Source organism: Homo sapiens, chromosome 1, assembly GCF_000001405.40.
Source record: "Homo sapiens chromosome 1, GRCh38.p14 Primary Assembly".
Classification (NCBI taxonomy): domain Eukaryota; kingdom Metazoa; phylum Chordata; class Mammalia; order Primates; family Hominidae; genus Homo; species Homo sapiens.
The window spans coordinates 92,185,558-92,413,546 of NC_000001.11; the positions used below are offsets into that span (position 1 = coordinate 92,185,558).

At 38.8% G+C, this 227,989-nt stretch overlaps 3 protein-coding genes and 3 pseudogenes across 23 annotated transcripts, besides 8 other annotated features; 3 read left to right on the forward strand and 3 right to left on the reverse strand.

Moving 5' to 3' along the window:
* Positions 17,797–18,421, forward strand: LOC100419803 (zinc finger protein 510 pseudogene; annotated as a pseudogene).
* On the forward strand, positions 32,358–60,256 carry C1orf146 (chromosome 1 open reading frame 146). Of its 4 annotated transcripts, XM_011541447.3 has the most exons (7): positions 32,358–32,491; positions 38,021–38,119; positions 45,825–45,929; positions 56,655–56,748; positions 58,660–58,828; positions 59,222–59,300; positions 59,983–60,256. In XM_011541447.3, the coding sequence occupies exons 3-7, from the start codon at positions 45,864–45,866 to the stop codon at positions 60,115–60,117; spliced, it is 543 nt and encodes a 180-aa protein (XP_011539749.1). In that variant the 5' UTR covers positions 32,358–32,491; positions 38,021–38,119; positions 45,825–45,863; the 3' UTR covers positions 60,118–60,256. The 4 variants fall into 4 exon arrangements, with proteins under 4 accessions (XP_011539749.1, NP_001012425.1, XP_047276042.1 ...); NM_001012425.2 differs by lacking the exon at positions 38,021–38,119; XM_047420086.1 differs by lacking the exons at positions 38,021–38,119; positions 45,825–45,929; positions 56,655–56,748.
* Positions 43,445–43,878, reverse strand: ACTBP12 (ACTB pseudogene 12; annotated as a pseudogene).
* GLMN (glomulin, FKBP associated protein) lies at positions 60,845–185,287 on the reverse strand. 14 transcript variants are annotated; one of them, XM_011540546.3, is made up of 19 exons: positions 181,515–185,287; positions 112,404–112,472; positions 111,847–111,972; positions 105,861–105,980; positions 104,641–104,749; positions 103,357–103,594; positions 100,933–101,035; positions 85,908–86,095; positions 84,166–84,219; positions 82,548–82,578; positions 82,356–82,445; positions 81,143–81,184; positions 80,862–80,935; positions 78,997–79,081; positions 78,066–78,175; positions 77,306–77,369; positions 62,321–62,432; positions 61,505–61,587; positions 60,845–61,089 (listed from the first exon to the last, which is right to left on the reverse strand). In XM_011540546.3, the coding sequence occupies exons 2-19, from the start codon at positions 112,440–112,442 to the stop codon at positions 60,973–60,975; spliced, it is 1,785 nt and encodes a 594-aa protein (XP_011538848.1). In that variant the 5' UTR covers positions 112,443–112,472; positions 181,515–185,287; the 3' UTR covers positions 60,845–60,972. The 14 variants fall into 14 exon arrangements, 12 of the variants coding, with proteins under 12 accessions (XP_011538848.1, NP_444504.1, XP_016855626.1 ...); NM_053274.3 differs by lacking the exon at positions 181,515–185,287 and adding an exon at positions 113,368–113,430; XM_017000137.2 differs by lacking the exon at positions 181,515–185,287 and adding an exon at positions 112,929–113,430.
* Positions 86,452–86,652: a silencer, noted in NCBI's record as "peak316 fragment used in MPRA reporter construct". NCBI's record gives its function as "represses an SCP1 promoter by STARR-seq MPRAs in K562 erythroleukemia cells {active_cell/tissue: K562}" and the evidence as "EXISTENCE:reporter gene assay evidence [ECO:0000049][PMID:32103011]".
* Positions 112,528–113,424: an enhancer, noted in NCBI's record as "NANOG-H3K27ac-H3K4me1 hESC enhancer chr1:92763642-92764538 (GRCh37/hg19 assembly coordinates)". NCBI's record gives its function as "activates a minimal SCP1, AML or CMV promoter by ChIP-STARR-seq in primed H9 embryonic stem cells {active_cell/tissue: H9 hESC(primed)}" and the evidence as "EXISTENCE:reporter gene assay evidence [ECO:0000049][PMID:30033119]".
* Positions 112,528–113,465: a biological region, named in NCBI's record as "NANOG-H3K27ac-H3K4me1 hESC enhancer GRCh37_chr1:92763642-92764538".
* Positions 112,927–113,264: a silencer, noted in NCBI's record as "fragment chr1:92764041-92764378 (GRCh37/hg19 assembly coordinates)". NCBI's record gives its function as "represses an EF-1alpha promoter that drives an FKBP-Casp9 reporter gene in an ReSE screen in phorbol 12-myristate 13-acetate-treated (for megakaryocytic differentiation) K562 erythroleukemia cells {active_cell/tissue: K562(+PMA)}" and the evidence as "EXISTENCE:reporter gene assay evidence [ECO:0000049][PMID:32094911]".
* Positions 112,996–113,465: an enhancer, noted in NCBI's record as "active region_1311". NCBI's record gives its function as "activates an Ori minimal core promoter by ATAC-STARR-seq in GM12878 lymphoblastoid cells {active_cell/tissue: GM12878}" and the evidence as "EXISTENCE:reporter gene assay evidence [ECO:0000049][PMID:35858748]".
* RPAP2 (RNA polymerase II associated protein 2) lies at positions 113,502–216,499 on the forward strand. Of its 5 annotated transcripts, none has more exons than NM_024813.3 (13): positions 113,502–113,589; positions 114,637–114,682; positions 115,919–116,033; positions 118,420–118,518; positions 118,727–118,792; positions 121,631–121,719; positions 135,042–135,077; positions 137,888–138,818; positions 147,834–147,916; positions 150,790–150,870; positions 160,289–160,357; positions 195,167–195,316; positions 201,454–216,499. In NM_024813.3, coding segments are annotated over exons 1-13 (1,839 nt in total). In that variant the 5' UTR covers positions 113,502–113,516; the 3' UTR covers positions 201,455–216,499. The 5 variants fall into 5 exon arrangements, with proteins under 5 accessions (NP_079089.2, XP_047286776.1, XP_016857852.1 ...); XM_047430820.1 differs by lacking the exon at positions 201,454–216,499 and adding an exon at positions 178,152–178,213; XM_017002363.3 differs by lacking the exons at positions 195,167–195,316; positions 201,454–216,499 and adding an exon at positions 172,000–172,341.
* Positions 113,686–113,915: an enhancer, noted in NCBI's record as "active region_1312". NCBI's record gives its function as "activates an Ori minimal core promoter by ATAC-STARR-seq in GM12878 lymphoblastoid cells {active_cell/tissue: GM12878}" and the evidence as "EXISTENCE:reporter gene assay evidence [ECO:0000049][PMID:35858748]".
* Positions 132,335–132,629: a silencer, noted in NCBI's record as "tiled region #6980; HepG2 Repressive non-DNase unmatched - State 16:ElonW". NCBI's record gives its function as "represses a minimal TATA promoter and a strong SV40 promoter by Sharpr-MPRA in HepG2 cells {active_cell/tissue: HepG2}" and the evidence as "EXISTENCE:reporter gene assay evidence [ECO:0000049][PMID:27701403]".
* Positions 180,152–180,201: an enhancer, noted in NCBI's record as "active region_1313". NCBI's record gives its function as "activates an Ori minimal core promoter by ATAC-STARR-seq in GM12878 lymphoblastoid cells {active_cell/tissue: GM12878}" and the evidence as "EXISTENCE:reporter gene assay evidence [ECO:0000049][PMID:35858748]".
* On the reverse strand, positions 216,832–217,128 carry RN7SL824P (RNA, 7SL, cytoplasmic 824, pseudogene; annotated as a pseudogene).

Sequence of the window (227,989 nt, forward strand, 5' to 3'; positions counted from 1 at the left end):
CTCGTTCAAGAAACGGTTACTAACTCATTCATTCAAAGTCAAGAAACAGGCTCTGGATTTAGGCACTTGGGTGTAAAGAAAATAAGACTTGATTCCTGCTCTAAAAATATATAAATAAATAAATAGTTTAGTTTCTAGTAAGAGGACATGGGGGTATAATGTAAGAAAAAGTTCAAAATATAGTATTACAAAAACTTTGTAACTTAGAGCTGGATGGGAATTTAGAGATTATTTCGTTTTCTCTCTTCAAATTCCAAAGAAGGGCTCTGATGCCCAGAGGAATTAAGAGCTTGCCCAAGATCCCACAGCTAATTTGTGGGCTAGGATTCAATATCTGTAGCCCACAATAATACCACTTTGGTATTATTTCTACCACACAACACACTTTATTTTTCTCACAAACCTGCGATCAAATACATTTACAGGTAGTTTGCAGTATAAAGAAGTATTATATGATAGAGTCAAAGACAGCACAAATTCCCAAGACACTGTTTTCTTTTTCTTCAAATATGAAACTGTTAAGTGTTATTTTCAAAAAACTTCCTCAGAAGTTCACAAATTTATAATTGAAAATTTCTTTTCCCAGCTTTGAGGTCTTAAAATCTTCTTAAACTGCTAAACATTAAAATCTACTCAGTTTCACATCACATCTGCAAGTAGATAACTAACTAGGAAGGCATTTTGCTTATGTAATAACCACCCAGAGAATTTCAGGACATATTGTGTTTTCATAGCATGCTCTTTTGTGAACCACACATCTACCAGTCTGTTTGCTGTGGGACTCTTTGTACTAGTGCCTCATCATTCAACAAACAAAAATTGAAAAAGAATTGCTGACATTGATATAGCACTTACAACATGCTAGATGCTATGCTAAGTGCTTTAAGTACGCATTAACACATTTAATTCTATGAGATATGTCTTCTTATCTTTATTTTACACGTAAGGAATCTAATGTAGAATCCTTAACCTGGATGTGCTACCATTGTAGAAGAAACCAAAGGAGAAAGTAACACACTACACTATTGTTTGTATGGGAGCCCAGAAGGACAGCTTGTCAGGAAGAGGTTAGAGAAAACTTCTTAGGGCAAGTAATAGTCTGTGACTGCTTCAGAATTTCTGTGGAGGAGTTTTATTAGCTGCAATCTAGTTGAAAGTTAGGCCAAGGGACTTATCTTGAAGATGCACTTGTATAGCGAGTACTTTGCTTTTACTTAGTATGTTGCAGATAATAAAAATACAAATCTTTTTAAAGATGCTTTTTGTACATAGTTTACATGAGATTGCAAAACTCCATCCATACGAAATATTTTTTTAAATTTTGATTTGGGTTGCTTAGGGAGGACTAATGAGATTTATGGAAAGGGTTTAAAGCCCCCATTATACCATGTTTTGGTGAAACCAGGTAACATCTGATGCTGGCCCAAGGATGAATAAGAATTTGCTTGGTGACAGGGCAGTCTAGATATGGCACTACATTAAGGAATAGTGACCAGGGTGGGTACTGAGTATAGGTAGAAGAATAGTAGGAGATAGGGCTAAAGAGTTGAGCTGGTGGGCCGGTCATGATGGCTCACGCCTGTAATCCCAGCACTTTGGGAGGCTGAGGCTGGTGGATCACAAGGTCAGGTGATTGAGACCACCCTGGCTAACACAGTGAAACCCAGTCTCTACTAAAAATATAAAAAATTAGCTGGATGTGGTGGCACGCACCTGTAGTCCCAGCTATTTGGGAGGCTGAGGCAGGAGAATCGCTTGAACCCGGGAGGCAGAGGTTGCTGTGAGCCGAGATTGCGCCACTGCACTCCAGCCTGGCGACAGTGAGACTCCTTCTCAAAAACAAACAAAAAAAAAAACAGTTGAGCTGGTGCTGGGTTCCCAAAGTTGTTACTATAAATGCAATCTTCAAAGTGTTTAAGCCTTGGATTTGGTGGGTATTATGTCTTCTTTATTATGCATTCATTTATTTAGTTTAACACAATGTATTTCCATGTTCTTGGGAAATAACCACCTACAACTCACAATGAGTAATGATCAAAGTTGTTTTTTAAGTAGTTAGGTAACATAACCAGATGTGTTTTAGAAAGATAACCGGCAGTAATGAAGATGGCCAAGTATGGAGAAGTGCCCTAAACCTGTCAGGATGCAATTATGATAGTTTTGTTGACCTTAGAAATAGGGAATTGAGAAGGATTTGGTAATAGAGACGTTAGGTGGGTTGAGACTAGAACTTGGTGAATGATTACATGGTGTCAGAAGATGGAAAGGAATTTTTAAATTGTTGTCAGAGGCTGGACACGGTCACTCACACCTGTAATCCCAGCACTTTGGGAGGCTGAGGCAGACAGATTGCTTTGAGCCCACGAGTTCAAGACCAACCTGGGCAACATGACGAAACTGCATCTTTAAAAAAAAATTTTTTTTTTAACTAGCTGGGCATGGTGACACGCGCCTATAGTCCTAGCTACTCAGGAGGCTGAGGCAGGAGGATCACTTGAGCCCAGGAGTTAGAGACTGCAGTGAGCTGTGATTGTACCACTGTACTCCAACCTGGGCAATAGAGCGAGACCCTATCTCAAATAAATAAATTGCTATCAGAAATAACATTCGTTCCACACATTGAGGGCCTACTATGTTCCCAAAACTTTGCTAGTGCTGGGAAGAAAAAGATAGATGACATAGTATCCATCCTTGAGCATCTCAATCTAATAAGGGAGAATTGTTAAATAAAAATTGCAAAATTGCAATGTTAAGTGTTATAATAAAGCTGAGTATAAAGTGTAATTTGGAGTGCTTGGATGGGCTCCTTTGCTCTCTAAGGATTAGTAGGAATTCATAAAAAGGCACACTCTTGGCAGAAAAAGTTCAAAGGCAGTGGGGAATTCTGTTCTGTATGGCTAGAGAGAGAAGGAAATGGATTGGAAGGGCAGGGGATGAAGTTGGACAGGAAAGTAGAATCCAGAGATTAACAGGATCAGGTTTGCATTTTAGATGACTGGTAGCAGGATGTAGGATGGAATGGAGCATTGTGACAAGGCAAGGGGACTAATGAGTCGATTGCAATAATAAAAGCTTGAATAGGGCAGTGGCAGTGGAGACAGAGGAGTGGACGTGTTTGAGGGATTTAAGAGGTGGAATTGAAACCCTTGGTGAGTCTTTGGATGTGGGAAATGAGAGATGGGAATCATCTTAAAAGACAGTTTTCTCACTAGGGTGCCTGGGTGGTTGATGATGTCATTAACCAAAAACAGGAGCAAGTGTAGGAGTGAAGATCAGTTTAATTTGGGACACACTGAGTTTGAGATGCCTGGGGGGACATTCAGGAGGCTGAGGACAAAATGCTGTGGAATAGTCAGAAAAAGAAAAGCCTGAGACAGAGACTGAACCGGCACATTCAGAAGTAGAAGTAGGAGGCCAAGGTGAGGAGAGATTAATGTTTTGTTTGTTTTGTTTTGTTGAAGCAGGGTCTCAGTCACCCAGGCTGGAGTGCAGTGGCGCAATCATCACTGCAGCCTCAACCTCTCGGGCTCAGGTGATCCTCCCACCTCAGCCTCCTGAGTAACTGGGACTACAGGCATGCCAGGCTAATTTTTGTATTTTTTGTAGAGACAGGGTTCCGCCATATTGCCCAGGCTGGTCTCAAATTCGTGGGCTCAAGTGATCCTCCTGCCTCAGCCTCTCAAAGTGGTGGGATAACAAAAGTTTTTTTTTTGCTTTTTAAAAAATTCAATGTTAGCAAGAGAATGATAAGTTTGGGAGCTTCATATGATGCTTTAGAAGTGTAAATTTCCTTTCTGATAAGCAGCTAAGCAAGCTATATCAGGAATGTAGCTTTTTGGTTGTTTTTTGAGATGGTCTTGCGTTGTTGCCCAGGCTTTGAGTGCAGTGGCATGATCATGGCTCACTGCAGCCTCAACCTCCCTGACTCAAGCGATCCTCCCACCTCAGCCTCCCAGGTAGCTGCGACTACAGGCACGCACCACTCCACTCGGCTAATTTTTTATTTTTTATTTTTGTAGAGACAGGGTCTTCCTATGTTGCCCAGGCCAGTCTCTGAACTCCTGGGCTCAAGTGATCCTTCTGCCTTGGCCACCCAAAGTGCTGGGATTATGGGCGTGAGCCACCATGCCAGGCTTGTAGCTTTATATCTTTAGCCCTTTCTCCTCTTGGGATCTACCATTAAGGAACAAGGCCTGTTTACCGCCATACCACCCTGAATGCGTCCAATCTCATGTGATCTTGAAAGAAAGAAGGCCAGACATGGTGGCTCACACCTATAATCCCAGCCTCCCAAGTAGCTGGGACTACAAGGCACCTACTGCTGCACTTAGCTTTATCTTTTAACTCATATTTTAAATGTCTTCTACAAGGCACAGAAAAATAAGTAGTTGTGTTCATTTTTAAGTAAATAGTAGTAAACAGTTTCAAATGCTGTTTGAGATGTTAATTAAGGCACACACTTAGACTAGTCCATTTGATTTGAAAATTAGGATTTTATTTGTGCTTTTTGTTAATTACTGGCTTTTAAAAGATCAGTAGTGGGGCAGAAACTAGACTAGTGGGTTGAAGGGTGAATAGGAAATAAGTAATACTTATTCTTTCAAGGAGCTTGACTGAAAAGGAGACAGTGGTAGTTTGAAGATATTGCTGTTTTTAAGATAAAAATGATTTCAGCACTTTAAAAATAAAAAGTTGGAAATGATCAATGAATCAAGGATCATCAAGAAAGAGGCAAGAGGAAGTAAGATTAAGCACAAAGAGTATCAACTGATAGGTGGCATTTCAAGGAACTTCAGGTGTTGAATATCTAAAGCACCAAATGCGTGTGGACAGCAGTGAAGATAAAGCTGGAAATGCGCCGGCAGACCAACACATGATGAGCCCTGTAGGTGGTGGACAAAGACTATGAGCAAGCCATTTAGGCAAACATCTGAAGAATTTAAAAATCAAAGGCAAACAAATAGGACTGTTTCATTAAGATCACTTGCATTCTAACAGGTTATGATGAATGGAAAGCTGATGGTTCCTGGTTGGAAAAAAGATAATTTTCAATTTGGACATGTCACATTTGAGATGCAGTTGACACACCCAAGATACATAATATATTGTCTTTCAAAATTCAGAAACCTAATAAACCATGATCTTAATAACCGCCACTCCATCTCCTGCTAGTTTTGGCGGGGGGGTAGGGGGTGGGAGGGCAGGGTACTTTATTTGACTCAGTTTTGATCTATTGCAGGGGCTATTTTGGAGTTCTGATTATCTATATATTCTTCTCCAGTTATATACTTTTTATTTTGTAAATTCAAATACCAAGACTATTTTGAATCTGGCTTAGCTAGGTATGAAAAGTGTACATTTCTATCATGTTAATATTGTACGAGTTTTAGTGTTTAGTGTTTGTGATTTACCTCTCATAGAGTGGTTTCTTAATTACTTCCAAACTTAACCAATATTAGCATAAGAATTTTAATTCTAATTTGAGAATTTCAATTCTACTCTGATGCTGTATTTTTATTTTTATTTTTGAGACACGGACTTGCTCTGTTGCCCAGGCAGGAGTGCAGTGGCACAATCACGGCTCACTGCAGCCTTGACCTCCTGGGCTCAAGAAATCCTCCCACCCTAGCCTCCCTGTAGCTACCACATGCACGACCATGCACCACCATGCCTGGCTTTTTTTTTTTTTTAGAGATGGGGTCTCACTTTGTTGCCCAGGCTGGTCTTGAATTGGGCTCAAGTAATCCTCATACCTCAGCCTCCCAGAGTGCTGGGATCACAGGTGTGGCCCAGCCCTGCCCAGCCCCTGATGCTGTATTTTCATAACACCATCCCAATCAATTAAACATTGAATTTCCAAATCAGGGATATACTAGGAAAAACAATCTTTTTATTCAGAGACATGACATTTTTCCAGATAAGGGCTGTCATGAATATAGACTGTACTGAAGTTTACCTCTTTTCTTTCAATTCCATGCTTAATTTTAGCCTGGCAAATGAGCTGAGTTAAAAAAAAATGCAACTGAAATATACCTGCATTTAAACAATTACATGCTTAAGAAAGAAAATGTCTAATACTCCACAAAATTATTCTTTTACTTACATCCATGCAGCTCTCAAAAATATAATCTAGTCAACTGGGGAGATGAAATATATACATACATATATATGTGTGTATATATACATGCACAATCTACTTTGTTAAATAAGCAGGAGACCATTGGTCTGAGGTTGTCTCCATAATCTGAGTTTCTACTTAAGAAACTGCAACTTAACTTAGTACATAACAAACTGAAAACTAATTTAAGAGTATAATAAACAACTGAGTCTCAGCCAATCCTAAACAGCTGAGCTTCTGCTATCACAGGCTACCAACTGATCAGACCATGTCCAAATAAGGCAGACTCACAGCTGTAACCAATCAAGCTATTTCTGCACAATAGTACCTTGGTATTTCCAGGGGATTGATTCCAGAACCCCTACAGATAGCAAAATCTTCAGATGTTCAAGGTCTTTATATAAAATGGTGTATGGCCGGTCGTGGTAGCTCATGGCTGTAATCCTAACACTTTGGGAGGCTGAGGCAAGCAGATCACTTGAGGTCAGGAGTTGAGACCAGTGAAAGGGGAGAGTTGCTTGATTCCCCTTGCAGGAGGCAGGATGTGCAACAGGGGTGTGGCTCCCTTGAGAAAGGGGGAGCATGCAGATGGGCAGGTGCAGAGGTCGGGGCCAGTGCTTCGGGCTCCAGCTCCACGGTAGTGTCTAGGAGTGGGTGCCTGCAACCCTAGTGTTATGAAGCTCTTTCAGCTTTGCCGTCTGCAGATGGCTTGAGTGTTAATCAGCTCAGTGGATCCTCTGCCTTATCACAAGGGCAGAGGGCCAGTGTGACAGCTTTCTGTATCCTGAGATCATGCCCAGTGTCCTGGAAGAATCGGATCACACGCGGCCTTGAAGGATGGATGCGAGGTTTTGTTGAGTGGTAGAGGCGGCTCTCAGCAAGATGGATGGGGAGCCAGAAAGGGAGATGGAGTGAGAAGGTGATCTTCTCCTGGAGCCAGGCTGCCCAGCCACCAGACTCTTCTCCAACCACCCCCATCTGAATTCCTTTTGATGTCCAGACGTTTCTCTTCTTTTCCCTTTCTCCTCCACGTTTTGTTCCACTACCCGTCTGCTTGCCTCCTTGTCTCCTCACTTGCTAATCTGCTCTGGAGTTTGAGGTTCAGGGGGTTATATGGGGACAGGATAGGGGTGTGGTGGGCCAAAAGGTGAAACAGGGTGTGAAAACAGAAATGCCTCTTCTTATTTAGGGCTGTGGGGGTATCTGTGCTTAAGGGTGGGGTTTTTGCCGGGGAACCATCCTCTTCTACCCAGCATTTCCCTGTCTCCTGTTCATATCAACAGCCTGGCCAACATGGCAAAACCCCATCTCTACTAAAAATACAAAAAAATTTAGCTGGGTGTGGTGGCAGGCACCTGTAGTCCCAGCTACTCAAGAGGCTGAGGCACGAGAATCACTTGGACCTGGGAGGCAGAGGTTGCAGTGAGCCGAGATCCTGCCACTGCACTGCACTCCAGCCTGGGCAACAGAGTGAGACTCTGTCTCAAAAAAAAAAAAAAAAAAAAAAGGCTGGGCATGGTGGCTCACGCCTGTAATCCCAGTACTTTGGGAGGCTGAGGCAGGTGGATCACCTGAGGTCAGGAGTTTGAAACCAGCCTTGCCAACACGATGAAACCCCGTCTCTATGAAAAATACAAAAAAGTAGCCGGGCACAGTGGCGTGTGCCTGTAATCCTATCTACTTGGGAGGCTGAGGCAGGAGAATCACTTGAGCACAGAAGGCAGAGGTTACAGTGAGCCGAGATCACACCACTGCACTCTAGCTTGGGCAGCAGAGTGAGCCTCTGTAGCAACCCCCCACCAAAAAAAGAATAAATTTAACCAAAGAGGTAAAAGATATGTACACTGGAAACTATAAAACATTGGTGAAATAAATTGAAGACAAGTAAATAGAAAGATATTCTGTGTTTATGGATTTGAAGAATACTATTAAAATGTCCATACTATCCAAAGCAATCAACAGATTCAATGTAATCCCTATGAAAATTCCAATGTTATTTTTCACAGACATAGAAAAAAATTCTAAAATTTTTTAATAAATAAAATATATATATATATATTTTTTGAGACAATCTCCCTGTCACCCAGGCTGGAGTGCAGTGTTGCGATCTCGGCTCACTGCAAGCTCCACCTCCTGGCTTCAAGTGATTCTCCTGCCGCAGCCTCCCGAGTAGCTGGGACTACAGGCGGCCATCACCACACCTGGCTAACTTTTTGTATTTTTAGTAGAGATGGGGTTTTGCTATGTTGCCCAGGCTGGTTTCGAATTCCTGAGCTCAGGCAATCCACCTGCCTCAGCCTCCCAAAGTACTGGGATTACAGGAGTGAGCCACCATACCTGGCCAGTTTTATTTTTTAATAAATAAAAATAAAATTTTTATTTTAAAAATTAAAAAATAAAATAAAATGATGTAGTATTTGCATAACACCTAGGCACAATCCTCCTACTTTAAATCATCTCTGGATTACTTCTAATACCTAATACAATGTATGTGCTATATAAATAGTTGTTCGACTGTATTTTTTGTTTGTATAATATTATTCTTTATTGATATTCTTATTGCATTTTTAAAAAAATATTTTTTTGGCTGGACATGGTGGCTCATGCCTGTGATCCCAGCACTTTGGGAGGCTGAGGCGGGAGGATCACTTGAGGTCAGGAGTTCAAGACTAGCCTGGTCAACATGGTAAAACCCTGTCTCTACTAAAAATACAAAACTTAGCCAGGCGTGGTGGCATGTGCCTGTAATCCTAGCTGAGGGCGAGGCTGAGGCAGGAGAATCGCTTGAACCCGGGAGATGGAGGTTGTAGTGAGCCGAGACTGTGCTACTGCACTCCAGCCTGGGTGACAGAGTGAAACAACATCTCAAAAAAAAAAAATATATATATATATATATATATATTCCATGGTTAGTTGAATCTCTGGATACAGAAGCCACAAATATAGAGGGCCAACTGTACTTCCCATTTCTGTCTATAAATATTCACTGCCCAAGTTGCAGATTGGAGCTCTCTGAGCCATTTCTGCTTCTGAGTACTGCCCAATTCATGAATCATTCTTTGCTCAGATAAACTGTGCTAAATTTAAATTGTCCAAAATTGTTCCTTTGGCGACTTTTAAGTTAAGAAAGTAAATAAAATATCTTTCTACAGTTTTCTGGTTTAAATTATAGAGAAAATTCAAGAAATTTAGAAAATTCTAAATTCAAGAAATCAGAAAATAACATCAAATTGAATCAAATAGAAGAAAGGAATTATTATGGAACTTAGTGGAACTTAATTAGAAATCAGAAAAAGTAGAACTGATAAATCTAAAAGCTGGTTCTTTTTGTTTTTGGTAGAGATGGAGGTGACCAGGCAGCTCTCAAATTCCTGACCTTAAGGGATTAGCCTGCCTTGGCCTCTCAGAGTGCTGGGATTACAGGTATGAGCCATTGCACCCTCCCTAAGTGCTGATTCCTTTATTTTTTTTCTTTTTTTCTTTTTTGAGAAAGAGTCTTGCTCTGTCACCCAGGCTGGAATGCAGTGGCGCAGTCTCAGCTCACTGCAACCTCTGCCTCCCAGGTTCAAGTGATTCTCCTGCCTCAGCCTCCCCAGCAGCTGGGATTACAGGCGTGAGCCACCGTACCTGGCTATTTTTTTGTATTTTTAGTAGAGATGGGGTTTTGCCACATTGGCCAGGCTGGTCTCCTGACCTCGTGATCTGCCTGCCTTGGCCTCCCAAAGTGCTGGGATTACAGGCGTGAGCCACCACACCTGGCCAAGAGCTGATTCTTAAAACAATCCACACACTAGCTTAATGGAGAGAAAAGCCTAAGTATACAATATTAGAGAGGACATATGGATATTAAGAAAATAAGTATTTGGCACAACTACATACAAATATAGTTGAAAACCTGATTGAAATGGATGACTTCTAGGGAAATATGAATTACCAAATGGAGTAAAGAGAAAACTTACACAGATTATTAACCTTGGAAGAAACTGAGAAAGTATTCAAAATAGTGCTAACTAGTGTCACTATGAAGTCATTTTAGAATATGGAGAAAGAAGAAAAGCCAACAGATGCGATTTAAGAAGCTATCATAATATGTTCAGCACAATCTGACTAAAGATAGCATAAAAGAGAAATTTATAGAATAACATCACTTACGTTAACAAATGCAAAATTCCTAAAAGATAAAGTAGTATATTAAAATAATAATACATAGCAATTTATTTAAGAAACGCAAGGTGATTTTATGGGAAAACTACTCGTATAGTACACCCATATTAATAGGTCAAATAATAAAATATCACAATATATGACAAAATTTAACTTGAAACAACAAAATTAAAAGAGTACTATAAGAAAACACGAGTGGTATTTTAATATAATCTTTCAGTGAGAATGCACATGAAACCCAGAAAAACACATGAAACTCAAATCATAAAATAGAAGACTGAAATTTGGCTGTTTAAAATTTAGAACTAAGATATGCCTAAAATATCACAAACAGAATGAAAAGACAAAAGATAGATTGAGAAATGTTTGTTTTTTAACAAAAATTAAAATGCATGCAGTCGGAAAAAAATAAGATTTTAAACCAGACTCATAATTTAAAAAGCATTAGAAAAAGAACCATACAAGAAAAACTTTTAGGCACGGCGCGGTGGCTCATGCCTGTAATCCCAGCACTTTGAGAGGCCAAGGCAGGTGGATTGCTTGATCCCAGGAGTTCAAGACCAGCCTGGGCAGCATGGCAAAACCCTGTCTTTATTAAAGGAAAAAAAAAAAACCTTTTTGAAAATAAAAATAGATTCAATAAACAATAATAAATTTGATAAGTGGGGATATTATAGGTAAATAAGTGAATACATACTGGCCACCCCCCCCCCCACCCTTTTTTTTTTTTTTTTGAGACTGAGTCTCCCTCCGTTGCCCAGCTGGAGTGCAGTGGTGCCATTTCGGCTCACTGCAATCTCCGCCTCCCGGGTTCACGCCATTCTCCTGCCTCAGCCTCCCGAGTAGCTGGGACTACAGGCGCCCGCCATCACGCCCGGCTAATTTTTTTGTATTTTTAGTAGAGACGGGGTTTCACCGTGTTAGCCAAGATAGTCTTGCTCTCCTGACCTCGTGATCCGCCGGCCCCGGCCTCCCAAAGTGCTGGGATTACAGGCGTCAGCCACCACCCCCGGCCACTAGCCCATGTTTTCACTTAGGAATTACAAATGAAAACAAGTTGGATGCTTTGCTGACAATATAAAAAATTATTGGAGATAATCACAGACTCACCACCAATTGAAATGAAGTAGAAAAACAATTCCAAGTACTATTACACTATACAAGTTTAAATTATTGGTCAAGTCAGATAACTTGCTTAGAATTCAGTTTCACTTCTAATTTTCAATATCAAGCTAAAATTATGTGCAGATTACATTAAAACTCAACGCAAGAACTGTGTGTGGGATGATTGTGCTTTTCATAGTAAATGAGATAACATCTAAAAATTACCAAGGAGGAAAGGAAAACACGCTGGGGTGTCATATGTGGCACAAACGGCTGAGTTGGTTTAAATTACCCCAAGGATTTATTTACAGCACATCAGCGTCATGCAGCTATTACTGCCATCACAGATTTAACACCTTTATCTGCTGCTTTTTAATTTTTTAATTTCCTTAGAAGTAGGAAAGAATTCAAAAGATCATTGTTTAGTTGATTCTCCCATAAATTTTTTCTTAAAAAATATTGATCATCTTAAAATTCAAACATAATATTAACATCTTCTAGGCTGGGCAAGGTAGCTCATGCCTGTATTCCCAGCACTTTGGGAGGCCAAAGCAGGAGGATCACTTAAGGCCAGGAGTTCAAGACCAGCCTGGGCAACATGGTGAAACCCAGTCTCTACTAAAAATACAAAAGTTAGCCGGCTATGGCTGAATGCGCCTGTAATCCCAGCTACTCAGTAAACTGAGGCACAAGAATCGCGTGGTAGGCAGAGGTTGCAGTGAGCCAAGATTGCGCCATTGCGCTCCAGCCTGGGCAACAGAGTGAGACTCTGTCTCAAAAAAAAAAAAAAAAGAAAAGAAATGAAATCTTCCTAGAAATAACAATTCAATCGATAGATTCTAAAGTTAGTAATACTACTAAGTGAAGAAAACATTACATATGTAAGAATTTTTAGAAAAAAATTAAGTTTTCCCAAGTACTTTTTTTGGAAAGATATAACTGGTTACCTGAGTCATCCATAGGAATGATGTTTATCTATGAAAATAATCTCATTTTCATGTTTCAGTTCCCTTTATTTTTGTTACCAATAATATATCTTCATTAATTTTGATTGCCATAGTGAAAAGTTGAAGTGTGTATAGTTTCTTTGAATGATTTACATACTAAAAACCTTGTAATAAGAAAAAAGGCTGGGCACTGGTGGCTCATGCCTATAATTCCAGCACTTTGGGAGGCCGAGGCGGGCAGAAAACTTGAGGTCAGGAGTTCTAGACCAGCCTGGGCAACATGGTGAAACATGGTGAAACTAAAAATACAAAAATTAGCCAGGCGTGGTGGCACACTCCTGTAGTCCCAGCTACTTTGGAGGCAGAGGTAAGAGAATCATTTGAACCTGGGATGCAGAGGTTGCAGTGAGCCAAGATCATACCACTGCATTCCAGCCAGGGCAACAGAGCGAGACTACATCTCAAAAAAATAAAAATAAAAATAAAAAATAGAAGAGAAAAAGTAGGAAAGCAAATTAGGAATATTACTTGCAAAAAAAGAGAGAAAGATTTATATTCTTAATATATAAATATCTCATATATCAATCAGAAGAATGCTAACAGCCCAATAGAAAAACTAGGCAAAAAATAGACAAAGTTAAGAAAAGAAGAAATAGAAATGGCCAATAAAAATACAGTGAATGATAAAATAGTTTATATACTAGTTAATAAAGAAGTACAAAACAAAACATGTTTGTCCATTTAATTGATAAGAAACAAAATGATAAAACCTAATGTTGGATGGAGTGCAGTAAGATTGGCATTGAATTCATATATTACTAATGTAATAAATATATTGTAAATTGGTACAAACTTTCAGGAAAGCACTTTGGCAATAGGGATAAGGGCCTTAAAAATAAACCATGATTGTTAACTCGGTAAGCTCATTTTTAGAAATTTAATGAATAAGCTGAAATTGCTAAGATTTATACATATATGTATATATAACATTCTAAAGGTTATGGAATATGGAAATTATTAAATATCACTTTATTTTGATATGTTGGGATATTAAGCTACTTTGATAAATATTATGTTTAATAAGAATATTTGATGGTATTGGGAATGCTCACAATCAAGTGAAGAAGTTTGATACTAATGTATACATGTAGCATAATCTATGATAAAGACTGCTGTTATAATCTTACGTGTCAACTTGGCTAAGCTAAAGTACCCAAGGATTTAATCAAACACTAATCTAGGTGTTACTGTGAAGGTATTTTGTAGATGTGTTAAACCTAGAGAATCATTTGACTTTCAGTAAAAGAGATTCCCCTCAAGAATATAGCTGGGCTTCGTCCAATCAGTTGAAGGCCTTAAGCAAAAACTGAAGTTTCCTGGATATGAAGAAAATCTACTTCAAGACCAAAGCATCAACTCCTGCCTGACTTTCCAGGCTGCTGGCCTGCTCTACAAACTTTAGACTTGCCACGACTCACAATTGTATGAGCCAATTCCTTAAACTTTTTTTTTTTGAGACTAGCTCTGTTGCCCAGGCTAGAGTGCAGTGGCATGATCATGGCTCACTGCAGCCTTGACCTCCCTGGGCTCAAGTGATCTCCCACTTCAGCCTCCTGAGTAGCTGAGACTACAGGCCTGCACCACCATATGCGGCTAATTTTTGTATTTTTTTGTAGAGACTAGATTTCACTACGTTGCCCAGGCTGGTCTCAAACTCCTGGGCTCAAGTGATCTTCCCACCGCAGCTTCCAAAGTGCTGGGATTACAGGCGTGAGCCACTGAGCCTGGCCTAAGTCTGTCTGTCTTTCTTTCTTTCTCTTTCTTTCTTTCTTTCTTTCTTTCTTTCTTTCTTTCTTTCTTTCTTTCTTTTTCTTTCTTTCATTCTCTCTTTCTTTCTCTGTCTCTGTCTCTCTCTCTTTCTTTCTCTCTCTCTCTCTCTTTCTTTTTTTTTTGACAGGGTCTTGCTCTGTTGCCCAGGCTGGATGGAGTACAGTGTTGCAATCTTGGCTCACTGCAATCTCTGCCTCCTGGGTTCAAACGATCTCCCGCCTCAGCCTCCCAAGTAGCTGGGATTACAGGCATATACCACCACGCCCGGCTAATTTTTGTATTTTTAGTAGAGACAAAAAATGTTGTATTTTTGTACCAATTTATAATGTATTTATTACATTAATAATATATGAGTTCAATGCCAATCTTACTGCACTCCATCCAACATTAGGTTTTATAATTTTGTTTCTTATCAATTAAATAGATGAACATGTTTTATTTTGTACTTCTTTATGTCATGGGGTTTCACCATGTGGGCCAGGCTGGTCTCGAACTCCTGGCCTCAAGTGATGCACCCGCCTCAGCCTCCCAAAGTGCGTAAGCCACTGTGGCCTGGCCCTGGCCTAAATTTCTTAGTATGTATAAGGAAAAGTGTAGAGTGGTACTTCCTGAAATTTCCTTAAAGACATCTTCTCATCTTTCCTCTATCGAGCTGCCTGGAGCACAGACATGATAGCTGGAGTTCTGTCAGTGTTCATGAGGGTGACGGCCAGACCCCAGGGATGGTGGAGTAGAAAGCTGAGAGGAGCCTAGGTCCCTCAATACCTCATGAAACTACTATAGCAACTCTAGATACCGATGTCTGGACTGCTGTTACATGAGGGAACAGAACTTTGTGTGTTTAAACTACTATCGATTTGGATTTTCTCTTACATGTAGCCAAACCTAGTCCTAACTGATAAAGTATATACGAATATATTACTATCAAGAGTTAGTTCTGGGTTTTGGGAGTCAATCTTGTTATACTATTCTAAGAGTTTTTTTTTAGCAATAAACATGTAGTGATTACTCATAATAAAAACTTAATAAAAATTACTTAATGGGGTTATTTCTCCTAATGACTTTTATTATAATTGTAAATATTGTAATTGAAACATAAAGGGTGGATCTCATTGTGTCTTCAAAAGACACATGATAACTTTTACAATTAACATTAAATTTTGTAGCACACCAAACAAGTTAAGTGGGTTTATTGTTATTATTATTTATAGATAGGGTCTCTCTCTGTTGCCTAGACTGGAATGTAGTGGTGCTATCATAGCTCACTGCAGCCTCCCCCTTCTGGGCCCAAGCCATCACCCTGCCTCAGCCTCACAAGCAGCTGCGACTACAGGCATGTGTCTCTGAGTCTGGCTAAAAATGGGTTTAAATTAAGAATTAGCTAGAAAAAAGACCCATTAGTTTTAATTTTTATTTTCATCAAAGTTATATGTAAATATAGTTTAAAGAATCAGGCCATGCGCAGTGGCTTATGCCTATAATCCCAGCACTTTTGGAGGCTGAGCCAGGGGATCACTTGAGGTCAGGAGTTCGAGACAAGCCTGGGTAACATGGTGAAATCCTGTCTCTACAAAAATAGAAAAATTAGCCGGTATGGTAGCGCACGCCTGTGATCCGAGCTACTCAGGAGGCTGATGCACGAGAATCACTTGAACCTGTGAGGCGGAGGTTGCAGTGAACCAAGATTGCGCCACTGCACTCTTGCCTGGGCCACAGAGCGAGACTCTGTCTCAGAAAATAAGTAAATAAATAAATAAAATTAAATTTAAAAAAGAATCAAATTGCTCTGCATGTCTTAGTGAGAAAGCAGACAAAAATGAGTCCCCCATCTGGCTCCATCCATCCCCAAATCCCACTTTCTACAACAACCACTTTCAAACCTCCCACCTATTTCTTCTTTGTTGCCATTTCTCTAAATAACATGAATTCCCTATGACAGAATCTGTCACAACATGCTTTTCAGTTTTGGGCATTATGTATTGTCATCTCACTTTGGAAGATGAGAATTTGGTTTTCATTTCCTCACCTCCATGACCCAGCGTACTTGTATCATAATTTTAGTTATTCCAGAATTTAGAATTTACATTTTTATAATTATGAAAACTGCTAAGCCAGTAAGTAACAATGATTGCTTTTTCTTCCTTTCTTCTCTCTGGAGTTAGTAACTGTTCTTTTTGCCTGTTTTCTTAGCTTTCTATGTAAACATCATTTATTCACACCTAAACTCTTCCTCAGTTATCTATGTATGTTCCAGTATGTTCAAACATACCAGGTATGCACTTCAATTTCTCTTACTGGAACTCTCTCTCCTGGAGCCTCCGAACCTGTTACAATCTGAATAGTTTATTCTTCAGGAGTACTGCAGTGCTGTCTTCCTAGATCTCCCTTCACTTTCAACATGAAGATTGCTTCATCTCTCTCCTTTTTAAGCTCCATTTCCTGTCTCACATCTTCCTCTTTGCTTTATATCTTGTTTTGTTGAAGTACTTCCTGCAATAGCGTTCTGAGGAGTGCATGGGTGGTACCATTCTTGAGAACTTGAAACTCAGAAAAGGCTGAGTACACTGGCTCATTCCTATAGTCCTGGCACTTCGGAAGTCCAAGGCGGGAGGATGGCTTGAGCCCAGGAGTTCGACACCAGCCTGGGCAATATAGTAAGACCTCTCTCTCTACAAAAAAAAAAAAAAAAAAATTAAAAGAAAAAAGAAAATCAGAAAACCTATTTAACCCATACACATACAGGATAGCTTAACCATATATAAAGTTCTTAATCAGAAACAACTTGATTCTTTTTAAGTAGTCTGGAGAGTGTTAGGATTTTCTCTTTGGCCTTAATGTTGTAAGGCAGTATAATCTTGTGCCTTAATGTGGGTATAGTTTCATCCATTGTGCTAAGCACTTGATGGGCCTTGTTAGTCTGCAAACTCATGTCCTTCAGTTCTGGGAAATTCTCTTAAATATTCCTTTGAGGATTTCTTCCCCCTCTATTTTCTCTGATCTGTCTTTTTGAAACTCCTGTTATTTAGGTATAGGACTGCTAATACCTTTTCTCTCCTATTAGTCTCTTTGTCTTTGTACTTTACTCCTTGGGACATTTCCTCAAATTTATCTCTCAGCCCTTCCATTCAAGTTCTCATTTTCATTACTGCTATTTTTAAATGTTTGTATTTTTAAATTTTAAGAGCTGTTGATTTTGTTCTTTGAAATTTTCCTTCTTAAGAGTATCTTCTTCTTGTTCCTTGGATGCAATGTTTTCCTTATCTATCTGAAGAAAGAGGTTTTTTTTTTTTTAAGTTTTAAACTTTCTGCACACTGTATTTCTTCCAATTTGCTTTTTTCTATATGTTTGTTTCAGTCTATTTTAAATTAGAGGCATTCTTTGGCTGTTTGCTTATATTTAAGGGACTCAGTCTATTAAAATTCAGCTTGGATTAAGCTCTCAGTCACATCTGCCTGAACTGCAGCTATTTCAAACTGAAGGGGAAAGTGTATCACTGTAATCAAGCTGAGAAGTCTATCAACCATGGCTCCTCATTTTCACCTCAGCAAAGAATCCCTTCTAGTGTCAAAACTCACATTTCTGAAACTATGGACTGATTGTATCTATTCTCTATTACTCACACCAGAGCAGAAAGCACACATTAGGGCAAAATGAAACTTTACAAATATAATGAGATTGTTTCATATATTCACATCTTTCAATTCAGAGAAACCATACTGAAGAAAAACCTTACAAATGTAATGGGTGTAGCAAAGCCTTTAGTTTGTGTTCAAGCCTTCTAGTCACCACAGAATTCATACTTAAGAGAAACCTTACAAATGCAATGAGTGTAGCAAACCCTTTATCAAGAGTTCAACCCTTAGTTGACATCAGAAAGACCATTCTAAAGGGAAATCATATAACTATAACATATGTGGGAGAGGCTTTTTCCAGGCCTCAGAACTCACCAGGCATCAAAATATACGTCTTTGATGAAACCACATAAATGTAATGTACATGCTAAAGCTTTGACCCAGGGACCGAAACTATGGATCACGAGAGGATTTATACTGGAGAGGAACCTCACAAATGTAATGAACGTATAAGATTTTGGGTCAAACATTCATGATTTTGGTGTCATGAGAGGATTTATATTGGAGAGAAATAAGACAAATACAGTATAGGCAGAAAAATCTTTAATCAAAGGTATCTTCTCAGGATTTACAAAAAAAATCACACTGGAAAGAACACTTACAAATGTAATGATATGATAAATGTTAAAAGCAATTCTCACAATATACTCTACATCAGAACTAAGTCTCCAGTTCTCCAAGATTTGAGGTTTCTTGAAAAGGCTACTTTACTATCTATAACTTTCCATCTGAACTTTGAAGTCTATTGATATTATGCCTTTCTTACTGGCCTTTCATGGTATCTCTGGGAAATAATCAATAGGATAAAAGGTGATGTCATTAGGTAATGTTTATTTCAATCCATGTTCTGGGAAGAACAAGGAAACTGCCTTTTGAAATTAAATATTGTCTGAATTCGCATTTGTGAGGGGCAGAGAGTAATGTAAGACTGTGTTAGTCATCATGCTGATTGCATTCTGGAGACCCTTCTCCAGACAGAGGGCCACTGTGGGATATAGGAAAGGAATGCTTTACCAACTAACTGAAATAGAGCAGGCAAGGACCTTAGGAGGCTGGAATTTTTATGGGAGGACAGTAATATATTACTATGGACTGATTATGGTAGAAATAATGCAGGGGAAATGGTGGCCACCCTCTCCATTCAATGGTGATAGCCATTGTATAGCAAAGATTGACCAAAAAAAAAAAAAAAAAGTTCTTGAAATTGAAGACAGAACAGTCATCAGAAAGGAGGCTTTAATCAAAAGAACCAGACAGCTTGTCTTGAATAGAAATCACATTTAACTGCTAGTGTTACATTTTGCTTCTGTTTTATTCAGAATGTATCATAGCTCTCATGTTTTAATTAATAAAATTGAATCTTTTTTCATAGCTATGAATGAATTCCATTCCTTTTACCAACAAAGTTTTATCACATCCCAGTAGGATACTTCATAACAGACATTAACAATGTACTATTAGGCTCTTAAGATTGAAGGATCTATTTACTATAACAATTTTTTTTCTATTGTAGAATCAAACAACAATTTTGGGAACACATAATCATACTTTGCACTGGAGTTATTCTCTGCACTCTGCCCTAAGATACTTACGTAGGTATAATGAAAATTCCATAGAAATGGACTTTCAGACTGACACCCTAAAACATGTATCACAGTTGATGAATAGGAACCATATTATATTTCTACACGCCTTTTTTGTGCTATGTAAGACCCATGGCATGCACCTTGATTTACAAAAAGTGAAAATACAAATATATTAGGAATAGGAAAAAGACTATGAAATGAAAGAAAATTTGCAAATAAAAAAATAACTGTCTCTTTTTTATGCTTATAGTGCTCTGTGAAATACTTTGAAAACATCAGTGTTGATGAATTTCCTCTTAGAATGAACGCATACAATGAGATTTTGTTTGTTTGTTGTGGTAGGTAAACTAGAAACTTTATGTATTCACCCATAGCATTTTTGTTAATTTGTACTTACAACCACTCCACTGAAACTGGGGTTGAACTCCACTTAAAGTTCGGTTTGGATGACAAGAATGATGATATCATACACTGGAGTGTTTTGAGAATGTTTATTGTAGAGTAGGGAAAGGTAACTGGCTTACGATATTATGGTGGTTACTGCGTGGGGCTGGATTGACAGTAGTTAGACAAGGTTTAAACTTCCAGCTGGTACCAAGGAAGAAAACACTCAGGCTTTATTATCAGCTTTCCCAGATGGGCAGAATAGGAAGAGGGAGTGATGAGGTATACAAGGTGTTAGCAGTCATACATCAAAAAATGGAGTCAGACTCTTTAGTACACCCTGAATTACTCTTTTTGAAACTCTTTATTTTTGGTTGGGAAAGACTCTAATTTTCTTTATGACAATCGCTTACTGCATTCCTTTCCCTTCTGCACACATAGGTCCCACTGCACAATATGATTGCGAATATGTTTGTGAAATACTGTTTACAGAAAACGTCCACGATATTTTTACACTAGTTCAATGAAAGTTGGTCTGTAGAAATGTTTTTTAGATAATAAATATATATGATTAAACAAATTTTTAAAACACATTCTAACAGGTATAAGGTGATAGCTCATTGTGGTTTTGATTTGCAGTCCCCTGGTAATTTGTGATGTTGAGCACCTTTTCTTATACCTGTTAACCATTTGTATGTCTTCTTTTCAGAAATGTCTATTCAGGATCTTTGCCATTTTTCGATCAAATTATTTGTTTTCTTGTTGTTGAGTTGTGCTCCTTATAGATCTTGACTATTAACCCCTTATCAGATGTATGGTTTACAAATATCTTCGCCAATTCCATAGGTGTCTCTTCGCTGTGTTGACTGTTTCTCTTGCTGTGCAGAAGCTTTTTACTTTGATAAAATCCCATTTGTCTATTTATGCTTTTGTTGCCTGTGTTTGTGGGGCTAAGGCCAAAAATCATCACCCAGGTCAATGTCAAGAAGCTTTTTCCCTATATTTTCTTCTAGGAGTTTTACAGTTTCAGTCTTATGGTATAGTCTTTAATCCATTTTGAGTTGATTTTTGTACTTGAGATAAGGGTCTAATTTCATTCTTCTGCATGTGGATATCATTTTCCTGGTTCCATTCATTGAAGAGGCTGCCTTTTCCCCATTGTGTGTTCTTGGCACCTTGTCAAAGACCAGTTGACCATAAATGTATTCTGTGCCATTTTGTTCCATTGGTCTTTATGTCCATTTTTGTGTCAATACCATGCTGTTTTGGTTACCATAGCTTTGTAGTATATTTTTGAGATCAGGTAGCATGATGCCTCTAGCTTGTTCCTTTTTCTCAAGATTGCTTTGGCTATTCAGGGTCTTTTGGGGTTCCACACAAATTTTAGAACTTTTTTTCTATTTCTGTGAAAAATATCATTGGAATTTTGGTAGGGATTACATTGAATCTGTTGATTGCTTTGAGTGGTATGGACATTTTAACAATATTAATTATTCCAGTTTATAAACACAGAATATCTTTCTGTTTACATATGTCTTTAATTTATTTCACCAATGTTTTATAGTTTTCAGTGTACATATCTTTTACCTCCATGGTTAAATTTATTCTTAAGTATTTTTTGATACTATTATAAATGAGATTATGTTCTTGACTTCTTTTTGGACATTCTGTTGTTAGTGTATAGAAATGCTACTTATTTTTATGTTATTTTTGTTACTACAACTTTACTGAATTCATTTATTAGTTCTAACAGTTTTTTGGTAGCGTTTTTAGGGTTTTCTATATATAAGGTCAGGTCATCTATAAATAGGGACAAAAAGGCATTTGGATAGCTTTTATTTCTTTTTCTTGCCTAATCGCTCTGGCTAGAGCTTTCAGTCCTATGTTGAATAGAAGTGGTAAGAGTGGGCATCTTTGTCTTGTTCCTGATCTTAAATTAAAGGAAAAGCTTTCAGTTTTCCACCCTTGAGTACAATGCTAGCTGTGGGTTTCTGATATACAGCCTTCATTATGTTGAAGTAATTTACTTCTATTTTAAGTTTGTTGAGGTTTTTTTTTTTTTTTAATTGGGAAAGGATGTTGAATTTTGTCAAATGCTTTTACTGGATCTTTAAAGATGATCATATGGTTTTTGTTCTTCATTCTTTTAATGCGGTGTATTACATTTACTGATTTGTGTATATTGAAGTATCCCTGCATCCTAGAGATAAATTTCACTTGGTCATGGTGAATGATACTGCTGAATTCAGTTTACTAATATTTTGTTGAGGACTTTTGCATCTATATTCATCAGGGACATGGGCCTATAAGTTTCTTTTTTTGCAGTGTCCTTGTCTGGTTTTGATGTCAAAGTAGTGCTGGCCTCATAAAAGAGTTTGGAGGTATTCCCTCCTCTTCAGTTTTGTGGGTGAATTTAAGAAGGACTGGTATTAATTCTTTAATTGTTTGCTAGAATTCAGTAGTGAAGCCATCAGTTCCTTTGATGAGAGACTTTTTATTACCAATCTAATCTTCCTGTTCATTATTGGTCTGTTCAAATTTTCTATTTCTTCATGATTTAGCTTTGGTAGGTTGTATATGTCTAGAAATTCATCCATTTCTTCAAGGTTATCCAATTTATTGGTGTATAGTTGTTCACAGTAGTCTTTTATGATGTTTTATATTTCTGTGTTATCAATTGTAATGCTTCCTCTTTCACTTCTGATTCCTTTTTTTTCCTGAGATAGGATCTCACCCTGTCACCTAGGTTGGAGTGCAGTGGCATGATCATAGCTCACTGCAGCCTTGAACTCCTGGGCTCAAGTGATTCTCCTGCCTCAGCCTCCCCAGTATCTGGGAATACAGATGCATGCCACTATGCTGGGTTAATTTTATTCATTTATTTATTTTTTGTAGAGACAGGATCTCACTGTGTTGTCCAGGCTAGTCTCGAACTCCTGGTGTCAAGTAATTCTCCTGCCTTGGACTCCAAAAGTGCTGGAATATACATGAATGAGCCACTACACCTGGCCCACTTCTGACTTAATTAATTTGAGTCTTCTCTCCTTTTTTTCTTACTCTAGCTAAAGGCTTGTCAATTTTGTTTATATTTTCAAAACACCAACTCTTAATTTCATTGCTCTTTTCTTTTTTTTCTTTCTTTTTTTTTTTTGAGACAGAGTGTCACTCGGTCACCCAGGCTGGAGTGCAGTGGTGCAGTCTGGGCTCACTGCAACCTCTGCCTCCTGGGTTCAAGTGATTCTCGTGCCTTGGCCTCCCAAGTAGCTAGGATTACAGGCACCCGCCACCATACCCAGCTAATTTTTGTATTTTTAGTAGAGACGGTGTTTCACCATATTGGCCAGGCTGGTCTCGAGCTCCTGACCTCAAGTGATCCAGCTGCCTCGGCCTCCCAAAGTGCTGGGATTACAGGCATGAGCTACTGAACTTGGCCTCATTGCTGTTTTCAGTTGTTTTTCTGGTTTGTATCACATTTATTTCTGCTCTGATCTTTATTATTTCCTTCCTTCTACTAACTTTGGGCTTAGTTTGCTCTTCCTTGAGGTGTTAATGTTAGGTTGTTTATTTGAGATCTTACTTTTTTTTTATGTGTTCATCGCTATAAACTTCTGTTGTACAACTGCTTTTGCTAATGTCCTGTAAGTTTTGGTATGTCGTGTTTCCATTTTTGTTTGTATGTGATTTCTCTTTTACGAGTCATTTTGACTTTTGTTTTAGCCTGGTTCCACAGAAAACAGAGCCCAAGGCCAAGTTTGTGTAACTAATGCTTTATTGGAGGGTTCAAACCCAGGGAAGCAACAATGAGGGGAAAGTAACATAAAACGGAGAAGGAGGGAAGCAAATGCAAGGTTTGTTGCCCTCAGCTCCACTACAAACAGCTGGTTGCTTGGCCACATCTCTGGAGAGGCCAATGGAACCTTTGAATCTTGGAACAGTCTCTCAGAAAGAGGAAGGGTAAACAATTTATCTGTTCACTCTTCCTTATGTCCATTTTCTCATTGCTCAAATTTTGTCCCACAGAAGTTAACTTTCCCACATTTCCAGAGTGTGGCATGGGCCCCTTTATCGCAGCTACTGGAGAATCTAGGGCCTCCATGGATCCCACTGGACCATGATAGTTCCCACTGTAGCACATACAATGGAGGCCATGCCAAAGGCTCATGCTTTAACACCCACTTGGAAAGGCTGAGCCAGCTGGTGGTGTCAGGAGATAAAATAGCGATTGAGGCAGGAATTATTATTGCAGGAATGGCATGAGCCTTTGATAGGGCTACTTAGGTTGGGAAGCAGAGCAAGTGCTTAGACCAGGGGGATGGGGCATCAACAGGATATGAAGAGGTGCATAAATAAGTGCAGTATACTTGAACTTAGCTTTGTGGCCATATTTATACTTTAGATTTATGTCTTCAATTAACTTGTTTTGGTGCTCACTGCCAGTTCTTTCTTTCTCTTAGTTACTGAAAAAATAGCTTTGAATAATTATATCCTGTAATTTAGTGTGCAGCGAAGAAGTCCAAGACTGACATTATGTTTTTGTTCTTTCTAGGTAACATATTTTATTTCCTTCTTGGATGTTTGTAAGTCATCTTCCATAGCCTTGTAATTTAAAAACATTGTCAGGCCAAGTCTAGATGTAGGTCTTCATCATTTATTTTGCAGGAAAAATGGTTATTCCTTTCTACCTCCATCTATGGGCTTTTTTTTTCCTCATCAAGAAACGGTTCTTCCCATCACATATTTAATTTTCTTCCATTTGTTTTGGTCTCTTCGTCATGAACACCAATTATCTTTTTTTCTCTTTTTTTACCTTTATCTCAACCACCTACCTCTGATCTTTCTCTCTTCATTCTGGAGTGCTCAAATAGTCCTCATTACTGATTCAATATTCTCCTAGAATCAAGTCTTTATTGCCAATATAGATTTTAATTCTATAGTTGCATTCTTGTATTATTTCAATCCTTCCTTATTTCATTCATAACATTGTATCGGCTTTCCATTTCAACCTCTTTCTTCTTCCACTGTATAGATGCATGTATGCAGAACATGAATAACTTTTTGAGCTCTATTGCAGATGCAAGTAGTCTCTTAAAGATTTTTTTTTTTATCTTGCAGTAGATCATTTTTATGCTTTTCCTTTGGTTCTTTATGTGGTTATTTCCTTTCCCTTGTTCTGAGGTATTAGTTTCACAGGCTCCATGCTGGCTTTTTGTCATTGTTGTTCTTTTACTTACTTTTCCATAAATAAGAGTCTTCAAACTTAGTATTTATCAACAGATAAAATGTGTATATTTCTCTTGGTCCTGCTACTTATCCACTTGTATATATGCCAGTTCTCATGTCAATTTCCATGTCTACTAGGCATTCACCTACTGTGGTTTCCTTCTATTGGCTTTTCCCCCCACATTGTCTGATCATTTGTAACTCTAAAATGATGGAACACACAAAAAACTACAGTTCCCATCTTGCACTGTTCTTAGGTTCATCCTCTCTCTGCCCCTAACTATGGTGCTATATACTGGGGCACTACATTTCTCAACATGTAGTCTGCTCCTTACTTCCTGCTCAGCTGTTTCCTTTGAGCTCTTCTCTCTATGGATGTAGAACAACAGGAGAAGGTTCATGGAGGTAGAGGGAGGAAGAGAAGAAGAGGTGATTCATACATCTCTGGCTGCCTCAAAACCACAGTGCCTACGAGGGAAAGTGATAACCACGAAGTTCCTAGCTGGTATAGACCCCCTGATCTGAGGCAGGTGGCAAATAGGTAATTATGTACCTTTATCCTTTTTCAGACAGTGTCTGATTCATATGATAGAACCTGACTAGCTTTGAAGAGAAGCCTAGGTAGGCTTTTCTTTATGTAGCTCAATATGCTTTAAATTTAGGAATTTTTATTCTTAGATTTAGCTGTTTTTTAGTGCATTGAGTTTTCATCTTAGTTGTTTTTACAGTGTGACGGAGGACTGAAGAAAGTTCTTCTTGCCAAAACCAAGAATCTGTCAAAATGTCTAAACTTTCAGGAATTCACCACTGAATCATAGCTATGCCCAGTAGTTGCATTACACCAACAGCAGCTAAAGCACAAGGCATTATCATGACAGTCAGCTAAGAACCGGGGGGGATTTAGTCAAAGAGGGTGAATGGAACCAGTGACATGGGAAAGTGCAATCTAGAAAACTAAGTATGTTTTGCTTTGATTATCTGAGCCATATACATACATATTTGAACCTATTTGAAAATAGAAAAGATTTTGAAGCCAAAAAACCAGCTTTTTTTTTTTTTTTTTTTTGAGACAGAGTCTCGCTCTGTCGCCCAGGCTGGAGTGTAGTGACATGATCTCGGCTCACTGCAACCTCTGCCTCCTGGGTTCAAGCAATTCTCGTGCTCAGCCTCTTGAGTAGCTAGGCCTACAGGCGTGTGCCACCACGCCCAGCTAATTTTTTATATTTTTAGTAGAGACAGGATTTCACCATGTTGGCCAGTCTGGTCACAAACTCCTGATCTCAGGTGATCCACCTATCTCAGCCTCCCAAAGTGCTGGGATTACAAGCGTGAGCCACCGCACCCAGCCTATTTTATTATTATTATTATTATTATTTTTAAGACAGAGTCTTGCTCTGTCATCAAGGCCGGAGTGCAGTGGCACAATCTTGACTCACTGCAACTTCTGCCTCCTGGGTTCAAGCAATTGTCCTACCTCAGCCACCCAAATATCTGGGATTACAGGTGCGCACCACCACACCTGGCTAATTTTTGTATTTTTAATAGAGATAGGGTTTCACCATGTTGTCCAGGCTGATCTCAAACTCCTGACCTCAAGTGATCCACTTGCCTCGGCCTCCCAAAATGCTGGGATTACAGGCACGAGGCACCATGCCTGGCCAAACCAGCTATTTTTAAAATAACTTATGGCTTAATTGAACTGAGCCTGTTGTTTTCAAAATAATAAGTTGTTTAAATCCAACCATTTAAAAATAAGTATTTATATACATAGTCAGGATCTAAGGATATAGTATTGTGTCCATTTCCCATATCAAAGAAAACTGGTGAAGGGCTAAATTTGAAAACAGTCACTTCTCTTTCATCAGATTTCCCCTACAATTCCCTTACTCTCTTTCTCTCTTTGTCTCTCTCTCTGTGTGTGTGTGTGTGTGTGTGTGTGTGTGTGTGTGCGCGTGTGTGTGTGTGTGTTTCTTTTGGACAGGTTACAACGTCAAAGTCAGAAACGTCAAGGACGAAGCAGGAAACAAAAAAAGAGATAGTGGAGTCTCAAAAGAAAATTCTTGTCAATGTTTGCAATTGACTAAAAGGGAAAAATATTGAAGTTCATTCATTATCATAGATCCATGCATTCAGACTAGGAAGATTAGAGGGCTTGCTGCTGCTTGTGAAACTGAGGCATCTCACACAGAAAACTAAGCTATTCTTAGTCTCCTAACAGCTTGTCATTTTGCAACTAATGTGGAAATATGACATTGCACGGTTTATGAAATATATATTTTTTATTGATTCTACGCTTTCAAGTTGAGGTATACATTTTCAATCCAAGAATCAATAATTTATGGAGTTAATTTTTCATTATAACTTTCTTGCAGCTGTTGAATTAGGAATGTTTTGACTCTAAGCAGGAATGTAAATTGAACATATTCCTGTGCAGGAATTCTAGGGAGTAGTGAATCAGGGAATTGGGCTGTTATAGAGTTGCCAAATACATTTGTGTATTCAATTTCAATATATTTGGACTTGAATCGCATAGGCACCTTTAAAAGCACAACTCTAACAGCCTTATTTGTTCTAGTAACAAATGATTGGTAGTAATACATGAGCTCCCGAATGGAAACTTGTTAGCAAACTTAGCTGTTAAACTTTTATTTCTAGCAAATACTTCTTAGACAAACTAATTAGCTTGGACCCAGAAGACCAAAGCTTGAAATAAATTAGTTCAAGCCTAAAAGTAATAAGACTAAGAATTTTAATCAAAATAGAAGCCCCCATTGGTACTATGTATCTTATGGCTGATAACATTCAATGAAGTCTGATTATGTTATCACTGAGACATAAGCCAGAAGGGGCCTTATACATGAGGATGAACGACACTTCAATGTTTGTCTGTATTTATTAGTGCTTAATAGGTACTAGACACCATTCTGTAATAGGTGCTAAAGATTCATCAGCAAACCAAACAGACAAAAATCTCTGCTCTTGTGGACTTCACATTGTAGTGAGAAGAGAAAGGCCATGAACAATAGAAATAATAAATATGTAAATTAGATAGTACGTTAGAAGGTGAGAAGTGCTATGAAAAAAGGACAGAAGAGCCTGGGCAACGTTGTGAAACCTTGTCTCTACAAAAGATACAAAAATCAGTTGGGCATGGTGGCATGCATCTGTAGTCTCAGCTACTCAGGAGACTGAGGTAGGAGGATCATCTGAGGATGGGTGGCCCAAGGACACCACTGCACTCCAGCCTGGGTGACAGAGTGAGACCCTGTCTCAAAAACCAAAAGCATAGAGGAGACTAAGAGGGATCAAGAGTGGTTCCAATTTTATTTTTAAATTAATTTTATTATTTCATTTTATTTACTCATTTATTTTTGAGACAGAGTCTCACTCTGTTGCCCTGGCTGGAGTGCAGTGGTGTGATCTCAGCTCACTGCAAACTTTGCCTTCCAGGTTCAATCGATTCTCCTGCCTCAGCCTGCCAAGTAGCTGGGATTACAGGTGTGCACCACCACGGCCAACTAATTTTTGTATTTTTAATAAAGACGGGGTTTCACCATGTTGGCTAGGCTGGTCTTGAACTCCTGGCCTCAAGTGATCCACTCACCTCAGCTTCCTAAAGTGCTGGGATTACAGGCATGAGCCACTGTGCCTGGCATTAGGAGTGGTTCCAATTTTAAATGAGAAAGTCAAGGTGGGCTTTATTTTGAAAGATGATAGTTGAGCTAAGATTTGAAGGAGGACAGATAGTTATGAAGACATTGGGGAGAGAGAGCATGCCAGACATAAAAGCTGGTGCAAAATCCCTGAGGCAGGTGCATGCCTGACAGTTAAAAGAAGCAAGGAGGGGGCCAATGGGCCTGGAACAGAGGATGCAAGTGGGAGAGATAGTAGCAGATGAGGCCAGATGGGTAATGGGATGATATGGTTTGGCTGTGTCCCCCACCCAAATCTCATCTTGAATTGTAATTCCCATAATTCCCACGTGTCAAGAGCAGAACAGGTGGAGATCGTTGAATCATGGGGGTGGTTTCTGCCATGCTGGTTCTCATGATGGTGAGTGAGTTCTCACGAGATCTGATGGTTTTATAAGGGGTTTTGCCCTTCACTCGGCACTCACTCCTTCCTGCCGCCCTGTGGGGGAGGTGCCTGCTTTTCTTTTGCCTTCTGCCATGATTGTAAGTTTCCTAAGTCCTCCCAAGCCATGTGGAACTGTGAGTCAATTAAAACTTTTTCCTTTATAAGTTCCCCTGTCTCAGGTATTGCTTCGTAGAAGTGTGAGAATGGACCAATACAGGGGAATTGGACCATGTTGGCTATCATAAGGATTTTAGCTTTAATTCTGAGAGGTTTGAGAGCCATTAGATGGTGTTTGTTTGTTTGTTTTGTTTTGAGACGTAGTTTCACTCTTGTTGCCCAGGCTGGAGTGCAATGGTGCAATCTCGGCTCACCACGACCTCCACCTCCTTGGTTCAAGCAATTCTCCTGCCTCAGCCTCCTGAGTAGCTGGGATTACAAGCATCCACCACCATGCCTGGCTAATTTTGTATTTTTAGTAGAGACAGGGTTTCTCCATGTTGGTCAGACTGGTCTTGAACTCCTGACCTCAGGTGATCCACCCGCCTCGGGCTCCTAAAGTGCTGGCATTATAAGCGTTGAGCCACTGTGCCTGGCCTGTTTTTTTATTTTTTTTTTTTTGAGAGCAATTATATGGTTTTAAGCAAAGGAAAGACACAATCTGACTTCTGTTTCAAAGGATTACCCTGGTTGCTATGTTGAAAAAAGACTTTAGGGGCAAGGTGAAAACGGAAACCTGTTAGGAGTCTATTGCAATAATCCAGGTGAAAGCTGATGGTGGCTCAAACCAGAAAGGTGGTCAGGCTCTGGATATATTTTGAAAGTACAGGCAACAAGACTTCCTGATGGCTGAAAAGGGTATGTAAGACAGTCAAAGTATTTAAATAAAATATGTGTAATCTTTAATTGAGATAAGGAAGACTATAGATGGTGCAGCATTGGGAGGGGAAGTCAGAAGTTCAGTTTTGGACATGTGAAATTTGAGATGTCTATTACTGGAAATATTAAACAGCAATTGGTTATACCAGTTTGGAGTTCAGGGGAAAGGCCAGGGCTGTAGATAGATATTTGGAATTTGTCAGCACATGGATGATATCTAACACTATGAGTTAAGGAGGACACCAAAGTAACAAATATACCCAGAGAAGAAAAGAGGTCCAAGGACTGAGCTTGCGGCACTCCAAGCAAGATTAAAAGGTTGGGTTTTGAGGAAGAACCAATAAGGATGCTGATAAATGGCCAGTGAGGCTGGAGGGAAACCATGAGAGCATGATATGGGGAAGCCAAGGAAAGAAAGTTTTTCCAGGAGGAGGGAATGATCAACTGTAACAAGTACTGCTGATTGACCAAGTAAAATTAGTATTGACAGCTGTTTGCTGGATTTACCAATGACTTTGACATGAGCAATTTCTGTGGTATGGTGGAAATGAAAAAGTCTGATTGGAATAAATTTGATAAAGAATGGGAAAAAAGGGCATTAGCAACAGAAATTATAGACAATCCTTTTGAGTTTTTCTGTAAAGAGAGCAGAGAAATGGATTGTTAGCTGGTGTGGGAGAGGAGATTAAGAGATTTTAAGATGAGAGAAATAATGGCATATTTATTTGCTATTGAGACTATTCAGTGGAGAGGAGAAAATTGAAGATTGTAAGAGTCAGGAAATAATTGGTGGATATATATATATATATATATATATATATATTTTTTTTTTTTTGAGACAGTTTTGCTCTGTTGTTCAGGCTGGAGTGCAGTGGCATGATCTTGGCTCACTACAACCTCTGCCTCCCAGGTTCAAGCAATTCTCCTGCCTCAGCCTCCCAAGTAGCTGGGACTACAGGTGTGCACCACCACACCTGGCTAATTTTTTGTATTTTTAGTAGAGATGAGGTTTTGCCATATTGGCCAGGCTGATCTTGATCTCCTGACCTTGTGATTCACCTGCCTCAGCCTCCCAAAGGGCTGGGATTACAGGCGTGAGCCACCGCGACTGGCCGGTGGAGCTATATTCTTGGGTAAGCAAGAAGAGATGGGCTCTGTTGTCCATTTGAGGGCTGGCCTTACATAGGATTATACAGTTCACCTACTATAGTTGGAAAGAAAGCAGAATCTGGCATATAGATGTTGGTAGATTGGTAGGTGGACATCTGTGGAACTTCGTTTCTGGATGCTTTTATTTATCTCATTTGAATAGTATTTAATATTAAATACTAAATACTATTAAAATCATAAATCTTTATGAAATATTAGCAGTAACTATTTCACTTCAGCCGAAAATGAAGATGAGGAATAAGTTCTGGAGATTTGAAGAGAGGAGGAATTGTCTTAGTCCATTATGGCCACGATAACAAAATACCTTAGACCAGGTAATTTATAAACAAGAGGCCAGGTGTGGTGGCTTAACAAACTGCCCAAATGAGGCAGCAAGAGTGCACCTAATTTTAATATCAGTTATACAAAATGCCAAACATACAAAATGGTTATCACAGGGAAAAATTAACAGCACATCACAAGTGTGCTCCAAAGGATTTTTCCTGGAGCACCTTTCTTTCTACAGGAATACCTGTTTTACAAAGTAAGGCACATAGTTTTGTATCCTAACCATTAGGCTCAAGGCAAGTAGTGGTCTTTGTCTTTTTACATTTTTATGATTGTGACACTTAATAAATTGCTGAGCTTCAATTAGGTCTGAACATAATGGGGTCCTAAAAAGCAAACACACAGGCCCCTGTATGTCCTTTTGACAGCTGCTCATGAAAATCTACCTTTTTCATAATTTGGATAAACTGAAGGCCACTTTGATTTTATGTTGCAAATGACAGAAATCTAAGAATTGAGCCTGAATTTTAGAAAACTGTGAAAATCAATTCCGGACAACTGAGTCTAACACGCAAAAATCTTGTTTTTTTTTTTTTTTTTTTTTTGAGACGGAGTCTTGCCCTGTCACCCAGGCTGGAGTGCAGTGGTGCGATCTCGCTCACTGCAACCTCCGCCTCCTGGGTTCAAGCGATTCTCCTGCCCCAGCCTCTCGAGTAGCTGGGATTACAGGTGCGCGCCTCCATGCCCAGCTAATTTTTGCATTTTTAGTAGAGACGGGGTTTCACCATGTTGGTACGCTGGTCTCAAACTTCTGACCTCGTGATCCGCCCACCTCGGCCTCCCAAAGTGCTGGGATTAGTGGCATGAGCCACCGCGCCAGGCCTACAAATCTTGTATCTTCTTAACCACTTCCGGCTTCCTGCAAACCTCGCTCTAGGGAGCCAGAAGCGCGGAAAAGGTTTGCGGGGTCTGCGGTTGCGCAGAAGCCCAGCGACTGCAGAACCCTGCCCCAGGCACCCTGGGCGCTCTGCCCTACCGGCGGCGCCTCTCACTGCTCACGGAACGTTCTGGAAGTTTGGGAAACCCTGAGCGGTCTCTGAGGACCTGGTGAGCAGGTGGGTTTGCAGCGCTGGGGATGAGGCCTCGGCAGACCTGTCTCTTCGCGTTTTTCTTTCTTCGTTCTTCGCCGGCGTAGTGCTCTCTGACTTGCCGAGCTCAGAGCTTTACCTCAGGGCTTTGGCGGGTGAGGGGAGGAGATCCTGCCCACCCTATTTTCCCCTTGAGAATCGGTGTGGAAAGGGCTCCCTCGGGGTTTTCCCTGTCAGAAGTCCGTCACCCACCTGCGAGTGTAAATTTTATTTGCTTTAGGCTTTGTTGGTCACTCCGAAAAGTAAAGAATGGAAGAGACCGTGAAGATCCTTGTAGGCCGGCGCCTCACTGGACCCGTGAGGAGACTGAGCAGGGAAAGTGACTTGCTGGAGATGATGGGGCAGTGTTAAACTTAAATTTGCAAACACTCCAGAGCTTGGAAAAAACAAAACAGTAGCAACAAAAGCCCAGAATACCAGGGCCTTGGAACTGGCAAAGGTTTAAGAGGCCACTGGGCCCACGCTTTTTGTTTTTATTTTTAATTTAACTTTTATGTTAGGTTCAGGAGTCCGTGTGCAGGTGTGTTACATAGGTTAAACTCGTGTCACGGGAGTTTGTTGTCCAGATTCTGTCGTCCCCCAGGTGCCCATTAGTGACTGTCCCTCCTCCACCTTCTGGTCCCCCGGTCCCGTCCCCCGCGCCTGCCCCTCCCCTCTGTCCCTGCACGCTCAGCGTTCACCTCCCGTTTAGAAGCTTTTTGTTTTCAGGTGAGGATGCAGCCTAACCAGAGGTGACGTGATTTGCCCAAAGCCACACAGTCCTTGCTTGGCTGCTGGTCGAGGAGCTTTTCCCCAGAAATGCTGAGAAGGCACTGCCCCAGCCCCAGGTTTCTGATTCATTCCTCACCTTTAACAGGGACTTGGGACACGACTGACCCCACTCCTTTCTCACTTATTGTGCACGTGATTACTTTACTTCTCTTAGCTTTAGTTAAATTGTTTTTAAAACCTATGTATAAGGGTGTAAAGATTTAAATGAACATTTATGGATTACTAACTGATAGGCACAAACATACATATCCACATACATACCAGTAACTACTCCAAAAAGTTCTTGTAACCTTTGCATATATGTATTCATAGCTATGTGGGTGTATTAGTAAGTATGTGTAGGGGGGGTTATAGAAGTTGAAGCCCTTCCCCCAGCCAACTCACCATTTACTCATTCACAAATCTTTGAGTGTCTACTGAGTGCCAGGTGCTGAGTAAGGTAAAACAGAATCAGAATGTGTCCCTGCTCTCATGGAGCTAGTTAACTTCTCATTCATTCATTCATGCAATAAATGAGGAAATTAGAGAGCAGCTGGTTTCAACTCAGCAGGAAGAACTTTCTAATTATTAAAGTTGTTGAAAAGTAGAATGAAATCACCTTGGGAGATACTAACTTACCATCACTGAAAGTGACTTTCTCTTTCTTTTTTTTTTTTTTTTTTTTTTTTTAAGACAGAGTCTCGCTCTATCACCCACGCTGGAGTGCAGGAATGGGATCTCAGGTCACTGCAACCTCCACCTCCTGGGTGTGCAGCCACACCTAAGGAATGGGGAGTTATATTCCCCACCCCCACTGTTTAATATTTTTAGAGACAGGGTCTTGCTATGTTGCCCAGGCTGGAGTACAGTTGTTATTTACAGGTGCAAACATAATGCACTGCAGCCTCAAACTCTTGGCCTTAAGCAATCCTCCTGCTTCAGTCTCCCGAGTAGCTTGAATTATAGGTGTGTGCCACTGTGCCCAGCTCCATGCTCCTGTTCTTAAGGTTGGAGTATATATACATAAATTTTTTGGAATTATTCTGCACAGATTTGTCTCTTCTCCATTTATTGGTTTGTTCAAACCTTTATATCAGTATAGACTCATGGATATTCACTTTATACTTTGGATTATAATGCTATTTTATTTTGCTCAAATTGTTCCAGCTTTAGCCATTGGGAGCTCTTTCAGTTGGTTCCTGTGCTCTTATGACATGCCCCATCAATGCCATCTGTGTGGGGTTTTTTTGTTTGTTTGTTTTTGTTTTTAAGTACTTTCTTTTTGGCACTACTCTGGACTCATCTTGTATGTTTCCTGTCCCAGTCCTAGAATCGACCATTTCTCCAAGGAGCCCTGGTTCCTTTTTTGGAGAATGCTATTTAGAAACCAAAATCTGGGTGCTAGGTGTACTTGTTGCTAGCACCCAGGTGCTAGGGTGTCGTTTGTTTTAGGCCCTTTCAGCTAACAGAGTAAAGAAATAGATGTGTGTGTACTAATCTGGGTATATACACATACAGTCATGCATTGCTTAATGATGGGGATGTGTTCTGAGAAATGCATCATTAGGTGATTTTGTCATTGTGAGAACATCATAGAGTGTAATTACACAAACTTAGATGGTGTAGTCTACTAGACATCTAGGCTATATGGTATAGCCTATTGCTCCTGGGCTACAAATATGTATAGTATGTTAATGTACTGAATACTGTAGGCAACCTGCATATCTAAACATATCTAAATGTAAAAAAAGTAAAAATACAGTATTATCATCTTGTGGCACCACCAGTCATATATGAAGTCCATTGTTGACTGAACAGTTAATATGCAATGCATGACTGTATCTATAAAATATTTCTGTGTGTATTCTTCTGTATCTATATTAACAATGAGTTCATACTGTGACCGCCAATTCTAACTATGGACCATTCTAGCCTTGAGAGGTAGGATTAAAAAGAGACTTTAAACAAAAGCATGAAGAATGAAGTTTTTAAAAATGCTGTTATGAGCATTCTTGTATAAGTCTCTTAGTACAGATCACATGCATTTCTGTTGAGCATACATTTAGGAGTAGAGTTGCAGAGTTACAGGTTACGAGTATCTTCAACTTTAGTAGATAATGCCTGCCAAGAACTGTGAAAAGTCTTATCCTACTTGCAAGCTAATAAGCTAGCCTGTTACTGTTTTATAGATGCTTGCAGAATATATAAGATGCCTCAGAGACAAAGAATATTTTTAATTCATGGAAAAAGCAGGAATTAAATTAAATCATGACTTGGATAAAGAAAATGAACATATACATCATAGAATACTATGCAGCCATGAAAAGAAAGAAATCATGTCCTTTACAGCAACACGGATGCAGCTGGAGGCCATTATCCTAAGTGAATTAGTGCATGAACAGAAAACCAAATGCCACATGCTCTCACTTATAAGTGGGAGCTAACCATTGAGTACATATGGACATAAAGATACAAACAATAGACAATGGGGACTACTAGAGGGGAGAGGGAGGAAGGAGGATAAGGGCTGAAAAACTACCTTTTGGGTACTGTGCTCACTACCTGGGTTACAGGATCATTTGTACCACAAACCTCAACATCACACAATATACCCATGAAACAAACCTGCACATATACCCCCTGAATCTAAAATAAAAGTTGAAATTTAAAAAGAAATTTTTACCACTGAAACAACATGCTGTAAGAGCAAAGGTGGTATTTTTCTAGCTTTATAAGCAGTGCAGATTATTTTATCTAAAAGTTGAAGATATTTTTCCTTTTGGAAAATAATTGGGATGTGGTAACTTCTGGGACCTTTTTCAGTGAATATCAAAGTGTTTCAAAGAGGTTATTTTTCACTATGCATAACAAGGGATTAGTTTTGCTTTCTTTGCTTGATTTCAACTGCCTGGCATTAATTTTAGTTTCCATAGCAGCAATAGTAAGCAATTGGCATTGGAGTAGCCAGATTTGCTGCAGATACCAGAATCTCACCATAGGAAATATTTTAAGTAGCCCTGGTGTTGGACTCCTGTACTTCTCTTCTGACACAACAGAATTTGCTAATTTTAAAATGACACACTTATCATTATTGAATATTTTCAGAGCTATTTAAAAACCTGTAAGATGGCTGGGTGTGGTGACTCACACCTGTAATCCCAGCACTTTGGGAGTCTAAGGTGGGCAGATCACCTGAGGTCAGGAGTGACCATCCTGGCCAATGTGGCGAAACCCCATCTTAACTAAAAATACAAAAAAAATCAGCCAGGCGTGGTGGCGCACACCTGTGGTCCCAGCTACTTGGGAGGCTGAGGCACGAGAACCACTTGAACCTGGGTGGCGGAGGCTGCTGTGAGCCAAGATCATGCCACTGCACTCCAGCCATAGTGACAGAGTGAGATTCCGTCTCAAAAAATAAATACAGGCATTTGTGTGCATGTGTGTCTATATTGTATAATTTATATGCAGTATAACATATGCATGTATATATAACATATACAACATGCATGTGTATATATAATGTAACATGCATGTATATATAACATATATAACATGCATGTATAACATATGTATGCTGTGATGTTTTGACACATTTATACACCTGTGAAACAATTACTACAATCAATATAGTGAATATACCCATCCCAAAGGTTTCCTCCTTCCCTTCTGTAATCCCACTTTTTTTCCCATTATCCCTTCTTCGGTTTTTTTTTTTTTTTTTTTTTTGTCACTATAGTTTGTATTTCTTTTTTCTTTTTTCTTTTTTTTTTTTTGAGACGGAGTCTTGCTCTGTTGCCCAGGCTGGAGTGCAGTGGCGCCATCTTGGCTCACTGCAAGCTCTGCCTCCCGGGTTCATGCCATTCTCCTGCTTCAGCCTCCCGAGTAGCTGGGACTACAGGCGCCTGCCACCACGCCCGGCTAATTTTTTGTATTTTTAGTAGAGATGGGGTTTCACCATGTTAGCCAGGATGGTCTTAATCTCCTGACCTTGTGATCCGCCCACCTCGGCCTCCCAAAGTGCTGGGATTACAGGTGTGAGCCACGGCGCCTGGCCTATCGTTTGTATTTCTTATATAAAATAAACTATACAATATGTGCTATGCTTTTGGGGGCGGGGGTTGGCATCTTTCCTTCATAATTTTTTAGAGTGACTCGGGTTATGTGTATCAATAGTTCATTCCTTTTTGTTGCTGAGTAATACGCCATTGTATGAATATATTACAATGTCCATTCACCTGTTGGGGGGCATTTGGGTTGTTTCTAGTCTTTGGTTACTACAAATAAATCATTCATGTGTAAATCCTTGTATAGATGTATGCTTTCTATTTTCTTTGGTAAATTACCTAGGAGTAAAATGGCTGGATATCATGGTAAGTATATGATTAACTTTTTAAGAAAATGTCAAACTATTTTCCAAGTGCTTGTACCATATACTTTCCAATTAGTAGTGTATGAGAGTTCTAGTTCCTCACATCCTCACCAACACTTGATACTGTTAGTTTGTTAAATTTTAGCCATTATAATAGGTATGTAGTGGTATCTTGTAGCTTTAATTTGCATTTCCCTAATAATAATGTTGACTATCTTTTTATGTCCTTATTTGCCACTTATATATCTTCTTTGGTGAATAACCTGCTTAAATCTTTAATTGGGTTGTTTGGTTTTTTACTATTGAGCCTTGAGTGTCTTTTTGTTTTTGTTTTTGTTTTGTTTTGTTTTTTGAGAAAGTCTTGCTCTGTTGCCCAGGCTGGAGTACAATGGCACGATCTCAGCTCACTGCAACCTCTGCCTTCTGGGCTCAAGCGATTCTCCTGCTTCAGCCTTCTGAGTAGCTGTGGACTACAGGTACGCACCACCACGCCTGGCTAATTTTTGTATTTTTAGTAGAAATGGGTTTTCACCATGTTGGCCAGGATGGTCTCAAACTCCTAGCCTCAAGTGATCCACATGCCTCAGCCTCCCAAAGTGCTGGGATTACAGGCCTGAGCCACCATGCCGAGCCCAAGCCTTAAGGGTCTTTAAAAATATATTCGGGGTACAAGTCATTTACCAGATATTTGCTTTGCAGATATTTTCTTCCAGTCTCTAGCTTGTCTTTTTATTGCCCTTAAGAGTGTCTTTTTAAACATTTTTATAAATGTAGGTGTTACTGGTGCAGTTTTGTTGTTGTTGTTGTTTTATTTTATTTATTTATTTATTTATTTATTTATTTATTTATTTATTTATTTATTTATTTTGAGACGGAGTCTTGCTCTGTCGCCCAGGCTGGAGTGCAGTGGCATGAACTCGGCTCACTGCAAGCTCCTCCTCCCAGGGTCACACCATTCTCCTGCCTCAGCCTCCCGAGGAGCTGGGACTACAGGCGCCCACCACCACACCTGGCTAATTTTTTGTATTTTTAGTGGAGACAGGTTGTCACTGTTAGCCAGGATGGTCTTGATCTCCTGACCTCATGATCTGCTCGCCTCAGCCTCCCAAGGTGCTGGGATTACAGGCATGAGCCACCATGCTCGGCCAGAGAGAAGTTTTTAACTTAGATTAAGTCCAGTTTATCAATTTGTTTTCTTTTATGGATTGTGTTTCTGGTGTCATACTAAAAATTATTTACCTAACTCAGGGTCACAATTATTATGTCCTATTTTCCTCTAGGAGACTTACAGTTTTATGTTTTACATGTAGGCCTATGATTCATTCTGAGTTAAATTTTGGATATGGTGTACGGAATGGATCCGAGTTCATTTTCTAAAACATACTGATGTTGAATTGTTCCAACACCGTTTATCGTAAAGACAGTCTAGCTCAATGTTTATCAATGTTGTTGATCTTTTCAAAGAACTGTTTTCTTTATTCTTTCTATTTTTATTCCATTGATTTCTGCTTTAATCTTTATTACTTTTTTTCCCATTGCTTTGGGTTTAATTTGTTCTTCTTTTTTTTCGTTTGAGACGGAGTCTTGCTCTGTCACCAGGCTGGCGATCTCGGCTCACTGCAACCTCTGCCTCCTGGGTTCAAGCAATTCTCCTGCCTCAGCCTCCGGAGTAGCTGGGACTACAGGCGCGTGCCACCACGCCCAGCTGATTTTTGTAGTTTTAGTGGAGACGGGGTTTCACCATGTTGGCTAGGTTGGTCTCCATCTCTTGACCTCGTGATTTGCCCACCTCGGCCTCCCAAAGCTCTGGGATTACAGGCATGAGCCACCGTGCCCGGCTTGTTCCTATTTTAAGATAAGATGGAATAAGGTATTAATTTGACATCATTCTTCTTTTCCGGTTTAGCCTCTTTTTTTTTTTTTTTTTTCTTGAGACAGGGTCTCACTCTGTCACCCAGTCTAGCTAGTGTGCAGTGGAGCAGTCATCTCAACCTCCCCAGGCTCAGGTGATCCTCCCTCCTCAGCCTCCCACGTAGCTGGGACTAGAGTTGTGTGCCACCATACCCAGCTAATTTTTGTACTTTTTTGTAGAGATGGGGTTTTGCCCTGTTGCCCAAGCTGGGCACAAACTCCTGGGCTCCAGCAGTACACTGGCCTTGGCTCCCCAAAGTGTTGGGATTACAGGCGTGAGCCACTGCACTCAGCCTAATTTAGTCTTTTAAAGCTATGTGTTTCCCTCTAAGTACTCCTTTAGTTACATTTCATAAATTTTTATGTTTTATGTTTGTTTTCACTCATTTCAAAATATTGCCTAACATCCATTATGATTTATTCTTTGATCTATGGGTTACTTAGAAGTGTGTGTTTGATTTCCAAGTATTCATGGCTTTCCCTCAAATTTTTTATTTATATTGATTTTTAATTTAATTTTATTGTAGTTTGTATGACTTTTGTTTCATGTATTTTGGAGGTCTGTTAGATGAATATATAATATATAAGGAATGTATGTATCAGGATATACATTGTTATATATTCCTGATATATTGACCTTTTTATCATTATAATACATCCCTCTTTGTCTCAGTTGATATTTATCTTAAAGTCTATTTTGTTTTTTTATCAGTATAGCCACTCCAGCTCTCTTACGGTTACTGTTTGCATGATATATCTTTTTCCATTCTTTTACTTTCAACCTATTTGTATCCTTGAATCTAAAGACAACATATAGTTGGATTTTGGTTTGACTGTAAAATCTTATCCATTCACATTTTAATGTAATTACTCAGTATTGCTGACTGCTATTTAAAAAATTTTTAAATTGAGATATAAGTCATGTGACATTAAATACATTTTAAAATGTACAAGTCAGTGATTTTTAGTACATCCACTGTGAGGTACAACCGTCACCACTATTAAGTCTGCCATTTTGCTATTTAGTTTCTAAATGTCTCATGTCTCTTTTGTTCCTTTGTTCCTTCTTTACTACCTCTTTCGTGTTATAGGAATATTTTGTAGTACACCACTTTGATTCCTCTGACTTCTAAATTTTTTTTGTTATTTTCTTAGTACTTTCTCTGGATACTATAATATGCATCTTAATTATTTCAGATTAACGCTAAATTCTGGAAAAATAGAGAAACTTTGCACCAATATAGCTCCATTTCCTCCCGATATACTCACATGCATACATGCACGCATGCACACACACACACACATACACACACACACACACTTGACCCAATAATATAATTACTGCTTTATATATTCATCTTTTAGAGAAATTAAGAGAACTGAGGAAAATACGTATTTATTTAGTCTTACATTTATGCATCTATTTACCACTTATGGTTCTCTTCATTCTTAACATGGATGCAAGTTAACATATGGTAGCAACTTTCTTTTGGTTAATGGTTGTGTGGTATATGTTTTCCCATCCTTTTACTTTCACCCTTTTTATATCTTAGTAGTTAAAGTGTTTTTATTGTAAGCAGCATATGGTTTTTCCCTTGTCATTTGGGGCAATCTTTTCTTTCAGTTGTAGAATTTAGTCTTATATGTAGATACTGATGTATTTGGGTTTAGTATGCCATGTCACTATTCGTTTTCTATTTGTCCCTCAAGTTATATGTTCTTTTTTCTCTCTCTAGCCTGCTTTTGGACTTCTGAAGTGTTTTTGTTTGTTTGTTTGCTTTAAATCTGTTTTTCTCTATTACCTTGTTGAGTTTTTTAAACCATAATTTGCTGATTAACTCAGAAATTACAAAATGCATGATTGACTTATCAAGATCCACTATAAGTGAGTACTTCTACCACTTCAAGGACCTAAAGCACCTTAGGTACAGTTACCATCATTTCTCCTTTTTTTTGCTATTGTTGTATATTTTAATTGAACATCTATTTTAAACTTCCTTATATATTATTGTTCTTATTTGTAGTCATTCTTGATTTAGAGTTACCCACATATTTACAGTTCTCCTTTCCATTAGTCTTCATTTATTCTGGCATCTTTGTGCTTCCATGTGGGATCATTTGCCTTGTGCCTAAAGAACTTATGGTATTTGGCCGGGCGTGGTGGCTCAAGCCTGTAATTCCAGCACTTTGGGAGGCCGAGGCGGGCGGATCACGAAGTCAGGAGTTTGAGACCATCCTGGCCAACATGGTGAAACCCTGTCTCTACTAAAAATACAAAAAAATTAGTCAGGCGTGGTGGCGCCTGTAGTCCCAGCTACTCAGGAGGCTGAGGCAGGAGAATGGCGTGAACCCGGGAGGCGGAGGTTGCAGTGAGCCGAGATCACGCCACTGCACTCCAGCCTGGGTGACAGAGCGAGACTCCATCTCAAAAAAAATAAAAATAAAAATAAAGAACTTCTCCTGGTATCTTCTTTAAGTGTGGGTCTACTGATGATGAAGTCTCTGATTTTATTTTTGTCATAAAATTTTTCTTTATTTCTCCCTCATTTTAAAAACATATTAATCTCAGCTATGATATCCTATGTTGACAATTATTTCCTTTCACCACTTAAAAGCTATTATTCAGTTGCCTCCTAGCTACCATGTTTCTATTGAGAAGTCAGTTTTCAGTTTATTGTTTCCCTTTAAAAATAATACACCTTTTTTCACTGGCTCCTTTGAAGATTTTTTTTTTTTTGGTTTTACTTTGTTAATCTGTTGCTTAGTTTAATCTGTTCAGATTTATTATTGCTCTTGAACCTACAACTTGATGTCTGTAGTCAATTTTGGAAAATTGACTTGGCCACTCTATTTTTATGTATTGGTCCTGCTCCATTCTCTTTTCTCTTTCTCAGACTTCAGTTATCTCTCTGTTAGACCATTTCACAAGCCTAATAATGCCTTGTGTGTGTATTATGCTTTTCTCTGTGTTCTTTATCCTTTTGCTTAACCTACCTCAGTCTGGATATTTTCCTCTGACCTACATTCCACACTTGTGTTTAACCTGCTCTTTAACCTATCCATTAAATTGTTTCCAATTTTGATATTTTTTCATTTCCAGAATTTCCATTTTATTTACTTTTACAGTTTCAAATTTTCTGCCAAAATGCTCCAATTGTCATATACTGCTTTGAACAAATTAATCATTTATAGTCTGGATATGACAATGCCAGTATTTCAGTCTCCCCTTGGTCTCTTCATTACAGTCAGCTTTTTCCTCTTGGTTTTCAGTCTGTTCTTAACTCTTTGTATGCCTGGGTATTTTTTTATTGTGTGCTGGGTGTTATGATTGCAAAATTATAACACTAATTTGTAACCTAAGGCTCTGGATAATATCTTCCTCCATAGGGGATTTACTTTTGCTTCTGGCAGAGAGTTTTTCTAGATACAGCTGTGACTCTCCAGATTGTCTGATTGAAAGGACAGAAACAACTGGTTCAGGAGCCCTTGCCAGCCTCTAGAGAAATCCCAGAACACTCAGCCCTGACACATTAATACCCTGCACAGATCGGAGACTGCTGGCCTTGCAGACTCACCAAGCCACAGACTTGTCTTCCGCAAGCATGTTCTTACCTCAGCCACGAAGTGACCAAGCCACATGTACTAAGGGTTGAAATCAAAGATATGTACAGGGTATTAAACAAATACCAAGGGGAACAGTTAACTTGAATACAAGGTCAAAATCAGCAACAAGTTCTATGATCCAGTGCTGATATCAGATACTAGCTTCAAGGACAATTTCTTTTCGAAGGCTTATTCCAGATTCGTGAGGCTAGCATGAGATGTATGCATTTGCCAGGGACAAATTTATACTTCTGAATTAACCCATGCAGCAAAAGCTATGCATCTGCTCACAGTCTATTTAGAAGCATTTGTGGTGAACAGTGGAGGGGCCCAACTTGTCATACTCCTGCTTGCTAGTGCACATCTGCTGGAAGGTGGACAGTGAGGTCAGGATGGAGCCGCCGATCCACACCGAGTACTTTCGCTCTCGGGGTGCAATGATCTTGATCTTCATGGTGCTAGGTGCCAGGGCAGTGATTGCCTTCTGCATCCTGTTGGTGATGTCTGGGTACATGGTGGTGCCGCTGGACAGCACTGTGTTGGCGTACAGGTCTTTGAAGATGTCCACATCACACTTCATGATGCAGTTGAAGGTGGTCTTGTGGGTGCCACAGGATTCCATGCCCAGGAAGGAAGACTGGAACAGCACCTCCGGACACCGGAACCGTTCGTTGCCGATGGTGATGACCTGGCCGTCGGGCAGCTTGTAGCTCTTCTCCAGCTTTTTGTCATCAGCTGTAGCTGTTCTTTGTACCATCTTCTTTCTGTGAGCTGTACCCTTGTCCCCATTCTGGACCTGATCCGGAAGTTTGGCTAACTTTTCTTGATTTGTGCTGTTGGTTAATCTGAAGCAGAGAAGGTCTTCCAACTCCAGTGTGCAGCAAGAACAAGATGGCTGCCCAGGAAGATTTCTTAAATAAGAAACAAAACCTACTAACCATAAATGAAAAGATTGATAAATTTGACTACATTGGAAATAATAATTTGTGTGTATCAAGAATTACCCTAAAGAAGGGGGGGTGGCACAGAAGACAAGTCACAAACAGGTAGAAAATACATAGCCAACAAAGGACTGATATCTATAATATACAAAGAAATCCTACAAATATATAAGAAAAAGAAAAAAGTAATAGGAAAATGGGCAAAAGACATGTGGAGATATGACTTTAGGGTTTTCAGTCTCAATGAAATTAGAAAAGTAGCAGATTTAGAGCTCAGTGAGATTCCATTTCATGCTACTAAGTTTATGGTAATTTTCTTCTCACCTCATACGTATACTATAAACTTTAGCACGCTGAACTTAAATGCAATTTTGTTTTACTGTATACCTGGTTGCCACTGTATGGTGCATTGTTGTTGTTGTTCTGCAGAATATTCTCCCTTCTCTTAGTGCAGTGGTTCTTAAAGTGTGGTCCCCAGACCAGTATCATCAGCATCACCTGTGTACCTCTTAGAACTGCAGATATTGGCCAGGTGCAGTGGCTCACACTTGTAATCCTGACACTTTAGGAGGTTGAGGTGGGAGGGTCGCTTGAAGCCAGAGTTCAAGACTGGTTTGGCCAACGTAGGGAGACCTGCCCCCGATCTCCACAATAAGTTAAAAAAAAAAAAAAATTGGCCAGGCGCGATGGCTCATGCCTGTAATCCCAGCACTTTGGGAGGCCGAGGCGGGTGGATCACAAGGTCAGGAGATTGAGACCATCCTGGCTAACACAGTGAAACCCCGTCTCCACTAAAAATACAAAAAAAAGATTAGCTGGGTGTGGTGGGGGGCGCCTGTGTTTCCAGCTACTTGGGAGGCTGAGGCAGGAGAATGGCATGAACCTGGGAGGCGGAGCTTGCAGTGAGCCGAGATTGCACCACTGCACTCCAGCCTGGGCAACAGAGCAAGATTCCGTCTCAAAAAAAAAAAAAAATCAGCCAGGCATGGTGGTGCATACCTGTAGTCCTAGCTACTTGGGAAGCTGAGGCAGGAGGATTGCTTGAGCCTAGGAGTTTGAGGCTAGGATCGCACCCCTGTACTCCAGCCTGTGGGTAAAAGAGTGAGACCCTCTTTAAAAAAAAATGCAAATATTCAGGTCCTACCTCACATATTCCCTATGTGAGATATATAGTATTTCCCTCCATAGTAGAAGACAGGTTTGCTTACAAGATTCAGGTTTCCTAAGCTCTGGGTTTCTTTCCTATAATACAACCCACTGTGTGTGCAGATGTCACCTGGCCTTTGTCCCATCACCCTGTGGGAATTGGGCTTGAGGAACTAGTGTAAGAAAATAATGGTGCTGTGGCTATACTGCTATTGCTCTGAGTGAAAAACTGTCCTTTGTCTCTGAGTCTGTCTTTTATCTGTATAAGTGAAACTCTGGCAGGCTAACTTTTTAGCTTGCAGGTAGGATAAAAACCTCAGACCTTGCGTGTTCTTGATGCAAGTCCTCATTCTTTGAAGTTAGTGTGCTGAAATGGGAATCATTGCTTTTGATACTTGTTAATGGGAAGCATAGTATTGAATAGGCTAAATGTATAACAAGACAGATACTTTTTCTGTTGTCAAATTTTGATGTTCAAATATTCTTTAAAATGTCTCCAATACCCTAGTTTTATTTCCATCTTTAATTTACTCATTCATCAGATATTTCTTTGCATTCTTTGTGTTCTTAATTTTCTCAGATTGTTGCACCATTAGAAGCTAGGTTGATCCACAGACAGATGGCTGAAAGTGGAAAAGAAAAAATAAAATGGACAACCACCATTATTATTAGCTCATCTCTTAAGGTAAAGGGGCATTTGGGCCACTGATCTTTAACTTAAAAAAATTAAAAGCAGCTTTCATATAGAACAACATTTTAAAAGGTTCTTAGCTTAATTATCCACAATTAATTGTGGGGAGCAGGAAGTACATAAGCTAAATGTATTTTAAAGATAAATTAATAGACTTTTTCCATTCATTTTCAACATCCGACTTCCTTAATTCTTTGAAGGTTGGAGATTTTCTAAAGTTTTTTTTTTTTTCCTTCTGTAAGCACTCTAATAGAGATGTTAAGGAATTCCGGAAACAGTAAAGATATGCAAATATATATTAGTTAAGGCTTTCTGAGAGCTAAAGAACCAGAAACTGATATCCTAGCCTTGGCAGCACTGGAATGAGACTGTCTCCTTATGGTTTGGAGAGGGAGAGATGGAAAGTTGAATGCCTGAGAGCAGGTGGTCAGCTCACAACCGTTTTAAACTCCTCAGCTCACAAGACTTCTCCATTGCCCTGATATTTATCTTACGGACACCAGCTGATGTCTGGAATGAAGGGGCAAGAAATGATTGTTCCATAGTAACGTGTGGTTTTATGCTTTTTGCTGTATTTTGTTTTATACTTTGTTGTGAGTCCATTTTCATAAATTATATATATTTTTATTATTATACTTTAAGTTTTAGGGTACATGTGCACAGTGTGCAGATTAGTTACATACATATATATGTGACATGCTGGTGCGCTGCACCCACTAACTCGTCATCTAGCATTAGGTATATCTCCCAATGCTATCCGTCCTCCCTCCCCCCACCCCACAACAGTCCCCAGAGTGTGATGTTCCCCTTCCTGCGTCCATGTGTTCTCATTGTTCAATTTCCACCTATGAGTGAGAACATGCGGTGTTTGGTTTTTTGTCCTTGCGATAGTTTGCTGAGAATGATGGTTTCCACCTTCATCCATGTCCCTACAAAGGACATGAACTCATCATTTTTTGTGGCTGCATAGTATTCCATGGTGTATATGTGCCACATTTTCTTAATCCAGTCTATCATTGTTGGACATTTGGGTTGGTTCCAAGTCTTTGCTATTGTGAATAGTGCCGCAGTAAACATACGTGTACATGTGTCTTTATAGCAGCATGATTTATAGTCCTTTGGGTATTACCCAGTAATGGGATGGCTGGGTCAAATGGTATTTCTAGTTCTAGATCCCTGAGGAATCACCACACTGTCTTCCACAATGGTTGAACTAGTTTACAGTCCCACCAACAGTGTAAAAGTGTTCCTATTTCTCCACATCCTCTCCAGCACCTGTTGTTTCCTGACTTTTTAATGATTGCCATTCTAACTGGTGTGAGATGATATCTCATAGTGGTTTTGATTTGCATTTCTCTGATGGCCAGTGATGGTGAGCATTTTTTCATGTGTTTTTTGGCTGCATAAATGTCTTCTTTTGGGAAGTGTCTGTTCATGTCCTTCACCCACTTTTTGATGGGGTTGTTTGTTTTTTTCTTGTAGATTTGTTTGAGTTCATTGTAGATTCTGGATATTAGCCCTTTGTCAGATGAGTAGGTTGTGAAAATTTTCTCCCATTTTGTGGGTTGCCTGTTCACTCTGATGGTAGTTTCTTTTACTGTGCAGAAGCTCTTTAGTTTAATTAGATCCCATTTGTCAATTTTGGCTTTTGTTGCCATTGCTTTTGGTATTGTAGACGTGAAGTCCTTGCCCATGCCTATGTCTTGGGTGGTAATACCTAGGTTTTCTTCTAGGGTTTTTATGATTTTAGGTCTAACGTTTAAGTCTTTAATCCATCTTGAATTGATTTTTGTATAAGGTGTAAGGAAGGGATCCAGTTTCAGCTTTCTACATATGGCTAGCCAGTTTTCCCAGCACCATTTATTAAATAGGGAATCCTTTCCCCATTGCTTGTTTTTCTCAGGTTTGTCAAAGATCAGATAGTTGTAGATATGCGGCGTTATTTCTGAGGGCTGTGTTCTGTTCCGTTGATCTATATCTCTGTTTTGGTACCAGTACCATGCTGTTTTGGTTACTGTAGCCTTGTAGTATAGTTTGAAGTCAGGTAGTGTGATGCCTCCAGCTTTGTTCTTTTGGCTTAGGATTGACTTGGCAATGAGGGCTCTTTTTTGGTTCCATGTGAACTTTAAAGTAGTTTTTTCCAATTCTGTGAAGAAAGTCATTGGTAGCTTGATGGGGATGGCATTGAATCTATAAATTACCTTGGGCAGTATGGCCATTTTCCCGATATTGATTCTTCCTACCCATGAGCATGGAATGTTCTTCCATTTGTTTGTATCTTCTTTAATTTCATTGAGCAGTGGTTTGTAGTTCTCCTTGAAGAGGTCCTTCACATCCCTTGTAAGGTGGATTCCTAGGTATTTTATTCTCTTTGTAGCAATTGTGAATGGGAGTTTGCTCATGATTTGGCTCTCTGTTTGTCTGTTATTGGTGTGTAAGAATGCCTGTGATTTTTGTACATTGATTTTGTATCCTGAGACTTTGCTGAAGTTGCTTATCAGCTTAAGGAGATTTTGGGCTGAGACGATGGGGTTTTCTAGATACACAATCATGTCATCTGCAAACAGGGACAATTTGACTTCCTCTTTTCCTAATTGAATAGCCTTTATTTCCTTCTCCTGCCTAATTGCCCTGGCCAGAACTTCCAACACTATGTTGAATAGGAGTGGTGAGAGAGGGCATCCCTGTCTTGTGCCAGTTTTCAAAGGGAATGCTTCCAGTTTTTGCCCATTGAGTATGATATTGCCTGTGGGTTTGTCATAGATAGCTGTTATTATTTTGAGATACGTCCCATCAATACCTAATTTATTGAGAGTTTTTAGCATGAAGGGTTGTTGAATTTTGTCAAAGACCTTTTCTGCATCTTTTGAGATAATCATGTGGTTTTTGTCTTTGGTTCTGTTTATATGCTGGATTACATTTATTGATTTGCGTATATTGAACCAGCCTTGCATCCCAGGGATGAGGCCCACTTGATCATGGTGGATAAGCTTTTTGATGTGCTGCTGCATTCGGTTTGCCAGTATTTTATTGAGGATTTTTGCATCAATGTTCATCAAGGATATTGGTCTAAAATTCTCTTTTTTTGTTGTTTCTCTGCCAGGCTTTGGTATCAGGATGATGCTGGCCTCATAAAATGAGTTAGGGAGGATTCCCTCTTTTTCTATTGATTGGAATAGTTTCAGAAGGAATGGTACCATCTCCTCCTTTTACCTCTGGTAGAATTAGGCTGTGAATCCATCTGGTCCTGGACTCTTTTTGGTTGGTAAGCTATGGATTATTGCCACAATTTCAGCTCCTGTTATTGGTCTATTCAGAGATTCAACTTCTTCCTGGTTTAGTCTTGGGAGAGTGTATGTGTCGAGGAATTTATCCATTTATTCTAGATTTTCTAGTTTATTTGCATAGAGGTGTTTGTAGTATTCTCTGATGGTAGTTTGTATTTCTGTGGGATCAGTGGTGATATCCCCTTTATCATTTTTTATTGTGTCTATTTGATTCTTCTCTCTTTTTTTCTTTTAGTCTTGCTAGCGGTCTATCAATTTTGTTGATCCTTTCAAAAAACCAGCTCCTGGATTCATTAATTTTTTGAAGGGTTTTTTGTGTCTCTATTTCCTTCACTTCTGCTCTGATTTTAGTTATTTCTTGCCTTCTGCTAGCTTTTGAATGTGTTTGCTCTTGCTTTTCTAGTTCTTTTAATTGTGATGTTAGGGTGTCAGTTTTGGATCTTTCCTGCTTTCTCTTGTGGGCATTTAGTGCTATAAATTTCCCTCTACACACTGCTTTGAATGTGTCCCAGAGATTCTGGTATGTTGCGTCTTTGTTCTCATTGGTTTCAAAGAACATCTTTATTTCTGCCTTCATTTCATTATGTACCCTGTAGTCATTCAGGAGCAGGTTGTTCAGTTTCCATGTAGTTGAGCAGTTTTGAGTGAGTTTCTTAATCCTGAGTTCTAGTTTGATTGCACTGTGGTCTGAGAGATAGTTTGTTATAATTTCTGTTCTTTTACATTTGCTGAGGAGAGCTTTACTTCCAACTATGTGGTCAGTTTTGGAATAGGTGTGGTGTGGTGCTGAAGAAAATGTATATTCTGTTGATTTGGGGTGGAGAGTTCTGTAGATGTCTGTTATGTCTGCTTGGTGTAGAGCTGAGTTCAATTCCTGGGTATCCTTGTTGACTTTCTGTCTCGTTGATCTGTCTAATGTTGACAGTGGGGTGTTAAAGTCTCCCATTATTAGTGTGTGGGCGTCTAAGTCTCTTTGTAGGTCACTCAGGACTTGCTTTATGAATCTGGATGCTCCTGTATTGGGTGCATATATATTTAGGATAGTTAGCTCCTCTTGTTGAATTGATCCCTTTACCATTATGTAATGGCCTTCTTTGTCTCTTTTGATCTTTGTTGGTTTAAAGTCTGTTTTATCAGAGACTAGGATTGCAACCCCTGCCTTTTTTTGTTTTCCATTTGTTTGGTAGATCTTCCTCCATCCTTTTATTTTGAGCCTATGTGTGTCTCTGCATGTGAGATGGGTTTCCTGAATACAGCACACCGATGGGTCTTGACTCTATCCAATTTGCCATTCTGTGTCTTTTAATTGGAGCATTTAGCCCATTTACATTTAAGGTTAATATTGTTATGTGTGAATTTGATCCTGTCATTATGATGTTAGCTGGTTATTTTGCTCGTTAGTTGATGCAGTTTCTTCCTAGTCTCGATGGTCTTTACATTTTGGCATGATTTTGCAGCGGCTGGTACCGGTTGTTCCTTTCCATGTTTAGTGCTTCCTTTGGGAGCTCTTTTAGGGCAGGCCTGCTGGTGACAAAATCTCTCAGCATTTGCTTGTCTGTAAAGGATTTTATTTCTCCTTCACTTATGAAGCGTAGTTTGGCTGGATATGAAATTCTGGGTTGAAAATTCTTTTCTTTAAGAATGTCGAATATTGGCCCCCACTCTCTTCTGGCTTGTAGAGTTTCTGCCTAGAGATCTGCTGTTAGTCTGATGGGCTTCCCTTTGTGGGTAACCCGACCTTTCTCTCTGGCTGCCCTTAACATTTTTTCCTTTATTTCAACTTTGGTGAATCTGACAATTATGTGTCTTGGAGTTGCTCTTCTTGAGGAGTATCTTTGTGGCGTTCTCTGTATTTCCTGAATCTGAATGTTGGCCTGCCTTGCTAGATTGGGGAAGTTCTCCTGGATAATATGCTGCAGAGTGTTTTCCAACTTGGTTCCATTCTCCCCGTCACTTTCAGGTACACCAATCAGACGTAGATTTGGTGTTTTCACATAGTCCCATATTTCTTGCTGGATTTGTTCGTTTCTTTTTATTCTTTTTTCTCTAAACTTCCCTTCTCGCTTCATTTCATTCATTTCATCTTCCATCGCTGATACCCTTTCTTCCAGTTGATCGCGTTGGCTCCTGAGGCTTCTGCATTCTTCACGTACTTCTCGTGCCTTGGCTTTCAGCTCCATCAGCTCCTTTAAGCACTTCTCTGTATTGTTTATTCTAGTTATACGTTCGCCTAAATTTTTTTCAAAGTTTTTAACTTCTTTGCCTTTGGTTTGAATTTCCTCCTGTAGCTCGTAGTTTGATTGTCTGAAGCCTTCTTCTCTCAACTCGTTAAAGTCATTCTCTGTCCAGCTTTGTTCCATTGCTGGTGAGGAACTGTGATCCTTTGGAGGAGGAGAGGTGCTCTGCTTTTTAGAGTTTCCATTTTTTCTGCTCTGTTTTTTCCCCATCTTTGTGGTTTTATCTACTTTTGGTCTTTGATGATGGTGATGTACAGATGGGTTTTTGGTGTGGATGTCCTTTCTGTTTGTTAGTTTTCCTTCTAACAGACAGGACCCTCAGTTGCAGGTCTGTTGAAGTTTGCTAGAGGTCCACTCCAGACCCTGTTTGCCTGTGTATCAGCAGTGGTGTCTGCAGAACAGTGGTTTTTTGTGAACCACGAATGCTGCTGTCTGATCATTCCTCTGGAAGTTTTGTCTCAGAGGAGTACCCGGCCGTATGAGGTGTCAGTCTGCCCCTACTGGGGGGTGCCTCCCAGTTAGGCTGCTCAGGGGTCAGGGATCCACTTGAGGAGGCAGTCTGCCTGTTCTCAGATCTCCAGCTGCGTGCTGGGAGAACCACTGCTCTCTTCAAAGCTCAGATGGAAATGCAGAAATCACCTGTCTTCTGCGTTGCTCATGCTGGGAGCTGTAGACAGGAGCTGTTCCTATTTGGCCATCTTGGCTCCTCCCCCATAAATTATATTTTTACAAACATTTGCCCATTTTATAGAGGCTTTTAAATGTGTTAAGTTGAACTTTATGAAATTTACATTTCTGTGGTGAAAAGTTTCATGTTGTCATTTTTTAAATTTTCTAATCAACTGTTAAGTGCCCCTTTTCATTCCTGTTTTTACTTACATTTTCTTCCTTATGAGTGATAGACATACTAGTTTTTGTTCTTTGTTTTTTTAAGATGGAGTTTTGCTCTGTCGCCGAGGCTGGAGTGCAGTGGCACAGTCTTGGCTCACTGCAACCTCCGCCTCTCGGGCTCAAGTGATTCTCCTGCCTCAGCCTCCCAAGTAGCTGGGATTACAGGTGCCTGCCACCACGCCGGCTAATTTTTGTATTTTTAGTAGAGACGGGGTTTCACCATGTTGGCCAGGCTGGTCTCGAACTCCGATCCCTGCCTGCCCCCACAACCTGCACGATGGCTTCCAAAAGTGCTGGGATTACAGGCTTGAGCCACCACACCTGGCTGACATAATACTAGTTTTAAATATTATTAATAGATGTTACATATGCAGGAAGGAGTATTGTATGGATTTTATTTGGGATGCTGGTATAAAAGTTAAACAAGTGTTTTTTTGTTTTGGTTTGGTTTTCTTTTTACTGCACTATTATTCAGAGACTTTAATATGCTCAAATGCATTGTAAAACCCCAAAAAGAGATGAGATAATATTCAGCATTTCCGAATCTTATTTCAATCCGGAGCATCTTTTAATATCTCATAGGACTAATATTCTATGAAACATATTTTGAAAAATCTATACTTAGCTTCCTGGTCATTTTGATGAATCAGCTCTTGAACTTACTGTTTTCTCAATTCAATACTTTCTAATTTTACCATTTTTTTTTTAAGCATTCCATTATTTTATTCTTTTAGTTGGCTCCTCCTCCTCCTGATAAAAGGATATTATTGAAATTCATTAGCATGATATTTATGGGTGCTCATGATCTGCCTGCAGTTATTCCTAACATTGTACCCAAATTAGCTGACTTGTGTATACCTTACACACTCACCATATAAGAACCATACCTTTAGGTCTGAATGCCTTTACCTATGTTATTCTTTCTGTCCATACTCTTCTCATATTTGTCTTCTTCCTTCACTTGTCTGCTTAATACACTGCTTTTTATTTTAAAGATTTGACTCAGATTTTTTGTTATATTTTTTGTTTATTTTTTAATTAGGGTCTCACTATGTTGCCCAGGCCAGTCTTGAACTCCTGAGCTCAAGCAATCCATTGCCTTGGCCTCCCAAAGTGCTAGGATTATAGGCATGAGCCACTGTGCCTGGCCCTATTTGAATCAAATTTTAGGGAGCTTTCTTAACTCATGTTTTTTACATTTTTAAACATATCTTCTAGTTCTTTGCCAAAATTCTCAAGCTAGGTTTTATCTTCTTGATCATAGTAAACAGGCTGTTTTAAGGTGTGTATTTGATAGATTCACTACATGGATCCCTTGTGGGCCTGTTTCTGTTCTCTATTGTTTCTGATAGTTTTCTTTAATGGAATTGTGTCCCTTTGTATGTCTGATTATTTTTTATTATATGTTGGAATTTGTATTTGAAAAATTGTAGAAATAATTTGAAGCCTAGAATAGTGCTATCTTCCCCTTGAGAGGTTTTAATTCTGTAAGAAAATTAAATTCCTGATGCCCTAAGTAGGGTTGCCAGATAAAATACAGGACACTCAAGTTTGAATTTCCAGCTAGGTGCAGTGGCTCATGCCTATAATCCCAGCACTTTGGGAGGCCAAGGTGGGTGGATCACTTGAGGTCAGGAGTTTTGAGACCAGCCTGGCCAACATGGTGAAACCCTGTCTCTACCAAAAATACAAAAATTAGCCAGGCATGGTGGTGCATGCCTGTAATTCTAGCTACTTGGGAGGCTGAGGCAGGAGAATCATTTGAATCTGGGAGGCAGAGGTTGCAGTGTCCAAGATCATGCCATTGCACTCCAGTCTGGGTGACAGAGTGAGACCCTGTCTCAAAAAAAAAAAAAGTTTGAATTTCAGATAAACAGTGAATTTACTGTAATTATGTCCCAAATATTGCATAGGTCATACTTATATTGAAAATTGCATTGTCACTCATTCACATTTAACTGAGTGTTGTGTATTTTTATTTGCTCAGTCTGACAACCCAACTCCTAAGGCATCTCTTTTATATGATGAATTAAGTTGTATCCTATACATCTAGAGTGTTGAACTAAATTGTCTCCTGTACATCTGGCTATGAGAGAATTGAGAAAATAGTCACTCAGATCATTTTCTTTGTTCCATAATTCAGATGAGGAGACCTGATTGGGAAAGGTTGCTCCAGAGAGTGCTTCTGCAAGGTGCTTGGAAGCACTAGTAATTCACTTATCACCTTAATACAATTTCAGGGATTGAAATGGTTTGAAGCTGGGCTATAGTCCCTGTGAGAGCTGTTCTATTTTCGTCAAAAGATCTGTTCAGCCTCTCTTCTGCCTCTTTCTGAGCTGGCAGATGCCCTCAGGGAAAAAAGTGGCCTAAATACTTGCTCATATATTTGAATTTCTGTGTAGATCTTGGCCTTATAATTTTTTACTATCCTGTTAGCTCTCTGGTGTATTCAAGCAGATTTTAAAAGGTTGTCCAGCTTTTCTAGTTGCCTTCAGCAGGCGGGTTGGCCTAAATTACTTAATCTGCCATTGCTGGAAGCATTATATAATTTTAAAACAGCAGAAGAAAAGAGCCATAGTTAAACTGTAGGTCAGGATCTATCTGAGTGACACAAAATACTCTTTAGAAAAGAAAGGAAGCATGTATTTTTATACATAATTTCAGCCTGTGTGCTTAACATATACATGTTCTGAGGCAAAACAGAAAATAAAATTAATCTACCTAAGAGATTTTTATCTATCTGGAAACTAACAAGTTTGAGTTTTATTTATTATTTTTATTTATTTTTTAATTTTTAGTAGAAAGAAGGTCTCGCTACATTGCCCAGGCTGTTCTCAAACTCCTGGGCTGAAGTGATTCTCTCACCTCAGCCTCCCAAAGTGCTAGGATTACAGGTGTGAGCCATTGTGCCTGGCCAAGTTTAAATTTTAACCTATCAGGAAAAACTATTAACCACCTAGATTTTAGTATTGTGGGTAATATGATTTAATTGCCTGGGTGGAATAGGAAATCAGGTGATATTTGAAATGGTTAGTATTAAAACCAAGAGTCCTATAGCTGTTTTCTTACATGTTTTATGACTCATCTAAGGCTTAAAACATTTTAAAAGTATACTAAAGTAACTGTAATGTAAACTGATGAATTGTCAAATTGGTTGTCTTCTGTGATGGTATTGTATATGTCTGGCACTATGTGGTTCTGTCAACTATTTAAGAAATATACAACCACCTATTTTCCATAGTTATACATTAATGCATGTCAGAATCCATCTCCAAGTTGCTTATTATTATTATTATTATTATTATTATTATTATTATTATTTGAGACAGGGTCTCACTCTGTCACCCAGGCTGGAGTGCAGTGGTGCAATCATGGCTCACTGCAGCCTTAACCTCCCAGGCTCAAGTGATTCTCCCACCTCAGCCTGTGAGTAGCTGGGACTACAGGCATGTGCCACCATGCCCAGCTAATTTTTGTAGAGAAGCAGTTTTGCCATGTTGCCCCGGCTGGTCTTGAACTTCTGGACTCAAATGATCCACCAGCCTTGGCCTCCAAGGTCTCCGTAGCCACCATGCCCAGCCTCCAAGTTGTTTGTTTTTTGAGGTAGAGTCTTGCTCTGTCACCTGGGCTGGAGTGCAGTGGCACAGTCTCAGCTCACTGCAACCTCCACCTCCGAGTTCAAGTGATTTTCCTGCCTCAGCCTCCCAAGTAGCTGGGACTACAGGCATGCATCACCACACCCAGCAAATTTTGGGCTTTTACCATGTTGGTCAGGCTGGTCTCAAATTCCTGACCTCAAATGATCTGCCCACCTTGGCCTCCCAAATTGCTGGGATTTCAGGCATGAGCCACCACCCAAGTTTTTTTTTAAAGTGAAGTTTGCAGCTGGGTGTGGTGACGTACACCTATAGTCCCAGCTACTTTGGGAGGATTGCATGAACTCAGGAGTCTAAAGTCAGCGTGGGCAACAAAGTGAGACTTCATCTGTCTCTAAAAAAGAAAAAGAAATTTGCATTTGCTCTGGTTTATACAGTTTTTTAATGCTGTCTTTAAGTTCTGTTCCTAAGTAACATAACTGTAGTACGTAACTCACTCCCAAACTTGAAATAAATGTTTCAGTAGAACTAAATGTTTTTGCTTTTTTAAAGTTTTTTCTCCATAGAAAGCATATTTATTTATCTTTTGATGATCATATCTTTAAGTGGTAGTTATAAAACAACATATTAAACTTTTAATTTTTTCTTTAGCTTTAATACAATTGTAAGCATGCCTTAAATTTGTATTTCTGATATTTTTTAAAAAAGAGTTATGAAGTTGCAACTGCCCTAGAAAATCGAAGCCACAAAGTTCGATATTCAGATTCAGTGGAAAATGGATCAATTATATTTTCTCTTTCTGGTATGGTATATTTGCTCACTGCCTTAAGTTTCTTATGAAATATGTTGGTATAAATTCTAATGACTTCATAGTTCAGTAACCATGTAATGTATTATCTTTTGGGAAGGGTAAATGTGTAAAACTTTGTTACTACTACAAACAGTCCATATGGCCAATTCCAAAATATATTCCTTTTTAGATTACAATTGTTAAAATAAAGCTGAACTAGTGGAGTCTGGTAGAAGATGGGAAAAAACTACTTTGGAACTGAGATGAAAATAGAAAAAGCCACTTTCCCAACAATCTATACTTACATTAAAGTATTACTTGCATTAACAGAGGACACATTTGTCAAAACTGATATACAAAAAAAATAGAATGTTTTCCATTAATTTTTATAAGAGTTTGCTGGATATAATATAAATATTAACCAAAAGAATCATGGGGACAAATAAATGTTCATGAAATGACAACTGATATAACTGTTAGTCATGGACAAAAGTCCAGTAAGGAATTAGATTAGGATAAGAGAAGGCTGAGGAGATGGGAAGGGGGGAGGTCCACCTGTGCTTGAGAAATGACAGAAGTGATTTTTAAAAAGGTAGAGGTAAAGGATTTTATCTGGAGGGTTGCAAATAGACTCTTCTAGCAGTTTTGGAAGACAAGCACATTCAAAAAAGCTCCTAGAATAGATCTCCAGGCTGAAAGTGGTATCGCCTCAAACTTATTCTTCTGGTTAAATACAGAACCCTCCAGGGAGAAATAAAATATTTGGTGAATATTTGCCTTGGCTACTTCATATACGTGATCTAATTTATCCTTCTGACAAATCTAACAAAAAATTTACTCCCATGTTACAGAAGAGGAAACTTATGTTCAGAGAGGTTATATAAGTTGCCCAAGTTTACTCAATTAGTGTATAATCACAATCATTTTCCTCAGACTGTCTCCCACATCGTTTGAAGAGCTATAATCAAGTTTCCCTTTAGGACCATTCTTAATGGCCTGACACTGTTTCAGAGATTGCAGATATCTGCTCACTGAGTGTATTAATTTATATAATTCTTTTTTTTATTTTTTGAGATGGAGTCTTGCTTTGTTGCCCAGGCTGGAGTGCAGTGGTGTGATCTCAGCTCACTGCAAGCTCCGCCTCCTGGGTTCACACCATTCTCCTGCCTCAGCCTCCTCAGTAGCTGTGATTACAGGCACATACCACCACACCCAGCTAATTTTTGTATTTTTAGTAGAGACAGGGTTTCACCATGTTGGTCAGGCTGGTCTCGAACTCCTGACTTTGTGATCCGCCCACCTCGGCCTCCCAAAGTGCTGGGATTACAGGTGTGAGCCACTGCACCCAGCCAAAGGCTTGCTTAAGACTCTCTTTCTTTAGCTGATTTCCAGCTTTTAAAAATAATTAATAAGAGCCTCTTGGTTGCTGAACACATGGAGGTGTCTGGAGGGTGGCAGGCCCAGAGAAGGCGTTGAAGCTCCATGTCCCTTCCCACATACCTAGCCCTACACATATCTTCATCTGTATCCTTTGTAGTGTCCTTTATAATAAACTAGTACATATTTTAAAAGTATAACATGAAAAATTAACTTTTTAAATGTAATTCATCTTTTTAATGAAAAACTACCCAGTATCTTCATGTGGACAATGTCTTCATCTAGGAAAAAAAAAAAAACAGTAGTTACTGATCCAAAAAAGTTTTTCTCTTATTTAGCACAAGTCATTCTTTTATACAGAGCACTTCAAAGAACTACCTAAATTATTTTGTTGTGTAGGAATTCCATTATAGTACTTTCTATTCCTTATGAGTTTAGGGCTTGGACACATGTGGTATACTTAGTTATTTTGGTTGATTTTGAGTTTATAACAAAATTTCATCTCTATAACAAAGTGACATTTTATATTCAATTCACCTTTCCTAGGAGTTGCATTTTTATTAATGGATACTAAGGAATGTCTTCTGTCAACTGAAGAAATATTTCTAGCCAAAATTGAGAAATTTATTAACATTCACCAAAATAGTTTTTTGGTTTTGTCTGCTGCCCTCCATGGGCCTGAAGAATGGAAACTGATGTTCAGGATTCAGCAGAGGTATGGAAGAATAGCATTATAGACTTATTTTTCTTATATTGTATTTATTTCAGTTCTTAATTCTTTTAGGTAAGTTTTGTTTTGCTAGATGATGAACACTGTGATGTTAACCTATCAAATTTAATGAAACATGGGCCAAATAGCTATTCTATGAATCGAGGTGACAGGGTTCATGATGTTGCAAGGGCTTCTCCAAGACCAAGCCAAAAGTGAACACTTTTTTAGTCAGTGATGTTCTGGCTATAAAGCCATCTCAAATCCTCTGTGGAGTAAGGCAGGGCATGAATGCATAGACAAATAACAAACAATAGAGATTTGTCTCTTCTTTCCACTTTCTTAAGAGAACAGATGTCAGCAAGTTATATGATCTGTATAACATGAATTGTTTTTCAGATTCCTGGGTTGTAACTTACGAATACTTCCAGTACACAACACAGTAAATGCTATTAATCTTATGTGCACTATAGCAAAGGTGAGTCACCCGTGGAATATGACACATACACACATACATTTTAAGGTTTTTAACTTCCAATTGTCACCCTTTTGAGCGAGACTGGCAAATATCATGCTTCTGTTCCCCTGCGGGAGTTGCTGTTTCAGGGTGCAACTTTTTCCCAAGCCTAACTCTCTTAAGTCTTCTCAATTTACTTCCAGTAGCCACTACCATTTAAGACTCACTTGGGGCCAAAAGAGCATTTGGCTGGCCCTATTGGTTACTTATATCTTCATTCAAATTCTAAAGTTATAAGGGTTGGTCAGATTGAAGTCATAAACGGTCAGAGTGCAAGCATACTACCTTATGGAATGTCATCTACCAATTGTCTACTTTCTTTTCTTGCTTTTTGTCCTCTGCAAAGTGTGCCCAGACACCTCCAACCCCCTAGGCAGACTTAGGTCTTCCTTGCTTTTATACTTGGAACATATCCCCATTAAAGCAATTTTTATATATTCTACTTTTTGGCTTGCATGTTTAAAATTCCTTGATAGAAACTAAGTATTTTCCTGTTGACTACTCTAGTAACTCATACATAGTATTTAGCACAAAGATGATCAAGAGATTTGCTGAAAGAATGAAAGTCAGGTATTTTTAAATGTGACCTTGTGAAAATACCTTATTTCTGTAAATAATGCTGCATCTTTATATCTTCTTCCAGACTACCTCCAAACCATACATAGATAGCATTTGCTACAGAATGATAACAGCTAAAGCTTACATCATTGAGCAAAGTCCTGTTTGGAAAACACTTCAGAAGATAAAACTGAATAGTGATTCAGTTAACCCAAATTAGAGTACCAACTTAATGTTTTTCTCGAAGAATGTGAAAATAATTAGACCTGTTAAATTATAATATTCAAATATCTATTTAAAGACATTTATATTAATTTGAAATAATAACATATACAATTAAAAGTGATTTTATTTTAGGAGTTTCGCTGCAAGATTTAACGCTCTTTAGCAAAGGACTGATACATACATATACCATAAAACTCAGGTGTAGCTTCTTAGTGAGTTAAATGGACAAATCTTTAGTAGGAAATAAAAATACAGAATTTTCTAATCAGTTTCTTAAAGTCATATATATTTTTTAGTTTTTTTCCATAAAGGTAGCAAGTATTTCTAAAATTAATCTTTGCAGATGTTTTCCTATTATAACTTCTGCTGGAGAGGTGGTGATGGGACTCTGCTCCCAAAGACTCCACCTGAGCCAGGAAAAGAGAAGCTAAGAAAAGTCAACTGGCCTCTTTACACTGGTATGATAGCCAACTTGACACTAGGAGTTCCGAAATGTTACATAGCATCTAACTGCAGCAGAAAGTGTATCAGTATTTTTATAAGCTCACTAAAACTGTAGGAATGAATATAGACAATTCAGCTACATTTTATGAAGTTATAAAATTATTAGTTTGTATTGGATTTTCAAAAGTAGTATTTAGGACATATGTGGGCATTATTTACCATTAGATAACTTTAAAACCAAAAAAACCTGTTCTATAGTGTATCATTATAGAAATTGATAAATGAGAAAAGCTACATTTATTTTTCAAGCAGTAAATTTTTACAGAAAAATTTTTTATAAAGGTATTAAATGAATCATAATGGAAAGTACTATATTTTATTAGTTTTTATTTAGGAAATGGAACTTTCACTTTATCCCAATATTTTCTTCAGAGGTAGACTTTGTTTTTATTTCAATGAGTTCTTCCACTCGAGCTAGAACACTTTCAATCAAATCAAATGTGAAAAGAGCTGAATGCAGGACCTGCAATGCCAAGAAAAAGTAATGTTATTAATGCTGCCTTTAAAGCAAAACAAAGCAAAACACAGAAAAGATTTCAGCTGGAGGTAGCTTAGGAATATTTAAGACCAGGTACAGTGGTTTGCACCTGTAATTCCTGTGCTTTGGGAGGCTGAGCTGAGAGGATTACTAGAGGCCAGGAGTTGGAGACCAGCCTGAGCAACATAGTGAGACCCTATCTCTACTAAAAATTAGCCAGGCATGGTGGTGTGCACCTGCAGTCCTGGCTAATCAGGAATCTGAGGTGGGTGGATCACTTGAGCCCAGGGAGTTGAAGCTGCAGTGAGCCACAATCATGCCACTGCACTCCAGCTTGGGCAAGATAGCAAGACCCCGTTTCTAAAGAAGAAAAAGGAAAGAAAAGAAAATTTCAGATCACCTTAAGCTGCATTTCAGGAGGCATATTAGGGATCTCTTCTCCACTTACAGTTATAGAACAAAGATCTTTAGATTTCTGGGCCTCTGTAAGAGAAGAAAAATCATGTGTGACACTTAACTCTCAGATTTCAATAACAAAGGTATAAGCTACTTTCATTCACTAACTTAAAACATGTCAGTTATTTGTATAAATTATTAAGTCCATTGTTTAACAGCTCAGGGTATACTTAAGCTATAAGCAAACAGAATGAAATATCAAAATTCTGCAACATGTAAATTAATGCTTCTTTAGATAAATAGCATTATTTTGGCATGTATAGGATTCATGAAACTGTTTTCTTCAGTATATAATCAGAATTATAGCCATTATACTAAAAACAAAATTTCCGGTAATGCCTATAAAAGCACCACCACAGATATACGGAAGAGATCACACGATTATTATAGAATTATTGACTTAAAAAAATTCTGGATCTAAGATTCTTTTCATAATTTGTATGGATTTACTTGAGAGTGAGATGGAGAGTGGACCCAGCAATACCAAAGGAATGGTACCCAAACGGAAATAGCTGTAATACAGATTCTTAATCAGACCTTGAGGCTTTACAATGTAATATTTGGTTTAAGTCTTCATTAACCCGATTTTAGGTAAATTAGCTTATAGATCTGCTAAGAATTTTAACTATAAATAAAATGGCTTAGCTGTTATGGTCTCTAAAGTACAAGATTTTTAAAAAGTTCTTAAATTTGAATATGACAGTTCCAAAATTAGACTACTTTTTAGACCTAATTGAAAACAAAATTGCACATTACCAACCTTGGCTATTTTTAATTTCTGCTTCATAATGTGCTTTTGACATATTAAGTCCTATATGAAGTGGCTTTAAGAAATTATTCTCAATATTTCCAAGTTCTGTCCATAATCCAGTCTGTTAAGAATGAAAGAATGAGTTATTTAGTTCAACAATGATTGATTGCCTACTATTAAACGCGATAAAAGCTCAAAAAACAAAAATAAATGAAACATGGCCCTTGCTTTTCACAATGGACTTCACTATTTAATAATTATTACTATAGCTAGTTATGTGAATACCAATTAAAAGAAAAATGTACTTGGGGCACTACGCTTATCACTGCACCATTTGGATAGCTCCAGGTTTTGAGATCTATTAACTTGTTAAGTTTTATTTATGAGAAAATTATTTGAGGATAAATTCACAGACGTCTCTTCCTCTATGAGCCATCTCCACAATGACTCTACCTTATTTATGCCTTCATCCCAAGTATGGCCTTTCAATTGATATCCACACCACGGATCTAGTTCTAGAGGATGCTTTCCCTTTCCTACTGATGGAAACTTTTCTAATACCCGGCTAATTTGAACCTCCCTGGTGACCAAAGTAGGTGAAGATTTTATCTGTTGAGGGCAGCTTATTTTGTCATGTATCTTAGAGTTTATTCCAAGAGCATTTTCTCTTACAGTACTAATGGAGAGGACTCATGAAGTCTTTATTTTAAAAAATAGAGAAAAGAAAATCCATTGGTACTTCCAGTTTCCAAGTACTCTTTACAAAGGAAAATGTCTTAGGTCAAAAAGGGAAACGTAGGGACCCAATTTATTCTTAACTAGAATAATGAACTACTTGATAACCTATTTTGTAATGAGCTTATTTTGACCCAAGTAGTACATGTTACTTGCAGCATTCCAAATAAAATCTACACATGTCTATGCTGAATAATTGATAATATTAATGTCTCACACCTATCCTTTTCATTTCAGTCATCTTGTCTTATTTATCCTATACTAATAGGAAAAGTAGAATACTAGAGAGGATCTAAAACCCTCAAAAATATGCATACCTTTTCACTTAGCATCTATCAACTTATCTTGGGGAAATAAAGATGTATGTTATGATTCTACTGCAGATGTTTTTTAAAAATGTTTAGTGAAACATTAGAATTAAAATAACTCAACAGGAGATTCATAGTAAATTATGACATATTAACATAATGGAAAAACTATACAGCCATTAAAATACTGTTTTTCAGTACATATTGGTGAATGGGAAAAAAGGTTATAAAACAGTGTGATTCTTTTAGTATGATCTCATTTTCTTTTTAAAAAAGAAAAAATGTACAGACGTATTAACCCAAAACCTAGAAGGGAATACAGTATATCAACAACGGTGTAATTTTGATTACTATTCTTTTTTTTTTTTTTTTGCTTCTTTATGTTGATTTTTAAATAATGGATGTTTTAGTTGTATAATTTTTAAATTGTTAAGTGGAAAGTTTTCTTAACCTCTAATGGCAAATTTGGGTTATATGCAGCAGGAATTTCCTTAACCAGTGTAGCCACACAGTATAACAAGCATATTACTCTTATGTGCACTGACTGCTCTCATTTCTCCTATTTTTACCTCTCTCTATCCAGCCTTTTTCTTTTACTGATACATGATATTTTACATATTTATGGGTACATGTATTTGTTACACGTATAAAATGTATAATAATGTCAGAGTATTTGGGGTATCCATCCTCTTGAGTATTCATCATTTCTATGGGTTGGTAACATTTCCTGTCCTCTCTCCTAGCTACATTGAAATATACAATATATTGTTGCTAATTATAGTCACTGTAATGTGCTATCAAGCAATACAGCTTGTCTTTTATCTAACTCTTTTTGTACCCATTCACCAGTTGCTCTACATTTCCTCCTCCCATGCTCACACTCTGGTATCAATCAATCATTCTATATTCTGTATCCACGAGATCAAGTTTGTTAGCTCACACATGTGAGAATATGTGATACTGTCTTTCTGGGCCTGGCATATTTCAATGTAATGACATGTAGGTCCATCCACGTTGCTGCAAATAACAGGCTTTTATTCCTTTTTACGTCCAGCCTTTTCTTCACCATTTATTCCCTGCCCCCCAACTTTTTTTTTTTCTTTTTACTTTGCATTCACCTCTGGGTTTATAGGCAGAACCCACTGCAACTGATGGCTTTCAAGACTAGGTTACTGATGACTCTCTGTTACCCACTAAAGCACATTTGAACATAAAGAGTATAGGGAAAACACCTAGCTTTGACAAAAGGAAACCTTTGACAAAAGGAAACATTTTATCATATTTACTTTTAAAAAATAAATACTAGATATGGCTGAAATCCCCTTTATTCAAGAGGTAGCCATTATCTAAAACTTGAATGTTTTGCATTCCTAATGTATCACTTAAACAATATAATTTTTCATGTTTAAAAGCACATAAATGGTATACTGTATATAACCTGCTTCAGCTTCCTTTTTCTTTGTCAATCTTATGTTTTTGAGAGTTATTTGTGTTGTAGCTCTAATTTTAATTGGTGCATAAGCATTCCATTATATGGAATTTATCCTAAGTTTTTAGTATTTCAAAATAATGCAGCATTTACATTGCTGTATGTTTTCCCATTCACACGGGGTAAAAGTTTTTCTAGGATACTGTTTTTCAAATTATTTTTGCCATGACTCTCAGTAAAAACTAGGTTTTACATCACAACTCACACGTTTATTTATATAGTTGAAATAAAAGTTTTCCCTCAAATCCTTTCCATATAACACATTTAATCTTAATACTTTAATGTAGAAAAATGGAGAATAAACAATTCAAAAGTAAACATCAGAAAGATTTTTACATAATCAGTGTGCTTGCCTGTTCATGAGGTAATTTCAGTCTAATTCACTATTGAGCCTAGTTCTTTTCTTTTTATTATTTTTCAAAGTCAGGTTTGTTGAGATATTGTTTACATACAGTAAAATATAACCTTCTAGCTATACAATTCTGAGCTTTGACAAAGATATATAGTGATATAAAGTCATGTAACCACTGCTGCTGTAAAGATATTCCCATGACCCAGAAATTTCTTTGTGCCCCTTTGTAGTCAGTTTCCTCCCACCTCCAGCAACCAGCAATCTGATTTTTGTTAAGGTAATTTTTGCCTTTTCCAGAATGCCATAAGTGGAATTAAAACTCTTTGTGGCAGAAATTGACAAAATTCTAAAATTTATACAGAAAAGGTAAAGGATTTAAAAATAGCCAATACAATTTTGAAAAAGAAGAACAAAGTTGGCAGACTCACATTACTTGAGGTCAAGACTTCCTATAAAGGAATAAAACAGAATAATTTCTTCCTATAAAGGAATCAAGACAGTGTGGTATTGGTAAAAGAATAGATACAGGTAAATGGAATAGAGTCCAAAAATAGACCCATACTTATAAAATGATTTTTGATAAAGTTGCCAAGATAATTCAGTAAATTAAGGATAACCTTTTCTACAAATAGTGTTGAGGTCAAAATAAAAGAAAAAAAAATCTCTCAACCCATATCTCATATCATAAAAAGTTTACTTGAAATGGGGTCATTGACCTAAGTGTAAAACCTAAAACTATACAATTTCTACAAGAAATTACCTTTGTGATCTGGGTTAACAAAGACTTCTTAGAACCCATAAATAATGAATCATAAAAGAATAAAATTGATAAGTTGGACTCCATAAATATTAAAATTTCTGTTCTTTGAAAAATACTATTAAAACACAAGCCACAGACTGGAATATTTGCAAAAATATAACCAAAGAATTTGTATCCATGAAAAACTTTCCTCTTGTAGAAGTTCTAAGTTGAAAATTTTTTTCTTTCATCCTTTCAGTTTTACTTTGTAATGGAAATTCTTTTAAATCTGATTCCCAAAACTTTTTTTTTTTTTTTTAAGATGGTGTCTTCTTGCTCTGTTGCCCAGGCTGGAGTGCAGAGGCATGATCTGAGCTCACTGCAGCCTCCACCTACTGGGTTCAAGCAATTCTCCTGCCTCAGCCTCCAGAGTAGCTGGGATTATAAGCGTCTGCCACCATGCCCAGCTAATTTTTTTGTAGTTTTAGTAGAGATGGGGTTTCGCCATGTTGGACTGGCTGGTCTCTAACTCCTAACCTCAGGTGATCTGCCCGCCTCAGCCTCCCAAAGTGCTGGGATTACAGTGATAAAGTTTTATAATCATTCATTGGTACAAATATACAATTAAGCTTCACTAATTCTCTTCAGCCAAAAATTTTAACCAAATTACTAAATCAGGACTTTAAAAAGCAAATGTATCTCTAACCAAACGTTTTCTTTTAATGTTTCAAATTTCTCAAATGGAAATAATCACATATTAATAAAGAGTACTGGCCCAGCGCAGTAGCTCATGCCTGTAATCCCAGATGGGAGGATCACCTGAGTACAGGAGGTTGTTATTGCAATGTGCCGTGATTGCGCCACTGCACTCCAGCCTGGGCTATAGAGTGAGACCCCAACTCAAAAGGAAAAAAAAATTAATATAAATTTAAATAGTCACATGTGTCTACTGTCTACTGTATTGGACAGTGCAAATCTAGATCTTTGAATGTTAAAACCTTAGCTGTTTTCAATGGCAATAGCCCATAATCATAAAACTTCAGGTAATAAAAACACATGCCAAAAGTAGCCTAAAGAAATTTTTTACATATTCTGTTCAGCATAATTCCACAAATTTTTCAGATGATAAACTGTAATATTTTTAGAAGCATGTAGGAGTGAAGAAGCTGTGAGAATAAGAATATTTTTTCTCTCAAGGTTACCAGATCGTTTTTAAAGAAATAATAAATACTACAAAGAAAATCACATTTTAAGATTTCTTAAAATCTTTCAGTGTCTAGAAAAAGTAAATTAAGAGTTTTAAAATAGTTATAATTAAAAATTTGAAATGTTCACAAATACCTGCTTTTAATTTCATACCCAAGGAGGCTTACTGATTTCCAGTTCTAAGGCTTAAAACTATACATTTCAAAATTCACTGTAGCATATCTCTCTCACAAAAGGAAGACTAGGCAGTTCTACACTACAATGAAATTTATTGCCAGAACAGTCAGGAACCCTGCAAAGAATACAGTCAGTGATGGTAATGAAGAAATAAAAAGCCATGAACAAGACCCAGGTTTCCCCTTTCTTCTAATTCATATAGAAGTCATCCGGCTCTGCAAATATTTCATGGATATGTTTTATCTTAGAGAAAGAAACAACTTACACAATATGCCCCTGTACCAAACCTGCACCCCTGAATCTTAAATAGAAATGGAAATTGAAAAAAAACTTAAGCTCTAGATTCCTCCTCTCTCTGGGCAGGGCATCTCTGAAAGAAAGGCAGCAGCTCCAGTCAGGGGCTTATAGATAAAACTTCCATCTCCCTGGGACAGAGCACCTTGGGGAAAGGGTGGCTGTGGGTGCAGCTTCAGCAGACAAACATTCCTGCCTGCCAGCTCTGAAGAGAGCAGCAGATCTCTCAGCACAGCGCTTGAGCTCTGCTAAGGGACAGACTGCTTCCTCAAATGGGTCCCTGACCCCTCGTGCTTCCTGATAGGGAGACACCTCCCAGCAGGGGTCAACAGCCACCTCATACAGGAGAGCTCCGGCTGGCATCTGGCGGGTGCCCCTCTGGGATGAAGCTTCCAGAGGAAGGAGCAGGCAGCAATCTTTGCTGTTCTGCAGCCTCCAATGGTGATACCCGGGCAAACAGGGTCTGGAGTGGACCCCCAGCAAACTGCAGCAGACCTGCAGAAGAGGGGCCTGACTGTTAGAAGGAAAACTAACAAACACAAAGCAATAGCATTAACGTCAACAAAAAGGATGACCCAAGCAAAAACTCCACCCAAAGGTCACCAACAGCAAAGACCAAAGGTAGAAATCCACGAAGACGAGGAAAAAGCAGCGGAAAAGGGCTGAAAATTCCAAGCACACGAACACCTCTTCTCCAAAGGATCACAACTCCTTGCCAGCAAGGGAACAAAACTGGACAGAGAATGAGTTTGATGAACTGACAGAAGTAGGCTTCAGAAGTTGAGTAATAACAAACTCCTCCAAGCTAAAGGAGCATGTTCTAACCCAATGCAAGGAGCTAAGAACCTTGATAAAAGGTTAGAGTAATTGCCAACTAGAATAAGCAGTTTAGAGAAGAACATAAATGACCTGATGGAGCTGAAAAACACAGCACAAGAACTTCGTGAAGCATATGCAAGTATCAATAGCTGAATCGATCAAGTGGAAGAAAGAATATCAGAGATTGAAGATCAACTTAATGAAATAAAGTGTGAAGACAAGATTAGAGAAAAAAAGAATGAAAAGGAATGAACAAAGCTTCCAAGAAATATGGGACTATGTGAAAAGACCAAACCTATGTTTGACTGGTGTACCTGAAAGTGATGGGGACAATGGAACCAAGGTGGAAAACACACTTCAGGGTATTATCCAGGAGAACTTCCCAACCTAGGAAGACAGGCCAACAGTCAAATTCAGAAAATACAGAGAACACCACAAAGATACTCCTCGGGAAGAGCAACCCCAAGACACATAATCATCAGATTCACCAAGGTTGAAATGAAGGAAAAAATGTTAAGTGCAGCCAGAGAGAAAGGCTGGGTTACCCACAACGGGAAGCCCATCAGACTAACAGCGGTTCTCTCTGCAGAAACCCTAGAAGCCAGAAGACAGTGGGGGCCAATATCTTAAAAAAAAGAATTTTCAACCCAGAATTTCATATCCAGCCAGATTAAGCTTCATAAGTGAAGGAGAAATAAAATCCTTTACAGACAAGGAAATGCTGAGAGATTTTTGTCACCACCAGGCCTGCCTTACAAGAGCTCCTGAAGGAAGCACTAAATATGGAAAGGAAAAACCAGTACCAGCTACTGCAAGAACAACCCAAAATGTAAAGACCATCGACACTATGAAGAAACTGCATAACTAATTGGCAAAATAACCAGCTAGCATAATGACAGGATCAAATTCACAGATAACGATATTAACTTTAAATGTAAATGGGCTAAATGCCCCAATTAAAAAGCACAGACTGGCAAATTGAATAAAGAGTCAAGACCCATCAGTGTGCTGTATTCAGGAGACCCATCTCATGTGAAAAGACACACATAGGCTCAAAATAAAGGGATGAAGGATTATTTACCAAGCAAACGGAAAGAAAAAAAAAAAGCAGAGGTTGCAGTCCTAGTGTCTGATAAAACAGACTTTAAACCATCAAAGATCAAAAAAGACAAAGAAGGGCATTACATAATGGTAAAGGGATCAATGCAACAAGAAGAGCTAACTATCTTAAATATATATAAAGCCAATACAGAAACACCCAGATTCATAAAGCAAGCTCTTAGAGACCTACAGAGACTTAGACTCCCACACAATAATAGTGGGAGACTTTAAGACTCCACTGTCAATATCAGACAGATCAACAAGACAGAAAATTAACAACGATATTCAGGATTTCAACTCAGCTCTGGACCAAGCAGACCTAACAGACATCTACAGAACTCTCCACCCCAAATCAACAGAAGATACATTCTTCTCAGCACCACACAGCACTTATTCTAAAATTGACCACATAATTGGAAGTAAAACACTCCCTCCTCAGCAAATGCAAAAGAACAGAAATTGTAACAAACTGTCTCTTAGACCACAGTGCAATCAAAGTAGAACTCAGGATTAAGAAACTCACTCAAAACCACAGAACTACATGGAAACTGAACAACCTGCTCCTGAATGACTACTGGGTAAATAACGAAATTAAGGCAGAAATAAATAAGTTCTTTGCAACCAATGGGAACAAAGACACAACATACCAGAATCTCTTGGACACAGCTAAAGCAGTGTTTAGAGGGAAATTTTTAGCACTAAATGCCCAAAGGAGAAAGTGGGAAAGATCTAAAATCGACGACCTAACATCACAATTAAAAGAAATAGAGAGGCAAAAGCAAACAAATTCAAAAGCTAGCAGAAGACAAGAAACAACTAAGATCAGAGCACAACTGGAGATAGAGACGCAAAAAACCCTTCAAAAAAAATCAGTGAATCCAGAAGCTGCTTTTTTGAAAAGACTAACAAAACAGACCACTAGCCAGACTAATAAAGAGAGAAGAATCAAATAGACACAATAAAAATTGATAAAGGGTATATCACCACTGATCCCACAGAAATACAAACTACCATCAGAGAATACTATAAACACCTCTATGCAAATTAACTAGAAAATCTAGAAAAAAAATGGATAAATTCCTGGACATACACACCCTCCCAAGACTAAACCAGGAAGAAGTCGAATCCCTGAATAGACCAATAATAAGTTCTGAAATTGAGGCAGTAATTAATAGCCTACAATAAAAAAAAAAGCCCAGGACCAGACAGATTCACAGCCGCATTCTACCAGAGGTACAAAGAGGAGGTGGTACCATTCCTTCTGAAACTTTTCCAAACAATAGAAAAAGAGGGACTCCTCCCTAACTCATTTTATGAGGCCAGCATCATCCTGATACCAAAACCTGGCAGAGACACAACAAAAAAAAGAAAATTTCAGGCCAATATCCCTGATGAACATCAATGCAAAAATCCTTAATAAAATACTGGCAAACCAAATATAGCAGCACATCAAAAAGCTTATCCACCATGATCAAGTTGGCTTCATCCCTGTGATTCAAGGCTGGTTCAACATACACAAATCAATAAACGTAATCCATTCCATAAACAGAACCAATGACAAAAACCACATGATTATCTCAACAGATGCAGAAAAGGCCTTGGATAAAATTCAACAGCCCTTCATGCTAAAAACTCTCAATAAACTAGGTATTGATGGAACGTATCTCAAAATAATAAGAGCTATTTATGACAAACCCACAGCCAATATCATACTGAATGGGCAAAAACTGGAAGCATTCCCTTTGAAAACTGGCACAAGACAGGGATGCCCTCTCTCACCACTCCTATTCAACATAGTATTGGAAGTTCTGCTCAGGGCAATCAGGCAAGAGAAAGAAATAAAGCGTATTCAAATAGGAAGAAAGGAGGTCAAATTGTCTCTGTTTGCAGATAACGTGATTGTATATTTAGAAAACCCCATCATCCCAGTGCAAAATCTCCTTAAGCTGATAAGCAACTTTGGCAAAGTCTCAGGATACAAAATCAATGTGCAAAAATCACAAGCATTCCTATACACCAATAATAAACAGAGAGCCAAATCATGAGTGAACTCCCATTCACAATTGCTACAAAGAGAATAAAATACCTAAGAATCCAACTTGCAAGGGATGTGAAAGACCTCTTCAAGGAGAACTACAAACCACCACTCAAAGAAATAAGAGAGGACACAAATGGAAAAACATTCCATGCTCATCGGTAGGAAGAATCAATATTGTGAAAATGGCCATACCGCCCAAAGTAATTTATAGATTCAATGCTATCCCCATCAAGCTACCACTGACTTTCTTCACAAAATTAGAAAAAACTACTTTAAATTTCATATAGAACCAAAAAGTGTCCGGATAGCCAGGACAATCCTAAGCAAAAAGAACAAAGCTGGAGGCATCATGCTACCTGACTTCAAACTATACTACAGGGCTAAAGTAACCAAGACAGCATGGTACTGGTACCAAAACAGATACATAGATCAATGGAACAGAACAGAGGCCTCAGAAATAACGCCACACATCTACAACCATCTGATCTTTGACAAACCTGACAAAAACAAGAAATGGGGAAAGGATTCCCTATTTAATAAATGGTGCTGGGAAAACTGGCTAGCCATATGCAGAAAACTGAAATTGGACTCCTTCCTTACCCCCTATACAAAAATTAACTTGACATGGATTAAAGACTTAAACATAAAATCTAAAACCATAAAAACCCAAAACCATAAAAACCCTAGAAGAAAACCTAGGCAATACCATTCAGGACATAGACATGGGCAAAGACTTCATGACTAAAACACCAAAAGAAATGGCAACAAAAGCCAAAATGGACAAATGGGATCTAATTAAACTAAAGAGCTTCTGCACAACAAAAGAAACTATCATCAGAGTAAACAGGCAACCTACAGAATGGGAGAAAATTTTTGCAATCTATCCATCTGACAAAGGGCTAATATCCAGAATCTACAAGGAACTTAAACAAATTTATAAGAAAAAAAAACCCATCAAAAAGTGGGCAAAGGATATGAACAGACACTTCTCAAAAGAAGATATTTATGCAGCCAACAAACATGAAAAAAAGCTCATCACTGGTCATTAGAGAAATGCAAATCAAAACCACAATGAGATACCATCTCATGCCAGTTAGAATGGCGATCATTAAAAAGTCAGGAAACAACAGATGCTGGAGAGGATGTGGAGAAATAGGAACGCTTTTACACTGTTGGTGGGAGTCTAAATTAGTTCAACCATTGTGGAAGACAGTGTGGCGATTCCTCAAGGATCTAGAACCAGAAATACCATTTGACCCAGCAATCCCATTACTGGGTATATACCCAAAAGATTATAAATCATTCTACTATAAAGACACATGCACATGTATGTTTACTGCAGCACTATTCACAATAGCAAAGACTTGGAACCAACCCAAATGCCCATCAATGATAGACTGGATTAAGAAAATGTGGCACATATATATCATGGAATACTGTGCAGCCATAAAAAAGGATGAGTTCATGTCCTTTGCAGGGACACGGATGAAGCTGGAAACCATCATTCTCAGCAAACTAACACAGGAACAGAAAACCAAACACCACATGTTCTCACTCATAAGTAGGAGTTGAACAATTTGAACACATGGACACAGGATGGGGAACATCACACACCGGGGCCTGTCAGGGTTCGGGGGCTAGGGGAGGGGTATTAGGAGAAATACCTAATATAGATGGTGAGTTGATGGGTACAGCAAACCACCATGGCACGTGTATACCTATGTAACAAACCTGCACGTTCTGCACATGTATCCCAGAACTTAAAAGTATTGAAAAAAAACCAAAACTTAAATGAGCACCCAAAATATGGATTATATAGAATTTTGTGTATGTGTATTTATTATACAAGATACAGTTTTTTCCTAAATGAAAAGCACACTCACACAGACTAAGCAATTCAATTTTAAAATTCCTGATATTTACCTGTGGCCTTTGCCATCTCATTGTTTCCCTTGTCCCAGCTTTCATTCTACATACTATAATTACAAACTTTTTAGAAAAAAAGATGAGTAAACAGATGGATGGGAAAGGATATGAGTACACAGGACAGAAGGTAAGGGATAACATGATTATTGGATATGTATTAGAATAAATTATTGTAATTCGAAACAACTAATAATTATTTAAAGATACTCTATTAAATATCTATTAAATAGATAATATTTGGTATAAAAACTAAGTTGGTTTTACCAGTAAAGATGGGAGCATGTTTGTACTATAATATTCAAGAAAAGTTATATGAAATTCAAGAGTAAGAGAAGGTGCCTGAAACTTAACCAAGGAGATACAAGAGGCATGAAATAGTAGGGTGAGGAAGGAGGGCTTACGAAGAGAATAAGTCAGTTGACAGTAACCCAAAATAGCAAGAAAAGAAATGGATTATTACTCAATTATGAATCACTTTGTTGTCTTTGTATTTGAATGTGATTCTCTTCTTAATCTTCCTGTTCATATTTCTGACTGTGTGTCTGCTTTTCATCTGACTAATTACCCTCTTAGCACACTTAAGTGCTCAAAAATAGGTACTGGTAGGAGTCCTTTTGAATAAAATGCCCCATATTTCAGCATCACCAGACCATCATTTTGTTTTTTCTTTTTTTTCTTTCTTTTTTTTTTTTTTTTTTTTGAGACAGACTCTTGCTCTGTCACCCAGTGGGGAGTGCAGTGGCATGATCTCGGCTCACTGCAAGCTCCGCCTCCCGGTTCACGCCATTCTCCTGCCTCAGCCTCCCGAGTAGCTGGAACTATAGGCACCCGCCACCATGCCTGGCTAATTTTGTTTGTATTTTTAGTAGAGACGGGGTTTCACTGTGTTAGCCAGGATGGTCTTGATCTCCTGACTTCATGAACCGCCCGCCTTGGCCTTCCAAAGAGCTGGGATTACAGGTGTGAGCCACCACGCCCAGCCCATTTTGTTTTTTCTTTAACCAAAATCTTCCAAAAACTCAGGAAGTGTCATTTTTTATTAACCACAGTAGACATATTTGCCTCTCAGTTATTGACACGACCTATTGTCATTGCACTCAGGAGAAATGTTTTCAAGATAGACAGGCTTTTAAGCGCCTAAAAGATGTGAGGCTGCCAGCTTGGACTGGGTTTTTGCTAATTTCCCTGGTATAATTCTTATGGTAACTTATAAAGCAATAATTTAGAATATTTGATCCCTTAGAAAAATTATTAAAAACCATTAAATGAGAGATGCCTGTTGGCTGGGTGTGGTGGCACACACCTGTAATCCCAGCACTTTGGGAGGCTGAGGAGAGAGGATCACTTGAGGTCAGAAGTTTGAGACCAGCCTGGGCAACATGATGAAACCCCATCTCTAGTAAAAATACAAAAATTAGCTGGTGTGGTGGTGCCTGGCTGTAGTCCCAGCTACTCGGGAGACTGAGGCAGGAGAATCATTTGAACCCAGGAGGTGGACGATGCAGTGAGCAGAGATCGTGCCACTGCACTCCAGCCTGGGCGACAGAGTGAGACTCCATCTCAAGAAAAAAAAGAAGTGCCTGTAATCCCAGCACTTTGGGAGGCTGACGTGGGAGGATTGTTTGAGCTGGGGAGTTTGAGGCAGCAGTGAGCCATGACTGCCACTGTACTCCAGCCTGGGCAATACAGTGAGACACTGTCTCTTTGAGATGGAAAAAAAAAAAAAAAAAAAAAGGCAGTCCTATAGGCTGGCTGTATCCTTTTCTTCACCATAAAATGTACATGACAAACAAAAGTGAGGAATTATCTATGGATAGTATAGCAGACATTGCACAATGCTAAACTGCTCTCAGGTCTTCCCTCTCTAAGCAGAGACCAATCTGCTGCCTTTGTATTACTCTGTGTTCCATATCTAACACACCTATCAATCCTAATCAACAAGATTCCTTTTCTTTTTGTCAGGCAAGTCAGATAATCTCTCAAGTAGGTACAGCCTTTCTTGATTACTAAAAAAATAAAAACTCATACCCTACCCTAAGGCCACCTTCCTGAAGTCTCAGGGCCTCTACTGCTGCTGAATTTTATATTGTAGCTTTTCAATTTTTATCACAAGCTCCTTCAGGAATCAGGATTTAGTTTGTGATTTAGAAAGTTCTGGCCACTGCCTGGGGTCATAGCTATTTCTACCACTTTCCAGATGTTTGCCCTTGTGCAAGTTAATGAACTTTTTTCACCTACATTATCTATGAAAAGTGAAAAATAAAGAGTACTTTTCTTGGTTTTCCATGGTGGCCCATGCCTGGAAGTTACCCCAGCACTTTGGGAGGCCGAGGTGGGAGGATCTCTTGAGCCCAGGAGGTCGAGGCTGCAGTGAGCCATGATTGTACCACTGTAATCCAGCCTGGGCAAGAGAACGAGACGCTCTCTGAAGAATGAATGATATACAGCACTTGGGCAGAATAGTGGTTGTCCCTGGCAGGGGTGAGTAGCACAACGAGGTCAGAATTAACTAGGAAGGGGTATGAGGAACCTCTTGTGATGCTGGAAATGTTCTATATTGATATGGGTTTGAGTAATATAGATCTATGTATTAGTTAAAATTCAGTGAATATACACTTAAAATTTGAACATTTCATTATGTAAATTTTACTTCAAAGAAAAACTACAGACAAATATTTAATCAATGTAATGAAATACATGCTGAAATATTTCGGAGAAAGTATGCTGACGTCTGCAGTTTACTTTGAAATACATCAAAAAATAGACTGACGGAGTGATAGACAGAGGGTGGAGTGATAGATACATGATGAAGTTAGTACAGTAGAATCATAGACTCTAGGTGGTGGGTAAACCAATGATCACTATAAAATTCTTTCAACTTTGCTGTACATTTGAAAAGTTTCACAACAAAATGTTAAAAAAAAATAGCACCTGATACAGAGTAAGCACTAGTCAATGATGGCAAATAGCTATTTTCAGCTGAAGAGGGATGAACGGGGGTTCAAATCACTGAATCTACTATAGATCTGTCAGGAAGGAAAGAGACTGCTACTTTTCTCATAAACCTTCATCCCAAATCACGATTTACCTAATTTAAAAAAAATTTTCTTTGGCATCTTTATATAAAAATGAATTACTAAAAAAAAACCAATTAACAACACATGATTCAGGTAGTTCTAGCTAATAGAGGTGACACATATAGGGAAAGCAATGATCAGAACAGGGTAGAAAGAGAAGATAAAAAGCAAATATAATTTTACTGTATGACAAATCTCCCTCAAATAGTTTTCTATTTATTGAATACTTCTCTATTTATTGAATACTTCTAATGATGTGCTATTTTTAAAAAATCCAACTTCCTAAACATATCTAAAAGGTGCTGTTAACAAATTCTGTTTTAGTGCTGAAAATGCTTCAATTTGTCATGTCTGATGAGGCAATATTAAAATATCAGATGATTTTATACAGCTCATGAGCTATAGGTGGAGGAAACTGAACAAGACACCATATGTACGTTGAGCTCCACAAGGTTAGTTGACTTAGGACCTGCAACTTATCCACCCAACAGGACTAAGTGCTTTCAGCAAGAAAGCAGACGTACAATAGGAAATGGAAAGGGAAAGGAAAGCTGGATGTGGGGTGGTAAATGCTCCTGGGAATTAACTTCAGGTTTCAGAATAATTGTTGGCACTCTTCCCGGCCTTTATATCTGGGTAAGATATTAAATATTGGCTTTAGGTACTGAATATCTGAAACATTCCTTATGCCTTTTGAATATACTCACAGTTTCTTTTCAAATACTTCACTTACTTGATTGTCATTTTCATTATCTTTGATAACCAAATACCTCAATAAATTTAATGAAGCCATAATCCTGTTAATTAAAAATATATGTTACTTACAGTATGGTTTTATATAGTCAACAGCAATCTCAATAAGCTAAAACTTTGGTCATATTTTTATAATTAGGTTTGCCAATAGAAACTATTTCCATTAATATCTTTTTGAGTAGTAATAACTTATCACTGTTTTCCATTTGTTTAAATCATACAATTGTGAAAATTATCATCCTTGTTTAAAGAAAGCCTTGTTATCTTTAATATTTGAGAGCATCATCTCTTGCTTTCTGAATTTTAAGATTACTTTTTAAATGCTTTAAACCATTTCTCAATATCCATTCCAGTATACTGAAACTGAAATTATATGTTCTATATGAAAAAAAAAATGACCTGGAAAACAATAAAACAACAAAACCTAAACACATAAATTACATACACAGATTTTTAGTTTTAAGTCACAAGTGCTGTCATTGCAAATTTCTATGGAATGCTGGGTACATAAAAGCTATCAAATCATAGTGCTGGTCATTCATCTAGAAAGAGGAGGTTTTAATTTTGTTTCTACACATTATCAAATCACTTAAATATGAAAAATCTTTATGTAACTTAATGAATTAGCCATAGATCATAAAATCACAGGAAAAGACATTTTATTACTTTAGGTTCCCTAAGCAGATGTTTCACATTTTATTCTGAATTTACTATGTGAACTTTGGTAATGGTCACCTCACCTATCTGAGTTTTGCAGTAAATCTGTTTCTGCACCCTCTGGGAGAAAAAGTACCAAATCAAGAAGGGAAATCAACTGTGGTCCTGTAAACCATTTGTTGTTACGTGTTCTCTGAAAAGCAAACGAAAAATTGAGAAAGCTTTATAATTCATGTAATTCATGTGTTTTTCTAATACCTTGACACTACAAAAATGAAGAATTGCACATTTAAAATACAGTTTTTAACTTTAATTTCCGTACTTTCATTCACTTTCCAGACACCAGGAACGAACCCTGCCAGTTTGAGAACACTGGTCACTCTGTTTTCCATTTAGAATTACTGAGCACTCAGAAACAGAAGAGACTTAAGTTTCCATTCATTTTTGAGAAGCATATAACAAAGCAAAAATAAGCCACAATATCAGCTCAAAGAGGCCCAGAGTGATGACTCACACCTGTAATCCCAGCATTTTGGGAGGCCAAGGTGGGTGGATCACTTGAGATCAGGAGTTCAAGACGAGCCTGGGCAACACAGTGAAACTCCATCTCTACAAAATCAAAATTCAGCCAGGCGCACTGGTGGACACCTGTAGTCCCAATTACTCGGGAGGCTGAGTTGGGAGAACTGCTTGAGCCCAGGAGGTGGAGGCTGCAGTGAGCTGAGATCATGCCACTGCACTCCAAGCTGGGTGACAGGCGTGAAACCCTGTCTCAAAAAAAACAAAAACAAAAACCAAAACCTCAAAGAATACAATTTAAACTTATAGTTAACTAAATTTCCAAATTCAGAGTTTTTAAAACATAGTAGAAATAGGGGAAAAAATATGCCTTAATAATATTTAAGTAATAGTAATACTAGAGATAGAGCAATAACTCACATTAATGTATTCTACATATGAATAAATATACCCTACGAAATAAATTGGTAATTGACACTTTGGCTATGTTCTTACCTTTAATGACATGTCAATTTGATTTTTGATATTTTGAATAATAAAAGCCTCCACACCTGAGTGATTACTTGTATTCAATAAGCACCTTGAAAGCAAAATTACAATAGATGTGAAATTATCCTGGACAGCATTAGAATTAAATGGTGATAAAAGTTTTACAAATTCAAAGAGGCCATGTGTTACTTCTAGGAATAAAAACCCCACAGTAATGGTAATTAGCAAGGTCATCAACCAATTACAAAGTCACCTGTAATAGTTATTGCTCTCACTAAATGGTAAATTCTTATTTATTTTATTTTACTTTTTTAGACAGAGTCTCGCCCTGTCGCCCAGGCTGGAGTGCAGTGGCACAATTTTGGCTCACTGCAACCTCCGCCTCCCGGGTTCAAGCGATTCTCCTGCCTCAGCCTCCTGAGTAGCTGTGATTACAGGCGCCCGCCACCGTGCCTGGCTAATTTTTTGTATTTGTAGTAGAAACAGGGTTTCACCATGTTGGCCAGGCTTGTCTCAAACTCCTGACCTCGTGATCCGCCTGCCTCAGCCTCCCAAAGTGCTGGGATTACAGGCATGAGCCACCACACCCGGCCGGTAAATACTTATTTATAACTGGATCTTCCAACAAGCCATTTCTATCAAACCAAAATTTGAATATTTTTATGAACATAGTTACAATAATTTAACATGGCAAGAAAGGGCACTAACATAATGGTCTAAAAAATCCCCAAATTATTTCCTGTGAAAGTAGTCCAGTGCTAGAGTAGCTTAATTGCAAAAAAAAAAAAAAAACTAGATATGACTAGCTTAAGAAAAAAAGGGGATTTATTGGTAGAGATACACATAGAACAGAACAGGAAAGCCGGTATAATACCTAAGAATTGAGATTTCATAAACTTGCTCTTACTATCAATAGAAAACAAGAAAAGATAGAATCAAGAGTGTTGGCTGGGCATGATGGCTCATGCGTGTCATCTCAACACTTTGGGAGGCTGAGGTGGGTGAATCGCTTGAGCCCAGGAGTTTGAGACCAGCCTGGGCAACATGGCAAAACCCCATCTCCACAAAAAAATTAGCTGGGCATGATGGCATGCACCTGTAGTCCCAGCTACCTGGGAGGCTGAAGCGGGAGGATCACCTGAAGCTGGGGGGCCAAGGGTGAAGGCTGCAGTGAGCCATGATCACACTGCTGCACCCGCCAAAAAAGAACAGTACTAATATTGGCCAATCCCAGGTAAGACATTTTAGCAAATCCAGCCTGATGCCCAATTTTATCAATAAAGTTTTACTGGAACACACCCATCCCCAATACAAAGTCAAAGTTGAGCACTTGCAACAGAGACTGTATAGCCCATAAAACCTATATTTACTATTTGGCTCTTCACAGAAAATTAATTAGAAAGTTTACCAATCTTTAACTTAGAGAGTTGCTAGAATCTTATCCACCTCAAAGAGCAGTATTAGTAAGCTCTTACTATTAACATAGTGCATAGCCTATCAAAGTTGTAATTCCAGAGCCATCAATTTGAACTGTGAGTAATGGAGATTAGTGACATACATAAAGTTCCAGCAGGAGCATCATCAATCTCAGTTTAATTATTTTTAAGTCTATTTCAAATTTAGAGTATTCCAATTGATTGAACTGCAATATATACTATTAGTCATACAAAATATAGACATATATATAGTATGTCTGAAATATTTGATTAACCCTTTCTCTAGCCATCACTGAGAATTTATAATATGGGTTCCAACCAGAGTTGAATTACATGTAAAACATACCGACATACTATGCCCTAAAACAATTACATGGCATTAACATGACTTTTAATCAACCACACACTTAGCAATTAGCCATGCTTGATACATACCTAAATAATGTATATTTGCCTTGTGAATCCAACTTGTTAATATACAGCTGAAGCATAGCTAAACTCTTTTTCCTCTAAAATGGAACAAACAATATTATTATATAAAATGAATAAAGCTTACCCAGACTTCATCACTATCCATTTTATGCATGTAATACATCCACACTTGTACCTCCTAAATAAAAATTTCACAAATTAAAATTTTTAAAAAGAAAATTAAATTATTTGTCAAATTTTCTCACTGTAACTCATTATTCTTTAGTCACCAAATATTTACATACCAGTGTCTCAATGGGGCAAAGTGTCATTACTTTCACTAAGCCCTGGAAATAAAAAAATGTAAAATTCAGATGTAAACAGATTATACTGACTGCAAACAAACAACTATAATACATCAATAGGATACTAAAAATTCAGAGAAGTGAGGGTAGGAGATTTAAAAGTGAAGTAAATTAATTTTTCCCTAAGCCTTCCATTCCAGAAAGCTAACTACAATTGATTTTTTAAGTGATATTGAGTAGAGTGTCACACAGTGTACTTTTAAAAGCAAACGATAATTTTCAATTATGTCTACAGTGGCAAGAAAATGAAATCAAATCTACAGAAATATAATTTATTAATTAAAAACAATCAAACAATATGTTAACAAAAACCATGTTTTTCTATTTAAATATTAGGAAAACCAGTTCCCACACTGAAATCTAAGGATTTCCTTGGATATCATAACTAACAAAGAGGATTGGGCAAAATAAACCATAGGAGGGAAAAACACAATGTGTATTAGTCTTTCTGGTAATGAGTCAGTGGATGCCTTAGATGGAGTCCTGAGAACTTGAGTTATGAGAAACATAAAGAAGCTTCATTTTCCAAGATCCCTACAGAAATAAAGTGTTAAAAGAAGAAAGTTATGCTTTTCTACTGGATGCTGTGCTATCAATAATGGTGGCCTCTAATAGCTATTCGTGTTTAAATAAATTAAAATTTAAATTTGAAACTTAGTTCCGGCTGGGTGTGGTGGCTCACACCTGTAATCCCAGCACTTTGGGGGGCTGAGGCAGGCTGATCACGAAGTCAGGAGATCGAGACCATCCTGGCTAACACAGTGAAACTCCGTCTCTACTATAAATACAAAAATATTAGCTGGGTGTGGTGGCGGGCGCCTGTAGTCCCAGCTACTCGGGAGGCTGAGGCAGGAGAATGGAATGAACCCAGGAGGTGGAGCTTGCAGTGAGCTGAGATAGCACCACTGCACTCCAACCTGGGCGACACAGCAAGACTACACCTCAAAAAAAAAAAAAATAGTTCCTTAGTCACATTTCAAGTGTTCAGTTTGGCTAGTGGCTTTCATATTGTCAAAGTTCTACTGGACAGCATTACACCAGAGTTTTCAAAGGTTGCAGAGAAAAGAGTGGGAAAGGAATCAGAAAAGACCTTACTTTAAGTTCAGAACAGGCAAAGGGCTATTTTCAATATTAGAATACATATTTTATTTACCTGAGGTACAGTAAGAAAACTCTTGATTTCTAAGTACTGGTAAAGTAGACTATTGTCTTCTATTCTCAATAAACTATTCTCCAGCAGCTCCTACAGATTAAAATATATGCAGATACATATATAGTGAAGTCAACAGCTGTTATTTGTTGACATAACTATGTATTTAAGTTATAATGGGAACAAACATCTTACCAATCCTTTGGAGATAACAGACTCTTCTGTTCTGAAAAATAATATTAAAATTTATCATGAATTTGTAAACTATTTTAGAATGATACTTCATCTTATGAAAAATACAGCAAAAACTGAAATTTTAACACTTTTAAAATGCATATCATTAAGGAGAAATTCTGTTGAAGAACTTGATCAAAAGTTTTAATCCATCTTTGATCTGTCTTTCGGTTTGGCTAAGGCCACTAAATCTGACCAAAATAAATCTACTCAGGGATTATTTCCTAACTTCAAAACAATAGATCTTCAACAGCAAGTGCTAAGAAACTAACTAAACCTGATATAACCAATGCTATATATTCCAGTTGATTATTCTGTAAAATCTTTCCAATTCTTTTTATTCAAAAAAAGACTCAATGACTCTGCAGTTTGGAAATCTCAAGAATTTAGGACTTAGATTCAAAACAATACATATTATCACTGTATGAATAACAGAAACTAAATGTAATGAATATAAAATCATTAAAACATACATAATACAGCAAATTTACAGAATTAGTAACTACTTGTGCCAGGAGACCCTTGGAAATTCCTGCCTTGTATGCTGAAGCTTTGGACATTGCCATGTTACAAATCTTCCTTCACCTGGTAAGAGATGGGACTGATAAACTGTCACTAGTGTTCATAGAGGATAATTGCAAAGCCCTAACTGATCTCAGGGGATAATTTAAACATGTTACATGTTATAGTGAAAGAAAACAAAGCATATAGTTCTGTGAAATTCTTTAATTTCTGTCTAGAAATTATGTATACCTGTTACTCTGTAATTTCCTTTTTTTTTTTTTTTTCTTTTGCGACAGGGTCTTACTCTGTTGCCCAGGCTGGACTGCAGTGGCATGATCTCTGCTCACTGCAGCCCAGACCTCCCAGGCACAGGTGATTCTTTCACCTCAACCTCCCAAGTAGCTGGGACAACGGGCAGGCGCCACCACTCCTGGCTAATTTTTTCTATTTTTTGTAGAGAGAGAGACTGGTTTCGAACTCCTGGGGTCAAGCAATCCTCTCGCCTTGGTCTCCCAAAGTGCTGGGATTATAGGCGTGAGCCACCGTGCCTGGCTTTTTTTTTTTTTTTTTAAATAGAAAGTCCTGCTGCTTAGCACCTCAAATGAGAAAAGTTGTAATTGAATGACATCACTGTCAATAATCTAAATTATAAAAGGTGGAAGTCAAGACACCTCCTTCCTTTTGATGCAATTCACAGACTGTGTCCATGAAGGAAAAATACGGAAGAACTTCTTTTATTGACTGCCCTTCCTTAAGATGGAGGAGGATGCAGTGGGGTAGAGGTGTTTTAATTTACCAACTTTTGGAGTAAGAGAAGAAACCTTAGAAACAGATGACTGTAAAAGCCCTTAAGACAAAATCTTAATACTGTCTTAAGTTTAAAATAAAACAGACTTTGGTGTAAAACCTCCTTGACTCATTTCTGTCTCTCTCGTGAATTATTTGCCTCGCTGTTTTATAAAATAACCAATTAATTAATTAGAGCTTAGCAAAGAAAAGGCAGTCTCCGCTGATCTTAACAAGGACTATTTTAACACTACTATTTCATTTTGAGATACCATCTAAACGATCTTACCTTTGCAAAAAGACTTCAATGTGCCCCATATTAAACTGCAAAAGGTACAATGGGCTAAAATAGAAACAAAACAAATATATATATTATACACACACACAGAGATATGTACACACATACATATTGTTATGGGTTGAATTGTATCTCCCCCAAAAAAGATATGTTGGAGTCCTAACCTCTAGTACCTCAGAATTTGACCTTATTTGGAGATAGGGTTATGGAGGTAATCAATTTAAAATGAGATTATTAGGGTGGGCCCTAATCCAATATGACTGTTGTCCTTATGTAAAAGGAAAGTTTGGAGACAGACACAAGCACACAGGGAGAACAGCATACGAACATGAAGGCAGAGAACAGGATAATGCATCTACAAGCCAAAGACCATCAAAGATTGTGAGCAAATCACCAGAAGCCAGGAGAGAGGCATGGAGAAGATTCTCCTTCACAACCCTCAGAAGGAGCATCCAGAACTATGAGACAAACTATTTCTGTTATTTCAACCATCCAGTTGGTAGCACTTTTTTACAGGAGCCCTAGCAAGTTAATATACATATGCTGTATAAGTTATTTTGGTGATAGAATGTGATGCTTAAGAGTATAGGCTCTGGGGTCAGACAGAGCTATCTGCATCCCACCTATGCCACAAAGTAGTTAGATCTTCAGTGGTATATTAACTTGTCTAAGCCTGTTATTTTCATCTGTAAAATGAGAGAATGCTCTATTTCACAGGCTTATTATAAGGATGAGATAATGCATATAAAGTTATTAGCATAATGTTTCATACATGGTGAACATGCAAATGATAGCCAGTATTTCAACATTTACATACGAATGTACTCCTAGCTATATTCATATATAAATGCACAAACTCACACAAATACCCAATGCCTATAAGACAAATACACAATCCTTATTATCATAGAACTCAAAGTCCAGAAGATATTACATTATAAAATTATATATTTTAAAAATAATTTTAATAAACATTGTGGGAAAAGAAGACAAGGTCAAGGTAATTATAATAGAAGGATTCAACCTAAATTGGGTGGTGAGTGAAGGCTTTCTTCAGAAAGTGACATTTAAGGATAAAGAGAATTTTAAGCATATACAAAGGCCAAATAGGAAAATTCATAACATTTAAACTAGAAACAAAAGAAGGTCTGTGTCACTGGAGCATAGTAAACAAGAGGAAAGGTGGTAGGAGATGAATCAGGTCAATTAAGCAGGGACCAGACCAGGCACAAGTTTGTCTCAGAAGTTATGCAAAGGCATTAAGACTTTATTCTTAAAGCAATAAAAAGCCACTGGAGGGTTTTCAGTAAGGGACTTCTTTTAAGGCTTCGCTTTCTGGTATGTTGAGAATGTGTTAAATTAAAAGGAAGTAAAAGTAGATATATAAATCCACTCAGGATTACAGCAGTAATCCAGTGAAAAGATGATGATACCCCTGGGTACCTGGCTAGTTCCAGGGTGGTCTCAAAAGCTTCAAAACCAAGCCCTGTTTATCATCTTCTGATTCTTGTCCCCACCATTCCCTTACACCTATTTCAACACTCCCCACTTTCATTACTTGTCTACTGCTATCTTTAACAGATTATAGCTGGGATCATTCTTATTAAAAATAGCCTTTACTATTTATTTAAAATGTATTAGTGTGTTAATATGCATATATTGGACATTAGATAAATGAGAATTTTATGAAATTCCTTTTAGAATACATGAATAAACCAAACACTAACTCTTACCTTAAGACCATTGGAAGCTGATCAATATGGATGCCCTGTACAAATACTAGATATGCCAGAGAAGCCATTGAGTCTGCTAACTGTTTATTTTCTTCTTCTTCAAATTCAAGGTAATTCCAAGTTCTCTTTTTCCTTCCATGATTAAAAATCATTTTGGGGAAAGGGTGTCCAATTGCTGATAAAAAACCCTATGAAATGGATAAAAAAGGAAACCATAGCACACAGACTCTAAAATGCCCCCCACCCCGTGTATTCAAACTCCACATTCTCACCAAGGGGAGGTGTAATCACTCCCTTTGAGCGTGAGTGGGACCTATGAGACTTGCTTTCAACCAACAGAATGCGCCAAGATGTCACTCCCATGATTAGATTATATGACAAAAGTGAAGGGGTTTTTGCAGATGTAATTAAGGTCCCAAATCAGTAGATTTTGAGTTGGGTGGCCCTAACTTAATCAGGTATATTTTTAAAGGGGGTCCAGGCCTTCCCTGAGAGTCAGAAACTTTGCTCTCTGACTCTCTCCCTTGCTGGCTTTAAAGAACTAAGCTGCCATGTTATGAGAAGGCTCATGGACAGAACTACATGGCAAGGGACCAACTACAGGCAGCTCCTAGAAGCTAAATGTGGTCCCTGGCTGACAGCCAGCAAGAAAATGGGGACCTCAGTCCTACAGCTTAGAGGAAATGAATTCTGCCAGCGGAGGAAACCTGAAAGTGGATCTTTCCCCAGTTAAGCTTCTGATAAGACTACAGACCCAGTCAACAACTGGCCTGTAGCCCAATGAGACCCTGAGCAGAGGACCCAATTAAGCTGTGGCTGGACTCCTGATCCATAGAAACTGTGAGATAACAAAGGTATGCTGTTTTAAACTGCTAAGTTTGCAGGAATTTGTTATACAGCAATGAAAAACTAATACAGAAGCCAACAGCAAAATCGTATTTTACATAGCATTTTATACATCAGAAGTATTCTAAATTAATTCAGAATCATAGTTTAAAAAGTTTAAAATGATGAATTTTATGTATATTTCACCACAATTTTTTTTAAAAAAGTGCTTCAGGGATATTTGAGAGCAATCTGAAACGTGAGACATACAAATATATGAAGCAAGGGTAAAGCAACTAAGATGAAGAATACTCTAGGAACAATGCTCCACTAACATTGTGCCTGTAGAGAGTGGGATGCAGGAACGCTGGGCAGGGCAGCTGGGCCTGAGGAAACACTGTTGATCTCTCAGTCATCAGGGTTCTCATGTGAGACGAGAAAGAGAAGCATCCTTGCATGAGTGGGTAGGACCACAGGGCTAAATAAAGCTTTCCGCTCAGGAAACAAGATCACTCCTATGCCTCTTATACTGGTACTAATTCTAGCGTACCAGAAAGCACCTACCTTCAGAATCCACTGACATTGATTTTGAGTTTTGGCTCTACCATTTACTACTTGTGTGACACTGGATGAGCCATAAAATGACATAATACCTATGTCAAATATTTATCGAGCAGCTCCACAAAAAAAGCGTAAGAAAGTTAAAGTCACAACAAACTACAAGAGTTAAAAGGGAATGAATGACAAAAACAGCTAAAGCAGAATGAATAACTTCCACACAAGTCACTCTTTTATTCAATAAACACTTAAGTGCAAGGTGCTGGGCCTGACTTTGTGGGGAATTATAAAGCCAAGTATAAGTCTTTTCCAGCCTTCAGGGACTTAAAATCTGCTGATCCCAGATGGTTCCATTAGTCATTTCAGAATACAAAAAGGAACCATGGAAAATCATCCTCAGTCACAAGAGACTGCTATTCAGCGACCAGATGCTAAATATATACTGCTGCAGTGATTTTCAAAGCCATGCATTCTGGTTATAGCTACAAGACAAAAAGTTTATTGCACTCTGATTCCAAATGTCCTTAATCATGAAGCTCCATTTCTTTATTCAGCCAATGCTACATGTGTTTTTTCCAGAGTAAGGTAGCCCTGTTTTTTTTTTTTTTTTTTTTGGCGACAAGGTCTCACTCTGTCACTCAGGCTGGAGTGTAGTGGCATGATCATGGCTTACTGCAGCCTTGACTTCCCCAGGCTCAAGCAATCCACCCTCCTCAGTCTCCTGAGTAGCTAGGACTACTGGTACATGCCACCATGCCCGCTATTTTTTTTTTATTTTTTTTATTTTTTATAGAGATGGGGTTTCGCCATGCAGCCCAGGCTGGTCTTGAACTCCTGGGCTTAAGTGATCTGCCCACCTTGGCCTCCCAAAGGCCTGGGCCTACAAGCGGGAGCTACCGTGCCCAGCCTAAGATACCCTTTTTAAAACATTATTATATGCAACTAGATTCTACAGTGCTGCTCTGGATATCTGAGATCCAATCTGTTCCCAAATCTGGGCCTTCACTATCTATCCACACACCATCCAGCAGTCTTGCTCAGATCCAGGCTGTACCTGGCACCATACAATTTCTCAATATTCATGGCAGCTTTTGTCCTTTCAGAAATGTTCCTGTACTACAGCCTTTGGGACATTCTAGTAGTTCTGTACCAAAATAACTTGTACCAAAGTGAGGATGGCTGAGGCCTGTGAATCCCAACCACACCACACTTACCAGTACTTCTCCAGCACAGAACAGAAGACATCTCCTCATTTCATCTCCAAGCTGGTCTCACCTCTACTTCTAGACTGCTACGTGCATCCTTACTGCTGGCTCTTTCTACTTGCAATGTTCCTTCTACTGAGATTTTAGAACCACTCACCTACATCCTCAGTCTCTTCATAGGATGCTTGTTCTGCCTCACTGCTTTAACTAAACCTGTCTGATTTCTGGTGGGAGATGCTCATTCTCACACCTTTTATACCACAGGGCCTGGAATGCAGCTGTTGGGTAGAGGAGTACAGGTAGGGGCTTAGCACAGTATTGTAGTATTGGCTTTTTCTGTACTTTTCAACAAAAGCACATTTTCCTTTGATGCAGATAACATACTGTCCTTTTCTCTGTCATATGCTGACTTCCTGGTAATTTCCTGACATTCACTGAAGACTCTGGCACCTTCTCATAATCTTTTTCTCTACCCAATTCCTGCTATGATCCTGGGAAAATTCAATGTTCATGGAGATAACCCCTATAACAGGCTAGTCTCATGGTCCTTTATTATTATTAATTTATTTTTCAATCAAGCAACAAGTCATTGCATCCACTCTCATGGTTCTCAATTTCTAAATTCTAGTGACTTTTAGTTCTAATCCATTTCAGTACCTAATCCCATGCTGGATCTCTGAACATCTGGAACTATTCTGTATTTGATACTTTAAACTCCAATATCCCATTTTCTGACCAAAATCTGTCATCCTGTCTCTCCTAGCAATCTGCTTTTCTACTTCTGACTTCTCCAGTCCTGTGATTCCTACATTTTGACCTACCTAGGCATTCCCTCCTAACCCCCCTTCTTTCCCTATCCAACCTGAATCATGGATTATTGACCAGCTGAACTATCTGCACCCTGTATTTCCTTCAGCAGTATCTACCCAGTAAAATGCCAGCCTTGGAAAAATAACTGCAATCTACCTTCTCTGCTTCTACACACAGGGAGCTGAGTATTGCTGGATAAAAAAATACAGACTGTTACCACTATAGTTGTGGTTTCCAAGCACCATTGAGTGCTCAGTACTACTGACTCATGCTTCCGTGGTCTTCCACCATCTCTTTCCTTTCCCCTCAGTATTCCAAACCTTTACCAGTTTCCTTAAGCCCTTTTACTCAATGCCCATTTCTACCTCCTCATTATTAAGAGATCATCTCTCCTTCACCTAGAAATCTGAGGCCAGTGGGTTTGACTCCCCTCAATTGTAAGATTCCATTCCTGCTACAAATTTCTCAACATGTTTTCTTACCTTGATACCCACTAGTTCTTCCTGTCTAGGACTTTCCTTATGGCCTTGATACTATGTCCAGCCATTTGCTCATAAGCCACATTATTTCAGTTATCTCATAAACACTTGTATTTTTCCCTCAACAGTTTGCACCCCAACAGCTATAAACATGCTCAAGTCTTCCCACCTCCATTACCTTCCTACCCTTAGCTCATGTCTTCTAGCTATTACCTCTCCTTCCTTATTCATCCAACCTCTTTTAAAGAATAGCTTACACTAGTCATCTCCTTTTTCTCATCTGTCATTCATTCTTTTATCAACTCCACTCTGATTTGTCTCCAACACTGTACTTACACTGTTCTTGCTAAGATTACCAATGCCATCTTACTTCCTAAATCCTACAGATGCTTTTCAGCATACCTCTATGCATTTAACAGTACTGATCACCTCTATCCTTCTAAAACTCTACTACACCAGTTTCTGTGTATTTCTACCACTTCCGACTTCCTTCTTGGGCTCATTTTAAGTGCTGGTACTCTCTAGAGTTCACTCCTGAGCCCTTTTCTCTTGTCACCTCTTTAGGTAATCTCACCCCCTCTCATTCAAAGTATCTCCTGGCCAGGTATGGTGGCTCAGACCTGTAATTCCAGCACTTTGGGAAGCCAAGGTGGGAGGATCACTTGAGCCCAGGAGTTCAAGACCAGTCTGTACAACATAGTGAGACTTCACCTTTACAAAACAAAAATTTTAAATTAGCCAGGCATGCTGGGGTATGCCTGTAAGTCCCAGCTACTCAGGAGGCTGAGGTGGAAGGATCACTTGAGCCTGGGAGGTTGAGGCTGCAGTGAGCCATGGTTGTGCCACTGCACTCCAGCCTAGGCCACAGAGCAAGACCCTATCTCAAAAAATATATATACACATTTACATATAATTCTATATTAAATATACATATATTTACATATTAAAATATTATATTTTAAATTCCTTAAAAACCTATTCTCTCTCTGGTTATTAGATATATATTAAAAAATTATTGTTAATCTTGTTAGGAGTTAGGCTGGGAACAGTGGCTCTCGCCTGTAATCCCAGTACTTTGGGAGGCCAAAGGCAGCCAGATCGCTTGAGCCCAGGAGTTCGAGACCAGCCTGGGTAACATGGTGAAACCCCATCTCTACCCAAAATACAAAAATTGGCCAGGTGGGACGATGTGTGCCTGCAGTCCCAGCTACTTGGGAGGCTGAGGCAGGAGAACTGCTTGAGTCCGGGAGGCAGAGGTTTCAGTGAGCCGACATCATGCCTCTTCACTCCAGCTTGGGCAATGGGAGTGAAACCCTGTCTCAAAAAATTTTAACAAAAGGTAATAAAATCTTGTTAGGTGTCATAATAGCCTGGTGGTTATTTGTTTTTTTAAAAAAGCCCTTGTCATTAGGGAAGCATCCTTAAAGACTTACAGATGAATTATGTTTAGGACTTGTTATACTACAGCAAGAAAAGGAGGAGGACAGATAAAACAAAATTGGCAAAATGTTCATAATTATTGAAGCTGGGTGATGGGTACATGGGCATGTGCTAGATTATTTTTAGTACTTTTCTGAATGTTTGTAAATTTTTACAATACATTTGTTTTAAAGGCACAAGACCCCCAGATTCTTGCTCTGTATTCTCTATCTCAAGTATTGGCACCTTCATCTGCCCAGTTATCCAAGCAAAAACCCTCATCCATGTTTTATTCTAAATCCAATCAATGACCAAATTTTGCCAATTTTACCTACTATAAAGTTCTCAAATCTGCCCTTTCTTCATCTTTAAAACTATATCCCTACTAACAGAATGTGTCATAAATTTAGTCAATTAAAAAAAGGAAACAAACAAAAAATATCCATACATCTATACTCAGGCTCCCATCATTGCTTACTTAACTCCCAAGGCTTCCCTACTTCCAATTTTATCCCAGTTAGTCATCTTCCTTTAAAGTGATGAATCCTAAACACAGTTTGATTACATCACTCCCAGATTTAACATCTGTGATACTGTGACATATATATTTGCTCTTTGTTCCCACTTCCTGGGATATAACTCCTAAAATCCTTGGAATCTCCAAAGTGATAAGTGTCTTTATGCTATTGAGTTGACTGATAGCTGCGTCTCCTGGATAGCCTCAGGATGGGAGCTGGTTGCCAAGGGAACCAACCCTGTGATTAGAAGGCTGGACCTTTCAGTCCCACAGCCCTACCCCCATCCCACCCCAGTAAGGGAAAGGGGCTGAATATTAAGTTGATTACCAACGGTCAATGATGTAATCAATCATTCCTACATAATGAAGCCTCCATAAAAACCCAAAATGATTGGATTCAGAAAGCTTCTGGAAGCTGAACGCACGAAGTTTCCAGTAGGGTGGTGCATCCAGGCAGGGTATGGAAACTTGGTGCCCCCTCCCCTATACCTAGCCCTATGCATCTCTTCATCTGTATCCTTGGTAATATTCTTTATAGTAAACCACTAAATGTAAGTAAGCAGTGCCCTGAGTTCTGTAAGCCAATCTAGCAAATTAATCAAACCCAAGGAGGGGGTCCTGGGAATCCTGATTTATTGCCAGTCAGTTAGAGCACAGGTAAAACATCCTAGGGCTTGAGACTGGCATTGGAAGGGGGGGCAGTCTTGAGGTATTTAGCCCTCAACCTGTGAAATCTGACACTATCTCCAGGTAGGTAACGTTGGAATTGAATTAGAGGACACCCAATTGGTGTCCGTTGTACAACTGCTTGCTTGCTTGCCGTGAAGGGCAGGGGGCAGGGCAGGGAACTCCATACATCTGGTGTCAGAAACTTGTTATGACTATAGTAGGAGAAACTGAGTTTGGTTTTTCTACATCACCAGATTTCCTTTAATAGTTTCCAACTTTCATAGTTGTCTTCTCAAAATACATATCATATGTGATGGTGCTTATACTACCTCCAGAAGATGATACTGTGCTCTAGCACTGGTAACAATGAAGAGCCCCCAGACTTTTGTGTGCTCCAGAGAAAACCCGTCACCTCTCCTACTTCATCCCTCACAGCCTCTTCACTATTATCGTGACCATCAGCATTAACCTTATTAAATTATGTATTCCTAATTATATCAGTCACCAAGTCATCTCTCATCTTCAGAATTTATTCCCATAAACTTCTAGCATCCCTTCATCTGACCCCTTTTTCCATCTCTCCTAAATTAAAATTGGCTCTCATCTGAAAACAGCTGCTTTCTCTGCAACCCTTCAAAAGACTACTGTATTTTTCATCTATACCCATTGTACCACTGAGCCTGGGAATACATCTGTTCTCCTTGCTGCTTCTACACCATTCTCTCCCCATCCTCTCTAAAAATCCCTCAACTCTGAAACTCATTTTTTATGACTTTACCATTTCTACCCCTCCTTGTTGCAGTTAGTAGACCCCAAGGTCACCCCATCACATGGCTTTCCAACATTATAATTCTGTGTGATTTAAATGTACAACCAAAGATCTTCTGATACTCTGAAATCTCAAGTATTTCATTTTCTCTAGCCCAATGACCTTTGCCTCTATCCTCTCCTTTAGAACACCCTCTCATGGTCACACCCCAGACATTGATACTAGTAACTATAATCTTTCCATAATACTATTTTCAAGCATCCTATTCTTTACACCTATTTTTTCAGTTCACCCCTTTTAGTAACCTAACTCCAAACATCTGTCACCCACACCAGGTTCTACAACCTAATGATCCAATCACCTTTTCACTGTCTCTTGCATGTCCTAACTTTACTCCTTACCCAGCTTAAATTCTATGTCCATCATTAAAGTCACTTTGTACATTAAAATCACCTTGCGGCTGGGCACAGTGGCTCACGCCTGTAATCCCTGCACTTTGGGAGGCTGAGGCGGGTGGATCACGTGAGGTCAGGAGTTTGAGACCAGCTTGGCCAACATGGCGAAACCCCAACTCTACTAAAAATACAAAAAATTAGCCAGGTGTGGTGGCGGGTGCCTGTAATCCCAGCTACTTGGGAGGCTGAGGCAGGAGAATTGCTTGAACCTAGGAGGTGGAGGTTGCAGTGAGCTGAGATCATGCCATTGAACGACAGCCTGGGCAACAGAGCGAGACTCTGTCACAAAAAAAAAAAAAAAAAAAAAGGAGTCACTTCCAAGATGGCCAAATAGGAACAGCTCAGGTCTGCAGCTCCCAGCGAGATCGACGCAGAAGACCAGTGATTTCTGCATTTCCAACTGAGGTACCTGGTTCACCTCACTGGGACTGGTTGGACAGTGGGTGCAGCCCACGGAGGGCAAGCTGAGGCAGGGCGGGGCATTGCCTCACCCGGGAAGTGCGAGGGGTCAGCGAATTTCCCCTTCCTAGCCAAGGGAAGCCGTGACAGACTGTTTCTGGAGAAACAGTACACTCCTGACCAAATACTGTGCTATTCCCATAGTCTTAGCAACCGGCAGACCAGGAGATACCCTGCCATGCCTGGCTTGGTGGGTCCCACACCCACAGAGCCTTGCGCACTGCTAGCGCAGCAGTCTGAGATCGACCTGCGAGGCTGCAGCTAGACGGGAAGGGGTGTCCGCCATTGCTGAGGCTTGAGTAGCTCACAGTGTAAACAAAGAGGCCTGGAAGCACAAACTGGGCGGAGCCCACCGCAACTCAGCAAGGCCTACTGCCTCTATAGATTCTACCTCTGGGGACGGCACAGTAGAACAAAAGGCAGCAGACAGCTTCTGCAGACTTAAACATCCCTGTCTGACAGCTCTGAAGAGAGCAGTGGTTCTCTCAGCATAGCATTCGAGCTCCGATAATAGACAGACTGCCTCCTCAAGCGGGTCCCTGACCCCCGCGTAGCGTGATTGGGAAACACCTGCCAGTAGGGGGCCGACAGACACCTCAAACAGGCGGGTGCCCCTCTGGGACAAAGCTTCCAGAGGAAGGATCAGGCAGCAATATTTGCTCTTCTGCAGCCTCCACTGGTGATACCCATGCAAACAGGGTCTGGAGTGGACCTCTAGCAAACTCCAACATACCTGCAGCTGAGAGGTCTGTTAGAAGGAAAACTAACAAACAGAAAGGAATAGCATCAACATCAACAGAAAGGACATCTACACCAAAACCCCATCTGTAGGTCACCAACATCAAAGACCAAAGGTAGATAAAACCACAAAGATGGGGAGAAACCAGAGCAGAAAAGCTGAAAATTCCAAAAAACAGAGCGCCTCTGCTCTTTCAAAGGATCACAGCTCCTCACCAGCAAGGGAACAAAACTGGACGGAGAATGAGTTTGATGAGTTGACAGAAGTAGGCTTCGGAAGGTCGGTAATAACAAACTTCTCCGAGCTAAAGGAGCATGTTCTAACCCATCACAAGGAGGATAAAAACCTGGAAAAAAGGTAAGACAAATAGCTAACTAGAATAAACAGTGTAGAGAAGCACTTAAATGACCTGATGGAGCTGAAAACCATGGCACGAGAACTTCATGACGCATGCACAAGCTTCAATAGCCGATTTGATCAAGTGGAAGAAAGGGTATCAGTGACTGAAGATCCAATTAATGAAATAAAGCAAGAAGACAAGATTAGAGAAAAAAGAGTGCAAAGAAACGAACAAAGCCTCCAAGAAATATGGGACTATGTGAAAAGACCAAATCTATGTTTGATTGGTGCACCGGAAAGTGACAGGGAGAATGGAACAAAGTTAGAAAACACTCTTCAGGATATTATCCAGGAGAACTTCCATAACCTAGCAAGGCAGGCCAACATTCAAATTCAGGAAATACAGAGAACACCACAAAGATACTCCTTGAGAAGAGCAACCCCAAGACACATAATTGTCAGATTCACCAAGGTGGAAGTGAAGGAAAAACTGTTAAGGGCAGCCAGAGAGAAAGGTCAGGTTACCCACAAAAGGAAGCCCATCAGACTAACAGCAGATCTCTCAGCAGAAACCCTACAAGCCAGAAGAGAGTGGGGGCCAAAATTCAACATTCTTAAAGAAAAGAATTTTCAACCCAGAATTTCATATCCAGCCAAACTAAGCTGCATAAGTGAAGGAGAAATAAAATCCTTTACAGACAAGCAAATGGTGAGAGATTTTTGTCACCACCAGGCCTGCCTTACAAAAGCTCCTGAAGGATTTACTAAACATGAATAGGAACGACCGGTACCAGCTACTGCAAAAACATGCCAAATGGTAAAGACCAGTGACACTATGAAGAAACTGCATCAATTAACAGAAAAAATAACCAGCTATCATCATAATGACATGATCAAATTCAAACATAACAATATTAACTTTAAATGTAAATGGGCTAAATGCTCCAATTAAAAGACACAGACTGGCAAATTGAATAAAGAGTCAAAACCCATTGGTGTGCTGTATTCAGGAGACCCATCTCACATGCAAAGATGCACATGGGCTCAAAATAAAGGGGTGGAGAAAGATCTACCAAGCAAATGGAAAGCAAAAAAAAAAAAGCAAGGGTTGCAATCCTAGTCTCTGATAAAACAGACTTTAAACCAGCAAAGATCAAAAGAGACAAAGAAGGCCACTACATAATGGTAAAGGGATAAATTCAACAAGAAGAGCTAACTATCCTAAATATATATGCACCCAATACAGGAGCACCCAGGTTTATAAAGCAAGTCCTTAGAGACCTACAAAGATACTTAGACTCCCACACGATAATAATGGGAGACTTTAACACCCCACTGTCAATATTACACAGAACAATGAGACAGAAGGTTAACAAGGATATCCAGGACTTGAACTCAGCTCTGGAACAAGTGGACCTAATAGACATCTACAGAACTCTCCACACCAAATCAACAGAATATACATTCTTCTCAGCACCATATCGCACTTATTCTAAAATTGACCATATAATTGGTAGTAAAATACTACTCAGCAAATGTAAAAGAACAGAAATCACAACAAACTGTATCTCAGACCACAGTGCAATCAAATTAGAACTCAGGATTCAGAAACTCACTCAAAACTGCACAACTACATGGAAACTGAACAACCTGCTCCTGAATGACTACTGGGTACATAACGAAATGAAGGCAGAAACAAAGATGTTCTTTGAAACCAATGAGAACAAAGACACAATATACCAGAATCTCTGGGACACATTTAAAGCAGTGAGTAGAGGGAAATTTATAGCACTAAATGCCCACAAAAGAAAGCAGGAAAGAGCTAAAATTGACATCCTAACATCACAATTAAAAGAATTGGAAAAGCAAGAGCAAACAAATTCAAAAGCTAGCAGAAGGCAAGAAATAACTAAGATCAGGGCAGAACTGAAGGAGATAGAGACACAAAAAACCCTTCAAAAAAAATCAATGAATCCAGGAGCTGCTTTTTTGAAAAGATCAACAAAATACATAGACCTCTAGCAAGATTAATAAAGAAGAAAAGAGAGAAGAATCAAATAGATGCAATAAAAAATGATAAAGGGGATATCACCACTGATCCCACAGAAATACAAACTACCATCAGAGAATAGTATAAACACCTCTATGCAAATAAACTAGAAAATCTAGAAGAAATGGGTAAATTCCCAGACACATACACCCTCCCAAGACTAAACCTAAAAGAAGTTGAATCTCTGAATAGACCAATAACAGGTTCTGAAATTGAGGCAATAATTAATAGCCTACCAACCAAAAAAAGTCGAGGACCAGACAGATTCACAGCCGAATTCTACCAGAGGTACAAAGAGGAGATGGTACCATTCCTTCTGAAACTATTCCAATCAATAGAAAAAGAGGGAATCCTCCCTAACTCATTTTAGGAGGCCGGCATCATCCTGATACCAAAGCCTGGCAGAGACACAACAAAAAAAGAGAATTTTAGGGCAATATCCTTGATGAACATCGATGAGAAAATCCTCAATAAAATACCGAATCCAGCAGCACATCAAAAATCTTATGCGCCACAATCAAGTCGGCTTCTTCCCTGGGATGCAAGGCCGGTTCAACATATGCAAATCAATAAACGTAATCTATCACATAAACAGAACCAATGACAAAAACCACATGATTATCTTAATAGATGCAGAAAAGGCCTTGGATAAAACTCAACAGCCCTTCATGCTAAAAACTCTCAATAAACTAGGTATTGATGGAACGTATCTCAAAATAATAAGAGCTTTTATGACAAACCCACAGCCAATATCATACTGAATAGGCAAAAAATTGGAAGCATTCCCTTTGAAAAATGGCACAAGACAAGGAAGCCCTCTCTCACCACTCCTATTCAACACAGTGTTGGAAGTTCTGGCTAGGGCAATCAGGCAAGAGAAAGAAATAAAGGGTATTTGATTAGGAAAAGAGGAAGTCAAATTGTCTCTGTTTGCAGATGACATGATTGTATATTTAGAAAACCCCATCGTCTCAGCCCAAAATCTCCTTAAGCTGCTAAGCAACTTCAGCAAAGTCTCAGGATACAAAATCAATGTGCAAAAATCACAAGCATTCCTATACACCAATAATAGACAAACAGAGAGCCAAATCATGAGTGAATTCCCATTCACAATTACTACAAAGAGAATAAAATAGCTAGGAATCCAACTTACACGGGATGTGAAGGACCTCTTCAAGGAGAACTACAAACCACTGTTCAACAAAATAAAAGAGGACACAAACAAATGGAAGAACATTCCATGCTCATGAATAGGAAGAATCAATATCATGAAAGTGGTCATACTGCCCAAAGTAATTTACAGATTCAATGCTATCCCCATCAAGCTACCACTGACTTTCTTCACAGAATTGGAAAAAACTATTTTAAAGTTGATATGGAACCAAAAAAGAGCCCGTATAGCCAAGACAATCCTAAGCCAAAAGAACAAAGCTGGAGGCATCAAGCTACCTGACTTCAAACTATACTACAAGGACACAGTAACCAAAACAGATTGGTACTGGTACCGAAACAGATATACAGACCAATGGAACAGAACAGAGGCCTCAGAAATAACACTACACATCTACAACCATCTGATCTTTGACAAACCTGACAAAAACAAGCAATGGGGAAAGGATTCCCTATTTAATAAATGGTGCTGGGAAAACTGGCTAGCCATATGTAGAAAGCTGAAACTGGATCCCTTCCTTACACCTTATGCAAAAATTAACTCAAGATGGATTAAAGACTTAAATGTAAGACTTAACACCATAAAAACCCTAAAAGAAAACCTAGGCAATACCATTCAGGACATAGGCATGGGCAAGGACTTCATGATTAAAACACCAAAAGGAATGTCAACAAAAGCCAAAATAGACAAATGGGATTAATTAAACTAAAGAGCTTCTGCACAGCAAAAGAAAGTATCATCAGAGTGAACAGGCAACCTACAGAATGGGAGAAAAATCTTTGCAATCTACCCATCTCACAAAGGGCTAATATCCAGAATCTACAAAGAACTTAAACAAATTTACAAGAAAAAAAAAATCCCATCAAAAAGTAGGCAAAGGATATGAACAGACACTTCTCAAAAGAAGACATTTATACAGCCAACAGACATGAAAAAATGCTCATCATCACTGGTCATCAGAGAAATGCAAATCAAAACCAGTGAGATACCATCTCACGCCAGTTAGAATGGTGATCATTAAAAAGTCAGGAAACAACAGATGCTGGAGAGGATGTGGAGAAATAGGAACGCTTTTACACTGTTGGTGGGAGTGTAAATTAGTTCAACCATTGTGGAAGACAGTGTGGCGATTCCTCAAGGATCTAGAACTAGAAATACCATTTGACCCAGCCATCCCAATACTGGGTATATACCCAAAGGATTATAAATCATTCTATGATAAAGACACATGCACATGTGTGTTTCTTGCAGCACTACTCACAATAGCAAAGACTTGGAACCAACCCAAATGTCCATCAATGATAGACTAGATTAAGAAAATGTGGCACATATATACCATGGAATACTATGCAGCCATTAAAAAGGATGAGTTCATGTCCTTTGCAGGGACATGGATGAAGCTGGAAACCACCATTCTAAGCAAACTATCACAAGAACAGAAAACCAAACACCGCAGGTTCTTACTCATTGGTAGGAGTTGAACAATGAGAACACATGGACACAGGGTGGGGAACATCACACACCATGGCTGGTTGGGGCGTGGGGGGCTGGGGGAGGGATAGCATTAGGACAAATACCTAATGTAAATGATGAGTTGATGGGTGCAGCAAACCAACATGGCACATGTATACCTATGTAACAAACCTGCACGTTGTGCACATGTACCCTAGAACTTAAAGTATAATTGAAAAAGAAATCACCTTACATACATGCTCAATCCCTTGCCCCCCTCTTGCTCTCTACAACTTACCCTGTTCTTAAAACCCCACCCTAATTCAACCAAATGTTACTCCTATGCTGCACCTGCACTCATGTAGCTGAACATGGCTGAAGAAAACTACACAGCCACATGGACTTTCTCTTTTGAAATTCAGAAACATCAACTTAAAATAAATTTTTTAATATTTCAGATTATTTCTCTAATACAGAATCTGAGCACATTTTAAAATACTATTGATGCATAAAGCCAAATTGCTTTTAAAATAAAATTTACTTAAATATGGAGCTATTTTGAAAATATTTATCACAGGGCATGGAATTTCCACTCTAGGAGTTTTAAGGAAATAATTTGAAAAGTATGCAAAAATTTAATTACTAGGTTACTTATCATAGACTTAACAGTTAAAAAAAGAAAACTTGGAGTTGTCCTACAATAATGGAAAATTAGAAACAATCCAAATGTTGAACTATATGGCACAGGTGAAATACATTATACTAAGTCCATACCATGGAACACTATTAAGCCAATGGAAAAATATTCATAATATACTGTTGAAGAGGAAAAAGGTAGATTACAAGATTATATATATATATAAAATCTTTGAAAAATTTATATATATGTATTATTATAAATAAGTATATAAGAAAAAAGCCTGGAGGATGTTAATATTTATCTTTGGATAATAAAATTATTGCTGTTTTATTTTCCATCTTTTGTTTATGTGTGTTCTACAAAAAATACACATTTCTTTATTAATGAATGTATCAATTTACATGTGCAGTACTGAGAATATAGTGGGATAACATTTAAGATTATAGCAGATTAAATTAGCTGTACTTACTATTATTTCTGATGCAAAATACCTGAAAGGATCATTTCCACCTTCTTCAGACTGTTCAAAGAATTGTGCTGTCAGCAAAGGGCATTTCAAGCTTTTGAAACAACTAAGGCATAAGAAATAGGTAACTATGAAATCAACACTTCCAAGTATAAAATCCCTAGGTCTTCAAATCTAAGTTAATTTTACTTGAAAAATAACATAAGCACTGCTATGGTTTGAATGACTCTGCTCTCCAAAACTCATGTTGAAATTTAACTGCCATAAGGAGGTGGGAATTAGGCCAAGGGGGCTCCACTCTCACGGATGAGATTAATGCTGTTATAAAAGGGCAAGTTCAGCCCACTTTTGCCTTTTGCCCTTTTACCTTCAGCCACATTATGACACAGCTAGAAGGCCCTTGCCAGATGCCAGCGCCTTAATTGCAGACTTCCCAGCCTCCAGAACTGTGAACCAATGAATTTCTGTTCATTATAAATCACCCAGTCTTAGGTATTCTGTTATATCAGCACAAATGGATTAAGACAAGCATCAATAACTCAATGGTCTATAAAACTGGTGATGTAACGTCGTTCGTACTAGTAATGGGGAGAACATGAGAACACCTTGCTAGACTCAACATGCTAAGACTGACTTCTACATCTGAACTATTCCATTGAATTCTGAATGTTTGAGGGCTGGTGCTAGTCTATGATGTTGTTTTCATTAGTTCAAAGAAAAAATCAAGAAATACAGTCATTTTTTCACACAGCTCTATTTGTTTTATTTAGAAAACCAAACTTTATTCTGTGATTAAGCCTTTCCTATTTCTTTAGTTAAAATACCTTTTCTTTTATGAAATAATGGGTTTTATAAATGGTAAAAAACTTTTTTTTTGAGACAGGGTGTCTGTCACCCAGGCTGGAGTACAGTGGCACAATAATAGTGCACTGTAACCTCAAACTCCTGGGCTCAAAGGATCCTCCTGCCACAGCCTCCCAAGTAGCTGGGACTACAGGCACACACCACTGTGCCCAGCTAACTTTTTTATTTTTTGTAGAGACAGGGTCTCACTATGTTGCCTAGGCTGGTCTCAAACTCCTGAGCTCAAGCAATCTCCCAGCTTGACCTCCCAAAGTGTTAGGATTACAGGTGCGAGCCACCACGTCTGGCTGTAAATTTTTTTTTAAATGTCCTAACCTGACAAGTAGGAAGCTAAAAATAGTATTAGTCTCCAAAATTAAAATATTATTTTATATTCTATTTTTTAGAGACGAGGTCTTGCTATGTTGCCCAGGCTGGTCTTGTACTCCTGGCCTCAAGTGATCCTCCTGCCTCAGCCTCCCAAGTAGCCAAAATTTAAAAATTACTGGTCCATGTAATTAATCTAGTCTATCACTGTCCAATAGAAATATAACACAGCCCCATATATAATTTAAGATCTTTTAGTAGACACATGAAAAAAGTAGTAAGAATGGGAGAGATGATTTTAATAATTTATCTTAACCCAGTATATCTGAAATATTGTCATTTCAACATGTTATCAATATAAAAATTGAGGTATTTTACTGTTTTTTTTTTTTAAATAACAAGTCTTCAAAATCCAGGGGATATTTTATAATTAAAGTATATCTGAATTTGGACCAGCCATATGTCAAGTGCTACAGCCATATTGAACAGTAGATGTTTAGTCTATAGTACCCATGGAGGGAATGCTATTGGGTGGATACTCTACCACTATTTTTGTGGTCCAGTTGGATGTTCTGTCTGGTGGTCTTTCTGCTGCTTCCTTTGAAAGAGTAAAACACAATTTCTCCACAGAGCTACCTATATCTATTTCCCACACTCACCCTGAGCTACATGTATCTATTTCCCCCACTTTCATTATTCACCTACTATGATGAATAAGGCAATACAAAGAAGAATATAAAGTAAATGAATGGATTTTGGTTTTATAATTATTTTATTAATTAATTTCTTAAAGACAGGGTCTTGCTCTGTTGCCCAGACTGGAGTACAGTGGCCAATCATCATTCACTGCAGCCTCACACTCCTGGATTCAACCCATCCTCTAGCCTCAGCTTCCCAAGCAGTAGCACTACAGGTATATGCCACTACATCTAGCTAATTTTTAAATTTTTTTATAGAGATGGGGGTCTCACTATGTTGCCAAGGCTCGTCTCAAACTCCTGGCCCCAAGCAATCCTCTCACTTCAGTCTCCCAAAGTGATGGGATTACATGTGTGAGCCACTACACCCGGCCTATAATTTTTTAAAATATAAATGTCTCAAGTTCCCATGCTGTATCAACTGAACCCCACATTCTTCTAAAATTCAAAATCTGAAACTAGATTTCTATTTACATGTCAAACAAAGTGAAGAAACATAAAATAACTGAACTATCAATTACTTAAGTCCACTGTGAGATGTTCTTAAAATTATACTTACAATTTCAGTAATTCATCCTTTAACTTTTCATTTTCCAGTGAGTTTTCTTTGTTATCAATGACTTCTTCCACAAAAGGCTTAGTGAACTCTATTAAGGCCTTGCAACACTGACAAAGGCCATAGTCATCCATTTGTATTTGTTCTTTTGAGTATGGAACAGGAAGAAGAGATAGCTGATTCCAAAGGGTAGACAATGCTAATCCAATTGAATATGCCTTGTTATGAAGTTTCTGAATCACTAAAACAGAGATCAAGTTGTCGCTCATCAAGTATGCTAAACATGGGACAAGAAATTCGGCAAATGTGGAATTATAAGACACTTCCTCCTCCCACATTTTAACAACTCTTGAATCAAGATGACACATCACAGTCTAATTGGCAGTGTTTTTTTCTTCTTAGTTGTGCATAAAATAATACAGCATCTTGCCATGAAATGCTGTTTAGGTTATGTTTATAACAGACTATGTGTAACAGGCTATGTACTTAAGACAGAAACATGTTCTTTCCATGTTTTTGGGTTGTTATAAGCACAAAATATAAGTGTATTGTAAACTATAAAGCACTACACAAATAGGAGGTGGTATTATTAGATTTTTTTTCCCTAGAAGACTGAATATTACAGGTAGTATGAAGCTGGCAGGCATTCATATTTAAAACAAATTTAATTTCTGATTCTAGGTCCCTCTATCAGATTGTGAGATAAACGAATTTCCTAAAATGAAAAATAACCTCTTCCTATGGATACTGTCTGCCTTGGTTGCTAAGACCCATTACCTACCAATACTGTTACTGCACTCAGCCATGGAGCCTTATCATCCCATATCTCCTCGTTTCATTCTTCAGTAGTAGCTTTGCTATGCCCAATCCAACCTCCCAAAGCAGAGGCTGAGCAATGCCTTGCCTGATACTCTTCCAGACTACCATAATGCTATCAGATTTAGTACTGCAGACACCACAGAGGTAACCCTTGAAACATGTTTAGAGAGAAAATTCTAGATTTAAGCAGCAGATAGGAAGGTTAGGCAAAAAGGTATAGTTTTCAATATAGCACATGAAAAATAGTATGACATTCAACAGAATATTTACTGGGTACCCACTCTGGCCAGATACTATAATCTTTCTATGAGCAGCAGTATTCACATTGGCATTGCTATTATTGGTTTAAGCAGAGTACTCACTAATTAGCTGTAAACTTTACTTTGGTGTAGTATTGACATTTTGAGGTAACCATCAAGGCATTTAGAGATACAACAAGAAGTACTCTGATATCAAAATTCTCATTACCTGTTTGTAATGGCTGAAGCAAAAGAAGAATACTTTGGGATATCTGTTTTCCAGAGGGCTCTTCAATCAGTTCAAGCAAACCCAACAATAATTCCTTTGGATTGCATAACTATAAAAATATTCACAATTGAACCTGTTTAATACAAGTTGTATTTAAAGCCACATTATTACTATTTTTAAGAAGGCATGTATCGACAAAATATTATACAATTATGTTTTTGCTTAACATTAAAATTATTTATACAATTGTTGAAAAAATATGCATGAGCAAAACACAGAATCTGTGATGGTCAAGTAACTATAAAACTAAAAAGCAAGAAGTCAATGGATCTTTAGGCTCAGGTTTCCTTTGAGCTTCACCTGTCCACTCTGAAATTGCCTTAACAGATTCTCAGGGGCTCCAGCAGGTGGGACCTTTCAATCCCATGCTGCAAGCCTATTTAGACTAGTCTGGAATCTCTTTTGTATTTTTTGAACAGGTAAAACTTTGCATTGCTTTCTGACTGGCCATATCTTATCATCTCACTTGACTGGTTTTTTAAAAGCTCCCAGCTCCCATAGTCAATAACTCATACAGATGGAGCTCTCCTTCCAATATATATTTGGGTATATTTGCACTGATCACTAAACAGTTTCTTATAATATACTTTTTCTCAGAATTTATCTTTCTTGGCCATCAAATATTGACTGTAAACTCTACTAGCCTTTTACCCAGGGTCGCTTTCTAAGGTTGTTAGTCACAACTGATCTGTATTCTACCCTATTCCTACTTCAATTTTAATCACTTGTATTCTAGGCCTTCCATTTTCTTTTAGGGAACATACCACAAAGGAAAGAGGACTGAGATTTTAATCTAGTTCCAATGTTGCCAAAAGATAAATGTGACCTTGAACTACCTCTCTAAAGCTTGTATTCCACATCTATACGATAAGGCTACTTGTTAAGATATAGCTTCCCAGGTCTCTCCCTGGAGATGCTGAATCAATGGGTCCGATATGAGGTTAATATGAGGTTAGACAATTCTTTTATCCAGAAAATTTGGGAAATCCTGAAATGGAATTGCCTATCCAATCAATAAGACTGGGTCTTTTCTCCAACGAGTTCCTTTCTGCATGTACTTTCATGAACCAAAAGCTTTCTTACCAAACAATAAACATTAAAGGGAATTATAAAATACTGCTGTGTGTTATGATAAAGAGAACCTTGTTTTGTTAACTTACCTTTACCAATAAATCAAAGATCAAAAAATAAACTTTTCTTTTACTATCCTCTTTATCTTTACACAAAAGGCATCGAACAACAGGACCAACGAGATTCCAGCCCATATTCTTGATGATGACCTGTAAAAACATTTTCAGAGTAAAGCAAACACTGCCATCTATAGGACTCTCGCAGTGTGCTTTCCTATCTTGGAAGAGCTCAGAATTGTTTCTGAAATAGGAAGATGAGACAAGTGAAGCCTATGACATTTCACCAGAGACTTTCCAGGGTTGGCTACTAACAGACATCAACATTTTTAAATAGTTTTTAATATGTTCCCTGAGGAAAGGCAAAAGGGTCTTTACTTTTTATCAGGCAAGTTGGTGTTTCCCAAGATTTAAATAGTGCCTCTATTTCCAACAAAAGAGTTAATTTGCTTAATACAGGTACTTAACTTCCACAGACAATTTTGCTCCCCTTATTCATAAAGAAATCCAGCCAATGCTCATGTACCTTTTAAAGTTCTTGGAGTCTCTAAATATAATCCTTGTAATTTATAAAAAAAAGAAGGGATACAACTTCATTAATTTTCTCTCCTACATACAAGTGGCTTCTATGTTCAAAGATATTTCAGAATGCTTACCATACAAGTAAAAGTTTATCTTTATAATGACTAATTCACATTCATTATCAAAACCACTAATTCTCAAAGGATCAACAATGTATTCCACTTCTCTGGCCTGCTTTGTATTTTAACTCATCAGTATTTACCAAGCCTACACTATAATATTCTAGAGGTTAGAAATAAAGTGAGGAACACACTGGATAAGATCACTACCCTCCTAGAGTCCTTCTTTAAAAGCACGGTGGTTGGCTGGGTGCAGTGGCTCATGTCTCTAATCCCAGCACCTTAGGAGGCTGAGGCAGGAGGATCACTTGAGCCCAGGAGTTTGAGACCAGCCTGGGCAACCTAGTGAGACCCTGTCTCTGTTTTTTAAAGTTAAATACATTCTTATTTATTTATTTATTTTGAAACTGAGTCTCGCTCTGTCGCCCAGGCTGGAGTGCAGTGGCGCTGTCCCAGCTCACTGCAAGCTCTGCTTCCTGGGTTCATGTCATTCTCCTGTCTCAGCCCCCCAAGTAGCTGGGGCTACAGGCACCCGCCACCATGCCTGGCTAATTTTTTGCCTTTTTTTTTTTTTTTTTTAGTAGAGATGGGGTTTCACCATGTTAGCCAGGATGGTCTCGATCTCCTGACCTCGTGATCCGCCCACCTCAGCCTCCCAAAGTGCTGGGATTACAGGCGTGAGCCACCGCACCCCGTCTTTTCTTTTCTTTTTTTTTTTTTTTTTAAGCATGGTGGCTCATGCCTGTAATCCCAACACTTTGGGAGGCTGAGGTGGGTGGATCACTTGAGCTCAGGAGTTCAAGACCAGCCTGGGCAACACGGCCAAACCCTGTGTATAAAATACAAAAATTAGCTGGGTCTGGTGGCACACGCTTGTAGCCCCAGCTACTTGGGAGGATGAGTGGGAGGATGGCTTGAGCCTGGGAGGCGAGGTAGCAGTGAGTTGTGATCACACCACTGCAAACCAGCCTGGGTGACAGAGACAGACCCTATCTCAAAAAAATATATAAATAATGAAAAAGCAGATCTAACCCATCTGACAAGAGATTAATAACCAGAATAGAAAAGAAGCTCAAACAACACTAAAGGAAAAAATCTAATAATCCGATTAAAAAATTGGCAAAAGATTTGAATAGACATTTCCCAAAAGGCATACAAATGGCAAACAAGCATATGAAAAGGTACGCATCATTATCATCAGAGAAATGCAAATCAAAACTACAATGGGATATCATCTCACCCCAGTTAAAATGGCTTATATACAAAAGACAGTCAATAACAAATGCTGGCAAGGATGTGGAGAAAAGGAAACCCTCATATATTGTCGCGACATGTATTGTCGCGATCTCAGCTCACTGCAAGCTCCACCTCCTGGGTTCACGTCATTCTCCTGTCTCAGCCTCCCAAGTAGCTGGGGCTACAGGTGCCCGCCACCACTCCCGGCTAATTTTTTGTATTTTTTTTTTTAGATATTGTTGGTAGGAATGTAAATTACTACAACCATTAATGAGAACAGTTTGGCAGTTCCTCAAAAAATACAAAAATAGAGCTACCATATGATCCAGCAATCCCACTGCTGGGTATATACCCAAAAGAAAGGATATCACTATATTGAAGAGATATTTGCACTCCCATGTTCATTGCAGCACTATTTACAATATCTCAGATATGGAAGCAACCTAAGTGTCCATCAACAGATGAATGGATAAAGAAAATGTGGTACACATACACAATGGAGTACTATTTGGCCACAAAAATGAATGACATCCTGTCATTTGCAATAACATGGATGGGACTGTAGACCATTATGTTAAGTGAAAGAAGTCAGGCACAGAAAAACATTGAACGTTCTCACTTTTTTGTGGGATCTGAAAACCAAAACAACTGAACTCACGGACGTAGAGAGTAGGAGGATGGTTACCAGAGGCTGAAAATGGTAGTGGGAGGCAGGGAAGATGGCTAATGGGTACCAAAAAAAAAAAAAAAAGTTATAAGTAATGAATAAGACCTACTATTTGATAGCACAACAGGGTGACTATAGTCAATAACTAATTGTACATTTTAAAGTAAATGAGTATAATTGGTTTGTTTGTAACACAGAGGATAAATGCTTGAGGGGATGGATACCCCATTCTCTATGATATTCTTATTACACATTGCATGTCTATATCAAAACATCTCATGTACCCATCAATATATATGCCTTCTATGTACCCACAAAAATTAGAATTTTTTTAAAAAAAATCTGATCTAGGAAGAAGACAAAATGACACCTATAATACCTCATCTTGACCCCAGTCTTGTAAGATAATAAAAATAGAGTATACGATACAGTAGTCTCCCCACTTATCTGCAGGGGGTACATTCCAGGACCCCCAGTGGATGCCTGAAACCATGAATAGTACCAAACACTATATATAAATACTATACATGCATATCTGTGACAAAGTTTAATTTATGAGATTAACAATAACTACAACAATTATAATATACTGTAATAAATAGTATGTGAATGGTCTCTCACAAAGCAGTAAATAGTAAATCTTTTTATTTTTATTTTTTTTCTTTAATTCAGTCTTATAGGTGAAGATAATAGTAAATCTTGGTCAATTTTGATAGTGTCACCTGGCAAGAAAATTAAATTGTAGTCAGTTTTTTGTTGTTGTTGTTGTTGAGATGGGGTCTCACTGTTTCCCAGGCTGGAGTGCAGTGGTACGATCTTGGCTCACTGCAGCCTCCACCTCCTGGGTTCAAGCAATCCCCCCATCTCAGTCTCCCGAGTAGCTGGGATTACAGGGGCGCACCATCACGCCCAGCTAATTTTTGCATTTTTAGTGGAGACAGGGTTTCACCATGTTGGCCAGGCTGGTCTCGAACTCCTGACCTTAGGTGATCCACCCGCCTCGGCCTCCCAAAGTGCTGGGATTATAGGCATGAACCACTGTGCCCAGCCTGTAGTCAGTTTTGAACATTGTCTTATCAATATCTAAACCTTTGCATTTAGCTGACCACATATTGCAAAGGTGATTCTCAAACTATTAAGACTAAGCCTCACATGTTTAAATCTATCCCATTAGCTATTCAGAAGCATGCTAAAAATAAAACGCTAAGGCATGCAATGCCTGAAAAATACTTTGTTTATACTTCCCTTTTCCTTCTGCCTCACTGATGTGGTGCTGATCCTCATCTCCTTGGCAGGCCTCTTCTCTCTACCTGTTTCTTAAATTCTTCAAGATGGGATCTTGGGCCTCTTCTCTTCTGCCCCTTTTATGTGAACTCAGGTAAATTCTTGTTTTTTTTTTTCACTCCTCAATGCTTCAATTACCCAATCTTTAGGTAATTAAAGTCTCACAGATATGTGTCTCAGAGATCTACATCTTAATTCCTCTATCTCTACTGAGCTCAAAACCTTATTTTCCAATTGACTGCTGTACTTAAACTCAAAATTTCTAAAAGTCAACTCACTTGTTCCTTCAGAAAACTTTTCCCTCTACTTAGGTTGCCTTTTTCTGTTTGATATCATATGTTATCCTTTTAGAGGCTAGAAACCCAGTCATTTTTGATGCCTCTCCCTCTCAATCAAGCAATCCCCTGTATTCTACCCTAAAACCATACGCCATACAGCACTAACCAGAGGTAGAGCAGAGTGGTTAGGAGCTCCAAAACCATGCTACACAGGTCTGAATCTTGGATGTTACATAAAAGCTGACTTACTTTTGGGCAAGTCATTTAACTTTTCAGTTACAAAATGAACACCTACCTTCTGAGATTTTGGAGAGACTAATTAAGTTAATAAATGTAAAGGACTAAAGACAGCATCTGGTACATGTAAACATGCAATAAATATTAGTTGTTATTAATTTTTTTATTATTAGCTGAAAGCTAAGTACTTTAGAAGGTTATCCTGAGAACGCAATTAGAAAAAAATCAAGAAGAGTTTAAAAAACATAAGATTTATTATATTGGAGGTTACAAAGTTATCATAAACATGTATCAAAAACTAAATAAAATGTCCTATTTTAATAAAAAATAAGAAGGGTATAAGCCATTTGAACTACTGACTAAGAGATGTTATAATAATATATGATTAAAAAGTTTTAGGAATCCCCCAAATCCAATCAAGATGCCCTGGAGAGAAACACAGATCAACATGATTACACTGTGATATCAAGAAAGAAAACTTCTAATAAATAAGTAGCACTGCAAATGAAGAAAGAGTGTGTACCTAGAAGGAAGATGGTCTTTGTATTAGTCTGTTCTCATGCTGCTATGAAAAAATACCCAAGCCTGGGTAATTTAGAAAGAAAAGAGGTTTAATTGACATGCAGTTCCACATGGCTAGGGAGGCCTCAGGAAACTTAACAATCATGGCGGAAGGCACCTCTTCACAGGGCAGCAGGAGAGGGACTGAGTGCCAACAGGGGAAATGCCAGATGGTTATAAAACCATCAGACCTGGTGAGAACTCACTCCCTATCATGAGAAGCATGGGGAAACCACCCCCATGATTCAATCACCTCCACCTGGTCCCATCCTTGACACACAGGGATTATTACAATTCAAGGTGAGATCTGGGTGGGGACACAGAGCCAAACCATAGCCGTCTTCCTTATAAGGAGTATCCAAAGACACAAAATTTGGCAGGATGTTGCCAACACAGTGTCCCAGGAAAAAGTTATTCCTGATCCACAAATAAGATCCTTTTCCATTGTGGAGGATGATTTCTCAAACCATTGTAACTGGATGATACTGGCTAGTATAATGACATATCGTTTTCCTCCTGTTCTGATTCTATGCACATAAAATACTGTTTTAATTAAAATTTGGTTTTCCATACACATTTGGCTGGAGGAGAATGGGCTGATCACCCAAAATGAATATTTAGCCTGCTTGATATGTATATTTCTCATTGTAAATTAATGACTCAAACACCATTTTTGGACTCCCTAAACCAGAAGTAATTCTGTTTCTTCTAAAAACTCTTTACTTCAACTATAGCAATTATTTATTTTGCCTCATTATTGTTAGTTGTTTACATGTTTATGTTTGACCAGATGGTAAAAACCTTCAAGTATATGACTGTTTCTTTTCTTTTTTTTTTTTTTTTTTCTGAGACAGGGTCTTACTCTGTTGCCCAGGCTGGTCTCAAACTCCTGGGCTCAAGTGATCTGCCTGCCTTGGCCTCCCATAACGCTGTGATTACGAACGTGAGCCACTGCGCCTGGCCTAAATATTTCTAATTCTTTTTTTGTTTTCAGTTCCCTACTGTGAAAATTTAAGTAGATTCTTAAATGTTTGATGGATAAATGACTGGATGAATAGCATCATGTGATTATTCTCTTCCCAAGACTGAAAAGTAAACACCAAGATTGTACGCACCTTATTCTTTTCATTTTGAATAATTTCTAATAGCTGGTCTGTGTGCCCTTCTTCTATGCATCTTTGCCCAGCTAACTGAAATAGGCCAAAATCCTCTTCTTTAAAGTCTTGCTCTTCTAGGATTTGCTGGCAAAAAAAAAAAAAACCCAAAAAACAAACAAAAAAAAGTATATGCAAATAAAAATTAAATACAATAACTTCTTGATTTATCTATGAAAAAAGGAAATCTGTTTAAATTCTAGATAAATGTAACGTAAATAACACACGTATCAAAATTAGGATTACCCTAATAAATACTTTAATAAGTGACCTTGAAATCTACTGTACCAGTGAAATCTATGAAAAGGATCAGGATTAAAATGTAAAAGGTTATTTAGATAAGTATGTCACCTGGAGAAATAATCCAATCTGCCTCCCCCACTCATGCTCTTTACAGGTCAAAAAAAGCAAGGATTAAAGAAGATAAACAATTTGAGTGACCACAAATATAATTAAAAACAATCTGTGCCCTTCCCATATTTTGAAAGGTATTTAATTTTACAAAAATTAATACTTACACATCTCTTTATTATAGACTGAAGTTCCTCTACAGCCATTCTTATTTCTCCTAGTTTCGATGCTAAAATCTACAAATACAAAACACACTGTTAACTATCCGTGATATTACACTTAAGTATTCAAAAGTTATGTTTCAGTGTGATAAATTATTAGTAAATACAATAAAGAAAATGGAAAGTTTTTGTTGTTGTGTTTTTTGGTCCAATAGCATGCTAGGAGAAAATGTAAAGTTTTAAAGTTGAAATGTTATTACTGAATCTTAGTATGTTTGCCTAAGAAAATAAAGTGTTTTTTTAGAAGCCCTTATTGCATGTTTTAAGTTTTCTAGGAGCATAGTTTTGAAAGCTACTTTGAAGGAAAAAAAAACAAAAAAAACCTCTCGAGCACTCCCAAGAGGCGAGGCATATACGAACTAAAGGGCTTTTAAAAAGCAAAGCACTTCTTTTCTGAAAAAAAATTTCCAAAAGGTGGACCTGAAATCAAAATTCTAATCATCAGGGGATTTTTCATTTTTAATGTCTCACCTCACAAAAATTGGGGTGCAACACAAGCTTATCTATAGGGGGTGAAGATTCAGATGCCCTCCATTCCATTTCTCTCTAGGAGTTGCAGTCCCCAAAGTGATCAATCCAGCTAGTGAAATCACTGTATCACACGGAGACAAGACAACGGCGGCCTTCAGGAGGAGACCATCGCTTCTCCTGGCGGCAAGGCTCGGCCCCAAGCCCTCAGTAGGGGCGCGAGTCAGCCCGGTCCTCAGGGCAGCGCGCTGGAAGGCGAGTGAACACCCCAGCGCGCGTGCGGGCTGCATCAGAGGAAGCCATGTCTTCCGATTCCTGCTCGCCTAGGTGGGCAGGCTCCACCACCTCGCGTGGCCTAGTCGGCCCGCAGCACCAAGTCCGCCGCGGCTCACGGCCAACCGCGAGCCCTGGCCACCCTGAACCTCTCCACAACTCCACTTACCGGCCAGAACCCTCGCCTCTCCCAGCCGCCGCCACCTCCTCCGGCGTCTTAGCCCGCTCTTCTGGCCCCGCCCCGCGCTACGCGTAGGGAGGCGGGGCCTCGGGGCGAGACGCCGGAGCGTGTCCCCGTCCGGCAGACTACTCTCCCCCATGGCGGACTTCGCTGGGCCGTCTTCTGCCGGCCGCAAGGCCGGGGCTCCCCGCTGCTCTCGAAAAGCCGCAGGTAGGAGCAAGGATCTCTTCCCACTTTTGGACCCTGAAAGCTGGGCCCCGATCTCGAGTTATAGACCGCAGCGCGCGGGCGCTCCTGAAAGGCTGCTTCAGGGGAGGGGTTCTCCCAGGTAGAGTAGGCCGAAAGCTTCCCACCGCCGTCCGCACCTCCTGGGAAAGATTTCCTGGCCGCCCCTCACCCCTTTACGCCAGTGTTCCAAGATTTCCCTCACGCGGACTGTGGCCCCAGCCTCTGAGACAAAGGACAGTGGAGGCCCCGGGAACCCAGGCCTGGGGTCCCCGGGTTTCGGGGCAAGTGACTAGGGCAGCGTTGGCAGCTGGCCTTGAACCTAGGACCGGTCCTCCTTTCCAGATTGCTTGGGTGCCCAGTTCTTTAAGGTGCCGGACTCCCCTCTTCCCCCAGAGAGGACGTTTGGCAGACGGAGAGAGGTTTCCCCTAAAAGTACCCAGATCTCAGATTTTCAGGAGTGGTTAATTAAGCAACTATGATACAGAAGAAAATTCAATCCCCAAAGAGATACATTTTAACCAAGAAAAATTAGACAGTAATCAATTTGCAAAAACAAATTGCTCTCCCTTCCTATTTCATTTTGATTTACACACGATTGGACATAAAATATGTGGAAAAGAAGAAAAGGTGGTCTACAGTTTGTTATTTGTGTAGGAATCTATCTTGTACCTAATGTGTTTGTGTAGACCTGACCTACTGCCACCATGTGTAGCTTAACTGCGGGGATGCATTTTGAGAAATAAGTTGTTAGTCGATTTCATCCTTGTGTGACCATCATCGAGTGCACTTACACAAACCTAGATGGTACAGCCTACTTACACACTAGGCTATATGGTACAGCCTATTGCTCCCAGGCTACAAACCTGCACAGCATGTTACTGTACTAAGTACTGTAGGCAACTGTATATCTAAACATAGAAAAGGTACAGTAAAAATACAGTATTTTAATCTTATGAGACCGCTGTCTGTATGCTGTCCGTCGTTTACGGAAATGTCATTATGTAGCACATGACTGTATTTTTATTGTAGGTACTAAACAGACAAGTACTTTGAAACAAGAAGATGCTTCTAAAAGGTATGACAGCTACATGGACAACTACATTGGCATATCTACTTATCTTGTATTACTTGTACCAATTTTAAAACAATAATGGTTACCTTTTTTTTTTTAGAGAAAATTATCATGAGAGGGAAGGGAAAGATCTGGGAAGGCCTATAAATTCTCACATAGACTGTTACATTCCTCTACTCCAGGCTTTAAGAAAACCAAACTAAGCACTCAGACTGCTAGTGAAGGAATGAGTGTCTGTAGAAGGTGTTTGTTTTTCACCGCTTCAGGTACACTCTCCTTTTATTGCTTTATATGCCAGAGACTCACTCTCCAAGTTTCGCTGTCACTCCAAGAAACCTTTTCTGTTCTTTGTTACATCAAGTCCAGATTTTCATTAAAAAGCTGTCTTGTACTAGTTCTGGTTCTAAAAAGGCAAGATATTACCACATATCACACAGAGTTTCTAGAAGAGGAGTAGAATGTGAAGGGGATTAAAAGCATATGTAGCTATGATTTTTATTTTGTGAAGACTCACTAATCTTATATTGGCTTTGGTCTTAATTTACTCATTCTTTCAAAAATTATTTATTGAGTATAAGATATGTCGGACCTGTGTTAGGCTCTGAAGATATGGTGAACAGAATAGACACAGTTCTTGCCTAGTGGAACAGAGGAATAAATAATAATAAATTAATTAGTTAATTAACATAAACAAATACATAATTACAAATTGTGATAAGCACTATGAAGGAAAAGACTGTGATGTTACGAGAAGGAATAACGAAGTCTAATTTAGTTGGAGGTGGGTGGCAGGGAGGTTGGCTGTGAGTTTTCAGCGAAAGCCTTATGCTGAGACCTGCGTGCTAAGTAGACATTAACCATACAAAGAGTATATAAAGACTTATGTATGTGCAGTGCAAAAAGTAGCTTGTTTCCTTTTTGAAAAGTATTGGATCAAAAGTAACAGCATTAGAAAACAGAAATTTGGCCGGATGTGGTGGCTTATGCCGGTGATCCCAGCACTTTGGGAGGCTGAGGTGGGAGTGTTGCTTGAGGCCAGGAGCTCGAGACCAGTTTGAGCAACATAGTGAGACCTTGTCTCTACAATTAAAAAGAAATAAATATTTTTATTCAAAAAATTTTTTAAATATATTTAAATTTAAGTGGCAAAATAGTGAGTTAGGTTAGTATTGTATTTTAAAACATGGAATGTTGGACATGAAGCTTTTAAGTAGATTAAGTTTCTCTTTCAAATTTTAGGAAAGCTGAACTAGAAGCAGCTGTGAGAAAGAAGATTGAATTTGAGAGAAAAGCTCTACATATTGTTGAACAGCTTTTAGAGGAGAATATTACAGAAGAGTTCCTAATGGAGTGTGTATGTGTTAAGTTGACAAATTATTAGTTTTGTAGTATAACATCTTTAAATCTGTGCAGCATGAAACTTCTTTGCATTATTAGAATCTTTGAATTTGTTCTGAGTCATTAGATGCAGATAACAATCCATATAATTCATGCATTTAAAAATAAACAACTATCATGCATTCCTTGTATAATGACTTTAAAATGCACTAATGAAAAATAAGTACGTAACAAGGTGATGACACGTAATGTATATTTCAAAATTAATAAGAGTGGATTTCAAATGTTCTCACCACAAAGAAATGATAAATATGTGAGGTGATAGATATGTTAATTAGCCTGATTTGCTCAATGTATACATGTGTTAAAACATCACATACTACCCCACAAATATATACAATTATTATTGTCAATTAAAAAGCAAAAGAGGCCAGGCACAATGGCTCATGTAATCCCAGCACTTTGGGAGGCTAAGGCAGGCGGATCACTTGAGGTCAGGAGTTCGAGACCAGCCTGGCCAACATGGTGAAACCTCGTTTCTACTAAAAATACAAAATTAGCCAGGTGTGGCTCATGCCTGTAATCCCAGCTGCTCAGGAGGCTGAGGCATGAGAATCACTTGAACTCAGGAGGCAGACGTTGCAGTGAGCTGAGATCACACCACTGCACTCCAGTCTGGGCAACAAGAGTGAGACTCTGTCTCAAAATAAGTATATAAATAATAAATGGGAAAAAAGAAAAATGAGGATGGGGGAGAAAAAAAAAAAAAGAAAAAGCAAATATATTTTACCCTTAGTCATAGTTCTTTTAACCAGTCTGCTAATATCACTTGATTTTCTTCAATTTGTTCTAATGATTGCAATTCCAGTTTTCTATATTCTGTGTTGTGTTATTTTAAGTAACAGAAGAATATTATTTTTGTCAATGTAATTTCATCAATTTTCTTATTTCAAAAACCTGAAATACAGCTCATTTATGACTCAACATAAAACGGGAGAATTAAATTCCGCATTAAATTTTTTTTTTTTTTTTTTTTTTTTTTTTTGAGACGGAGCCTCACTCTGTCGCCCAGGCTGGAGTGCAGTGGCGGGATCTCTGCTCACTGCAAGCTCCGCCTCCCGTGTTCACGCCATTCTCCTGCCTCAGCCTCCCGAGTAGCTGGGACTGGGCGCCCACCATTACGCCCGGCTAATTTTTTTGTATTTTTAGTAGAGATGGGATTTCACTGTGTTAGCCAGGATGGTCTCGATTTCCTAACCTCGTGATCCGCCCGCGTCGGCCTCCCAAAGTGCTGGGATTACAGGCATGAGCCACTGCTCTCGGCCCGCATTAATTTTTTTTTGGCCAGGCACGATGGCTCATACCTGTAATCCCAGCACTTTGGGAAGCCAAGGCGGTAGGATCGCTTGAGCCCAGGAGTTTGAGACCAGTCTGGACAACACAGCGAGACCCTGTCTAAATAAAAATTTGAGAATAAAAAAATTTTGAAACAGCTTTACTACATTAAAATTTTGAATGGAAATTTCTCTTTATATTTTTGTAATCCTTAAGAGGGCAAATTAAAACTCAAAGCTTCTATTACAAAAACACTTCTTAGTGTAGTTGATAGATCTTTTTCTAAACAGGAATATGAACATGACAATTCATATTTTTATTGACACAGGTAACTGCATCAGAATCTGCATATTTGATGACACCAGAAAAGACAAAGGCAAATATGCTTCATTTGAAACATAAAACTTACATCACTCTCAATAAAAAGTATTTCTGTCTCTGTGAAAACAGAAAAACTTGTTAAAAGATCTCAAAGTTATGAACAAGAATCAAAATTATTTGATCATGAAGATGTCAAAGGAAAATATTTGATGTTAGCTTATAACCATCACCTCACCACTCTGTACAGATTTTTCAGAAGTAGGAAAATTTTGCACAAACTGTGTTCTGCAGTAACAATGACACTTTTGAAATACTTTGTTTTTAAAGATTATGCTTTAAAAAATAGGTAAAATTATATTTTATTATTTTGTGATTTAGTTAATTTTTTAAATAATACTTTTTCAAAAATAAAAGATACTGTTGTCATTTAGCTTGTGTATAGCTATAGCATCACTTCTTCCTCATGCCTCAGAATTATTTCATTTAACTATATAATCTACAAAGATGCAGAGACTACTGTGGCAGAAATTTTTTTAATAATAACTTTTTTTTTGAATGCTCACTATATGTTGAGCACTTCTCTAAGTGATTTTGCTTTATTTTCTCCTCTAATTCTAACCTCTAACTTATGAGGAAGGTACTATTGCTATCCCTGTGTTTTCAGATAAGATTGATGAGGCTTAGAGAGCTGATAAATGAACTTTTCTATTAAACTAGGAGGAAATAACCCTCTCATTTCATTTTAGGGGAGGTTCATTACACCTGCTCACTACAGTGATGTCGTGGATGAACGTTCTATTGTCAAACTCTGTGGTTATCCTTTATGTCAGAAGAAGCTGGGAATTGTAAGTAACTCATTTTTTTTAAAATATAGGCTTTTATTATTTTCATTTAGCAAAATACTTTGTTGTAAGAATAAGAAATAAAACCTAAGGTCATGAACTAAAGGCATGGATTGGCCAATGATATGATATGTAGATGACTTAATCTTGTAACATAACGTTCATGTTTATTATTTGGATTCTTTTGTAAGCTGTACTTTCTTTTCTTTAGGTACCAAAACAGAAATATAAAATTTCTACCAAAACCAATAAAGTCTATGATATTACTGAAAGAAAGGTGAGTTTAAAGGCTTTCATTGTGGCAATTAATTTTTTTTCTTTACTAACCACTATCCTAACAAGGCATGGCAATTAATTTTTAATGATATTAAATAGGATTCTAAAAGAAACTTTAAAATCTTACTGGTTAGAAAATAGTGATGTTAAAAGTTTGATTTTATTTGTAAATATTTCAATCAAGGTATTAAAAATTTTTTTGCTTAAGCTTCAATTAAGACTTGAACATTTAAAAGTGCATATTGGCACAAATCTGGGCAAATAAATCATGGAACAGAATAGAGAGTCAGCAGCAGACTAACCACATATGTAGACACTTGATATATGACAGCGGGAGTATTGTAGATCAGTAGAGAAAGGATGGATTTTTCAATAAATTATACTGGCACAATTAGTTATGCAAATGGAAAAAATTAAAATTGATGCCTATCTCAGTCTCTATACATAGATCAATTTTAGGTAGATTAAAGACATAAATGTAAAAGGTAGAAGACACTATGGGAGATGCTGGTCGTGGTGGCTCACACCTGTAATCCTAGCACTTTGGGAGGCCAAGGGGGGCGGATTACCTGAGCTCAAGGAGTTGGAGGCCAGCCTGGGCAACGGCAAAACCCTGTCTCTACAAAAAGTACAAAAATCAGCCAAAGGTGGTGGTACGCACCTGTAGTCCCAGCTACTCAGAAAGCTGAGGCACATGCATCGCATGAACCTGGGAGGCAGAGGTTACAGTGAGCCGAGATCATGCCACTGCACTCCAGCCTGGGCAACAGAGCAAGACACTGTCTTCAAAAAAAAGACAATAGACCGGGCGCCCTGGCTCAAGCCTGTAATCCCAGCACTTTGGGAGGCCGAGGCGGGCAGATCACGAGGTCAGGAAATCGAGACCATCCTGGCTAACACAGTGAAATCCCATCTCTACTAAAAATACAAAAAAATTAGCCAAACGTGATGGCGGGCGCCTGTAGTCCCAGCTACTCGGGAGGCTGAGGCAGGAGAATGGCGTGAACCCGGGAGGCGGAGCTTGCAGTGAGCCGAGATCGCACCACTGCATTCCAGCCGGGGCAACAGAGTGAGGCTCCGTCTCAAAAAAAAAAAAAAAAAAAGACAATATGGGAAGATATAAACTTGGGGTAGAGAGACTTCATAAAATAAGATGGAAAATTATAGGCCAAAGAGGAGAAACTGATAAACATTTCTATATTAAAATGTAAAACTTTTGTTCATCAGAAGTTTCAAAAAAAAAATGAAAAGAGAAGCCACAAAGCAGAATGTTAACTGACCATAGAATCATATCTAGAATATATGATCTATAAGAAAAAGACAGACAAACTAATAGAAAAATTTACACAAGGAACTTGAATGGCTAATAAACATATGAAAAGATGCTAAATATTATCAGTAATCAGAGAAATAGCAAATAAAAACACACTGAGTTTTGTTTTCACAGCCCACAAAATTGCGAATGTTAGGAAATCTTTTTGCAACTAGTGGGAATGAAAATTGGTACAGCCTTTTTGAGAAATGGCTTGGCATTTGTCTGGTGAAGTCTTTGCACATTCTCTATAATTAAGCCTTTCTATTCCTTGGTATAAACCCTAAAAAAATTCTTACACATGTACACCAGCATGTATGTATAAAAATGTTTATAGCTGGATAAACAATGTCGTATATACACACAATGGAATATTAGCCTTTAAAAAAAGGAAGGAAATTCTGACACATGCTACAAGGTGGATGAACCTTGAAGATAATATGCTAAGTGAAATAAGCCAGCACAAAAGGACAAATACTGTATGCTTTCACTTATATGAGGTACCTAGAGAAGTCAGATTAACAGAGACAGAAAGTAGAATGATCATCAAGAGAGGTGGGAATGGGAAGTTAGTGTATAGGGTTTCAGTTCTGTAAGATAAAAAGAGTTCTAAAGATGAATGGTGGTAATAGTTGCACAACAGTGTGAAGGTACTTAATACCACTGTGCTATATACTTAAAAATGCTTATGATGATAAATTTTAGATTATGTATATTTTACCACAATTGTGAACATTTTTTAATTGTAAAAAAAAGTTTATAGTAACATTGTAGTGATAGCAAAAAAATTAGAAACAACTCAATTGTCTATAAATGGTAAAGTGTAATACTCTAACAATGGAATGTAGTACACAGTGAAAATTAATAAGCTACAACTACTTGAATGAATCTTAAAAACATAATTTTAAACAAAAGAAGTGGCTAGGTACGGTGGCTCACACCTATAATTCCAGCACTTTGGGAGGCCAGGGAGAGAAGATAGAGACCAGCCTGGGCAACAAATAGAGACCCCATCTCTACAAAAAAATAAAATAGCCAGGTGTGGTGGCACGCCTGTAGTCCAAGCTACTCAGGAGGCTGAAACCAGAGGATTACTTGAGCCCAGGAGTTTGAGGCTACAGTGAGTGAGACCCTGTCCCTAAAAAAAATAAAATTTAATAAGTGAATGAAGTAAGATAAGAATGTATAACAATATTATTCCATTCAAAAAAATGTTTAAAAATAGGCAAAACTGAATATTTTTTAATAGGGATATGTACACAGGTGCTAAAACTGAAAGGAAATGAGGGAATGATTAACACCAAATTTATGGTAGTGGTTACTTCTGGGGAATGCGGAGGGTGATGCAGTTGGGAAGGGGCACATAGAGGCCTTCAAAGGTTCAGTATCTTATTTCTTACCTTGGGTGGTAGATCTGTAGGTTTCCATTTTATTCTTTGAACGATACATTTATGTTTTATACTCTCAACTGTATGTAGGTAATGTTTCATGATAAGAAAAAAACTAGATTTATAATGTTCTTTTCAGTCTTTTTGCAGCAATTTTTGTTATCAAGCATCTAAGTTTTTTGAAGCACAAATTCCCAAAACTCCAGTATGGGTTCGAGAAGAAGAGAGGTAATTTAAGTCATTGTGTATATACATTTGTTCATATATTCTAATAATTTGTTTCTGCTTTTTGAGATTAGCTGAGAGTAAGTCTAGTTTTCTGTAAAAAGTTACCATTTTATATACTTTATGGGGAAATGGTTATATTTTAAGCATAGCTATTAAGGATTTTACACTTAAAATCAGAAAATGCATACATACAAATGTTATTTGTTTGTTGTTTTAGCTTTAATTGCAAAATCAGAACTTTAACTCCAGTGTCCTGTGATGCTAGTTATGTCTGTGAATCCTGTTAATATAATAATCCTGGAGGAAGAATGTTAAATTTTTTCAGAAGTTACTGGGTCTTAGGATCCAGGTGAACTCTGCTATGAGAAAGGTTAGAAAGTTCAGGTTCATTTAATCTTTATAAAAATCAGTACACTATTTTATCAATTTAAAGACACAATTAAAAAGTAATTTTTTTTTTTGTAAAAAGAGTTTATGGGCAATGCTGGAGTTTAGCCTCTTGGGAAATGATTTAAATACTGGCAATGTTTTACTAGATGCTAAAGTCAAGAAAATTTTATTATTGAGGGTGAAATGGCATGATAATATAAAGGTAACAAGTTATCCTTATGGTAATTAAACTGTATTGCCTAGAAATTCCAATGAAATGCTTAATGAGATAATGCCCAAAATAAATTCATGTTTGAAAGAGTGTATTATAGCAACACAAGGCAGTGTTACTTGTGGTAAGGTAGGACCTATGCTAAATAAACTAATGACCTAAACATAATGAGATGCAGGTTAGCTAAAAAGCTCTGGCTCAAAAAAAAAAAAGCAAACCTTGAAGTCTTTTCTGATGCGTAAGGCGATGTAACACCACTCTCAATTCAAATAACATCAATTATGCTGACAACAGCACCTGTGATGGCAGACACCTCTGCCTGCCGATCCAATCCTGTGTGGTTTAGGATATGGAAAACTTAACACTGTGTGGCCCTTGATAATTGAGTTAAACATAATTAAGACTAAATTGTTCATCATTTCACCACCAGTCTGCCAGCTTCCTTGTTGGGAAAATAAAAGACTCTGGCATTGTTCGACATGACTGGGAAGCTAAGAGTACTTTTTTACTTATCCTTTTTCTCCTTTCTTAATATTTCTGTCACTAGAGCTGCCCAGTACTTCCCCAGTCCTCTGAGAGCAACATGTTTTATTCCCCACTGAAACCAGTGTTTCCTCAAGTTATCCTTAACTTTGCTTCCAAAGATATTTTCTCTACATCTTAAATTTAACCCTTTGTGCCACCCTCATATCTACCTCAACTGCTTCAAAACCATTTACCAAATTACCTTTCCTGCCATCTCTGTTTTCTTCAAGCATAGGTATTGGTCCTTCCTTTAGCTAATTTAAAACAAATCTTCCAGCCTGGTGTAGTGGCTCATGCCTATAATCCCAACACTTTGAGAAGCCAAGGTGGGTGGATCACTTGAGTTTAGGAATTTGAGACCAGCTTAGCCAATATGGTGATACCCTGTCTCTACTAAAAATACAAAAATTAATTGGGTATGGTGGCGGGCACCTGTAATCCCAGCTACTCAGGAGGCTGAGGCAGGAGAATCACTTGAACCTGGGAGGCGGAGGTTGCAGTGAGCCAAGATCGTGCTGCTGAACTCTAGCCTGGGCCACAGAGTGAGATTCTGTCTCAAAAATTAAATAAATAAATAAAATGAAGTAAAACAGGTCTTCCTGTAACCTTTTCCTAAAATCTCACCATCCTCTATTCAGAATGCTCACTGTTTCCCAAAACTTGAAGCCCTTTTACTTTATATTTGCAGTTCTTGAAATTCTACCTTAGCTATATACCCTTCACTACCTCACTAAAAAAGAAAGATGAAAATGTCCTTTGTGCCGGGCGTGGTGGCTTACACCTGTAATCCCAGCACTTTGGGAGGCCGAGGGGGGCAGATCACAAGGTCAAGAGATCGAGACCATCCTGGCCAACATGGTGAAACCCTGTCTCTACTAAAAATACAAAAATTAGCTGGACGTGGTGACACATGCCTGTAGTCTCAGCTACTCAGGAGGCTGAGGTAGGAGAATTGCTTGAACCTGGGAGGCGGAGGTTGCAGTGAGCTGAGATCGTGCCACTGCACTCCAGCCTGGTGACAGAGCAAGACTCCATCTCAAAAAAAAAAAAATGGACTTTGTTTCTCTAATCTAAATGAATCAACTTAATTTACATTTAAATTGTGCAGTAAGTGCTTAGTACCTGGCAGGCTACACACATACACATACACATACACATACACATACACATATACATATACATACACATACACATACACATACACATACACATACACATACACATATACAAGTATAAAACCCAACCTGTGAATTTAACAATCACTGGATGCCAGAACATGAATTAAACAAGTTTGTGTTGACTTTAATGGGGACCTGTCCTATAAATTAGCAAGGTTAGGACATTGCATAATGAGAAACTGTGAGCAAAAGTGAGAAAATAAACTTGTGGGAATGGGTTGGGATATTGAACATTGGCCCACTTGAAATTTGGGAAACGAGAAGATAACAATAGGTAAATAACAAAGGGCCAGGCTGAGTGTGGTAAACCCTCAAGTATTGGGGAGCCATCAAATGTTTTTGAGCAGAATTTATTCTGATATTGGTGTACAAAATGAATTAAAGAAGAATCATAATTAAAAGAGCTAAAAGGGTCCTTAGAGAGATTTAATCCAACCCCTTCATTAAGTGTATTTCTTAAACTAGTGATCCGTATGAGACCAGGATTCTATTTATTATATTCCACTTGATTAGAAGGAAACAGTGAATAATCTATATATATGCATCTGCCTCATTGTATAGCATAACTGTAGCCCTTAATTATATATAACACTTGTCAGTGTATAACCATATCAGTATCTTTTATATCTGGATGCATTTGTGTTACCTTAATTTCCAAATTCTTAGGGGCAGGGATTATGTCCATGCTATTTAATGAATCCACTAGAGGTCACTGTTTTTTCAGACATCTTTTTACCTGTGCCAAGGATCAGAATTCTAGAATTTTGTATTTTTAAAAGCTTGTCTAGCTATTGCACATTTAAGCTCTACAGAAATGTGATATTTTAAAGAATGTCTGTTTACATATGGCATGGGATACAATATCCTGAGTCAGTCTTCCTTTAGGGAGGAAAAAATTGCTTCTTTTAAATGGTGGCATGTAGTATTTAATGCAGAGATATTTTTATTAGCTTACAATGAGTCATGATAAAGAATAAATTGCATCATAATAGTAATTTTAATAATCATAATTTTAAAATAATAATAAATTTTTATGGCCAGGTGTGGTGACTCACGCCCGTAATCCCAGCATTTGGGAGGCCGAGACTGGTGGATCACCTGAGGTCAGGAGTTCAAGATCAGCCTGGCCAACATGACAAAACCCTATCTCTACTAAAAATATAAAAATTAGCCAGGAGTGCTGGAACATGCCTGTAGCCCCAGCTACTTGGGAGGCTGAGTAAGAAGAACCGCTTGAACCTGGGAGGCAGAGGTTGCAGTGAGCCGAGATCACACCATTGCGCTCCAGCCTGGGCAACAGAACGAGACTAAGAATAAATTGTTAAATCCACCCAAAAGATTAGATATCTTATTGAAATGACTTCCAAACTTTCGACCACTATAATAAGTGCATTTTACATTATCTCATATATGCATATAACTAAAACTAAAGCAAAACTTCTGTGAAACAATATTATTCTTACTACATGAAATGCCTCTGATATTTTCTACTCTGTTGCTTTTTTAAAATGCTGGCAGCAACCTACTTAATTGATTGGTCCTGATCTGCAGTTTGAAGAGCGCTGTTTTGTTGGATTTAGCTCACGTTTTTGGTTGTTTTACTGTAGGAAACCTGCTTCTCAACACTAAGTCTCAGTTTCCTCATTTGTAAAAGGAAAAAGTTGCATTCAACTTCCGAGTTCCCTTTGGTTCTAATGATTTACAGTTCTAAGCCAATTGTGTCATTAGTCATTGCTACTATAGAGAAAGTTTTCTACATAAGGAAATATTTATTAAAATGATGAAAATTAAAATTATCTGCTTAAGACTAGAGAAACTTATACTACCTTGTAGAAAGGTCTGTCTCAATAATTTTGAATAAAGTTACTGACTTTAATAATTTGATCTCTTTAGTCTGTAAAAGTGAAGGCTGATAAAATGTAGATCAAAGCTTTTAAATTATGAAGAAAAACCAGGCATGTTTTAGAGCATGTCCTGAACAATTTGAACTTGGCATCACTGAGGATGCCATGACCTTACACACCATTTGGAAACAGAATATTGAATTTGACCTAATTTGGTCTTTCTTACATTATTGTGAAAGCCAGTAAGTACAGGCATATCTTGGAGATATTGCAGGTTTGGTTCCAGACCACCACTATACTAAAGCAATAAAGCAATCATGGATTTTGTTTCCCAGTGTATGCAAAAGTTATGTTTCCACTATACTGTAGTCTTTTAAATGTGCAGTAGCGTTATATCTTTAAAAAATAATGTACATACCTTAATTTTAAAATATTTTATTGCTTAAAGATGCTACTGATCATCTGAGCCTTCAGCAAGTATTAATCTTTTTGCTGGTGAAGGGTCCTGTTTTGATGTGGATGGCTGCTAACTGATCAGGGTGGTGGTGTCTATAGGTTGGGATGGCTGTGGTAATTTGTTGAAATAAGACAACCCCAGGTTTGCTGCACTGATCGACTTCCTTTCACTAAAGATTTCTCTGTAGCATTAGATGCTGTTTGATAGCATTTTACCCACAGCAGAACATCTTTCAAAATTGGAGTCCGGCCAGGAGCAGTGACTTATGCCTGTAATCCCAGCATTGTTGCGGGGCAAGGCAGGAGGATCACTTAAACAAGACATTTGAGACCAGCCTGGGCAACATAGAGGGACCCATCTCTACAAAGTATTTAAAAAATAAAAAATTAGCTGGGTGTGGTGGCACACAACTGTAGTCCTTGTAGCTACTTGGGATGCTGAGACTAGAAGATCACTTGAGCATAGGAGTTCATGGTTGCAGTGAGTTAGATCACACCACTGCACTCCAGCCTTGGCAACAGAGCAAGACCGTGTCTCAAAAAAAAAAAAAAATTGAAGTCAGTCCTCTCAAACTTCATTGCTGCTTATCAGCTAAGTTTATGGAATATTCTAAATCTTGTGTTACCATTTCAACGATGTTGACAGCACCTTCATCAGGAGTAGATTCCATCTCAAGAAACCAGTTTCTTTGCCTATCCATAAGAAGCAGCTGTATATCCGTTCAAGTTGGATTATGAGATTGATGCAATTCAGTCACATCTTCAAGCTCCACTTCTAATTCTTATCTTGCTATTTCCACCATATCCATAGTGACTACCTCTACGGAAGTCTTGAACCCCTCAAAGTCATCCATTAGGGTTACAATCAACTTCTTCCAAGCACTTGTTAATGTTGATATTTTGGCCTCCTCCCATGAATCCCAAATGTTCTTTTTTTTTTTTTCCTTTTTTCTTTTTTTCAGACAGAGTCTCACTCTGTCACCCAGGCTGGAGTGCAGTGGCGCGATCTTGGCTCACTACAACCTCTGCCTCCTCAGTTCAGTGGCGAAATCTCAGCTCACTGCAACCTCTACCTCCCAGGCTCAAGCGATTCTCATGCCTCAGCCTCCCAAGTAGCTGGGACCACAGGCATGCGCCACCACACCCGGCTTATTTTTGTATTTTTAGTAGAGATGGGGGTTTTGCCATGTTGGCCAGGCTGGTCTCGAACTCCTGGCCCCAAGTAATCCACGCACCTTGGCTTCCCAAAGTGTTGGGATTACAGGCATGAGCCACTGTGCCCACTCCCAAATGTTCTTAATGACATCTAGAATGGTGAATCCTTTCGTGAAGGATTTCTATTTACTTTGCCCAAATCCATCAGAGGAATCACTCTATGGCAACTATACCTTTAGGAAATGTATGTCTTAAGACTTGAAAGTTGAAATTACTCCTTGACCCATGGGCTGCAGAATGGATATTGTGTTAGCAGGCATGAAAACAACACTAATCTTGTACATTTGCATCAGAGTTCTTGGGTGGCTAGGTACATTGTTAATAATCAGTAATATTTGGAAAGGAATCTTTTTTTTTTTTTTGAGCAGTAGGTTTCAACAGTTGGCTTAAAATATTCAGTAAGCCATGCTGTAAACAGATGTGCAGTCGTTTAGGCTTTGCTGTTCCATTTATGGAACACAAGCAGAGTAGATTTAGCATAATTCTTAGGGGCCCTAGGATTTTCAGAATAATAAATAAGCATTGGCTTCAACTTAAAGTTACCAGCTACGTTAGCCCCTAACAAGAGAGTCATCCTGTCCTTTGAAGCTTTGATGCCACATATTTACTTCTCCTCTATAGCTATGAAATCCCTAGATGGCATCTTCCTCCAATATAAGGCTGATTTGTCTACATTGAAAATTTGTTTAGTGTAGCTATCTTAATCAGTGCTCCTAGCTAGATCTGTTGGATAACTTGCTGTACCTTCTACATCAGCACTTGTGGCTTCACCTTGCACTTTTATGTTGTGGAGATGGCTTCTTTCCTTGAATCTCATGAACCAAACTTTGCTATCTTCTACCTATTCTTCTGCAGCTTCCTCACCTCTCTCAGTCTTCACAGAATTGAGGAGAGTTAGAACCTTGCTCTGGATTAGGCTTAAGGGAATGTTGTAGCTGGTTTAACCTATCCAGACCACTAAAACTTTCTCTATACCAGCAATAAGGCTGTTTTGCTTTTTTGTGTTCACTGGACTAGCATTTTAAATTTCCTTTAAGAACTTTTCTTTTGCATTCACAACTTGCGTACTGGCAAAATAGGCCTAGCTTTTGGCCAGTCTCAGCTTTTGACATGCCTTCCTCACTAAGCTTAATCATTTCTAGCTTTTGATTTAAAGTGAAAGAAAGTGTGACTCTTCCTTTTACTTGAACACTCAGAGGCCATTGTAAGGGTTTTTTTGTTGTTGTTGCTGTTGCTGTTGTTTTTTGGTTTTTGGGTTTTTTTTTTTTTGCATTTAGTAGTGCATTTTATTTATTCTAAGTTGCATACATTTTTACATTTTTAACATCTGTGCAATTGAAATGGATCTCACAACTGATAGACTCTTAGATTACAGCTGGACACAGAGGCTAACACCAGTAATCCAGCACTTTGGGAGGCCAAGGCCGGTGGATCACTTGAGGTCAGGAGTTCAAGACCAGCCTGGCCAACAGGGTGAAACCCCATCTCTACTAAAAATACAAAAATAGGTGGTGGCATGCACCTGTAATCCCAGCTACTTGGGAGGCTAAGGCAGGAGAATCACTTGAACCCAGGAGGCAGAGGTTGCAGTGAGCTGAGATGGTGCCACTGCACTACAGCCTGGGCAACAGAGTGAGACTCCATCTCAATAAATTAAAAAAAAAAAAGGCTGGGTGTGGTGGCTCACACCTGTAATCCCAGCACTTTGGGAGGCCAAGGCAGGTGGATCACCTGAGGTCAGGAGTTTGAGACCAGCCTGGCCAACATGGCAAAACCCCGTCTCTACTAAAAATACAAAAATTAACCGGGCATGGTGGCTCACGCCTGTAATCCCAGCTACTCGGGAGGCTGAGGTGCGAGAATCTCTTGAACCCGAGAGGCAGAGGTTGCAGTGAACCGAGATAGTGCCACTGCACTCCAGCCTGGGTGAAGAGCGAGACTCTGTCTCAAAATCATAAATAAATAAATAGAAATTAGCTTTTCAGAGAGACAGAGGTCTTGTCTTGTTGCAGTCTCAAAAAAAAAAAAAATTTAAAGGAAAAGCAGTATTCAATGTCAGTGAGTCTTCCATTGTAAAGTTACTAATTGGCCTAATTTCAATATTGTTGTGTCTCAAGGAATAGGGAGGCCTGAGAAGAGGAAGCGAGATGGGTGAACAGCTGGTTGGTGGATCAGTCAGAACACACACATTTATCAATTAAGTTTGACATTTTATGTGGGCTTGGTTCATGGTACCCCAAAGCAATTACAACAGTAACATCAAAAATTACCACATATTACTATAACAGATAATAATGAAGTTTGAAATATGATAATTACCAAACTGTGACACAGAGAACACATTTTGTTGGAAAAATGGTGCTGACAGACTGGCAGACACAGTTACCACAAACATTCAATTTGTAAAAAATGCAGTATTTGCAAAGCGCAGTAAAGGAAAGCACAGTTAAACAAGGTATGCTTGTGTAAATTTATTTACCAGATTTTATAATACCAAAACCAAACAATATCCCTTAGAATTTATAAGAGTAATATCTTTATATCACAGTAAGCTCACTACCTCATTGGTATAGATGTTTAAATAAATTTAAGATTTAGACAAATTCATAAATTCTACCTCCATACTTTTATAAGGTTTTGGAGTCAGAAAGGGCCTTGGAGGTTTTCTAGCTCCTCATCTTTAAGGTATGTAAAATATCTGGAGTAGATCCGTAATGTCATGGAGACTAACAGTGGTTCTCACAAAATGTCTCCTGATACCCTGTTAGAGACAAAACATTGACCTAGAATGGTCTGGGTCGTGACGCACTGTGATGCTTCTCATCTTGTGAGTTAGAAATTTTTCACCCACTTGGTGGCCAGAAACAGACCACATAGAGTTTTGATGCTCTGAGACAGTGTGCTCACATAGGTAATTATATAGTTGCAGTTATAAATCCTGTTTGGCTAAATGTAGGCTCTGACAAGCCTTTGAAGGTGGGAAGTCTCCTGCATTGTAATCTAAAATCTTAAATCTAAGAAGGACAAATGTGGAAAATCAAATTATGATTTTAAAGATGAAATTGGGGTGAATGGTTAATGCTGACAGAGCTAAAAGCGCCATCATCTGGTCCAGAGTAGGGGATTTCACACGTTGCTTCTTGGCAGTAAACAGTAGAATCTCAGAGGTGCGGAAGCCAAAAACCTCTGCAGAACAACTATAACCTCTTCCTGAACAGCCACCTCTGTTGCTTGGTATGCAGAATAAAAGCTTTCTGAAACAGGGTTTGACATGTCTCAAAATAGATTTGAAAAGTTCTCACCATACCTGCTGCTTCTGTTGGTTTACATATAACATACATATTCCAAGTGATATATATGCACATATATATAAATATGTACATATATCCACTAAGTTCTTTGGCATAAGTTATTTCTAGTTTTAGATTTACTTTGCTAAAATGAAAACCAATCATCTAATTTATACCTTAGTGAAAGTAAGATGAAAATGTTTATAAAGAAACAGCTTACAAGCATTCTTTAACTAGGATGGTTACATATTTTTGTTTTGTAAACTGAGCTTTCACAACTATCTTCAGGACAACAAAAATTGTGGGAAGATAATAGAAAATACTTAGCTGGAAGAGAAATGGCACTTTCTCTTCAAACGAAAGAAATTTGGATTTCATCTAAGAAAGGACAGAAAAGAAAGAGCAATGTAACTTGGTGCTTCATTCTTTCTAAAACAGCACCTAGCAAAAACAAACTGGAATTTTATATCGAATCTTGAATCTAGTTTATTTCAGTGTCAGGTACCATTCTTTATAGATTGGGGATGAGGGAAGGTATTTAAGGTTCCTTTAAGATAGTTAAGATCTAGAAACAATGTTGAGTTTAGTTCTTAGAAAAATTACACAAAGGAGAAGAAAATAGTTTGTAAAGTATATTGAGTTCCTGTGAAAGGGATTAAGCAAAGGTGGTATCCTTGCAACTTTTTTGGGTCTTTTTCTAACACTAAATAGAGGCAACAGGATATAGAAAGGGCTTGGCCTAATTCGAATCCTAGATTTACTACTTGTTAGCTATGTGATCTTAGGAAGTCATTTAACCTCTCAAAACTTCGGTTTCCTCATCTATAAAAATAGAGTTGAAGGCTCGGTGCGGTGGCTCACAACTGTAATCCCAGCATTTTGGGAGGCCGAGGCGGGTGAATCATGAGGTCAGGAATTCGAGACCAGCCTGGCCAACATGGTGAAACCCCATCTCTACTAAAAATACAAAAAATGAGCTGGGCGTAGTGGCGGGTGCCTGTAATCCCAGCTACTCAGGAGGCTGAGGCAGGACAATCGCTTCAACCTGGGAGGCGGAGGTTGCAGTGAGCCGAGATTGTGCCACTGCACTCCAGCCTAGGCAACAGTGAGACTCTGTCTCAAAAAAAATAAAAATAAAAATAGAGTTGTAAATTGTGTGAGGATTAAATGAAATAATGTGTAAAACCATCTAGCAGACAATTTGGGAAGATGAAAAAGTGCTGGAGATGCATGGTGGCGATAGTTGCACAACAGTGTAAATATACTTCATGCTACTGAACTATATACCTAAAAATGTATTAAACGGTAAATTTTACCACAATTTAAAAAATCCACCTAGCATATGGTAGGTGATGCCTACCTTATGCTTTTTCCCTTGCCTTCTTTAAAGATACAATTTTCTTTTAATTCTCAAAAAATAACAAGTTGTATAGCAGGAGATGTTGCATAAAGCTGTCTTAAATTGCATTCATAATTTACAGTAATGTTTATATATTTTGATTACCATTTGATTGAGCTACACTTGGACCTCATTCTTGTTTGGAACTATTCTGCCTTCAAGATCTTGAAATAAGAGCTTCCCGTCTCTGACCACAACCTCTATCTCAATCTGCAGCTATCACTCCTGAGTCTGCTTTGTGACCTCATTTTGACCTCCTATCTCTAGCCTAGCTCTATTCTTCTGAGTTGGCAGACCCTCTTACTTTTGTTTTCTTGAGCTCTACAGTCAGCGATTACAGTGTCCTCTTAAACAATTGTAGATTCTTTCTCCCTTAACCTTCTGGCATGTCCACCTTCCCAACCTCCAGTCATACTTTTTTTCTATTTAGCTTGCTGAACATTTTGGGGAAAGTTCTCAAATAAGACCATTAGCGCTTTAGATAAGCTATCTCATTTAATTCAGTCCTCTTAGCATCCCTGGGGAAATATTATGTTACTCACTTTATGGATGGTGGAACTGAGGCTCAGAGTGGTATGGTGACTCACCCAAGGACACTTAGTTACATATAGATTTGGGATTTAAACCCAGGTCTGTCTGATATCCAAGCCTACATTCATTGTATCCCTTTGGCCCTGTTCTCTCTACTATGTTTTTCCCACCTTTTTTTTCTTTCTTACTGACTATAGAATAGACCTTTTCTACTCTCAAACTTTGAATCGACCACCAACCATAGTAGATAGTTTAACCCACTTTACTGAACCAATTGGAGGCATCCAGCAGAAACTCCTTCAACATTATTTTCTTCATATGGGCTCTCATTTCTCTGCCTCATTGCTGATAAAGTACCCTCCTTTATCTTACTGATTCCACTTTCTCTCCTGGGCCTTGCTTTATGATTTATTTGTATTCTGCCTCCTTTGAGATATCCTTTCATATTGATTATTTTCCCTCTACCTTAAAAAAACCTGAAAAATATCTATGAGCAGTCTTATAGTAATTGGTGATCTCAGTGAGAGCCATTTCAGGAGAGAAATGAGTACAGATTCCAGAAGGCAGAAAGCTGATAACTGAGTAGGAAATATGGAAGTTGAAAATGATGAGGGCAGACTTCTTTAATAAAGGCTTACGATGAAATGAGTAGGGGCTGTATGATCAAAGGATTGTTTGTTTGTTTTTTTTAAGAGATTGGGTAGATTTAAACACGATTACATGCTTTAAAAAAGAGAAAAAAGGGAGAGGTTTGTAGAGTAAATACCCCAGAGTGGAGATTCAAGGGATTAGCCTCAAATGCCTTTATATACAGACTGTATCCATCTTTATAAGCCCAGCTGAAATGACACCTCTCTGAAACTCCTTTTGATTGGCTCAGAAGCAAGTTTTTCTCTGATTTCCTGTAGCAGCTTATACATCTCTCATGGCATTTAACACATATTGTCTTGAATAACAGTGTAGTTATTATGAGCTTTACTGTCTGGGTTTGATTCCTGGCTTCACCACCTACTAGCTGTGTGATTTTGGGCAAATTGCTTATTCTCTCTGTACTCAGTTTCCTTATCTATAACATGGGGATAATATTAGTAGCTACATCGTTGTTATGAGGATCAATATCTGTAAAGCTCTTAGAACATGCATTTTTCTTCTACTAAATTTTAAGGTCTGGCAGGCGCGGTGGCTCACACCTGGTAATCCCAGCACTGTGGAAGGCTGAGGTGGGGGCAGTGGGGAGCGAGGGGTTGTTACTACTCCAATGTAACTGCTTTCTCAGAAATTAAGGCAAAAAGTCTTACTGACCATGTAAAGGAAATCCAACAATTATAAACAGTCTCTGCCTTTAAGGAGCTTATAGTCTAGTTAAGAAACCAGACTTAAACATATGAAAAGTTAAACATTGGCCAGGCACAGTGGCTCATGCCTATAATCCCAGCACTTTGGGAGGCCAAGGCAGGAGGATCACCTGAAGTCAGGAGTTCAAGACCAGCCTGACCAACATGGAGAAACCCCATCTCTACTAAAAATACAAAACTAGTTGGGCATGGTGGCACATGCCTGTAATCCCAACTACTTGAGAGGCTGAGGCAGGAGAATCACTTGAACCCGGGAGGCAGAGGTTATGGTGAGCTGTGATCACACCATTGCACTCCAGCCTGGGCAACAAGAGCAAAACTCCATCTCAAAAAAAAAAAAAAGAAAAAGAAAAAGTTAAACATTTAGGTAATGGTTCTAGTAGTAGGCCATAAAGGAGTTCATGATTAATTATGTTAATTGTACAGACAATGATGACTCTGGAATTTAGGGAAGGGATTTACTTTAGTCCAAGTTAGTCAAGGAAAACTTTATTGGGCTGGTGGAATTTGAACTTAACCCTGAAAAGTGAGTATAGTTTGGGTAAGAGAGAGACTAATCCAGATTTCTTGTTGATGAATTTCAGAGTACTTTGTCCTTTAATTTTTTTCTTTTTTTTTCTTAAGATGGAGTCTCGCTCTGTCGCCAGGCTGGAGTGCAGTGGCGCAATCTCGGCTCACTGCAACCTCTGTCTCCCTGGTTCAAGCGATTCTCCTGCCTCAGCCTCCTGAGTAGCTGGGACTACAGGCGCGCACCGCCATGTCCAGCTAATTTTTGTATTTTTAGTAGAGATGGGGTTTCACCATGTTGGCCAGGATGGTCTCAATCTCCTGACCTCGAGATCCGCCTGCCCAGCCTCCGAAAGTGCTGGGGTTACAGGCATGAGCCACCGCACCCGGCCTAATTTTTATTTCTGTGTTCTTATTACAGGCATCCTGATTTTCAACTGCTAAAGGAAGAACAAAGGTATGGTTGAATCAGTATCATTTACCATTTATATATTTATGTTAATAGAAACATTAGGAGTGAACCAGGTGATATGAGCTCTTGGACTTCCTGTGCTGATGCATTATGTAAGTGTCCCATTCTAGCCCACACAAAGAAATATTTGACCTGTTCAGCTTTTTCTTTTGTGATGGTAAGATGATGTGTTTGATCTGTATGATTTATTGTACAGCTGTTCCTCCCGAGGAAATCTAATTTAACCTGTTGAAATATGACATAAACACAGCCTCCATCTCAGATACCATGCTTCTTTGTCAACTAGATTGTGCCTATTACATTTGTTGAAAGGTTTTTACAGTCCTATAGGATTTCAAAACCAGTAATGTACCAGTTACTTAATTATTTGAAAGAGCATCTAAAGCATTAATATAAATTCCAAGTTGTGATTTTCTTTCTAAACTTTCCTCATGGTATTGTTTGCCTGACCATGGCCATCTCTCAAAACACATCCCTTAACTCTCAGAATAAATGTTCCTAGTTAATAGTCACTACCTTAGTCACATGGCGTTGAGCACAAATAAGAGATATTTATTTATTGATGTATATCTTTATAGCTTCAGAGTAGTATAAAAACATAATTGCCTTAAAACTCCAAGAGAAAGTATGAAATACATGAAAGTTAAATTGTTCTAATTTTTTTGAGCTTACACCTATTTTTACTTTTCTTCTGATGCAAGAGACAGCCCCATGGCTATATAGGCTAGATTCTAACTAAAAGATGGTATCTAAGACTAAACTAACTTTTCATCTTTTTTCTTCATTCCCATCCATGACCTTGCTTTCAACTTTTATATATATATATATTTTTTTCTTTACATTTCCCCACAGCTTGCTTCTTGACCCAGAGTCTTTTTCATCCTGATCTTTTAAAGTTTTGATAGTGTCTGTGCTTTAGAGCATCCTTGTTTGTTTCAAGTTTGTATTGGCAAAGCTACTGTTGCCTTCCCTTTTTCGTAATTCTTCATCTTATTCAAATCTAATCTGAAAATTGAAGAACATTGTCAGGGAAAACTTTTGTCTTTTATTGTTAGCATATTGTTGTAACTCTGGATTTTCAAATTTAAATATCTTTTATTGAAAAATGTTGATTTGCTAACTTGTTCTGCTATGACTTTCCTGTGATTTTCATTCTGTAGAATTTTCTGTACAACAATCAACCAGAATTAGAAAATGTTTACCCATTTATTTTTATCATTTTATCTTTTCAAATCTAAACACAATTCCTGTAATTTTTTTTTTTATTTAAGAAACCGATAATGAAATTTTCTTTCTTTTTTTTTTTTTTTTTTCAAGACAGAGTCTCACTCTATCACCCAGGCTAGAATGCAGTGGCGCGATCTCGGCTCACTGCAACCTCTGCCACCTGGGTTCAAGCAGTTCTCCTGCCTCAGCCTCCTGAGTAACTGGGACTACAGGCATGCGCCACCACTCCTGGCTAATTTTTGTATTTTTAGTAGAGACAGGGTTTCACTATGTTGGCCAGGCTGGTCTTGAACTCCTGACCTCAGGTGACCCACCTGCCTTGGCCTCCCAAGGTGCTGGGATTACAGATGTGAGTCACCACACTCAGCCAAAGTTTTCAAAAGAAAAACTTTTTTTAAAAAGGTCAGCCAGTAATCCCAGCAGTTTGGGAGGCCAAGACAGGTGGATCACTTGAGGTCGGGAGTTTGAGACCAGCCTGGCCAACATGATGAAACCCCATCTCTACTAAAATACAAAAATTAGCTGGGCATGGTGGTGTGCACCTGTAATCCCAGCTACTTGGGAGGCTGAGGCAGGAGAATCACTTGAACCTGGGAAGCAGAGGTTGCAGTGAACCGAGATCTTGCCACTGCGCTCCAGCCTGGGTGACAGAGCAAGACTCCATCTCAAATGAATAAAAATAAAATAAAATACAAAAAATAAAAAATAAAAAGCTCAGCCGGGCACGGTGGCTCACCCCTGTAATTCCAGCACTTTGGGAGGCCAAGGTGGGCAAATCACTTGAGGCCAAGAATTTGTGACCAGCCTGGCCAACATGGCAAAACTCCATCTCTACTAAAAAAATACAAAAATTAGCCAGGCGTGGTGGTGCCCACGTGTAATCCCAGCTACTTGGGAGGCCGAGGTGGGAGAATCGCTTGAACCTAGGGGGCAGAGGTTGCAGTGAGCTGAGTTCACACCATTGCACTCCAGCCTGGGCAACACAGACTTTGTCTTAAAAATATATATTTATTTTTATATTATTTTTCATATTATATATTTTTTAAACTACATATATACTTTATATATTATATATAATATACATTATATATGTACAAGTATATATTATATATGTAAATATGTGTACATATAAATATATACTTTATATTTTTATATATTTATATATCTTTATATTTATATATATACTTTATATATATATTTATATATATATATATATTTGCAACAACAGGCAAATCCAAATAGTGCAGTAGGATAGCATTATCAAGTTTTTTAAAAAGTTTTGCTGTACTCCTGTAACAATTTTAAAATAATTGGGGGAAAAAGATGAAGGAAGAATACAGAAGGAGAACTATATCAAAAAATATATTATTAACAGATGTACTGAAATTATAGGCTTCTTCTGAAATTTATATATCAGAACCTAGAAATAAGGTTTTGTCTGGGGAATAAAAATTTCTACCTTGAAAGTTACAATGTATAAATACTATGGGGTACTTTACTTTTCTATTGTTTTCGGGTTTTATTTGCTATTTTTTATTTAGTTATTTTATTTCTCTTTCATTCTACAGTGGCCATTCTGGAGAAGAAGTACAGTTATGCAGTAAAGCCATTAAAACATCAGATATCGACAATCCTAGCCACTTTGAAAAGCAATATGAATCTAGTTCTTCTAGCACTCACAGTGATAGTAGCAGTGACAATGAGCAAGACTTTGTTTCCTCCATTCTACCAGGAAACAGACCAAATTCAACAAATATTAGACCACAGCTGCACCAAAAAAGCATAATGAAAAAGAAAGCTGGTCACAAAGCTAACTCCAAACACAAAGACAAAGAACAGACAGTAGTAGATGTCACTGAGCAGTTAGGCGATTGCAAATTAGATAGTCAGGAGAAAGATGCTACATGTGAACTTCCTTTACAGAAAGTAAATACTCAGAGTTCTTCAAATAGCACTTTGCCTGAAAGATTAAAAGCGTCAGAAAATTCTGAAAGTGAATACAGTAGGTCAGAAATAACTCTAGTAGGCATAAGTAAGAAAAGTGCAGAGCATTTTAAGAGAAAATTTGCCAAATCAAACCAAGTGTCTAGGTCAGTGTCTAGTTCAGTGCAGGTGTGTCCTGAAGTTGGAAAGAGAAACTTACTTAAAGTTTTGAAGGAGACTTTGATTGAGTGGAAGACAGAAGAAACATTGAGGTTTTTGTATGGCCAGAATTATGCTTCTGTGTGTCTGAAACCCGAAGCCTCTCTGGTTAAAGAAGAACTTGATGAAGATGACATAATCTCAGATCCAGATAGTCATTTCCCTGCCTGGAGGGAATCTCAGAACAGCTTGGATGAGTCTTTACCTTTTAGGGGCTCAGGTACAGCCATTAAACCACTGCCAAGTTACGAGAATTTGAAAAAAGAAACTGAAAAGTTAAATCTGAGGATCAGGGAGTTTTACAGAGGACGGTATGTTTTGGGTGAAGAAACCACCAAATCACAAGACTCAGAAGAGGTATGTCTTACAGACATTGAGTTTTTCCAGATCGTTAACATTTGGAAAACTCACCACAGCAAATCTTGGAGCAGGAAGGATATTGAAGAGTTAATTGTTAAATTTTCAAATAGTTTCTTTAGTCATTCTGCCTTTTGGTTTACAGTGCCATCTCCACTGTTGGCATTACTATTTTACAAATAAGTTGACGTTTACCCCTAGCAAATTTTCATCAGTGTGCAATATTTTTTTCTAATGTAAAAATAGCCTAAAATGGTGGGACAAAGTTTTCCCTAATTCTTCATACAATAAATGAAGCCTCTGAAGAGGCTTGCTTTTTCTTCTTCGGTATTCTTTCAGATTTTTACATGGGGTCTGTGTGTGTGTGTTTAATGGAAGTATATGCCATGGAATAGACTTGGTAGTTACATTGGAAAATATTTAGCAAGCATGTCCATTGAAAACATTACAGATCAAAATAGTTTGTAAAAGAGACTTATTGGGAAATAATGGACAAAGAGAATGGAAAGCACATTCAGATAGACCTAGATTTGAACATCTGTTGTGTCATTTACTAGCTGTATGAAAAATTAGTTTCTTGGTCTGTTTGCTCATCTGTAAATGGAACTATTAATAGCTTCTCTTGCTCAATTGTTATTTGTTTTAAAGATAATGTGTATAAAGCATTTATCACAGTACATGACATATAATTGGTACTCAGTAAATAGTACCCATATGTAGAGATTGAAAATGTGCCACTGAGATTTAGAGAGCATCTTTTAGTATTTCTACTACCCATCTTTGATTGATGTATACTCCCTGGAAAATGAAGTCATTTAACATGAAGAGGAATGGGTAATAACCTTGTTTTTACCACAAAACTTTGTTCTCAAATATTCCTAAGTAAATGTGGCTCTAAATTTAAAAGCACATTGGAGATTTGGAAAGAGGGTAGAAGTAGAAATGTAGTAAAAAATTTAGAAATATATTTCTATAGAGTGTTGCTTGGCCCAGCACCCTACTTCAAATCATTTCAAGTATCTTATTAGACATCATCCAAAACTTATATTAAGCTAGGAGAAACATTGATCTCTGTCACTGAGCTGCATAAACCTACCATAGAACATCACTTATTTTATCATTTTGTCCTTTTTAGCCTTAAAAAGGAAAAAATAATCCCTGAAATTTGACTTTTAAAAATTTATAACATTTTCCAAAAATGTTACATAACATGTTAAAACATTTCCATTGAAGTACAACACAAATAGTAATTATATGATTTCTTGAGTATTCACATATGAATGTCCTGATGTAATCACTACCCAAGCCAAGAAATAGGTCATTACAAGTAAACTAGAAGCCCCATATATATCCCCTCCTAATCAGCACCTCTTTCCAAAATTAATATTATATTAGCACAGATTAGTTCTGTCATTTTTTTTCCAGTATATATTCTTGGTGTCCAGTTTATTTCATGCAATATTATACTTTTGAGTCATTTGTGTTGTTGCATATAGCTGTAGTTCATTCTTTTATTGCTGTATAGTATTCCATTATATAAATATACCATTTATTTATGCTAATGGACATTTAGACTATTTCCAATTTGGGGCTATTATGAACAATATTCTTAGGAACTTTCTCGTATTTATCTCTCTGCTAATATGCGTATGTATTTCTGAAGTATCTAGGACTGGGAATGGTGGGTTATCGTATATGCATATATGCAACTATACTAGATAATGCCAAACAGTTTTCCAAAGTGGTTGTACCGGTTTACAGTTCCACTACTACTATATGGGAGTTTCCTTGATTCCATGTCCTCCCTGGTACTTGATATAGTTAGTTTTAGCCATTCTGGTAGTATTGGTTTATGATTATAATACATTACTGTGATGATGAATAAATTCAGCACTATTTTATTTGCTTATTGACCACTTGGATAATCTCTTAGGTCAGGTCTGCAGATCTCTCAGCCATGGATACCAGCACCTGCTCTGGTGGAGATGGCAGGGGGGTGAAATGGATTCTGTGAGGATCCTTGCTTTTGGTTGTTTAATGTACTATTTTTGTGCTGGTTAGCCTCCTGCCAGAAGGTGGCACTTTCAAGAGAGCATCAGTTGTGGTAGTATAGGGAGGATCAGGCTGTGGGTAGGGCCGTAGAACTCCCAAGAATATATGCCCTTTGTCTTCAGCTACCGGAGTGGGTAGGGAAGGACCGTCATGGGGGCAGGGCTATGTGCGTCTGAACTCAAGACTCCTTGGGCAGGGCTTGCTGTGGCTGTTGTGGGGGATGGGAGTGTGGTTCCCAGGTCAGTGGAGCTATTCCAGGAAGATTATGGCTGCCTCTGCTGTGTCATGCAGGTTGTCAGGGAAGTGGGGGAAAGCTGGTGGCAGGCCTCACCCAGCTCCCATGCAACCCAAAAGACCAGTTTCACTCCCACCATGTCCCTTCAAACAGCACCAAGTTTGTTTACAGGCAGTGGGCAGGAAGGGCTGAGAACTTGCCCCAGGCTACCAGCCTCTCACCTGTGAGAACAAGTAGGGCTTTCACATCTCCCAGCCTGTGGAGTCTGCACACCAGATTCACACCCTCCCTTGAGTTCTGGCCAGGAGACTTCCTGTTCATTTGGAATTGTTACAAAGTTCAGCTGGCCTATCATATGGTCTATCTCGGAGACTGTTCCATGTGCTGATGAATAGAATGTATATCCTGCTGTTGTTGGGTAGAATGTTCTGTAAATATCTGTTAAATCCATTTGTTCTAGGGTATAATCAAAATTATATCAAATATTCTCTCAGACCACAGTGGAATTTTTTAATTTCTACTTAGATTTCATTGTTGACCTAGTGATCATTCAGGAACAGGTCTTGATGACCTGTCTAGTGCTGTCAGTGGAGTACTGAAGTCCCCCACTATTATTGTGTTGCTTTCTATCTCATTTCCTAGGTCTCGTAGTAACTGTTTTATAAATTTGGGAGCTCCAGGTTTAGATGCATATTTATTTAGGATTGTCATATTTTCCTATTGGACTAGTCCTTTTATCATTGTATAATGTCCCTCTTTGTCTTTTTAAACTGCTGTTGCTTTAAAGTTTGTTTTGTCTGATATAAGAATAGCTACTTCTCACTTTTGGTGTCCATTTGCATGGAATATGTTTTTCCACCCTTTACCTTAAGTTTATGTGAATCCTTATGTGTCAGGTGAGTCCCTTGAAAAGCAGATACTTGGTTGGTGAATTCGTATTAATTTTGCCATTCTGTATTTTTTAAGTGGAGCATTTAGGCCATTTACATTCAATGTTAGTATTGAGATGTGAGGTACTATTCTATTCATCGTGCTATTTGTTGCCTGAACAGCTTTTTTTTTTTCATTGTCTTATTGTTTTATAGGTCCTGTGAGATTTATGCTTTAAAGAGATTCTATTTTGGTATTATTTCCAGGATTTGTTTCAAGATTTATCGCTCCTTTAGCAGTTCTTGTAGTGCTGACTTGGTAGTGGTGAATTCTCTCAGAATTTGTTTGTCTGAAAAAGACTATCTTTCCTTCATTTATGAACCTTAGTTTCGCTGGATACAAAATTCTTGGCTGACAGTTGTTTTGTTTAAGGAGGCTAAAGATAGGACTCCAATGTCTTCTAGCTTATAGGGTTTCTGCTGAGAAATCTGCTGTTAATCTGATAGGCTTTCCTTTATAAGTTATCTGATGCTTTTGCCTCACTGCTCTTAAGATTCTTTCCTTCATCTTGACTTTCGATAACCTGATGACTATGTGCCGGGGCAATGATCTTTTTATGATGAGTTTCCCAGGTGTTCTTTGAGCTTCTTGTATTTGGATGTGTAGGTCTCTAGCAAGGCTGGAGAAGTTTTCCTTGATTATTCCCTCAAATATGTTTTCCAAACTTTTAGATTTCTCTTCTTTCTCAGGAACACCAATTATTCTTAGGTTTGTTTGTTTGACATAATCCCAAACTTCTTGGAGCCTTTGTTCATTTTTTAAATTCTTTTTTCTTTGTTGGACTGGGTTAATTCAAAAGCCTTGTCTTGAAGCTCTGAAGTTCTTCTACTTGCTCAATTTTATTGCTGAGACTTTCCAGTGCATTTGCATTTCTCTAAGTATGTCCTTCATTTCCCAAAGTTGTGATAGTTTTTTATTTATGCTATCTATTTCACTGGAGATTTTTCCATTCATATCCTGTATGATTTGTTTGATTTCTTTAAGTTGGGCCTCACCTTTCTCTGGTGCCTCCTTGATTAGCTTAATAATTGACCTTCTGAATCCTTTTTCTGGCAATTCTGAGATTTTGTCTTGGTTTGGATCCATTGCTGGTGAGCTAGTATGATGTTTTGGGTTGTTAAAGATCCTTGTTTTGTCATATTACTAGAATTGTTTTTCTGGTTCCTTCTCATTTGGGTAGACTGTGAGAAGGAAGATCTGGGACTCAAGGGCTGCTGTTTAGATTCTTTTGTCCCACAGGGTGCTCCCTTGATTTGGTGCTCTCCTCCTTCCCCTAGGGATGGGGCTTCCTGAGAGCCAAACTGCAGTGATTGTTATTGTTCTTGTGGATCTAGCCACCCAGCAGAGCTACCAGGCTTCTGGCGGGTACTAGGGAGTGTCTGCAAAGGGTCCTGTGATGTGATCCGTCTTCAGCTGTGGATACCAGCACCTGCTCCAGTGGAGGTACAGGGGAGTGAAGTGGACTCTGTGAGGGTCCTTAATTGTATTTTTTTTAAGTGCGCTGGTTTTGTGTTGGTTGGCCTTCAGCCAGGAGGTGGTGCTTTCAAGAGTGCATCAGCTGCAGTAGGATAGGGAGGATACAAGCTTGCTCTGGGGTCAGGCAGTGGGTAGGGCCATAGAGCTCCCAAGAGATTAAGTCCTTTGTCTTCGGCTACCAGGGCCAGTAGAGAAAGACCATCAGGTGGGGGTACCATTGTGTGATTCCCAGGCCAATGGAGTTATGTTCCCAGGTGGATTATGGCTGACTCTGCTGCATCACACAGGTCACTAGGGAAGTGGGGGAAAGCTGGCAACCACAGGCCTCACCCAGCTTCCACACAGCCTGCAGCCTAAAAGGCCAGACTCACTCCCACCGTGCCCCCACAACAGCACCAAGTTTATTTCCAGGCAGCTGATGAGCAGGGCTGAGAACTTGCCCCAGGCTACAGGCCTCCCAGCTGAGAAAGCAAGCTGACTCACAGTTCCTTGCCTTTTCTGGTATGTTTCTGCGGTAGTTCTTGGAGCAAAAGTTCATGATGGGAGTCTCCACATGCCGCTCTGTCTGACCAAGTGGGAACTGCAAGTTAGTCCTGCCTCCTATCTGCTATTTTTTCCCAGACCTAACATTTATTTTTAATATTAAACCAACTTTGCATTCTTATAATAAACTCAACTTGATTGAGCTATAATAGCCTTTTTATATAATACTGGATTTGGTCCTCCTAATATTTGCCTTAGAATTTTTGCACATATTTTCAGAATGAGTGACATTAGCGTATGAATTGGTCATGGTCTCATCATAAATCACATGGTACAAATTAAGTAATCTGAGGAAAGTTTAATTATAGGACTGTTTTCCAAAGCGTGAAAATGTGGTCAGAATGAAGGAAACCAAAGGAATGATACACTAATCATAGTTTGAGAGCCCTCACCACCCCTAGACCTCAAGGAAAAAGGTAGGAGTGGACCACAAGGTCTTGTACCAAGGAAGTGCTGCTTGTAGTGGACCAAGTGGGAATGACTCTTCTGCACCGTCCAGTTTCTTATTCTTCATTGGCAAAACTGAGATAAAAGCCAGAGAGCAAGGAAGCCCATTGATGCAGCCCATACAGATCAGCCTTCTGAAGTACAAAGACAGGTGGAAAAGGGTGAAAATTGTTCAGAATGAAGATACCTTGCACTGCCTATAATTTTCCTTTCTTGTAATATCGTTATCAGGTTTTGGTTGTAATCATTTGGTAAAACAAGTTGGGAAATGTTCCCTCCATTTCTGGAAGAATGTGTCTAAAATTAATGTTAGTTCTTTAAATGTTTAGAAGATCACTCATTGAACTATCTTTTCCTCTGATTTTCTTTGTGGGTTGTCAATTTTTTTTTTTTTTTTTTTTTTTTTTTGAGATGGAATCTTCTCTGTTGCCCAGTCTGGAGTGCAATGGTGCCATCTTGGCTCACTGCAAACTCCACCTCCTGGGTTCGAGCGATTTTCCTGCCTCAGCCTCCCAAGTAGCTGGGATTACAGGCACCCGTGCCATGCCTGCCTAACTTTTGTATTTTTAGTAGAAACACAGTTTCACCATGTTGGCCAGGCCAGGTTGGTCTCGAACTCGTGAGCTCAAGTGATCTGCCTGCCTCAGCCTCCCAAAGTGCTGGGATTATAGGTGTGAACCACCACGCCTGGCCTGTGGGTAGTCAATTTTTAAAAACTTTTTGTTATGGAAATTTTCAGAAACACACAAAGATAGACTAATACAGTGCTTACTATACAATGTGTGGTCCATGGAACCAGCAGCGTCAACATCATCTAGAAGCCTGTTAGAAATGCAGACTCTTATCCCCACCCCATATTTACTGAATGAGAATTACTTTTTAACAAGATCCCCAGAAGATGAGCATGCACATTAACATTTGAGAAGCACTGTTGGGGTGTGGTGGTTTGGGTTTGGGTTTTGGTCTGCTCATTCCATCAGTCACTGAGAAAGATGAGTTAAAAATCTCTCACCTTAATTGTGGATTGATTATTTCTACTTTTATTTCTGCAAATTTTACTTTTTGAGACCATGTTATTGGGTATAAATGTAAAATTGTTATGTCTTCCTGGTGAATTGAAACTCATATCACTATGGAGCAACCTTTCTATTTGCTTTTTTTCTTTACAGTCTACTTTGCTGACATTAACATTCTTGTATTAATGTGGTCAAGGACAATCTGTCTAGATTGATAATCTTTGTCCTTTATATGGAGAATTTAATCTATTTGCATTTCATGTCACAATTGGTATACAGTATTTGGGTTTAAATCTACCATCTCACTCCTCTTTCTATGTGTCCCACTTATTCTGTCTTCCTTTTCTCTCTTGCTTTCTTTTGCATTGAATCATTATTCCATTTTTTAGCCTCTGTTAAATTGTTTTTATATACTCTTTTACTGATCATTAAATGGTTACCCTAAGTGTTAAAACCTGAATCTTTGTCTTATTAAAGTCTAATGTAAGTTAATACTTTTATTGCTTCCTGGACAATTAGCACCTTAGCATGATTTAACTCCATCTATCCCTCTTGACTTATGTTCTGTTATTGGATATTTTTATTTTCTCTAAATTTCAAATATATTGCAAGATTATTTATAGCCAATACTCAGCTGGATTTATTCAATTAATTACTCTTTCATTGTTTTTCATTCCTTCTTCTATCCCCATTCTTCCATCTGAGATCATTTGCCTTGTGCCTGAAGAATATACTTCTCTTAGTATCAGTTGATAAAGAATTTTCTCAGTTTTTCTTTGTCAGAAAATTATTTTACTTTCACTTTTGAAAGATATTTTTCTATATTGAATTTTAGATGAGCAGTTATTTTCTTTCAGCCCATTGAAAATATCATTCCCTTGTCTTTTGGCTTACATTTGTATCTCTTATTGCTACTCCTTTGAAAGTATTGTGTTTTCTTCCTCTAGCTTCTTTTAAGGTTTTTTTTTGTAAGTTTTGGAATGTTCCCAGTTATCTCTTAGATATTGCTTCTATTCCATTCTGCCTCTTCTCTTTAGTCTTTTTTTTTACTGTATCTTGTAGGTCTCTTAATCTCCTTTGTGCTTTACATTATGTGTTTGGGGAGTGGTGACTGTGCTTCATTCTGGATATTTTCTTATTCAGCATTCTCTCTTCAGCCATTTCTACTATGCTTTTATGTCTCCCCATTAGTTCTTACTTTTAAATACCGTATTTTTCTATTCTAGGGTTTTCATTTTGTTATTTTATGTAGTTTCCAATTATCTGTCAAAAATTTTCAACCTCATAATTTTTCTTTGAATATATTAAACATGTATTTTAAATAATGCTGATAACTTCATTATTTAGATTCCCTGAGGATTGATCTCTGTAGGCTGTTTCAGATTTTTATCATATTGTCGTGTTTTATTATATGCCAAACATTGTATATTAAAAATTACAGAGATAACTGGAGACTCAGGATGATGTTATCTTCCTCTAGAATAGATTTATATTTGCTTCTGACATGATTTGTAGCAGTTCCATGTCACTGTAATGTAATCAGAGATTAAGATGATTTCAAGGTGGGATTCACTCCCTGAAAGAACTAGTCTATTTCCTATTCTTACTGTTATTCCTAGAGTATGGTCTTTCCAAGTCCTGGTCTCATACTTGGGGAAGGTTGCCCATACCCCTGCCTTCTTGAAGGATACCCTGAACTCTTTTTATTAGAAAAACTGCTCAATTTCTCAATATCTAATTAGAAAATTAGTGCTCTATCTGTAATTACCTTCTCCAGGATCTCAGACTGTAATTCTTTATAGCCTCGTTAGCTCTCTGATGCTAACAAATGTGTTTCAAACAAATGTGGATTGTTTTCCCCCAACTTTTTTCAGTTCTCAGAGAGAGAGTCGGTTTGAATTATCTTGTCTGCCATTTCTAGAATGGTTAGGGGTCAAATGACATAATGACTGAACTCCTCATAATATATTTATAGTATTTGCTAATTTTAATATTTTAATCCCCTACATTTGTACAGCACTTAGCAGTTTACAAAATCTTTTTGTTTACATTTTATTATTTAATAAAGGAGGTATTAATATCCCAATTATAAAGATGAGAAAACTGACTCTCCAAAGAGGGCAAATGACTCAAAGAAGTTCACAACAGCCTAACAACTGAGTTGATACTCAAATTTAAATCTAATTCTCAAGTCTAGTTATTTTCCTACTGTGCCACAGATACAAACTTTTGTGTTTTAATGTTTATTGTTCTGCTTATCAAAGAAAGAATGTAAACTTATGATTCTGTTTTGCTTTGTTTAAAAATGTGATTCAGCATGATTCCACCTTTCCACTGATAGACTCAAGTTCCCAGAACCAGATTAGAAAACGCATCGTACTTGAAAAGTTGAGTAAAGTGTAAGTATGTAATTGCCATTCCAGCTTTGTAGTAGTTTTAAATTAACTTGACATTTAAGCTCATAATGTGTAAGTATTATCCTCAGATTTTGAACATTTTGAAAAATAATGTGAAAAGTTCACATGGATTTCTTCACTTAAGAAATTTGGATTTTTAAGATATTTTATCCAAGAAATACAAATTTTTGTGTAGAGGACACAGAGGCACATCATAAAGAGGAAGGTTGAGATTGTGGGTTTAGAAGACCAAACTACCTTACTCCCACCTAATCAGTGAAGTCAGGGAAAAAATATCAAAGCTAGACCCATTTAAATACTGATTTGCGGTAAATGTGTCACAGCAGTTTCAGATGCAAATAAGATGTTATTACAAAGTTTTAAGGGTCTGTTAAGTCACTCTGCATGCATATCCTTAGAACCATTTCACACTCAGCAACATGAGTTTTTGTTCAACTCAACGTTGCACTTTAGCTTTAAACTTCCCGTGGTGGAAATTATTGTTCTTGTAATTAGCCCAGTCATAAATGACATTTAAAAATTGCTATCTTGGTTTTTCTTTCAAAAAGAACTTGAAGGTTTTTTTTTCCCAGAGGTATGAGGGCTGTGTTGAACTTTTCAACCTGCATTTTCTTATTTTAGCAGAAAACATGGAAAAGTGTGTCAGTCATTATTTAAGGGTTGTGAATATGAAGTTTTATTTTGTAGCAGTTTGAAAATACAGAAAACATTTCACATTAACCAAGGCATAAAGAAGAGTGAAGACAAAACTAATTATGGTATAGGAGTTTTTTGTTGTTTGTTTATGAAAGCTGTTGGGTTTTTTTCTCATTATCAAAGTTAGACCTTTTTTGGTTTTTTATTTGAACCAACCAATTGTAAAAAGTGTTTATTTCAGAGTATCAGAGGAAATAAAATATGTTGTATATTAGATGACACTAAGGAATTGTTAATTTGGATGGTTATGATCATTTTATTGTGATTATATAAGAAAGTGCCTTTGTATTTAGAGATAAAAATGGAAACAGTTAGGGGTCAAATGACATGACGACAGGGATTTACTTTAAAATATTACTACAAAATAAGAAAAAAATGTGCCAGGTGTGGTGGCTCATGCCTGTAATCCCAGAACTTTGGGAGGCTGAGGCAAGGGGATCACCTGAAGCCAGGAGTTCAAGACCAGCCTGGGCAGCATAGTAAGACCACATCTCTACAAAAATAAAAATAAAAATTCGGCCGAGTGCAGTGGCTCACACCTGTAATCCCAGCACTTTGGGAGTCTGAGGCAGGCAGATCACAAGGTCAGGAGATCAAGACCATCCTGGCTAACACGGTGAAACCCCATCTCTACTAAAAATACAAAAAAAATTAGCCGGGCGTGGTGGCGGATGCCTGTAGTCCCAGTTACTCAGGAGGCTGAGGCAGGAGAATGGCCCGAACCCAGGAGGCGGAGCTTGCAGTGAGCCAAGATCGCACCACTGCACTCCAGCCTGAGCAACAGAGTGAGACTCCATCTCAAAAAAATAAATAAAAATAAAAATTAATCGGGTGTTGTGGGGCTACTACTCAGGAGGCTGAAGTGGAGGATCGCTTGAGCACGAGAGTTTGAGTCTGCAGTGAGCTATGATTATGCTCGTGATTAAACTGTTCTCCATAGTGGGTGTACTAATTTACATTCCCACCAACACTGTATGAGGGTTCCCTTTTCTCCACATTTCTCACCAGCATTTGTTATTGCCTGACATTTGGATTATGCCACTGCACTCCAGCCTGGGTGCTGAAGGGAATGAAAAATGAAGCAAAGGTAGCAAAAATTAAGAAATTGAATCTGGAAATAGATATACGGGATTATTACTATTCTTTCTATTTTGGAACATGTGTGAAACTTTTTATACTATCACACTGGTCTTAAAAAGAAGCTTAAAAAAATAAAGTAACACATACTTTAGAAAATGAGGCAGTACAAAATGGTTTAAAGAAGGAAGTAAAAATTACCTGTAATCCCACCACTCAACAATAACTACTATTAATATTTTGATGTATATCCCTGACATATATATGGCATATGTATATTCATTCTATTTGGTTCTCTCTGTGGATAAACCTAGAAGGAATGAAATATGCTTGATATATATGAAGTACAATGGTATTATATAATACATGTTTTTATAAAAATAGGATAATACTATGTACATTTTTCACTTCACATCTATCATGAATATCTTTTTATATTAAAAAATAGATTCACATTATTTTAAATGTCTTATTCTATTAAATGGGTATAGCATAATTTATCTAACCAATCACCTATTGATACACATTTGTTTCTGATTTTTCACTACTAAAGCTATTTCTGCAACAAGCATATTTTTTATGTTCATCTGATTATTTCCTTAGATTAAATTTTTTTCATAGTAAAACTGTTGGGTCAAACACATTTAAACTGTTAATATATATTGTCAAATTGCTTCCTAAAAAGGTACTAATTTTCACTCCCACCATGGGGATTTAGTAAGGAAGAATATACCACACTCTCAGATTGGACCATTTTGGGGGCAGTTGTGTTCTTTCCATCTTGGTCTAATATTTGAAAATAAACAGGTAAGTAAAACTAGGGACAAGAATTTAAATAGCTGCCAAAATGATTTTGTGTTTCAGTGCTTCACACTCAGTAACAGACTACAAAGTGGAGTGTGGGGTTACTATGAATGTTTCCTTATGAGTTCTCACCAATCATAACCTAGGTTAACCTTTAAATCATGACTGCTTCCATCTAAATGCCATTATTAGCTATGGAAAATTCAGATCTAGGCATGACCCAAAAAAAGTTTCCATATAATTTTGTTTTAAAATAAATGTAATTTTTAAATTTTCAGGTTGCCTGGGCTTCTGGTTCCTCTTCAGATTACATTGGGAGATATTTACACACAACTTAAAAATCTTGTTCGAACTTTCAGGTTAGTGTTTATATTACAATTATCCTTCTCAATTATTTTGACTTTATTTATTGCCTTGCAGAATCCAAAGGCACAGAGAAAGTAAGTGACTTACCTTTCAATGTCACAGATCTAAATACAGTATTCTATTTTCTCCTCCACTAAACAACATTATTTCTCTCTTCTATTGAATGCAACCTTTATTTGCTCAAGCCATTATATATTTCACTTTGGATAGTTTATTTACGGAATAGCCTAAAATTGAGAAGGAAAATTATATCTATGATGCAAAGCCAGTAATACTATGGGTTTAAGTGAAATAGTAAATATATATTGGCTGACCCACACTGCACCAGGCACTATGGGTAATGTAAAAGAAACATAGTGCCACCCTAAAGGAAGAACTCTCCTCTGTGAAGATCATGTGAGTACAGTAAACAGTACAAGACAGTGGGCAATTTAATATTGAATTACACAGAACAGACTTAAAGTGCTAAGAACTATAAAGAAAGGGAGAATAGAGAATTGATATCAATTGTGAGTGAAACTGTTGTGATTTTTCCTAAAACTATCAAGATAAAAATACTCACTCAGGCTAAGACTAGGTTCTCTCTACCAAGAAGCATAGCAATAAGCCTCTAAATGGCTTATTAGTAGAGGTGTACCAAATACACATTTCAGCCAAATGCCAGTGACCAAATATTAAAATTAACATTTGCCTGTGGCTGATGTTGCACTGACACAGAATAAACTTCTAGGGTGGAAGAATTAATTCATCCAAGAAATTTATCATATATATTTATTATTATAGTCTATTGTTGTCAACAATAGCAGTCAGATTTTAGAAGTGTAAAATTACAGTACAGGAACAGTTTCTTGGCATAGTCAGCTGTTAGATTTCTCTTGCAGTCACATACTGTACATTAGTAACACCTAATAGACATCATTTTAAACTGGCAAATTTAAAAACATCAGTAACCTTTTTGTATGCCAAAAGTAATTCAGGAAAAAGTTTTTCAGTAAGTCTTTTACTAGAAAGAGCTTTGTATCTAGAATTCATAGTTTAAGGCAAACCTCAAAAATTATTTGTCTTCAAAGAATTGTCTTCAGCTGCTGAAAAGGATAATTTGTAATAATTTACATTAAACTATCAAACCTTCATAGATTCCAAACTATAGATGTCTTAAAACATTCTTCTAGAGTCTTCTGTAGTGAACTTTGAGTAAACAAAATGTACTTGGGATATCTCAGTTTTCTCTAAGTTTTATCTTAACACTTTTTTATATCATGATTAGATATTATATTGGATTATTATATATCTGTTGTTTATATATAATTTAGGAATTTTTCCAACTCATGATAGTTTGAGGGGACATTGATTTTCATTCATCGTCAATTCCCCAACAGAAATTTAAATACAGGTCTTCAAGGTTATTTTCTTTAATGTTGTGACTACTAGTAGGTAATACATTTCTGCAAAGTTTGAGTTATTATAAAATCTAATGTCTATTATTCTGTTTTAGATTATTTAAATTTTTATTAACCTATTCCCAAGATATGTTCTTGAGAAAGTAATCTAGTGTATTCAATGTTTGTATTAACTATCATTCTGTTTTCCTAAATAATTGAAAGTTATTACTGATTGTTTTATACTTAAAATTAAGCTTTCACAGGCATCATTAATTATTGTGGTATTTTACACTTCAGTTGGCTGATAAAACAAGCACATAAAGACATTTTTACTTCATTTTATCTAGGATGTTTATATTTGAAAGTGAATGTTTAGGTAATGATAAACTGAATGATATGATTGTTCTAATTACTAAGATTTTTACCCTCATTAGGTGTCATGAAAACTATGCAATTTGAAGATTATTGATCACTCACAAGTTCAGGGATGTCAATCCTCAGATTGGCCTTGGCCTTTGCCAAAAGAGGATTTGAGCAAAATAACAAGTCCAAAGCTGAACTTGTCTGCATGCTGTGTGTCCTGTTAGTAATGACGAGAGACATTTTTTAGATACACTGTCTTATACCTATCACAGAACCATGCATCCAAAAGGAGATAAAAAGTATTTAACAACTGTCTACACTGATGATAAAGTTTAAATAGATATACATAGTATGGAAACACTGAAGTTTAGGATTTGTTCAGGATTTACCAGGGAGTGAATATCATCATACTAACATAAAGTCGAGTGAGGGAAGATGAAGGTCAGATCAGGCAGAGGCTGATCATTGATTTTTTTTTTTTTTTTTTTAAAGACAGGGTCTTGCTCAGTTGCCCAGGCTGGAGTTCAGTGATGCGATCATGGCTCACTGCAGCCTTAACTTCTGGGCTCAAGCCGCAGCCTGGCTAATTTTTTTTTTAAGTTTTCTGTAGAGATAGGGGTCAGTCTCACTATGTTGCCCAGGCTGGTCTTGAACTCTTGCCCTCAAGGGATCCTGCTGCCTCTCAAAGTGCTGGGATTACAGACACAGGCAAGAGCCACAGCTCCTGACCATTTCATTGATTTTCAAAGGACTTGCCATTCACCCTCCTGCAGACAACACTTATTTAATCACCATTCTGAGCAAACCGATAAAGTTATGCTGTACATATCAGAAAAGATGAGAATAAGCCCTATGGTCTCCAACTACACACTTTTTATCTAGCTTATGTAGAATAGGTTAACTAGCAATTTAATTTACTTTGTCTATATTTTTTAGAACAATATTTTTCTATAGATCTAATTTGATGTCTCTTTTTTAAAAAACTATTCTGAGGTTCTCAAAAGTTACTAGAAACTTTAGGAAAAAAATGTTAGGCTACCCCAGATACTTCTAATCAGTGAGATTTGCTCAAATTTGGAAGCTTATTAGAATCACCTAGGGAGCCTTTAAAAATTGCCACCTGGGTCCTACCCCACCCCCGCCCCCACAACCGCCCCCCAATCCCCCAAGGATTCTGATTTAATTGGTTTGGCATATGGCATTCAAGGGACAGGATTTTAATGCTCTCCAGGTGATTTTAATGGGTAGTCAAAGCTGAGAACCTACTGCTGTAGGGCATGATGCAAAAAATAATAATAATAATTTTGGGACAAATACCTCACTGACCTTCCCAGTCCCTTGGTTTTCCTGCCTGCTCCCTTCTGGCAGCCAGTCAATAATTTTAGAACTTTTACTGAATGGAGACTGGTAATAGTGACATTTCTATTGTAGTGATTCTTCACAGTTGTTTTTTTTCTCCTACATCTAAGGACCTCTTTATTTTTCCGCCATAGAATTGATAAGTAGTGACTAATTTGTGTTTTTTAAAATATTATTATTATTAATGAAAAATACAGCCGGGCACAGTGGCTCATGTCTGTAATCCCAGCACTGCAGATATGAGGAGACATTCAACTGCCCTTTTCCTCTTATAAACTATTATGACTTTTTTCTGTCATTCCTATTTTCTGGCTCTAAGTCCCTTCTAGTTACTTTCTGCATTATTTAAAGACTTGATTATATGACATCTGAGATTTGCTTCAAAATTATCTAGATTAGCAGTAGTGTTGAATATGGGGTTGTACAGAAGAAACATGATTAGCTGGGAGTTGGTAACTGTCAAAGTTGTGATGTGTATATAGGAATTTATTTTATATTCTCTCTACTTTTATATATGTTTGAAATTTAATAAAAAGCTTTGGGAAAATAAGCCCAAAAAAGTATGCTTTATTTTGGTAGGAGGTGTTATAAAATTCTGTTCCAAAAACCTTGGTGTTAATTACTTTTGAAAATCTTTACTCCTTAGTAACTGTAAGTCAAAGTCTGTAGCTTTGATAAAAATTGCTTAAATTGGCTTCACTGTCCTTCAGAAAAGTGTCAGTTGCTTAGAATACAGAATGACCTCTGATAAGACAGCTGATTTGAAGTCTTCAGATTCCAGATTCTGGACAACGTTGGCAGGTCTGTGACAGTTTGTAGGCTAGGGCTGCCAGGTGAAGCTTCTGGAAAAATGCCATATTGATGACAGTAACTATTGTTGAGAAATCTTTTCAATCAATACTGATAGTGGGAAAGAGTTGACATAAATAACCATATCCTTCTCTCTGAAGTGACAATCAATAATAGGAACTTGTAGAACAGTGATTCTCAAGCCAGTTGTGCATCAGAATTACCTGGGGAGCTTTTAACAACTATAGATGTCCGGCTCCACCCTAGAGATTGAGTTTCATTCGGCTAGGGTTGGGCTCAGACATTAGTATTTTCTAAAAGCCCCCCTTAGATAATTCTAATAGGTAGCCAGAGTTAAGAGCCTATTTTGGGACCTAAACATAAAGCAGCTTTTTCGGCTCTATGAGAATTTCCCCAGTGAATAGAGCTGTCTTTTCCACTGAATTGCATTACAAATCTGCTATCTAGAATGTTACATTGGTTTACCTGTCGTAGTGTAAAGCAGTTTCCATCAGAATCTGCTTGATAATGACTCACTGTCATCAGTGTTGAATCAAGATATTTTTCTAAATTTGAATTAAAATTTATTTTTACACAAAAGTCCATTTTAAATTTAATCAGTGATGAATCAAGGTATTTCAATCTGTATGAATTTCAAATTATGTTTTGAAAATCTGCTTTTCATTTATTTTTATTTTTGAGACAGAGTCTCACTCTGTCACCCAGGTTGGACTGCCGTGTCGTGATCTCAACTCACTGCAACCTCTGCCTCCCAGTCTCAAGCAATCCTCCCACCTTAGCCTCCTGAGTAGCTGGGACTACAGACACACACCAGCATGCCCCGCCAATTTTTGTATTTTTTGTAGAGACGAGGTTTCACCATGTTGCCCAGGCTGGTCTCGAACTCCTGAGCCCAAGCAATGTGCCTGCCTCAGACTTCCAAAGTGCTGGTATTACAGGCATGAGCCACCATACCTGGCCTGAAAAATCTGCTTTTTAAATGTTTTCTATCAAATATTACTGTTTCCCTTTTGAATTGTCACTCAAACAATAGTAAATACATTCATTTAGCATCTGTGCTGGAAATTATTTTGGCTCAACAATAGGAAAAATATGAAAACAGGTGAAATTTTGCTAGTTTGCTACTGGAAGTACTTTGAAATGAAATGAAATGAAAGCAAAACCTCTTATTTGTGTTCTCTCCAGTGCGTGGAACAGTGATAATACAGCAGACACTCTAAATACATTTTTGGTGAATGTATAAGTGAATTATGAAATCTTAAATCTGTCTCAACTCTAGGAGATTTGAGTATAATAGAAAAGGAAATACTTTTTTGAGTTGTATCTTGCTCTGTCGTCCAGGCTGGAGTGCAGTGGCATAATCTTGGCTCACTGCAACCTCCACCTCCTGAGTTCCAACAGTTCTTCTGCCTCAGGCTCCCAAGTAGCTGGGATTACAGGCATGCGCCACCACACCCAGCTAATTTTCATATTTTTAGTAGAGACAGGGTTTCACCATGTTGGCCAAGCTGGTCTCAAACTGCTGACCTCATGATCTGCCTGCCTTGGCCTCCCAACGTGCTAGGATTACAGGCGTGAGCCAACACACCTGGCCAGGAAAGGAAATTTTATTCTTTTGTCATTTTATTCCTATATGCTTATCCTTATTTGAGCTAGCTCCTTTGGCTATATGCTAGATACTGTTTTATTTGCTACAGGTACATCAGTGAACAAAACACACAAATCCCTTCACTCATGGAACTTACATTCTAATAGAGGGAGTACAAAAATATGCCCTTTTCCTTTGAAGCAGGGAAATCAAATAGTACTAAGGAGGGAGAAAGTTGCACTTTTTAATAGGCTGGTTAAGGAAGACTTCATTGAGAAGACACTGTTTGTGTAAAGACCCGAAAGGAGGTAAGGGAGCAAGCTGTGTTGCTGTCTGTGAAACTACAGCAGACAAGGAATTAGCAGGTGCAAAGACTAAACCAGGAGCAGGCCTGGTGTATTCACAGAATATTTAGGTTGCTGGTGAGGCTAGAGAAACGAGCAGAGGCAAGAGTAGAGAGATATGTGGTCAGAGAAGTATGGGATTGGGGTTGGGTGTAGTACAGACTGTATAGGCCTTGTAGCTATGATCATTCTTTGACCTTTACTCTGAGTGAGATGGAGGGTAATTGCTAGGTTCTGAACAGAGGAATGACATGATCTAACATACATTTTTTAACAGCATCATTTTGGCTGCCAAGTTGATAATTACAACAGATGGGCCGAGGCAGAGAGACCAATACAGCTAGAAATAGCCAGGACTATTTTGGTAATCTAGGTAAGAAATGGTGTGACTGAAGAGAAAGCAGTGGAGGTAATAAGAAGTGATCAGATCCTATTTTGAAGGTGGAATCATTAGATTTGGTGACTGGCTGGACATGGGATGTGAGAGAGTCAAGTTTAACCATAAGATTTGTGGCCTGAGCAACTGGATTCTGGAAGGATAGGGTAAGCCATTTACTGAGATAGGAGTGTCACACCATCCTTAGTTTTGGGGGAAGGATGAGGAGCCCAATTTTGGCTCTACCAAATTTTGAGATGCCTATTAGACATCCAAGTAGAAGTGTCAAGTGGACCCTTAGATACAGAAATCTAGAATTCAAGGAGGAGGTCCAGACTAGAGCTAATACATTTGAGAGTTGTCAGCATATAGTTTCTAATATTTAAAGTCGTAAGATTGGATAACATCACCAAGGGAAAGAGTGTTTGTTTATACAGGAGAGAAGAGACCTAAGGCCAGAGGCCCTGGGACACTCCAGTATTAAAAGGTCCAAGGAGAGTGCTCATGAGAGGTGGGGGAACCAGGCAAGTGAAAACCTGGTAAAGAAAATGTTTCCTGGAGAAGGGAGTGATTGTCAAGTGCTGGACAGATTAAGATGAGGGTTGCGAAATGTCCGTTGGATTTGGCAGTATGGCTGTCTCTTGTACAGTTAATCCTCACAAGAACCCTGTGAGGTGGGTGATATTATTGTCCTTATTTTACCAAAGTAAGTTTCACAGCCATCAAACAACGTGTCCAAAATAAAACACTACTGAGGACAGATCTGGATATTAAACCCATATCTTTCAGACTCTAACCATTATATACTGTACTTCCTATCATCTAGGCTTTTTTAAATTTTGGAAAATGATGGGGAAAATTCAGATTAATGTAACAAAATATATCCTCCACTCAGAATTAATAGATTTTAATATTTTCTAAAATTTGATTCAGGTATATATTTTAAAGAAAACATTATAATTAATTTATTCAAAAAGTATTAATTGAATGCCTACTGACGGCCAGCCACTTGTTCTGTAAACTTGGAATAGTGAAGTACACAAAGACTCTTGCCCTCTGACAAGAAAAAACAGAAACAACAATTATATATTAGAAGGCAATAAGTGGTATGGAAAAAAAAGAAAAACATATAGCAGAATAAGGAGGTCAGGAATATTGGGTTTGGGAGGTAGAGGGCAAGTTGTACTTTTTAATACTGTGGTCCAGATAGGCCTTATTGCAAAGATGACATAAGGAAACTTACCTGGCAGAAGATTGTTTCAGATGGACGGAATAGCTGATGCAAAGGAGGAAGAGGGCATGAAGTCAGTCCCCTTTGTTCCCTTTCCCAATCCATTCTTCGTTCCTCCCCAGAAGCAACTGCTACTGTGAAGTAGATGTGTATCCTTCTAGTCTTTTTTTTGTATGTTTACTGCCATAAACAATATTTAGTATTTAGTCTGTTCTTGATTTATATAAATAATGCTATACCAGCTGGGCACCGTAGCTCATACCTGTAATCCCAGCATTTTGGGAGGCCGAGGCGGGTGGATCACTTGAGGCCAGGAGTTAGAGATCAGCCTGGGCAACATAGTGAAAGCCCACCTCTACAAAAATACAAAAATTAGGCGTGGTGGCATATGCCTGTAATCCCAGCTGCTTGGGAGGCTGAGGCAGAAGAATTGCTTGAACTCGGGAGGTGGAGGTTGCAGTGAGCTGAGAGCATGCCACTGCACTCCAGCCTGGGTGACAGAGCAAGACTCTGTCTAAAAAAAGAAAATGCTATACGATGTTTGCTTTCTTTCATTCAAAATTATGATGAGCAAAATATGTAAATCTAGTTTATTCATTTTAACAGCTATTTAATATTTTATAAATATGCCACAGTTTATTTTTCTATTACAAGCAAAGTTGCATTAAAACCCATTTTTTTAACACACATTTTTTTTATGTATAAGTGAGAGTATTTTTAGGCTTTATATCTAGAAGTATATAAATAGCTGGGCTGTTTATATGCATTTTCAACTTTATTAGATATTGCCAAATTGTCATTCAATTGCTCACATCAACAGTGTGTTAAAGGCACTATTTCTTCCCATCCTCACCAACCCTTGGTATTGTCAGTCTTTCATTTTTCCAGGTGGATGGAGTGAATTATTGTCTTTATATTAATTTCTCAAATTATTAGTGAGATTGAGCTTTTCAAATTTCACGGTCCATTTCAAATTTCCTCCTCTATAAATTCCCTGTTCATATCCTTTACCATTTATGTATTGGCTGATATTTTCTTATTGATTTATATAATTTTTAAATTTAGAGTGATCTTTCTAAATGCTTTCTGAGAATCTAAGATGACTACAGAGTTTTTTGTTGCCATTAATGGCTAAATGATAAAATTTACTTCTGTTTTTTTAAAAACTGAACTTTTCTTTAATAAAGACCTATTCTTATAATTTATTAAGCCAACTCTCATTTCTGTAAATTATGCATTATAACATGCCTTAATTGCCTGCTACCAACCTAGCACCAGATGGAAAGGTACAGAAGATGAAGTAAAATTAAAATCAGAAATTGCTTACCTTAAGCCAGACACAGCAGCATGTACCTGTCATCCCAGCTACTCAAGAGGCTGAGTCAGGAGGATCTCTTGAGCCCAGGAATTCAAGGCTACAGTGCACCATGATCATGCCTATGAAGAGCCACTGCACTGCAGCCCAGGCAACATAGCAAGACCCCGTTTCTTTAAAAAAAAAAAAAAAAAAAAAAGAGAGAGAGAGAAGAAAGAAAGAGAGGAAGGAAGGAAGGGAGGGAGGGAGGGACAGAGGGAGGGAGGGAAAGAGGGGAGGGGAGGAATTGCTTGGTTAGGGGAAAGCATAGAGAATATTATGAGTATGTTTGTTGGGGATATGTGTGTTTTAATCAAGCAATTTAGTTTCCCACATTGTTCCTACATGCTTATCTTGTCTAGTAGTAATATTATTAAAAACATATAAAAGTGGGGCTGGAACACTTCCTTTTGAGATGGCCATTATCAGATAGTGACTATTGAGCCACATTATTATACTATTGACTCTTTCCTGTCAAATATAACAAGTATTTTAAAAAAAAGTGCTTCTTTGGCACATTATTATAAATCTGATGTTATCTAGAAAGAAATAGAAAGTTTATTTAAAGGTAACACTCCTTGGATAAATTTTATCTATCTTTCAGGTTAACAAATAGAAATATTATACACAAACCTGCGGAATGGACTTTAATTGCTATGGTGTTGCTGTCATTGTAAGTACTCTCTCAGATTTTAACTCTAAATACTAAATGTGAAGCATATTGATTAGGGAAAAACAAAGTGATCCACTGATTTTGTAAACTGCCTTGGAAAATATCATACCTCTATTTTGTGCCTTATTTTCCTTTCCTATGTAAGAAAACAATTTTTATTTAAAGTGATATGTAATTATTCTCTATATTTTTTACCATCTTTTCTTCTGAATACCTTATTCTTTACAAATACTATTTGTTTTCATCTCTTTTTTGTTTTTTTTTTTTGAGACAGGGTCTCGCTCTGTTGCCCATGCTGGAGTGCATTGGTGTGATGTCAGCTCACTGCCACCTCTGCCTCCCAGGCTCAAGCAATTCTCCCACCTCAGCCTCTCTAGTGGCTGGGACTATAGTCACACACCACCATGCCTGGCTAATTTTTGTATTTTTTGTAGAGACAGTGTCTTGCTATATTGCCCAGGCTGGTCTTGAACTTCTGGACTCAAGAGAGCCACCTGCCTCTACCTCCCAAACTGCTAGGATTATAGGCATGAGCCACCACACCCAGCCTGTTATCATCTTGGAAAGAGACAAATATCCTCATGTGGAGTATATACAGAATAGTCTTTTCGTTTCATTTTTAGTAGTCTATTATATTAACATTGAATGGGCTTCATTATTTTACATCTGTATTTTTACATATCTAATATTATTTTGTTTGTCAACATACTTTATTAGCACCAAAAAAGTTTTTCAAATTAATGTACATTTTTAAAATCTGACAGGTTTAAAGGAACTAAACCAGATGCTTACTACAAAAGCATATATAAAACATTTAGTACTCATTCAGCTTTTAAGAAACCACTAGTGGTTTCTAAGGCTATTTATCAATAGGGTTAAAACTATTCAATAAGTGTAGTGTTTTTCAGCTTGAATTGTAAAATTCTTCTTTTGAGGATCATTCATTATTGCATTACTGTTGCTGCTTGGTGCTTGTTAGAGGTCATTGAAGCCCATAGGACATTGAAAACTTACCAGACACTCACAGGTCAAAAAGTGTTATGAATCAATCTCATAGCCTCTCCAGCCCTGCTTTCTCTTTCTTTGATATTACTTCAGTCTGACATGTTATTCTGGCTTTACTGTCCCTAGGAAGGCTGTGCTGAGAAGCATTAGAGTAGGCTTCAGTGAGCCAGAATCTGTGTCACCCAACTAGATGCAACTCACATGATTCATTAAATCAGAACATAGAAAATAACTTTACTTGAATGCCCTGATATAAATTTTTTATCAACCATAAGAACAAATCTTTTGTCATTTCTACTATTCAGTGTTCCAGCTGAATTGGTAATTTGTGAAACAGATCTTATTAATTTTTTAGAAAGTTCTTTCCATTTTATGAAATTTGTAAATATTTTGGTCACTGGCAAAGAAAATATCAGTATCTCTGCTCACCCACCAGATCATATGCCTGCTAGTAAACACTTATAGACAACTGTCTAACTGTAGTTCTGCAATTCATTATACTAAAGGGAGAAGTAACTTTTTTGGTCGACAAGTCAGAGGCCTAGGCTCAGCACTAATCTCAGAATCTTGCTTTCTAAGCCACTTACTGAAAGTATTATCATCATGAGCACTGCTTACTGAAGACACATTAAGTCCTACTGTTTTTGGATTAAGTTTTTGCCACATCTTATCTAAAATATATAGCAAAGAACTGAAAAAGTATGGAAAATGAAATAATAAAGGCTACCATTAAAATTTCATATGATTATTCTATACAAAAGTAAACCTCTCTAGTGTTTGATTTTAATAGAGGCATCCATGTGGCACAAAATACTGAAAGCTTTGCTAGTCCTTTTAGGCACTGTTTGACTTCTTTAACTTTGGATATAATGTAGGGAACCTCTTATTTCAAGAGTCAGTGACCCATAAAAATTGTGCCTTAATTGAATTCACGGAACAAATTGCACACATTTTACTGTAGTGTATCGCATGTTTCATATTGGGCAATCAATCTTTTTTTTTTTCTTTGAGATGGAGTCTCGCTCTGTTGCCCAGGCTGGAGTGCAATGGCACAATCTCGGCTCACTGCAGCCTCTGCCTCCCGGGTTCAACCAATTCTGCTGCCTTAGCCTCCTGAGTAGCTGGGATTACAGGCACCTGCCACCATGCCCAGTAGAGCTGGGGTTTCACCATGTTGGTCAGGCTGGTCTCGAACTCCTGACCTTGTGATCCACCCGCCTCGGCCTCCCAAAGTGCTGTGATTACAGGCATGAGCCACTGCATCCGGCCTAGGGCACTCAATCTTGAAATTGTAGCAGTAAACACTATTTGCTTTTGTCATTCACCTTGCATCCCTTCTCTCTTTCGTTATGCCCTAATCCCTACCTCTAGATCTAACCTTCCTTCTCCTAGTCATTGGTCAACTGGACAACTAAAATCTTCCCCAGTTAGGGGAAACCCTTTTAGCTTCTTTAAAAATCTTTGGTCACTATAGACACCAAGACAAGTGGTGTTTCCTAGGTTTTTGCCTTTGAAATCTTGTTTTCTGATAATTCTAACTTTTGCTCTAGGCCTTCCTTGCAGATTCTTTTCATTCTGCATTTGCACATTCTGTATCTTCACTAGCTGAATCTCCCTATTCTTTTGATCATCAGCTTCTAAGACTTCTGTCTCCTGCCCCATATTATTTTCTTATTTCCTCTTTTCTCAGAAATTCCCCTTTAGCTTTTCATATTTCTGCCCCCACTGGAAATCTGTGGCTCAACTGATAGACTTTTTTTATCTCCAACTTTGTCCATTTGTCACCTTTTTATAGCAAATACTACTGTACAAGTTAGGGATAAAATTAAAATACATATTCATCATGTTAAAACTCCATTGACTTCTATAAAGTATAATTATACTTTAATGTGTATTTCCACCCCTCTTCTCCCCCTTACAGTTTTCACAATTACATTTTAGAGAAGGCATTTTGTCACTGGGGAAAGCAAAAACAGGCATGAAGGCCAGCATTGGATAAATAGCCTTACAGTGAAAATATGGAGACTTTAGAAACCCAGAGACATGCACATATAAAGAGAAAGGACGAAACACATGCACACGTTATTTGTGGAGAAGTAACCCCACCTTTCAGCCTTTTAGCTTATTGCCACTAACATTGACTGTAGGCATACATGGGTGTATGTCTTTTTTAAAAATAATTATCCTATTATTCAGAAAATTTTCACATCTACTCTCAAATTTCCAATGGAATTTTTAAGTCACAACTTGTAGACATTTCTGGAATTCATGTTTAAAAACAAACTGCTTATAAGTCTTTATAGCTAGGCAAAAGATTCTAAATGGCAGTTGTCACTTAAGATGAATATAAGATAATATGTTCAGTAGAACTGTTCTTTATATATGAATATTGCTAAGTTTTATTATTACTATAATAGCATTTGTTTAATCCATGAAAGCTGTTTTCAGAATTCCTCATGTGAACTCTTAGAAGAGGATACATACATACACCTATATATAATTGTATTAGTATGTTGCTATAATGCCACAAGTCTAACTCTTGTTAAAGGGGGAAAAAAATCAACATTTTGACCAAAACATGATAGTCCAGGATAACATAAATAAAACTGAGTCTTGAATTTTCACACCTTTATTCTTAAAGGAAATAAGGAGTTTTGGTAGTAAGCCATCTTCTCCTGGTGACTTTCATTGTTCTTTCACAGATGTATTAACATTTTTTAAATCTGTGCCAGGTGCAGTGGCTCATGCCTATAATCCCAGCATTTTGGGAGGCTGAGGCAGGAGGATTGCTTGAGCCCAGGAGTTGAAGACCAGCCTGAGCAACATAGTGAGACCCCGTCTCTACAAAAAATAAAAACATTAGCCAGGCACAGTGGCATATGTCTGTAGTCCTAGCTACTAGGGAAGCTGTGGTGGGAGGATCTCTTCAGCCCAGGAGATCAAGGTGCAGAGAGCCATAATCATGCCACTGCACTCAAGCCTAGGTAACAGAGCAATACCTTATCTCAAATAATAATAATAATTTGGACCATAACATGTAATTTATCAATGTATACTGATGGAAATTGTATTTGTGTATCTCAGAAAAAAATCTGACCAGTTGGTACAGTTGATCATTGCACACTCAATGAAATGCATCCCATATGAAAATACACCATGACCCATTCCCACTTCATTTAGGTTTCTCACTGATTCCATGGGACTTGAATTACTATTGTGATTGCAACATTTATTGATATTTATACTATGAATTCAGCCCTAAGTGGTTACCCAAGAGCACATGGAAAGACCTTTTAAAGCAGAGCTTAAGCACTATACATTTATGAAGGAATTAATGTTCCTTTAATTCCTTTAAAAATGTCCTCTTATTCTTATTTAATAAATGTTACAATTAAAGACTCTCAAGCACTCCTTACACACAGAACATATATAACAGTGATAATTGATTGACTTTTTTTAGAAGAACTCATTAGAAATGCAATAAAATAACCTGATAATTGCTCAGATTTATTGCTTAAGTACTTGGTTGTAATTTTGCATCTTAGTTGAAGTTTATCAGACTTTACTCTTAGATCTGATTTTGTTCCTGGAAAAGGTACTATATAGTGAAATAATACAGAGTTGAACCTGATTTTCTTAACTAAATATGCCCTATTGAGATGTTAGGCTCTTTCCACAATCTTTGATGCATGACTTTTAATAAAAATGTATATAAGTATATATAGATTGTCTTCTATAGGCCAGGTGCAGTGGCTCATGCCTGTAATCCCAGCACTCTGGGAGGCCGAGGCAGGCGGATCAGTTGAAGTCAGGACCAGCCTGGCCAACGTGGTGAAACCTCATCTCTACTAAATATACAAAAATTAGCCAGGCATGGTGGGGCATGCCTATAGTTCCAGCTACTCTGGAGGCTGAGGCAGGAAAATCACTTGAACCCAGGAGGCAAAGGTTGTAGTGAGCTGAGATGGCACCACTGCACTCCAGCCTGGGCGACAGAGCAAGACTCTGTCTCAAAATAAAAGATAGTCTTCTATAAATATTTAGTACCTATATACTCTACTGTGTAAAGCTTATTAATGTATTTATATATTTTGAAGTTAGAAAGGACAGTAGGCGGGGTGCAGTGTCTCACGCCTGTGAGCACTTTGGGAAGCCGAGACAGGTGGATCACGAAGTCAGAAGATTAAGACCATCCTGGCCAACATGGTGAAATCCCATCTCTCCTAAAAATACAAAAATTAGCTGGGTGTGGTGGCATGTGCCTGTAATCCTAGCTACTCGGGAGGCTGAGGCAGGAAAACCGCTTGAACCAGGGAGTCAGAGGTTGCAGTAAGCCAAGATTGCGCCACTGCACTCCAGCCTGGTGACCGAGTGAGACTCTGTCTCAAAAAAAAAAAAAAAAAAAAAAAGAAAGGACCATAATGAATTGCATAAAATTATATTTTTTGATGTGGTATCAAAGTATATCATATTTGTTTTTATATTCCTCATAATTCCATGTTACCCACAATATAAGAAACCTGAAAGTAAAGAATCACTTTTAATCATGGTCACAGTATTCAGAATAGCTTTTTTGAGATTTAACTGGTATTTTGAGAAGATTTTCTAGCCATAGGACACATCGCTCAGCTTCTGTCCCATTTACTCCTTCCCTCTTCCCTTTGCTCTTGGTCTTCCCCAGTCTTCTGTGACCTCTGTCAGTATATTTGAGCCTGTAACACAAGAGGTCACTGTGCTGATGGTGACCTAAAACTGAGAAATACAGGGAAACGTCCAGACCAAAACTGGCAGCCAAAGAGAAGACATATAGAAGGCTATCGAGAAGCAGCTTGACTGGCCCGAGTTCCTTTATGTGCAGCCTATGTGCCAGAAGTGGGAATCAGGTTTCCTCAAGTGTTTATACTTAAAATGTAACTTTTCCTCCCAAATTTAATATAAAAGCTTTGTAAATAAGCCACTACTTTGTATTCTGATGGTCTGTGGTCAATTGTATCATAGGAGTCAAATGTCTCTTGGTGGCCAGGGAGAGAGGTGTGTGTTGTGTTCTGTGTGAATTATTTGGTTATCCAATGAAGGAGATGAGTACTTTGTATTACTCAGAAAGGATAGAGGATAAAGTGACTTGTAGTAGTCTAACATGGATACATGCTATTCCTAGTTCTATGCCCTTGATGTTCTCTAATGGAAAGCTTTCAAGACCATCTCCAAAAATGTCTGCTTTCATTTTATTTATCTGAACTGGCTGTTTCCAGTGAACTGTGGCCCGCTTCCTAGGCAGAGACCATACAATAGTTTATTCTCTCTAAAAGCTTTGAGTATTCCTGTCGTTCAGGGAGTAGCATGCAAGTCCTGGGAAATGGTATTTAAACAAGCTCAACTTGACCATGATCGCTAAACAAAAGCCATCACTGGACATAGGCAGCCACTTTAGGTAACCATCATACAGATAGATACTCTGGAGAGTCACTTCCCTAGGGCTACCAGGCCTGAATGGAAAGATGTGAGTAAGGCTTTTGCCTCAGCAGGCTGTTTTTTTTTAAAGCCTGCCTATCACTAATTTCCTCAGAAAAATCTGTGAACATACCATGAAAAACAAAGAGATGGTTCCTTAGAAATTTATTGGTTACAAGTATTCCCAACTCTTTCCCTTAACAGTCCAAATTTAATTTTAGGTATCTGAGACCATATTTGAAGATCATTGAAATTACTTTTTTATATTTCCTTACAACTATGGAATTTTTATATTTAACTGAGCTGTTTAAAGTTGAGATAAAATTAATATACAGTTCATCATTTGTATATTTTAAAATATACAAAATATACAATTCACTGGTTTTTAGTATATTCACTGTGTTGTACAACTATCACCACTATCTAATTCCAGAACATTTCTGTCACCCAAAAAAGAAACCTCCTATCTATTAGTTCAGTCCCAATTTCCCTTCCTCTAGTCCTCTGGCAACCATAAATCCATTCTCTTATCTTGACAGATTTACCTATTTCTGAACTTTTCACATAAATGGAATCATATGTGACCTTTTGTATTTGGCTTCTTTCACGTAACATGTTTTCAAGATTCATCCATTTTGTAGCATGTAACAGTACTTCATTCCTTTTTATGGCCAAATAATATTCCATTGTATGGATATACCACATTTGTTTATTCATCAGTTGACAAACATTTGGGTTATTTCCATTTTTTGCTATTTAATGGATAACAGTGCTATAAACATTCATGTACAGATTTTTTTGTGTGAGCATATGTTTTATGTTCTCTTAGGTATATACCTAGGAGTAGAATTGCTGGGTCATATGATAACTCTGTTTAACCTTTTAAAGAACTGCCAAAGTGTTTTCCACAGTGGTTGTATCATTTTACATTTCCACTAGCAAAGTATGAGGGCTCCAAAGATTGAACTTTACAAATTATCTCATCTTGCTTCACACCCAGTAGTCATTTTAAAGGCTTATATATGCAGTTTCCCAAAAACTTAAATATGCCTAATCTCATTGATTTTAGGTTTTCATGGACATGTAACATCAATTTCTTATGTTTTAGGAATTTCTACTATACACGCAAAATGAGTACTTTCAAGCTAAAAACAAAGGTTACGGTGTTCATAGTGTTCAATTTGAAACCATATAAATGTCTGAACAGTAGCTACTGGTATTCTTTTGGATTCCTCAGTATCCATAAAATTCATTTTTTGTTTCTTGCTTATATACATCTTGAATTTGTTATCTTATGATATTTACTATCCTATCACCTTTGTCATTGTGAAGTTTAAGTATTTACCTGTTTACTGAGGATTAAGCAATAATTAGATTATTTCTATACGTTCCCATACTTATTGCTGAGAGTTTATGTAAGAAAAACATATCTTTAAATTGAAATAACTTTACCCTCAGCCAACAGAACTATATGGGAATCTAGATAGTTTCTAAAGAAATAATACTTGTTCAAAGTTTTAATCAAAGCCAATTTTCTACATTAATTTTCCCCACAGAATTCCCTATATCTTTGGCAGTTTTATAATGCTACTCTTTTTTTTATTCATAAGTAGTTGAGTGTCTCCAACTTCAGGCCATACTCCACATTAAAAGTCACCAAGGATCCTGAGCAAAAAGATGTGCACTCCAACTTCACTATCCCAAGCAGCAGCAGTGGTGGTGATGACAGCAGTTAGCAGCAGTTGGCCCTTGCAAATCACAGCCTTGATTTTAGGAGCCAGTCCCTAGATCTGCTAGTGCCATCATCACATCCTGATTGAGCTCCCTGAGAGCTAGGAAGCATGAAGCTTAAGGGAACTGTTAACCTTAGCATCGGGGTCTGCCACTATAAGGGTGTGATAATCATTGTGTGTGGAAGCCATAGTTGATTACATTTCAATCTTAGAGTATTGAAAAAAAGCTGGAGACACTATTCTGAGAGAATTGTTACAAGGCAACAATGATAAAGAAAAGCTTTTCCAGCATTCATCTGCCAAGCTGTTCTATAGATCTGTCACAAACAGGAATTAGATATAAAGTTGTAAAGTCACTGTAACCCAGCCCTTTAAACAAACCTATGTGTAATATATCACCACAAAGTGAGTTACAAAGAACTTTTTTCTTTTGAATTAGAAATATCAGTGGAAAGCATCCCTGCTTCCTTATTAATGGGTAAACCTAAAGCATTAAATGCAAACATTAACAGGACATAAACCATCTGTTATAAGAAAAACATTTTATTTTATTTGGCTATCATAGTTTCTTATAATCAAAGTTTTTATCTCTGTTTTCTAGATAGTAGTTCTGAAATGGAAAGTTCATAGTGACATACTTCTTAATATTATATTCTTCTTGTCTACTTTTTTTGTTTCTCTTGGAAGTCCTTTAATGGTACTAACCTCACATGCCTCTTGGTTTTTCAAATTTGGGGACATTAGCTTTGTGCCTAAAATTAAATAAATGCAATTTTAATTTATGTAAATTATTATTATTATTATTATTATTATTATTGAGACAGGTTCTCTGTCACCCAGGCTGGAGTGCAGTGGCACGATCTCAGCTCATTGCAATCTCTGCCTCCCAGGCTCAAGCAATCGTCCCACCTCAACCTCCCAAGTAGCTGGGACTACAGGCACATGCTACCATACCCAGCTAATTATTATTATTATTTTTTGTAGGGATAGGGTTTGACCACATTGCCTAGGCTGGTCTTGAGCTCAAGCAATCCTCCCACCTTGTCCTTATGTCATTAATTTTTATTTAACATTTTTTTTAATATAATTATTCTACCCCATAGACTACCTTTAACTATACAAGGGTCTCTTGAAACCCTAAACTCAGTCTCATTCTGGATATATCCTATTTTTGTTCCTAACTATCAGTGTAGCCTTGTACAAGTTACTTAACTTCATTGACTATTGTTGGCAGTATGAGGGATTGGAGTAAATCCAGGTTAAATCAACTTGGTAGTACTAATTCAAGTATGAGGTGTAAAAAGTAAGAAACTGTTTTCATGCGATATATCAAAGGCTTCTGAAAGAGATAAAGATGAGTATATTTAGCATAGGAAACAATTTAATTTTGCAAATGGAGTTCCATGGTGACACTGTCCAAGTGTTATACTTTGTTAGGTATCTCCATCATAAGCTTGGCAGGGAAATACTAGTCAGTCACTCTTTCTATGGAAAGATTTCAGAGTACTCATTTAAGAAAGTGAGAGGAACACCCCCAAGATGCCTTCTCTTTCTAGTGCAGACTTTAGTTGACATTATACAGGTTAAGTATTAGAAATCCAAAATCCAAAATGCTCCAAAATCCGAAACTTTTTCAGCACCAACATGATGCTCAAAGGAAATACTCATTGGAGTGTTTCAGATTTTGGATTTTTGGATTAGGGATGTTCAACCGGTAAGTATAATGCAAGTATTCCAAAATTCTAAAAAATCCAAACTCCAAAACAGTTCTGGTCCCAAGCATTTTAGATAAGGGATACTCAAACTATATTGCTCTTCATATCAAAGATATGGAACTTTTCCTCAAATGCAAAAGGAGAACGTGGAGTGGTTTAGTATCTGCACATTATAATAAAGGTGGTAAAGAGCAAAATGAAATGTGTAAATTAATTTTTTAAATGTTAAAATATGTTTTAAAACTGTTTTACTTACAGAATCCTCACTCCAACTGTGGGCCTTTTTTTCCTCATCCAATTTATTCTTTACATTTTATTTATTTATTTTTTAATTTTTTTAGTAGAGACGGGGTTTCACCATCTTGGCCAGGCTGGTCTCAACTCCTGGTTTCAAGTGATCCACCTGCCTCAGCCTCCCAAAGTGCTAGGATTACAGGTGTGAGCCACCATGCCCAGCCTATTATTTATATTTTATTCTGGGAATAAGTATCAACAATGAATAGAAAAGTCTAGAAAGTTATTTTATGTGAGAGTTTCTGATTCTTCAAATCACATTTAAGGAATTTTTTAGAAAATAGCTCTGGAATAACATTTTCCTTTTTTTGTTTTTATTTTTTGAGACAGAATCTCTCTCTATCACCCAGGCTGCAGTACAGGTGACCTGATCTTGGCTTACTGCAACCTCCGCCTCCTGGGTTCAAGCAATCCTCCTGCCTCAGCCTTCCAAGTAGCTGGGATTATAGGTGTGTGTCACCACTCCTGGCTAATTTTTTTTTTTTTTTTTTTCTGTATTTTTAGTAGAGATGGGGTTTTGCCATGTTGGCCAGACTGGTCTCGAACTCCTGGCCTCAAGTGATCTGCCCACCTCAGCCTTCCGAAGTGCTGGGATTACAGGCATGAGCCACCACACCTGGCCCATTTTCCTTTTTTATTCTCTACTTTTTTTGTCTCATTAAAAAATGGGCCAGGCGCAGTGGCTCACACCTGTAATCCCAGCACTTTGGGAGGCTAAGGCAGGTGGATCACTTGAGGTCAGGAGTTCAAGACCAACCTGGCCAACATGGTTAAAGTATGTCTCTCCTAAAAATACAAAAATTAGCCAGGCATGATGGCGGGGACCGCCTGTAATCTCAGCTACTCAGGATGCTGAGACAGGAGAATTGCTTGAACTCAGGAAGCAGAGGTTGCAGTGAGCTGAGATTGTGTCACTGCACTCCAGCCTGGGTGACAGAGCAAGACTCTGTCTCAAAAAAAAAAAAGAAAAAAAGGATTACATACACACACACACACACACACACACACAAACAGATGTTTATTGAGCAATGCTATGAGTAAGACTGTGTCTTAGACCCTGTAGGGAATACAAAGATTAAACAAATCCCTTTCCCTCAAACACTTTACAGCCTACTGGAGGTTGAGGAAAGGGAGAAATCATGTGCACAAGTAGCTACAATAAAAAATTGAATGTGTTAAATGCCAAAAAAGAAAAAGGCACAAAATATTGTTGGGATTCATAGAAGTAAAAGATTTCAATTGGGAGGTTATAACAGAAGTAAAAGATCTGTTTGGGGGGCCATACAAAGTTGATGGGTTCAAAAGACAGAAAGGATTTCAAGAAATAGAACAGATGAGAGTATTCTAGGAAGTACCTATAGCGTGAAAAAAGCAAGATAAGGCTGATAACTAGAAGGAAAGGTTGGGTCTGTTGTACTGATGGATTTTTTTTGTTTGTTTTCAGACACAGTCTCTGTTGCCCAGGCTTGAGTGCAGTGACATGATCTTGGCTCACTGCAACCTCTGCTTCCCAGGTTCAAGTGATTCTTGTGCCTCATCCTCATGAGTGCTGAAGACTATAGGCATGCGCCACCACACCCAGCTAATTTTTGTATTTTTAATAGAGATGGGGTTTTGCCATGTTGGCCAGGCTGGTCTCGAACTCTTGGCCTAAAGTGATCTGCCTGCCTTGGCCTCCCAAAGTGTTGGGATTACAGGCGTGAGCCACCATACCCTGCCCCTGAGATAAATTCTTTAATGGCAGACAAACTTAATTCAGTGGGTAATGAAAGTCATTTAAATTTTTTGTTTTTGTTTTTTGTGGAGTTTCATTTGCTCGTTTGTTTGTTTTAGACACAGGATCTCGCCCTGTTGCCTAGGCTGCGGTGCAGTGGCGTGATCATAGCCCACTGTAACCTCAAACTCCTGGGTTCAAGTGATCCTCCCTTGATGTAAGTTTTGAGTAGAATAACATCATAAAATCTGTGTTTTAGGAAGGTTAGTCTTTCAGAGATCTGGAGCCAGATCTGATACTATCTTCCACCTTGCGTCAGCCCTTCAAAGGCTTTCAATTGCTCTTAAAGAAAAACTTTTTATTGTGGCCTACATACCCCTGTGGTCTAGCCCTTCTTTCTTCTCCAGCCTCATCTCACACCATCCTACCTTGTTCTCCCATTCCGGTCACTCTGACCTTCTTTCATATGTTTCTCATCATAGTCTTTACCACTGTAGCACACAGGTCCAGAATGTTCTCTCCCCTCTTCCCTTGGTTAATTCCTCTTCATCTTTCAGAACTTGAGGAAGTGTTTCCTCCTCACGAAACTTTCCCTGACTTCCCTGACTAGATAAAATATCTCTATACATAGGCCTTTACAACACTATATACTTTTCTTTCTTAGCACTTATCCTGTTTTCAGTTTTATATTTAATTGTATGATTACTTGATTAATGTATGCTTGTCTCACTGTACTTAAAATTTTTAGGGGCTGGCTCATCTTTATTTTTTTTCCTTTTGAGACAGGGTCTCGCTCTGTCACCCAGGCTAAAGTGCAGTGGCACAGTCGCAGCTCACTAAAGCCTTAATCTCCTGAGTTCAAGTGATCCTCCTTCCTCAGCCTCCCGTGCAGCTGGGACCATAGGCATGCACCATCCTGCTCAGCTTTAAAAAAAAAAATTGTAGAGATAGGGGTCTCACTTTGTTGCCCAGGCTGGTCTTGAACTCCTAAACTTAAGTGATCCCCAACCTTGGCCTCCCAAAGTGCTGGGATTACAGGTGTGAGCCACCATGCCCAGCCTATTCATCTTTAAATTTAAAAAAAACAAAACAGAAAAAACAAATAGACCTATCCTTTGTTCTTGACCTCAGGCTATCATCCACTCACCTACCAAACTTCTTGAAGAGCAAGTCTGCTCTCAGTAATTCCAGTGCTTCTCATTAATCCTTTGCATTCTGTATCTTGCCCCCACCTTTTATGGAATTGATTTTCTCAAAGCCTCTACTAGTAACAGCCTAGTTAAACAAAGAGCAATGAGGCAATGAAATGAAAAGGAAGAGACAAATTATGAGAAACACTACAGCTCTAGAATCCACAGGATTTTGAAAAGCTGGGGAAAGTCAAACATAATTTTAAGATATTAAGACAGGTGGCTGTGAAGATACTGATGCCTTCTGGGAAGTAGGTAGGAAGAACTGATTGGAAGAGATGATGCATTTGTTTTTATTTTATATTTATTTATTTATTTATGAGACAGAGTTACGCTCTTGTTGCCCAAGCTGGAGTGCAATGGCACAATCTCGGCTCACCGCAACCCCCGCCTCCCAGGTTCAAGCAATTCTCCGGCCTCAGCCTCCGAAGTAGTTGGGATTACAGGCATGCGCCACCATGCCCGTCTAATTTTTGTATTTTTAGTAGAGACAGGATTTTACCATGTTGGCCAGGCTGGTCCCGAACTTCTGACCTCAGATGATTCACCCGCCTTGGCCTCCCAAAGTGCTGGGATTATAGGCATGAGCCATCGTGCCTGGCAATGCACTTGGTTTTATACCTGTTTTGCAAGTGCTGAGACTTCCTGTTCAATTTAAGATTTAGGCAGATTATCAGTTAGATGGCTCCCTGACAGGAGTTGAAAATGTGGAACTAGAGCTGAAGAATGGTGATGAAAATCAGAGACCTAGATTTTAGTGTCAGCATTGGGATGGATGAAATGGCAAGAGGCAGAGGATGTTAAATGCAGAGTCAAGATGGGACAGAACTTTGTGGGACAGCTGGATCAAGGCCAAGGATGCCTGAAGAATACAGAGAAAGCAGAAAAGGGGAGGGAGGGGAAACAGACACTTTGAGCACCAACTAAATGCAAACACTGCTAGACTCTACATTATTTTATTTGATTCTCACAATTCAGTCTGGTAATTTGGTAGTGTTCCACTCACCAACGGAAGAAATAGGCTCTGTAAAAACATATACTTTGCCCAAGGTCAGAGCTAAGATTCAGACTCAGACCCTATCTGACTTCAAAATATGTACTTTGCACTGCAGTGTGCCTCAGACAGGTATGTAATCAACCAGAACACTGTTAAAGAGTCCAAAGTAAGTTTAAGTGTCAAGAAAAATGTAGTAACTACCTTTCTAGAGATGAAGTAGTTGCTGTCTGCTAAACGAAAATGAGAATAAGGACTAAGGACTGTGGTCCTGGCAATTAGGTGGTGTGGGTAACCTTCAAGAAAGCAGTTTCTACAGAATGATAGGAGTGGAGACCAGATTGCAAAGGCTGCTATAGTATTACATATGGTGTTGGGGCACTAGACGGAGCAAATGCCGACTACTCTTTTCTTATGGTTGGCAAAAGCAGAAAGGAGAGGGAGTTTATAATCCAATATGATATGATAAATTGTCAGAAGATTCTCAGGATAGTGGAAGTTTGAGCATTTTGGTAGCAGAGGGGAAGGAGACGTTAGACAGGCAAGGCTGGAAGAACTAGAGGGTAACTGGTGGAATGTGGCCCATGAAGAGACTGGGAATGACATCAAAGGTGTATTTGCCTCTTTTTCTTTCCTAACTCCTTTCACCCACTTTCCTACATATCTGCAACATATTTCTCTCTCCTTGCCTTAAATGTCAGTGTTATTTGGTAACATTTTGCCTCCTGTTCTTAATTTCAAAAGTGCAGAAACCAAACCTTGTATATTTCAGCTCCCAAAAACCCATATTGTTAATTTTCATTACTGTTACATTCATTACTGTATTATTAGTTTCATTCTGGCTCTGATTGATTCTTACCTCCCTTTCTCCACAGGTCAATTATTCCCCTAGGAGAATTAATTTAGGCATTTCTGAGCTTGAGTTGTACAGCCACTATGTTTAATTATGGTGACTAACCTTTATTTTCTCATATTCATGACTTTTACCTTCCCCTGCCTTCTCACCTTCCATGACCCACAAGTCGGTTTTAGGAACATAAACATGTAATTTACCAAAAGCAAAAAGCATATATATATATATAATATATATATACACACACACACACATATATATATATATACACACACATAAACACACACACACACACGTAAGTTTCTACATGAGAATAAGAGAATTTCCATTTATCCAATATTGTGTTTGGACAATATGTAAACAGTGCTAAACCAGGAAAGATACCTATAGTAAGTGAGGTAAATTTGAAGCAGTTTTCTTACCAAAACATAATCTCCATGCAGTCAAATACATTGTCTGGATTACTTTTGTCTTCCTAGTGCCAAGCACTTACTCTAGCACTTAGTAAGCATTCAGTGAATATTTGTTGATACATCAAAAGAATGAATGGATGGGAAAAACTTGGATAAATTATTGTTGATATTATGGACTTATGGCATAGATTTGATAACACTGGTAAAATTGCATTGCACGTGAAAAAACAAAAATAGTTGCTTACTATTGTGACTGAAGAAAAGACTTTCATTATAGAGATGTAATCTGTATAATGATTCATATTTTCCCATGTGAATACAGTCTGATAAAGATGGGACTATTTAGCCTTAAAAGAATTGCTACTTTTAACCAAATCCAGCATTGCCTTTTTGCAAATACAATTTTTATAAAATCTTTAATAAAATTAACAAAAAACAAAGTTAGATGTAAATGTGAGATTATCTTTTAATTCATTAGTTATAAAATTAGTAAACACTTTAACTTTTTAAAATGTTTCTTTGATTCAAAACTTTATTCCAAATATTGCTTTTATCTTCCATGGACGTAACTGTTTTCTGTGGACTGACAAAATAGAAGAATTGGTTATAGAGCAGTTAATCACCAGGTCGATAGAGGTGGCACTAAGTCTTTTAGTTATTTATCTGATGCATCACAGATACAATTCTGGAGAATTCTTTAAATGTTTTACATGTTGATATTTGTTCGTTGAATTGGAAGCATTTATCAAATATTAATGGGTCCTAATGGAAATTTTTTACTCAAGAGGCAAACTCTTCCTTTAACTAGTTTTACTGAATGTATTTTAAAACATAGCCTTGCAAACTTAAATGAAAGTTATAAGGAGAAAAAAATTATTCCCAGGTGTATTAAGAGTGCTCGTTAAATTCAAGATCCTGATCACCGAGTGTGTTTTCTCCTCTGTTGTTAAACACTTCCATTTAGATTGTATATTATAGAGACTCAACAGCTTTTAAATATTCTTCCTGCCTCTGGCTTTTCTCATTCTGATAATTCCAGTTAACCAATAAAGTCCTGTGGTTTTTGGAAGCAAAATTCAAATGCTTCCATTTTATTCCTTGTTTAAATATTTTTACAAAGTTTTAAAGCAGATTTTACAAGCCAGAATGGTGAAAAAGAGCCTGGAATTTTCTGCTTCTCACTATTGGCTGTTTGTGTTGTCCCACCATTCGCTTTGAATGAGTTTGGGATTTGGCTGTTTGTCATTTTAGTACAGCTCAAGTATAATCTGCCTTAAAGATGGGAACATATCAGAATACACAAGGCTTAACATTGAAAATTCCGAGTGCAGCAAAAGCACTTCAGAAACTGCTCAAAACTGCTTGGTGAACACCTGCAATTTTTGTGGTGGTGAAAAGACATTACAGTAATTGAATCTCCAGGACTATTTCCATTTTATTTATATACTAATTTTCTTTTCAGTGAGTTTTGAGGCCCCACATTATAATGTTTTTTATCACTTACAGGTTTTTCATTGCAATGAGTGACAAATCTGCTGCACTGCAAAAATGTTTCATGAGAATAAAAAAATTGCCAGGTTATAACTAGTATTATTCTGGTTTCAGTGCAGAAAAAAATGTTGCTCTAAAATACTAAGACTTACACAACTTTTACATGCTCCAAAATCAATCAAGTTCCCAAACATATAAAATTAAGTGCCACTAGCTAATTCTTTGCAGCCAAGGTTATACATTGAGATAGAAGGTTATACATTGAAAGTAGGAGTAAAATCTATACTCCTTCTCCAGGGGGAAAAAAATGCACATTTGAAAAAATAAAAGCCTTTTTATAATTTGAAGGAGTCTATGAACCCCTGCATCTCAAGTTAAGATAAGGAAGTGGAGTCAGTAAACGTTGGCTTCTCTTTTGAGGAACCTGATGATAAGGGTAGGAAAGAGATTGAACAGTAACCATTTGTTTTGGATAGAAACAGACTTAAGCATACGGTATGGAGAAGGAGCCAATAAAGAAAAATAATTTGAAGCTGCGGGCAAGGTAGATACACATGATGGAACAGGGCAGGTCTCAGAGGAGGCACAAGGAAATGTGATCATGGCACAGGCAGATGGAATAGTGTGAACAGGAGAGAAATACTACATCTTCTGAGACAGGAAGAAAAGAACAGCGTGGCTGCAGATGCATTTATAGGTAGAAGGGAGAGATTTTTACATCATGCCTAACAACTTCATTTTTCAGTGAAGTAGGGTATGAGGTTCTCTTCTAAGAGTACAGAAGTTACGGTTGTATAAAGAGTGAAAACACAATTGACCCTTGAACAACATGGGTTTATGGGTTTGAACTGTGCAAGTCCACTTCTATGCGGATATTTTTCCACCTCTGCCACACTTAAGATAGCAAGACCAACCCCACTTCTCTTTCTCCTCCTCCTCAGCCTACTCAATGTGAAGACAAGGATAAAGACCTTTATGATGATCTACTTCCACTTAATGAATAGTAAATATATTTTCTCTTCTTTATGATTTGCTTAACATTTTTTTTCCTCTAGCTTACTTTATTATAAGGATCTAATACATATCCTTACATATGCATTATGTAATATTTATTATAAGCATATAACATAAAATATGTGTTAATCGACTGCTTATGTTGTCTCTAAGGCTTCTGGTCAACAGTAGGCTATTTATAGTTAAGTTTTGGGGAGTCAAAAGTTATATACAGATTTTCAACTGCATGGGGGAGGGGGTCAGTGTCCCTAATGCCTGCATTGCTCAGGGGTCAACTGTAATGATAATGGAGTAGTCATTGAGAGGATCCAGAAAAGGAGCTAATTCAGGGTGAGAGAAAATTGACAAGTGACATTAAGTATCCAGATGAGGCTACAGATCATGGATTTGTAGTGGTATCGACCTTCAGGGTTCCCTTCTTCCCCATATCTCCATACCACCAGTAGTTTCCAGCCATCTATTATAGGTATGGAGAAAGCAGATTGCAACATTTATCTCAGGGTGTAGGTTTTGCTAGGTAGAAAAGCTAAAGCAAGGATGCAAGAGGTTTGGAAGAGTACTAATGAGATAATAGTTCAAAAAATCAAGACAAATATAAGGAAGAAAAGTAGAGTTACCTAGAAAGAAAATTGGTCATCCTCATCAAATAATTCTTGTGTTTCTCCCCCCAAAATGGTATCTTCAGCTCTGACATCTCTCCTAAATCGTAGACCAAATTTTTTTTTATTTTTTGCTGGGCACCTTCATTTGGATATCTCCCAAGCATTTCAAACTCTCAAATTTGAGATTAAGTCATTTTGCCTTTCAAATGGCCCCTTTTGGTGGCATTGGTATCCTCCTAATTACCCAGAATTGTGCTTCTCTTTATCTCTCATATCTAATCAATTGCTAAGTCCTTTTAGTTCTGTATACAGTTAGCTTTCTCCATTGCCACTGCTACTAACCCACATTAGGCCTTCATTACTTGCCTAGACTGCTGCAATTATAGCCCTCCCAAGCAGGTCTCCTTGCCGTGTGTCTCTTCATTCAACTAGTCCATCCTTCCCTCTAGCTTTAAAAATCATCTCACTGAAGCTTAACTCTGATCAAGGCAGGCCTTTGTTCAGCAACTTAGTGACTTCCCAGCTCCTACCAGATAATTTTGCATGAAATTCAAGGCCCTTCAGAAGTGGCCCCAACTTACCTATTCACCTTATTTCCCTTTTATGTCTTCACATTATGTCCACTGACTGTTTCCCCCACAATCATCTTCAATAGGACTTGACCTATGCTTGAAACTTATTTTCTTTTCATATCTGCCTATTCTAGCCTTCAAGATCCAGTTCAAATGTTACCAACTCCTTAGAAGCCTTCCTTAACACCCCACAGTCAGAAATAATACCTCCCTTGTATAAACCCCCTTAAGTAAGACCTCTCATTGGGCCCTTCTGCTTTGTTACACATTTATATAAAAATCTCATTTTCTTTACTATCCGATTTCTTCCAAAAGTGTAGTTAACAAGTATAACAAATAAACAGAACTACACAAATTTATTCAATTCAGAACTTTAACACAGCTTCACATCAGTTGTTTTCAATACTGGCTATACATTAGAATTACATGGGGAGGTTTTAAAAAAATACTAATGGCTGATTCAAAGATTTTGATTCATTGGTCTTGGGTGGGGCATGGGCATAAGAATTTTTTAAGTTCCCCAAGTGATTCTAATTTGTGCAGGCAGAATTGAGAACCACTGTCTTAATTCTAGTGCACATTGGTGTGCTAAGTAGAGAAGTGCTAAATCAGTTGACTTAGCTGCATATACCAGGATTTGCTTGGTTAGAGGTACTTAACCTTTTTTCTAAAATCGTTAATAGTTTGAAAGGTTCCTCTTGACTATCACAAAGGAAGGGTGAATTAGAAACAGCAAAACTGTTGGTTTTCATTTGTACGTTTTATTTGGTTATGACAGATTTCAAAAATTATTTGAAGAGTATATCCAAGTGGGTCTTTGAAAATTGTAAGATCTACTCAGTTCTTAAAATGAATCAGACATGTGAACTTGTGTGGTCTAGCGGTTAGAAGTGTAGACTAGTGGGAGTACTTCTGGGGTTATTTGTTCATCTTTTACTGACTTACATGACCTTAAGAAAGTCACTTGAGCCTCAACATTTCCTGCAACTTCACAGAAAGGTTGAAGACCAACAAGTCAGTCTCATAAAAAAAAAATTTAACAAACTTGGAAATCACGATAGCTTCTTAGGTTTGACTGAGTTGTTGAGATCTTTCCTGCCACAAAGGGAACAACTAGGAAAGAACTGGCATTCAGGAGAAGCTCTCTAGCTCCAATTTAGAAAGTTTCCCACCATCCATTTTAAAGTATCTGAATGTTTTAGCCGGATGTGGTGGTGCTTGCCTGTAGTCTCGGCTATTTGGGAGGCTGAGGTAGAAGGATTGCTTGAGCCCAGGAGTTTGAGGCTGCAGTGAGCTGTGATTGCACCACTGCACCTCAGCCTGGGTGACAGAGCCAGACCATGTCTCTTAAAAAAAGTGTCTGAATTTTAAATTTAGCTCTGACCTCTTGGCATTTGTTTCCTTATCAATTATAAAACCATATTTACTGAAAAACAACATCAATAACAGCAGTTTAGCAAAGTACCACAAAGTAGTTACCTATGCATGTGGCCCAGTCCATGTTATTTTATGGAAAAACAAAAACTCTTCAACAGGGTGACAGGTTCGTTCTCTATGCCCAGGGAGCTATTGTGTTACTTTGGGGAGGAAGCCAGGGGCCACATGTGAGACAGATGTTTTCGGTGTCTCACTAATGGAGTTGAATCTTCTGCCTTTTCCTCAATAACAAACAAGCAAGGCAGAGAAAGAGTTAATATTAAACATGAAATTGTAATTACTTTCATGCTAAGGAGCATGCAGTATATATTGTATATTTTATCTAACATACAGATAAAATTCCTTTTGAAAGTATATACCAGACTTTTTTTTCAGTATCTGAGAGAGGCATTTTGCAAAATGTCTGGGGTTTGTATGGAGCCCTGCAATTTCTGGAAATAGGTGACATTTTGACCCTTGGTGTTACTGGTCACAGCTCTTCATTTCAGTTTTGATTGTATGGGTGTGCAAACAGGTATTTTGGTTTAATCCTTGATCATTTACCACTTGTTCTTGTAGAAAAGGGAGAAATCTCTACTCAAGTTTTAGAAGAAGATAAAATATGGGTAAGGTGACAGTTGTTACTGCCATGCAGGAAGAAAATATTGGGGCTTGATAGATAAGCAAATAAACAAGATACCTTTGTGATAAAGGTCTCCACTTTTAGCACTCTTCTTAGCCAGTATGACCCTCAATAATTCCTTTACCATCTCCAAAGCTTCAGGTACTTCAGCTCTCAAAAGGAAAGTGACTGGATAGGTTGCACCTAAAACACATTTGGGAAAATTAAGTGTGATTTCCTCAAATATAACCGTATAGCCTCCTAAAATAAGACTATGCTGTTAAACCTCTTCTTTTAGATTCTTTACTTACCCAACCCATTATTAATTAGTGCCTCATCTATCCCAGACGGCTTTTGCGTTTGTTTGATTGTAAGCCTTCAAAGTGTCAGGTATTATAATACCCATTTGTTTTAATTGGTTAAAGTGATAAACATAGTGCCTGTGCATGTACACATTGAAGGTATGGCTGTTTGACAGAAATAATCTTCCTACCTTCTCCTTCCCAGCCCTAACTTCTGAAGGGTGAGAGAATGAGTGTTTAAAAAAATTTTCTTTTCAGCCCAATGTTATCTTTTAGCAGTCTTTACATCTTCATCACCTTTATGCATGGTAATCAGCAGAACAGGTCTCCCTACTGCAGCAGAACTCTGCATGAACCCAGTAATTTCTCAAATCTGATAGGTACAGAAAAGTGTGTGGCCTTTCACTTCCTGTCCCTTCCTCCAACCCCAAACCATAGAGAAGCATGCTTTCTGGTGACATTTTATTCACATAGACATTCTCACAGCTCTTTATTCTGTAAGAAAGATTATGTGGAGTATGAGGAGTGTTGTTCCGTGTCATTTTATAACTGCCTACTCGTTTGATTTTGCAAATTTGGAAATAAATTATGAACGCTCAGGAAAATCCTTCTATGAGAGAGTTATTACTTCTGTCCAGTTTTGAAAGTCAGGTTTGCAGCTATCTGTGCTATATCATTTTAGGAAGGTGCCTGATGTGATCTTCACACGTATCACCTAGGATTATTCAGGAAAGGATAATTCAGATTGTGGAGCTACAATATGGAGTTTCCAGTGGTTCAGTATGAGTGCAGTGAGCAAGACAATAGGGACCAGAATGGGGAAGGCCACTTAAAAATCCAAGTTCATGGCTGGCCACAGTGGGTCACAAGGTCAGGAGTTTGAGACCAGCCTGGCCAACACGCTGAAACCCCATCTCTAATAAAAATACATAAATTAGCTAGGCGTGGTGGTGGGCACCTGTAATGCCAGCTACTCGGGAGGCTGAGGCAGGAGAATCGCCTGAACCCAGGAGGCAGAAGTTGCAGTGAGCCGAGATCGTGCCACTGCACTCTAGCCTGGGCGACAGAGCAAGACTCTGTCTCAAAAAAAGAAAAAAATCCAAGTTCGTTACTGACTTTTATTGTACTCCACGAGATAAAAAACATAGAGATTCATCAGTTTAGCTCTACTTGCTCAATAAACCACAACTTTAACTCTTTATATATATTTTTCTGTTGACAGAATACAAACTGGTGACTTCCAAAATTATGGGTACCTTACTTCTGAGGTTTAGTCAAGAGTTTGTACAGCTCTAAATCCTTGGATAGAAGGTTTTAATAAAAATGCCAACTTTTAATTAAAAATCTCTCTCTTGATTCAGTTATCTTGCCCAAACTTGGAAACTCTTCTTACTACTGTATATAATAATTCCTGTTAACCAGATGTTGTTTGATAGCTCAGTAATAACAAATGGAGGGTACTTGTCCTAACCTGATTTACATTCTTTCCTTTTGATGTGTAGCATATGTGGAGCAGTCAGCTAAATAAAGGTCTTATCAATAAGATGCAGTTTGACACTTGGCTTTTTGCTTTTGTTGTTACGCCACTTACCATATGGTAAAGAATTGTTATAGAAGGATATCTGTATTTTCAGAAGTGAGGTTTGAATTGGTGGAGGTTTCATGAGCAGTTTCCTCATTTGTGATTTATACATTGTAAGTTTTTATCATGTGAGTTGTTTTCAAATTATATTCACCAGCAGATAGCCTGTGTTAAGCCATCTTAAGTGTCACCTTTTGAGGTTTTTATTCATACTTAAAAGCAATTGAAAGAAATAACTTTCAACAGAAATCTTTTGTTTTTACTTACAGCCAATCACATTCTCTGCTGATTATTTTAATAAGTATTTCCTGCATAAAACACATTAAATATCAGCTGTAGTATAAATTACTGTTTTTTATTTACATAGAAGTTATTTGGGCCCACCATGTTATTATGGGGTTTTGCTTGTTTGTTTTGTTTATGTTTTAGAGACAAGGTCTGTCTCGCTGTTTCATCCAGGTTGGAGTACAGTGACATGATCATAGCGCACTGTAAACTTGAACTCCTGGGGTCAAGTTTACAAGTTGTGGGAACCGATCCTCCCACCTCAGCCTCTTGTTGGGACTTCAGGCGTGCACCTCCACACTCAACTAATTTTTTTATTTTTAGTAGAGATGGGATCTTGCTCTGTTGCCCAGACTGGTCTCAAGTTCCAGGCCTCAAACAGTCTTCCTACCTCAGCCTTCCAATGCACTGGGATTGCAGGTATAAGTCACCACTCCCATCCTGGATTTATTTGATATTCACTATTAGAAGTTGCAAGATTGGAATAGAGGCTTGAGTCCCTTTCATTGTGTATTGGGGTAGGAGTTGTTCATTAATGAAAAAATTAAACAGGTAAGTAATTAGTATATCATAATTTATACTGCACAGATAAAGGAATAAGGAGAAAAGAGGAGCCTGGGGAGTCAATTTAACAAAAGAAAAAGAGAGGAAGCAGGTGTTTGGTAAGATCTTGCAATTGTACTTCAAAGAAAGATAACCTGAAAGTAAACATTTTTATTTTGTATGTTTCTCTTTCTGTGAGACAAGAGTCTTGCTCTGTCACCCAGGCTGGAGTGCAGTGGTGCGATCTCGGCTTACTGCAACCCCCACCTCCAGGGTTCAAGTGATTCTTGTGCCTCATCCTCCCAAGTAGCTGGGACTACAGGCATGTGCCACCATGCCCAGCTAATTTTTGTATTTTTAGTAGAGATGGGGTTTCACCATGTTGGCCAGGCTTGTCTTGAACTCCTGGCCAAAAGTGATCCGCCCGCATCAGCCTCCCAAAGTGCTGGGATTACAGGCATGAGCCACTGTGCCCAGTCTATTTTATGATATATTTCTGTGGGGTTGGACATGTTTTGTTTTATATTTTGAAGTACTGAATTTGGACAGTTTGGACAATATTTATATTATGGGGCACTACGCTTTAAGAAAATGATAAGCTAGAAGTGAGTATAGGAAAGAACACCACTGCAAACACCAATCCCAATAGGGAGTAGTCAGATGGCATCTATAAGGAAAGATTAAAAAGACTTGGAATTAACTGAGAATCATTTTCAAGAATATGAAGGAATAACTTCAAGAGCTTTCGTACCCCCCCACCAAAAACACCCACAAAAGTTCCATGAAGAAGAAAATAAAATCCTGCAAGAGACATTTAGATTATATATGAGAAACAGTGTCTAGAATTTAAGGTTTATTAACTGTTGCAGCATGCTACACATAGAAGTGTAGAATCTCCATCCTTCAAAATCATGTAGGTAGTTTATTAGCAGTTTTGTGAAAAGAGACCAAATCACTATATTAAGAAAGGGTCTATTCTGCTTACTTTGGTGAGACTTTAAAAAAAAACACGGGGGTGGGGGCTTTGGGTCTCATTTAATTCTTAATAGAAGGAGACTGAAAGGGAGTATAAATCCCCAAAACAGTTGAGTCTTCATTTTGCTGATACTTTCTGCTATTCTCATTTACCTAAAAAAAATAAAAATATACCCCATGCAAGAATAGTGATAGCCAGAATTACACAGAAATAAAGACCTATAGATAACAAGCATTGGTGAAGATACCTGGAAAAGGGAACCCTTGAACATTGTCAGTGGGAGTGTAAATTAGTACAGCCATTATGGAGAACAATGTGGAGGTTCCTCAAGAAATTAAAAATAGGCCGGGCACTGTGGCTCATGCCTGTAATCCCAGCACTTTGGGAGGCCAAGGTGGGTGGATCATGAGGTCAGGAGTTCGAGATCAGCCTGGCCAACATGGTGAAACCCCGTCTCTACTAAAAATAGAAAAATCAGCCAGGCGTGGTGGCATGTGCCTGTAATCCCAGCTACTCGGGAGGCTGAGGCAGGAGAATCACTTGAACCTGGAAGGCAGAGTTCGCAGTGAGCTGAGATCGTGCCATTGCAGTCCAGCCTGGGCAATAGAGTGAGTCTCTGTCTCAAAAAAAAAAAAAAAATATATATATATATATATACCTACAGTATAATCCAGCAATCCCACTGAAGGGTGGGTGGGTGGGTAGGTATCTAGGTAGATAAATAAGACAGATGGATAGATAGATAAGATAGATCCACAGGAAATGAAATCAGTATGTCAAAGAGACATCTGCACTCCCATTTTCATTGCAGCATTGTTCACAATAGCCAAGATATGGAATCAGCCGAAGTGTCCATCAACAGATACATGAATAAAGAAAATATGGTATATATATTATATACATATAAACAGCGGCATATATTCAGCTTTAAAAAGAAGGAAATCCTGTTATTTGTGACGACATAGGTGAATCTGGAGGATGTTAAGTTAAGTGAAATAAGCCAGGCACAAATACAAATACTGCACAATCTCACTTATATGTGGAATCTTAAAAAAAAAACCTGGGCCAGGTGCAGTGGCTCATGCCTGTATTCCCAGCACTTTGGGAGGCTGAGGTGGAAGGATTGCTTGAGGCCAGGAGATTGAGGCTGCAGTGAGCTCCGATTGCACCACTGCACTCCATCCTGGGTGACAGTGAGACCCTGTCTCAAAAAAAAAAAAAAAAAAACCAGAAAAAGCAAAACAAAAAGAAGTATCTTACACCTAGAAAGCAATAAATATTAGCCATTATTATCATCATCATCAAAACAGTAGATTTAAGTGTTCTTACCACATAAAAATAAGTATATGAGGTAATGCATATGTTAATTAGCTTGACGCAGTCATTCCACAATGTACACATATTTCAAAACATCATGTTGTACTCCATAAATATATGCAATTTTTATTTGCCAATTAAAAAATAACTTTATGTAGATACCCTAAATTGCTTCTTCCCTTGGCCAAGTAAATCTCATATCATTTAGAATGAAAAGAATTTCCTCTCCTTTCATATTTCACCTATAAGGCTTAATTAAGTACTTTTGTTCCTGAGAAAGGGACCAAGCAACCACTCCAGGCCCAGCCCCTTGCTCTACAGTTTCCTTTGTAGTTCTGGAAGTGAATTAAAGCTAACGCCTAAGCCTGCTCAGTGGCACATAGCACTATTCATGCTTAGCCAGTCGTAGGGCTTCCCAGACAACACTGAATTCCAGGACAAATGGAAGTGAGGAAGAGAATTTCAGTAACAAGTGGTAGGTCATGATTTAATGCCTGATGAATTTAAAGCTCATCTCACACCTCACTGATGGATGTTTTGAAATATTCTGGCAGGAAGATGCAGAATGTGTGGCCTGGGGGAGGGGGAATGAAGAAAATGTTTCCTCCATTCTTCTAAAAATGAAAGGAGGGGAGCCCAGCACAGTGGCTCACACCTATAATCCCAGTCTCTCAGGAGGATGAGGTAGGAGGATTGCTTGAGGCCAGGAGTTCAAGACCACCCTGGGCAATATAGCAAGACACTAAAAAAATTTTTTTAAAGTAGCCGGGTATGGTGGCACATGCCTGTAGTCCCAGCTATTAATACTTTGGAGGCTGAGGCAGGAGGATTGCTTGAGCCCAGGAGTTCGAGGCTTCAGTGAGCTATGATCGCACCACTGCACTACAGCCAGAGTGACACAGCAAGGCCTCATCTCAATCTTCCAAATGAGAGGAGGAAAATTTTGTGAAAGAGAAAAACATTTCGGTAATCACAATAAATAATTGTCCTCTTAAACTAGTTCTTCAACAAGTAATTATTGATGATCTACAGTGTAACAGGCACGACGGATACAGTGGACACAATATATGAAGTCATTGTCCTCATGACGTTCACATTCTTTTGGATGGAGATAGACAAGCAAACAAATAGACAATTATTAATGATGATGGAGAAAAAGCAAAGAAAGGAAGTAGAGAGGTGAGACTGAGGATGGATTTTTAGAGGGAAAGGTGACATTAAACAAAACTGAATCACATGAAGGATCCTACCATGCAGAGAACTGAGGGGGAATATCCCCAAGCAAGCCTCTAAAGAAGCCTCTAAAGTGAGGACAAATTTAACCTCAGCACAAATTGAGATATGGTTAGCCAGTATGATTGGAATAGAATGAGCCAGGGAAAATACTCTCTCCAGCTGGAAACTTTTATGAGATAGTTTTGGTTACTAAGCATCCTCCATCCGTAAGTGGTCCAGTATGTGAGAGATTTTTCATAGATCAGCCCGTGAATATCCTAGAGCTAAACGGTTCCTTTAGATTTCTCATCTCCTGTTGTAATTGCTCTAATCATCAGAGCGATAGTATATAAAGCATTACATTAATGACTGAGTTATTCATTTTAAATTAAAACTGTAAGGCCATGTACAGTGGCTTACACCTGTAATCCTAGCACTTTGGGAGGCCAGGGCAGGCGGATCACCTGAGGTCAGGAGTTCGAGAGCAGCCTGGCCAACATGGTGAAACCCCGTCTCTACTAAAAATAAAAAAAAAAAAAAAAAAAAAAAAAAAAAAAGTAGCCAGGCGTGGTGGTGGCGCACCTGTAATCCCAGCTACTCGGGACTCAGGCTGAAGAACTGCTTGAACCCAGGAGGCGGAGGTTGCAGTGAGCAGAGATAGCGCCATTGTACTCCAGTCTGGGCAACAAGAGCAAAACTTGGTCTCAAAAAAAAATAATTAAAGCTGTATGTAATAGTACAGGGGTTGGCAAACTTTGGTAAAGGACTAGATCATAAATATGTTTGTCTTTGCTGGTACTACACTTGCAACTACTTGATTGTGCTGTTGTAGCATGAAAGCAACTATGGAATATGTAAATAAATGGTTATGGCTGTATTTGAAATAAATGGGAAGCCCAATTTGGCCTGTGGACCATAGGTTGTCCATTGACCTATTCTATTACATTGAGAAGCCAACAAGAGAGATTATAAAGAATCAGGGGTAGGAGAAAAACCATGACTAAGAGGAGGAGAATTCTAGGAAGGGAGGAAGTGATCAGAAACATCCAATACTGCAGTTAACTAGGAAGAGAACACAGAAGAGCCTTTCAGAAGTGGAAGTTAGGAGGCCATTACTGACCATGAAAAGAACAGTTCTGGTATTAAGTCTGTTCATTTTTCACTGGGCCTGGTTCTATGCACATATAGGGACTGCGTTGCTAGGTGCTTTGTGGTTTACAAAGTCCTCTTCCATGGTTACTACTAACAAAAGCACACTCTGAATAGAACCTTATCTCCAAGCTCAGTGCTTGGACCTCTACATCAGATAGGTCCTAAACTCGAGTTACTCCAATGACACCTATCATTAGGGCAGTATGTGTCCTAAAAAGAATCCCAATAGTAAGTAGCATCTTTGGCAATAGCTACAACCAATTCTTATAGTTGATCAAAACCATAGTAGGCGGATAAAATGTTATAATCTCACTTCTGATTCATCTATGCAAGGAGACACAGAGCCTCTTGCTACAGACATAACATGGAATTCAGAAAATGCCCAGTAAGCAGCCAGACTGGAAAAGCATGCAGGTAGTTAATTGCTATTAAGTAATAAAACATAAAGTTGATGGGTGAGAGGGAGTGAGGGATTAAAAAACTGCACATTGGATACAGTGTATACTGCTTGGGTGATGGGTGCACCAGAATCTCAGAAATCGCCTCTAAAGAGCTTATCTATGTAAGCAAAAACCACCTGCTCCCCCAAAACCACTGAAATAAAATAAAATTTAATAAATAAATAAAAATAAAGTAGATGGGGCAAGGAATCTGTGCTATTAAGTAATAAAGCATGTTAAATGAATCTGGAAAACATAAAGATTATATATAGACCTTATTCAATTTTGAATGTAAATTACTTTGGAAATAAAAGCAAATCATAATACTCTTGAATGAATCATTCATAAAATTATATTATACATCAGATTTTCAGGGTTCAGCATCTTAAAAATAATATGTTTTACATGACTCCAAAAGTAGTCCACTAGATTAATATTTAGAAATACACAGGAACTATTACAGTATTTATTCATGTATACATCGCCTAATTCCAAAAATAATTTCTCAACTTATAACTCTTAGAAAGCTAATACAGTTAGTTCTTTGTACACAGGGGTTCTGTAACTGTGGATTCAGCGAATCACAGATCAGAAATATTCAGGGAAAGGGCCGGTGCAGTGGCTCACACCTGTAATCCTAGCACTTTGGGAGGCTGAGGCAGGTGGACTGCCTGAGCTCAGGAGTTCAAGACCAGCCTAGGCAACATGGTGAAACCCTGTCTCTACTAAAAATACAAAAAATTGGACAGGCGCAGTGGCTCAAGCCTGTAATCTCAGCACTTTGGGAGGCCTACGCGGGCAGATCACTTGAGGTCAGGAGTTGAAGATCAGTCTGGCCAACATGGTGAAACCCCATCTCTAGTAAAAATACAAAAATTAGCTGGGTGTGGTAGCGGACGCCTATAATTCCAGCTACTCAGGAGGCTAAGGCAGGAGAATCACTTGAACCCAAGAGGCGGAGGTTGCAGTGAGCCAAGATAGAGCCACTGCACCCCAGCCTGGGTGACAGGGTGAGACTCTGTCTCAAAACAAACAAACAAAAAATTTAGATGGGTGTGGTGGCGCTCACCTGTAGTCCCAGCCACTCAGGAAGCAGAGGCCCAAAAACCGCTTGAACCCAGGAGGCAGAGGTTGCAGTGAGCCAAGATAGCGCCATTGCACTCCACCCTGGGTGACAGAGTGAGACTCTGTCTCAAAAAAAAAAAAAAAAAAATTAAAATATTCAGGGAAAGAAAAAACTGCATCTGCTTTGAACACCTATGGACATTTTTTCTTGTCATTTTCCCCTTAAAAATACAGTATAACTATTTACATAACACTTACATAGTATTAGATGTTATAAGTAATGTAGAAATGATTTAAAGTATACGGGAGGATGTGCATAGGTTATATGCAAATACTATGCTATTTTATATCAAGGACCTGGGCATCCTCAGAATTTGATTTCCATGGGAGGTCCTGGAGCCAATCCCCGACAGATACTGAGAGACGACTATATTATATAGATCTATAATCATTTATATTCTGTTAGGGACTGGTGGGGGAGGAGTCTTTTCAGTTAAAGATTAAAAGGGAAATACAAGGGAATAAATAAGATTAAAGGAAATCTTATTTCCTTACTGACTAAACTTTCCAAGAATATAATTATGCAGCAACAGTTAGGGGTCACGTGTTAAGAATAGTCAGGAAATCCTGTCTCCAGATGCCTGAGGATTGCTATCTATTTGTTTGATGACTTGCTGTAGAAATCTCTAGGCCCCAAGTTGATATTCTTGTCTCCACCAGACACCAGACTTTGTGTGATTTCTCTATCAGCACTTCCTTCTGCCTCCCAACTACTTGCCATTTTTACATCTGTAGTCCTCTAGTTCTCTAAAGCAAATTTAAATCATTCTATTCCTTCTGTATGTTCATTGAGGGATCAGTACGTATGAGTCAGGCAAGTAACAATTAAATTTATAGCACTTTATAGCCTACAAAGAATGAAAGCTAGCATATTAGCTAAGAGTTTGGGCTTTTTGAGATAAATTGTTTAGGTTCAAAGCCCTAACCTGCTACTTACTATCTTTGTGAACTTGGGGAAGATACTTCTATTTTTTATGCCTTTATTTCCTTGTCTGTTAAATGGAGGTGACAACTACATCCTTAGGATCTCTGTACATTTAAAGGAGATAATTCATGTTTAGAACATAGTACATGGTAAGTACTCATAAGTAGCACATGGTAAATGTTAGTTGATAATATAACCAATACTATAATTGATAAAAAGAGCTATTCCTCTACAGTATCCCATTTGAGTTTTGTAATAATCTTTTAAGGTACTTTAGTATTATCAGCCCCATTTTATAGATAGACCCTAAGGCTTTGAGGTGCAACTTGCCCCAAGTCATACAAGCATTCCTAGCAGGGCTAGGATTAGAATTGGGTTGTGTAGGCCGGGCGCGGTGGCTCATGCCTGTAATCTCAGCATTTTGGGAGGCCGAGGCGGGTGGATCACAAGGTCAAGAGATCGAGACCATCCTGGCCAACATGATGAAACCACTTCTCTACTAAAAATACAAACATTAGCTGGGCGTGGTGGCACACGCCTGTAGTCCAGCTACTCAGGAGGCTGAGGCAGGATAATCGCTTGAACCTGGGAGGCGGAGGTTGCAGTGAGCCAAGATCGTGCCACTGCACTCCAGCCTAATGACAGAGCGAAACTTTGTCTCAAAAAAAAAAAAAAAAAAAAAAAAGAATTGGGTTGTGTACATAGTTCCTCTAGGGCTTGTAGTTAGACTGGGGGGGAACAGGTTTCATCTCAAGAGCCAGCCCTGAACAGTTGAAATGGTTATTCAGAGTCCTGTTTTGATAATTCTCAAAGCAGGTCCAAGCTCATTAAGAAAAGAATGCCTGATAGATGAGCAGTATTTGCCATGGGCTCAGGAACATGTAGTGGGATTATGTCCTTGCTCTCCTTTTGTGTTTGTTTGTTTCCTCCTACCTAAAGTTTCTCATTAATCCAAGGATTTCTTTATAAACAGAAATTTTGGTTTTAGTAATTTATAGAATCATTTTAGCCTTACAAGTTTTCTAGAGAAGTATTATTATTCCTAAAATAGTTTGTAACTAAGGCAGTTGATAGAGGGGCAGCTCTTACAGCTGTTTCTCTGTAATAACTCTTTACATTTGCTATTCTCATATGGGCACACAGATTGAGAAATCTAGTAGTCACCATTTATTTATAATTTTAGGTTTAAGTTTGGACATTTGGGTTAAGTACTAATGGCACTTTGAGAAGGAATTGAGAAAACCTTATTTTCACATATGAGCCAAATACTAATCTCCTTGAAAGTCAGAGAAGTCGTTTTGGATGTGTCAAATAAGTACCACTTTATTTATTCATTCATTCATTCATTCATTCATTCATTCATTTTTGAGATGGAGTCTCACTCTGTTGCCCAGGCTGGAGTGCAGCGGTGTGATCTCTGCTCACTGCAACCTCCGCCTCCTGGGTTCAAGCGATTCTCCTACCTCAGCCTCCTGAGTAGCTAGGATTACAGGTGCCCACCACCACACCAGGCTAATTTATTTTTTATTTTTTATTTTTAGTACAGATGGGGTTTCACCATGTTGGCCAGGCTGGTTTTGAACTCCTGACCAAATGATCCGCCCACCTCGGCCTCCCAATGTGCTGGGATTACAGGCATGAGCCATCGCGCCCGGCCAGTACCACTTTAAATATAAACAAAAGCTAGGTTTCTGTGGAGTTGGTATATTTGAACCGCCTGACTTGGACTTCTTGGTTTTATTTTAGCCAGTGTTATCCCATCCCTTATTCTTGGTCTTACTATGGGGAAGTAGCAACTTAATATTTTAAATGTTGACATCACTTAAGTATTGGAAAAGCTAGAGTTAGCTTCTCGGTTCCATCTTCTCTACAGGAAAATGCCTCAGAAAAAAAGCTGGCCACAACTCTAGGTTTACCTCTATACCCAGCTTGGGCTTGGCATTGGAATACTTGGGTAGTCCTATTTCTCAGTATGAACTACCTTTGGGGAATATGTGCAGACAAAGCTCATGAAGTCTGAGAACTTAGTACTCCATCTCCTAGCTGCAAAGAAATACAGGAGAGATGGTAAAGGAATGCACAATAGCAATTTTCCCAGTTAGAATTCTATGGATTTCATTGGACTATTGCAGTCATCTCATCTCCAGTTCTTGCTAAAATACTTCAGGGACATAGAGAATTTCCCACCTCCTCTGGAAGTCCTGGCCATATTTGGACAATTCTGACAAAATTTCCCTTTTACTTCTACTTTCCGTATAGGATGGGCTAAGCAAGGAAGAAAATCTGCCTCTCAGAAAACACTTACATTTCACACTGACTACTATGGAACTGATCTGCTCTGATTTCTTGAGCTTTATTGATTTAAATTTGAGAGTTATTTTATTTTTATTAAATATGCCCAGGCAAATAACCAAGGTTAAATAAATATCTGAAAGAGCTTTGTGGGAAGTGTAAAACTATTTGGGGAGAAAAGAATTTTCTCCCAAAAAGCTTTCTAGGAATGTAACTTGTAAGAACTCTGAGACGCATACTCTCTAGAGAAAAAAATATATATATTTATGAGAAGTCAGGGTCTTTAATCTTTATAATTAGAATAGATATTGCTCAGTTTTTAAAAATCATGTCCTGATCACATTTCAGTTTAAATTACTTTTAAAATTCCATTGTGCAGAGTCAATCTTTAGGAGTACTTACTGGAAATGATTAGAGAAAAAAGCGTATTGTTTCTTACAGAATTGGTATGAAGTGCCTTACAAGACGTAATTCATTTATTTAGTGTTTTAAAAAGAAAAATGTTAGCCAGGCGTGGTGGCTCACGCTTGTAATCCCAGCACTTTGGGAGGCCAAGGCAGGTATATTGTTTCAGGTCAGGAGTTCGAGACCAGCCTGGCCAACATGGTGAAACCCCATCTCTACTAAAAATACAAAAATTAGCCAGGCGTGGTGGCACACACCTGTAGTCCCAGCTACTCAGGAGGCTGAGGCAGGAGAATTGCTTGAACCCAGGAGGTTGCTGTGAGCTGAGATTGCACCACTGCATTCCAGCCTGGGTGACAGAGCAAGACTCCATCTCAAAAAATTTAAAAATAATAATAATATAAATAAATAAATATAAAAATGTTGACCAGGCATGGTGGCTCACGCCTGTAATCCTAACACTTTGGGAGGCTGAGGCTGGTGGATCGCCTGAGGCTGGTGGATCGCCTGAGGCCAGGAGTTCGAGACCAGCCTGGCCAACATGGTGAAACCCCGTCTCTACCAAAAAAACGAAAATTAGCCGGGCGTGGTGGCAAGCACCTATAATCCCAACTACTCGGGAGGCTGAGGCAGGAGAATCGCTTGAACCCAGGAGGTGGAGGTTGCAGTGAGCTGAGATTGTACCACTGCACTCCAGCCTAGATGACAGAAGCGAGACTCTGCCTCAAAAAAAAAAAAACAAATAAAATTTCATTCAAAAGGTAATCTTGTTTGTTTACTATTGTCTTTTTAGGTGATATAATCCAAACATCTAATATAAGTATGTTTTTAAAGCAATTCTCAGCTCTAAACTCCTTTTCGTAACCTCCCTTTCCCAAATGGAAAGAGTTCATTTTCTGAGCAGAATTTTAGTAGTTTTTGCTGGCATGAAGAAGAACAAACATATTATAGATTTAGGCTTTTATACTTCTTTCATACTTAATGTTTGATCTTTCAGTCTTTTCCTGAGACTTCTCTTCTGCCTTTGTTAGTAAAGCCTTCTCTCTGGGAGTTTAGTTAAATCAAAGAGACTTTATTATTCTCATAAAATTTTCTCTGCCATGTTGAAGATAGGAGTCCCTTTGCCCTTATCATTTCATGGATATGCATTTAGTATTTTTGGTTGTTTCAGACTGACCCCAATTCTTGGCATTCAGAAACATTCTCAGGAAGGTATGGTGTTTACACGGTTTCTAGACACCCTCCTTGAAGAATTACATCTAAAAAATGAAGACCTTGAAAGTCTAACCATCATATTTAGAACCAGCTGTTTACCAGAGTGGTAAGTTGGATTGTGTTTTATTTTGGTTTTTATTCTTCATTTGTTGCCTATGTGGATTCTTTTTTTTTTTAATTGGAAATTGTAAAAACCAAGTACAGACCTCAAGATGCCCTCAGTTTGCTAAGGAAGGACATGATATCCCTTAGTTCTCAACTGCCTCAGTCACTTCCTGTCTACTTACTTTGTGCCCCATATTTGTTGCATTCCTCTCTTGTAGGTTACAACAGTTCTGTTTTTTGCAGTCCAGGAAGCTCCGCATTATCAGTTTCATACTCAAGTGTAGGCTATCCCACATGTCCCATCTGATAAGTTTCTTCCCAGGAAGTAGCAGTTTACTTCAACTCGGCTACTGCAGTGATCCATTGTGAACATCCTCATCCTACTGCCCCTTTCAGTGAAATCAACCCCTACCCAGCCAATACCTTAGTCATTTCATGTACAGATAAGCAGGTGAATTTACAAGTCTGACTTTGTTGAATCCTAACCCTGTTCCCAGATACACAGCCCTCTCCTACTATCCCAAACCCTTCCCTCTTTCAGAACTGCCCATCAGAATATTCCCTTCCTTGTCCTGCCTTAATTATAACTTTCCATGTATTCCTTCCTTCTCATTTCACACAATCCCAAAGTGCATGCTCAGATAGGTACTGATTTAATGTTATAATTGAGGAAATTCATCCTAAGCTACAAATGAGATTCTCTCAGGGAGATTTTCTTTTTTTTTTTTTTTTAACGTTTTTTAAATTATAAAAGCAATACAGAATGTTGTAAAATAAAAATTAAGCAATACAGACTGCATAAATATAAAAGGAAAATTCCCCCTTCACCTCTGCCTCTAATCCTATCTCTTTCCCACAAGCATACTTGATGTCTGTCATTTATTTTATTATTTTTTTTAATTTTATTATTATTATACTTTAAGTTTTAGGGTACATGTGCACAATGTGCAGGTTTGCTACATATGTATACATGTGCCATGTTGGTGTGCTGCACCCATTAATTTGTCATTTAACATTAGGTATATCTCCTAATGCTATCCCTCCCCCACCCCCCACCCCACAACAGTCCCCGGTGTGTGATGTTCCCCTTCCTGTGTCCATGTGTTCTCTTTGTTCAATTCCCACCTATGAGTGAGAACATGCGGTGTTTGGTTTTTTGTCCTTGTGATAGTTTGCTGAGAATGATGGTTTCCAGTTTCATCCATGTCCCTACAAAGGACATGAACTCATCATTTTTTATGGCTGCATAGTATTCCATGGTGTATATGTGCCACATTTTCTTAATCCAGTCTATCATTGTTGGACATTTAGGTTGGTTCCAAGTCTTTGCTATTGTGAATAGTGCCTCTATAAACATATGTGTGCATGTGTCTTTATAGCAGCATGATTCATAATCCTTTGGGTATATACCCAGTAATGGGATAGCTGGGTCAAATGGTATTTCTAGATCTAGATCCCTGAGGAATCGCCACACTGACTTCCACAATGGTTGAACTAGTTTACAGTCCCACCAACAGCGTACAAGTGTTCCTATTTCTCCACATCCTCTCCAGCACCTGTTGTTTCCTGACTTTTTAATGATCGCCATTCTAACTGGTGTGAGATGGTATCTCATTGTGGTTTTGATTTGCATTTCTCTGATGGCCAGTGATGATGAGCATTTTTTCATGTGTCTTTTGGCTGCATAAATGTCTTCTTTTGAGAAGTGTCTGTTCATATCCTTCACCCACTTTTTGATGGGGTTGTTTGCTTTTTTCTTGTAAATTTGTTTGAGTTCATTGTAGATTCTGGATATTAGCCCTTTGTCGATGAGTAGGTTGCAAAAATTTTCTCCCATTCTGTAGGTTGCCTGTTCACTCTGATGGTAGTTTCTTTGCTGTGCAGAAGCTCTTTAGTTTAATTAGATCCCATTTGTCAATTTTGGCTTTTGTTGCCATTGCTTTTGGTGTTTTAGACATGAAGTCCTTGCCCATGCCTATGTCCTGAATGGTATTGCCTAGGTTTTCTTCTAGGGTTTTTATGGTTTTAGGTCTAACATGTAAGTCTTTAATCCATCTTGAATTAATTTTTGTATAAGGTGTAAGGAAGGGATCCAGTTTCAGCCTTCTACATATGGCTAGCCAGTTTTCCCAGCACCATTTATTAAATAGGGAATTCTTTCCCCATTTCTTGTTTTGGTCAGGTTTGTCCAAGATCAGATAGTTGCAGATATGCGGCATTATTTCTGAGGGCTCTGTTCTGTTCCATTCATCTATATCTCTGTTTTGGTACCAGTACCATGCTGTTTTGGTTACTGTAGCCTTGTAGTATAGTTTGAAGTCAGGTAGCGTGATGCCTCCAGCTTTGTTCTTTTGGCTTAGGATTGACTTGGCAATGCAGGCTCTTTTTTGGTTCCATATGAACTTTAAAGTAGTTTTTTCCAATTCTGTGAAGAAAGTCATTGGTAGCTTTATGGGGATGGCATTGAATCTATAAATTACCTTGGGCAGTATGGCCATTTTCACGACATTGATTCTTCCTACCCATGAGCATGGAATGTTCTTCCATTTGTTTGTATCCTCTTTTATTTCATTGAGCAGTGGTTTGTAGTTCTCCTTGAAGAGGTCCTTCACATCCCTTGTAAGTTGGATTCCTAGGTATTTTATTATCTTTGAAGCAATTGTGAATGGGAGTTCACTCATGATTTGGCTGTTTGTCTGTTATTGGTGTATAAGAATGCTTGTGATTTTTGTACATTGATTTTGTATCCTGAGACTTTGCTGAAGTTGCTTATCAGCTTGAGGAGATTTTGGGCTGAGACGATGGGGTTTTCTAGATATACAATCATGTCATCTGCAAACAGGGACAATTTGACTTCCTCTTTTCCTAATTGATACCCTGTATTTCCTTCTCCTGCCTGATTTCCCTGGCCAGAACTTCCAACGCTATGTTGAATAGGAGTGGTGAGAGAGGGCATCCCTGTCTTGTGCCCATTTTTCAAAGAGAATGCTTCCAGTTTTTCAGTATGATATTGGCTGTGGGTTTGTCATAGATAGCTCTTATTATGTCTGTCATTTAATATTTATTTTTATTATTTGAATTTTTATAAAACAATCTTTTTTTTTTTGAGACGGAGTCTCGCTCTGTTGCCAGGCTGGAATGCAGTGGTGCAATCTCAGCTCACTGCAACACCTGCCTCCCAGTTCAAGCGATTCTCCTGCCTCAGCCTCCCTGTAGCTGGGACTACAGGCGTGCACCACCACGCCCAGCTAATTTTTGTATTTTTAGTAGACATGGGGTTTCACCATGTTGGCCAGGATGGTCTCGATTTCTTGACCTCGTGATCTGCCTGCCTCAGCCTCCCAAAGTGCTGGGATTACAAGCGTGAGCCACCGTGCCTGGCCTATAAAACAATCTTTAATCAAATCTCTAAATATACAGGAAAGATATTTGAAAGAGGTGATTTTGGTGATTAAGAAAGAATACCAGACCGGGTGCGCAGTGGCTAATGCCTGTAATCCCAGCACTTTGGGAGGCTGAGGCAGGAGGATCACTTGAGGTCAGGATTTCAAGACCAGCCTGGCCAACATGGTGAAACCCTGTCTCTACTAAAAATACAAAAATTAGCTGGGCGTGGTGGCAAGTGCCTGTAATCCCAGCTACTCAGGAGGCTGAGGCAGGAGAATCACTTGAACTCAGGAGGTGGAGGTCGCAGTGAGCCGAGATTGTGCCACTGCACTCCAGCCTGGGTGACAGTGCAAAACTCCATCTCAAAAAAAAAAAAAAAGGAATTAGCACTGTAACTGCCCCCCAATTTATACCCAATGGTCTTTTCAAGTGATCCTGCTACTCTGAGGACACTATATAGCAAAGGCTTTTACTGAAGGAGTGAGCTTGGGTTGGTTTGTATAAGCATAACATTCAAAGGCCCTTAAAGAATATGGAGAGGTTGGAATTTAAACCAATCATACTCCTCAGTCCATGACATCCTTTGTACATTGGTTGACAGGTGTCTTGGCTGGGTGCAGTAGCTTATGCCTAAAATTCCAGCACTTTGGGAGGCCAAGGTGGGAGGATCGCTTGAGCCCAGGAGTTCAAGACCAGTCTGGCAACAAAGTTGCCCAGTTTTGTAGAGATCCTGTCTCTACAAAAAATAAAAAAATTAGTCAGATATGGTTGCCTACAGGTGGCACCTGCCTGTAATCCCAGCTACTCGGGAGGCTGAGGCAGGAGGATTTCTTGAGCCCAGGAGGTCGAGGCTGCAGTGAGCCATGATCACACCACTGCACTCCAGCCTGGGCACCAGAGCAAGACCCTGTCTCAAAAAAAAAAAAAAAAAGAGGTTTCTATTTCAGACTGAGAGCAAACAGTACCTAGCCAGAAGTCCTTCTAAACCTGCTGTAATGAATAGATACCAATTAAAAATCATTTTAACTAGCATATTTTAAACTTGTACATAAACAGATGATGTTAAAGTAGTTTTAAGGACTTTCAACAGTAGATGTTTTAAGTGGACTTAACAGTTCCCCTATGATCATTATTTATTTACATTGTTCATTTGCTTAAGTAATCAAAGGTAAATCTTGGCCCAGATTACTTTGTCAGTATTATAAAGGATTATGAATGAATGGCCCTTATTACATAATTTTCTATATGAGAAATGAAGATGGTTGTGAGTAGAAGGATAGAAGGTTTTTTTGTTTGCATTATTTTGGTATGCCATGGTAAATTCATTTGAGTTTAGAGATTTTAATATCTAGTAACCTTTTGAAGATTACTACCTAGTATATTAATATGCTTTCAGTTGTGAATAACAGAAAAAAAATCCATTTCCAACTACCTTTTGTTATTGTGGTATATTAGTTAACTTTTGTTACTAACAAATTTCTCCAAACAAACAAACAAACAAAAAAGATGTTTGTGGTTTAAAGTAACAAACATTTTTTATGTCACAGTTTCTGTGAGTCAGGAATCTAGGTGCAGTTGAACTGGGAGCCTCTGGCTCAGGGTCTTTCCTGATGTTACAGTTAAGCTATCTGCCAGCGCTATGATGTCACCTGAAGGCTAGAATGGAAGATCTCCTTCAGGCTCACTCATGTGGTTGTTGGCAGGATCGCACTCCTCATAGACTATTGAACTCAGGGTCTCAGTTTCTCACTGTTGTCTAGAAACCTCCCCTAATCCCCTGCCCATAGGCCTTTCTAGAGTGCACCTCACAACATGGCATGTGGCTTCCATCGGAGTGAGCCAGTGAGAGAGGATACCCATGATGGAAGCCACAGTCTTTTTGTATTAATAACTAATCTCAGAAGTGACATCCCATCACTTTTGCTATATTCTGTTAGTTAGAAACTAGTCACTAGGTCCAGCCCATACTCAAGGTGAGAGGATTATACAAGGGCATGAATACCAGGAGACAACAGCCATTGGGGGATATCTTAGAAGGTGTCTAGCAGAGGGGCAAAAATGTTCAGTAGGCTCCAGTTTTATATATAGCATACCATACTGCCTTGGTGAGAGTCTTGAACTTCATCCTGACTGAGGACAGCCCTGAACCAATTCATGGGGTCATGGGAATGCTGTGAGCTAACGAAATCATTCTGGCAAAGGATAAGGGGAAGAGCTAATGAAATCATTCTGGCTAGGGATGAAGGAAAGAGAAGGGCTTTTCCAGTTGACCTTGATCAGTTAAAACTTAGCCCTCAAGTTGAATACGAAGCTCAGTCTACTCCACCCAAACTGTTGTTGGGTAGAATATACATGATGGGGAAGAAATTGAATGAATATTGACAAGACACACAGTGTCTACAACAGCTAGTAAAATACTTTACATGTTTTTTTGTTGTTTTGTTTTTTGGGTTTTTTTTGAGATGGTGTCTTGCTCTGTCACCCAGGCTGGAGTGCAATGGTGCAATCTTGGCTCACTGCAATCTCTGCCTCCCGAGTTCAAGCAATTCTTCTGCCTCATCCTTCCGAGTAGCTGGGACTACAGGTGCATGCCACCATGCCTGGCAAACTTTTTGGGTTTTTTTGTATTTTTAGTAGAGATGGGGGTTTCACCATGCTGGCCAGGTTGGTCTCAAACTCCTGACCTCATGATCTGCCTGCCTTGGCCTCCCAATACATGTTTTACTCAAAGTATCCTTTTTTGCTTCACAGATATATTCCATGAAGACAAAATAGAAGATGAACTTCTATTCACCGTTTCTGGAATTCTAGCCGCCATGATGGTCTGGTGGTGACTGATAACTAGTTTTATTCCAAGACATACCTTTACCTCTTTAAGTTTCAATCTCCCATCTCCCAGTCCTTCAGTCCCCAACTGCAGAGGATGACCTCCCCAGATAGAGGAGAATCATTACTCCAACAAGAATAACCAAGTCTTTGTATCCCTAGTACAAGACATAGTATTTTTATTCGAAAATGAATGTTTAAGTATTAAATTGAAACTTGAATGAATATTCAAGAAAATATAATGATCTCTACTTTTTCTGGATGATTTCCAGCCATCATATCAGTTTGCCAAAAAAATTGAGAAAGTTATGATTTTGACCTCCCAACCTAAACTCTAAATTCTAAAGATCAGTAAACAATTAGGTCAATAAATACATACAATTTAAGATGAAGCCCTTTGGAAGTCTAGTCCAAAACAGGAAAATCTCAGAACTTTCTGGACTCAAGGAAATGCTTTAAATGGAATCTGTAGTTTGTTTGCAGGAGAGACAATTTCTAGAATTTAGATTGCTTTTCAAAATGTTTATCAGGTAGGCAAGTTAGCAGTTGAGGCGGAACACAGACAACTTGGGGAGCTTTACTGGAAGGCCAAGAAAATACTCTTGGACACTGGAGGAAATGACAGCTACTAAAGCCCAATCATGGAAAAGGACCAGAAAGCAGCCCACTGGAATGGGGAGCTTAGTGGGCAAGGAGGTAGGGATATAATTTCTCTTCTTGGCTCCACCAGTAATTAGCTCTGTGGCCCAGTCACCTAAACTTTCTGGACTTCAGTTCAGGTTGTATGGCAGTAGGCCATAGAATTGGCTACTGCCATACAATCTCTATGGGAAAGGACTGCAAAAACTAAATTTTATCTCTGTATGGGCAAAGGCTACTGTCATCCTGTTGTTGGTCTGGGGCCACTCTGACAATTTTTTTTAACCTCATTTGATTGTGTAAGGGTCTAACCACAACAAAAAATCATAGTGTAATAGAATTAATCAAGTTCAGCAAGGTCACAGGCTAGATCAATATACAGAAAATCAATTGTATTTTTCTGTTCAGAAAACTCCAAAAATGAAATAAAGAAAATTGTGTTCACAATATCACCAAAGAGAATTAAATACTTAGGAATAAATTTAACAAAATAAGTATAAGACTTGTATAACGAAAACTATAAAACATTCAAGAGGGCTGGGCATGGTGGCTCATGCCTTTAGTTCTAGCACTTTGGAGGCAGAGGCAGGAGGACTGCTTGAGCCCAGGAGTTCAAGACCAGCCTGGGCAACAAAGTGAGACCCTGTCTCCACAAAAAATAAAAATAAAAATAAATTGAAGATGGCCGAATAGGAACAGCTCCAGTCTACAGCTCCCAGCAGGATGGACACAGAAGATGGGTGATTTCTGCATTTTCAACTAAAGTACCTGGTTCGTCTCACTGGGACTGGCTGGACAGTGGGTGTAGCCCACAGAGGGTTAGCCGAAGCAAGGTGGGGCATCGCCTCACCTGGGAAGCGCCAAGGGGTCGGGGGATTTCCCTTTCCTAGCCAAGGGAAGCCGTGAGTGACTATACCTGGAGGAGGGGTACACTCCTGCCCAAATACTGCTCTTTTCCCACAGTCTTCGCAACTGGCAGACCACGAAATCCCCTCCCATGCCTGGTTCAGTGGGTCCCACGCCCACAGAGCCTTGCTCACTGCTAGCGCCAGCAGTCTGAAATCGACCTGGGACGTGGGAGCTTGGCGGGGTAGAGGTGTCCGCCATTGCTGAGGCTTGAGTAGGCGGTTCTATGCTCACAGTGTAAACAAAGCAGCAGGGAAGCTCAAACTGGGCAGAGCCCACCACAGCTCAGCAAGGCCTACTGTCTCTGTAGATTCCACCTCCAGGGGCAGGGCATATCTGAACAAAAGGCAGCAGACAGCTTCTCCAGACTTAAACGTCCCTGCCTGACAGCTCTGAAGAGAGCAGTGGTTCTCCCAGCACCGCGTTCAAGCTCCGATAATAGACAGACTGCCTCCTCAAGTGGGTCCCTGACCCCCGTGTAGCCTGACTGGGAGACATCTCCCAGTAGGCGCCGAAAGACACCTCAGAGAGGTAGATGCCCCACTGGAACGAAGCTTCCACAGTAAGGATCAGGCAGCAATATTTGCTGTTCTGCAGCCTCCACTGGTGACACCCAGGCAAACAGGGTCTGGAGTGGACCTCCAGCAAACTCCAACAGACCTGCAGCTAAGGGGCCTGTCTATTAGAAGGAAAACTAACAGAAAGGAATAGCATCAACATCAAAAAAAGGACATCTACACCAAAACCCCATCCATAGGACACCAACATCAGAGACCAAAGGTAGGTAAAACCACAAAGATGGGGAGAAACCAGACCAGAAAGGCTGAAAATTCCAAAAACCAGAATGCCTCTTCTCCTCCAAAGGAACACAACTCCTTGCCAGCAAGGGAACAAAACTGGACAGAGAATGAGTTTGACAAGTTGACAGAAGTAGGCTTCAGAAGGTCGGTAATAACAAACTTCTCCAAGCTAAAGGAGCATGTTCTAATGCGTCGCAAGGAAGCTAAAAATCTTGAAAAAAGGTTAGACAAATGGCTAACTAGAATAACCAGTGTAGAGAAGAGCTTAAATGACCTGATGGAGCTGAAAACCACAGTACGGGAACTTCGTGAAGCATACACAAGCTTCAATAGCCAATTCGATCAAGTGGAAGAAAGGATATCAGTAACTGAAGATCAAATTAATGAAATAAAGCGAGAGGACAAGATTAGAGAAAAAAGAGTGAAAAGAAATGAACAAAGCCTCCAAGAAATATGAGACTATGTGAAAAGACCAAATCTATGTTTGATTGGTGTACCTGAAAGTGATGGGGAGAACAGAACCAAGTTTGAAAACACTCTTCAGGATATTATCCAGGAGAGCTTCCCCAACCTAGCAAGGAAGGCCAACATTCAAATTCAGGAAATACAGAGAACACCACAAAGATACTCCTCAAGAAGAGCAACCCCAAGACACATAATTGTCAGATTCACCAAGGTTGAAATGAAGGAAAAACTGTTAAGGGCAGCCAGAGAGAAAGGTCAGGTTACCCACAAAGGGAAGCCCATCAGATTAACAGCGGACCTCTGGGCAGAAACCCTACAAGCCAGAAGAGAATGGGGGCCAATATTCAACATTCTTAAAGAAAAGAATTTTCAACCCAGAATCTCATATCCAGCCAAACTAAGCTTCTTAAGTGAAGGAGAAATAAAATCCTTTACAGACAAGCAAATGCTGAGAGATTTTGTCACCACCAGGCCTGCCTTACAAGAGCTCCTGAAGTAAGCACTAAAATGGACAGGAACAACCAGTACCAGCCACTGCAAAAACATGCCAAATGGTAAAGACCATCAACACTATGAAGAAACTGCATCAATTAATGGATGAAATAACCAGCTAGCATCATAATGACAGGATCAAATTCCCACATAACAATATTAACCTTAAATGTAAATGGGATAAATGCCCCAATTAAAAGACACAGACTGGCAAATTGAATAAACAGTCAAGACCCATCAGTGAGCTATATTCAGGAGACCCATCTCATGTGCAAAGACACACATAGGCTCAGAATAAAAGGATGTAGGAAGATTTACCAAGCAAATGGAAAGCAGAAAAAAGCAGGGGTTGCAATCCTAGTCTCTGATAAAACAGACTTTAAACCAACAAAGATCAAAAGAGACAAAGAAGGTCATTACATAATGGTAAAGGGATCAATTCAACAAGAACAGCTAACTATCCTAAATATATATGCACCCAATACAGGAGCACCCAGATTCATAAAGCAAGTTCTACAAAGAGATTTAGACTCCCACACAATATTAATGGGTGACTTTAACACCCCACTGTCAATATTAGACAGATCAACAAGACAGAAAATTAACAAAGATATCCAGGACTTGAACTCAGCTCTGGACCAAGCAGACCTAATAGACATCGACAGAACTCTCCACCCCAAATCAACAGAATATACATTCTTGTCAGCACCACATCACACTTATTCCAAAATTGACCACATAATTGGAAGTAAAGCACTCTTCAGCAAATGCAAAAGAACAGAAATCACAACAAACCGTCTCAGACCACAATGCAATCAAATTAGAACTCAGGATCAAGAATCTCACTCAACTGCACAACTGCATGGAAACTGAACAACCTGTTCCTGAATGACTACTGGGTAAATAACGAAATGAAGGCAGAAATAAAGATGTTCTTTGGAACCAACGAGAACAAAGACACAATGTACCAGAATCTCTAGGACATGTTTAAAGCAGTATGTAGAGGGAAATTTATAGCACTAAATGCCCACAAGTGAAAGCAGGAGTGATCTAAAATCAACACCCTAACATCACAATTAAAAGAACTAGAGAAGCAAGACCAAACAAATTCAAAAGCTAGCAGAAGGCAAGAAATAACTAAGATCAGAGCAGAACTGAAGGAGATAGAGACTCAACAAACCCTTCAAAAAATCAGTGAATCCAGGAGCTAGTTTTTTGAAAAGATCAACAAAATTGATAGACCGTTAGCAAGGCTAAAAAAGAAGAAAAGAGAGAAGAGTCAAATAGATGCAATAAAAAATGATAAAGGGGATATCACCACTGATCCCACAGAAATACAAACTACCATCAGCGAATACTATAAACACCTCTACACAAATAAACTAGAAAATCTAGAAGAAATGGATAAATTCCTCGACACATACACCCTCCCAAGACTAAACCAGGAAGAAGTTGAATCTCTGAATAAACCAGTAACAGGTTCTGAAATTGAGGCAATAATTAATAGCCTACCAACCAAAAAAAGTCCAGGACCAGACGGATTCACAGCCAAATTCTACGAAAGGTACAAAGAGGTGCTGGTACCATTCCTTCTGAAACTATTCCAATCAATAGAAGAAAAGGGAATCCTCCCTAACTCATTTTATGAGGCTAACATCATCCTGATACCAAAGCCTGGCAGAGACACAACAAAAAAAGAGAATTTTAGGCCAATATCCCTGATGAACATCGATGCGAAAATCCTCAATAAAATACTGGCAAACCGAATCCAGCAGCATATCAAAAAGCTTATCCACCACGATCAAGTCAGCTTCTTCCCTGGGATGCAAGGCTGGTTCAACATATGCAAATCAATAAACATAATCCATCACATAAACAGAACCAACGGCAAAAACCACATGATTATCTCAATAGATACAAAAAAGGCCTTCAACAAAATTCAACAGCCTTTCATGCTAAAAACCCTCAATAAACTAGGTATTGATGGAATGTATCTCAATATAATAAGAGGTTATTTATGACAAACCCACAGCCAATAGCATACTGAATGGGCAAAAGCTGGAAGCATTTCCTTTGAAGACCAGCACAAGGCAAGGATGCCCTCTCTCACCACTCCTATTCAACATAGTATTGGAAGTTCTGGCCAGGGCAATCAGGCAAGAGAAAGCAATAAAGCATATTCAAATAGGAAGAGAGGAAGTCAAATTGTCTCTGTTTGCAGATGACATGATTGTATATTTAGAAAACCCCATCGTCTCATCCCAAAATCTCCTTAAGCTGATAAGCAACTTCAGCAAAGTCTCAGGATACAAAATCGGTGTGCAAAAATCACAAGCATTCCTATATACCAATAATAGACAAAGAGCCAAATCATGAGTGAACTCCCATTCACAATTGCTACTAAGAAAATAAAATACAAAGCACTGCTCAAGGAAATAAGAGAGGACACAAACAAATGGAAAAACATTCCATGCTCATGGATAGGAAGAATCAATATCATGACAATGGCCTTGTTGCCCAAACTGATTTATAGATTCAATGCTATCCCCATCAAGCTACCACTAACTTTCTTCACAGAATTGGAAAAAACTACTTTAAGATTCATATGGAACCAAAAAAGAGCCCACCTAGCCAAGACAATCCTGGGCAAGAAGAACAAAGCTGGAGGCATCACACTACCTGACTTCAAACTTTACTACAAGCCTACAGTAACCAAAACAGCATGGCACTGGTACAAAAACAGATATGCAGACGAATGGAACAGAATGGAGGCCTCAGAAATAACACCACACGTCTACCACCATCTGATCTTTGACAAACCTGACACACACAAGCAATGGGGAAAAGATTCCCTATTTAATAAATGGTGTTGGGAAAACGGGCTAGCCATATGCAGAAAACTGTAACTGGACCCTTTCCTTACACCTTATACAAAAATCAACTCAAGATGGAACAAAGACTTAAACGTAAGACCTAGGACCATAAAAATCCTAGAAGAAAACCTGGGCAATACCATTCAGGACATAGGCATGGGCAAAGACTTCATGTCTAAAACACCAAAAGCAATGGCAACAAAAGCCAAAATTGACAAATGGGTTCTAATTAAAGAGCTTCTGCACAGCAAAATAAACTATCATCAGAGTGAACAGGCAACCTACAGAATGGGAGAACATTTTTGCAATATATCCATCTGACAAAGGGCTAATATCCAGAATCTACAAAGAACTTAAACAAATTTACAAGAAAAAAGCAAACAACCCCATCAAAAAATGGGCAAAGGATATGAACAGATACTTCTCAAAAGAAGACATTTATGCAGCCAACAGACATATGAAAAAATGCTCATCATCACTAGTCATTAGAGAAATGAAAATCAAAACCACAGTGAGATACCATCTCATGCCAGTTAGAATGGCGATCATTAAAAATCAGGAAACAATAGATGCTGGAGAGGTTGTGGAAAAATTGGAACGCTTTTACACTGTTGGTGGGAGTGCAAATTAGTCCGACCATTGTGGAAGTCAGTGTGACGACTCCTCAAGGATCTAGAACTGGAAATACCATTTGACCCAGCAATCCCACTATTGGGCATATACCCAAAAGATTATAAATCATTCTACAATAAAGACACATGCACACGTATGTTTATTGCTGCACTATTCACAATAGCAAAGATTTGAAACCAACCCAAATGCCCGTCAATGATAGACTGGATTAAGAAAATGTGGCACATGTATACCATGGAATACTATGCAGCCATAAAAAAGGATGAGTTCATGTCCTTTGCAGGGACATGGATAAAGCCGGAAACCATCATTCTCAGCAAACTATCACAAGATCAGAAAACCAAACAACGCATGTTCTCACTCATAAGTGGGAGTTAAACAATGAGAACACATGGACACAGGGAGGGTAACATCACACACCAGGGCCTGTGGGGGGTGGGGGGCTAAGGGAGGGATAACATTAGGAGAAATACCTAATGTAGGTGACAGGTTGGTGGGTGCAGCAAACCACCATGGCATGTGTATACCTATGTAACAAAACTACATGTTCTGCACATGTAACCCAGAACTTAAAGTATAATAAAAAAAATAATTATTAAATTTTAAAAAACTAGCCAGGCATGGTGCTGCACACCTGTAGTCCCAGCTACTTGAGAGGCTACATTGGGAGGATTGCCTGAGCTTGGGAGGTTGAGGCTGCAGTTAGCTGTGACTGTGCCAGTGCACTCCAGCCTGGGCAACAGAGCAAGACCCTGTCTCAAAAAAAGAAAAAGAAAAATTCAGAGAGATTAAAGAAGGTATCAAGAAATGTAGACACAATCCATGTTCATGAATTGGAAGATCAAATGTTGTTAAGATAGCAGTTCTCCCCAAATTAATCTACAATGCAATCCCTATCAAAATCACAGCAGGCTTTTTTGAAAAATTGACAAGCCAATCTTAAAATCTGTATGAAAACATAAAGGATTCAGAATAGCCAAAATAATTCTGAAAATGAAGAAATAATTCTGATCCAGAACTTACTACAAAGCTACATTAATCAAGACAGTGTGGTACTGATATAAAGATAGGCATACAGATCAGTGGAACAGAGTCCAGGAATAAACCTTCACATTTATGATCAATTAAGTTTTGACAAAAATCCCAATGAAATTATGGAGAAAAGATGGTCTTTTCAACAAATAGTGCTAGGATATTTGGATATCAAATGCAGAAGAAATTAATTTAGATTCTTACCTCCTACCATATGCAAAAATAAACTCAAAATTGATCACACACCTACATGTAAGAGCTAAAACTATAAAACATGTAGAAGAAAACATGGGAGAAAACCTAGATGACCTTGGTTTAGGAAGAATTCTTAAGACACTAATAGCACAATTCATAAAAGAAAATATTAATAAATTGGACTTCATTAAAATATAAAATTTTGTTTCAAAAAACTATTAAGAAAATTAATTGGCCCGGGGAGGTGGTTCACATCTGAAATCCCTGCACTTTCGGAAGCCAAGGAGGGTGGACCACTTGAGCTCAGGAATTTGAGACCAGACTGGACAACAGAGCAAAATGCCATCTCCACAAAAAATACAAAAATTAACCAGGCATGGTGGCGTGCTCCTGTAGTCCTGGCTACTCAGAAGGCTGAGGTGGGAGGATCTCTTGACCCTGGGAGGCAGAGGTTGCAGTGAGCCAAGATCACACCACCGCACTAGAGCCTGGGTGACAGAGTGAGACCCTGTCTCAAAAAAAAAAAAAAAAAAAAAAATTAATTGAAAAATCACAGACTGGGAGAAAATATTTTCAAACCATAATAAGTATCTGATAGAGGACTTGTATCTAGACTATGTAAAGAATTCTTAAAACTCAAAAATAAGGCAGACAACTTAAAAATGGACAAAATGTTTGAATAGATATTTCAGCAAAGATATACAAATTGCTTAGCATATGAAGAGATGTGTACTATCACTAGTCATTAGGAAAATACAAGTTAAAAGCAAAATTAGATACCATTTTGGACCCACTAAAATGACTATAATAAAAAAGACAGACAAAGATATGTGTTGGTGATGATGTGGAGAAACTGGAGCCCTAATGCATTGCTGGTGGGAATGTAAAATGGTGCAGCCACTTTGGAAAACAGTTTGGCAGTTTCTTAAAAAGATAAACATAAGTTTACCATATGATCCTGCTATTCCATGAGAAGAGAAGTGGAAATGTGTTCACATCAAGACTCGTAGGCAAATGTTCATAGCATTATCATTCATATTAGTCAAAAAGTGGAAACCAAATGACCATCAACTACTGGATTTTTTTTTTTTTTTTAAGAGATGAGGCCTCACTATGTTGCATACTCTGAAGTCAAACTCCTGGGCTCAAACAATCCTCCTGCCTCAGCCTCCTCAGTAACTGGGACTGCAGGCAGGCACCAACATACCCAGATTATTTCTTTTTCTTTTTTTTTTTAACTGGTGGATTTCTTTAAATGATATATGTATACAATGGAGTAGTGATATAGGCTACAATATGGATGCATCTCAAAACATTATGCTTAGTGAAAGAAGTCTGATGCAATATCCCACATATGGTATGTTTCCATTTACAGTCCAGAAAAGGCATATACTAAATTAGCAGTTGCATGGGTCTGATGTGAAAACATGGATTGCCTGCAGATGGGCACAAGGGATCTTTTGGGGGTGACAAAAATGTTCCAAAACTAAGTTGTAATTTTTGCACAACTTTTATGTGTGTGTGTGTGTGTGTGTGTGAGATGGAGTTTCACTCTTGTTGCCCAGGCTGGAGTGCAATGGCGCGATCTCAGCTCACCACAACCTCCGCCTCCTGGGTTGAAGCATTTCTCCTGCCTCAGCTTCCTGAGTAGCTGGGATTACAGGCATGTGCCACCATGCCCGGCTAATTTTGTATTTTTAGTAGAGACAGGTTTTCTCCAGGTTGGTCAGGCTGGTCTCGAACTCCTGACCTCAGGTGATCCTCCTGCCTCGGCCTCCCAAAGCGCTGGGATTACAGGCGTGAGCCACCACACCCAGCCATTTTTGCACAACTTTATAAACTTTAAAAATAATTGATTTATGCACTTAAAACAGGTAAAGTTTATGTGTATAAATTATACCTTAATAAAGCTATTAAAAGTCAAAGATTATAACAGGGCCTCTCTCTCTCTGACCTAGTGACCTAGGGTAAAGAGAAAAAGAAGCTAGCCAGGCACAGGGGCTCACACCTGTAATCCCAGCACTTTGGGAAGCCAAGATGGGCTGATTGCTTGAGTCCAGGAGTTTGAGACCAACTTGGGCAACATAGCAAAACCCTGTCTCCACCAAAAATAAAAAAAATTAGCCAGGCATGGCGGTGTATGCCTGGAGTCCCAGCTACTCAGGAGTCAGAGGTGGGAGGATCACTTGAGCCCAGGAGGCAGAGGTTGTAGGGAGCCAAGATTGCACCACTGCACTCCAGCCTGGGTGACAGAGCAAGACACTGTCTCAAAAATTAAAAATTAAAAAATGAGGGAAGCTGCTGTATCTCCACTTCTTCCCTCTCTGTGCCCAGAGATATCTCTTCAGTTATCTCACATGCCCTACAAGTCTAGAGACCTCAGGTGAGGAGCCAGTAGCTCAGTATAGAAACTAAGGATCCAAGTGGACAACTGCCACCAAGTCACCACAGGGCCAGCTGCTTTGGGAGGGTGCTGCATCTGCCTCCCATACACTTCTGCCAAGTTTATGTTAGTTTGGGAGGACTGAAGCAGAATTCAGTTCAAAGTACTGTGCTGGATTTTGGTTTCTAAATATTTTCCAATAGAAAAGAACCCAGGCTTCTTGAGAAAATAGCTAGGTTCTAAGGCTAGAGCCAAAAAAATGCAAGATAAGCCTGGAGCATCTTGTAGTACCAGAAACTAAGCAAGTGCTCAAAAACAAAAGGATAGAAGCATGTCAGACAGACACAGGAGCCAATCTGAAAGAGCTCCCTGGCCGGGCACGGTGGCTCACGCCTGTAATCCCAGCACTTTGGGAGACTGAGGTGGGAGGATGACTTGAGCCCAGGAGTTTGAGACCAGCCTGGGCAACATAGGGAGACCCCATCTCTACAAAAAAGTAAACAATTAGCCGGGCATGGTGGCACACGCCTATAGTCCCAGCTACTCAGGAGGGTGAAGATCACCTGAGACCAGGCGGTCAAGGCTTCAGTGAGCCATGATTGTGGCACTGCACTCCAGCCTAGGCAATAGAGTGAGACTGTCTCAAAAAATAAAATTTTAAAATAACTGAAGAGTATAACTGGATTGTTTGTAACACAAAGGATAAGTGCTTAAGATGATGGAAACCCTATTTATCCTGATGTGATTATTACACATTGCATGCCTGTACCAAAATATTTCATGTAACCCATAAATATATACATCTACTATGTACCCACAAAAATTAAAAAATGTTTACAGGAGTGAACCACCGCACCTGGCCAGTGGAGTCTTTTTAAGGTATTATTTAGCATCTTCTGCTTATAGTCATGTCCAAAAACCAGTTGATCTTCCTACTCATTAGGGGACAAGATCAATTCTCTAAAAAATTAACCTAGCCCAAGGTAAGTGGTACTATTCTGAAATCTGAAAATCTTTAGTAGCCTCACATTATAAGCCCTTCGTAGAAAAAGAAAAGTAAGCATTTCTAGAAGCACATTTTTGTTGGACTGAGGGTGGGGCAAGGAGCAGGGGTGACTTTCATCTGAAATGTACCTAGGCAGGCCAGAGTCTGAGTTAGGACTGGCTCCTGGGACTTTGCCATCCAGGCCAAGAAGCATGCTCCAGTGTGCATGCACTCTCATCAAAGCCCTAGTCAGGAATCCCAGCCACTCCTCTCCTGTGCAGCACAAGCTGAAGGATAAGGTGTGGGGCAGTGACTGCGTGGGGCTGCCTGTGTGATTCCTGATAAAGAAATGCCTTCATGAAATGTATTGTTCCCCAATAAAGCTCATTTTCTGTGAGAATTCATGTGTCCTTTTCCAAATTAAACTAGCAAAATATGAACTTTTGTAAAAGGTCCACACCCAGCCAGTTTTCTACTCTCTAAATGTTCAGGCCTTTGCCTGTCCTTCCCTCAGCAAAAATACTGTGTTTTGGAAAACATTACCAATAAAGGAGCTGGGAGGTGGAATTGGATCAAAATACCTTTAGATGAAAGCAGCAGCACAAGCCATTCCCTTTAAATGAGCTGGCCTCACCTCTGGGGCCTATGAAGAAAAGCCTGCTTCAAGGTGATAGTTTTCATTTTGCTTCCCAGCACCTCTGCAGTCATAACCAAAGTGAAGGACAATATTGCATGACTTCAGAAGAAAGCCATCCAGCCACCTTGCAACATGTTCAGGAAATTCTGGACTCCCTTGGGGCTTGCAAAACTCCCTATGTCTTGCAGACCAAAAGCAAGTTCTCAGTCACCTAGCTCTAGTTTGCATAATTAAAGAAAGTGGAAGCTGGTTCTTTTCTGGGTGACCCTTCACCCAACCAAGCTCATAAGGACTTGTGACAAAAATAAGAGCAATAAAATGAAGTTTTAACAGTGAAAACTTCTATCACTTAGATAAGCAGGAAAAGCCAGTCCCCTAGATGCCCATCTGACCCTACCTTACTGGGGTCATACAGCCAAAGCAGTGTCCACTTCAGGTACTGTAATGTTTTGAAGTTGACACATATAATTTAATGTAGTTTCATGTCATAAGTTATAAGACTTTTCAGAGAAACAATTTAGTAATATCTTCTGTAATACCCATCTTCATTTTTTATATGAAAAAGCATAGCCTATGATCTGTCACCTTGCTCACTCCCACATCCTTACCTCTTATCCTTCTCACATCGTCCCATTAACACATTATCCATCTTTGGGGGGAAAAAATACACTAAATTTTAGACAGAGTCACTTTCACTATGGCCACAATGGGAGAAAAGACAGTCCACCTTCAAAGTCAACCAGAATGACTCTTAACCTCTCTTGTCTGGGTTGGGCATCCAGATAAGATTTTCTTCGTACAAAGAGTCTTGCTACTAGGAAAAAGAGTTTGAAAATCACTAGTCTAACTAAATATCTCACTTTAAAAAAAGCACAAACTAAGACTCAATGAGGTTTATCTTCCACAAGATCAGCCAGTTTTAGCAGAGCAGTTGCTAAAACCCAGGTCTCAAACTCCTTGTCTATGGCTCATCTAACTAAGCAACAAAAAGCCCAATGAGCTCTGGAGAGAGAGAGGGAGCTAAAACAGGACTCAATCAAAACCCACTTGGGATTAGGGAAGCCACCCTCTGTGAGTGAGTTAAACTGAGATTCCCTCCCCTTCACCCTGGCTTCCTTTGCAGAACAAGGGTCACCGCCAGAGGGAAAGCTGAGTTTACGGAGGGGATCCTGGTTGGAGTCAGAGTATACCTTGGTTTGGTTTTGTGGGGTTTTTTGAGACAGGGTCTCACTGTCACCCAGGCTGGAGCACAGTGACAGTCATAGCTCACTATAGCCTCAGACTCCTGGCCTCAAGCGATCCTCCCACCTCAACCTCCAGAGTATCTGGGACTATAGGCACGTACCACCATACCCAGCTAATATTTTTTTTAATTTTATATTTTTTAGAGACAGGGTGTCACTATGTTACCCAGGTCTCAATCACTATGTTACTCCTTGCCTCAAGCAATCCTCTCACCTTGGCCTCCCAAAGTGCTGAGCTTACAGGTGTCAACCACTGTGGCCAGCCACGCATTGGTTTTAAGGTCCAGAATTTTTCTGTTTGGAGCCTTCACAATTAGTTTTAGGTTGGGAGACCGTGAACCCACCAAGCAGCCCTTTAGAGGCTGGAAAAAGAGTTTGGAAAAAGAACTCTGTGGCTTTAGGAATTTCTCTCGGAAATCCTCTAGGGCAGAGAAGGAAAATTTACCAAATGGGAGAGTGTATTAGTCTATTCTTACATTGCTATAAGGAAATACCCCAGACTGGGTAATTTATAAAGGAAAGAGTTTTAATTGACTCACAGTTCCACATGGCTGGGAAAGCCTCAGGAAACTTACAATCATAGCAGAAGGCAAAGGGGAAGAAAGGCACCTTCTTCACAGGGCGGCAGGAAGGAGAAGTGCAGAGCAAAGTGGGGCAAAGCCTCTATAAAGCCATCAGATCTCATGAGAACTCACTATCATGAGAACAGCAGGGGAGAACCACCCCCATGATCCAATCACCTTCCACGAGGTCCCTCCCCCAACACGTGGGGATCACAATTTGGATTACAATTCAAGATGAGATTTGGGTGAGGACACAGAGCCGGACCATATCAGAGAGAAAGCTATTACTGAAGACCTTTCTAACTCACTTCTGTAAAGATCAATTCAATAAAAGCAGCAAACACACATACTTTGCTTTCCTTGTGATTAATGCCTTGACTTTTTTGTGGAAAGTAACACCCCAAGAAAGCCAGCTACTCATGTTGGCAATAAAGGTAAAAGTATCTATGGAATAAGGACCATTTTTAGGACAATACTTTCCCTACTACTTAGTTCTAGTCCCTTTTTTGTAGAATTCTGAGGACTTTCTACATACACAATCATGTCATCAGCAAATAAAGATTATTGTACTTGTTCTTTGCCAACCCATATGTCTTGCCTTACTGCCCTGGTTAGGACCTTCAGAACAATACTGGATATAAGTGGTGAAAGCACATATCCTCCCCTTGTTCCTAATTTTAGAGGGAAAGTACTCAGTCTTTCGCCATTAAGTACAATGTCAGCTGTAAGTTTTCCTAGAGACCCTTTCTCAGCTTGAAGATGTTCCCTGGTATTCATAGTTTGCTAAAAGGTTTTTGTCATTTTAAATCATAAATGGGTGTTGAATTTTGTCAAAGGCTTTTAATGCATCTATGGAGATGATCCAAGTTTTTTTCCTCCTTATTTCTGCTAAGGTTGTATAATTATGCTCATTGGTATTTTAAATGTTAAATTAACCTTGCGTTCCTGGGATAAGACCCACTGATCATGATGCATTTTCCTCTTTGTAAATTGCTGTATTCATTTTAGTTTCTTCAGGATTTTGCCTATGTTTGAAGGATATTGGTTTGTAATTTTTCTTGTAACATCTTTGTCTGGTTTTGAAATCAAAGTAATACTGGCCTAATAAAATGAGTTGGAATGTGTACTGCCCAATTCTATTTTCTGAAACTTCTGCATGGATGAAGGATTCTATTATTCCTTCCTTAGATGTTTGATACAATTCACCAGTGACATCATCTCAGCCTGTGAATTTCCCTTATGAGACAATTTGTAATTATGACTTTAAATACTTTCATTAAAATATGTATATTTAGGAATGTTTTTTCTTGTGTCATTGTTGGAAACATGTTTCTTCCAATGAATTCTTCCATTTCATCTGTTTTCAAATGTATTTGCATAGTCATTCATAATATCCTCTTACTATTCCCTTAATTAATGTAGAATCTTAGTAGTGTTTTCTCTCTTTTTTTTTTTAAGAGACAGGGTCTCACTGTATTGCCCAGGCTGGAGTGAGGTGACTATTCACAGGCACAATCCCACTGCTGATCAGCACAGCAGTTTTTACCTGCTTCATTTCCAGCCTGGGACAGTTCACCCCTCCTTAGGCAACCTGGTGTCCCCATGCTCCCAGGAGGTCACCATACTGATGCCAAACATAGTGCAGACACCTGACTGGCATGCATATTACAGCCAAGAACTCCTGGTCTAAGCAGTGCTCCCACCTCAGCCTCCTGAATAGCTGGGACTATAGGCGTGCACCACCGCATCTGGCAGTGTTCTCTCTTTTCCTAGATACTGGTAATTTGAGTCTTCTTTTCTCTTGATCAGTCTCAAAAGAAAACAGCTGGGTGTGGTGGTGCACGCCTGTAATCCCAGCACTTTGGGAGGCCGAGACAGGTGGATCACTTGAGGCTGAGTTCAAGACCAGCCTGGCCAACATGGTGAAACCCCATCTCTACTAAAAATACAAAAATTAGCCAGGCATGGTGGCAGATGCCTGTGATCCCAGCTACTTGGGAGGCTAAGGCAGGATAATTGCTTGAACCTGGGAGGCAGAGATTGCAGTGAGCCAAGATCATGCCACTGCACTCCAGCCTGGGCAACAGAGTCTGTCTCAAAAAAAAAAAAAAAAAAAAAAAAAAAACCACATTATTTTGCCTTCATTTTTGAAGGATATTTTCACTTGTTTTCAAATTGTCCTTTTTTTTTTCCTTTTGGCACTTCAAAGATACCACTCCATTGTCTTCTGGCTTGCATAGCTTTAGACTATAAGTATGCAGTAATTCTTATCTTGGTTTCTCTGTATATATTGTATCTTTTTTTCCTCTGGCTGCTTTTAAAAATTTTCTCTTTATCAGTTGTTTTTCAGCAAATTGATTATATGCTTTGGTGTGAGTTTGTATGTGTGTAGGTTTATCCTGCATGGGGTTCATTGAGTTTCTTGAATTTTTGCATTAGCATTCTCAACAAATGTAGAAAATTTTTCAGCATCACATCTTAGTATTATTTCTTTTCTTTTTCTTTTTTTGAGACAGGGTTTCACTCTGTTGCCCAGGCTAGAGTGCAGTGGCATGATCTTGGCTTACTGCAACATCTGCCTCCTGGGTTCAGGTGATCCTCCCACTTCAGCCTCCCAAGTAGCTGGAACTACAGGTGCGTGCCACCATGCCTGAGTAATTTTTTGTAGTTTTTGGAGAGGTGGGGTCTTGCTATGTTGCCCAGGCTGGTCTTGAACTCCTGGGCTCCAGTGAGTCACCTACCTCAGCCTCCCAAAGTGCTGGGATTACAGGCATGAGCCACCGTGCCCAGCCAGTATTATTTCTTAGCATTCAGAAAATGAGGCCAGGCACGGTGGCTCACAACTGTAATCCTACCACTTTGCGGGGCCGAGGTGGACAGATCACGAGGTCAAGAGTTCTAGACCAGCCTGGCCAGCACAGTGAAATGCCATCTCTGCTAAAAATACAAAAGTTAGCTAGGCACGGTGGTGGGCACCTGTAATCCCAGCTACTTGGGAGGCTGAGGCAGGATAATTGCTTGAACCTGGGAGGCAGAGGTTGCAGTGAGCCGAGATCACACCACCGCCCTCCAGCCTAGGTGACAGAGGGAGACTCCATCTCAAAAAAAAAAAAAAAACTTAATGAGACCCCAGTGCAGATTTCTGGAGCACTTCTGCATAACACCCCCTTATCTGAATTTTTTCCCAACTTTCAGCTGCCTCAGCCTCCCTGAACTACTCCAATATCACTGTCTCTCTCTCTGCCTCTCTCTCTTCAACTCAGTGAGAGGATTGTGCTCTGCTTAGGATTTCTCTCCTTGCTCCATGGTCTAGAATGTGCCTCCAAATAGAAACCTAGGTGATAATAAAGCTCACTTCATTTGTTTCTCCTTTCTCAAGAATCACAATCCTGTGCTACCTCTAATTCAGTATCAGAAAACAGCTGTTTCATACATCTTGTCCAGTTTCTTCCTGTTTACATTGACAGGATAAATATTGTCCCTAATACTTCATCATAGATTAAAGCCAAAGGTCATTTATGCTTTTTAAAAAAGTATTTACTTTGGGAGGCTGAGGTGGGTGGATCACTTGAGGTCAGGCGTTCAAGACCAGCCTGGCCAACATGGCAAAACCTCAACTCTACTAAAAATACAAAAATTAGCTGGGCATGGTGGCATGTGCCTGTGGTCCCAGCTATTTAGGAGGCTGAGGCACAAGAATTGCTTGAACCCAGGAGGCAGAGGTTACAATGAGCTGAAATCACCCCACTGCACTCCAGCCTGGATGACAGAACGAGATTCCATCTCAAAAAAAAAAAAAAAATTACCAACAAATTTTGGGAGGTAGTATGGAGAAAACATGTGTTCAGTCTACCACATTTAAATGGAAATCTACTTCAATTTTTTTTTTTTTTTTTTTGAGACAGGTTCTTACTCTGTCACCAAATTGGAATGCAGTGATGCAATCACAGCTCACTGCAGCCTCAACTTCCCAGGGCTCAAGCCATCCTCCCAGCTCAGCCTACTGAGTAGCTGGAACTACAGGTGTGCACCACCAGGCCTGGCTAATTTTTTGTATTTCTTGTAGAGATAGGGTCTCACTTTGTTGCCCAGGCTGGTCTTGAACTCCTGGGCTGAAGTGATCCCCCCACCTCAGCCTCCCAAAGTGCTGAGATTACAGACATGAGCCACTGCACCCAGCCTACTTCAATTTTTTAAATTACAAACATAAGACATAATAGTTTTCAAATTAGTAATTATTCCAAAACAGAGGAATAAGATTATTTTCACCAGGGATGGTGGCGCACACCTGTAATCCCAGCACTTTGGGAGGCCGAGGCAGGTGGATCACCTGAGGTCAGGAGTTCACAACCAGCCTGACTTACATGGTGAAACTCCATCTCTACCAAATACCAAAAATTAGCCAGGCATCATGGCGCATGCCTGTAATCCGAGCTACTTGGGAGGCTGAGACAGAAGAATCGCTTGTACCTGGGAGGCAGAGGTTGCAGTGAGCCGAGATTGCACCATTGTACTCCAGCCTGGGCAACAAGAGTGAAACTCCGTCTCATAAAAAAAAAAAAAAAAAAAAAAAAAATTGTTCTCAACTTTTTGCCAAGGTGTCTGTGGTCATTTTGATAAGGATTGGCTTGAGCCATAAGTCAGTTCCACATCCAGTTGTTTTCTTTACTTACTTTCAACAGGATCTTTTGATAAAAGAACTATGCCAGGTTTGTTCTGCCTTCTCTCCAAGCCCTATGCTTGTCATTAGTTTAACTTAAGCTGACTATTCAAGCATCCTTACAGTAGTATGACTTGTATATGTTTTTGCTCTAAGTACAACTTTAAGTAATACCTCTGTAATTTTGGTCTCTGCTCTACCTTTATTAACAAAATCCATATCCTACACATACTCTGGAAAATGTCCATTGATTTACCAGAGAAGTAACCATATTTTTTTTTAACTTTGATGGCCTTTGCCACTATCGGACAAAGCATCACAAGAAACAATATCCTTAGGGATCATTCACAACCCAATAAAGTCCAATTTTCAGATATTCAGCACTGTATTTCCTATTTGAACTCTTCTTTTTCAGCTACTGTGCCAAATCAGCACTCCTGCTGATTATATTCTCCTAGCTCATAAAGATTCATGGTGTGTATTCATAGTGTAACCCTATTAAGTATTTACACTTACAACATTATTCTCTATTGCACTATTGACAATATTATTCTTCATCATTAATTTTACTCTTTGATGAACTACTTTTGAATCATGAGAAATAATGCAACACAATAGTAACAACAAAAATGTAGATTTTGTCTGGGTGCAGTGGCTCACACATGTAATCCCAGCACTTTGGGAGGCTGAGGCAGGAGGATTGCTTGAGTCCAGGAGTTTGAGATCAGCCTAGGCAACATAGCAAGAGCCCATCTCCACAAAAAAAAAAAAAATTATTTTTAATTAGCCAGCCAGCTGGGTGCAGTAGCTCATGCCTGTAATCCCAGCACTTTGGGAGGCTGAGGCGGGTGGATCACCTGAGGTCAGGAGTTTGAGACCAGCCTGACCAACATGGTGAAACCCCGTCTCTACTAAAAATACAAAAAATTAGCCGGGCATGGTAGGCACCTGTAATCCCAGTTACTCGGGAGGCTGGGGCAGGAGAATTGCTTGAACCCAGGAGGTGGAGGTTGTAGTGAGCTGAGATCGCACCATTGCACTCCAGCCTGGGCCACAAGAGCAAGACTCTGTCTCAAAAAAAAAAAAAAAAAAATTAGCCAGGCATGGTGGCTTGTGCCTGTGGTCCCAGCTATTCAGGACACTGAGGTGAGAGGATGACTTGAGCCTGGGAGGTTGAGGCTGCAGTGAGCCATGTTCATATCAATGCACACTCACCTGGGTCACAGATAGAGACCCTGTCTCAAAAAAAATAGATTTTTATGACTAAGATTTTAACACTCATAATGTGAAACATATTCAAAATAAACTATAACTGATAACTGAAATTGGCTATGATGAACTAGCCAAAATAGTCCTTGCAGTAAACGTCATGAAACAATTATTAATAAAATAATAAAATTTCTATGATAGTTGTAATCTTTTTCTTTTTAGCTTTTTTTAATGAGACAGAGTCTTGCTGTGTCACCCAGGCTGGAGTACAGTGGCATAATCTCGGCTCACTGTAACCTCCGCCTCCTGGGTTCAAGCAATTCTCCTGCCTCAGCCTCCCGAGTACTTGGGACTACAGGCATGTGCCACCATCCCTGGTTAATTTTTCTATTTTAGTAGAGACAAGCTTTCACCATGTTGTCCAGGCTGGTCTCGTATTCCTGATCTCAAGTGATCTGCATGCCTCGGCCTCCCAGAGTGCTGGGATTACAGGCGTGAGCCACCGCGCTCAGCCAGAAAACCTTATCTTATTATTTATTTATTTATTTATTTATTTATTTATTTATTTATTTTTGAGACAGACTCTTGCTCTGTCGCCCAGGCTGGAGTGCAGTGGCATGATCTCAGCTCACTGCAACCTCTGCCTCCTGCGTTCCAGCAATTCTCCTGCCTCAGCCTTCCGAGTAGCTGGGATTACAGGTGCATGCCAACACATCCAGCTAATTTTTGTATTTTTAGTAGAGATGGGGTTTCACCATGTTGGCCAGGCTGGTCTCAAACTTCTGACCTCAGGTGATCCACCTGCCTCAGCCTCCCAAAGTGCTGGGATTACAGGCGTGAGCCACCACACCCAGCCCTTAATCTTATATTTTAAACAGTTAAGTGTATATGAACAAAACTGTTTCATCACTCTTTACTCTGAAACTATCAAACCAGTTGCAAACTCCTTGACAGACCACCAGAGTTTTGTGGACAACCTTTGAGAAACCGTATTCCAGGATAGGCATTCGTATCTCTAATCAGTCGTAGTAATTACTGATTTTCAGGGCTCCACACATTGAAGGCATTTAATAACCATTTAATAAATGATTAGTCAATATTTATTGGTTTTGTTCATAAGCACTATTCTAAACTCTGAGGATATAGCAGTGAAAAGACATTGTTTCTATCCGGAGGTGCTTCCTCTCTAGTGGTGAAAAGCACACAATACAAGGAAATACAAGTTAAAAAATATTAGTGATATAAAGTTCTACAGTTGAATGTCCCCTCGAAAACTCATGCTGAGGCCCAGTGCAGTGGCTTACACCTGTAATCCCAGCACTTTGAGAGGCCAAGGTGGGTGGATCACTTGAGCTCAGGCGTTCGAGACCAGCCTGGCCACCATGGTGAAACCCCCGTCTCTACTAAAAATACAAAATTAGCTGGGCATGATGGCACACGCCTGTAGTCCCAGCTACTCAGGAGGCTGAGGCAGGAGAATCACTTGAACCTAGGAGGTGGAGGTTGTAGTGAGCCAAGATTGAGCCACTGCACTCCCGTCTGAGTGACAGAGCAAGACTGTGTCAAAAAACACACACACACACACACACACACAAAAAAAACAAAAACAAAAACAAGCAAAACCAAAACTCATGTTGAAACTTATGACAGTATTAAGAGGTGAGACCTTTAAGAAATGATGACAATATGAGGGCTCTGCCCTCATGAATGGATTAATGCCATTATCACAGAAGAAGTTATCATGGGAGCTTGGCCCCCTTTTTCTCTCTGTCTCAAACACTGGTTTGCCCTTCCACCTTCCACCATGGAATAATATAGCACGAAGGCCCTCATCAGATGCCAGCACCTTGATACTGGATTTCCCAGCCTCCAGAATGGTGAGAAATAAATTTCTTTTTTTATAAATCATAGTCTGCGGTATTCTGTTATAGCAACACAAAACAGACTAAGACATAAAAGGAAATAGTATAATGATATAAGTTGTGACTTCAAGAGGGCAAGAGCTACTTCAGATGGGTGCTCAAGGAAAACCTTCTGATGAGGTGACATTTGAGAGCAGAGAGCAAAGTGATGAGGAGTAGGCAAACACTGAGGAGCTGAGACCATTTTAGGTAGAAGGTCAGTACATGCAAAAGCCCTAAGGCAATAGTAATGGTTTGGCCTTTTGGAAGAACTGAAAGAAGGCTGAGGTACCTGAAGCAGAATGAGCAAAAGGAATGATGGAATGAGAAGAGGCTGGGAATACAGCCAAGTGCTAGATTAGCAGAGACTTGTGGGCTGTGGTGAGGACTCTGGGAAGCTACTAGAAGACTGTAAGCAGGGGAGTGACCGGAGCTAATTTACCTTCATAAAAGACCACTGGATAGTGCATGGAGTATGCAGGGGTTGGAGACAGGCAAAGTGAGGGTAGAGAGACCAGCTACAAGGGTTTTTAATAATCCAAGCAAGAGGTGTCTAGGGTGGAAGCAGTGAAGATGGAGAGAAGTGGATAGATTTTGGAAGTATTTTTTCATCTAGAACAGGTAAGGCTTGCCATGCATTGACTGAATTAATCAAGGAGTCCATTAATGAATCATTACTAAAATGGGGTGATCCAGAGGAGAAAGGTCAGTGTGTGCTGTGGAAGTTAAGGAATGCTTTCTGGGGGAGGCAGAATGAGAGCTGGGCTTGAGAAATGAGCTAATTACAGCTGAAGAAAAGTGAAACAGTAGGGATCTGATCTTAAACAAAATCAATGAGGTGGGAATGAGCTTCCATGTGTTTGGGGGATCTTGAGGAACCTGCCTGCTAGCTTGGTGTGGATATTGGTTGTTGAGGAACAAGCAGGATGATAGGATAGGGTGAGATGGGAAGAGCCTGGATGTAGTAGATCTGGAAAGCCCAGATGAGTGAACCTTGTACCTACCCTCTACTTAATCCCCAGAGAGGTGTACCATAGGCTTCCTATCAAGCTGACTGGCATTGAGCCCTTTCTCCAAGTTTTATTCCTCGACCCAGACATTCACTTTATTGCCTCAGGAGAGGTTCAGTGTGATCACTGACCTGCTCAATGTCAAGGTGACTGGTGAGTCAGTGGGCTTGGAACTGGAACAGGTCCTTGTCACATTTACCATCCCTGGCAGATACGGCAACACCTAACAGTCTATAAATGCCTCAGATAATAAGTAAAGTATACCATAAACTCTGAGCTATGGAGGCATCAGTCCGTCTCTGCCAAAGGTGGTAGTTTTTTCCAGCATTAGATGGGAAGCACCTCCAGGGCTGCCTGTTCAACCACCCACCCCCAAAGCAGCAGCAGCAGCTCCTCCTCCTCCTCCTCCTCCTCTTCCTTCCCCCCACCCCACCCCTCGCCCAGCAGGCTGGCAGCCCAGCCTTTCCTGTCTCTACCAAGGAAGGTGTGTGTCCCACAACTCCACGAAAGGGCCCCTGTTACACCTGGAGAGGAGGCTTGGATTTTAAAATGCCAGACTCTCTAAGAGACCCCACTGAGGTGGTCAAGCTTACATTTCCAGGCCCTGTCACCTCTGTGACTATAACAGATACTTCCCTGCCATGTGGTTCCAGCTCAACTGTAAGCTCTACAAAGGCAAGGATGATGCTATCTCATACCTGCTTGTCCCCAGCAGCCAACACAGTGAGTGTTTAGAATGCATTCGCTAAACAAATGATTGACCATGATGTGGACTTAGGGATGGGACACAAAAACTGCTCAATGCCTATGCAGCTCCTCTGGAGGTCTGCTCACCACCTCCATGGAATAACAGCTGCCTTTTACTCAGTTGTGCATTACGGTGGTAGGCACATTTCCCACAGCAGTTCATTTAATATTCACAACATCCACCTTTTATGGGGAGCATGCTTATCTGCATTTTACTGATGAAGAAACTGAAGGTAAGATGAGTTAAGGTCACACTGCTAGCAAGAAGCAGAGCCAGGACTCCCACCGAAGTCTGACTGACCCCAAAGCTCTCATCCTTTCAGATTGTAAGCCTAGAGTGCTTCTGTGAGCAAAGTCACTGGAGTCTTCCACCTGCCACTGGGATGGCAATACAGCAACCCTTTAGCTCCCCCTCCCACCTTGGCAGGAAGCGGTTTATCAGATTAACAACCTGCCTGCTCCCACAGCAGCGACCAGTGCTCTAAGGAAACAGAATTGGGCTGGGCTCAGCCTTCTGTGGGGGCCAAGGACACAGGGATACCCCAGGCCTTGGAACTGGGGTGCTACCTTGTGCTTTTCCCCTTCCCAGCAGGAGATCCTAATGTATCCTTTGACATCAATGTCAGTATGAAGTAATAGGAACTACACAGAATTTGGAGACAGACAGACATGGGTTTGAGGTTTGAGCCTTGACAGGCTTTGTGCCCTTGGACAAGCAGCATAGCCTCTCAATTCTCAGTTTCTTCAGCCAAAGAATGGTTTCATGACATCATGGGAGTTATCTTCAGTATTAAATGAGATGGCATGTTTAAGGAGCTCACTCCACAACTGGCACCTAACAGTGCTTTTAAACAAGAGTTTTCCTTTCCTCTCAACTGGATAGGGCAACAATTATTGGTCCCACTTGTCAGATGCGCAAACAGGTGCCAATAGGTTGAGTGGCCTATAGCTAGAAGAAGGGTGCCATCCCCTAACTCACAAGCCAAGGCTCTTTCTGCTGCCTTTTATCTGGCTCCTCAAAAGCAAAAACAGTTTGTTCTCCCCAAAACTGCTGATTTTGCCTTGAATAGGTAGCAGTCTGGGTCCTCTTCCTTTTCTCCTTGCTCCCTTTCCCCATATTCTTATTTTACCAGTCTCTTTGCTCACAAATCAGACTTATCATCATAAAGCAATAGAAAGGGCCATGGGCAGAATGGGAGGTAAATACAGTCCTCTCCACAAGGAAAACAAGCCCTCTCTATTGGTGCACAGTCATGACTCACCCCAGGCCTTTTATGAGGGCCAGATGCTGAGCATGTCTGAATTGCTTCAAATTGCTTCTTCTTCAGTGTGTGCTGGTGGTGGGGAGGGGAACAACCAACATCTATATATATTTATACATTTACCAGGAAATGTGTTTAAATTGTTTTCCAATCAAGTTTTACCACAAGCCGGGAGTTCCACACCTAATGAGTAGGCCAAACCCAGCCCATTGTCAACAGAGAAAAGTACATCTCAAACATAAAAGATTTCAAATCAAAATGGATATTAGAAGAGCATGATTCTTGGCATTGCTGAGCAGCCGGAGTTGTCTCCAGCAGCTGACAGTGTGAGTAGTAGTTGTTTTGAGGCTGACTTCATCCTGGATACCTTAGGAGCAAGGCAATGAAGGCTTCCAAGGAAGGAAAGCGTCTCTTTATGGCCTGCAACTGCTATACATTCAGACCTTTGGAAATCCCTGGTGTGGCTGCTGACCACCGAGAGCCCATCCCTGAGTTTGCCCACAAGGCAGCAGCCCTGCCTCAACCTGTCTGTTGCTCTGGGGCCACGGCTTGGGTCTTCTCTAAGACAACTTGAACCTAGAGATCTGTATGGACCCCTTACATCCGGATGTTACTTGTTACTTTCTTTTTTTTTCCTTTTTCTTTTTCTTTTCTTTTTTTTTTTTTTTTTGAGACAGGGTCTTTCTTTGTCACCCAGGCTGGGGTCCAGTAGCACAATCATAGCTCACTGAAACCTTGAACTTCTGGGCTCAAGCAATCCTCCTGCCTCAGCCTCCCAAGTAGCTGAAACTACAGGCATGCACCACAATGCCCAGCTGATTTTTAAATTTTCTGTAGACAGGGTTTCACCATGTTGCCCAGGCTGGTCTCGAACTCCTCATCTCAAGAGATCCTGATGCCTCGGCCTTCCAAAGTTCTGAGATTACAGGCATGAGCCACTGTGCCCAGCCCAGACATTACATTTTGTAGTCTTCAGTCAGTGTCCAAAATATAAGCCTTCTCATTTGTTCTTTCTCACATTCTCATCACCACACTGCTCTGTGTCCTCTCCCAAATCCCTTTCCCTTTCTCTGCAAGGCTTTCCTCTATGCACACTGGATCCTCATTCCATGGCAAATCAATCCTCTTCGTCCTTCATCTTCTCACAGAATGCTCTCTCCTCATCTTGGCCTCCCTAAGGCCTGGTCATCCCCCAGTCACAGGTGTGACTATCAGCTATCTTCAGTGATGGCTTTTTATTCTGCTACACCTGTGTATCTACCTGGGTCAGCAGATTAGGCCTGCAGGTAAGGTCAGTGTTCTCACACTCCTGTGCTCCTCTAGACCATTACTCTCCTCCCCCAGGGAACTGCCTTGGGGATCACACCATCTGGCTACACCAGCTTCCCTGTATTTTGTGTCTCCTGCCATATTCCTGCAGTCCAGTGTGCAGTGGGAGGACCGTCCCAGGCCATGCCTTACCCTCCTTATATTGAGTGACCCTCATCTCCCTTCCATATCCATCACCTACTGCCACAGCCACACTATCTGGTTTTTAATCCCTCTGAGATCGCTAGTCCCTTGATCCCTCCTCCTTCTCCCAGCTTATCATCCCCCAAACAGCATTCTCTCCTTTCCAACACAGCTTAAACTATTCTCTCATCCACACCCTCCATGCCTGGTACTGATATTCTGCTGCCCCCCAACCCCCTGCACCATGTCCCGTTTGCCTTCTCCTTTCTGTACTGGTAGCTAAGAAGAGCTACAGAAGAAAATCACATGCCTCTACCACCCCACAAATGTGCCTGCACAGAGGCTGCTGACTACCAACCCTAATATGTCTATT

What these genes read in the sequence shown, in the direction of transcription:
- C1orf146 (XM_011541447.3), top strand. Translation starts at nt 45,864, where the DNA reads ATGGCTGAAAGTGGAAAAGAAAAAATAAAATGGACAACCACCATTATT. An exon ending in TTATTAGCTCATCTCTTAAG is followed by an intron (nt 45,930 to 56,654) that starts GTAAAGGGGCAT and finishes TTTTTAAAAAAG; the next exon opens with AGTTATGAAGTTGCAACTGC. An exon ending in TTATGTGCACTATAGCAAAG is followed by an intron (nt 59,301 to 59,982) that starts GTGAGTCACCCG and finishes ATCTTCTTCCAG; the next exon opens with ACTACCTCCAAACCATACAT.
- GLMN (XM_017000137.2), bottom strand. Translation starts at nt 112,997, where the DNA reads ATGGAATGGAGGGCATCTGAATCTTCACCCCCTATAGATAAGCTTGTG. An exon ending in TTCAAAATGAAAAGAATAAG is followed by an intron (nt 105,981 to 111,846) that starts GTGCGTACAATC and finishes ATGTTTTTACAG; the next exon opens with GTCATCATCAAGAATATGGG. An exon ending in AAATTGACATGTCATTAAAG is followed by an intron (nt 78,176 to 78,996) that starts GTAAGAACATAG and finishes TTTGCTTTTCAG; the next exon opens with AGAACACGTAACAACAAATG.
- RPAP2 (NM_024813.3), top strand. Translation starts at nt 113,517, where the DNA reads ATGGCGGACTTCGCTGGGCCGTCTTCTGCCGGCCGCAAGGCCGGGGCT. An exon ending in ATGATATTACTGAAAGAAAG is followed by an intron (nt 118,793 to 121,630) that starts GTGAGTTTAAAG and finishes TGTTCTTTTCAG; the next exon opens with TCTTTTTGCAGCAATTTTTG. An exon ending in AATCTTGTTCGAACTTTCAG is followed by an intron (nt 150,871 to 160,288) that starts GTTAGTGTTTAT and finishes TCTATCTTTCAG; the next exon opens with GTTAACAAATAGAAATATTA.